General features: G+C 46.1%; 1 protein-coding gene and 1 long non-coding RNA gene across 3 annotated transcripts; one reads left to right on the top strand and one right to left on the bottom strand.

The window, feature by feature from the left end:
* Nucleotides 1–31,509: 31,509 nt before the first annotated feature.
* LOC138286269 (uncharacterized) lies at nt 31,510–140,998 on the bottom strand. The gene is made up of 3 exons (XR_011201935.1): nt 140,891–140,998; nt 118,934–118,976; nt 31,510–31,768 (listed from the first exon to the last, which is right to left on the bottom strand). It is a non-coding gene; the product is annotated as an uncharacterized lncRNA (long non-coding RNA).
* Nucleotides 140,999–141,005: 7 nt separating this feature from the next.
* FEM1C (fem-1 homolog C) lies at nt 141,006–208,120 on the top strand. 2 transcript variants are annotated; one of them, XM_069226496.1, is made up of 3 exons: nt 141,006–141,165; nt 142,042–142,646; nt 205,898–208,120. In XM_069226496.1, the coding sequence occupies exons 2-3, from the start codon at nt 142,103–142,105 to the stop codon at nt 207,205–207,207; spliced, it is 1,854 nt and encodes a 617-aa protein (XP_069082597.1). In that variant the 5' UTR covers nt 141,006–141,165; nt 142,042–142,102; the 3' UTR covers nt 207,208–208,120. The 2 variants fall into 2 exon arrangements, with proteins under 2 accessions (XP_069082597.1, XP_069082598.1); XM_069226497.1 differs by lacking the exon at nt 141,006–141,165 and adding an exon at nt 141,306–141,530.
* The last annotated feature ends 80,238 nt before the right edge of the window (nt 208,121–288,358 follow it).

The following is a 288,358-nucleotide window of genomic DNA, read 5'->3' on the forward strand; positions in this document are numbered from 1 at the left end:
AAATGTCACAATAATTCACATTTCATAATAATTTGTTTTAAACAGAACATTCAAAGAAACATCACCACACAAGATATGTATTTAGAAAGTTTCAAGTTGTGTCCAACAACGTAAAAACAGTCTTTTAACCCTATGATTTCACAATGGCTCACATTTCAGAATTAATTCAAAACAAATCATGCCAATAGAACATCACATGAATTGTGTCCCAGGTAAATCACCCCACAATCAAATGCCCTATTTGCAACACTATTACTTAATAGAATTTTAACAATTCGCTCTCCTTTAAAGTAATACAGTCAGTCACCCAGGAAGTATTCTAATTCCCTATCTGTGTTCAATCCATCTTCTACTTCCCTTAATCTCATTATCCACATTGCTTCCCTTCTACGTAATGTTAATTCCCTATTTCCACCTCTCACATCTTTAGAGACCTGTTCGCAACCAAAAAAAGTAAACCCAAAACTTACATTCTGCGATTCACAGGTGGTCATATGCGCTACCAAAGGATATCTAATGTCTTGCTGAGCCAGTGCTCTAGCATGCTCACCAATTCTTACTTTAAGGGGTCGGATTGTGCTCCCGACATAGTATTTCTTACATTTACATACTAAAATGTACACTACGAAAGAAGTATTACAGTTCATGCTGGATCTAATGGGAAATGTTTCAACCAATGCATTAGAGAATTCTTTCTGCCCATGACAGGCCCATTTTCATAATCCACATTCCCCACATTTGTAAAATCCTATCCTCCGTGCCCGCAACCAATTGACCTTAGAAACAGTTCTAGGGAAACTCGGGCTAAGGATCTCGCCTGGGGGTCACTCCTGCACTGAAGTTCGGTTCCTTCTGGTCCTGGGGGCTGCACGTGCAGTGCTTGGTCCAGACGTCGGGACCCTTGTTACAGGCAGTCACGGTCAAGGGGAGCCTTTGTTTCTCTCTGCAGGCATCGCTGTGGGGGCCCAGGGGGGTCGTCTCGGGCTACTCACGGGGTCGCAGTCACCAGAGAGACCTCCCTGTGGTGTTGGTTCTCTGGATCACGAGCCGGGGGCGTCGGGTGCAGAGTGTGATGTCTCACGCTTCCGACGGGAAGAGTGAGTTCTTTGAAAGTTGCTTCTTTGTTGCAAAGATGTTGCTGTTTTTGAGCAGAGCCACTGCTCATGGGAGTTTCTTGGTCCTGGTGGTCAGGGCAGTCCTCTGAGGCTTCAGAGGTCGCTGGTCCCTGTTGGATGCATTGCTGGTTGCAGGTTTTCAACTCTGGAGACAGGCAGGTAGGGCTGGGACCAAAGCAGTTGTCGTTGTCAGTCAGCTCTGCAGGCTTGTAGGTCAATGGCCCTTCTTTGTAGTTCAGGTTGCAGGAATCTGGTTTCCTGGGTTCTTGGGTGCCCCTAAATTCTAAATGTAGGGGTGTGTTTAGGTCTGGGAGGGCAGTAGCCAATGGTTACTGTCCTGGAAGGTGGATACACCCTCTTTGTGCCTTCTCCCTGTGTGGAGGGGGGCACATCCCTAATCCTATTGGGGGAATCCTCCAAAACTAAGATGGAGGATTTCTAAAGACAGGGGTCACCTCAGCTTAGGGCACCTTAGTGGCTGTCCTGACTGTTGGGTGACTCCTCCTTGTTTTTCTAACTATCTCCTCCAGCCTTGCTGCCAGAAGTGGGGGCAGTGGTCGGAGGGGCAGTCATCTCCACTAGCTGGGATGCCCTGGGGCACTGTAACAAAGGTGGTAAGCCTTTGAGGCTCACCGTCAGGTGTTACAGTTCCTGCAGGGGGAGGTGTGAAGCACCTCCACCCAGTGCAGGCTTTGTTCCTGGCCACAGAGTGACAAAGGCACTCTCCCCATGGGGCCAGCAACTCGTCTGGTTGTGGCAGGCTGGCAGAAACTGGTCAGCCCCACACTAGAAGTCAGATTGGTATTCAGGGGGCATCTCTAAGATGCCCTCTGGGTGCATGCTACAATAAATTGCACACTGGCATCAGTGTGCATTTATTGTGCTGTGAAGTTTGATACCATACTTCCCAGATTTCAGTGTAGCCATTATGGAACTGTGAAGTTCGTGTTTGACAAACTCCCAGGCCATATACTCTTATGGCTACCCTGCACTTACAATGTCTAATGTTTTGCTTAGGCACTGTAGGGGCATAGTGCTCATGCACCTATGCCCTCACCTGTGGTAGAGTGCACCCTGCCTTAGGGCTATAAGGCCTGCTAGAGGGGTGACATACCTATGCCACAGGCAGTGTGAAGTTGGCATGGTACTCTGAGGGGAGTGCCATGTCGACTTAGTCATTTTCTCCCCACCAGCACACACAAGCTGTGAGGCAGTGTGCATGTGCTGAGTGAGGGGTCCCCAGGGTGGCATAAGACATGCTGCCGTCCTTAGAGACCTTCCCTGGCATCAGGGCCCTTGGTACTAGGGGTACCAGTTACAAGGGACATATCTGAGTGCCAGGGCTGTGACAATTGTGGAAGCAAAGGTACAATTTAGGGAAAGAACACTGGTGCTGGGGCCTGGTTAGCAGGGTCCCAGCACACTTTCAATCAAAACTTAGCATCAGCAAAGGCAAAAACGTTAGAGGGTAACCATGCCAAGGAGGCATTTCCTTACAGGCTCTGACTGAGTCCCAGCACCAGGCCTCTTGTCCTTTCTGCCTGCTGGTGCAGGCCCCTTGCCCTTCCTGGCAGCATCTGGGAATTCCTCCTTCCCCTTCCTGGCAGCAGCTTGGGATTCCTCCTTCCCCTTCCTGGCAGCAGATGGGGGTGGCACCTTGCCCTTCCTAGCAGCAGCTGGGGCTGGCACCTTGACCTTCCTGGCAGCACTTGGAGCAGGTACCCTTTCCGTGTGGCTGGCTGGTGGCTTGGATCCTTTACCACCACGAGTTGTGGACACTACTGGGCTCATGGACTGGGTGGCTGAGGTGCTTGCCTGGGCTTTACACACCCTGGCCAGACGTGAAGGACGGGGGGAAGGGGTAGGGAAGAGGTCAATGCTGGAGAGGAAAAACTTCTTAGGGACATCGGGGCGGGAGGAGAGAGAAGGTTTGGGAGTGGAGGAAGAGGGGGTGGTTGTATGAGGTGTCTGCTGTGTTTGGGTGCAGGTGCATGGGCTGGATGGTGTTGTGAGGTAGATGTCTGTTGGGTATCTGAGTGCTTGCGTTTGTGTACCTTGGGGGGGGCACAGACACAGTTGGGGAGGACACAGGGGACGTGTGCACGAATGCTGGGGTGGTGACTGCCAGTGAGGTGTGTGTTCTGATAGGTGTGCTGGTTATAGAGGTAGTGGATGAGGATGTTGTGCATGCAGGTGTGAGTGTAGACACAACTGGGAGGGAGGTGGAGGATGAGGAGTGGATGTTGGTATGTCTGCATCTGGATGGTGTTTGTGTGAGTGCCTGTGGGAGGATGTGTGGTGCTTGTGTTTGCCATGTCCACTCTTGTGTGTTGTCCTGTGTGCATGCTCGTCTGTCTGTGTGCTTGGGATAGGTTGGGGTACAGGGGAATGGGATTGGGCAGAGGAAGATGGAGGGGGGAGGGTGGAAACAGGGACAATGGCTGCCATCAGAGAGGAGGCTAGAGCCTGGATTGATCTCTGTTAGGCTGCCAAGCCCATGTGAATGCCCTCCAGAAATGCATTGGTCTGTTGCATTTGGGCTGCCAACCCCTGGATGGCATTCACAGATGGATCTCATGAAGTCAATAGCCTCCTCACTCAGGGCAGCAGGGCTCACTGGGGCAGGGCCTGAGGTACCTGGGGCGAAGGAGATGCTGGGTGAACAGGCATGGACAACTCGCTGAGGGGCTACTGGGAGGGCGGTGCTGGTACGGGGGTGGCGGCTGTACCTGTAGCTGAGGTGGGCACAGAGGTGTCCGCCACCACCAGGGAGCTTCCGTCAGAGGAGGTATCCATGTCCGAACTGTCCCCGCCGTTGTGCTCCCCTCACCGTTGGTGGACTCTGCCTCCTGGGTCCTGTAGGATGCAGCTCCCTCCGTTGCCGGTGCCTCTGTCCTCCGCCGGATAATGCTAATGCACATAAGGACAGGATGACAAAACAAAAAGGGGGGGAGAGACAAAGGATACACTTGGTCAATGGCTGCACCAACACCACCGTTGGCATACATACCACCCTCACACACAGGGAACAGTCCTACACCCTATGCAATGCACTACCAGTAACAATGCTAGTCACTAGGGCATGGGGAGGGACACATACTGCCAACTGCAGCATACCTGGGACCCACACAGGTCTGCCCAGTAGTGGATGCCTACTAGCTAGGTTGGAGGATTTTACCATCAGAACCCTGGCCAACATTGGACCTACTCTGCTATGTTAGGCCTGGTCTGGGGGCACTCATAGACACACATCCCCCACCCAGATACGACTCCACCATGCGTAAGTTGTAATGATGGGCACTGTACTCACCCCCTTGAGGCTGCTGTGATGCCCTCAAGTGCCCATCCAGCTCTGGATAGGCCACTGCCAGAATGTGGGCCATCAGAGGGGTCAGCATTCGACAGGCACCTTCCTCGTTGAGAGGCCATCCCCAGATGGGCCTCTGCAGTCTTCCATGCCCAGCGTCTCAGGTCCTCCCACGTTTTCTGACAGTGGGTGCTCCGCCTGCCATAGACCCCCAGGGTCCGCACGTCCTTGGCAATGGCACGTCATATACCCTTCTTTTGATGGGGCTGACCTGCAGAGAAAACATACACAGAGAAAAGTATTAGTTAGACCGTCCTGCCTGTTACACTCATGGCCCAACATAGCCCTTCCCATCCCCTTTTGCACAGACATGGCCCAGCATACATGTTGCACGCTGCCCAGGGCCCATCCATCAACCCCCTCCTACACTAGGCCTTCAGACACAGCACTTCATGCATTCATGCCCCATGCATCGTGCTCACAGTGTACTCACCTGTTGGTCTGCAGGCCCATACAGCAGTCTGTACTGGGGTAGGACCCCATACACTTGTCTCCCCAACTCAGGCGAGGTGAAGGCAGGGGCCCTTTCCCCAGTCACACAGGCCATGGTAGGTTCCAGACACAGGTCCAAGCAGCACATGCAGTGTAGATCCTCTCCTGTTGAAGGTCAGTTAGCAAGTGAGTGAACAGATAGAAAATCGCAGTGACGTTCTCAGCGGTGCATACCGTCACTGCCGGCGTACATCATCATTGGCCACTGTAACCCATAGAGCCCAATGTTGACCAATGAGGAGTTGCACTGCGGTTCCCGAACGTCAGCGGAATTACCTAACTTCCACCTGTCCCTCCATACAGGACAGGCAGACACCATTTCGGGGGGGGGGGAGGGGGGCAGTGCAGGGAACATAACTGCGTCACAGATCACAATTGTACATATAGGACATATGCAAGTAATACATTTAAAATACACAACATGCATTGAACTGTAGTTTCTACAATCTACATTTTATGACTGGCTCCTCACTCTTTTGCCCCATAGATTGCAACCGTTGCGGATGAGTGGGAGATGGAGACATCCCCCGTGTACAGACCCCTGGCGGACTTGCCAACAATGGAGGACAGGCACATTAGCCTCACCTACAGACTTGACAGGGCTACTATCACGGAGCTGTGTGCCCAATTGGAGCCTGACCTGCTATCCGTCACTCCACTGGGATCCCCCCACTTGTGCAAGTGTTATCTGTGCTCCATTTCTTAGCAACTGGTTCTTTCCAAGTGACAGTGGGCTTGGCATCGGGAATGTCACAGCCAATGTTCTCAATAGTGCTGACAAGAGTGTTGGGTGCCCTGATTAAACACATGTGCAGCTACATGGTTTTCCCCTAGGTGGAGGATTTACCCATGGTGAAAGCTGACTTCTATGCAATGGGACATATCCCAAAATAATTGGTGCGATTGATGGAACACATATTGCATTTGTCCCCCCCCAGGCAAAATGAACAGGTCTTCAGAACTCGAAAAGGTTTTCACTCGATGAATGTGCAGATGGTGTGTTTGGTGGACCAGTACATCTCACACGTCAATGCTAGGTATCCTGGGTCGGTGCATGATGCCTTTATCCTGAGGAATAGCAGCATCACAAATGTGATGGCCCAACTACAGAGGCACCGTGTGTGGCTAATAGGTGAGCCCTGGTTCTCCCCCAGTGGATGCTGGTATATAAGTATGGTGTGGGCCATAAGGGATAGTCTGTGGCTAACATTTGTCCCTCAATATTTGCAGGTGACTCAAGTTACCCCAACCTATCATGGCTACTGACCCCTGTGAGGAATCCCAGGACAAGGGCTGAGGAACATTACAATGAGGCACATGTGCGAACAAGAAGGATTATTGAACGTACCTTTGGCTTCCAGAAGGCCAGGTTCCGGTGCCTCCATCTGACTGGTGGATCCCTGTGCTACTCACCCAAGAAGGTCTGCCAGATAATCTGGGCATGCTGCATGTTGCATAACCTTGCCATGAGACGCCATGTGCCTTTTCTGCAGGAGGAGACGGCTGGAGATGGCCATGTGGCAGCAGTGGACACTGTGGACAGTGAAGATGAGGATAGAGAGGATGTGGATGAGGACAACAGATCTGCAGTGATACGACAATACTTCCAATGACACACAGGTAAGACAGTGTTACTTCACATTTCATTGTTAGTTTTTTGTTTCACATTGTCACTGGCAGGCTGTGATTTCCCACTTCTATGTCCACTCACTGTACCCTTTCGCAACTCTTTTTGCAGATGTTGGTGCCCCACTATCGCTTCTGGTGTTGTCACTGCAGCCAACTAAAGGTCTATTGTATGTTAACAATACTGTACAGTTTAATTGCAATGTTCAAACCTTGTTAAATGAATACATATTTAAATAATTTTACGCAGTCCATAGTTGTATTTGTTCAAAGTGTGTTTATTGCAGTGCTATGAAGAAAAGAGAGAAGTGCAATGGGCTGGGGTGATGATGGAGGAAAGTCCAGGGTATAGTTCCAGGCTATTAGTAACACAGGTGCATTGTCCAAGAGGGCATAGGAAGGGTAGCAATGGCAGTTCAAGGTGGATAGGGTGGCAAAGTGGGACACAAGGGTGACAATTATTTCCTGGCGGGGTCTTGGCAATAGTCTCTGGCTTCTGACTGGATGGCAGGGAATGTTTGTGAGGTGGTTCTCCTTCTGCAGGGGTGCTGGTAGCCTGTTGGTCCTGTGGTGGGGCTTTCTGTCCACTAGCGGCAGCGGAGGTGGAGGGCTGTTCAGTAGTCTGGCTAGTGGCAGGGGCCGCTAGTGTGACACTGCCTCTCTCATAATACTGGCCATATCTGACAGCACCCCTGCAATGGTGACCAGGGTGGTTTTATTGGCCTTCATGTCCTCCCTGATCCCCTGGTACTGTCCCCCCTGTAGCAGCCTGTTCTCCTGCACGTAGTCCAGGGTCTGGCCCAGCGTATCCTGGGAATGTTGGTATGCTCCCAGGATCTTGGTGAGTGCCTCCTGGAGAGTCGGTTCCCTGTGCCTGTCCTCCTCCGGAGCACAGCAGTCCTACCAGCTTCTCTGTTGTCCTGTGCCTCTGTCCCATGAACGGTGTGGCCACTGACCCCACATCCCTGATTGTCTTGGGTTTGTGGTGTGCCCTGGGGTCCCTGTAGTGGTGGACACACTGCTGACCTGGGGGCAGAGGTATGGACACGCTGGGGGGGTGCTTTGGTGGTGTTTCCTGAGGGGGAGGCTCTGTGGTGGTGTGTGACTGTGGCTGGGTAACCGACTGTCCGGAGGTCACTGATGGGCCAGGTTGGACATCCAGATCCAGGCAACCAGAGACACTGTCATCACTGTAGGCCTCTTCTGTGGGGGTACTGGATGCTGCTGGTACCTCTTCTCTGGTGACATTAGCTGCGATACCTGTGAGGATGTAAATGCAGTGTTATTGTTTCTGTGTGTGACATATTGTGCATGGATGGGTTGCCCTCTATGGTTGTTTTTACCCTGGCATCTTTCACTTGTGTACGCTAGTGTATGGTGGGACAGCTGATTCTTTCTGTGTGCATGCTTTAGTGATAGGTGTCCATGCAGGTCGGTGAGTGGTGTCCATGCATTGTTGGTGCATGCAGGGCTTGGCATAGGGATGGGTGAGATGTGATGGTGGGAAGTGATGGGAATGAGGGTGGGGTATGTGATGACATGCAGGTAGGGGGTGATAGTAGTTGAGAGTTGACTTACCAGAGTCCAGTCCTCCTGCTACTCCTGCCAGGCCCTCAGGATGCATGATTGCCATGACTTGCTCCTCCCATGTTGTTAGTTGTGGGGGAGGAGGTGGGGGTCCACCACCAGTCCTCTGTACAGCGAGTTGGTGTCTTGCTGCAATGGAACGTACCTTCCCCCATAGGTAATACCACCTCTTCCTGATGTCATCCCTTGTTCTGGGGTACTGTCCCACAGTGTTGACCCTGTCCACGATCCTCCGCCATAGCTCCATCTTCCGAGCAATGGATATTTGCTGCACCTGTGCTCCAAATAGCTGTGGCTATACCCAGATGATTTTCTCCACCATGACCCTCAGCTCTTCCTCAGAGAATCTGGGGTGTCGTTGTGGTGCCATGGGTGTTGTGTGAGTATTGAGGGTGAGGGTGTGTAGGGTGATGTTTTGGGGTGTGTGTTGTGAGGTGCGTGGGTGGTGTATAGGTGATGGTGGTATGTGGCTCTGATTGTGTGAGTGGTCTTGCTGTCTCTCTCCGGTGCCAATGATTTGTATTTGTAAAGGGTTGTGGGTAGTGAGGGTGGGTGTTTTATAGTGCTGTGGGTGTGTGGATATGGTGTGTGTATGGGTGTCAGGTGTGTGTTGTTCTTTTGTTTGTGTGTGTGTATTTTGAGCACGGCGGTATGTACCGCCAATGGTTTACCCACGCCGTGGTGATTCGTGGGTCATAATGTGGTGGGCATTGTTCTGTTGGCGTAACGGTGTGGGTTTTGATACCGTCAATTTAACACTGACCTTTGGTGTGGCAGAGTTGTGTCTGTGGCTGTATAGTGACGGTTTGGTGTGTGTGTATCATAATATGGTGAACGGATACCTGCCGCGGCAGCAATATGTTGGTGGCAGTCAGCATGGCGGTAAGTGGGATTTACCGCCAATGTCATAATGAGGGCCTTAATTCTTGGCTTTCTTTCTTTTTACTTACAGGCAGTCACAGGTTAAATGATTTAGTGGGTGAGAGGGCAGGGATAGCCTTTCAAATGCAGACACAAGCATCTCTCTGCCTATGGGCTGATATAAACACTCTTTTTAAAAAACAAACTTGACGTTATTTAGCAGAACAATGTGGGCCGCAGCAGCCCAACATATCTAGAGAAACACTGGGAAAGGAAAAACAATGTTCTTGCATCCCTCTTCTCGAGCCCATCCTCGGCCTGGATGTCAGTGTGATTTTGGTGGTGTGGTTGCATCACAACTGCTTTGAGTTGACACTGCAAGTGCTCCCCCCCCCCTCACAAGGGCCTACAGGGACCATAACTCTGACATCATCACAATAATTGACATTGCTAAAGTTCCATTGTAACTACATGAATAATATAAAAAAGCAAAACAGATAAATTTCCATTTTAGATACCATCTCTATTAGATTGCTGACATGGTATGCCAAGGTAGCATTACTCATTTCTCTTTCTATTACATGAAAATTTATGAGTTCTTCTGAAGAGGATATAGTGCCACACAACACAGAACAGCACTGGGAACATAAGTTATTTATATCACAGATTTAATAGTTCCCTTACTAGGAATAAAAAAAAGTATTGATACATTATAGGGGAAAAAGAGATTTTAATACAACAATGTAGTTATGTCTACATGTATTAATTAATATAGACCATGTATTGGAATCAGCTTATATATATTTGGCTCTGAATTAGTCCTTATTGTTAATACATTTTGATTTAGGGACATTGCACCGTGCAAAGCTCAGAGCTAAACGTTTTATTCAAACACACCATTTTCATATGCTCGCAATAATTATAAATGGCAATAATATTGTTTTAAAATGTCTTTGTTTTCGGTTAATTTTTTATTTAACCAGAAGACTGCACACTAAACTGCTGAATGTATTTACTTTACAAAACCTGAAGCAGAATGTTCAGGTCCCTGTGAAAGTTGCAGAAAGTAAACAGTGCTCATTAAAACGCTTTTTACCTTCAATTCTTCAGGGGTGGTTTGTGATGTTTCAAATAGTGTCCCGTAGCACTTTCCCTGAACTATAGTAGGTCAGCAAAGCAAGTTAGCCTAACACCTTCTAGAGAGCGTTCAGGGGGTTCTCCTGAAGAAAAGATTAAGAACTATTGGTTCAAATACTGTATTTTAAAGCACAAATTCCACATAAATTTGCTCAAAATTCATAGGCTATGAAATGTCACTGATTATGTGTGCCAAGCCAGAGAAATATCCGCTGTAGTTGACGTCATGTATGTCAGAATGTGCTACAGGTACCCCCATATGTCAAAAATGACCTTCAGTGTGCCAAGGACAGAATTTTGTCCAGGCTGCCCCCCACGTGCCTTAGTCCAAAAAATATAAACAATATACCAATGGCAGAGTTTTAGTATGTGTGCTGTAATATTCTGTGGATGGCCTTTATTTCAAAAATTACCTCGATAATTCGAGGCGAGAAAAAGAAGAGTGTGCCGTGGCGTCGACATAATGGAGGTCAAACTGCGAGATAAAAAACAGTCAATCCACCTGGTTGCCGTCTCCACCGTAAAGTACACTCCTTACCCAAACACGTGCATGGGCGTCAATTCACCAAAATGCCAGCGTTTGCGGAAGTGACATCACATGCCACTTGATCTTTACTCTTTACTGTGACTCACACACACATGCTTACACATACGCACACATTCACGCATTCTCGCTCACATAGCCACCCTCTCGCCTGCAAGCCTGCATACCATATACATTTGAAAGCATTTTAACTTAGCTTACCTGCCAGATAGAGTAATGTTCCAGAGAATTGTAAGCCATTTTTATTACACAAATAGTAAATAATGTTATTCACTACTTGTGTAATAGAACAACTGACGGAAAACCAGGAAAGTAGAGCCACAAACGACGTCCTTTAGGACGAGCTACCCCTGTGTTCCAGGCACGGACTTTGCAACCTCTGAGCTCAGGGGTCGCAAAGGCAGTGCCAGGACCCATGGCGACCCCTAAATGATGTCCATGAACAGCAGCCTGGGCTTCAAAGCGGGGCCGGTTACAGGGAGCAAACAGTGCCCCATCAAGATCGTGGGGCCTGTTACACATATTATTGTAAAAGCATACACCAGAGGATGCCGGCCCCAATGCGAATTACATCGAGAATTGCGTGAAAGCAACAGATCAAGACAGAAAAAGAAACAATGTAAACGTGATCATTCTGCTGAGTGCAAATTACATTATGAATTGCGTGAAGGCTACAGATGACTGCACGTAGTTTTACAGAACGCCCGGATATTTATACAGTGTCAAAATGATATAAGCATAATCAAACAGATTCAGATCAAGAAACAATGAACTCCACTAGTAACAGTGGGGAACCGACCGGGTTACCAAATGTTTGTCTGTAACTTACTGTGTAACATGCCCTTGATCTGCACCAGGCACTGTTTACTCCCTGGAAGAGGCCCATCTCTGAAGCCCTGAGCTCCTGTTTCAGTAGGAAATCTAGTTTACGGTGGGGACGTACTACAATGGTTTTAATAATTCTTAATATTTATTTCGCTTATAGAGGCTTTCTGACTGATCCTCAAATACCAGAGACTCAATAATTCGCTGCTTGGCAAGAGGTAAATTAGTTGGCCTATTCTGACACCATTACACTGTATCTTTTATGTGTCCCTTGCATTATAGTGTGTAATTATCCTGTAGAATTTCGTGTTGGTGTAAACTCACTCCCTTTGGGGTAGGTGTCCAGTTCCTGTTGTAAGTACATTACACTTGTCTGGGGTGCAGGTGAAGGAAATGTAAGTCACTCCTCCCCCACTAACGTCATGCTTCATTGTTTCTTTAGGGTATGAACATGAATCCTACTCATGTAAGTAATTGTCCCCATGCATCTTAAAATCTTTTGTGGTAACAGTAATACCCACAGCTAATAGCAAAGTCTTTTTACCTCTAGCGTTCATGCTCTTTGCTCCTCCCACTCCTGACGACGGCCAGTAACTTCTTCGGGGCTGGAACGCTATAGATAAGCAGGAACTGTGGAACCAAATTTGGTTAAGTATGTTTGGCAATTGTTGTAACATTATGAGCACGTTAGTTTGAAAAATCTATGTTCCTAGTCCTGATAGTGGCTTTTTAAACCTCTTGCACCTGTTTACACTCACTTTCTTTGCACACACTTTGCAGCACTTTTCTGAGCTCCGAGCACTGATACTGTTCGAAATATTTTCGATTTTTTGACTGTGTCAACTAAATAATCTGTATGACTCGTCATTGGTGTTGCTGATCCAATATATGCCATTGAATATTATTGGTATGTGCATACTGTCGCATAAACCCACATATTGAGCACATGGTCAATACTGGTCTAACGGTGTGTGTTTTGTCTGTTGATTGAAATATTCCCCAAGGAACCATTGTTGTCACTGAATGTATTAGGCCACAGTTCCAGAGGGGTTATTGGGCAGCCTCTGTTGTTTGTAAGTGTCCTGGTATTGTTGGCATTCTGCAAATAAGTGGGATCGCTCAGCGCTTCCACAAGTTCAGCAATGGCGGTGCAAGAAATGGCATCTGGGCACACCTGCATTACCATCTTTCATGCTGCATGTCTTCCTCCTAATACCAACCAAGATGGAAACTAATACTCCTGAGACTGAACTTGAACTTGAGGAAACACATAAGGCAATAAAACCATCCATATAACTGGAGTGTGGAGTGTGGAAGGGAGGACACATTCAAATGGTTTCACTCTCTCTGACATGGCTGACTTACTAAGAAGCAGTATTTAAGATCTCAATTAACATTTTGCGTCAGTAGTGAAATGAAAATTCTAATTTATTTTGCCTGCAGTTAATCCTTTCTTCGCCCACCTCATCAAAGTAATGAGCATGTGTACAGTTGTGCAGCTGTAAGAAGATTTGGGGATATAAATCCTAGTAGGGTGTCGCTCATCCAGGCTGTGTTAGCAGATTCTGAAAGAGCCAGGCATCAAACTACTTACCATTCTTTCTCTTGGTCAAGGGACACAATTATCAAAGCGCTCCGTTGCTGTGATTAAGGTGACGCTCACATCAGTTGCAATTAATGTAGAGCTTTAAGAAAGAGTCTTCAGAATGACATACAGAGAGAGACGTGCCCGGGCAGCAAAATAAGCACAAATTGAGATTTCTGCGTCCACACAGTGAAAGCGTGTTTCAGCTTGTGGCCCGCTGTGTTTCATTCTACATCACACAGAAGGTGGAAGGGGGCTGAAAACGCTTAAGGAGGTAGAAGTCATTGAAACTCCTTTGGTGTCCCCCTTAATCAACACTTACAAGGCCAGAAAACCTGGACAGTTGCGAATATGTGTGGATATGAGGCTCTTTAATACAGACAACAAGATGAAGTCACACTCCAGCACAAAGAAATCACAATATTCTGGACCCACATTGGACTCAGGTGATCTCAAGAACTGAGATGCAAAATGACCTTCGCAGTAGACATGGATGTAGCTATGAATAGTGAAACAGCGGTATGAGATAGACGGGGTATGAGGAGACCTCTGGACCATGATTATTGCTTCCTTCTACTACCAAACTGTGGGCAGGGGTCCCATTTTTCTTATTGCATAAGAGCCCATGGAATGCTTGCTACACCCGTGGCCAAATAGATATTCCAGAACATCATCATGGGAGAGCTGACATGTCTCCCTATAGTTCTAAATACAAGTGAGGGTGGGGTTCTGCTTCCGCTTTGTGTGACTCATGCATATGGAAGTGGTACTCCACTTGTGGTAGGTGCCTCTCAGTGGAGGAAATACTGGTGGTCATGATAGAGGAGTTTACACTGTCTGGATTGAACATATGAGAGTTGAGGACATGCTGCATGGTAGGGTAATGGCAATTAACTATGATTCACAACAGGCCACACACTCTCTGGCGTTTCTAGAGATGCAAGCCATCTTGGATTTTCAACATTGACTTCCCTTGTGGTTCACAATGTCCTTTGCTCGCTGGTAGTGCTACAATGGAAAATAGCCAGGATCTTGTTACATTGATTCCAGATTTCTCTTGCATAGACCCACTGCTTCTTAAATGTTAGTTAGTATGGAGCAATGGATTACAGAGAAGTATCCTGATGTTGAATTGTTAATGCAAGCAAGAGCTGAACCATTCTTTTTAACACTGAACTGTAGAGACTGAGGCTAGGACTGTGCTCGTGAGGTGCCTCGTTCCAGTCCTCTCTTTATTCCCCCTATTACCATCAACCATCTGAGTCCATGCCACAATCTGACCGCGTGAGCGGTCATGTACCTGCAAAAGCCATGACCCTCTGGCTTTTGCAGGTACATGGTGGGCCTCTGCATTCCTCTTGGGGGGCTGTTATCATTGCCTTCCTTGTGTGTGGCTCTGCACTCCTCTTGGGGCATTTGCTCTGTCTCAGGAGCCAACGGTCTGCTTCCCTGCCGCTCTGTCTTTCTCCTCGGGTCTCCTTCACTTCCCGATAGTTCTGTGTCTTGCTCCCATGTTTCTTCCTGCTCTCTCTGTCGCTCTCCCTCTTCAAGTATGTCGGTACGCTTCTTTACGCATACTGATGTACCAGGGGACCGACCAGGAGACTCCAGGTTCCCCAGGCCATAATCGCCAGAGGCCAGCACAGCCTCCCCCCTACAGTCAGTATCATCCGAAAAGGGGCTTATACAGCCACGGGTCTATAGGATATCTTGAAAGGAAATCTGCGTTTGTGTGAGTGGTACCCGGGTGAGTCACATCTGAAATACAAAAGGCTGAAGGGATAAGAACTATCTCAAGACTCTTTGGTTGGTATCCTTATGGCATGCTAACCAGGTCAACAGGGCATGATCCGTGAGTAATGTACAAAAGCGTCCCAGTAAATAATACTGCAGAGACATTCTTTTTCCAGAGTCAGATGGTGTTTTTCCCTTGGTAGTAGTTTTCTACTGATGTATACTATGAGGTGAGAATATCCATTTTTGTCGTGCTGTGAAAGGACAGCACCTATGCCTTGGTCACAGGCATCTGTCTGTAGTGTAAAAGGTTGCGAAAAATTGGGACACCGTAGAACAGGATGGGAAACTAGCTTCTCTTTGAGTTTCTGATAGCAATAGTATTGGGAGTCAGTCCGCTTATTTTGTTAGGTAGGCTCTTTGCTAGTAGGTCTGTTAGCGGGGCAGCGTGGGTGGAATAATGGGGAATAAAGCGTCTATAGTAACCTGCCATCCCTAAGAAGGAACGTACATTGTGTTTCATTTTGGGAGGGGTTACTTTCTGATTGCCTTGGTTTTATTCCATTGGGGTCTTATGTGACCTTTTTTTATAACATATCCTAAATAGTTAACGGAACTCTGGGCAAGTTTACATTTTTCTGGGTTGGCTCTCAGTCCAGCATCCTTTAAGGATTGCAGGACTGCAGACAGCTGCTCTAGGTGTTGCTCCCAGGTAGTGCTATAGATGACAATGTCATCGAGGTAGGCAGTGGCATAGCCCTGGCGAGGTCTCAGAATGACGTCCATGAGGCAATGAAAGGTTGCTGGTGCCCCATGCAACCCAAAAGGCAATACCAAGAAATGATATAGCCCAGATGGCATTGAAAAAGGCTTTTTTTCCTTGTCCTTGGGGGTCAGGGGGATCTGCCAGTAACCCTTAGTAAGGTCCAAAGTAGAGAGAGATTTTGCTTGGCCCAACTGTTCTTTCAATTCATCTACTCGGGGCATTGAATAGGTGTCAAAAGTTGATATGGCATTCAATTGGCGAAAGTCTATACAGAACCAGATGGACCCGTTTGGTTTTGGCACTAGTACTACTGGGGAACACCAGGGACTATGGAGGGTTCCATTATTCTGGCCTGTAACATCTCTTGTGCCTTGTTTTCTACCAACTGGCTCCTGGCATCCGGGATATGATACTGATTAAGTCGTACTGTTTTCCCTTCCTGGGTGCGGATGTTATGCTGTACTATGTAGGTTTTTCCTGGGGCTTCGAAAAAAAAAACCTTTGTGCCTTTCGAGCATTCTTATTACCTGGGTCCGCTGTTGCTCTGACAGATCGGGGTTCAATCGGGGTAGGATGTCATCTCCTTCGTTAAGAAGGGGAAACAAAGGTATATATAAGGGCTTTGTCTAATTCATGAGGAGGATCGGGTCAGCAGCCCTGGGTATGGACCCACCCTCTTCCCAGAGTTTTAGGAGATTGATTATATCTGGCTTTTCCTTGCAGTGTGGGGGTTTTTGATTCTATAAGTAACCGGGGTGACTTTTTCTACAACTCCGTATGCGCCCTGACACTTAGCTATCAGTTTGTTATTGGAGGTGGGAAACAATACAAAGACCTTTCTTCCTACGGGTATGTCTCTTAGCCTTTTTCTAAGGTCATACCTTTTTTTCTGTTTCTTTTGGGTCTCCTCTAGGTGTATCCTCACATCTTCCCATACCGTGTGGAGGCTTTCTTTTAGCTGTTGGGGATATTCTAGTGTATCCTGTCCCTCCTCTTCTTTTTCTTCCCACTGTTCTTCTGCCACATCTAGGAGAGTCCTTGGTTGTCGCCCAAAAGACCAACTTAAATGGATTATGGTCGGTCGAGGCTTGCACATGGGTTCTGATGGCGAATAGGACCAGGGGTAGCTTGTTATCCCAGTCCCTTCCTGACTCTGTACAAGTTTTTTTCAGAAGGTTTTTGATGGTTGGGTTGTATCTTTCTACCAGTCTGTCTGTTTGGGGGTGATGTACAGAGGGCCGTATCTGTTTTATCCCAACAGTTGGCATATCTTAGTTATGAGGCGTGACATGAAAGGAGTACCTTTGTCGGTCAGGATCTCTTGGGGAAACCCTACTCTTGAGTAAAACCCAAAGTACGTTTTTGGTGGTCATACTGGTGAGCGGTATCACTTCGGGATAACGAGTGGCATAATCTACTAATACCAGGATATATTGGAATCCTCTTGAGGATGATACTAGAGGGCCTACCAGATCCATCCCTACCCTTGATAAAGGGATCTTGATTATTGGCAAGGGAAGTATTGGGGCTTTAGGGTCATTAGACAGGTTTACTAGCTGACATTTTGAACAAGAGCTACAGAACTTTCGTATATTGGAAAGAACTCCTGGCCAATAGAAGCGGTGTAGTAGGTATTCTTCTGTTTTATCTCTGCCATAATGCCGCCCCTACCTGAACATGCGCTAAATGAAGGACCTGTACACGGAATGAAGTGGGAACAACCAGCTGGGTTTTTAAGTTCATATTCTGTTGTACAGTTCTATATAACAACCCGTTTTTGATGAGGAAATAGGGGCCCACCTGGCCAGTTGGTTCACTGACAGCGGATGCCCACACGTGTCTCAGGGAGGGATCCTCTGACATACTCAGAATCGTCCAGGAGTGGATAGAACTCTCTTTCCTACAGAAAGAAGAGTGCACTGATCGGCTGTTTGGTTTCTGTAGTAACATTTACTCGGATCTCTTTTTGTTGTTGTTTGGTTAAAGGCGGCCTATCCTTACCCGGTTCAATATGGTTGGTGGAAAAAGAGGCGTCGTACATCCATGAGTTTACTGGATTCTGCTTGAGAATGCCGTCTCACAGGCTTTGAAAGTTTGGATAGTCCGTCCCTATAATCATATCTTCAACCAGTTGTGGTAAACCCCCTACTTTGATCTTCTCTTTCTTTCCTCTCCAGTCAATAATCACCTCAGCTATGGGATACTCCTTGCTATCCCGTGAACACAATTGATGACGACGGTTTCCCCTGCAATCCATTGGTCGTCAGCGACCCGGCTTGTACTGATCTCTGATTGACTCCACCCTAAATCTCGAGGCCTGGTTTACTTCATCATTTTGATATACTGAGGAGTTCTCCCCCTAACCATAGAACTCTGCCCCTTGTTAGTTCTACCTCCATCGGTTCTGGAGTCGGTAGCTTATGAGGACAATTACATGCGATCTGGCCCCATTCGGCACAGTTAGAACATTGCGGAGCTTGGCTCGGTTCCTTGGGCGGGAAGCACACGTTTGAGTTGCCCTCCAGAGGCATTCGATAACTAGTCTTCTGAGAAGGGGTACTGCTTCTTTGAGTCGATAGTAGCCCTTTTGTTGGGTTTACCCAGCACTCAGGTGCTCTATGAAAAGCATTCACTAGCTCAATAGTCTGGGAGACTGAAACACCAGGATGTTGCTTTTTCCAACTGCGGGTAACCGTGGGTAGTGCTTCTAGGAACTGTTCTAACAATATGGTCTGGCGGTTTTCACTTGTTCTTCCCACAATAGTTGTCGATGGCGTTGCCCTTCCGCCAGCTGTGTTATCATGTCTTCCAAGGATGGTTTTCCTCCATGTTCCCTGCTGTTTTTCCAATCTCCTTTTAATTGTTTGTATCCCACTTTTGACACCACTGTAATAGGGAGATCACAGAGGATACTATGACATGGGTATATTTCTTTTATTACACCTATTTTATGTGAGCATAAAACTGACTGGGTTACCATTTTCCAACAGAGGAAAGAGAAGAAAAGAAAACCAAAGAAGACCGTTTTGGTACATATATATATGTATAAATTTAAATAGTTTGTAGTCCCTTTTGGTTTGGTTTCAGTCTCTTTTTCTAGTTCTCTTTTCTTCACAGGAAATTTTCCTTGTCCTCAAAATGCCCTTGTCACCAGGGTTCATGGGGAGGAAGAGAAAGGAAAAGAAAGGCCCGGTTCAGGTAAGTGTTCTTTACGAGATATCCTTTTTCAATGTTATCTTTTCTGTCTGCATGCAAAAAGAGATGGGTTTGTGGGGCTTTTGAAATGGGGCAAAAACAAAGATAGGGCCCAGAATACCTTGGTGTTGTGGTTTTTATCGTCACTAGTGTTCACCTCAGTGGCAGACTTTTTTTTTGCGACAAAACAATCAGGATCTTAATTCCCTGGTTTTATGTTTACCTTGCTTGCTTCAGCTAGGATTGTGCTTGTGTGATGCCTCGTTCCAGCCCCCCTCACCAACCCTCTGTGCCACGATCTGACTGAATAAGCGGTCACGTACCTGCAAAAGCCACGTCCCTTCAGGGACGTGGCGGGCCTCTGCATTCATCCTGGGGATGCTGTTATCGTTGCTGTCCTTGTGCGTAGCTCTGCACTCCTCTCAGGGCATTTGCTCGGTCCCAGGAGTGGATGGTCTGCTCCTCTGCCTCTCTGTCTGTCTCCTCGGGTCTCCTTCACATCTCGACGCTTCCGCGTCTTGCTACCATTTTTCTTCTGCTCTCTCCGTCGTTCTCCTTCTTCAAATATGTCAGTACGTTTCTTTATGCGTACCGACGTAATTCGTCCGTTCGTGCCCCTGGGGAACTGTCCAGGTGAATCGTGCACACCTCTCTGTTTACTGGGTGAAACTATGGACTTTCTCAATTATGTCACTGGACGCAATATTCTGCCTTTGCCAGTGACATGCTTACTGGTGTTATTCCCACATCCAGCAAGCTATAAGGTCACCTCTAGATTCACAGACTTGGCTTTGATTTTAGCTAAACACCCCATCACTCTAAATTGGAAACCCTCTGTCGGGGTGCGGATTGATCAATGGAAGCGTAATCTAATTAATTGGGAAGGATATGAAAGCAGAAACCTGTTTAGTGGGGCTATGAGAGTTAGGGGTTCCATGGAGGTGGCAAGAGCATGGGACATGTTACTGGATGAGGTTAGTGGGGGGACACAGCATCGGAGGCTGGCTCTTCCCCTGAGGGCCTGCATTGTCCCAGCTGGGAGACAGGCATGCAGGTTCCTTTTTTGTTTCGCTTTATAGCCATGGCACAGCTGGTTTAAATCGGTGCACATTGGCTGGTGTGTTGCGCTTCCACGTCCTGGCAATTCCCTCATTGTGCTCTGTGGCAGGCTCATCTGCAGCCCGCTGAATTACCTTCTGGACTTACTGATGCAGTAGATGTTAGGCAACGGATGGATTCAGTTGAGGAAGGGGTATTGTTGCAGGATAGTTGATTTTCTGTGCAGTTACTGGCTTACGTAGACATGGTATTACTGATGCTTTGGGTTGGGACTGAATGGTGGCAATGCACACCACTACTGGTTTTATTCCTACTATCAGATTTGCCTACTCATGATGTCTTACTTTTCTTTGTTTATCTTGTGGAAATGTCAATAAGTTTTGCTTACAAACAAAAAGAGATTTGTGCAGTGGGAGATAGAAGGAAACATGCTCTGTAGAAGTGAATGTCCAGGAATAACATTTGAACTTCAAGGTGGGAGACACTGTGAGAGTGAATTTATCAGGCTATGTACCAAAGGGTTGTGCTCAGTTTTCAGCATCTAAGAAAGTGTTGAAAGTAAAGGATTGAGTGGTCAAATTGGAGGACGAGACGTTGCGGAACAAGTGTAGATAGCTGTGCACAGTTTATCGAGTGAAGTCAGGAGCTGTTGGAAACTCAAATGGATGAAGGAGCTAAAGTGACTGTAACTCCAGCAACAGTGGCTGAGAATTCTGGAACAGTATCATCTTCCTGTGATGAATCTACTCTTTGGGTTCATAGATCGCATAGAAAAACACAGTTCTTGGAAAACTTAAAGATTTTTGTACGCCATCTGTAACATTTTAATTAACCCCCTATTTAGGCCTTATCTGCTTCTTCCCTACTCTCTGTTCTTTGCTCATCATTGGTCAGTGAGTGAAAGTGTCACATCCTCTTTGTGTGTTCATCCTGTTGATGGAGCATGGACCAAGTAATGATCACAGTATTCATTGGTGCCCTTCTGCTGCTCACGCTGTATATACTTTCTTTTTTCTTCTTCCTCCATCATAACTTGTTCAGCTGCAGCTTGTTCCTGAAGCACTTTATGAGAGTGCATGTTTTATCTAGCTGTCTCCACTGTATGCTCCTCACCCATGTTGCCTGCAAGCACAGTGTGCTTGTGTACAATTCTTAACTTCATGTTAATGTTTCACTGGTATTAATAAACCTGTATGCTTTTGGAGTGCTTTATCTTGAGCACCAGTTACATTGGACATGGTCACATTCATTTTTAGGCACACGTAGAATACATGATGTGCCTTGAATCACAGAATGTTGAGCCAATTGCTCTCCAGTCAGTATCTCACCAGTTCCTCAGTTGCCACATCCTCTGCAACCCCATCACTCTCTGTAATCCTCATCTTGTCTGTGTGTCCCTATTGACTTGCCCCACCCACACCTCAGTGTTGCTTGCCCAACCACATTCTCCTCCTCCAATGCAAATGGATTGCTATCTCCATTTGTTTCTGCTATTGTGCAGCAGCCCAACAGAGCTGTGAGCACAAGTAAACCTCAGAGGGAAGGGCTCTCTCTGCCTCCCTGCTTCTTCGTTTAGGCTGATCTTTCCAAGGTAGCCTGTCACACCAAGCTTCCTGCTGAGTGACCTCTATAAGAATGACAAGCCAGGAGAGAAACTGCCTACCGTCACCAGGGGAGTCATGTTTGGTATGTGCTGGTGACTGACTGCTGTTGGGAAGAATGACATGATATTTTCCATTTCAGTAAGGAACCGATCAAACCAGGGTCAACAGGAGTCCTTGGACCCCCACTTATATGGCTGAGCCTAGTGCATGCAACAGGAATGGATCAAAACAGTGTCAAAGGTGGTTCTCACAAGCAATAGGCTCAGCCACATAAGTGGGATTGTGTCTTTATTGGGACAAATGGGGGAACACTGGGTAGTAGGAATTTTGTTGATCCCTACTGATTATGAAAGATTACGTTAAAAAAAATGCAAGAAAAATTCACAATTTTAGGCTTGGGATAGGATTTGCAGGGCATCGTGGGTAAGAAACTATCATGGAATCCATGATAGGCGCACCACCCTGGACTCTCTGGGTATCTCAGTTTCTGAAATGTCTGGATTTGGTAGGTTTCCTTGGGTGGCCATACTGGATGGGCCCAAATACTGCCGCTACCACTATTGCCGGTTTCTCCATGTTGCGTTTTCAGAAATTTTGTGTTGAGGGTTTTAGGGTCAGCAAGACAAGTGGGGTGCCATTTGTATCAGAGCAACTGGAAGAATGCTGGGTAGTTGGAAATGTGGGCCTCCCCACTAATTCTGGAACCTTCCTTTACAGAAACATGAGGGAAATGCATGATTTTAGATAAAGCTTGAGGCTTGCAGGACACTGTGTGGAAGAAAACATTGTGGGATCCACGTAAGACACATCACCCTGGAGTCTTGTGGGTGTATAGTTTACAAAATATCTGGGTTCAGTTAGTTCCCCTGGGTGGTAGAGCACAAGCCAGAATAGGCAACCATTCACCATGGCAAGTAGAAGAAAATTTATATTTACTCCTACTCTGATGGTCCACATATCAAAACCACGGGCAAACAAATAAAAATGTTCTCTTGCTTGACTTGGGAATGGGGAAGCTCCATGCCCCAGGTGAACAGGAAAATTGTTCAGATTTTAGGGCTGGAGGATAAACCCAACAACAGGGTAGTCCACCCGTACATCATATTTTTTACCCCAAAAGATAAATATGTCCATAGTATCTTGTGGGCTTTATGATCTAGAGGGCAGATTGGTGGTAAACGCCACAAATCTTTCTCCGGGGGTGCTGAAAGACTGCTGTGCCTGGAATGGGGGGGGACTGCCATGCTCATTGGAGGGGGGCACTCCTCCCCCCAAAATACTGGCTTTCAACTATCCACGGTGTCTAGAGGGCTTTCTGCTCCCTGAAGGGCAAGGGGCATCAGAAAGCCTAACTGGGCCCAGAGCAGGGGGGAGCACTGGCACATGCCATAGGGGCAACTCCCTGTCCAAAACAAGTACTGTCCTTCACCTATCCTTGGTGTCCAGTGGGCTTTCTTCCAGCTCGGGCAGATTGGCAAAGAATACTCATTTCTATCCTCCTTCCCCAGGGAAGCAAAAAGACTACCTTGGCCTGGAGCAGATGGGAGCACAGGCCAATACCCAGGGAGCCACACCCCTGCATTCTTTATCTTTTGTGGTCTAGTGGAGCGGATATCTGCTTGTGGATCAAGTACCTACTAGGTTCCCAAGCAGGGATCCACTAGGAAAAGGCAACGTTGGATTGGGACATTGTCCCCTTTCTAATGCGGCCTCTCAGATGATGATTGGTGCTCGGGGACACAGACATGCCACCCGGCACCAATCAAAAGTAAAAGCAGAATGCGCCATTAGTGTGGTCTACATTCATTTTTGTTTTGCAGTGATGCCATTGCACTGTACGCACTGGCATTACAGCAAAACAATAAAAATCCACCTCAGGACATGAGGGAAGCTATTGCTATGCGTCCCAAATTAGATTTTGAAAAAGAAAATGCTCCCGATTTAAAAAACTGAAGCATTTTCTTTTTCAGTACTGAGGACGACCAGTTTACATCTTCAGCATTACTGAGATAGTGCTGAGGACGTCAACAGGTCATCCACCGAATTTAAGCATTTAAAAGCACTAAAAAGATAGCTATTTTAGAAAAGGCATTTCATTAATTAGGTTTGAGAGGTGCACTACTGACCCTTCACCTTTAGAAACATCTTACATTTTTATTGGCTAATGTACAGCACATCCACTAATCCAGGAGTCTGGTACCCTGACAATATGTCCGCCGTAGATGTTTCTGTTTACGCCTTGTTTTTTTCTAAAGTGATTGATTATCAGATTTTAGACTCTCCTTGCACAAATGTCTTCAATCTTTCCTCCCAGCCATGGCACGGAGAAGACAGGTTCTGTCTCAGTAGCATTGCACACTGTGAAAATGAAGCATTTCACTGATGTTGTCTGGGGCCTAAATCCACACTCCCCAGCAGATCCACCTCTGGGATCTAGCTATACCTCTTCTGTTTTGTCAAATTTATGGACCGTTTTTAAAGTTGCTTTAAGTCATTGTGCCCTTTTATCAAACTTTCACCCACACAAAACAATTGTATTGTTTTTATCTTGTTTTATATAGATGTAGCGAGATATACAAATACTGATTTTATGACTGGTTTTGGAAATTATATTATTCAGAAAGGTGTTTTCCATTTTTTATTTACACTGTAACAGTTTTTAATAACCATATCAATAATGTGCATCATTATAATTTGCTACACCTCTGCATATATGATCCCAAGATCTGTTCCACAAGGGATAATTTACAGGTGTTTTTTTTCTTAACAAAGTTGGGACAAGCTGTTACATTCTTTGCCATCAGTGAGATTTTACATTCTTTGTCATTAGAGTGTTCAAGAAGACTTGAAGGGTATTGCAGCCATTATGGAATTTTTATTTGTCTTTCAGTTTGAGATCACGAAAAACTATTTCACTTTGGTTCACTGCTATGGAAAGTCATTGCACAGAACATCAGAGATACTTTAGGCCGAAAACACACCTGCTTTACAGGAACACTCCAAACAAACTACCATTAACCCCTCATCTCTTTCTTCATTGTTCCAGTACATACATTTTGAGGCAATGAGGGGGACATAATTGGGGTAATGAAGATTAAAACATTACCAGTATCTCGCATTGCCAAGATTGCTGGAGAGAGCTCTATTATCATGACCAATCAGACAGCAACATTAAGAACCAGGAAGGAGAGTCAGAGGAGAAAAACTAATGAACTGGGAGAGATTGAGTATTGCAGGATTTTGTATGCTTTCTAGGGTACGAAATAGAAGCCTCCTGTCAGTCCATAAAAAGATTTGGACCTGATGGAAGCATTCCTACAGAGTCCTTCCATTTTACGTGGAGAATGTGATGTGGCCCATAGGGAAGAACCTTGGTAAAAGAAGCTCTCTCCAGGGAACAGTAACTAAATTTCAAGAAGGTGGGAATGAAAGTACACACTGGATCCATTGTTCAAGAGTGTAGAACAATCCATAAAATTTAGAGATCGAAGTGGGCAGGGGAACAACATGCTCAAGCTTTTTTTTTAATTCGATGAAATCAGTTCTCATACTGAATGGTTGAGTTTCTGCAGGTTAAAAGGGAAGAAGAACGGTCTCCTTTGTGAAATGAGAGACTACGGAGGCAGTCAAAGTAGAAGCAACCCTTCTCTAAAGAGTCCGTGCTCCTGAAAGAAATGTAGATTTGTACAATTGATTAATCAGCGTCTCTAAAGCCCACCCGGGAGCCACCACAGGCTATAACTGATAAAATATGAATTGTATCTTATTAATGTAAACCTACAGAAAGGCTAGCACTACATATAGGTCTGATTTAGAGGTTAGCTGATGGCTTACTCCATCACAAACGTGACGGATATCCCGTCCACCGTATTACAGTTTCCATAGGATATAATGGAATCGTAATACGGCAGACGGGATATCTGTTGTGTTTGTGACAGAGTAACCCCATCCGCCAAACTCTAAATCAGACCCACAGTCAGCGCATTACTTAAAACATAATTTTAAGCTATGTTTTTTTCATTTAAGATGTGTACTTTATATTTTGTATGCAATTACAAGGAGGTGAAAGGCCAACAAAATAGTTGCAGAATATGATGTTGTTTTTAGACACATCTCGGACCCCGCCTACACACTCGCTGACCCTGCCCTCATTGGACTCAGGATCAGGGTTCCTATACTTTTCTTAATGCATTTCGACTGTTGCATAAAATAGAGACTAGGAAAAGATGATGATCCTGAAGTTAAGGTATCCCTTACTGTTGTGCTATTATGCAGTAAAGAAGTACATATATGGGCCAGAATTGAGTGTGTTGCGGGCTTCATAGCTACCTGGAGTTATAGGCAGCAATAGATTTCCAACAAAAGAATGGCTGAGAGATCACCTAGAAAACTTATTCATCATCCAGAGAGAAGAAGCCATCCTTTGTTCAGAATGGGAGAAAAAGGCACAAACCATGTTCCATTTATTTAATTAGAAAGGCTGTAAGTCCCAAGCCATAACACTTAGGACAGGTTCTTGGATCTGACCAGTCACATAAAAACAGGGCAGAGCTACAGCAGACAGGGCAGTTGTAAACAGGTATCACAGACTACGTCCTTGTGGTAAAAGGGCATCAGCCCCACACCCCTAACTCCCAACTCAGCAGGAGAGATGGGTAAGCCAGGTCATGGCTATAGAACAATGACCTGATAATGCCTCCAATTAGAGCTTATGTAGAGTTGCCCATCCTATTTTGGACTTCATATTTGTAGATCACAAATTAGTCCTGAACACCTTGAGGAAGAATGGGTAGGCATTCACTTACACAGCCTGCATTTATGGATGAAAACAACACAACCAACATGCACATCTATTAAGTATATTATATCTATGTTAAAGTATCTCTGCTAAAGAAATGAGTTAACGACAAAACTATACATAAAACCCATTCAGCCTCCACACCCAAAACTACACTCTTTTGAAGTTTTCAGGCCAGTTGTGATCACATCGATAAGGAGCCCATGGATATAAATTCAGGCACTATGGCCTTAGGTATACGGTTGTTAAGGCAACCTGAACGCTGGTTGAGAGAGGTAATACAAGAGCTAGGAGAGCTAGGTTACCGGCAGTTTTATATAGCACAAATAAGACCTAGCAGGGTGTCAGGGTGCCTACAATAATTAAACAAAGTTCATAACAACTCACAAATTCATGTGGGGTTCCCCTCGATGATTAAACACACTCAGAACCATTCTTACGTTAAACTCCTGTGGTCCCTCCTACCATCTTCTGCCCCCACTAAATTAAAAGAATTCTCCGTGTGACTGTCACTAGTGGCAGTCAGCCTCACATTCACAGTTTTGAAAGGCTTGTTGGTATATCCTACAAAAACAAATGTGGAAGACACTGTATTACCAAGGTGCAGTTGCTGAGTAGATGATACATGGGAACCTTCTGCATCCCCAATTACTTACACCTTAGGTCATTTATTATGTATACACAGAATTCTGTCGGAAACATGCCATACTCCTTCAGGAACAGCTACAATAGCTGTTTACATTCCTGACTCACTGGCTGTCAGAAGGAAAGTGACACCCCATGGGGAAGGGTTCTTTATCCACTCCCTCCACTTCTTCCAATAAACAAATGAATGAGATATTGCAAAGGGTGGAAGTTCATGTCTTAGTCTGGAAACAGGTGCCTCAGCTGTACCTCACCTGATGATAATGTTTCCAAGTCAGTTCTGTGATTCCATGGCATCACAGTATCACAACACAACCTCTTGTGATTGTTCTCTTGCACGTAATCATTCTCTGTTCATGCATATGACATGGCCTATGCTTTGAAACTTCCTGGGTCCTCTTCCATTTTCTTTGGCATAGCCAAGAAGCAATCCTACATCAGTACGTGCTCAGATCCAGATTCCTGGATGAGGATTCCACTCCCACAGATCAGCTCTTGACATTGTCCTAAACTCCATCAACAATCAGATATTGCCTGCTGCCCAAAGTACAGGGATGTTCTGATGTGTCTGTTGTCAAGCTAAAGTTCTCCCACTATCAAATCTGACTGAGACCAAATTGCATGTCACCGCCTGCAGAGAAAATGATGTAATGCTGGCAGATTCACTTGTAACTTTATCATGGATATCTAAAAAATAACATGTATTTGTAAAGTTCATGTTCACCCCATTGGGCGTCTTAGCGCTGAATAATGTTTCTTATTATCCAATTCAATGGTACCTACTTTATCGACCTTGAAAGGATGAGTGAGCCCACATGGATTCAAATCTGTGACCAGGAGGTTAAAGACAGATCCCTCAATTAGATGTATTAGTCCATGGCACCAGTTTTTTATGAGAATTTCTACCTGCATGTCTGTAGCAATGCAGTGATCTGTACATTTTCCCAATCATATGTGACTCTACTCTATGATTCGGTGATTGAGACACACTATCTTCATGAAACACTTCATGCTGGGGATCTCTTTCAATAAAAATGTGTCAATCATGAGAAATGGAGAATGGAATATATTGGAGAATTCTGTGAACAAACTAAACTCCATCTTTTTAAAATAAAAAGTATGAGAACTGTTTTCATCGAATTACAAAAAGCTTGAACATGTCGTTCCCCTGCCCATTTCGATCTCTGATTTTATGGACTGTTCTACACTCTTGTACAATAGATCCAGTTTTTATTTTCATTCCCATCTTTTTGTGCTGCAGTTTCTTTTCCCTGGAGAGAGCTTTTTGTAACAAGGGTCTTCCCTATGGCTCACGGTGCATTCTCCAGGTAAAATAGAAGGTGTCTATAGGAATGCTTCCCTCAGGTTCAAGCTTTTCATGAACTGTCAGGAGGTTTCTGCTTCCCACACTAGAAAGCCTAGGAAATTGTGCACTGCTCCATTTTCCTCTGTGTATTGGTTTTTCTCCTCTGACTCTCTTTCCAGGCTCTTAATGCTGATGTCTGATTGGCATGATAATAGAATTCTCTCCACCAATTCTGGCAATGGGAGATACTGGCAATGATTCAATAGCTTACTGTTAATTTTCATTACCCTGATTCAGAGTCCCATTCATTGCCTCCATCTAAGTACTGGTATGAGGAGGACAGAGATGAGGGGAAAATAGTAGTTTGTTTGGAGCGTTCTGGTAATGCAGGGGTTATGTCTGCTGTTTTTCTGTGCAATGACCTGCTGTGATCCACACCCACTGAACACCTGGAATATGGTGTACTAAGAAGCGCTGTGACCTTGTGCACAGTCTGTTGGTGAGGCGTGGGTACACACTAGCTTGCATTGTAGATGAAGTTCGCCTCTGGCCAACCTCCTGAACCTCCCTTAAACACTGCTGACCTAGTCACACAAGTCTGTACAGATGTGGAGGGATACAGGATTACTCTAGTCACTTCCACACACTGCTTCCCCAGCTGCGGTGCATCCAAATTTGAACAGATTTGCAACTGAAGTGACTCTGCCAAATGTGAGTTCTCTTTTGCCCTTTGTATATTCTGTGGTATTTACGCAAGTTCTTGGTTTCTCTGTGTGTTTCCCTCCTCGTGGTCCTTTCTATGGTTTTGGATATCCTTTGGTCTTCTTTGGTCTTATCTCATTTGCATCCCTGCAGCAATCTAGTAACTAAGATCCTCCATCCAGGTTCTTTGCTGCCTCCTTCCAAAATCTAGTGGGAGTTGACGGTCAACTTTTTGGGGATTGAGTTCCAGCTCGTATGGAACTTTGCCTCTTTAGTTCTCGGATGTCGCAGCCCCTCAGCCTGCTTGGTAGTTCACTAGTTTGTTGTTACCTTTTCTACGGACACCTTCATGCTGTAGGTGATGGTTGTGTAATGCACACCCAGTTACTCTATGACTCATGACCTTACTTGAGAATATTTGCGTATGTGTTGGTCAATCCAAGTAGATGTGGAAATTCTTTGGCTCACCTCCTCACATGATAAAGGTGTACATATGGATAGTTTTGCAGCTTGCGCATGGCTTTGACTCTACCCTTATTCTGTACAGTTGTATTTATTGTCTGGCTTCACAGTACAGCTGTCTTCAGACAGTTATGCGAGAATCACCAGGAGAAGAGCATTGGCTCCGCCCACATGTAGGGGGCCAGGAGTACATATTTTGTTTTGACAGATGTTTTGTGCTTCCACCAAAAAGAGTGCTTGCCGTCCACACAGCTGTGGTCATTTTGATTATTTATCCAGCTGATTTAGCTTGAACTTTTAAAATGCATGCACATGCCATTGTAATATTATTCAAATGTCTTAGATAACTAGAGAATTTATTATGTTTTTTCTCTGGCAGCAGCACGGATAGGAGGAAGGCAGTAATTAATAGATTTGTATTTTTAGGTCTGGCGGAACAGTGCATTCACAAGTCAGACCTATTGGCATTGCCAATGCTTGTTAATACTTAGATCCTGCTATAGTTTGGTTTCTGCTCATATTCCCTCTTTTCCCCTCTCAGTATCTACATACACAGAGCTGGCCCTTGCTCAAATAGCACCCTGGGCTCAAATAAATTTGCCCTCTCCCTACTGCTGGAGATTAAAATGAGGGAGCAGCATCTTTTTCACAGGCCAGTCCCTGGCTGGCTACAACAAAGAAGCGACTTGCCTCTAAACACACATCTCTGCACCTCCCCCAGCTCACCTGAATCACCTTAGCTCTGTCAGGGTGGTTCCAATATGTTTGGAGGGGAGGGGGTGCTGATGTGTGTCGGCAAGGGGTTCAACATAGGAGGGCAAGGAAGGAGGCTGATAGTGTGCTAAAAACAGCAACAGCATGTTAAACTAAATCACTTGAGCCAAGTAATAGGGATGTCCCTGTTTGCATGATCATTACGCAGACAGTTATTTTTGTTCCTCTGAAGATTGGTGCCCTGGGCTTGGGCACAGCCTGCCCATACCTAAAGCCGTTTCCATATGTACGTTTTAGGACAAATGTAGATACATCAGTTTCAGGGAAATTATTTGAATATGTGTTGAGAATTTCGAAAATCTGACTGGATTTTACCATTCGAATGAAACATTTAGCATAATGCTCTACAAGGAAACCCTGATGCATGCCTTCCAACAACCAATGGTTCACTCTGTACCTTTCATTAATCTCCTGATATGGTTTTCATGTGCCATTTGATCCTCACAAATATTTATGTCATATTTTTGTGGGCCCTTAAATATATTTTGCATCATTGATCTTATTTTGTGTTTCATGGTTCCAGGACCATAAGCCAAGGTTACTGCGAGGCTCCAGGGGTTGATAATTTCTTGCAATAGCTCTAAAACATTCCAGAAGAAGGCCTGTGCTTACAACCAACGCTTTAAGTGAGATGAGAAAGTGAGGGTTCTCTAAAAGGTCTGTGGTTTATGTAATTAAGGATGTGACCTAAACTACATTTCTGTGATTTTCATAGTGCACCACCTAAAGAATGTTTTGGCTCCTCTCTAAGCTTTCTGTTATTGCATCCTGATATATAACACAACTGGTGTACACATAAAGCCAGCCAGGACTATTGGCTTTGTCAGTAATTATGTTGCACATAATGAATATTCAAATTGTTTTTAATTATGAGACCGTGAAGTAACCATTACTGAGGACTGTGTAAGAGGTAGTGGTCTTGAGAGTATTGCAATCACGCCCCTTTTGTTCACTCTATGTTAGACAAGACACCCTTTTTCTTTCCACATCGCCCCCAAACATATGTTACACCTCATCTTTCCTCTTCACCACTTTCTTTCACTCTCTCCTGAATGCACTTCCTCACATCTCCTTCACTTCACTCAATACACCCACTCACCCCTAAGCACTGAATTTTCTTTTACTTTCACCTTGTCAGTATTTTGACAACTCTGTAGCTCCTTCACACACATTTGCACAGAATAAAAACTTTTCTAGCATTCACGTTAAGAATTGTTCAATTCTATTAAGGACACGGAGGTGAAGATTATGCTTCTCTTTCTTCACTTTATTTTTTACAACAGCCAATCAAAAGTGAAAACAGAAAAAACTACAAATCCCAACAGTCCCATCAACACGTGATGACCATAGAGGAGAACCCTTATATAACGCTGCCACACATAACTCAACTCCCCTTTCTTTGCTCACACAAAATTGCAAAAAGTCTAATCAAGTCCAAAATCCACCAACAGAGGAACATCAGAACATTCTGAAGAGGAGAAACAAGACGATCAACTTGAAAGAACGGGAGAGAAAAATCCCATATCCATCCGGAATCTCAGACCAAATCACTTTAGGCCCGACCAAATTATTTGTCTTCATTTCCTGTAAGAGATGAAAAAAACAGGCCATAAAAACTGAACCACAATAGAATAATCCTATACATATTAATAGCGAGGGAAAAGCACTGAAACACAATTAACATGTAAATGAAAATGTTAAACAGATATAGCATGACAAATCAAACAAATGCCAACAGTGCAGGAGGGATAATCCTTGCCTCTGTGTCCTTAATAAAATTGAAAAATTATTAATGCGAATGCTAGAATTTTTTTTATATTGTGTCAGGACCGGAGGCTCTGATTATGCTTGTTTAAAGCTGATCCACCACAACGATGCAATATCCACAATAGGCTTACAATAAAAAGACTTAAACGTAGATGGGGAGGACCAATCTGCAGCCCTCAAAATGTCCTCCAGGCGGGAGCCCAAAGCAAAAGATTTTGAAGCCATAGCTCCTCTAGTGGAATGAGCTCCAAATCCAGAAATATCAATGCCTACTTCATTCAATAGCCAGTGAACCCATCTGGCCAGAGTGGCCGAAGAAACAGGATGATAAGGTTTAACTAAAGAAATTAGTAATTGACCCCCCATATCAGAACGAAACTCTTCTGTACTTACTTCATAAGCTCTGAGACATTGTACAACACACAATTTGGGATTGTCCACAAAACTAGGATAAGAAACTGATTTCAAATTACACTTGGTACGATGTGAAATAGAAAATGCCACTCCCTCAGGAGAAAAAACCCTTCCTGCTAAATTCAGGGCTCAAACGTCAGATACCCTTTTACAGGAAATTAAACATAATAACATGGTGAGCTTTGCAGAAAGCTGCTTCCTGGAAAGGAACCTATTAGCCGGCCAAGACACCAAAAAACGTAAAACAGCGTTTACATCCCACAGAGTAGAGTAACGTGGGCGAGGGGGATTGGCTAACCTGATGCCCCTCAAAAGTTTGCAAACAATGGGTAATTCACCTACTGGCTTACCCTCAATTGGTAAATGTCCCGCCGAGATGGCAGACCGATAGTTATTAATCGATCTATATGCCAAACCTGACGAAGCTAGAGAGGACAAAAAATTTAAGACCAAACTGCAATCCACTGAAGAAGGATCTGCATTCCGTGCACTGCACCAAGCACTCCATCATTTTCAAGTGGAAGCATATCTTTTGTGAGTATTGGAAGACCAGGATCCCGCAATGAAAGCGGAAGACTCCTGCGAAAGGCCTGGGACACACCATCTTTCCCTGAAAGATGCCACTCCACTAGGGCCAGCTGTCCCAAAAGAACAAGTGGATGAGGAAGGCTCAGCGGATCCAGAAGGAGGTTCCTCCTGAACGGGAGTAGTAGAGGATACTTGCAAGTCAACTCCAGGGCTACCGGAAACCAGGCTTGGGACCTTCAAAGAGGAGTCACCAGAACAAGATCCGCATGCTGACGCTGGATCTGCGCCAACCCCCTGGGAATCATCAAGAAGGGAGGAAAAGCATACCCCGATCCAGAGACCAATACTTTAGGAATGCGTCCATCGCTAGTGCTTCCGGATCCGGCCTCCAACTGACAAAACGCTTCAGAAGGGAGACGGGAAGCAAAAAGATCTATCGAAAATGGACCCCACTGAGCATAGAGTGCCCGAAAGACCTTGGGGTGAAGTCTCCAGTCGCTGAAATCTCAAAGGTGTAGAGAATGCCAATCCGCGACCGAATTGCTGCTCCCTGGCAGATACTCCTCAACCACCGAGATCCGGTGTTCAGGCAGAAATGGCAAAAATTCTTGGCAATCTCCGCTAGAATGCGAGATCTGCCCCCACCCCCAATTTGTGGACATATCTCTCCGCCGAGATATTGTCCATGCGAAGAAGTATACAACAATTCGCTTTGAGAGGGGAAAGACTCTTGATTGCAAAGGAACCCGCTAGAAGCTCTAGACAACTGATATGCAGTTTCAGCTCCGACTTGGACCAACGACCCCGTGTGGAGACTGACCTGCAACGGGCTCCCCATCCCTAAAGACTGGCATCGGATTCTATCACAATCTCCAGAGAGGAGCTGAAAATAGCTCTGCCATTCCAAGCCTCCATGTGGTCTAGCCACCAACTCATCTCTGATCGAGCTTCCTCCGAAAGAGGAACCTGATCCTCATACCTGCGGTCCTTCTGCAGATGTGAAATTTTGAACCTCTGCAGTGCTCTGTAATGGAGAGGACCTGAAATGGCACCTGGATAAAGTAAGAGAGCAGGCCCACCATGTGGGCAATCACCCTCAATGATACAGTCTGTCTGGACAACAATAACCTCAATTCCCTCTTGATTAAATGAATCTTCTGAGGGAGAAGAATTAACTGAGATCGGATGGAGTCGATCCGCAATCCCAGAAAATCCATTTGCTGAGCCAGAATCAGAACCGACTTTTGAAGATTGATTATGAATCCCAAACTCTGAAGAAAGGAAATGGCCCAATCCAGGTGGGAAAGGAGCGGACTTGGGTCTTGAGCCATGATAAGAATGTCGTCTAGATAGATTATTAAACAAACCCCTCGAGAGCGAAGGGACTCTACCACTGGCCGCATCACCTTCGTGAAGCACCAAGGGGCTGAACAGCGGCCAAAAGGAAGAACCTTGTACTCGTAACAGAGGCCTTGCCACAGAAACTGAAGAAACCTTCGGTGGGAGGGAAAATGGGAATGGTTAGATAGGCATCCTTTAAATCTAAACGAACCATCCCTTCTCCTTCCTGGAGGATATCCCTCAACAAGTGGATGCCCTCCATCTTGAAGTGGCGATAAATCAAGAATCCGTTGAACTCTTTTAGGTTCAAAACAAGGTTCAAACCACCCCCTTTCTTGTCTACAAGAAACATGGGACTGAGAAAACCAATAGGGTGCTTTGAAACCGTGACCTTGCCTTTTGCCAAAAGTGCAGAAATTTCTGCGGAAATGAAACTGCGCTCTTGAAGGGAAATATACGTTGGACGGAGAGGGAAAGGCTGGAACAGGGACTCGAAAAATTTGAGCTTGAAACCTTGAATGGTCTCCAGGACCCAAGAATCACAAGTAATCTGGCTCCACTCTTGCAGAAAACCCCGTGTCCTACCCCCCAGAATTACCTCTGAACTTACAATCAGGCTCACCTGTAGCTCCTGCGTCCTGGGAGTAGGATTATGTTCCCTTGGATCTCCCTCTGCGGAATCTGGAGCGACCTGCTCTCGGGCGCGAAGGGTAGAAAGTTGAGGAGGAGGAGTCATCTTCTTGGAAGCCACCTCTTCCTTGATGATAGTACCCACGCTGAGGGCCTTGTTGGTTGAAACGGCCAAAGGCACGCCCTTTGTAGCGTCCGGCCCCTCAAAAAAGTGGACGAAAGACCCGTTTACTAGAGCCTTGGGCCTTGTCCAGACTTGCGTATGTTGCGTATGTTGCTACAAATTTTGATAGTTCTTTAAGGAACGGAGGTCCAAAAAGCAAGCCCTGAACCAGGGGACCTGATTTCGAGGAAGCAAGGTCTACCAATTTGGGTCCAGCTTAATCAATATGGAACGGCAACGTTCCGAGGAGATAGCACAATTTGCATTCCCCAGGAAGCACACGGCCCTTTGAGCCCAACCCACCAAAACGTCTGGGTTAATGGCCTCTCCCGACTTCTTGGACTGAAAAGCCAGTTCCAAAATCTTTATCAAAGGGCCAGCTACATTGTTTGTCTAGACAGCCTCGCCAGGCGCAATCTATGCCCTTCTTCGGGTCCTTAGAGGACTTTTTGAAAAAGGTGACTATGGTAGGATCCAATTCTGACGTTTCCGTCACTTTAGAGGAGAAATCCAGTCTGGGGCACTCAGACCGCAATCTGGAGCAAACCTCCTTATCAAATCTGTGTCTAATGTGGGACTCCACATAATCTGCCACCTCCAGAGGGGACATCCATAAAGAAGACCGGGGATGCACAATGACAATGTCCTCTGGTTCAAACGTAAGGACTTTAGGGGTAGGAATAGGCTCCTCCTGGTGGTGAGATTTCTTTTTGCACTTATGGGGTGGATCATCCCCTTGATCAGATGAATGGTCTGAAGAGAAAGAAGCCAGATCCTCCCTGGACTTAACTTTCTGAGAAGAAGACGCATTATAGTCATGCTCCTTAGCCATAGCCCTGATAAGGCTTTCAAAGTCCGCAGCATGAGGATTGGTACTCTGCTTGAGGGTTTGGGAACCACCAGACAGGGAGGGTTCTATGATTTTCTGAACGCCCGAAGGGGCTACCCATCCCTGGTGCTCTGCAAAACCAAGAAGGTGATGCTTAATCAGTCTGATAACCTGTGCCGAGGTTTGATTAACTGTATGACGCACGCCAGCGTACAAAGCGTAGACCAGGTCTTGCTCGAAAGATCCAGCTGAATCATCCATGTAATATTCATCTCCAGCTTGGTCTTCATAACCAGCCATGCTGCAATACAGAAGATAGGGCTCCAAAGGAGCTGTAAGTCAGAGAAATAACAAAAAAGTGCAGGAAAAAGCAACCCTTAACAAAGGGGGAATATATATATATATAAAATCTATATAGTCATATATATGTATTTGTAAATAGTATGTGGAGGGAGCTCTGCCCAAAACAAGAAACAATCAGGCCCAGCCTGAATAGGAATCTTTTGCAACCCCAAAATATATAGTTGGGGTGTAAACTGGGAAGCCAAACACAGCAGGCAAAGAGAGATGATCACACGCGTCTCCTTGTGTAAATTAAAACGCTCGGCAGACACGCAAGCGTACTAAAAATAGAAAAGCCTGTGTAAATAGAAAGAGGACTGCGTGGTAAGGCCGCGCGGCCTCGCTACAAGTACGCAGGGGTGCGATCCGAGCAGCCGCACCCGGGAGTGATATACTGCTCCTCGAGCCAAAATTAGAACAAAACAACAAGCACTTGCTGCGCTAAGAGCACTGCATAATAAACAATGAGAGATAGACAAAATGCACTTAACTGGCTGCGAAGCAGCAAAGAAAGAGGGGTTGGGTTATGTGTGGCAGTTATATAGAGGTTTTCCTCTATGGTCATCACATGTTGATGGGACTGTTAGGATTTGGAGTTTTTTCTGTTTTCACTTTTGATTGGCTGCTGTAAAAAATAAGGTGAAGAAAGAGAAGCATAATCAGAGCCTCCGGTCCTGACATAGAATCATAATTGAAGTTGGAACATTGTGCTGTGAGCTTTGCAGAGGGGCCAAGGCCTAGGTGACCACGTACTGTGGACGCCTTTCTGATCCACTGTGTGAAACTCGCACTCCGCACAGCTTCAACTCTAGAGCTTTTAATCGTGGCCGATGTAAGCACCCAGAGGCGACTCAGTTCAAAGAATACGCTATACAAGAGTAATAGGCTACATGAAAAAAAAACACAAACACATCATTCTGGAAATAGCAAACACTTTTATAGGGTGCAATATTAGGAAAACGTGTGAAATATAAACAAGAAATAAAACGCTGCTATGAAGTACTTTAACGTTTTCACAGTCACTATTCAGAATGTACCGAGTCTCTATGCCTCTAAAGTTCAGGAAATTAACACAGGGACCGATAGGAACTCGTTTCAATGCCCGATTTTTTTTTATTGCTACCAAGTCTGAAACCCGCACGGACCCGACCCACTTAAAGCCCTGCTTACAACCAAAATCATGGCTAATGTGCTGCTTGACTTAAGCCTGGCTGATATTATGAGCTCGCACCTACGAATGTGACTGACATTAAAAAAATCTTTTGCTTGCATTAAACCCATTTTCCACAAGATGTCGCCAGAGCAAGCCTTATGCACAAGTGTGCCGCCCGGCTGAAAATGCATGCTGCAAGGGCGATCACTTAAAGTGAGCTTGTGAAGGGCTTATTTAAGATATCTCTGCACCAGCGTTGTGGGCTGGTTGGTGTCTTACAGGTTGAGCGCCAGTAGCTTTGCACCTTTGGCAGTGGTAAATGTTTGCTTTCACTGGAACGCTAATGAATGCTCTTCTGTTTCTCCAAACATTCCTTGTCATCCAATTCCTAATGCCCTTTACCAAAAATGTTTGTTCTAATTCCATCCTCCCATTGTAACATTCCTTTGTGAAAACTGCAGCATATGCTCCTTTCCACCATCTTCCCTATCCCTTTAAAAAAGTTACAAGATGGTTAGTAATACGCATAACGATATCCATGTTCACTTGTGAAGCTCCCTGCACCCCTGACTACTGTTACTGCAGTAATTACAGACACGTTATAGAGAATTATTTAACAATTATGCTTAGAAGGAAAAATAGAAATTACGTGGTGCATACTATCTCTGCCTCACCCACATTTTCAAATACAAACGTCCACAATATGCTGAGGCGCTTTTAGTATGGAATTCATTACGCTGCACAGCACAAAATATTTTGTGATCCATCCTTCAGCACCTTATACATCAACAAGTTGCTCAGTGAGTATAAACCATGGGTAGTGTTAGAAATAGGGTCTCTAGCTGGCAGTCGGATGGGACCCTGTCCAAGTAGGGGCCACAAAACTAATCAGGATAAGGGAGATACCCAGCTCAGATAACATCTGCTCACCCCTTTGGTAGATTGGCATGAGCAGTCAGGCGTATGTCAGAAGCAATGTGTAAAGCATTTGCACATATCACACAGTAATACAGTGAAAACACTACAAAAGGACACCTCACCAGTTTTAGAAAACTAGCCAATATTTATCTGTGTAAAACAAGACAAAAACGAAAAAAATCCAACATACAGTAATAAAGATGTGAATTTTGCCAGAATTAAATAAAAATACAGTTCCTTGAAGTCGATAGCTCCGTCTAGGGCTGTCACGACATCGTGAACAACAAAGCCAACAGTTCAGGTCGGCTGCGGCGTCTCGGACCAGCTACGGTGTCAGGAAGACTTGCAAACAGTACCTTGGAAATGTAGGGCATTGTGATGCTCGCAATGAGATCTTGTGTGTGGTGTCGCAGGCGTCGGTTCCGGAGGTTGGTGCTGGGTTCATCGGGCTCGTTAAGTCACACGTGTTGCAAATCGAACTCCAGGCTGATGACAAAGTCAGGAGCGCTGGCGTGGATGGCGTCAGGGCTGCGGTGCAAAGTGGGATGATGGGATGTGTGGTGCTCACAGGTCAGGCAGTGGCTCAGTAACAGCGGCTCGGTAAGGGCGTCCCGTGGCATCAGTGAGACTAGGGCTGTGGTGTGAAGTGGGGCGGTGCGACATGCGCTGTCTCCAGGTCACAGTGCAGGCAGCGGTGTCATTGCTGAAGTGCTGTCGTCGGTAGGCCCAAGGCGGCAGTGCAGTGTGAGGCGGGCTCCGTGCGGCGTCCATGGGTCGCGGTGCAGACAGGGGCATCTGTTTACGATGCTGGAGCCGATGGAGCTGGCGTTGGTGGACCGAGGCCGCGTTGCGGGATGGGACATCGCTGTCGTCAGTAGGCCGAAGGCGGCGGTGCAGCGTGAGGCGGGCTCCGTGTAGCACCCAAGGGTTGCAGTGCAGACAGGGGCATCTGTTGACAATGCTGGAGTTGATGGAGCTGGCGTTTGTGGACTGGAACTGAAGTGCGGGATGGAACAGTGTGCCATGTACCTCACAAGCGGTTTCTTCAGGCCACGGTGCAGGCAGCGGCATCGGTGTCAGCGTGGAACGTCGTCATCGGGGATGCCAAGGCTGCGGTCTGAGCAAGGCGATGTGGAGTGTGAAGCCCACAGGTCATGGTGCAAGCAGCAGCTTGGTGACGGCGTTAGGTGGCAGCGTTGGTGAGACCAGGGTTGTGTTGTCACACGGGGCACAGCTCCGTGTGGCATCGTCAGGTCACGGTGCAGTCAGCGGTGTCATTGACAGCGTCACAGTGGTTTTTCTTCTGTTGCAGCACAAAACACACGGTTCCCAGTGCTGTAGGCAGATGAAGCTGAAGTCTTTGATATCCCTGAGACTTCCAACAGGAGGCAAGCTTTACTCCAAGCCCTTGGAGAAACTTAACAAGCAGGATACACAGCAAAGTTCAGTGTTTGCCCTCTTTAAGGCAGAAGCAGCAACCGCAAGCCAACCCAGCAAAGCACACAGCAAAGGGGCAGTACTCCTCCTCCAGCTCTTCAGCTCTTCTCCTTGGTAGAGGTTCCTCTTGATCCAGAAGTGTTTTAAAAGTCTGGGTTTTTGGGTCCACTACTTATACTCATGTCTGCCTTTGAAGTAGGCAAACTTCAAAGGAAAGTCTGTGTTGTTCACAAGATCCTGCCTTGCCCAGGCCTGGCCTCAGACACACTCCAGGGGATCGGAGACAGCATTGTGTGAGGACAGGCACAGCCCTTTCAGGTGTGTCAGCTCCCTCTTCCCCACTCTAGCCCAGGTGACTCATCAGGCTATGCAGGCTACACCCCATCTACCTTTGTGTCACTGTCTAGAGGGAATTCACAACAGCCCAACTGTCAGTTTGACCCAGACGTGGAATATACAAGAAGGCAGAGGCACAGAATGGTTAAGCAAGCAAATGCCCACTTTCTAAAAGTGGCATTTTCAAACTGACAATCTAAAAAACAACTTTACCAAAAGGTGTATTTTTAAATTGTGAGTTCAGAGACCCCAAACTCCATGTCTATATCTGCTTGCAGTGGGAAACTGCACTTAAAAGATATTTAAAGGCATCGCCATGATAACCTATGAGGCCTCGCAACAGTGAAAAACGAATTTGGCAGTATTTCACTGTCAGGACATGTAATACACATCAGTACATGTCCTACCTTTAACATACACTGAACCCTGACCATGGGGCTACTTAGGGCCTACCTTATGGGTGCCTTACATGTACAAAAAGGGAAGGCTTGGGCCTGGCAAGTGGGTAATTTTGCCAGGTCGAATTGGCAGTTTAAAACTGCACACACAGACACAGACACTGCAGTGGCAGGTCCGAGTCATGTTCACAGGGCTACTCATGTGAGTGGCACAATCAGTGCTGCAGGCCTACTAGTAGCATTTGATTTACAGGCCCTGGGCACGCATAGTGCACTTTACTAGGGACTTATGAGTAAATCGGATATGACAACTATGGATAAACCAATCACTAATACAATTTACATAGGGAGCACTTGCACTTTAGCACTGATCAGCAGTGAAAAAGTGCACTGAGACAATAAAGCAACAAAAACAGAGTCCAGCATACCATAAAAACAGGAGGTCAGAAGGCAAAAAGACAGGGGAAACACGCCAAAAGATGCCTGGTCTAACAGGTAGCATTTAAAGGCAGACACCCACATGTGACAAAGTCCTACATTAATAAAATCACGATTTGCTTGCTACTTTAGTTCATGTTGTTATGTTGAGTGCAATTATTTGTTCTCTTTATCCAAACTAGTCCAGATCACTTACCACTAATTTCATTATTTCAACTGAGTTGACCTGTTTCAGGCAACACTTACTGTTCTAAGGTGTGTCTGTACCTGCTGCCTTTTTCATCTTCAACATTTTTGATCACAGCATGTGAATCCATCTTTAATAATGATGCATAAAAGACCTCCCTTGCCCTGCTACCTCTTTTGCCAATTATCAAAGTCATCTTCCAACAAAGCCATGCACCACCAAGGTCAGAGAGCGGCGCTCATGGCATACAATTAGATTAATGGCAAATAATTGAGTTTAAAACCACCTTCGGCAGGGCTTATATTGAGGACCAGGCCTTATAGCAGACCCTGGCTGTTGACTCCAAATAATATGGTACTGCAATCCACACATCTAATATGTGGAACAGCGCAATGATTTTCAGCCCCTCCTCCCAGGCAAAACTGAATTTTGCCTCTCGGAATTCCCCCAATAGGTTTAAAACGGAAATTATTTGATCCTTCTGAAGTAATTTGGCTTTGTAACCAAGAAGCATAATAAAGAACCAATATACCTCCTTCGGTACACTCCTCCCTCTTCGAACCCAAAAGATAAACAACAGAATTATCAGAAAATATGTGCTAATAATCTACACTTTACCGTTTGATCACATATTGTTTCTGCCTACGATCCCAGCCTTGGCATTTTCTGTTTCCCTCGTGGTTGATCAATAAGTACTTGACTACTTACCTACTACTTCAAACACACCATCTTGCATCCGCGCAGGCGGATATTGACAGACATCCACATTACCTGAGTAATATCCTTTTAATTCTTTCATTTGTAATGTTATATTGGCTCTACAATGCTAGGTCAGGCTCTCAGATCAATAAAGTGTAGAGTGTACTAAAAAGTTTGAGGCACACTACATGTAATAAATATTAGCTTTAAAAAACTTGTTCTAAGAAAGCTTTTTCTTTTCCAATATTTCTTATTTACGGTACAGCCAATCAGGCCATTTCCTTCACAAAAAGACTATAGTATATTTGACGTAGCACACAATTTGCTTTCCACAAGGATTGCAATACATATGAATAGTGATATATGTTGCAACTTTCAATTTTAATCAATGTTCCAAAAAGGCTGTTTATGATTTCAGCCAACACGTGTTTCACAATGTCTTGCCACATTTTGAAGGCTCAAATGAGACTAAAATATAGAAGTAAAAGACAAAAATAATTAACTAGAAATGCGCATTAAGTTTTTTAAAAGCTAATCTTCGAAATGATATAATTAACAAATAACAACACAGATCATAATTGCATTAAGTGCCCATTTTTTTTGCTTGGAAGATAAGTCTGTCAGCAACGTACCTACAAAGACTAATGGAAGAGAGGATGTTTGTGAGTGAATATCTAGACACTATACATCACAATGCATATTATTTTCACCAATTATGATTATTAATCTATTCCAAAAATAACATATTCAAAGTGGATAACAGAATTCTCATGTTAAATATCCAATGAGAGAAAAAACTTGTGCTTACCCAAAGGCAAAATGAGATTCAACTACTATGAAATATGCTTGGGATTCATCATATTGCTCAAGATTCAAACACAACAACTTCAATTTTTACAAAACTATACATATCAGTTACCCATTAGATACACCTATTGCTGCTGTCAAGAGAGAATGATATTTTCACTTTGGACGCCACCCTTTTCCATGAATTATACCACAGTGGGTATTCAAATGGACATTACGCTCCTCTTCAAAAAGACTTTAGAATTAACCACCGTGATTCCTTAACTGTAGGTAAAAAAATATCCAGGAACAGCATTGTAATCAATAGGGCCAAAGGAAGTACTTCATTGCTTAAAAAATGCATACCTTATCAACAAGACTATAGACTATAAGTGGAATAAAGGGATACCTTTTGCCATCATGCAAAATGTGACAGTTGTTTTGTCCCAGAAGTGATGTCACTTCCGTTACCTGGACTTTCGGGCCCTCAGGGGCCCTTCCCAGAAATGGCATCACTTCCATGGGGATCACATGAATGTGTTGGGTCACGTTTGCTGTGACATCACCCTAGTCACGTGCTCATGGCCCTAACCATGTGTGTAGGGTGTTGTCTCAGGTAAAATTGCAGCACACGTGTGTACAGCCTGGAAGTCTCTAACAAAACAAGCCGGTGCCTGTTCAGGCAGCCGCAAGTGTGAGGCGACGTGTGTGAGAACAGGCCCTGGGAATGAGTTTTGTTCGTTAGAGACTCCCCTTATATTATGCAGCCTTTACAGGGGCTGGGGCTTTGTCAAATAAGGACAAAATTGCTGTATTGTATTATGTAGCATAATTGGCGGTCCCAGGGATTGGGGAGAAACAGAGCAGGGAGTGGTATGTGAGAGAAGTGTATAGAGAGCACAAGAAAGATGGGGTGTTAGGAGAGGTGTGGGACAAGAAAATGAGAGTGAGAGAGTGAGAGAAAGATTAACATTAAAACAAAGTTTGTCTTACAAATAGCCTGGTATGAAGTGAAGCCAGAGCCCCTCTCTGAATTTCCTACCCAAGGATTCATGGTACATAACTTAGGAGTGCAAGAATCCTTGGTGAGGCCGTGGGAATCCCACCACTCCTCTGGCCCCTCACCATGAATTCAGGTTTTTTCTGACTTTAATATGTGCAAGAGATCTAGACATATTCATAAAAAGAATCCAAGCTGATACAAATTGGTACACAAATGCAGAGGTGGGGCCTAGATAGAAAGTAGGGCTGGCCTCATCAACGAATCACTAAAACTTTGATTTTATTAACTCAATTCTTGACAACATCTAGACATATTCATAGGCTTTGGAGCTGTGGAAAACAGTACATAATTTGCAATCTCTACTAGGTATAAAATGCTGTCCATGGGTGACTCCAGCCAGAATCAGACCCCACACCGCTTATTTTAAGTCTGCCTACAGCTTGAATTCGTGAGCAACATGGATAAAAGGGGAAACAGCACTAATAACGCAGTCAATGCAACAATATGCATTGACCACGCTGCCGTTGCCACGCATATGCGTTTACTACGCATGCGTTTACCACGCATATGCATGGTAACAGAAGAGAGAGCAGTCGGGCAGAAGGAAGGAAACAAGCAGGAAGGAGCTGCGACCAGAGGAGAGAGGTAAGTGGGGCCTGGGTTGGGGAGGAAGGGTTGTGGTAGTTTTTAGGACAGGGTGGGAGATCGGTGTAGGTTTTAGGACAGGGCAGGGTAGATTTTAGGGTTTAGGGCGGGGCGGTGGGATGGAGTAGTTCTTAGGGCAGGGTGGGGTAGGTTTTAGGGTTTAGAGCAGGGGTCGGGTAGTTTTTAGGACAGAAAAGGGTAGGTTTTAGGACAGGGGAAGGGTAGGTTTTAGGTTTTAGGGTGAAGGCGGGGTTGGGGTAGTTTTTAGGACAGGGTGGGGTAGGTTTTAGGATTCAGGGTGGGGTGGGTGGATGGGGTTGTTTTTAGGACAGGGTGGGGTAGGTTTTAGGACAGGGTAGGTTTAAGGGTTTAGAGCGGGGTCGGGTAGTTTTTAGGACAGAGCGGGGTAGGTTTTAGGACAAAGCAGGGTAGGTTTTAGGGTGGGGTGGGGGTAGTTTTTAGGACAGGACAGTGTAGGTTTTAGGGTTTAGGGCAGGGGTCGGGTAGTTTTTAGGACAGGACGGGGTAGGTTTTAGGACAGAGTAGGTTTTAGGGTTTAGGGGTCAGGATGTTTTTAGGACAGCACAGGGTACGTTTTAGGACAGAGTAGGTTTTAGGGTTTAGGGTAGGGGTCAGGGTGTTTTTAGGACAGCATGGGGAACGTTTTAGGACAGGAGTAGGGTATATTTTCGGGGTTGGGGTAGTTTTTTAAGGACAGGGTGGAGTAGGTTTTAGGATAGGGTAGGTTTTAGGGTTTAGAGCGGGGGTCGGGTAGTTTTTAGGACAGAGCAGGGTAGGTTTTAGAACAGGGGAAGGGTAGGTTTTGGGGTTTAGGGTGAAGGCGGGGGTTGGGGTAGTTTTTAGGACAGGGTTAGGTAGGTTTTAGGACAGGGTAGGTTTTAGGGTTTAGAGCGGGGTCGGGTAGTTTTTAGAACAGAGTGGGGTAGTTTTTAGGACAGGACAGTGTAGGCTTTATGGTTTAGGGCACGGAGTCGAGTAGTTTTTAGGACAGGGTGGGGTAGGTTTTAGGACAGGGTAAGTTTTTGGATTTAGGGCGGGGGTCAGGGTAGTTTTTAGGACAACGCGGGGTAGGTTTTAGGACAGGAGTAGGATCGGTTTTAGGGTGAAGGCGAGGGTTGGGTAGGTTGTAGGACACAGTGGGGTAGGTTTTAGGACAGGGTAGGTTTTAGGAGTTAGGGCGAGGGTCCGGTAGTTTTTAGGACACAGCGGGGTAGGTTTTAGGACAGGGAAAGGGTAGGTTTTAGGGTTTAGGGTGAAGGCGGGGGTTGGGGTCATTTTTAGGACAGGGTGGGGTAGGTTTTAGGACAGTGTAGGTTTTAGGATTTAGAGCGGGGTCGGGTAGTTTTTAGAACAGAGCTGGGTAGGTTTTAGGACAGGGCATGTTAGGGTTTAGGGTGGGGCAGGGAGCGGGGTAGTTTCTATGACAGGACAAAGAAGGATTTAGGGTTTAGGGCACGGGGTCGGGTAGTTTTTAGGACAAGACGGGTAGGTTTTAGGACAGGGTAGGTTTTAGAGTTTAGGGCAGGGGGATCAGGGTAGTTTTTATGACAGCGTAGGGTATGTTTTAGGACAGGAGGAGGGTAGGTTTTAGGGTGAAGATGGGGGTCGAGGAAGTTTTTAGGACAGCGTGCGGTAGGTTTTAGGACAGGGTAGGTTTTAGGGTTTAGAACGGGGGTCGGGTAGTTTTTAGGATAGAGCGGGGTAGGTTTTAGAACAGGGGAAGGGTAGGTTTTAGGGTTTAAGGTGAAGGCAGGGGTATTTTTAGGACAGGGAGGGATAGGTTTTAGGATTCAGGGTTTGCAATTTTCATGACAGGGTGGGGTAGATTTTAGGACAGGGTAGGTCTTAGGGTTTAGAGCGGGGTTGGGTAGTTTTTAGGACAGAGTGGAGTAGGTCTTAGGACAGGGCAGGGTAGGTTTTAGGGTGGGGTGGGGGTTGGGGTAGTTTTTATGACAGGACAGTGTAGGTTTTAGGGTTTAGGACAGGGGGTCAGTAGTTTTTAGGACAGGGCAGGGTAGGTTTTAGGACAGGGCACGTTGTAGGGTTTAGGACGGGGGTCAGGGTAGTTTTTAGGACAGCACGGGGTAGGTTTTAGGACAGGGGAAGGGTAGGTTTTAGGGTGAAGGTGGGAGTTGGGGTAGTTTTTAGGACAGGGTAGGTTTTAGGGCTTAGAGTGGAGGTGGAAGGGGCCGGGTAGTGTTTAGGACCGGGCAGGGTAGGTTTTAGGACATGGTAGCTTTTAGGGTTTGTGGCGGGAGAGGTGTGGTTTTTAGGACAGGGCAGGTTAGGTTTTATGGTTTAGGGCAGGGGTCTGGTAGTTTTTAGGAAAAGTTGGGACAGGTTTTAGGACAGGGCAGGGTAGGCCGGGGGTTAGGACTCTGGGTAGGGGTTGGAAGGGGCAGTTTTAAGGGCTTGGGCAGGTGGAGTATGATGTCAGGTTTAGAGGGAAGGGAGGAGGATAATTTACCATGCATGTTACTTTACCAAACATGCTTTTACAACTAAATTTGTGGTAAAGGCATGCGTGATAAAGGCATGCGTGGTATAGACACGGTCGTTGTAAAGACCGCTTTATAATGGGATGGGTTGTAAACGCATTTGTTGTTCCATCATACATCCAGATAAAAACGTTGAGATGTACATGGGTGAGCAAGCAGTAGCCATGGGACAAGACTTTCTACAGGTAAAACAATGTTGTCTTTTATCTTTTACGAATTTTTTACCAATATGTGTCATCATAAGCACTTAGGCCCTCATTACAACCCTGGCGGTCAGTGATAACGCAGTGGTAATACTGCCAACAGGCCGGCGGTAATAAATATGAAATTATGACGACGGTGGAAACTGCTCAGACAGCCACTTTAACAAACCGACCGCCAGGGCGAAACCAACAGGCACCACGGCGGTAACTGCCAACAGCCAGACGGAAGGCAATGTACCGCCCACCGTATAATGACAGTCCAATCCGCCACCTTTTCCAGGGCGGTACCAACAACATCAAAAGCCTGGCGGAAACCCTGCACAGAAGGGAAACGACTCACCTCTGGACACTCAAGGAAGAACTATGTCGCCATGGAGCCCGAGTTGCATGTCTTCCCCATGTTTTTCTACCTTCTGCTCAATTATGAACACCAATGCAGAGGAAGACGACCAGTACAGCCGCCTAGCACACAGGAAAGGGGGGAGGCAAAAGAGAGTGACACACACACGCAACACCCCCACCCCCAAAATACACACACAACCGGATGCAGTAACATAACATATACAACCCGTACCCCTCAGGAAGAATGCAAGGACAACAACTATAGTGTAAAAAGGCTGTAATAATATAAACATAGGTGAAATTTGTGCATCAAAATCAAAAAGTATATACATATTTACAATGCAAGGGACACTGCCCAGTCCTCAATGTCCGTGGGCCACATCACAAAGTCCAAGGCCCAACCTCACTCCTGCAACAACACGTAGAGAACACTGCAGGGGCATCAGGTCGAAAATAGATAGACACTTCAGGAGGACGGGGAATGGGGGGCACCTCAGCCGGAAGATGGAACACCAATGGTCCTGGAGTGGGCAACATGCCCATCACTCTGTCCTGGGGAGTGCAAGGCCACAGTCTGTCAAGTGGGTGATTTGCCCACTGACTTGTCTTGGGGAGTGCAAGGCCACAGTCTCTCAAGTGGGTGATTTGCGGACATGCTCTGGAGGGGGCAACATGCCCTGTGCTTGGTCCTGGGGAGTGCAAGGCCAAAGTCTCTCAAGTGGGTGATTTGCCCACATTCTCTGGAGGGGGCAACATGCCCTGTGTGCTAGGTCCTGGGGAGTGCAAGGCCACAGTCTCTCAAGTGGGTTACTACTTCCACTGGTTCTGGAGGGGGCATTCTGCCCAGTGAGCTTCATCCTGGGAAGGATGGGGTGAGTAGATGGCTTCTCCACTGGTTCTGGAGGGGCATTGTGCCCTGTAATGCAGATGTTGGGGAGTGTAAGGTCACAGTCTCTCACCTGGGTGGCAGACCCACAGGATTTGTAGGAGCCAGGCCGCACAACAGCCCATGGACGCAGGACTACACACTGCCCGCCAGCGGTGATGGCTGCTCAGTGGTGGCAGTGGCGGTGCTGGTAGCGGTGCTGGCAGTGGTGGGGGGAGGCTCCAGCCCTTCCCCTGCAGCCTCGTATGGCTGCCCACTGGGGCTGCTGCTGCTGGCAGTGGTGCTGGTGGCAGTGCTGGCAGGGGTGGGGGGAGGCTCCAGCCCTTCCCCTGCAGCCTTGGACGGCTACCACTGGGGCTGCTGCTGGTGGCAGTGGTGCTGATGGCGGTGCTAGCAGTGGTGGGGGGAGGCTCCAGCCCATCCCCTGCAGCCTGAACGGCGGCACCACCATGGTTGGTGGTGGGGGCTCTGACTGAGTCCCAGCACCAGGCCTCCTGTCCTTTATGCCAGCTAGTGCAGGCCCCTTGCCCTTCCTGCCAGCAGCTGGGGATGGCTCCTTGCTCCTTTTGGCAGTAGCTGGGGATTGCTCCTTGCCCTTCCTTTTACCTGCTGGGGGTGCCTCCTTGCCCTTCTTTGAAGCAGCTGAGGGTGCCTCCTTGCCCTTCTTTGCAGCAGCTGGGGGTGCCTCCTTGCCCTTCCTTACAGCACTTGGTGCAGGCACCCTATCAGTTTGGCTGCCTGGTGCCCGGGATCCTCTCCCACCTGGTGTAGCTGTGGACACTACTGTGCCCCTGGACTGGGTGGCTGAGGTGCTTGGCTGGGTTCTGACGAGACCTGGCCTGACATGAGGGAGGGGGGAGGGCTAGGGAAGAGGTCAAAGGTGGAGAGGAAAAGCTTCTTAAGGACATTGGGCCGGGAAGAGGAGGATGGTTTGGGAGTGGAGGTAGAGGGAGTGGTGGTAGGAGGTGTCTGCTGTGTTTGGGTGCAGGTGCATGGGCCGGATGCTGTTGTGAGGTGGATGGCTGTGGGTGTCTGAGTGCTTGCATTTGTGTTCTTTGGGAGGAGGGGGCACAGACACATTGGGAGAGGACACAGGGGACGTGTGCGTGGAGGTGGGGGTGGTGACTGCCAGTGAGGGGTGTGTAGTGATAGGCGTGATGGTGATGGAGGCAGTGGATGTGGATGTAGTGCATGCAGGTGTGAGTGGAGACGCTACTGGAAGGGAGGTGGATGAGGAGGAGGAGGGGGACACAGTGGAGGCAGTGGATGTTGGTATGTCTGCATCTGGATGGTGTTTGTGAGAGTGCCTGTGGGATGAAGTGTGTTTGTGTGCTTGTGTTTGCCATGTCCACTCTTGGGTGTTGTCCTGGGTGCCTGCTCGTCTGCCTGTGTGCTTGGGATAGGTTGGGGTTGAGGGGAATGGGATTGGGTAGAGGAAGTTGGAGGGGGGAGGCTAGAAACAGGGACAATGGCTGCCATCAGAGAGAAGGCCAGAGCCTGGATTGATCTCTGTTGGGCTGTGATGCCAGTGTGAATGCCCTCCAGGAATGCATTTGTCTGTTGTATTTGGGCTGCCAGTCCCTGGATGGCATTCACAATGGTTGACTGCCCAATGGCGATCGATGGCAGGAGGTCACTAGGCTCCTCACTCAGGGTAGCAGGGCTCACTGGGGCAGGGCCTGAGGTGCTTGGGGCAAAGGAGATGCCCACCCTCCAGGGTTAGCGGGCACGGGAAGCACGCTGAGGGGTTGTTGGGAGGGCAGTGCCAGTGCTGGTACAGGGGTGGCGGATGTATCTGTAGCTGGGCTGGGCACAGAGGTGTCTGCCACCACCAGGTAGCTTCCATGGGAGGAGGAATCCGTGTCCGAACTGTCCCCTCATGTCCCCGCCGTGGTGCGCCCCTCGCCCTCCGTCCCACTGGTGCCCTCACCGTCGGTGGATTCGGCCTCCTGGGCCCTGCGGGATGCAGCTCCCTCCGTTGCCGGTGCCTCAGCTTCTCTGCCAGATGATGCTAATGCACATAAGGACAGGGTGACAAAACAAAAAGGGGTGGGAAGAGACAAAGTATACACTTGATCAATGGCGGGAACAACACCACCGTTGGCGTACACGACACACACACAGGGAACAGCTCTGCGCACTAGGCAATGCACTACCAGTCACAATGCTAGTCACCAGCCCATGGATAGGGACACCTAATGTCAACTGCAGCATACCTGAGCCCCACAGACCCCTGCGTGGATGCCTACTAACTTTGTTGGAGGTATTTTACATCAGAACCCTGCCCAACATGGGACCTACTCTGCAGTGTCAGGCCTGGCCTAGGGGCACCCACAGGCCCACATCCCCCACCCGTATACCACCCCACCGGGTGCAAATTGTATATTGGGGCACTGTACTCACCCCCTTGTTGCTGCTGTGATGCCCCCAAGCACCCATCCAGCTCCGGATAGGCCACCGCCAGTATGCAGGCCATCAGGGTTGTCAGGGTTCGACGGGCACCCCTTCCTCGTTGGGAGGCCATCCCCAGCTGGGCCTCCGCTGTCTTCCGTACCCAGCATCTCAGGTCCTCCCACCGTTTGCGACAGTGGGTGCTCCGCCTGCCGTAGACCTCCAGGGTCTGCACATCCTTGGCGATGGCACGCCATATTCCCTTTTTCTGATGGGTGCTGACCTGCAGGGAAATAGACACAGGGAAAGGTATTAGTTCGACCGTCCTGCCTGTTACATTCATGGCCCACCATGCCCCCTCCCATCCCCATTAGCACAGCCATGGCCCACCATACATGCAGCACACTGCCCAGGGCCCATCCATCAACACCACCCCTACATGAGGTCTTCACAAACAGCACTCCATGCATTCCCGCCCCATGCATTCTACTCACGGTGTACCCACCTGTTGGTCTGGAGGCCCATACAGCATTCGGTACTGGGGTAGGACCCCATCCACCAGTCGCTCCAACTCCGCGTAGGTGAAGGCAGGGGCCCTTTCCACAGTGACAAGAGCCATGGTCAGTTCCAGACACAGGTCACAGCAGCACTTGCAGTGTAGGTCCTCTCCTGTTGAAGGTCAGGTAGTAAGTGAGTGAACAGATAGAAAATGGCGGCAACGTCTGCCGTGGTGCATACCGTCACCGCCCGCGTACATCAAGATTGGCCACTATACCCCATAGGACCCAATGTTAACCGATGAGTAGTTTACGGAGGTTTCCGACCACCTCCCGTAATGGCGCACAGCATCAGCGGAATTACCTTATTTCCACCTGTCCCTCCACACAGAACAGGCGGACGCCATTTCAGGGGGGGGTGCAGGCCATGGCTCCTAACTGCATCACAGTACACATATGCACCATTTGGACCTGTCCAAAACAATACTGTTACAATCACGACATGCATTGAAGTGTAGTGGTTGGAAATAAGAGATACTGACCAGCTGCTTTCCATTTTGCCCCATTGATTGCAACTGCTGCGGAGGAATAGGAGATGGAGACATCCTCTCGTGTACAGACCCCTGGTGGACTTCGCAACAATGGAGGACAGGCACATTATCCTCACCTATAGACTGGACAGGGCCACAATCGCAGAGCTGTGTGCCCAGTTGGAGCCTGACCTAATCTCTGCTATCCGTCACCCCATCGGGATCCCCCCTCTTGTGCAAGTGCTATCAGTGCTCTATTTCCTGGCAACTGGCTCCCTCCAAGTGACAGTGGGCTTGGCAGCAGGCATGTCTCAGCCAATGTTCTCAATAGTGCTGACCAGAGTGCTGTCTGCCCTGATTAAACACATGCGCAGCTACATCGTTTTTCCCCAGGTGGACGATTTGGCCACAGTGAAAGCTGATTTCTATGCAATGGGACATATCCCCAACATCATTGGGGCAATTGATGGTACACATATAGCAGTTGTCCCCTCCTCCCCCCGGTGAAATGAACAGGTGTTTAGAAATCGAAAGAGGTTTCACTTCATGAATGTGCAGATGGTGTGCCTGGCAGACCAGTACATCTCCCACGTCAATGCAAAATATCCTGGGTCTGTTCATGATACCATTATCCTGAGGAATAGCAGCATCCCATATGTGATGGCTCAACTCCAGAGGCACAGGGTGTGGCTAATAGGTGAGCCCTGGTTCCCACCCAGTGGATGTTGGTGTATGGGTATGGTGTGGGACCTAAGGGTTGGTGTGTGGCTAACAGTTGTCCCTCGATATTTGCAGGTGACTCTGTTTACCCCAACCTCTCATGGCTACTGACCCCTGTGAGGAATCCGAGGACAAGGGCAGAGGAACATTACAATGAGTCACATGGGCGAACAAGAAGAAGTATAGAGAGGACCTTTGGCCTCCTGAAGGCCAGGTTTCATTGCCTCCGTCTAACAGGTGGATCCCTGTACTACTCACCCAAGAAGGTCTGCCAGATCATCGTGGCATGCTGTATGTTGCACAACCTTGCCTTACGTCGCCAGGTGCCTTTTCTGCAGGAGGATGAGGCTAGAGATGGCCATCTGGCAGCAGTGGACCCTGTGGACAGTGAAGATGAGGAGGCAGAGGATGAGGACAACAGAAGTGCAATAATTTGTCAATACTTCCAATGATACAGAGGTAAGACAGTGTAACTTCACTTTTAATTGACAGTTTTGTGTTTGACATTGTCACTGGCAGGCTGGTTTTCCTACTTCTATGGCCACTCACTGTAGCTTTTGGCATCTCTATTTGCAGATATTTGTGCCCCACTATTGCTCCTGGTGAGTTGACTGCAGCCAACTACAGGTCATTCCTATGTATACATTTCTGTACAGTTGATTTTCAATGTTTAAACTTTGTTAAGCAAATACACACTTAAATCATTTGACATACTCCATACTTGTAATTTTTCAAAGGGTGTTTATTTCAGTTCTAAGAGGTAGAGGGGGATGTGCAATGGGCTGGCGGGATGATGGAGGAAAGTCCAGGTTGGAGTCGAGTCTATTTGTATCACAGGTGCATTGACCAAGGGGGCATAGGAAGGTGAGCAATGGCAGTTCAAGGTGGACAGGGTGACAGAGTGGGACACAATGGTGACAATCAGGAGAGTCTTATTTCCTGACGGGGGTCTTGGCAATGTTCTCTGGCGTCTGCCTGGATCACAGGGACCGTTTGCTGGGTGGTTCTCCTTCAGCAGGGGCAGGAGTGCTGGTGGCCTGTTGTTCCTGTGGCGGGCCTCCTGTCCACTACCGTCAGCGGAGGTGGAGGGCTGTTCATCCGTGTGGCTAGTGTCAGGGGCCCGTTGGTGTGCCACTGCCTCCCTCATGGTGTTGGCCATGTCTGCCAGCACCCCTGCAATGGTGACCAGGGTGTTGTGGCTGTCCCTTAGATCCTCCCTGATCCCCAGGTACTGTCCCTCCTGCAGCCGCTGGGTCTCCTGCAACTTGACCAGTATCTGGCCCATTGTCTCCTGGGAATGGTGGTATTCTACCAGGATCGCAGTTGGTGCCTCCTGGAGAGTCAGTTCCCTGGGCCTGTCCTCCCCCTGTTGCACAGAAGTCCTCCCAGCTTCCCTGTTGTCCGGTGCCTCTGTCCCCTGAACCGTGTACCCACTGCCACTGACCCCAGGTCCCTGATCGTCCTGTGTTTGTGGGGTGGCCTGGGGTCACTGCTGATTGACGTGTCCTGGGGACAGAGGTATGGGCCCGCTGGGTGGGTGCTGTGGTGATGTTTCCTGAGGGGGGAGTCTCTGTGGTGGTGTTAGAGTGTGCCTGGATGACCGACTGTCCGGAGATCCCTGATGGGCCAGGTTGGTCATCCAGATCCAGGCGAGCAGAACTGCTGTCATCACTGTGGGCCTCTTCTGGGGGGGACTGCATGTTGCTGGCACCTCTTCTCCGGTGACATTTGCTGGGGGACCTGTGGGGGTGTAAATGCAGAGTTATTGTTTCTGCGTGTGACATCATGTGCATGGGTGTGTTGCCCTCTATGGTTGTTGTTGCCATGGCAGATTTGCCTTTGAGTGAGTAGCTATTTGTTGGGCTAGGTGATTCTCTCTAGTGTGCATGCAGTGGTGATAGGTGTCCATGCAGGTCTGTGAGGGTTGTCCATGCATTGGTGTTACATGCAGCGCTTGGTATTGGGATGAGCGGGTTCTGATGGTGGAGTATGTGGGAGGTGGTGAAGTGATGGGAGTGAGGGTACGGGTGGGGGTTTGTGATGGCATGCGGGTAAGGGGGTGATAGTAATAGAGATTTGACTTACCAGAGTCCAGTCCTCCTCCTACTCCTGCCAGGCCCTCAGGATGCATGATTGCCAAGACTTGCTCCTCCCATGTTGTAAGTTGTGGGGGGAGGAGGTGGGGGTTCATCGCAAGTCCTCTGTACAGCTAGTTGGTGTCTTGCTGCTGAGGAACGTACCTTCCCCTGTAGGTCGTTCCACCTCTTCCTGATGTCGTCCCCTGTTCTGGGGTGCTGTCTCACGGAGTTGACCCTGTACACAATTCTCCTTCCTAGCAATGGATGTCTGCTGCACCTGTGATCCAAATAGCTGTGGCTCTACCCGGATGATTTCCTCAGCTCCTCCTCAGAGAATCTGGGGTGTCGTTGTGGTGCCATGGGTGTCGTGTGAGTGGTGTAGGTGAGGGTGTGTGGGGTGATGTGTTGGGGTGTGTGATGTAAGGTGCGTGGATGGTGTATAGGTGATGATGTTATGTGGCTCTGGTTGTGTGTGTGCTCTTGCTGTCTCTCTCTGGTGGCAATTCTTTCTAGTCGTAAAGGGTTGTGGGTAGTGTGGGTGGGTGTTTTATAGTGGTGTGGGTGTGTTGTGTGTATGTGTCAGGTGTGTGTAGTTTGAATTGACCAATGTAGTGTTGATTTGTTTGTGTGTGTGTATTTTGAGCGCAGTGGTATGTACCGCCAATGGTTTACCGCCATTGAATGTCCGCCCGTGGCGATGTGGGTCATAATGCTGTGGGCGTAGTTCTGTTGGCGTAACGGTGTGGGTTTTGCTACCACCAGTTTATCACTGACCTTTGGGCTGGCGGACGTGTGTTTGCGGCTGTATAGTGACGAATCGGTATGTGTGTGCCATAATATGCTTGGCGGTTATCCGCCGTGGCGGCGTTATGTTGGTGGCAGTCGGCATGGCGGTAAGCGGGATTTATCGCCAATGTCATAATGAGGGCCTTAATGTTGAAATTATCCAAAAGTGTTACACATGGCCCGAAAGCCATATGCTGTACTGTGTAGAATAAAAAAGTCTGTGTGTAGAATTATGAGTTGTTTAAAAAGAGTTAAGGGATTCTGTGTGGCAGGAAACAAGTGGGGTTAAAAAAAAATTGTGATTTCTAAAATGCTGAGCTGTTCTTACATAATGTGCAAAGTGAAAATGTTGGGAATATAGGCATCTGTAATACCCTGTAACAAATACATGCATATGTAAAAACTGTTGTAATTTTTACCAGATAGCCGTCTGAAATGTCAGGGTGTTCTTAACAAAGTTCCCAGTGGCTAATGTCCTTAGAATGCATGCAATGGAGTGCGGCAATGGTTTCATTGTGGCCATGTCGCAGGTTCTGTGCCCTTTTGAAACGGTCTGTGGGGAAGGTTTCACTATAGAGAAGCCGCGTATTTAGGGTCTAAGGGCCAGATGTAGGTAGCTAAAAAAATAGCGAGTTGGAAATTGCGAGTCGTTGCGACTCGCAATTTCCGACTCGCAAACAGGTATCCAACAAGAAAAAGCTACTTCATTTTGCGACTCGCAAATGAAGTCGCACCGCAGATTGGGAGTCCGCTGTTTGCGAGGTCACTTTTTGCGACCTCGCTAAAAACCGAACACTCAAATTGCGAGTGGGTGTCGCAAATTGCGACTGTCCCGCAATAGCATGCAGGTGCAGCAGAACAGTCTGGAAAACACTTCCTGGCTCTTGCTGATGACATCACAGCCAGGAAGTTTACAAATACACCTGGGAGGAGGGAGGACCACACCCATTTCCAACTGCTTAGCAACCACCAGGAGGAACAGCAGCAAGAATGGAGGACTCTGGCAGGAAGAGAAAACTTAAGTTTTCAGAGAAGGAACTGGAGGTGCTGACAGATGAATGCTGCCACCACCATGACCAGCTATTTGGAAGGGCTGCCCTGAGTGTGCCAGAGACCGACAAAAGGAGGATTTGGAGTGACATCCAGGAGAAGGTCAACACCATAGGGGTGAGCCACAGGAGCATTGAAGAGCTCAAAAAGAGATGGTACGACCTGCGCTCCAGGACCAAGGAGAGGGTGGCAGAGCGCCTCCGGGAGATGAGGGGCACAGGAGGAGGCCCATCCACCGTCCCACCACCCACACCCATGGAGGAACGTGTGGAACAGACCCTTGAGCCAGAGGCAGTGGCTGGAATGGGAGAGCTGGACACGTCAGCACCAGGAACATCAACAAGTGAGTACCATGAAACATGCATGTATACCAATATCTGCCATACCCCCACCCACCCAGTACACAGCAGCATGCACAACCAAAATAGATCTATTCCAGACTAGCAACCAACAGAATGGTGCATTATGGGCAATGTAGTTCAGTAGTCAGCTGATAGGCAACAATGTATTAGGAAGCATGCAACAGATGTTAGATACTGACAGTGTGTTCCCTATGTCCCACAGGTCTCCCACAAGACATCCCCACCAGCCAGTCCGTCCAGGGTGCAGAGGGCAGCCAACAGGCAGCACCGGAGTCAGGAGCAGCCACAACAGGGCCCAGCACCACCCACCCACAGTCCCCTCCAGCTGCACCGATGGACATTGGGGAGATCGACCCAGCACCCAGTCCCAGCCACAGTGCCATCCAACAGGACCCTGATGCTCCACCGCGTCGCAGACGCCGAGTCCATGTCCCTCCAGTGTCCCAGGAGGATGTAGGGGACTCTTCCATGTCCACCGCCGAGGCAGTTCTCATCAGTGGTCAGCGCCTGCAAACAAGGCAGTTGAGTGTTATTTCAGGGGCCATGCAGCGTATGGAATGGAATTTCACCACAGGGCTGGCACAGGTGCACACAGACTTCCAAAGCCTGAACAATCATGTCGGTGACCTTGCACTCTCCATCCTTCAACTAGTGACTGAACTTGTGTCAGAGAGAGAGAGTGCAAGGCGCCGTGAGCGGCAACTCATTCACCGTTTGGACCGCATGGCTGCCTCAATCGTCCGCCTGGCAGTCAATACAACAGGGCTGTCACGCCGTACAGTCAGTTTACGTGTGGACTTGGGCCACTTTGCAGGGGATGTGGCTCGAGGACTGGGTAGGATTAGCCATGCTGTGGACATGATGGAGGCAAGACAGGTGGCCAGGGGCACGGCAGACACACCTCAAGATAGTGAGGAGGGCTCCACCGTCAGTAGTGCATCTGCCACAGACACAAGGGTATTGAGGAGTGGCAGTGAACGTCAGGGATCTGCTGACACTCCAAGCACTAGCCATGCTGGGCGTCCCAGGCGGAGGAGTTGAGCTATGCACTTGCGGACAATTGAGGCACATGAGGTGAATGTGTTCTCATTGCATGTGGACATTTACAGCCCCTTCCCAAAAGTTCAGTTCATAATTATTTAGGTTCACTTAATAAAAGTTCTTGTTTGTTCCACTTCACAACTGGGCTCTTTGTGTGTGACATTAGTGTGTGTGGTGACAGGTAGCACATACCTTCCAAAGTATTGGTTTGCAATGTGGTCCCGTCTCTGTCTGCCTTGATTTGCAATGCTTCTATCCCCATGATGGCGATGTGGTAGCTCTTGCTCGTCATCCTCCGAATCTGGGTCTTCTGGGGTGAGATGTAGCCCACGTCTGGTGGCAATGTTGTGCAGTATAGCGCATGCTCCAACGATCTTGAATGCTGTTATTGGGGCATACTGGAGCGCACCTCCACTTCTGTGGAGGCATCGGAATCTTGCCTTCAACAGTCCAAAGGTCCTCTCTGTAACATTTCGGGTCCTCCTATGTGCACTGTTGTATCGCCTCTGTCTCATTGCTGGGTGTTAGGTACGGGGTAAGTATCCATGGTCATAGAGCATATGCACTGTCACCTGTTTGACAAAAATAAGCAATGTTAGCAGGGCATGAATAGTTTCCACAGTGACCTGTCTGTAAGTCTTCGGGTGTCTGCAGCAATACCTAATAGATATTCGTCTCCAAACTCCCTACGTTCTAGGCGTTGGTGTATCCCACTGTGCCTGAAAATGTAGGAGTCATGTGTACTCCCAGGAAATTTGGCTACCATGTCAGTGATGACATAATGGGCGTCACATACCACCTGGATGTTCAGTGAGTGGGTACACTTACGGTTGCGGAACAGATATTCCAGATTTGCAGGAGGGCATTTTGTATATGTGTCCCGTCTACACACCCTATTACATGAGGGAAGTTGGCAATCCTGTAGAATTCCAACTTGGTGCTGTTGATTTCTGCCTCATTCCTGGGTAGGTATATGTATCTGGACATGTGTGTGAGTATGGCATCTAAGAAACATCTGAAGAACCGTGAGAGTGCACTTTGGGATACCCCACCTGCCACAGCAATGACCCCCTGATAGCTACCCGAGGCCAAGAGGTGCAGTGAGCATAGCACTTGCACATGTGTGGGGATGGCGCTGCCGCGCACAGTCTGGCGTTGAAGCTGCGGATTGAGTAGATCTATTAATTCTAATATTGCTGCACTGCTGAGTCTGTATTTATCATATATCTCCTCCTCTGTTTGTTGAAAAAGTGTCTGCCTGGTTCTGTATATCCTCTCCAGTCTCTGGCTCCTCCTCCTCCTCTGCTGTGCGGCGTGGACTCTCCTCCTCCTTGTTATCACATATATCTCCGCCATCTTGAGTAACCCAGGTGCCTTCTGGGTCTCCTTTTATACTTTGGTTCTGGTTACCAACTGCTCTGAGTTAGTGGTAAATTGGGTGTGCAAAATGGGCTTTTTGCGACTAGTCGCAATTTGCGAGTGGCTTTTTCATATGGTTTGCGACTCGCAAATTGCGACTTCCTATTTGCGGGTCGCACCATGGGGTCGCAAATTCTGCGAGTCAGTAATGGCTTGCGTCGCTATTTACGATTCGGAAATGGGGTTTTTGCATCCCATTTCCGATTTTGCAGGGTCGCAAATAGCGATTCGGGCCATTTGCGACTCGCAAAATTTTGCTACATCTGGCCCTTAGGGCCTCATTACGAGCCTGGCAGCCGGCGGTAAGGTCGCGGTAACACCCCGCCAACAGGCTGGCGGTGTTCCGCCAGCTATTATGACCGTGGTGCAAAAGCCTCGGGCCTACCGCCGGCCCCTCCACTATAACACCAGGCTATCGCCTGGCGGTCATAATCCCCAGGGCAGCGGTGCAAGCACCACTGCCCTGGGGATTATGAGTCCCCGACCGCCAACCTGGCCACGGCGGTAAACACCGCCATGGAAAGGCTGCCGATAAGGGGGACTTGGTGTGCCCCTGGGGGCCCCTGCACTGCCCATGCACTTGGCATGGACAGTGCAGGGGCCCCCAGGCATAGCCCCATCTCTCATTTCACTGCCAGAATTTCGGGCAGTGAAAAGCGCAATGGGTGCTACTCCACCCGCTGCACATCAGCATTGCCGCTGGCTCTATTACGAGCCAGCAGCAATATTGATGTGACTTTTCTGCTAGGCCAGCGGACGGTAACACTGTTACCGTCCGCTGAGGCAGTGGGCGCCTGCTGCCTCGGCGGTCTTCTGAGAAGACTGCCGAGGTTGTAATGAGGGCCTTAATATGTGTTTGCAAAAACACTTAAATATGTTGCTTAAAGCATTGGAATGTGATATAATATTCTTTGTAGTGCTTTTTTTGTAGGGGCTCGTGCTCATCAGTTTGTAGAAACAGGCACACTGTCACTGTCGATTTGCTGGAAGCCACGTAGGCGGGGCTCTAAAGGAGGGGTGCAGGCTCTGTAGTCAGAGCTAAGATAGCTTAGAGGGTTGAAGCAACGCAGTTGAGAATCTGATTCATGCATGTACTGTGCTCAACAGGGCCAACAACCCTGATATCAAAAATGAAAGTGGTGTGCACCTTTATTTCTGAGCTAAAGACTGAAGCATTTTTTCTTGTAATTGTTTAATTTTCTGTGTGATAATACAAATTTATTTGTCTCTTGCTTAAGCCGGCTGTTTGGATTCTAATATTCTTTGCATGGTTCAGCAAGGGTTAAGGATCTAATGCATTCCTATGCTTAGCCATCTGAATTGTCTAAGAAAGGTTGAAAACCTCTGCGTTAATTAGCCCTTTGTGCTACAAAGTTCGGTAAGAATGCCAGTTCCAGCAACTTTACAAGATTTATTATATTGTGAAACAACATATGTCTAGAAATATTTTTCAAAATGACTCAATCAACTATGACTTGCTGGTTGGTAGAGTTGTTTTTAAAACAAATCTGTCTGCTCTGCACACAGGATCTCCCATAATTAACATGGAGCCATGAGGAAATGGTTGAGTTTCAGCAAGGTACAGATATTTAGAGCACTATAGTTCTGAGACCGTTGCTAACCTTATTGTCTCAACATCGTAGATGTTTTTGTTTAAATTGCAGATAGCTATTGAATCGCTAAAACAAATCTTAAAGTCTAAATACGCATCCGACAGCATACAGCTTAGCCCATCTATTACAGGTGAATATGGGGTGGGCTTGTATAAATCACGTGTCAAGATTGCTCTGTGAGCCTTAGGAGTGGGACAGTTTTGTACATTCCAAACCACCCCAAGATTCCATTGTGCCCTCAGAGAATGAGCTAAAGCAGTGTATTATATTGGAAATGTGACAGTGATTCATTCATTCATTCATTACTTTACTTTATTCGGTGCAAAAAGACCATAAAAGACATCAAATAAATAAAACATACAAATTTCTCAATCATAAAAAATTTCTAAGAAACGTTATTAATACATTTTCCGAACACCATAAGCAGCATATATAAAATTTAACACAGCCTGAATTATGTCCATATTTCCCAGAGCATGTACGTGGGAATAAGCAAGCTGGCTAGTTCTAATACTGTTATACAGAAATAACAGACGTAAAAACCTTTTTCTTGGAACAGCATATAAAGAGCAAAAAAGCATAAAATGTAATGTACTCTGAGATGTCTTTCCATCGCAACAACAGGGAGGAAGGTTCTTGAACCAGGTTCCACAAACTGGAAATGCTACCAGGTAGTGTAAAGTATTTAGACGTAGCCTTGTGAATAAAAACCTTTGTCGCTCGTGATTAATAATGGTCAGATACAACTTTGGTTGAAGTTGTTGTGTCTCATGCCTCGTCCATAGTCTCATTACACCAGAGGCTGGCTCCATGGCCTGATTTTTCTGCCAGTATATGTCTTTAACCTTCTTAATGTCCTGTCTTGTTAGAGTATCTGGTTTGAGGAAAAATTCTCCTAATCCTAATGATAGGAGAGAGAGAGAAACATATCTAAGCCAGGGTATATCTAGAAATCGTGACAAGAGGAGACAATCCTGTATCATCTTTCTACATAAAAACGCTTCAGACTTAGTCCAGATTTTTACCCACAGTATGAGAGGTTGAAGTTTTATATAGCTAGATATGTATCTCAAACCTACTTCTTTATGACAGAACATTACTGATGTAGATTGAGGGACTGCTAATAACCGTCTTAAAAATTAATTTTCTATAACCTGAAGTCCTGTACATTCTGCAAGCCCCCAAACCTCGGCTCCAAATGTCGCAATAGAGAGACACTTAGAGGAGAAGACAGTCATCATTTCCTTAACAGGTTTATGTCGGAGTCTTCTTGCGAACCTAAAAACAGCTTCAATGGCTTTTTGGAATTGTATTGAGCGTATATTAACTAAAAATTTCCAGTTAAAATCTACATCAATGGAGACCCCCAGATACGTAAAATGTGGGACTTTAAGTATCTCGTGCCCATCTAAAAGGAATTTTTTCGTTTTTGCTAATATGGGTCCGGACTTCATCACAAATGACTTAGTTCTGTTAATTTTAAGACCGAGGTTCCCCATAAAATTATTAAAAGCATTTAATAAAATCTGGAGGCCATTTGCTGTCCTTGAAATGAGTACTGCATCGTCTGCATACAAGAGTACAGGGATTGGAGAATTATTGATGACTGGGGAATCTTTCCCTGATTCACAAAGAAATTTCTCTAACCCATTTATATACAAGAGAAAGAGAAAGGGGGCAAGAACACATTCCTGTCTAACCCCCTTTAATGAGGGAAATTTCTCTGTCAAACATCCCTCCCGGTAATAACGGACCCGAGCCTCTGTGCAGGCATGAAGTTTACTAAGCAATATAACTATATCTTTATCCACGCCCATACCCAGCATTACCCTCCACAATTTCTGCCTGTTAACTGTGTCAAAGGCACAGGACAGATCCATGAATGCTAGATGTATACAGCCCCTTTTGGTATATTTCTGGCTATAAGAGTCAGATTAAGAGTTTGTTCTACTGTGCCCACCCCTGGGCGAAAGCCAAATTGTATTTCTGAAAGGGAGTGAGATTCAGTCGCCCATTCTTCTAACTTATTTAAGATCACTCGGCCTAAAATTTTAACTGAACTATCCAATAAAGAAACTGGGCGATAGCACAAGGGATCTGCCCTATCTCCCTTCTTAAAAATCGGGACGATGATCGCTTCTTTCCAAGAATCTACTAAAGGGCCTACCACAGCCGATTTCAGGACATTGGTAAGCAGGGGTCCCCAGAAATCTGGAAGTGTCTTATATAAGTCAGCAGGAATTCTGTCTGGGCCGGGGGCTTTCTCAGAAGGGCTGTCTTGAATGGCTTGTTTAACATCATCCACACTTATAATATTACTAAAAGCCAGACTTAGCTGATCATTTCCTGCAAGCTTCAGACAATTTAACATTTCTGATTGAACATTTGTCTCTATGGCGAAAGTTTTTTAAAAATAGTCCACCCAAGTCTTGGCTGGAATGACAGTGTCCATGAGCGTCTCATGTTTATCATTCAGAAATGAAGAGTTAACCACACACCAAAATGCAGTTATGTCTTTGATTTTGCTTGCATCCATCAATTCCTCCCACGCAGATTCACTTAGTTCGACTTTCCTTTTGGCAAGAGCTTCTTTACAGTGATTCATTTTTCTTCACAGTTCCCCTGGGAGCTCACAATTATGCCAAACCTCAGCAAAAGGTGGACCCTTGAGCAAAAGTGTTGGCCAGAGCCTCAACAAGTCCTGGAAAGGTCACAACATCATTAAAAAAAGGGAATTCTTTGGGGCCTATAGACGGACAGGATATAAAGAAAGGGGTTCCACAAAGGGACAAATCAAGTATGTTTTACGTAATGTAGTTCCTTAAGAACCTTAATGTTCATATGTCTCAAGCATCTTGTTCCTCCAGCTTCTAGGAAGGTCTATAAAAAAATAAAAATAAATGTAAAGCAATCATAAAACGGCGTTTCTTTTAATTTATTTTTTATTATCATTATTTTTTTAATAATGGCCATTTTGTTCTTTTCCATCATAGTTCCAACACAAAAAACCTGTGGTAGAGTACAACGAAAGGCAAAGCCGCTGTTGACGCCTCTAAAGAACATAATACACCTCCTACAAAATGAACCAAAGGCACCAACCGGTGAGAGAGCCGCCCCATGTGTCATAGTAATCCACGCGCAGTCTCTGCAGTGAGGGACCTTAAAGACACAAGCTACCCTAACCCCCCCACTGTTTTACCAACAAAAGAGGCAACCAGTACAGCGAGCCACAACAGGAAGGGTGCTACTGACGAGAGATGTAGACCTCATAGGGTGGCCTGATCCAAGCTCAGACACACAACCACCATACTCATTTAAAATGCAGGAGGTCAATCTCACGCTGAAAAAAAATAACTTGAGGTGTCTTTCTTTAAAGAAGAAGAAAACCTCAGCCCCTGACCTACAAACCGTCCCTCTGGGTCTATCCTTAAAAAATACTGTTATAACTCAGCCAGGCACACATAGGCCCTCATTACAACCCTGGCGGTCGGTGAAAAAGTGGCAGTAATATCGCAAACAAGCCGGCAGTAAAAAATATTGAATAATGACCAGGGCAGAAACCACCCACACCGACCGCCACAGCGGTAGCAACAAGCACCGTGGCGATACCCGCCAATAGCCAGGCGGAAGACAATGTACCACCCACAGTATTACAGCAGGCCTATCTGCCACCTTTTCCAGGGTGGTACCAACGACATCAAAAGCACGGCGGAAACAGAACACAGAATAAAAGGACTCACCTCTGGACACTCAGGGAAGAACCATGCCGCCATGGAGCCCGAACTGCAGGTGTTCCCCATGCTGGTCTACCTCTCCTCCTACACCAGGAATACCAACGCGGGGGAAGACAACCATGGTGAGTACTGTCGCCTAGCACACAAGGGAGAGGGGAGGAAAAAGAGAGTGACACACAGACACAACACGCAACACCCCCACGCCCAACACCACACACACAAACAGATGCAACAACATTACACATCCACCCCATACTCCTCAGGAATAATGCAAGGACGAAAGGAATGGATTGAAGTGAGTGTAATAAGATAAAATACTAGAAATGCATCCTCAAAAATCAAAACAGTATTTACATATATACAAGTGGAGGGACACTGCCCAATCCATAATGTCTGTGGGCCACAGGGCCACATCACATAGGCCAAGGCCCCACTTGACTCCTGCATCAACACGGAGAGAACACTGCAGGGGCATCAGGTCGAAAATACACAGACACCTCAGGGGGACAGGGAATGGGGGGGCACCTCAGCTGGAAGATGGTACAACACCACTTGTCCTGGAGGGGACAACATGCCCTGTGCGATGTCCTGGGGAGTGCAAAGCCACAGTCTCTCTAGTGGATGGCTTCTCCACTGCTTGGTCTTGTGTAGTGCAAAGCCACAGTCTCTCAAGTGGGTGGCTTGCCCACTGCTTGGTCCTGGGGAGTGCAAGGCCACAGTCTCTCTAGTGGGTGGTTTGCCCACTGCTTGGTCCTGGGGAGTGCAAAGACACAGTCTCTCAAGTGGGTGGCTTCTTCCACTGGTTCTGGAGGGGGCTTTGTGCCCAGTGTGCTTCATCCTGGCAAGGAGGGGGTGAGTGGATGCCTTATTCCACTGGTTCTGTAGGAGGCTTTGTGCCCAGTGTGCTTCATCCTGGCAAGGAGGAGGTGAGTGGATGTCTTCTTCCACTGGTTCTGGAGGGGGCTTTGTGCCCAGTGTGCTTCATCCTGGCAAGGAGGAGGTGAGTGGATGCCTTCTTCCACTGGTTCTGGAGGGGGCTTTGTGCCCAGTGTGCTTCATCCTGGCAAGGAGGGGGTGAGTGGATGTCTTCTCCCACTGGTTCTGGAGGGGGCCTTGTGCCCTGTGATGCAGATCTTGGGGACTGCAAGGTCACAGTCACCCACCTGGGTGTCAGACCCACATGATTTGCGGTGGTCAGGATGCATCACAGTCCATGGAGGCAGGACTAACCTCTGCCCGCTGGCAGTGACGGCTGCTCAGTGGTGGCAGTGCATTGCTGGGGTCGGTGCTACCAGTGGTGTGGGGAGGCTCCAGCCCTTCCCCTGCAGCCTCGGATGGATGCCCACTGGGGCCGCTGCTGCTGGCGGTGATGCTGGCGGCTGAGCTGCTGGCAGTGCAGGTGGCAGTGCAGGTGGCGGTGCAGGTGGTGGTGCTGGTGTCGGGGCTGCCAGTGGTGGGGGGAAGCTCCAGCCCTTCCACTACAGCCTCGGATGGCTGAAGCGCCATGGTTGGTGTTGGGGGCTCAGAATCAGCCCCAGCACCAGGCCTCCTGTCCTTCCTACCTGCAGAGGCAGGCCCTTTGCCCTTCCCCTTGTAAGCTGGTAGTGCCTCCTTGCCCTTGACAGCTGGTGGTGCCTCCTTGCCCTTCCCCTTGCCAGCTGGTGGTGCATCCTTGCCCGTCCCCTTGGCAGCTGGTACAGGCACACTGCCAATGCTGATGGGTGTTTCCTTGGAGCGTCTCACACCTGCAGTAGCTGCCAAAACTACTGTGGCCATGGACTGGGTGGCTCAGATGCTAGCCTGGGTTCTGACCACCCTGGCCTGACGTGAGGGACGGGGGGTAGAGAAGAGGTCAACGGCGGAGAGGAAAAGAGTCTTAGGGAAGTGGGTGAAGGTTTGGGAGTAGAGGAAGAGGCAGTGGTTGTTGTAGGTGTCTGTCTGCTGTGTTTGGGTGCAGGTGCATGGGCTGGATGCTGTTGGGTGTCTGAGTGCTTGCGTTTGTGTACTTTGGGGGGAGAGGGCACAGACACAGTGGGAGAGGACACAGGGGACGTGTGCATGGAGGTGGGGGTGGTGACTGCCAGTGAGGGGTGTGTAGTGATAGGCGTGATGGTGATGGAGGCAGTGGATGTAGTGAATGCAGGTGTGAGTGGAGACGCTACTGGGTGGGAGGTGGAGGAGGAGGGGGCACAGTGGGGGCAGTGCATGTTGGTGTGTCTGCATCTGGATGGTGTTTGTGTGAGTGCCTGTGTGATGATGTGTGGTGCTTGTGTTTGCCTGAACCACTCCTGTGTGTTGTCTTGGGTGCATGATGGTCTGAATGTGTGCTTGAGATAGGTTGGGGTTGAGGGGAATGGGACTGGGCAGAGGAAGGTGAAGGGTAGACGCTAGAGACAGGAACAATGGCTGCTATTAGGGAGGAGGCCAGAGCCTGGATTGATCTCTGTTGGGCCGCCATGCCACAGTGAATGCCCTCCAGGAATGCATTTGTTTGTTGCAAAGGCCCTGCCAGCCCCTGGATGGCATTCACTTTGGTTGACTGCCCAACAGAGATGGATCTCAGGAGGTCAATAGCCTCCGCACTGAGGGCAGCAGGGCTAACTGGGGCAGGGCCTGAGGTGCCTGGGGCGAAGGAGATGCCCACCCTCCTGGGTGAGCAGGCACGGGAAACTCGCTGAGGGGCTGCTGGTAGGGAGGTGCTGGTAAGGGGGGGGTGGTGGCTGTACCTGTAGTTAGGGTGGGCACAGAGCTGTCCGTCAGCACTAGGGAGCTTCCATCAGAGGAGGTATCACTTTCCGAACTGTCCCCTCCTGTCCCCGCCGTGGTGCTCCCCTCGCCCTCCGTCCCACTGGTGCCCTCACCGTCAGTGGATTCGGCCTCATGGGCCCTGTGGGATGCAGCTCCCTCCATCGCCGGTACCTCTGCTCCTCTGCCAGATGATGCTAATGCACATAAGGACAGAATGACAAAACAAAAAGGGGGGGGAAGAAACAGAGGATACACTTGGTCAATAGCAGCAACAACACCACCGTTGGTGTACACCACACACACACACACAGGGAACCTCCCTACGCACTTGGCAATGCACTACCAGTCACAATGCTAATCACCAGGCCATGGACAGTAATACCTAACGCCAATTGCAGCATACCTGAGACATGCTTGGTTGGAGGTGGAGTTCATCAGCCCCTGCCCAACATGGAACCTATCCTGCAATGTCCAGCCTGGCCTGGGGGCACCCACAGGCCCACATCCCCCACCCGAAGGCCATTCCACCACACACAAGTGGTATAATGTGAAACTGTACTTACCCCCTTGTGGCTGCTGTGATGCCCTCAAGTGCCCATCCAGCTACGCCACTATGAGGAACATCAGAGGGGTCAGGGTTCGACGGGCACCCCTTCCTTGTTGGGAGGCCATCCCCAACTGGGCCTCCGCCATCTTCCTTGCCCAGCATCTCAGGTCCTCCCACCGTTTGCGACAGTGGGTGCTCCGCGTGTAGACCCCTAGGGTCCGCACATCCTTGGCAATGGCACGCCATATACCCTTTTTCTGATGGGCGCTGACCTGCAGAGCAATACACATAGAAAAAAGGTATCAGTCATACCGTCTGGTCTGTTACACTAATGGCCTACCATATCCCTCCCATCCCCTTACGCACATACATTGCCCACCATACATGCATCACGCTGCCCAGGATCCCTAAGCCACCCCTCCTTACATGAGGCCCTCACATGCAGCACTCCATGCATTAATACCCCATGCATCATGCTCACAGTGTACTCACCTGTTGGTCTGGAGGCCCATACAGCAATCGGTACTGGGTTAGAATCCCATCCACCAGTCTCTCCAACTCCGCAGCAATGAAGGCAGGGGCCGTTTCCCTAGTGACACGAGCCATGGTCGGTTCCAGACACAGGTCACAGCAGCACATGCAGTGTAGGTCCTCTCCTGTTAAAGGTCAGGTAGCAAGTGAGTGGACTGATAGAAAATGGAGGTCACGTCCGCGGTGGTGCGTACCGTCACCGCCGGCGTACATCACCATTGGCTACTGTAACCCATAGGGCCCAATGACAACCAATGAGGAGTTGCACGGCGGTACTTGACCGCCTCCGGCAACAGCGCACAACGTCAGCGGCATTACCTCATTTCCACATCTCCATCCACACAGAACAGGCGGACCCTATTTAAGGGAGGGGCAGGCCATAGCACCTAACTGCATCACAGCACACAAAGGCACCATTTGGGCCTATACAACAACATACTGTTTCTGTCACAACATGCAATGCACTGTACATTTTGTAAATGTTTAATACTGACCAGATGCTCATCGTTTTGCCCCCTAGATTACAACCGCTGAGGATGAATAGGAGATGGAGACATCCCCTTGTGTACAGGCCCCTGGTGGACTTGGCAACAATGGAGGACAGGCACATTATCCTCACCTACAGACTCGACAGGGCCACAATCACGGAGCTGTGTGCCCAATGGGAGCCAGACCTGATCTCTGCTATCCGTCACCCCACTGGGATCCCCCCTCTTGTGCAAGTCCTATCTGTGCTCCATTTCTTGGCAACTGGTTCTTTCCAAGTGACAGTGGGCTTGGCAGCAGGAATGTAACAGCCAATGTTCTCAATTGTGCTCACAAGAGTGTTGTGTGCCCTGATTAAACACATGCGCAGCTACATTATATTCCCCCAGGTGGAGGATTTGGCCACAGTGAAAGCTGAATCCTATGCAATGGGACATATCCCCAACATCATTGGGGCAATTGATGGTACACATATTGCATTTGTCACCCCCCCCCCCGGAGAAATGAACAGGTGATCAGAAATTGAAAGAGCTTTCACTCCATGAATGTGCAGATAGTGTGCCTGGCGGACCAATACATCTCCTATGTCAATGCAAAGTATCCTGGGTCTGTGCATGATGCCTTTATCCTGAGGAATAGCAGCATCCCATATGTGATGGCTCAACTCCAGAGGCACCGAGTGTGGCTAATAGTGAACCCATGGTCCCCACCCAGTATATGTTGGTGTATGGGTATGGGGTTGGCCCTAAGGGTTAGGGGTTGGCTAACAGGTATCTCTCAATATTTGCAGGTGACTCTGGTTACCCCGATCTCTCATGGCTACTGACCCCAGTGAGAAATCCCAGGACAAGGGCAGAGGAAAGTTACAATGAGGCACATGGGCAAACAAGAATAATTATAGAGCGAACCTTCGGCCTCCTGAAGGCCAGGTTTCGGTGCCTCCATCTAACAGATGGTTCCCTGTGCTACTCACCCAAGAAGGTCTGCCAGATCATCGTGGCATGTTGCATGTTGCACAACCTTGCCTTACGTCGCCAGGTGCCATTTCTGCAGGAGGATGAGGCTGGAGATGGGCGTGTGGCAGCAGTGGAGCCTGTGGACAGTGACGAAGAGGGGGCAGAGGATGAGGATGTGGACAATAGAACATCAATCATACAACAGTACTTCCAGTGACACAGAGGTAAGACACTATAACTTCACCTTCCATTGCAGTTTTGTATTGTAAATTGCAACTGGCAGGCTGATGTCCACTTACTGTACCCTTTGACAAGTCTATTAACAGATATATGTGCCCCACTCTGGCTCCTGGTGTATTGACTGCAGCAAACTACAGGTCATACGTATGTATACATTACTGTACACAGTTGACTTGCAATGTCTACAGATTGTTAAACGAATACATAGTTCAATCACTTGGCAGACTCAATACTTGTATTTTTTTACAAGGATGTTTATTTCTGTGCTTATAAGTGGATGGGGTATTGCTATAGGCTGGGGAGGAGGGGGTGGAGGAGTGTCCAGATAAGAGTTCCAGTCTAGTTGTATCACAGGTGCATTGTCCAAGGGGGCATAGGAAGGGGAGCAATGGCAGTTCAAGGTGGACAGGGTGACAGAGTGGGACACAAGGGTGACAATCAGGAGAGTCTTATTTCCTGGCAGGGGTTTTGGCAATATTCTCTGGTGTCTGCCTGGAACACAGGGACCGTTTGTGGGGTGGTTCTTCTTCTGCAGGGGGAGGGGTGCTGGTGGCCTGTTGTTCCTGTGGCGGGGCCTCCTGTCCACTACCGTCAGCGGAGGTGGAGGGCTGTTACCCGGTGTGGCTAGTGTCAGGGGCCCGTTGATATGCCACTGCATCCCTCATGGTGTTGACCATGTCTGCCAGCACCCCTGCAATGGTGACCAGGATGGTGTGGATGCACCTCAGGTCCACCCTGATCACCAAGGTACTGTCCCTCCTGCAGCAGCTGGATCTCCTGCAACTTGGCCAGTATCTGGCCCATCGTCTCCTGGGAATGGTGGTATGCTCCCAGGACGTTGGTGAGTGCCTCATGGAGAGTCGGTTCCCTGGGCCTGTCCTCCCCCTTCACACAGCAGTCCTCCCAGCTTCCCTGATGTCCTGTGCCTCTTTCCCCTGAACCATGTGCCCACTTCCACTGACCTCAGGTCCCTGATCGTCCTGTGTTTGTGGGGTTGCCTGGGGTCCCTGTAGTGGTGGACACACTGCTGATTGACATGTCCTGGGGACAGAGGTATGGGCCCGCTGAGTGGGTGCTGTGCTGGTGTTTCCTGAGGGGGGAGACTCTGTGGTGGTATGGGACTGTGCCTGGGTAACCGACTGTCCGGAGGTCCCTGTTGGGCCAGGTTGGTCATCCTGATCCAGGTGTGCAGAGGTGCTGTCATTACCGTGGGCCTCTTCTGTGGGGGAACTGAATGTTGCTGGCACCTCCTCTCCGGTGACGTTGTGTGGGGGACCTGTGGGGATGTAAATGCAGTTTTATTGTTTCTGCGTGTGACATCTTGTGCATGGGTGTGTTGCCCTGTATAGTTGTGATTGTCCTGGAAGCTTAGGCTTGTGTGAGTGGTGATTTGGTTGGTTAGGTGATTGTCTCAAGTGTGCATGCTTTGGTGATGGGTGTCCATGCACTGGTGCTGCATGCAGAACTTGCTAGTGGGAGGGGTGGGTTGTGTTGGTGGAGTGTATGTGAGGTGGTGGAGTGATGGGGGTGAGGATAGGGGTGGGGGCATGTGATGGCATGCAGGTAGGGGGGGGTGAAAGTAGTGAAGAGTTGACTTACCAGAGTCCAGTCCTCCTGCTACTCCTACCAGGCCCTCAGGATGCAGTATTGCCAAGACTTGCGCCTCCCATGTTGTTAATTGTGGGGGAGGCGGTGGGGGTCCACCGCCAGTCCTCTGTACAGCTATCTGGTGTCTAGCTATCACAGAATGACCCTTACCTCGTAGGTCATACCACCTCTTCCTGATGTCATCCATTGTTCCGGGGTGGTGTCCCACAGCGTTGACCCTGTCCATGATTCTCCGAGATAGCTCCATCTTCCTAGCAATGGATGTCTGCTTGCTGCACCTGTGCTCCAAATAGCTGTGGCTCTATCCGGATGATTTCCTCCACCATGACCCTTAGCTCCTCCTCTGAGAACCTGCGGTGTCTTTGTGGTGCCATGGGTGTAGTGTGAGTGGTGTGCGTGAGGGTGTGTGGGGTGATGTGTTGGGGTGTGTGCTGTGAGGTGTGTGGATGGTGTATGGGTGCTGGTGTTCTGTGGCTCTGGTTGTGTGGGCGCTCTTGCTGTATCTCTCTCTAGTGGCAATTCTTTCTAGTCATAAGGGGTAGTGGGTAGGGTGTGTGTGTGTTTTATGGTGGTGTGGGTGTGTCGGTGTGGTGTGTGTAAGGGTGTCAGGTGTGTGTAGTTTGAATTGTCCAATGTGGTGTTCATATGTTAGGTTGTGTGTATTTTGAGCGCTGCGTTATGTACTGCCAATGGTTTACCGCGGTTGAATGTCAGCTGCGGTGATTCGTGGGTCATAATGTGGTGGACGTAGTTCTGTTGGCGTAACGGTGTGGGTTTTGGTACCGCCAGCTTATCACTGACCTTTGGGCTGGCGGACTTGTGTGTGTGGCTGTATAGTGGCAGATTGCTATGTGTGTGTCATAATATGGGTAGTGGTAAACCGCAGCCGCCGCAGCAGTATGTTGGCGGCAGTCTGCATTGTGGTAAGCGGGACTTCCCGCCAATTTCATAATGAGGGCGATAATCTTTTTGCAGGTAACTGTTCCCCACTTGAGAGGTTGAATATCGATGTACTCCCCAGAGGATCATCACAGCTGTCTATAAATATCTCACATAACCTTTAGGACGAAGGGCTTGAAAATGATCATCCCGTCCTGGACCAGTATTCTGCATGTGTAGAGGTTCTCAAGGGGGTAGCCTCTGCGTCACAAATACCTATAAAAATCTCACAGAAGCTATTTGATGAAGGGCTTGAAACTGATCATCCAGTACCAGACACACCTTTTGTAGGTACATGGATTTACAAGGGTCTGAAAGGGGAGCTAGCGAGTTCTGAAACACCAGCCGGAGCCGCTGCCATTCAGTGTTCCTTCTAATGTAAACCTCATGGGGCAGCAGTCACCTATTCCCAGCCACAGCGTTTCCACCTCCTCCTCTAACACACAGAGCTATTATGACCAACATTTAAATTCACCATATCCTATTCCACCGGTTACACCACCAAGCGGGTACTATCCTAGTAGCCCCACATCAGGTGTAAAACCTCCATCACCCTCCTCAACATACCCAACAGCAGCACAGAATTGAGCGGTTGTCATAATAAGAGCTTTAAAACAGAATCTACCAGTAAGGCTTTCTCCAGAGCGGCCTGCCAATACCCTATGGAGTGTTCAGACTGGGACCTGCTTTTTTTCATCCTCTCCAATTCCAGACCTTCAGAACAACGTTCATGGGGGTAAACAGAGAGCAGTGTTCGAGGACATTGAGGGTAATATATGCCCCACACCTCCATTCACAGATAATGCCCCGGAATATGTGTTTTTAGCCCAAAAGGCTGTACTAGGGTCATATGTGAAAGACGTGCACCAGTTGTCAAAAAACTTAAATCCAACCTCAACTCTAAGGCCATAAAACTGTGGAAGAGAAAAACTGAGAACCAAACCCTGAGGGCTGTACAGAGGGAGATAATCCAGAGGGTACAAAGGTGTACAAATGAAGTGCTACAATCTTGCGAATCAGCCATTGCAGACATTGAGGCTATTTCATTTTGACAGTGTCTGTGCTGACCCCTAAACAGTGGGGGTTCCAGCTCTATTAATAAACCAGTCCAAAGCCCCAAATACAATTAAAAAAGTACAAGACAACCTTACTAAAGCGTGACGGTTCGTACAAGGCCTCAGGGCAAAAAAAGAAGTTAGAACCCAGAAGACCCGATCTAAAAGTTCCAAATACCATGAAAGTGCACCCTAAAAGGCACTGGTTATACACCCAAACACAAAGTTATAGTGGACCGCAGGCGATCAAGGCCTTTCAAGTACTGACGGGGCAAATCTGAGAGACACGGGCACATTGATCACATATTTGGTCTAGAAGTAAATGCTGTAGCCGGGGGATCAGGGAGGCCACTTCTAGCAAATACTCCAGAGATAGTTCAAACCGGTTCTGGGGGGCTGCCTAAAAATGGATGGGCCAGTAAGAAACGAAAGTGGGTTAATAGTGCCACACAGCAGAGGCTTTTAATTGGTAAATTAAAGAAAGCCAGAATGTTTGCTACAAGGAGGCTTAAAAATACACTGCCTCAGAATCAGAGTCAGGCCCCCCAAAAAATAATTCGCCAGAGAGCTCGACATCAAACGGAAACTCCCAATCTGAGGATTCAGAGATGGTGTTTTTAGACAGCTTCAAAGGGTACCAGATAAATGTAGAGATTTAAGGCTAAAGAGTATTATGAAGAATTCAGGTTTGTTAACTTGAAATACATAAACTCTGCTGAGCAGGGTCTTTTAGTTATTCACCAGGCCGTACAAACTCTCATAGAGAACTTGTTACAAGATGTGGACCCTTATGATTTCTTTCAGCTCTGTTTCCACGGTCAAAGAATTGATAAGCCATTGTTCACCAGACACTCGACGTGCAATGTATTTGATGCTTTTGTGTTTTTAGAAAAACGTTCTAAACTTTTGGATAGTAAAGCAGAAATCACCGCCTTTGGAATCTTCAAAATAGTCACCCTCGTTAGGGTCTGCGAGGGGGGTGTGTTCAGACCTTTAAAGAGTATCTTTTACAGTAAAGTCATTGATAAAAAACAACGGTGGTTGCTTAACTTTAACGATGGCAAGACCAACATGTGTCTGGCAGCAAGCATCGCGGGGTTAGGGCACTAGCAACCAGTTGTACTGTCTAGAATTACACAAGCCCATGCTGCACTTAAAATACCTCCCTGGTAGTTTTCAGAGAACTGGGTCTGTTTTGAGAACTATTTTGACATCACAGTAAAAGTTCTTCACTACAACAGATCGTGGAAGTACTTCACATCTGGAGAGCCTGTGAAAAGTAAGACGGTTTACATACTACATCATGAAAAACACTTTTACGGTATCTTAAACCTGAAGGGTTTTCTAGGAGCCAAAAAGGTGTCCACCCATTGCGATCACATCTACAGCACACAGACAGCTCATCAGTGTGAAATGCATTGTGAAATGCATTGTAAAATGTGTTAAAAGGATGGCTGGATTGTAGTAGATGGTGAGATGTCCTCGATGTAATCTATTCTGTCGTTCGCAAAACTGCGTGAGCATACACACTGGGGTTATTCGTGCATCCCTAAAGCAGACTGTGTGAGGTGCAGGCGCTACACAGCTGCCAATCATAAATGCAAAGGTATGAAATGCCCCAGTGTAAGGTGTCTTTTCCTCTGGGGAGAGAACACATGTGTAGCATGAAGAAAGGCCGGCTACAGAACAAAACAGAAGAATACATAGTGTTCGATATAGAGTGCCCACAAAACCATAGTGCACCAGCCTAACTATATTTCTGTGCCCCATCTAACCTCTGATGAACACTGGGAAAGGCCCTTCTTGCATAAACAAATTCCTTAATGCCTTCATGCATACAAAATTCAAAGGTTATACCCTGATGGCCCATAACTCAAAAGGATATGGCTCATTCTTTATTTTGCAAAATATATGATACGTGAAAAGATGCCTGTAGATCTCATCACCCAAGGCTCCAGACTGATGCTACTAATGGCTGTACCTTTATATAGAAGGTTAATAGATACTGAAAGTGAGCAAGTTGCCAAAAGCCTTTGGTTTTCCAGGCTGTAAAGGTTATTTCCCTCACTTTTTAAACACATTAGCTAATCAGAATTACAAGGGCCCCATGCCTCCGCCCGACAGCTACGGGGTTGAGTATATGATGCCCGAGGAGAAAGAGTTTTCTACAGTGGTACGGAGAAAGCAGTGAAAAGACCTTTAATTTTCAAACCGAGTTGAAAACTTACTGTCAGGAAAATTGATTTATCTTGAGAAAAGCCTGGAATCTCTTCAGAGATGTGGTTGTGGAGATGAGGAAACAAGAAAATGTTATGAACCCCAATATCCCCAAGATGATAAAATCCATAGAGTACATTGACCCTTTTCATTATTTAACGGTGGCTTCCATGTGTATGTCCATCTATAAGCACACGTTTTACAACCTGAAAGCATACCTCTAGTGCCGTCCAACCTTTATAGCGGTAAGCAGAAGCTTTATTCTACACTCTCTATTCAGTGGGTCATCTACGTCTCCGAAAAGGAAAACATCTTCATCCAACATTCTTGGAGCACGAGTGTCTCTATATGTCAACCTCAGATGCTCCTTCATTAAGAGCAAAGAGTTACCCAAATCTCTGGAGCACCTTGATGCCTTTTTGGGGATGGGGGGGTTTACAAACGCTATGCAACTGTACAGGGATGCAGGAAAAGGTAAAAAAAATCCATTACTACAATTTCACGAGGCTGTATCCACAAGATGAAGTTATACCCCTCTGGGCATTCCCGTATCATGTATAGGGACTTTAAATCCCTCAATAAATACTTTGAATTGGTTAAATGTCAAGTCTACGTACCCCGGAGTCTACGTCCCCGTACAACTGTACAGAGTTGATGGTAAGCTAATGCTCCCCTTATGTAGAACATGCGCTGAAAGTAAAGAGACTTGCGAGTGCAGACACTCTAAAGAGCAAAGGGCGATCACCGGGACATGGTGTACCATTGAGGTGCAGGCGGTCTTGGAGAAAAGTTAAAAACTTGTAAAAATACATAAAGTTTGGCACTTTGAACGGACTATGACACAGCTCTTTTCTGAGTATATAAAACTTCTTTCTCAGAGATAAGCAGGAGGTGTTGGTGATTCTAGAATGGTGTAAAAGCAGGACCTCGAAGCAGAAATATATAGATAATTACTATGCTCACGAGGGAATACGCTTGAGACCTGAGTACATAGAAATCAATCCCGCCAGACGTCGGTTAGCTAAACTCTGCATTAATTCCTTATAAGGAAAGTTTGCTCAGCGTACAAACTTGTCAAACACCACCATTATCCCAGATCCTGACAAACTGTTTAATTATCGTTTTGGGGCATTCTATGAGCTGCACGCTGCAAGTTTATCGACGATGAAACCGCTGCTCTGTGTTGGAAATACACAAAAGAGTACCCCACAAGTTGTAACAATATAAACATCTTCATCGCCTGTTTTGCAACCGCTCACGCCCATTTAGAGCTTTACAAGCTGATGGATAACGTTTTTGTCTGTATCACGATACAGACTTTGTTATTTTTCTGAGCAAACTAAGGGATAAAGATCCTCAGCTCGGTGATTATTTAGGCGATTTGATCAGCGAGATAGGAAATGACGAGCACCTCATTGAATTTACCTCAGCGGTCCCAAAACCTACAGTTAATGTACATAGAAAAATGCAGTATGTATGAAAGTCAAAAGCATCACCCAAAATGTTAACAACACAGTCAAAACTCTGCCTCAACCATGAAAATGATGAAATGATTGTTGTAAAACAACCTATCATTGTACAGTCCAAAAAACGATGGGAAATTACAACCGTGCCTTTGCATAAAACCTTGCGCGTAGTGTTTGATAAAAGGGTCCTGACTGACGACTACAAAACCCTGCTGTACAGTTACTGAAGGGTCATCAGAGTCTCAGCCCCCTACTATGGACATCAGGCTGCAGCACCCATTCTACTGCGTTTTAGCAGGCCCCTCAAATTGTGGTAAAAGCTAGTTTATAAAGAAACTATTAGAAAATGCTCCTAGTGTTTTATCCCAAACCCCTAACAATATTGTTTGGCTTTATTTGTGCTGGCAAGAGCTTTATGCAGAACTATCCCTAAGGTTCTAGCACATCAAATTTATAGAAGGCATACCGAATAGCCTCAACAATGATGCATTGTTTTTTGTTTTTTTTCGTCCTCATATTTCTTGTAGTACTTCTATTGCGTCCAGACCCGATATATACTCTGATCCCTTATGGATCAGGCAAAAGGCCAGCCCCATCCAGAAGACTCATAGCGGAGGGGTGGGAATGATTGTTTGCCACCCTCTCCTTGAAAATAATCATAGGACAATTTGCTCAAGAACTATTACTTGGAGAAAACCAATTCACCCAAGATTGCCCTAATTCTTTAACATCATTGGATCCAGTTCTACAAAGATCGAATTTACAGATTTTCATTACAGCATCCACCCATTCCCACCAGCTTGGGGGAGTATAAGAAACCCAATGCCTGCACACCTCCCGCCTTGCCAAATGTATTAAGTAAAATAACAAGTTCCTATGAACACTTGAGAGGTTTATTGGTTCTAAGGTACCACCAAATAAAACTAAGGCTGGGGAGGCAACCAGTGGAACCTGCATCACAGAAGATAAAGTCTCAAACACATCCACCCAGAACTTTGAAATCCGAGAACATAGCATCAACATATGAACGTCGTCTGCCCCCACTAACCCACACTTTTTACAAGCTGCCTGGGCATTTTTATTGAATTTATTTAACTTCTTTGGGGTATAATATGCTCTATGCAAAACAAATAAATGATTCTTTCTAAGAGCAGCAGCCTTGACCATTCTATAAAGACGCTGCCAAGAACCTGCCCATAGTGTATTAATCTCCTCTTTACTCACCACCTCCTCCCATAGAGAACCCGGGAAATGCTGTTCGTCGTCTAAGCTATCCAGACACTCCAAGAATATTCTATAATAGACAGCAGCTTCTTTCTTACATGGCTGATTCTTATGTAACAGCTCCACTAACTCATTGGTCTCCTTTTCCGCTATTCTTAAAGATCTTACCCATGCATTTAATTGATAATTTTTAAACCTAGACATCGAACAGTGGCTAGAGACAAATGTTCCCCAAGGTTTCAACGCCCCTCCTGTAGTACTTGTCCCCATTCCGTGATACCTGCCTCCTTCAAGGGGCGAGTTAAAGCGTCTTTCAAACATTCCGGAGTTCTGGGGGAGTCCCAAATGGGAGCATGGGTACAATAATACGATAGATCAGTGATTTTCGTTATTCTAGATGATGCATTGTTACCTACAGGCCATGTAAACATGGTAATTGTAGACAACCTTATGAGGGAAGACGAGGATCACCCTGAGATAGAGAAAGCTTTTACTCAATATTCACACCATTGCAATCTAAGCATATGTTACATCATGTAGAACCTGTTTTACAAGGTTAGGAGCAGCAGGTCTCAATGCCTCATACGTGTTTTTTTTTTTTTTAAACAGTTAGAAACACAAAGTTTTTTTTTGGAAGCCTTTAACAATGCTACAGGGGAACCCCACGGTTACTTACTAGTAGACTTAAAAACCAATACTCTGGAACACTACAGACTGCGTGCGGCTATTTTCCCTCCCAAACTCCCCGTCGCTTAAACACTTAAAACCAAATCCAAAGCCTATAAAAAGAATTGTTAAAGAGACTCCAGGAACATTTACTCTCTAGACCTTAAAATACATGTAAGCGTGTCTATACCGAAATCTACCCCTCCTAAAAATGCTAGTCACAGCCAGCCCCCAGCAAAGAAAAGCCATCCTGTGTGCGGCTTCGGACAATGTAGTGGATGCAATTTCAGAGATCGCCCTAAAAGGTAATGTCCCTATATCAGAGCACCAAGTCAATGTTTTGAAGAAGAAGCACCACCTTATCATGAATCTCAATAATAAACAGGCTTCTCTCATTTCGAAAAAAAAACTGGTAAAGCAGTCGGGAGGTTTTATAGATTCTTTGTTAGCCATAGCTGCACCCCTAATCACCAGCCTCCTGAACACCCAAAAGATGTACTTGGTGCCACAGCAGCAGCTGGAACAGTTGGGGCCGTCCACGGACGACGTCTGGAATATACCGAAAAATGAGATGCAGCACCTGGATGCTGAGATTGACATTTTGAACCGTACTGATTTAAAACCTTACGACAAAGCAGTCTTTACTTCAGCACTCTTCAAAACTTTTTTAAATATTACATGCAGGTGAATGTTGAAAAAAACAGATTGACTATCTGAGCAACCTCCACCCCCCCCTTTAACACCTACAGAACCACCACCATCCTCAGACAACTTTGTTGAAGAACGTTTAGAAAATATAAGTCAAAGGTACAGCGGACCCGTGCAAATATTGCTAAGTAAAATGGCAGCTTTTAAAGACCTGGCATCGTGGAATGAGAAAGGAGAATTCCTCTACAAAGTGCAGCTGGTTGCAGGCATCCACATGTATGACCTGGTCAAAGGTCTTACACACCCCAAAATACTATCGCTCCAGAAAGTGCTTAGAGGTTGGGAACAGTTTCTACGAGCCGCTGCAGAACTCAATTTTCCTTCTACGATCAGCAGTAATGCTGAACACATGCTACTGCCTGAAAGTTTTAAAGATCCGACTTGCAGCCCCCCCCAAACTCCACCACCTATTGTTTTTAACCCCCAGCCTAAGATGCCAGTAACCTTTTTTTCCCTGAATATCCCTCTTGGAGCACCGCGGCTTTCCCTTTGGAACCTAAAAAAAAAAGGCATTGTCCAAAATGAAAACATGGTTAAATGTCGGACGTTTCTTCTGACTTTTGAACCTATGTATATGTGTGCCTGTGTTTGTGTGTAGTTATGCAATAGTTAACATCTGAACTTTTTTCTTCTTTTATTTCTTTGGTAAATGTTATCCTTGTGTCGCTTGTACTACAAGAACTGCTGTGTAAATAAACCTTTTAATTTGTCAACATGTTTCTGTCATTTATTTAAAAACTGGTTAAATGGGCATGCATGCGTCAGACTAAAGATGCAGAGTCTGTATTCAAAGTCTTTTTAATGTATTTATTTGTGTTTTTATTATTTTATTTTAAACAGCCATCCTCACACATAAGAGGAGTTACAAGACCTCACACTTTTGACAAACTGAGTAACATGTTTTAACAGCGTTTGATGTAGACCTAGAGTTTTCTTTCACATATTTTATAATAACACAAAAATTGTTAACTAGATCAGTGGTTCCCAACCTGTGGTCCGGGGACCCCTGGGGGTCCGCGAAGCCTTCTCAGGCGGTCCGCGAGAGCCTAGAAAATTTTAAAATATTAACAAATACTGACAAATTAGGTCCCCAGCTTCCAGTAATGACTCAGGCGGGGGTCTCCGGATTCCCATGATGATTCCGTGGGGGTCCCTGGGTTCCATTAATGTTAAAGTGGGGGTCCACAGAAACCAAAAGGTTGGGAACCCCTGAACTAGATCATTCGAATGGTGGGAGCTCAGAAATCTTGAGTCGCTGAGATCCATCAAGGCATAACTGGCGTTGGAGTTTGCGTGCGGCTGATGCACGACGACAGCCTCCAGAGCTGGTTCCTCCAGAAAATCCATATCTTTACAGACAGGAGAGTTAGGAGCTGTTATAGATTCTTCGCCATCTTCCATTTTGATTAAATTGCTCTTAGCCCTTGTTTCAGTACTCAAGGTTTCGCTGCTGCTGCTGAACCCCTAATAGGGGATATCAGTTGTGGCAAATCCTTGAGGCTCAACTATTCAAACCGGCGGCAACGCTCCTCGTCAAAACAAGTGACATCGTGACCACCTTCTTTAGGACCACTTTACTGTGCAAGTTGCTCCACTGTTGTGGGTGTCAGGCTATGATAATATCTATCTACAGTGTTGAAAACACCATCAGAGGACGTCTTTTTGGTGAGATGGCTGCATCTCTTCATAATGACCCAAAAACTTTTCTGGAGGGGGGGTTCGATAGGTTGGCATAGGTTGCTTAGGAGACTCCTTATCTGCATTCTATGAATGAAAAAGGGGAGTTTTCTCTTTCACATCACCACATAGTCACCTGATCTCTAGGGGCTCTTGTTCGCTGGGGTTTGCGCATAGCCCAGGGTTAGGGCCATGAGCAGGTGACTAACACATGACTAGGGTGATGTCACAACACACGTGACCCAACAGTGTCAAGTGATCCCCATGGAAGTGATGCCATTCTCGGAGAGGTCCCCTGAGGGCCCATAAGTCCCGGTAACGGAAGTGAAGTCAATTCTGGGGCAGGACAACTGTCACTTTTTGCATGATGGCAAAAGGTATCACTTTATTCTACTACTACTACTACTACATATAGACAGACTACAGGGAAAGTAGACAAATAATAGCTAGTTTCATTTATCCTCGTTATTCTTGCATTGTACAGTCTATCACCAAAATATCAACAGGTCTCAAGTAGGGGTGGGTGAAAAATTCCACTCCTTCGGCAGAGTTTGCGGCGTTCTGGCCACTCTGCGTTCGGCTTGGAACACAGAGTTCCAGCAAAACTCCACCAACTGCCATGTGGTACATTTTTCTCGTTCATGGCTCGTCAAAGGTTAGTTGTTGAGCGAGAATTTGAACCCCCTTGCATGATTTTCTGGTGCTAGAACAAATCCCAGTGTATTTCTCAACACGGGTGTTCATGGTAGGTCATTACCATTCACATTAAGAAAGCTACTGCTCAAGTAGAAAATCACTCGAGCAGCAGAAAGAAGCAGTACCCTGTGGCGCACTGCGGGGTGGAGTTTGCAGTGATTTTACAGCATGGAACAAGCTCCCGGTGCTAAAAATCAGCATGTGCAGCGAGACGTGCCTGAATTCTGCCTGCTTGTGGAACTCTGCGGAATCTCAGAGTTTTAATGTAACTGCAGAATTCTGCAGAGTGAAACTTCGCGAGTTCCGCTCAGGCCTAGTCGCCAAACTAATCAACAATCATAAATGCATGAAGCATTGGCTCTGAAATAGGCTCCTGACCGCTATATTTTGGTGGATAACCTTCTCTGAATGAGATCATGAAAGCTATCCCTGCTTTGAATGCTTCTCTGACAGCACTATTTAATACATAGTTACCCAGCTGCAATTACCTATAGACTCAGTAGGGGAGTCCAAATTCTACTTGCAGCTCAAAAATAACGTTTATGCTACCAGAAAAGCAGTACTTTGAAAGGAATACTGATTTGACTGCGTCTGTCTTTAGAGGGTCAAGTGGGGGCAACCAAAAAGGTGCACCTGGGCAGGCCAATGTTACAATTCAAATAACCAGAGAACAGGGGCATGCTGAGCAGCGAAAAATTACAACAAATAGCGAGCCTCAAAACAAATGGAGCCCGCTGCCTACAGCTCTTTCTCAGGTGAAAATCTGCAAAGACTGATTAGCCCAGTCAACTATATCTGATCGGGATGGGCTAACTATCTGCCCCTGGAACATAGGTGGTCTACAGGCAAAAATTGAAGATCCTGAGTTGTTCAGTACTTGGGTGCATTTGACATAATAATTATTCAGGAGACCGGAGCCCAGGTTAGCACTCCACTCATTGGATATGAAGAATTCAGTAAGCCTGCCGAGAAAAGTAGCACCTTTGGAAGGGGAGAAGGTGCCTGGAGATTTATATTAATACCAACCTGTCAGCTAAGACTACAGAACAGGACATGAACAAATCATGTGTTTTGGCCCTACATTTGCTTGGTTGGGACAAGCATACACCGGAATCTCTGATTCTTACAATCAGTACATTAACCCTAAGAGGAAGGCCCCAAACAGCAGACAAGCTTGCCTCACTTTTTCTCCATCTATAATACACATGTCCTCCCCCATACTGCCCAGTCACAGGAGATTTTAATTTCAATTCATTTAATCAGCCAAATGAGGAGCACACCATCATAGTTGGGCACCTTCCAGTTCAAAATATGCCAAACTACAACTGGAAGGATAAGATAGGTAAGAAATTAATAAAGGTGTGCAAGCTACTCAGCCTGCTTGCCCTGAATGGTCGGAAGCTAAGAGACATTCCACCAGTTTGGACAAGAGAACTGGGCAAATCGGTCTCATTCTTGGATCATACATTGGTAAACTTCCCACTATATAAAGTTGCTTTCCGTGAGGAGAGTGATCACCTCCCGCAGATAATCATGGTATGAACAATTGTGCGCAAACAAGAGGCCATAAACGCACTACTAGGAGAGATTCACACCAAAAACCGGAAGCACCTGAAGTGGAGCTCAAGCTCAATCAAAGACCTGGCAAAAGAGGCGGTGTCTAGCCTGGAGAGTATGGCTGCAGGAAGCACGAATCTGACAACCGTTTGGGAAATATTCGCAAAGGAATTAATAAATAATCATCATGCCACTAGAGTGAATAAGGGAGCCCAACTCGGGCGCCACAATAGCATAGCAATGCCGTGATCTGTCCGCCTAAGAAGAGCCACTGTTGGCAGGCTTTTCCGGCAACTACTCCAAACCCCCGAGGAGGAGAAGTTACTAAAAAATCTGTGTACGTTGAGACAATTACTAAAAAAGGAGATAGGGTCTTGTAAAAAAACTGAACAGGAAGTGCTGTGGGGGCAATTGCTGCATGCCTCAAAGCAAACTGACTCAAAAAACCTCTGAAAGCTCATTAACAACATTGAAAAATGTCCAAGAGCTGCCCACAATGCAAATTTAAGTGAAGGTGACGGGGTTCACCTTAAGAGAAGTTCTTATGATGCAACAACTACGGATCAGTCTCAGTAAAGAAACGGGGCCACAGAGGATCAGGTAGACTTGGTATTTACTTCTGCAGAAATAACCAGGATTTTTAAAAACTCGCAGTCAGATTGCACCCAAGGCACAAATGGGATACCACAGGCACTTTTGAAACACATGATATCAAGATGGGCAACTTTCCTGGCAGACATGTTTAACTACATCCTGACAAAGGAAACAATCCCCGAAAGTTGGGGAGGCCTGATAATCCATCCTATCTTTGAGGGAAGAGCTGCATCATCACTGAGCAGCTACCGCTTAATTGCGCTCCTAAAGTTGTTCTCTACATGCCTACTCCATGATCTGGAAGAATGGGCGTTAGATATTGGCAGACTGCCATTTAATCAAACCTTATGGCACTTGGACTGACCCTTAGTAGAGCTAAAGCCACAGGCACCCTGTTGTACATGTGTTTCTTTGAATTTAATTCAGCTTTTGACTGTGTGCCGCAAGGTAGATTATGGACAAAGCTGCAACAATCGGAAATTCTTTCTAACATCCTGAGAGCCATCAGGCTGTGATAGTCTGATACATGGGTTACAATCAAGCTTGGGGAAGGTACCCACCTGTCAAGGGAAGTAAAAACAACCAGTCTGAAACAGGGCTGCATTTTAGCACCGCTTCTCTTCTACTTATATTTTCCCGACCTCTCTCTACAATTGGATGGTCAGAGAGCTCATGCACCTACTCTCAGGGGTCAACAATTGTTAAATATCTTATATGCGGACAACCTGCTGCTGCTCAGCAACACTAGAAGAGGCCTACAGAGATTAAAGAATTGACTAGGGTCATACACAAAGAGCTGGAAATAAACCATAAGAAAATAAAAGTTATCCAATTTAATCACCAGATTTCAATTCAGCGTAATTGGTACCTCAATGAAAACATGATTGATGAAACATCCATTTATGTGTATTTAGGGGTCAAGATAGATGCAAGAGGTTTGTACATACCCCAAAGAGAGATGATAAAAGGAAAAGTGAAGTCACTTAATCATACCTTTATAACATTAGCAAGATCTATCCGGGGACACAGCCTTAAACCACTGGTATCAGTAATAAAGGCAAAATTATTACCCACTTTCTCATATGGTTAAAAAATAATGACAGGTGCAGAAACAAGTCTCCATGATAAAATAATGATAAGACTATATAAACAAGTATTCAGTCTACCTAGATCGTCATCGCCCGCGCAAATTAGGCTGGAATTCTCATAAATAAAGCAAACATTTGCCAGACCTGTAGCTTTTATGAAATGCTGCTATAAACTCCAGCTAGCGACCAAAGGCACATTGGCAAACCTGGTTTGGACTGAAATTAACCTGGAAAGGGGAAGCAGTGATTACAAAAAGTATCTGGAAAACAGTATTGAGATGCTTAAGCTGGGTGACTTGTGGAACCTTAACCCATCTGCTCAAGCCTTCAGGAAAGCGATAAATAAGTTTATTAAATTGCAAAGTTGGATATATGATAAAGATGAGGTGTCAAAACAGTTGCATGGGTGGTTGGTACTAAAATCGTACGAAGATCAAATAGAGTTACCCCTGCTGGATGCCACCTATGGCCTAAAGATAAAACAGAGATTGTTATCCTTAAGACTTAGTGACATCCCAACCTTAGACTTTCTTCCAAAGTGGAGGGAAGATGGACAAAGAGGGGACGAAAAATGCTGCCTAAGCCATCAGGCAGAGGAGTCATTCCAGCATGTAATTTGCATTTGTCCAGCCCTGACCTTACAGCAAAGAGGCCTGCTGAATAAATAATTTACTGCATTAAGTCTGCGGTCCTATAGACTACCTCTAATCGAGTCAATAGACCAAGGAACACAATGTTGAACATTAGGCTGGTACAGTTCCTGGAAGCTTTTAAATCACTTATTAAGGTAGAACTAAATCCCCACATGAAGATCAAGAATAATAATGAAGAAGTCCTTTGATAGGAATAGACAGGAACATACTCCCATTCAGTGGGTAGCTAGCCACTAAGATCTTTTGTTGCACCTCTATCTTGCCAGCCAGGTGTAAACGTTTTTAGGACAAAAGATCACTGTTCCTGAAAATTGAAGACTATGTAGGCATTTTCCAGAGTAATATATCACAATTATAAAATTTCCGAAAATGCACAAATACCATGGCAGGTTGCTATGGTCTGTGAATTCCCGCAGTGTCCTATCTCACCAGGCCTTTTCTTTTTTGGATTTTCAGACCAGACATTTTCTTTGACTAAGCACTGGCAGCTTGGCATGTTTTGTGTCAACCTGCATATTGTATAGGTCATTGTCAGTTTTTAATTACCAAGCACTTTGCACTTTCTGCACTTTCTATCTAACCATACTTATGATGTATGTTTTATTTTTCATATTTGTATTTTTTAAATGGTATTCCACTCATGACATTTATGGTTTTTATTAACTAATAAACTAAGATTACTACAACTATTACTAAACCTTTATGCTACCATTGGTGATGAGCGCACCCAACGTCTCAATACTGCTGGTCATCCAAAAAAGCCCTCCCCAACATTAGCCCTGGTGGAAACACTGTGTTTTATCATGATAGGGTGAATTCATGCTACTTAAGATTTTAAAAACTTAGGCAATTAAACTAAAATATGTATTGCAGTTTAAATCAATGGGAATCATTTTAAAATGATGTAGGATGTCTGAACTTGAAGAGGAAAGACTTCATACAAAGGAGATTGGTTCTTTCCTGAATGACAGAATTATTCGTATCTGACAACCACAAAGGATTGATCTGTGAAACAAACTTAAAAACAAGGGCAATGTTACAGTTCTCAAAGTCAAACCAAGCACACCTGCCACAATGAACTGCAAGATGTATCTTCTTAGGGCTCACCAAACATACCTTCAGGCCTCAATGAGCTTAATTATGGAGGAATTTAGGATATTATCATCTTTATCAAAATTATTTTACCAGTATGAATGGTAAATAGTCAAAGTTTTTGAATTGTACTGTAAATTCTGAACATATAGGAGCTATCTGTGGTAACCCACCTGCACCAGTATCTCTCAGGGGCATTATTTAAGGAGGATCCACTCTCATCCAATAGAATCTCCTGGCGACCCTTGAATAAGAATAAGAATCTAATTCCCGAAACATGCAAGCCCAGGACACAGCATACATACTAGTTATTGATCTGGTGACTGGGGAGGAAAACTCATCTACGAGTAGCCGGCAAGAACTTACAGTTCAGAAGCTTTTCAGCATATAAAATGGCAATCATCTACTTAGTCCCCTAATGCTTTAAATAAGAGACAGCCTCTACCAAAACATTTGTTTGTGCGAACTGCATCCAGCCTTGAATGAAATTGGTTTGATCACTTAGCACCATGGTTACAACTGGACCAGCCATAGATTTAGCTAAAATGTTCATAATAAATTTTATTTTCAGACTTTGAGAGTGCAATTGGAATAATGTGATGCATATTTTCTAGGATACTTTGTTGACTCTAAAGATTCTCTGGTTGCCCTCGGTAAAGGTGTGAGGGCACATCTCTTCATCAACTTATAATTAAAAAAACCTGACAAAGTGCAAGGCAAGATCCAAATCATTTATATTTCTCACTCACAAAACCGGGGCCAGGGGTTCCTAACTATAAATTGTTCAATAGAGTTTTCTAACTTAGCAGTCTTCATTGGGCATGCTAGCATGCACATTTAGCTCCATACGTGTAACAGGAATATTATAAAAACATCTACATACCTTCTGTTTCTTAGGTAATAATGTTTCCTGGCATCTTCCCTGATAGAACATAAAAAATGCTGTGCCCTCCTGCCCAGGAACCCCCAGTCAGGTTACTAGATCCGTCACCACCTTATGGCCTTACCGTGTGGGTTAGATGTAGGTCTATGTGTACTGTGTTGGACAAGTTGGGCAGGGGTTTGTTGGAGAGGAGTGACTTGTTTACTGAGCACCAGGCAAGTCATGCACTTACAGGCCTGAGAGAATAATAACACTGCATCTCTACCAGGAATGGGGGTTGATGCTACAGATCATGAGCAAGTGGGTACTTGAATGGTTGGGGCAGCAATGTGTTCTTGTCGGCAGACTCCATGAGTGGGTAGAAGTAGCCAGGTTGATAAAGTCCTTTTAAGGACTTTATCAACCTGGCTACCATCTTCAAATTTTGACGATATTGTTGGATATATTAAAAATGTAACACCAATATAATCAGAACTGAATTCACTCAAAGTCGCAATCCTCTTTGGCCAGCTTCAGACTTTTAGATTTGTAGACCTTTAAGTCACCGAAAATAATTGTGGTCATCCTTCTATAGGCAGCAGGGGTACAAGAAAGAATAGCATGTTGAACCAAATTATGTCATCTACCCAATTTTACCCTATATTTCTCCCTTCTTTAGGACAATACTAGGGGTTTTGAATGTGTCATGTAAGGACATCAAGAGTCAATTTTTCTCTTATTAGCCATCTTAATATGTTGGGCCTTTAGCAAACAATCTTCCATTGGACAACCAAAGAACACATCTTAGCAAGTGACTCAATTGTTGACAGTGACAACAGCCCTCCACAGGCTCCTTCTCAACTCTTCCCTGTCTCTCAAAATGAAATACAAATATACATAGAATATTTAAAGGGGCCATACCGTGAATGTGCTCATAAGAGGACTCAAAACTCTAGCAGTCTTCATCAAACAAAGGAAAATTCAAGATTTTCTACTTTTGGTGATTGATACAGATGCAGTGCCAGGGAAAGACTGGTATTTTTCTTTTCACTTGGTGGCCCTTTTAAATATTTTTCCTTAAATAAAGCAGCAAAGACTACCTAGAACCAAATTACAATAAAATATTATTTAATGTTCACTAATCACCAGTTTGAACCCTGGATAATTTTCTTGGATTTTTGCACAACTTCTGTGATCATTTTTGTAATCAAGGATTACTTCTTAGTAAATAGGAGTCTGGTAGCCAGTTCATGTAGGATAGAGGTTGCACACTTAGTTAAAAAGTCACAGGATAAGTTACAAGTTACTTAATGAGGAAACTCCACCAGGAGCAGCATCCTCTCTGCTCAGCACACTCTCTCTTAACACTACATGACATCACGCACTGGCTAAGCAGTGCAGAGAACAAAGGAGGTGTGCACAGAATGCATCACAAGCATAACAGATTATAACACATCTCCTTCATTTTGAAAATAATAAAAATGCAACCAGGAAACATAGGATGGAAAATAATAAAATATAAACAGAAAACGTAAGAGACTCTAGGTTCGATAAGTCCTATAAATTATTCAAACCCTAAAAATTATTCACACAGTGGTCAAATACGACCCCATCCATACAGAACCAAAAGCACATCCATATACAGGTCTCACTAAACCCTTAACACAACACCTATTACTCAACCAGGCAGAAACAATCAAATGAACCACAAAATGGGTATTTTAAACCCTTACTCAACCCAGAACAATTGGTATCTTTAAACCCTCACTCAACTCAGAACAGAGCATATTGTGCATAAAACAATGGATGTTTTTCAACCCTCACTATAGCAGTAGCCATAGGTGTCTTTTAACACTCATTCTAGAAATGTGCAATCGGTATCTTTCAACCCTCATCCAATCTGTGGCAACAGAGAATCTCATGAATTTAGCAACAGGTCTCTTTCAACCCACACACATCCCAAAACAACAGGATATGTTATGACTTTAACAACGGGTCTCTTTCAACCTGCACTCATCCTAAAACAACAGGACATCTTGTGAATTTAGCAATGGTCTTTCAACTCACACTCATCCCAAACGACTAGGCATATTGCGAACTTAGCAATGGGTCTCTTTCAACCTACACTCAACCCAGAACAGTGGGTATCTCGTTAATTTAGCAACGGGTCTCTTCTAACCCAGACTCATCCCAAAACAATAGGACAGCTTGTGAATTTAACAACAGGTCTCTTTCAACTCACACTCATCCCAAACAACAGGGCATCTTGTGAACTTAGCAACTAGCACTACACATTCACGCTATACTGCCTTTTCTTGCAGGCTTATGAACACTCACCCTCTACTGCATACTGTGACAGGACCAGAGACCTAAATGACACAATACATGCTATCATACGCATGCAACACATGGACACCTTCTATTGCGCACTCTCGCAGGACCAAGGTCACATTTCATAGACTCACCCTCTACTGCGTAACCATACACAAAACCAGGTACACAAATCACAGACTCAACCATAGTCACTTCCATTCACCAAAACTCCTGCACACTCTTACAGAAGCTAAAACGCAAAACTAAAAAATAGTTTTGGCAACTGCCATCATCAGTAAAACTTCAGCACATCATTGTACAAAATTGTCACAATACGACTAGACATAATATGCAACTATTCAGCATTACATTGCATGCATCACATATTTAAAATGTTCTCCTGACAACTTCATTCAAAGTGGCACAAATGAAAACATACACTGTGGCAGGAAAATCAGCATGACATTTGTTTTAGAAAAAAATGGCAAACCCTAAGTCCTCCACAATGGTGAGTGATATCTCACCTGAATATGCCACAAAGAACCCATGACAGTACATGGAAGCAAAATCAGCATGATATAATAAAATAACCATGGCAGGTAACACCAAGGTCTCCACTCCAGTGAGCGACATCCCACCTGAACTACACACAATACTCTGGGTGTAGATCCAATACTTAAGGACACATTATAGTTTCTTGGGTGCTCAGCTTAATGTCACAAATGTAAACACATGGCAGGTAATACAAAGTTCTCCACATCCTATGAGTGACATCTCACCCTAACTACACACAATACCCTGGGCGTAAGTTCAATACTTAAAGATGCATTACAGTTTCTTAGGGGTTCAGTTGAATGTCACAAATGTATGCATCACCTATCCCACCAGAAATGCTGACTGCAAACCACACCACTCCATAGATTAGATCAACTCTGTATTTTCTCCCAGTGCTAACATATTCATATCTAATTTGCCATAATCCAGTCACATCACAATTGTCATATCTAACCCTGTCTCTTTCCTTTGCTGCAAGCTTACAATATCAGCAGTGTTCTTGTATGGGACAATAGCCATCTGCAAGCTCTTAAACCTTATCAATATGGCTTTCAAGTTGGAGCTCTTTTCTGCAACATTTTAGCACTTAGACAGAAGACATTTTGGTGTGGGAATGCTATATGATAAAAAAAATCCTGGGAGAAAGTACTCAGTACAATCGAAGAGCTTATTGATAGGGAAATAGAATAACACTCAATTACATGCTGCTGGAACAAATAACCGGATTCAAACAACTGAAAGCCACAAATAAGTTTACAGATCTGACCCTTGTATTGGCCAAAAGGAAGACTGCTATAACATGGAAGACTACAATGGTTCCACCTTTTAAAGCATGGCTCACAGATGTAAAGGAATGGGCCAACGCTGATAAGGACACACTTACCAAAATACAAAAATCAACTTTAAAAGAAAAAAGTATAAAGATTGGGGTACACTCCTATCAGCTGTAAAGGCAGAGACCGACAAACGCCTCCTTGAAATGCTGCATGCTTTGCATGGAGCACAACGTATGCAATACTGTAACCTGAAATGACAACAACTTAGATTCATTTGTAACAGCAGGAAAACGGTGTAGGCCTATTACACAGTTTCCAGTATATGCTTCAAATAAGCAACACTCCAGAGTTCTCCCTATCTTAAAGTATAGGGAACATTTTCAAACTTTATTTAAACTCAAAAGCAAATGTTAAATATATTTTATATTAAATACTGAGGTAAGTTAATTTTATATATTTCTTTTAAACATAAAACAAAATAGAAAATGCTATATCACTATTAGCTTCATTTTGAACTAAATCTTTAATTAATGGAAATATATTACATTAAAATTCTTTTTCTGCATTTTAAATGTAAAAAAATAAATTCCCACCTAAATATTTATTATTTTTACTAAGCATTTATAATTATTAAAAGTGATATATCATATATACTTATATTTTTGACTAATTTAAGTTATAATTTCACATTACTTCCTATGGGGTTCGGAGGGTGCTGTAGTACCAGTGGGTGGCCGTGTGTGGTCCTGGATCTAGTACTGCTTTTTTTAGTAGTGACTTACACTAGCATTTTGTGAATAAGAAATTAGCAACTCAAATGTGTAAACTGCTCAAAAAGTAAGCTACCTTTGTGAATTAGGCCCTTTATGTTTGAAGTTACATAAATAATTACATATCATAATGTGAATCAATGGTGCAATGTATCATCAAATGTATGTTTGAAAATGTCAAAACTATCATAAAAAGCTATTAAACACAGTTTTTAACTTTTGGATAGCAGTGTCGAGTTGCATTATCATGTTCTAACATTTATGACATCTATTTACAGGTCTGTTGTAATACGGCGGCTGTGCAAGCTAATTGTAAGGCTATCTGAATTCTGTTAGAGGAGTTGGGTGGGTGTTTAGTGGAGAGGAGTGAAGTGTTTGCTGACCACCAGGCAAGTCATGTACTTAGACACCTGCGAGAAAACTAACATTGCATCTCTATCTGGAATGAAGGTTGATGCTGCAGCTCCTTAGTGGGTACTTGATTGGTTGGAGCAGCAATGGTTGGCTAATGAGAAGTGCTACTCCAAAACTGGTCCCAGGATGTTTTTTTCTGGTCCAGGAAGGACCTGGCCTAACAGTTCAGGCTGGACTGTTTCCATGGAGAACAGGGACAAGACTGATTTGCATATGGCTGGGTCTCAACTGGGGTGGCATAGTGAGCAAAAGAACAATGGATTAAGCCCAAATCTGTGACGGGGTGAGTGTTTGACAAGTTCCAGCACTCCGTCCATCATCCTTTTGCGTTGCTAAAGTCACCCTAAGTGGCCAGTGTATGCCCAGACGGGGGTCCCTTGCTCATTGTGCCACTGGATACAAGCTAGCCTGGCTGATGAGGGGTGATAACCTGAAACTGGTCCCAGGATGCTTGTTTCCGGTCCAGGAAGGACCTGGCCTGGCAGTTCCGGCTGGACTGATCCCATGAGGAACAGGGTCAAGACTGATTTGCATATGGCTGGGTCCAAACTGGGGTGGCATGGTTAGCAAAAGAAGGATGGATTAAGCTCAGATCTGTGACTGGGGGTGAGTATTTGCAAAGTTTCAGCACTCCATCCATCATCCTTTTGTGTTGCTAAAGTTGCCCTAATTGGCCAGGGTATGCCCAGACATGGGCCCATTTCTTACTGTGCCACTGGATTCAAGCTAGTCTGGCTGATGAGGGGTGATACCCCGAAACCGATCACAGGATGCCAGTTTCCAGTCCAGGAAGGACCTGGTCTGGCAGTTCGGGCTGGACTGTTCCCATAAGGAACAGGGTCAAGACTGATTTGCATATGGCTGGGTCCAAACTGGGGTGGCATGGTTAGCAAAAGAAGGATGGATTAAACTCAGATCTGTGACTGGGGGTGAGTATTTGAAAAGTTTCAGCACTCCATCCATCATCCTTTTGTGTTGCTAAAGTTGCCCTAATTGGCCAGGTTATGCCCAGATGTGGGTCCGTTGGTCACTGTGTGCCACTGCATTAAAGCTAGCCTGGCTGAAGAAGGGTGGCACCCTGAAACCGGTCCCAGGATTCTTGTTTCCGGTCCAGGATGGACCTGGCCTGGCCGTTCGGGCTGGACTGTTCCCATGGGGAACAAGGTCAAGACTGATTTGCATATGGCTGGGTCCAAACTGGGGTGGCATGGTGAGCAAAAGAATGATGGATTAAACGCAGATCTGTGACTGGGGGTCAGTGTTTGAAAAGTTTTAGCACTCCATCCATCATCCTTTTGTGTTGTTACATAAGTAATTACATATCATAATGTGAGTCAATGATGCAATGTATAATAAAAAGTATGCTTGAAAATGTCAAAACTATCATAAAAAGCTATTAATTAAACACAGATTGTAATTTTTGGAAAGCAGTGTTTGGTTGCATTTCACGTTCTAACATTCATGACATCTATTTACAGATCTGTTTTCATATGGCAGATGTGCAAGCTAATTGTAAGGCTATCTGTACTGTGTTAGAAGATTTGGGTTGGGGTTTAGTGGAAAGAAGTAAAGTGTTTGCTGATCACCAGGCAAGTTATGTACTTAGACACCTGAGAGAAAACAAATAATGCATCTCTATCAGGAATGAAGGTTGATGCTACAGCTCCTGAGCTAGTGGATACTTGATCGGTTGGAACAGCAACATTGTCTGGTTGGCTGACTCATTGAGTGGGTATGAGTAAAACATGTGAGCAGTTAGTTTAGTTTTAGTTTACAGCTGGTCTCTGGAGAGACTGAAGCAGGAGAATAAAGCAGGTTTGTAGTTGTTGCCCAAGGGTTTGTGGCTTGTCATGCATCACATGAAAAAAGGGACCTGATGCTCAAAACAAAAGCATATGTTATTACCATTGAAGTCAGTTTGTTGAGTGATGACCCCAAGAAACTGATGGAAGGTGTCTCACAGTCAGTGAAGACACTACTGGGGCTGCAATCCCAGATTTCAGATTTGCAACAACAAATGCAAAACCTGACAGAGTGAGTGCACCTCTGCTAGGGCAGAGCAGAGGATGCAGAGGGGTTCTTGTGACAAAGTAATATCAGGATAGTTGATATGGGTGAGGGTTCTGAAGGACAAGACATGGTGGAATTCTTGGAAACATGGGTCAAAAGCTTTGTGGCACCCCACAGCATCTCACCCTTCTTTTTCCACTGAGCGGGCACATCAGGTCTCAGACTGCCAGCCCCCTCCTGGCATCGTCCGAGGCTATTAGTTAACAAACTTCTATATTTTAAGGATCAAGATGAGGTTCTGAGGGCAGCACGACAGGCAAGGTGGCTAGAGAGAGACAACCATCAGTTCCTTGTCTTCCCCAACTACATGCTAGTCTCGAACACTAATGAGCATCTTTCTTAAGCAACAAAAAGAAACTCAAAGAGATGGGCATCAACTACTTTTTACTGTTCCCAGCAAACTTAGGTTCACTCAGGAGTGAAAACGTACTTCTTTGTTGAACCTGAAGTGGCCTGGAAGTGGGCTGAGAGCCAGATCTTCATCACAGGAAGACGTCGCACACACAAGTATACTGTTAGAAACGGGGTCTTTGGTTGGCCGTCAGGTTACCCCCTGTCCCAGTAAGGACCCTCACTCTAGTCAGGGTAAAGGAGAATCACCCTCAGTAAATCCCCGCTCACGCCCTTTGTAGCTTGGCATGAGCAGGCAGGCTTAACTTCAGAAGCAATGTGTGAAGTATTTGTACCAACACACACAGTAACACAGTGAAAACACTACAAAATGATACAACACAGGTTTAGAAAAATAGGTAATATTTATCTAAACAAAACAAGACCAAAATGACAAAATCCCAACATATACAAGTCAAGATATGAATTTTAAAAAGAATAAGAGTCTTAATCCATAGAAAACAGTGAGAACGCTGTTAGCGCACAAAAGTACCTGGTGTAATGATATTTGTGTTTTGACCACTGACTCCATGTTGCACTCAGCCTAGCAGCACACTGTCACATTAGTGACCACCAGCTTCATTTTGTCTATTGACTTTATTTTTGCGTTAGCCACTGCCACGTTAGAGGTACAGATGTTAGAAGTGTAGAAGCTGCATGTATTTTTCAGTGCCCATGTTATGCAATGTGCTTTTTGCTCATGTTTTTATTCTGCGTCTTCTTTTTTACCAAGGGCTTAGAGAGATATGTATGTGCTAGGATGATGTTTATGGTACAGCAGGGAACCGTTTTGTTTTGAGAGAGCACCTTAGAATCTTGGCTAATTCCAACATGTTCCTTTCAAAACTGACCTGAAATAGCTAGCATTTTTAAACAACAAATTGCGGAGCGAGGGGGAGTTTTATAGAAACCTCCTCTCTGGCTTGTTTAAGGTATATAAGAGACACCTGGGATTGACGGTGGGGGGATTCAGAGACCTCGGGCGGGGTCAGGACACTGACGCCTGTCATCCCGTAAGGGTAAATCTCTCTTTCTCTTCACAGTCGATCTGGGGCCTACGACTTGAAGTGCTGGGAGAAAGATGAAGGAGCAACTGTGTCCCATGGTGATGAATTTTTACTAATTATTTGCTTTGCATTGTGTATACATATATATATACCTATGTAGGTGTCTGTATCTTTGCATATATATTTGCTGTTTATATACTGAAGGTTCTTCGTACATAATTTCATTTCATTATTGCCCACATTTTAAACATGCACTTTCAGTCGTGCATGTTTAAAATGTGCACACTTGCATTCCAGAGATTCTTTTCAGTGTGTATGTAGTTCAGCTCGGTCAGCACTGAAGCAAAACACCCGGTAGCTTCAAAATAAAGCTGCACGGGTGAGTGTGTCGAAAAAGGCAAGCGATGCGTGGATTTCTCACTCGCAAGCGAGACTGTGCGTCGTTCCTCCTCCGGTTGGGTCGGCGTGCGTCAGTTTTTCTGTCCCGCAAGAGAGCAATGTGTCGATCCCAGATGGGCACGCTGGGTCCGGGCAGGCTTTGCGTTGATTGTCTGCGTGCAGCGATGTAGAAATTCAGTCACACGGTGTCAAGAAAGTGCGCTGTGTGGGGACTTACATCATTAACAGCAGCCAGTGTTGTGCGTCATTGCTCAAGCTGCGTTGCGTAGATCTCCCAGCCGCGATGCAGGCAGAGTGTCGATTTTAGCCGCGAGGCGGTGGCACATCATTTATCAGCCGTGGGGCGGGTGGTGCATCGAAAATTTCCCCGCACTGCGGTCTTTGCGTGGATTTCTGTCCTTTTCCATCAGCTGCACCTTTCAAGGGCCCAAAGATAGGTTAGGGCACCACTTGGCAGGCGGGACTCTCAGCAGATAGCCCAGTTGCTGGCATAAAGAAGTCTTTGTTGTCCCTGAGACTTCAACAACAGGAGGCAAGCTCAGTTCAAGCCCTTGGAGATTCTTCACAAGTGTGAGGTCACACAAATGTCAGTCTTTGTCCTCTCTCAGGCAGAAGCAGCTACTGCAGGCCAACCCGGCAAAGCACAGTCACAGGCAAAGGGGCAGTACTCCTCCTCCAGCTTCTCCAGCTCTTCTCCCGGGCAGAGGTTCCACTTGGTTGCAGAAGTAATCTGATCTTCAGGGGTTTTGAGTCCTCTTCTTATACCCCTTTCTGCCTTTGAAGTAGGTCTACTTCAAAGAGAAGTCTGTTGTTTTCCAGATCCTGCCTTGCCCACGCCAGGCCCCAGACACAAACCAGGGGGTTGGAGACTGCATTGTGTGAGGGCACGCACAGCCCTTACAGGTGTAAGTGACCACTCCTCCCTTCCCCTCAACCCAGGTGGCCCATCAAGATATGAAGGCTACACCCCACCTCCCTTTGTGTCACTGTCTACAGGAGAGGTGCAAACAGCCCAACTGTCAAACTGACCCAGACAGGGAATCCACAAACTGGCAGAGTCACAGAATGATGGTTTAAGCAAGAAAATGCCTACTTTCTAAAATTGCATTTTCAAACACACAATCTAAAAACCAGCTTCACTAAAAGATGTATTTTTTAATTGCGAGTTCAGAGACCCAAAACTCCACATTTCTATCTGTTCCCAAAGGGAATCTGCGCTTTAATGATATTTAAAGGCAGCCCCCATGTTAACCTATGAGAGAAATAGGCCTTGCAACAGTGAAAAACGAATTTGGCAGTATTTCACTGTTAGGACATGTAAAACACATCAGTACATGTCCCACCATAGGGGTACCTTATATGTATAAATAGGGAAGGTTTAGGCTTGGCAAGTGGGTACAAAAGTTTAAACTGCACACACAGACACTGCAGTGGCAGGTCTGAGACATGGTTACAGGGCTACTCATGTGGGTGGCACAACCAGTGCTGCAGGCTCACTGGTAGCATTTGATTTACAGGCCCTAGGTACTCCTAGTGCACTTTACTAGGGACTTACTACTAAATCAAATATGCCAATCGTGGATAAGCCAATTTACACATATAATTTATACAGGGAGCATTCGCACTTCAGCACTGGTCAGCAGTGGCAAAGTGTCCAGAGCAAACAAAACAGCAAAAACAGAGTCCAGCACACAGAAACAACCTGGGAAGCAGAGGCAAAAAGTTGGGAGAGACCACGCCAAGGATGCCAAGTCTAATAGATACATCAAGTGATCAGACAACGCAATGCCCCAGGTGGAAAACTGGCAACCAATGGCCTCAATGGTGGCTCCCTCCCTGGAACAGGTTCAACAATGGTGGCTTCTGCCTCCTTTTACAACCCAGCTTTGGTGGCTACTACCAACTTCACAGACTATGACACCTCCTCGCTTCTAATACCTGTGAGAGGGCTGGGTTCCCCCCAGATGGCAGATGATCTCCTGTGCAGACTGGGGACTCCTGAAAACTCTGAAGGGACTCGGGCGAGTGTGTAGTTTCTCACCTTCATACTTTTTTTTTTTTTTTTTTTTTTTAAATATTTTATTGGTTTTCCATTACAGATACATATGGCATGCTTTTATCATTTCTTCAACAGGATTAAGTTTATCTCATTAGGTTACATTCAAACAACTAAACACCCCTAATTACACACAAATTAGATCCGCTTGTAACATTCAATATTGTTTCCTGCTGTAGTGGCTGGGTTCCTGAGCGTGTATTGTGGCGCTGAGGAGCCCCTCACGTACTTACAGGGATGGTCTATATTCTGCTGAGCCCAGCCTTTGTAGTGACTAGGAGATCCCTTTTGTGGGTTCAATAGTGGGGTGTGGTGGAGATGCTTGAGTATTTGCACTGAATTTTGTCTGACTCTCATGAGCTCTCACCTTCATACTTATAACCCTGCAGCCCAAGACCTTCTTCCCCCTTTAATCGGGGTTCTCTGACAGTGAGCATGACTTACCTAGTTCTACCAGTTGAGTCCACATTCTTACACACACACACTGTTGACATTAGTATCTACCTTGATACCTATCAGAACCCCTTCCAGAGGGCCACAGGACAAGCAGGGGTTACTGGGACCAACTGTGGTGGTTGAGGCCTTTTACTCCTGAGTTCATGGGGCAGGACTGACTATGGATTCTGAGAAACTGGACCAAGTAGCCCTTCTGCACTTGACTCTCAGGGTATGTGTGGTCCAAGCAGTCCAAGGCGCCCTCCGTGAGAAGATGTGGATACAGGACAATGAACACAGGCTCACAACTCAAAAGGCATGCAACAATAGCAATAAATCATTTGTCTAGCCAAATACTCTACTTAATGAAAAAAAAGATTATTTTTTTTTACCACTACCAACACAAAAGAGAAATACGACATTCAGAAACAATCACAAAGTCCCCCTTGAGGTGAGGGCTCTAGTGTTTCTGTGGCGATTCCCTGTCCCACTCTCTCCTTGCCTTAGCAATAGTGGTTATTTCCCATTCACTATTAGTAACATCCAGGGTATGCCCCACTAGTAGTCCGAGTCACAGATTCCCCTCTGGCTCTAATTTAAAGTCCAAAGTGTTCCAGTGTTACAGCTCTAACATAGCAACTAGTCCCCGAGCGACGATAGGCCCGAAACGAGTCTTATTTGCACTGGCAAGTATGAAGCTGCAGGATTTCCTCAGTGTGCCCCGTCCACGGATAATCATACTGGCCACAGCCGAAGTCAGGTGAATCGGCCCCATGCAGCCCAAGAGGCTACACTCAGCGAGTGCAGAGTGTCTCACTCACAGTTGTGCTACAGAAGCAACCTGAGGCTCTCTGCGCCTCCTCCTGCAGCTCAAGTGTCTGGTTCCTCTCCCGTTGACAGGGTGGCTATGTCAATCCTGTCTTAGGTCCCTCACCTGGGTGATGGTGTGTACGTGCCACCACAGCGTCCTCACATCTGGTCGGCGGTGGCATATCAGGCCAATGTTCTTGATGCTCCTGGTAACTCCTTCTGGTATACAAGGTCATCGTATCTCACAGCACACAGGCTCCTGCCCAGTTGGCACATTGAAATCCTTCAGGGGAGACCCCTCCTGGCATACAGAATCGCTGCCTGCTACCACACAAGGCTACAGCCATTACTGCACACTAGTCGTTTCATGGCAGATTCCCCTGGCATACAGTGTTGCAAACTCAGCACTACACAGGGCTCTGGCCCGACTGATGCAGCGCAGCACATGGCTCAATTCACAATGTTATGTTATGTTACGCAATTTGTAAAGCGCATGGCTGCCCAGAGGCTTCCCAGCGCTAAAAGGACCGGATCAGGAGATCAAGATTGACATGACGAACAATCGCTTCTAAAACAGCCATGTTTTAATTTCCTTACGGAAATTAAGTTCCTGGCTTATAAGCCGGAGCCTGAGGGGGAGGGAGTTCCACAATTTGGCCCCCAAGTAGGACATCGTTGCCCCACCCCATCTAACTTTTTTAAATCTGGGTAGGGAGGGCAAGGCTAAAGAAGTTGATCTGAGCGTCCTATTCGGCCTATAAAAAGATGCGAGAGATCTTAGAATCGGTGGCAGACAGTTGTGAAGGGACCTGTGAATACAGCATAAAGCTTTAAATTTGATCCTCTGTTCCTCTGGCAACCAATGCAGGGAGGCTAATGCTGGTTTTGCCGATACATGTCTAGGGATATCTAGCAAAAGGCGTGCTGCTGCATTTTGTACACGCTGCAGCTTCTTTATCACATAAAGAGGTGAGCCAAGAAGTATGCCATTACAATAGTCGAGTCTCAAAAGAATGGTGGCTTGGATGATCAATCATTTTGCCAGAAAGGGAAGGATAGTAAACACCTTCCTCAAAAGTCTCAGTATGCCAAAACAAGAAGCCGATATACGCCTGGCATGCTGATCCAACGTAAGCCAGGGATCCAGCCATATCCCCAAGCTCTTAATGCATTTCTTTGGGGGTGGGAAGCCGCCTAAAGCCCTAGGGCACATGAGTGACTTATTCGGGCCTGGGTCGTATCCCAGGATCATCAGTTCTGTTTTGTCCCCATTAAGTTGGAGTCTACTGTCCATCATCCAACCTGTAACTGCCTGTAGACAGGAAGTCAGAGAAGAACCCTCCCTATTGGTGTCATCAGCGAAAGACACCACCAATTGGGTGTCATCCGCATAGGACACCATAGATATGCCAAAAGATTCAATTAAGTCTGCCAGGGGAGCCATATATATATTAAAGAGCGTAGGGCTAAGTGACGAACCCTGGGGGACCCCGCACCTGGAAAAAAGCTTGTGTGAATAATAAGATCGATCAAGGACCTGGAAAGTTCTCCCCTCCAGAAAGGAGGTCAGCCATGCATGAGCTTGCCCTTCTATTCCCATATTCATCATCCTCATACTCAACACTTGGTGGTCTACGGTGTCGAAGGCTGCACTCAAATCCAAAAGTATGACTGCAGTTGTCTGGCCAAGGTACATGGTTTCCTTGCCTCTTCCAAAATTGCAATCAGTGCAGTTTCTGTACTATGCTGGGATCTGAAGCCCGATTGTGTGGGATGGAGACAGTTGTATGTTTCCAGAAAGGTGGAGAGTTGGGTGTTAATATGCTTATCTAATATTTTAGCCAATGTCGGTAATAGAGATATCGGTCTATAGTTCTTTAAGTCTGCCGTATCTAGAGATGGCTTCTTTAGTATCGGTTTAACCACAGCGTGATTCCATTGATCCGGGACCAAGCCTCTGGATATTGAGGCGTTCAACATATCCGTCAGAGTAGGACCTATCACTGACCAACCCCACACAATTATCTGCGGGGGGCTGGATCCAAGGGGGATCCTGACTTAAGTGAATTGAGCAAAGTATCCGCTTGCTCCGGGAGAAGGGGGGTGAACTGGGCTACCGTAGCTGAGCCCTTCCTAGTACTAGAAATTCGCTCTTCTGGTGAAGTTGTCTTCTCTGGAAAATTAGAGTAGATATCCATAATTTTTCGTTGGAAAAAATTAGCTAACTGATTGCTATATACTGTAGAACCTTTAATAGGGTTCTCTTCTACAGGGACTTGAAGGATTTCTTTTAGCGCCTTGGACACCTCTTTAGGAGAGCTAGTGGCATCTCCAATTCTGTCAGCATAGTAAGAGCTCTGAGCTACTTTTATCTCCTTCTGATACGCTCTAATGGCTTTCCTATAACTATCCCTATCTTCTAAGGCATAAGATTTCCTCCACCTCCTTTCCAACCTTTTGCAGTTTTTCTTAAGAAGATGCAAACTCGAAGTGTACCACTGTGTGCTATCTTTCCTGCGCGGGCCATTTTTTGTCCTTAAAGGTAAGACTATGTCCAAACACTTGGTGATCCAATCATGGAAAGACTACACCTTCACGCTCATGTTATCAGCGGCCAAAGGTTTATGGTTTTCCAATTCCCTCATCCAATCTCTAATACTGAGCTTATGCCAATGTCTGCCCACCTGAGGTAGAGGCTTGGGGCTATTCCCCTTGGAGCTAATGGCTAGGTCAATTGTAACTAAAAAGTGATCTGACCAAGCCAAAGTTATGGGGGGTTTGGAGGTAAGGGAAGTCAAGTTACTAAACACTAGGTCGATCGTGTGGCCAAGTTCATGCGTGGGGCCTTTCACCAGTTGCTTTTAACCTAGCGCCTCCATATCTCCCAAGACGTCTTGCTGCTAACTGTGTAGGGTTTTCGGCATGTATGAACAAGTTACTTACCTTCGGTAACGCTTTTTCTGGTGGATACACTAACTACCTGTGGATTCCTCACCTTATGAATTCGATCCTTGCGCCAGCATCCGACGGAAAGTCTTCTTCCTAGCTGTCTACAACGTGCCAATAAGAGGTCCTCGTCGGCGTACTGACGTAAGTTTCACCTCATTTTTTCGTGCCTTTGAGGCGAACAGGTGAAAACCGACCATGATAATAGATATACATAAATATATACAAACACAAAAATCTTGTCCATTGAAACCATATATTTACATTATTACCTTAAATACATGAATATACAAAAATATATAGAAATATATATAGAAATATATCAATATAAGAAGAAACATTAATCTAAATACTGCAAGATAAGAGTGTAACCAGGCAGGCAACGGAGAGGCGGGAGGGACCGTGAGGAATCCACAGGTAGTTAGTGTATCCACCAGAAAAAGCGTTACCGAAGGTAAGTAACTTGTTCTTCTGATGGATACAACTACCTGTGGATTCCTCACCTTATGAATAGAGTCCCAAGCAGTACCACACTCGGTGGTGGGTGCCCTCCTGATTACACCAAGAAATCTTGCAATACCGAACGAGCAAAATGACCTTCCCTCCTCACCTCAGAGTCTAAACAATAATGTTTTACGAAGGTATGGAGGGACGCCCAAGTTGCCGCTTTACATATATCTATTAACGGAACTCCTCTCGCCAGGGCCGAGGATGCAGACTTAGCCCTAGTAGGATGGGCCCTGATACCTTCAGGAGGGACTTTTTCCACCAGAGAGTAACAAATCTTAATACACAAGATGACCCACCTGGAGAGTGTTCGTTTCTGGACCGCTCTGCCCTTACGCTGTCCAGCATACCCAACAAACAGTTGATCATCTAGGCGAAAGTCCTTAGTCCTCTCCAGGAAGAAACTCAGGGCCCTCTTAGGGCCCAACCTATGGAGCCTCTCTTCATCTTTAGAAGGGTGAGGAGGAGGGTAAGACGCAGGTAGGGTGATAGACTGCCCTATATGAAAAGGAGTGACAACTTTCAGCAGAAAAGCAGCCCTGGTTTTTAGTACCACTTTATCAGGGAAAAACATGGTAAAAGGAGGCTTAACGGAAAGTGCTTGAAGCTCTCCAATCCTCCTGGAAGAAGTGATTGCGATTAAGAAAACGGTCTTCAAGACTAAATATCTCAACGGACATGAATGCATGGGCTCGAAAGGCGAACCCATTAAGAACGTCAAAACAAGATTTAAGTCCCACTGAGGCATGTGAAAGGGAGTAGGAGGAAACCTATTCACCAAACCCATAAGGAACCTATTTACAATTGGAGACTTAAATAAAGATGGCTGGCCCGGAAGGCAAAGAAACGCCGACAGAGCCGCCAAATAACCCTTAACTGTAGCTATCGCACAGCCTTTCTTTGCCAAACTAAGAGCAAACAAAAGTACATCTGAAAGGTGGGCTTTTAAGGGATCTTTTTGGTTCTCTCCACACCACAGCACAAATTTTGCCCACCTAGTGGCATAAATAGATTTAGTGGAGTGTCGCCTGGACGAGAGAATAACATCCACTACATCCGGAGGGAGAGAAAACAAACTCAGGTTGCCCCGTTCAATCTCCAGGCATGAAGGTGCTGGCTCTGGAGGTGGGGGTGTAAAACCTGTCCCTGCGATTGTGAGAGGAGGTCTGCCCTGAGAGGGAGACGGAGCGGAGGGCACTGAGAGAGTTGAAGCAGATCTGTATACCATACCTTTCTTGGCCAATCCGGAGCCACCAAGATGACTTGGGCCCGGTCTTGACGAACCTTCCTCAGAACCCGAGGAATCAAGGGTATGGGAGGAAACGCGTAAAGCAACTGGCCGCTCCAGGACATCTGAAACGCGTCCCCCAACGCCCCTTGCATCGGATACTGGAGGCTGCAGAATAACGGGCAATGCGCGTTCTCCCGAGTGGCGAATAAATCCAACTGAGGAGCACCCCACACCCAAGATGTGGAGGACTAGATCCGGATGGAGACGTCACTCGTGATCTATTGAGAAGTGACGACTGAGACCGTCCGCTTGTACATTCAGCACTCCGGCCAAATGATTTGCTATTAAGCAAATCTGATGGTCCTGAGCCTAGGACCAGAGTCGCAGGGCTTCTCTGCAGAGAAGGTACGACCCCACTCCTCCCTGCTTGTTTATATACCACATCGCGGTAGTGTTGTCCGTCAGGACCTGAACTGACTGACCGCGAAGGGAAGGGAGGAAGGCCTTGAGCGCCAAACGTACTGCCCGCAATTCCAACAGATTGATATGCAACATCTGTTCCGCTGGAGACCAATGACCCTTGATCTCCAGGTCCCCCAGATGAGCTCCCCACCCTAGAGTGGAAGCATCCGAAATCACTGTGGCCACTGGAGGAGGCAGTGAAAACGGTTTTCCTTGGGAAAGGTTGCCGTCCTCTGCCCACCAAATAAGATCCGCTACAGCGTCCCTTGAGATCTTTATTGAATCCCTGAGATCTCCCTTGTGTTGGAACCACTGTCTGCGGAGGCACCACTGGAGAGCCCTCATATGCCAGCGAGCATGAGTGACTAACAGAATGCAAGAAGCAAACAGACGTAGCAGGTGTAAGACCTTGACGACTGGAACTGCCGCCCCAATTTGAAACAACAGAATCAGCGCCTGAATGTCCCGAACCCGCTGAGGCGGGGGTAGGCCCGAAACATTGTTGTGTCCAGTACTGACCCTATGAACAGGAGGCGTTGAGAGGGCTCTAGGTGAGATTTGGGCACATTTACAGAAAAACCCAGATCGAACAACAACTGGGTTGTCATTCGCAGATGAGACAACACAAGCTCTGGAGACTTGGCTTTGATCAACCAATCGTCCAGGTAGGGAAAAACTGCTACTTCCCTCCTTCTGAGATGTGCTGCAACAACTGACATCACCTTCGTGAAAACCCGAGGTGCTGAAGTAAGTCCAAAAGGAAGGACAGCAAACTGGTAGTGTTGCGATCCGACCACAAAACGGAGATACTTCCTGTGCGATTTGACTATGGGAACATGAAAGTACGCGTCCTGCAAGTCGACAGACACCATCCAGTCTCCTTCGTTCAACGCCAATAGCACCTGCGCTAGGGTCAGCATTTTGAATTTTTCCTGCTTGAGGAACAAATTCAAAATCCTCAAGTCTAGGATCGGCCGTAATCGATCGTCCACTTTGGGAATCAGGAAATATCTTGAATAACACCCCTGACCCCTTTCCTGCAACGGCACCAACTCTATAGCACCCTTTGCCAACATGGTGACACTCTCCTGTTGCAACAACAGAAGATGGTCTTCTGAACAAAAGGAGGGACGGGGGGGGAAAGGGAGGAGGGACCTCCTGAAAGGGGAGAGCATAGCCCTTTTCCACAATTTTTAGCACCCACGAGTCTGTTGTAATTGACCTCCATTTTTTCAGAAAAAGACTCAATCTTCCCCCTACAGGAGAAGTATGGTTGATAAAGTGGGGAAAACTAGGGCTGCTTCTGCTGTTGTCCACCAGAGGAGGATGAAGAAGAAGAGAGCTGCTGGGCTGGACCTCTAGCCCTACCCCTACCCCGCCCTCTAAAGGCACGATAGGGCGGATTGGCAGGTTGCTGGGCGAAAGACTGTGACCTTCGAAAGGCAGAACCTCTAATGAACCCTCGAAACCTACGAAAAGGTCTATACAGCGTTGTAGTAGAGGTCTGTAGTCCCAGGGACTTAGCTGTAGCCCGACAGTCCTTAAACCGTTCAAGGGCAGAGTCTGCCTTGTCCCCAAACAGCTTTTCCCCATCAAATGGAAGGTCCATTAAGGTGGATTGTACGTCTGAAGAAAATCCAGAGGACCTTAGCCAGGCATGCCTCCTTGTAGCCATCGATGTTCCCATGGCCCTGGCAATGGAATCCGAGGTATCCAGGCCAGATTGTATAATCTGCTGTGCTGCCGCTTGCGCATCCAAGAAAAGGGACCCAAACGATTTCTGCATCTCCTGTGGCAGATCCTTCGCCATTTCCTTAGCAGAGTCCATAAGGGCATGGACGTATCTGCCTAGCACACAGGTGGAATTAGTAGCTTTAAGGGCCAAGCTGCAAGATGAAAACATCTTCTTTGAAGACTGTTCCAGCCTCTTGGATTCCCTATCAGTCGGAACTCCAGGGAATGTTCCAGTGGCAGTCTTCGCAGAACATGACGCCTGAACTACCAAACTTTCCGGAGTCGGGTGCCGAGACAGAAAAAACGGATCTTCTGGGGCACTTCTATGTCTCCTCGCCACTGCCCTGTTCACAGCAGGAGTTGTCACTGGCTTTTTCCACAAGTCCAAAATAGGCTCAGTTAAAGCCTCATTGAAAGGTAGCAAAGGGTCAGCACTGGATGAAGAGGGATGAAGTACCTCTGTGAGCAGGTTAGTTTTTACTTCTGCCACGGACAAAGGCAAATCCAGGTACTCAGCTGCCTTTCTCACCACTGCATGGAAGGAAGCGGCCTCTTCAGTAAACTCCCCCGGAGACGCAATGTCCCACTCCGGGGAAGTATCCAAACCACTTGCAGTGGCAAGACCCTGGAAGTCATCAGAAGGCTCGATCTCGCCCTCCTCAAGCTGTCTATACTCCTCCTCCTCCAGAAGTCTCAATGCCTTCCTCCGAGATCTAAGATGTGTTTCCAGGGCCGGAGTCGACAAAGAATCCATCGACGCCGATGATCTCGAATCCCGAACAGGGCCAGGAAGGCTCCTAGGCTCATCCGGCGCCAGTGCCGGCGCCGACACGAAGTCGGCTGATGACCTTCTCAAAGTCAATTGGCCGGAAGGTGATGGAGCTGGTCTGGATGGAGACAACAACGATGCCGGATGGCGCGGAGAAGGAGTCGGTTGACGTGCAGGCGGATCCACAGACACAGGTGGAGGACTCCTGCCAGGGGAGACCCTAGGCGCCGAACCGCCAGTCTCTGTAGGGCAGAAGGGCATGAATGGAGCAGCCCTGTATGACGCCGGTGAGCCCAAACTGAACGCCAATGGCCCCGTGGGATCCGCCGGTGCACCAGCAGGGGCCATGGAATGAAAGACGGCATACATTGCATTAAAAAATGCGGCCGGATCCGTCCCTGGAGTCGGGAAAGCCGGGTACTGTTGTGCAGATGTCTGCTGAACATCAGGATCCCTCGGCGCCGGCGAAAAGTGAGGGCTACATTGGGCGACCTCAAAAACTGAAGGCGCCGGTGACAACTCCGGACTCTCCTGCTGAGGCGTGACAGTAGGACTCTTCTCCCATGTCTTCTGGCGTCGTGAAGATCGAGACCTCGACCTCGATCGGCTCCTCGATCGGCTCCGCTCCGAACGGCGCCGAGAGTCATGACGGCGCCGAGAATCATGATGACGCCGCTTCTTATGCTTTCCGAGTGGGGGTCGGTCACTGACATCCGAGCCCGCATTCTCTACACGGCTTGAAACCGGACTTCTTCGGAGGCGACATTGTAACCACCAAAAATCCTAACAGTTAACAACGAGCCAGGAAGAAAAACCGTTGGCGTCGAAGGCACGGAAAAAAGGAAAACTGATGTCAGTACACCGACGAGGACCTCTTATTGGCACGTTGACGTCAGACGGAGTCACGTGGAGCCGTGCCATTATGACGTCCTCGTCGACGTAGACAGCTAGGAAGAAGACTTTCCGTCGGATGCTGGTGCAAGGATCAAATTCATAAGGTGAGGAATCCACAGGTAGTTGTATCCATCAGAAATTAAAATCACCTAGGACCGTAAGATTCGGTCTCCTACATACTAAGTCCGTCAAATTACTAAAAAGGGAAGTTAAAAAATCCTCTGAAGGCCCTAGGGGGCGATAGAGAAGAAGTCCCGAGAATGTGAATTAGGGGTTAAACTCTAGGGAGATGGCCCTCTCCTGGCATACAGGGGTTACCTATTTTGTACTGCACACTGTAAATGACCCAATCGGTGAACCAGCTGTTTCCTCACACTTCTCACAGAGTCCACTTAACAGGGCTACCCACTGGACATTGCTCTCTCCAACTCTCTCTTCTTCGTCCCAGAGAACACTGGTCTTGGCAAGCAGGCAAACACTGGTACTCCAGGGCAGGTGATCTTGGGTTCCCTGGCTGATGTCCTCTCATCCAGCAAGGAGACTAGCAAGACTTGGCCCCCAGTCCTGGTCAAAGGTAAATGTCTTTCAGAGCTTCCCCTCCTCACACAGCCCATCTGGCTGCTTGGTAGATGAAAATTTTTGGGTTCTCAAGCGTCCCGTCTTATAGTCCATTTGCAGACACCATGGGTCGTTTTATATATTCGGCGCATGCCCCATATGGTGCCATGGTGTGCCTTTCATAAGGTGTGCCCTGTGCAAACATGGGAGGTGTGCCCTAATATACAGAATGTGCTGCCCCTGGGGCAAGGGAAACATGGAGCGACTGCTTCAAAGCCGCTCTGTGTTTCACAGTGCAGGTGACAGGTGCCTGCACTTTAAAGAGGGGAGAGAAATCCCATTGCAGGTGGGAGCAGTGAGTGATTGCACACACCTACATAGGAATGTCTGGGGGTCAATGGGACCCTGTTAGGAGGTGCCTTTGGGGAGACGCATGTTTGCCTCTGCACCTACGTTGGTAATACACCGAGGGTGCAGAAGCAAAGAAATTCCCTCATTTGCTTAGGGCCATGCTCCCATGAAATTGAGAGAACATATTCCTGTGATATCGCTGGCTCTACATGTGCGTCAGTGCTATCAGTATCATAGAAAAGGATGCACAAGCATCTGCAGCCCCTTCTGTAAAACCATTGTGCCCTAGGGGTCCACAAGGCGGGGGCACACACCCATTGCACCCCTGAGGCACAATGTATAACGCAACCCCAAATGTGATTTAGGTTCTGAGTCTTTGAGTTTTATGTTGGGGTCTGCTTATTTTGAATTATCTACTCTTGTGCTCTCTCTTCCTCTTGAAAAATAGTCCTAGCAGGAGTGACTCCATTGCTGATAGTTCCAAAGCACAGGCCATGGGAGTGACTATAGTGAATGTCAGCCACAGTGATATGTGCATCCAAAGGGTAAGCCAGGGCTTTTATGGTTCTCTTATCAGCTCCATTTCCTTCCTGAGATGTGCAAAGGCACCTCCCTTGTAACCTCTAACTGAGCATCATTTGACGTGTACAAGGGACATCCGACTCTCCCCTCCTCTAAGTGTGTGTCTCGTCCAGCTTATAGGAATGCAGCAATACACCAATCTGTGTAGAGGAGTTCTCTACCTCCTCTCCATGTTTCACCATGCAGGCCTTGGTCTCCCAAAATGGAACCCAAAGTCTTCCATGCAATGTACCATTTGCAAGCACACTTACACTCAGTACACCCAGCATGCACACACTTCACAGTACTCTATCCTCCATGTGATGTACAACTCATAGGCACGCACACATCCAGAAGATACATTTAATATGCTGCAAGTCACAGCACAGTAGCCTTTACGTTTTTTACCACTCATAGGCACACATACATCTATTATATAAATTTAATAGGCACACACTGCAGCATTCATGTACTGTACCACTCATAGGAATACATACATCCAGCACATGCATTTAATATGCATGCACTGTGCGGTACCGCAGTATCCCTGTACTGTACACTTCCCAGGAACACATACACCACTCCTGTGCAGCACTTAACATTAAACCAATGCAGGCCAGGGGTTCACTTCAAACTGATCACTACACACTATGCTGCCACCAGTGACTCATGCTGCTTAACTCCTAGTGAAGGCAGTAGCCTTCCACCTCTATGAGGGTAGCGCTTTGGGTGTCCCTCCCGGTCTACCAAGACAGCAATCTGTGAAGCAGGCCTGTGACGTGGCACACACACATGAACGAAGTTTGCTTACAACACCAGAAATCAATATTAGGGATCCAGATATTAGTACAGTTGGTCACTCAGTGAATGGGTGCATATCCATTACCATGCAGAAGACTTTTCGGCTGAACGATGGGCACACTTCTAGGAGAACTCATCTACTGCAACAGCCATTGTAGGGTTGGGCTGGCTAAGTTATGTCTCCTGGTTAAACAGGGAGAGCTGGGACCAATAAACTTTGTGCACTAGTACTTGGCAGCACAACTCCAAAGGCTATCTCGCTGGCTATAAGGCCTGTTCAGTGGGTTGACCTATGGCTCTTGAAGAATTGGTACTCCTGAGCATCAATCCCGGGTGCGACTGCCCTCACCTTATACAATGCAGTGTTGCGTTCCATGAAGTTTACTAGTCATTGAACATGTGAAAAGCCTCCACAACACCCTTACTTGACCTTTCCAAACATCAAGGGTGCTTCACCGCGTGGGACATGCAACATGGGTATTACAACATTGGGGGACCTATTTCAAGACAGCCAACTGTTATTCTTGCACATGCTCTGAGACCACAGTCAATACAGAACCCAACATCCACTCTCAAACCAAACCTTTTATGTGATGGATAATGGCAGGAAATGCATTAGTTGGCTATATAAAGCCATGAGACACCTAGGAATCAGAGCTTGGAAGGTCAGTCTTAGACAAGGAACTTGTCAGAGCACTAGAATATCTACACGTAGTCTCATGTAAAGGTAAAACTAAATGAACAAAGTTCAGAATTTTGCACAGTGCATCCACCCCGTGAAAATTAAACTCTTTTCAAACCACAACGCCTCCTGTGCATGCTGTGCTGCCTTGTCAGGGGATATTTATCATATTTTAAGGAACTGTTCGTCCCTGGCAACATGCTGGCAGAAGTAACAAAACAGTTGGCAGACACTGCTGGATTATGTACCCATGGCTGTTTGGAGGCCTGCGTTTTGGGACTATATAAGAGACCCAAGAAGAATAAAGTAGTGGCCCAATTCCTAGACCTTCCATTGTTAATAGTTAAGTGGGCGAACCCCATAAGATGGAAGATTGCACTCCCCCCTCGGTTATGGCTTGGCACCAGGCCATCGTGAAGTGGGCACAAGCGAAAAGCAGGGCCTTACAAAGAAAAAAGGTCAGAGGATTCTGGAAACACATGATCATTAATAATATAGATGGAGATTTGGTGCTCTGAGTCTGCCTTCGTACACCAGAGCTGTGCACTTAGTGAACGCTACTCTAGGAGTCTCCACTGTCCAATAGAACCTAATCGCCACAGATCAGATCGCCACAAAGAAGGTCAGAGGAAGTATGTGCAGATGGTTTTGTAGCACATATAAATAGCGAGGAAGAACCTTCATCTTATAGAGCACTACCCAAACAGCATGTTAAGCGGGGGCATGCCCAGAAGTCCAAATCACTGCGCACCTACTTCTATCAGTGACAATATTGTAGTCCCAAGCGACCTGCGGTGTTGGGCAATATTTATGCCCAAATAACAGAGTGGCTCCTGAGCAACATGGGGTCCCTGACTTGATACTACAAACGGGCGATAATCTGTTTAGTGCAGCAATGGTCAGGGCTCACTAAACGGCAGTCTTGCTCTGGCATACAGATGTCACCAACTTTCTCCTGCACAAGGGCAACAACCTGATCAGTGAGCTCCCATCTTTTTTCACCTCGCTGCGGGGATCACCTCACCAGTGTTCCTCCATTAGCCCTCGTTTCACCCAATGCTCTCCTCTCCTTCTCAGGAAACAATGGTCTTGGCAAGCAGACAGGCGTTGGTGCTCCAGGCTTCAAGAGCAGGTAGTCTTGGATTCCCTGGGTGATGTCCCCTCACCCACCTGGCAGACTGGCAGGCCTAGGCTCCCCAGTACTGGACACAGGCAGATGTCTTGCAGAGCTTCTCCTCCTCACACAGCCTCAAGCTCCCCTTCTTATTATCCATTTCCAGGCATGAAATGTGATTTAGAGTCTGAATCTGTGAAAGTTACATAAGGGGTGTGCTTCCTTTTGAAGTTTTTACTTCTCTGTTCTCTCTTCCTACAAAAAGCAGTCTGTCACAGCAGGAGCTACTCCATATTTGGTAGCCTCAAATCACAGGCCATGGGCATGACTAGAGGTTCACACCTGGATGCCAGCCACAGTGATATGTGTATCAAAAGGTTACCCCAGAGCCTCAGCTCTGCTCTTTTTGATTTTCTTATTCACTCCATCTCCTTCATGAGATGTACTCAGGCCCCTGCCCAATGACCTCTCTCTGAATCAAAGAACACCCTGTGAGGTGTCCTGAAAAGCCTAGCTCTCCCTTCCTCCAGTGTGTCCCAACCAGCTTACAGGAATGATGCAATAAACAAATCTGTCTTGGGGGGATTCCTCTACCTCCTCTCCTCATATTCCTCCAAAAGGCCCTTGGTCTCCTAAAATAGAACCCAGACTGTTCCATGTATTTGTCGTTCACAGGCACACATACATCCAGTAAAGCCTAGTCTAGCGTATTCTCATAATGATTTTGGAATAATGTGACTGTGTGTTATAGAAAACAAGAGCCAAAAAAGATTTGGACAGAATGGCTTCAGCCACTCACTCTTTGTGGTATGCTTCATCATCGGCCAGTCCACCTCACCATGTTAAGATGTTACCAACATGGTGGTCTCAACCTCATTAAGAAGGGAGATCAGATTAAATGTTTTCTGGTTAAGTATGGGATCCAGATATTTATGTAAAACAACATCAGTGTAAACCCATGTATTTCCTTTACTCTTGGGTACATAGGGCTGGATTCAAAATAAACGGGAGGATTCTACAGCGAACCTATGTCTCGAGAATCCTCTCTACTTGTCATTTGCCAACATGTTTCAGCCCCCGTAAGATCCCTCATATGAGAGTCCGGGGCCTTCATCAGGGCAGTCAAAGATAACACTACCACCTATCCTTTCTGTACTAATTTGGACATGCAAGTAAAAATAAGTCCTACCTGCCAATTCACCGCTTCTCACTCTAATATTGTTGAGTTTGTAACCTAACAGTCACACTGGGAGGGAAACCTCTCCTGCAATCACATATTTGTCAAGGCTCAGGTTCCTTCTGCTGACCTAAAGGTGCTGCTGGTGCACTTCATCTCCTACACATACACCCAACACATGTATACCATACATGCACTGTGCAGCACTACACAACACAAATGAGGCCATGGGGGAGTTAAGCACATAGCAACAGAGCTTTAAATGAGTAAGTCTGTAGCCCTCACTCTGGTGACACAGGTTAAAAGGACCTGTTGACTTCTACTGATCACTACTTTATGCTGGTATTACTGCGCATGTGCTGCTTATCTTCGTGTAAAGGCAAGAGCCTTTCACCACTATGAAGTAGTGCTTTGGCACTCCCCCCCTGGACCAAAAGACTGCAGTTTGTGAGCCAAGCCTATGTTCAATGTTCACCCTTGACTACAAAAATTGTAATTGTATTTATATAGCGCTTACTACCCCTGACGAGGCGTTGAAGCGCTTTTTGGCGAGTAGCATGCTCCTCCGAAACCCAAGAGGAATTAGTGGTGGATTAGTATAGCCGAATCTGAGTACAGTATTACTATTATTATGAGTTAATTTGAGCAGAGGATATGTGAGTTTGTTAGTTGGATTGACCAGAGTAATGTAGGAATAGAGGAGGGAAGAATCCAGAAGTGTTCTTTGGGGGTTTATAGTAATAGGATGAGGCTTGGGATGAGTAAAGGAGAGATGGAGGAGGGAAGAGTCTGTGAAAAGGGTTAGGGAGATCATTGTAGCATGAGGGGTTTTGGATGAGTCAAAGGTGAGATAAATGAGGGAGATAGTAGGGATGCTTGGGAGATCATGGTAGTAAACTGAGGTTTGGGGTGAGCTAGATGCGGTAGAGGAGGGAAGAGCTTAGGAAGGGTTATGTTGGAGATGAAAGTAGTAGAATGGGTTTGGGATGAATCAGAGTGGGGATGGAGGCTAGATTGATAGAGGCATAGGGTGATGGGGATACAGAGTAAAGCTTACAAGAGAATAAAATGTATATTATTTTTTATTTATTTTATTTATATACATTTTTATTTAATTTAATTATTTAGAATTGGAATTTTAAGTTATAGATGTAATTTTATTTATTTTTCTCTAGTACAGTAGGACTAAAATAGTAAATAGATATGTAAATACATATTAAGGGAATATATGTGCAAGGAATTTAATAATAGGTATAATAATATGAGAAGAAAAGTAGTATTGTATAAACACAGGCTTTCAAGATCTGTAATATTTGAAGTTAATTAATAAGTGTACTTTTCTCAAATTCAGTTATCTCTCTTCAGTTTTGAATAGAGAAATGCTTGCTGTTAATAGTTACAATAACATTTGATCATTGTGATATAAAAACAAAAGCAAAATCGTAAGTACCTAATATAACAACTTATCAAGGAGCTATGCAATGACCTATGAACATGTTAAGCATAGAACAATATTGACATATATATGTATGTACACACACACACATAAATATATATATATATATATATAACCCCTTCGCTGCCAGGCCTATTCCCCCTCAGGTGCCAAGCCTTTTTTTGGCTGTTTGGGGAAGTTTGCGCTTAGGCTCTCATAACTTGTTGTCCACATAAGCTGCCCATGCCAAATTTGTGTCCTTTTTTTCCAACATCATAGGGATTCTAGAGGTACCCAGACTTTGTGGGTTCCCCTGAAGGAGACCAAGAAATTAGCCAAAATACAGCAATAATTTTGTTTTTTTCAAAAGAATGGGGTTTGCGGTGCTAAAATCACCAGCTTCCCAGCTTTTAGGAACAGGCACACTTGAATCAGAAAACCCAAGTTTTTAACACAATTTTGGCATTTTACTGGGTCATAACCCATTTTTACTATTTTTTGTGCTTTCAGCCTCCTTCCAGTTAGTGACAGAAATGGGTGTGAAACCAATGCCAGAAAGCTAAACATTTCTGAAAAGTAGACAAAATTCTGAATTCAGCAAGGGGTAAGTTGTGCAGATCCTACAAGGGTTTCCTACAGAAAATAACAGCTGAAATAAAAAAATCTTGAAATTGAGGTGAAACAAACTGCAATTTTTCTTCAAGTTTTACTCTGTAATTTTTTCCTACAATGTCAGATTTTTTAAAGCAATATATCGTTATGTCTGCTGGACTCTTCTAGTTGCGGGGATATATAGGGCTTCTAGGTTAATCAAGAACCCTAGGTACCCAGAGCCAATAAATGAGCTGCACCTTGCAATGGGTTTTCATTCTATTCCCTGGTATACAGCAATTCATTTGCTGAAATATAATGAGTGAAAAATAGTTATCAAAAAACCCTTTGTATTTCCAAAATGGGCACAAGATAAGGTTTGAGAAGCAGTGGTTATTTGCACATCTCTGAATTCCGGGGTGCCCATACTAGCATGTGAATTACAAGGCATTTCTCAAATAGACGTCTTTTTTACACACTGTCTTACATTTGGAAGGAAAAATGTACAGAAAGACCAGAGGCAATAACACTTGTTTTGCTATTCTGTGTTCCCCCAAGTCTCCCGATAAAAATGGTACCTCACTTGCGTGGGTAGGCCTAATGCTCACGACAGGAAACGCAACATGGACACATCACATTTCCCAAAAGAAAACAGAGATGTTTTTTGCAAAGTGCCTAGCTGTGGATTTTGGCCTCTAGCTCAGCCAGCACCTAGGGAAATCAACCAAACCTACGTATTTTTGAAAACTAGACACCTAGGGGAATCCAAGATGGGGTGACTTGTGTAGCTCTTACCAGGTTCTGTTACCCAGAATCCATTGCAAACCTTGCAATTTGGCCACAAAAACACTTTTTTCTCTCATTTCGGTGACAGAAAGTTCTGGAATCTAAGAGGAGCCAAAAATGTCCTTCCACCCAGCGTTCCCCCAAGTCTCCTGATACAAATAGTACCTCACCTTTGTGGGTAGGCCTAGTGCCCGTGACAGGAAATGCCCCAAAACACAACGTGGGCACATCGCAATTTCCCAAAGAAAACAGAGCTGTTTTTTGCAAAGTGCCTAGCTGTGGATTTTAGCCTCTATCTCAGCCAGCACCTAGGGAAACCTACCAAACCTGCGCATTTTTTAAAACTAGACACCTAGGGGAATCCAAGATGGGGTGACTTGTGGGGCTCTCACCAGGTTCTGTTACCCAGAATCCTTTGCAAACCTCAAAATGTGGCCCAACAACACTTTTTCCTCTCATTTCAGTGACAGAAAGTTCTGGAATCTGAGAGGAGCCACAAATTTCCTTCCACCCAGCGTTCCCCCAAGCCTCCTGATAAAAATGGTACCTCACTTGTGTGGGTAGGCCTAGTGCCCGCGACAGGAAATGCCCCAAAACACAACGTGGACACATCACATTTTACGAAAGAAAACAGAACTGTTATTTGCAAAGTGCCTAGCTATGGATTTTGGCCTCTAGATCAGCTGGCACCTAGGTAAACCTGCCAAACCTGTGCATTTTTACAAAGTAGACACCTGGGGTAATCCATGATGGGGTGACTTGTGGGGCTCACACCAGGTTCTGTTATCCAGAATCCTTTGCAAACCTCAAAATGTGGCCAAAAAAATACTTTTCCCTCTCATTTTGGTGACAGAAAGTTCTGGATTCTGAGAGGAGCCACAAATTTCCTTCCACCCAAAGTTCCCCCAAGTCTCCCGATAAAAACTGTATCTTACTTGTGTGGGTAGGCCTAGCGCCTGCAACAGGAAGTGCCCCAAACACAACGTGGACACATAACATTTTCCCAAAGAAAACAGAGCTGTTTTTTGTAAAGTGCCTAGCTGTGGATTTTGGCCTCTAGCTCAGCCGGCACCTAGGGAAACCTACCAAGCCTGCGCATTTTTTAAAGCTAGACACCTAGGGGAATTCATGATGGGGTGACTTGTGGGGCTCTCACCAGGTTCTGTTACCCAGAATCCTTTGCAAACCTCAAAATGTGGCCAAACAACACTTTTTCCTCTCATTTCAGTGACATGAAGTTCTGGAATCTGAGAGGAGCCACAAATTTCCTTCCACCCAGCGTTCCCCCATGCCTCCTCATAAAAATGGTACCTCACTTGTGTGGGTAGGCCTAGTACCCGCGACAGGAAATGCCCCACAACACAACGTGGACACATCACATTTTCCGAAAGAAAACAGAGCTGTTATTTGCAAAGTGCCTAGCTATGGATTTTGGCCTTGTGACGAGATGAGTGTGCCCCGCCCGCAGAGGAACCGGACTTGTGCTGTCGCTGCCATTCCTACTCCCGGCCTTCCTGGGTTTCCTCCCCGTGATTCGCTGGTTCCATTCCAACCGCGGAAAGCCGGGAAGTCAAAAGAAGCAGCATCAATACCCGAGGACGCCGTGCTAGGAGGAGAAGACGACGACCAGAAGGAAACGGTGCACGAGCGAGGACGAGAAGACGACGACCGGGAGGACATGGAATACAAGACAGGAGGCTGTGCAGCAGATGATCGTGAGGTTGAGGGAAGCCCGTGGTCCGAAGTGAGGATTCTAACCCGGCGACAGGAACCAAACACCACGGACGGAATCCATAGCATCGTGAGAACCCAGGGAAACGAAGCGCTATCGCCCGTCACGCTTCTGGAGAAGCGTGGCAATACCAGGTGCGTGAGAACAGAGCCCTAAGGAGCAGGAGGGTGACGAGGAGGAAAAGGGGGTGAAAGGGGAGGGGGAGGGAGGGGCGTTTGCTGGGGCGCTTATACGAGAAGCATAATTATAGGGGGGCACTAACGCACTAAACAGGAAAGCACTAAGGCACGAAGCAGCACTGAAAGCAGAACATGGGGAGTCACAAACGTATAGGAAAAGATAGCAGGCTTGTTGGCTAAAGTAGTAGAAGGACAAGGGAAAAGACTAAAGTAAGAAGAGACACTTCCCAGAAAGACAGAACCAAGAATAGAGGAGACTAGAGGAAGGTACAATAGAGCAAAGCCGTCTACGACAGACAATAGAGAAAAAGAAATACGAGGAAACAGTTCAGGAGGAACGAAGGAGAGAAAACAGAGGTCTGAAAAGCAAGAGGGAAACAGGACAGGAAAGACAGGGGAAGAGATAGACGAAAGGAAGATTACAAGGAACATATAATCAAAACACTTACTGGTATATCTTTCTGTCTCTCCGCATGCGTTTCCCGGGGGAACCTGTGAGACGAAGGGAAACAAAGAGAAGGCTGAGAAGAGCAGTCCAAGATAACAACATCCTAAAAACCTAGAAGAAAGAAAACAGGAGAATAACCAGAGCGAAAGGAGGAGAATTAACAGAGAGACTCTATCCTATTATCAATCAATAAAAATCATATATAACTCACCGGCAACCGACTCACGAGTATTCCCTATACGCCGAGTACGTCACAGGCCTCTAGATCAGCTGGCACCTAGGTAAACCTGCCAAACCTGCGCATTTTTACAAACTAGACACCTGGGGTAATCCATGATGGGGAGACTTGTGGGGCTCTCACCAGGTTCTGTTATCCAGAATCCTTTGCAAACCTCAAAATGTGGCCAAAAAAATACTTTTCCCTCTCATTTTGGTGACAGAAAGTTCTGAATTCTGAGAGGAGCCACAAATTTCCTTCCAACCAGCATTCCCCCAAGTCTCTCGATACAAACTGTACCTTACTTGTGTGGGTAGGCCTAGCGCCTGCAACAGGAAGTGCCCCAAAACACAACGTGGACACATAACATTTTCCCAAAGAAAACAGAGCTGTTTTTTTGCAAAGTGCCTAGCTGTGGATTTTGGCCTTTAGCTCAGCCGGCACCTAGGAAAACTGACCAAACCTGCGCATTTTTTAAAGCTAGACACCTAAGGAATCCAAAATGGGGTGACTTGTGGGGCTCTCACCAGGTTCTCTTACCCAGAATCCTTTGCAAACCTCAAAATGTGGCCCAAAAAATATTTTTTCCTCTCATTTCGGTGACAGAAAGTTATGGAATCTGAGAGGAGACACAAATTTCCTTCCACCCAGCGTTCCCCCAAGTCTCCCGATAAAAATGGTTCCTCACTTGTGTGGGTAGGCCTCGCGCCCGCAGCAGGATATGCACCAAAACACAATGTGGACACATCACATTTTCCCAAAGAAAACAGAGATGTTTTTTGCAAAGTGCCTAGCTGTGGATTTTGGCCTCTATCTCAGCCAGCACCCATGGAAACCTACCAAACCTGCGAATTTTTAAAAACTAGACACCTAGGGGAATCCAAGATGGGGTGACTTGTGGGGCTTTCACCAGGTTCTGTTACCCAGAATCCTTTGCAAACCTCAATATCTGGCCAAACAACACTTTTTCCTCTCATTTCGGTGACAGAAAGTTCTGGAATCTGAGAGGAGCCACAAATTTCCTTCCACCCAGCGTTCCCCCAAGCCTCCTGATAAAAATGGCACCTCACTTGTGTGGGTAGACCTAGTGCCTGCGACAGGAAATGCCCCAAAACACAACGTGGACACATCACATTTTCCGAAAGAAAACAGAGCTGTTATTTGCAAAGTGCCTAGCTGTGGATTTTGGCCTCTAGCTCAGCCGGCACCTAGGGAAACCTACCAAACCTGCGCATTTTTTAAAGCTAAACACCTAGGGGAATCCATGATGGGGTGACTTGTGGGGCTCTCACCAGTTTCTCTTACCCAGAATCCCTTGCAAATCTCAAAACTTGGCCAAAAAAACACTTTTTCCTCACATTTCAGTGACAGAAAGTTCAGGAATCTAAGAGGAGCCACAAATTTCGTGCTCGTGACAGGAAGTACCCCCAAAACACTATGTGGACACATCAAAATGATCAAATATAAAACTACCTGTTTTTGAGGGGTGACACCTGTGTTTTTGGTCCTGGGCTCAGCAGCCATCTAGTGAAATCTACCAAACCCAGACATTTACGAAAACTACACACCTGAGGTAGTCCAGGGAGGTGTGACTTGCGTGGATCCCCCAATGTTTTTTTACTGAAATCCTCCGCAAACCTCAAATTTAGCTAAAAAATCACATTTGTCCCACATTTCTGTGAGGGATCACCGCACCGGGACAAATTTCATACCACCCAACGTTCCCCTCAGTCTACCGGTAAAATGATACCTCACTTGTGTAGGTGGGCCAAATGCCTGTGACCAGCAGAAATGCTGAGAGAGGCATGAAAGGAGATGAAAGGCCTTTCCTCTCCTTTCATGCCTTTCTTGGCCCCTCCAGACATCAGAGGAGAAATGCAAAATCATTTATCTTACGATGAGCTTCCAGCACGGAGGGGCAGGCCTCTGATGAGGTCAGCACGTGATCGCACGCTGACGTCATCGGACGCCACGGGGGGGCCATGGGAAGTGTGGGGGCAGAAAGGGAAGCGATTCCCCTTCCATCCCTGCAGTGGGGGCGCTGAGGCTCGGCTCCCATGAGTCGGTACCAGAACGTAACGGTTACGTCCTTGGCGCCTCAGCGCCGCAGCCAAGGACGTAACCATTATGTTAAACAGGCTTAAAGATTATGGCCCTCATTACAACCCTGGTGGTTGGTGTAAAAGTGGCGGTAATACCGCCAACAGGCTGGCAGTAATTACCGCCAAATTATGACCATGGTGGATAGATCTCAGATAGACAGCCACTTTACCACACCGACCGCCAGGGCGGAAATAATAGGCACCACGGCGGTAGCCGCCTAAAGCCAGGCAGAAGTCAATGTTCAGCCTGCCACCTTTCCGGTGTGGTACCAACTACATCAAAAGCCTGGAGGAAACAGACCTCAAAAGTGAAAGGACTCACCATTGGAGACACAGGGAACAACCACGCCGACATGGAGCCCGAGCTGCATGTCTTCCCCATGGTCTTCTATGTGCTGCTCCATCACGAACACCAACGACGGTGAAGACCACGACTGTGAGAACAGCCGCCTAGCACACAAGGGGGGGGGAGAAAGTGACACTCGCACAACACACACCCGACATACACAAGCCATACACACAACCAGATGCACAACAAAACAAGTTATTCCCCCTAAATTGGCTGAAAAATACAACGACAAAACAAACTTACTAAAGTGAGTGTAATAAGATCAACGCAGTATAAATAAGAATTTAGCTAATGTAACATATTTACAATTGTACAGTTCAAGGGACACTGCCCAGTCCTCAGTTTGCCTGGGCCACATGGCCACAAGCCAAGGTCCAAGGCCCCACTTGTCACCTGCATCAAAACAGAGAGAACACTGCAGGGGCATCAGTTGGTAAATAGGCAGGACCTTCATCAGGGGGGCGTGGGGGCACCACAGCCGGGAGATGAAACAAGACCACTTGTTCTGGAGGGGGCAACATGCCCTGTGCTTGGTCCTGGGGAGTGCAAGGCCACAGTCTCTCGAGAGGTTGAGGGAAGCCCGTGGTCCGAAGTGAGGATTCTAACCCGGCGACGGGAACCAAACACCACGGACGGAATCCATAGCATCGTGAGAACCCAGGGAAACGAAGCGCTATCGCCCGTCACGCCTGTGACAGGGAAGAGCCAAAAACATGTCAAAATTGAGGGGGAACCAAATCGGGTCCAAAAGGGCAGTTTGAAAAAAAACATTTTTAGGCTGACAAGTGCAGCAGAATTGTTATCGGTATAGATGAGACAATGCTGGGTGGTAGGAACTTTGTGGATTCCTGCAGATTCCTGAAGGTTCCATCACAAAAATGCGGGAAAAAAGTGTGATTTCCAGCAAAGTTGGAGGTTTTCAGGCATTGTGGGTAAGAAAATGGTACGGGGTGCATGTGAAACACACCACCTAGGACTCACCCTGATGTTTAGTTTGCATGTGTCTAGGTCTTGTGGATTTTTCTACATGGCAGCGTCCCAAAGTCCAAAAAGTGCAGCCCTCACCATTCCAAGTGGGACGATTTTGAGAGTTAAGCAAGCTTTTATGGCCCAAATGTAAAACCAAAACCCAAAATAATCAAATGTCCTCTTGCTTGCTGTGGGATAAGATGTTTTAGTGTGCGGGGGAAGAGCTGAAAGACTGTTACCCCTTTAGTTGGAGTGGGGGCATAACCAGGCCCATACTAATTGGTAGCCACCACCCCACTATGTTGTGTTTTTTTTTTTTATTCCCTGGCATCTAGTAGACTTTCTGTCCCCCCCAGGGTGTGGATCGGGGGTAATTGCCCCATCTGCCCACTGGTGGGCAGAACAGCTCTGGCCCCATTTATATGGGGTGGGGGTATGGCCATACCCCCAAACTCTTAGTTTGAAAATAAAATCTTACCTGAGCATTCCAAAAATAGGCCGATCTGCCCCAGTAATGTTCCCCCCCATGGGGGCGACCCTTAACCAAGGGGCTGCCCCCAAACAAAACACACACATATACACACACCAATCCGTGGTGTCTAAGTGGTTTCTGCCCCCCTCCCCTGGGGGCAGATTGGCCTAATAGAAATAGGCTGATCTGCACCGAAGGGGAGCAGAAGTGGCCTAAAATAAATCTGCCTCCCCCAGGGGAGCGACCCTTTCCTAAGGGGTCGCTCCCCTTGCGTGAAATTGGCACAAAAAAAAATCCTGGTGCATATTGTGCCGATTGGCCCCTAAGGGGGGCAGAAATGGCCTAAATACAATTTGCTCCCCAGGGGAGCGACCCTTGCCTAAGGGGTTGCTCCCCATATATAAAAAACAAAAACAAACATAAACAAAAATATATCCCCGGTGTCCAGGGGTTTCTGCCTCCCCCGGGGGCAGATCAGCCTAATTATAATAGGCCGATCTGCCCTTGGGGGGACAGAAAAGGCCTAAAAGTATTCCCCCCCTGGGGAGCGGCCCTTGCCCAAGAGGCCGTTCCCCTTATTGAATAATATAAAATTAAAATTCCTTGGTGTACAGTGGTTTCTGCCCCCCTTGGGGGGCGATCTGCCCCCAAGGTGGGCAGAAATGGCCTGAAAGTAATTTTGAACCCTAGGGAGCGACCTTTGCCTATGGGGTTGCGCCTCACATATAAAAAAAAAAAAAAATTATGTGACGCCGCGAGGACCTGCGGCGCCTCACTTGCGGACCGCGGTGAGATTAGCGGTCCGTGTCCTGGACGGCCGTTTCTGACGCGGACCGCATTTTGAGCAGCGTTTCGGGCTGCTGCCTTTTTTGGGGTCCACCGCGCGAATGGTACATCTTTCTTTGGGCGCTGCACCCGCTTTATTCCCTTATAATCTCTCTTACCTATTTTTTCTGTTTTTCTCTTTCTTTGTGGTTTCCCTCTTAGCCATCTTTTCTTCTTCCCAGGAGTCTGTGTTCCTTCCCTGCATGCGTTGCTTCCTCTTTTGCACCATGGCTATTTTTCCATTCACTCTAATGTGGCTTTTCCCAATTCAAGATTGCGTCTTCGGAGCTTCCTCCGTGTCACTTCCTGTTTGCCAGTAGATAAGCACAGTTGGTCTTCTGTTCCTTGCGCTGCAAAGACTGCTGCTCAGGTGGTGCTCCTCGCTCCTGTATCCGGTGTTTCTTGGACTTCTCCTGCTTTTTCTTGTCTGCAGTTTTTGCTGTTTCCAGTTCATATTACGCTTCTCTTTTTTCTTGCCTCTTTTTAAGGAGTTCCTTGTTTCTGAGGTTTTTCCCAGGATTGTTTTTTTTCCTCTGGGACTCCTTCTGGAGGTCACGGTCTGCCTGGTGTTACTCTATCAGAAGAACCGTGGCTACTGGAAAGGGTCGCCCTTACCTTGTTCAGTCCAGAACCAGCAAGAGACCAGGTGGTACCTCGAGATTGACAGATAACCGTGGTAAGAAGCATTCAGATGGTGACAAATTATCCCTGGTGTCTAGGGGGTTTCTGCCCTCGGGGGGGGGGCAGGAATGGCCTAAAAATAATTTGGCCCACTGGGAAGGGGCTGCTCCCCTTATGTCAACTGCAAACCCCAAAAAAATCCCTGGTGTCTAGTGGTGGCCTAATAAAAATAGGCCGAGCTGCACCCAAGGGGGTAGAAATGGGCTCAAATTAATTTTGCCCCCCTGCTGAGCAACCCTTGCCTAAGGGGTCGCTCCCCACATATAGAAAATAAAAATAAAGAAAACATTTTTTTATCCCTGGTGTCTACGGTGTTCTGGCCTGAAAATAATTTGTCCCCTTAGGGCCGCTCCCCCCATGACAATTACAACAAAAAAAAAAGAAATTCCTTGGTGTCTAGTTGGCATTTCTGCTGCCCGATCACATCGCGATCGGGCAGCAGAAATGCTGAGAGAGGCATGAAAGGAGATGAAAGGCCTTTCCTCTCCTTTCATGCCTTTCTTGGCCCCTCCAGACATCAGAGGAGAAATGCAAAATCATTTATCTTACGATGAGCTTCCAGCACGGAGGGGCAGGCCTCTGATGAGGTCAGCACGTGATCGCACGCTGACGTCATCGGACGCCACGGGGGGGCAATGGGAAGTGTGGGGGCAGAAAGGGAAGCGATTCCCCTTCCATCCCTGCAGTGGGGGCGCTGAGGCTCGGCTCCCATGAGTCGGTACCAGAACGTAACGGTTACGTCCTTGGCGCCTCAGCGCCGCAGCCAAGGACGTAACCATTATGTTAAACAGGCTTAAAGATTATGGCCCTCATTACAACCCTGGTGGTTGGTGTAAAAGTGGCGGTAATACCGCCAACAGGCTGGCAGTAATTACCGCCAAATTATGACCATGGTGGATAGATCTCAGATAAACAGCCACTTTACCACACCGACCGCCAGGGCGGAAATAATAGGCACCACGGCGGTAGCCGCCTAAAGCCAGGCAGAAGTCAATGTTCAGCCTGCCACCTTTCCGGTGTGGTACCAACTACATCAAAAGCCTGGAGGAAACAGACCTCAAAAGTGAAAGGACTCACCATTGGAGACACAGGGAACAACCACGCCGACATGGAGCCCGAGCTGCATGTCTTCCCCATGGTCTTCTATGTGCTGCTCCATCACGAACACCAACGACGGTGAAGACCACGACTGTGAGAACAGCCGCCTAGCACACAAGGGGGGGGGGGGAGAAAGTGACACTCGCACAACACACACCCGACATACACAAGCCATACACACAACCAGATGCACAACAAAACAAGTTATTCCCCCTAAATTGGCTGAAAAATACAACGACAAAACAAACTTACTAAAGTGAGTGTAATAAGATCAACGCAGTATAAATAAGAATTTAGCTAATGTAACATATTTACAATTGTACAGTTCAAGGGACACTGCCCAGTCCTCAGTTTGCCTGGGCCACATGGCCACAAGCCAAGGTCCAAGGCCCCACTTGTCACCTGCATCAAAACAGAGAGAACACTGCAGGGGCATCAGTTGGTAAATAGGCAGGACCTTCATCAGGGGGGCGTGGGGGCACCACAGCCGGGAGATGAAACAAGACCACTTGTTCTGGAGGGGGCAACATGCCCTGTGCTTGGTCCTGGGGAGTGCAAGGCCACAGTCTCTCGAGTGGGTGACTTGCCCACATGCTCTGGAGGGTGCAACATGCCCTGTGCTTGGTCCTGGGGAGTGCAAGGCCACAGTCTCTCGAGTAGGTGACTTGCCCACATGCTTTGGAGGGGGCAACATGCTCTGTGCTTGGTCCTGGGGAGTGCAAGGCCACAGTCTCTCAAGTGGGTGACTTGCCCACATGCTCCGGAGGGGGCAACATGCCCTGTGCTTGATTCCTGGGGAGTGCAAGGCCACAGTCTCTCGAGTGGGTGCCTTCCCCACTGGTTCTAGGAGGGGCATTGTGCCCTGTGCTCTTGATCCTGGGGAGGCTGGGGTTGGTGGGTGACTTCCCAACTGGTTCTGGAAGGGGCATTGTGCCATGTGCTCTTGTTCCTGGGGAGGCTGGGGTTGGTGTGTGTCTTACCCCCTGGTTCTGGAGGGGACATTGTGCCCTGTGCTCTTGTTCCTGGGGAGGCTGGGGTAGGTGGGTGATCCTGAGGAGGCTGGGGTTGGTGGGTATCTTACCCACTGGTTCTGGAGGGGGCATCGTGCCCTGTGCTCTTGTTCCTGGGGAGGCTGGGTAGGTGGGTGTCTTACCCACTGGTTCTGGAGGGGGCATCGTGCTCTGTGCTCTTGATCCTGGGGAGGCTGGGGTATGTGGGTGTCTTACCCACTGGCTCTGGAGGGGGTATCGTGCCCTGTGTTCTTCATCCTGGGGAGGCTGGGGTTAGTGGGTGTCTTACCCACTGGTTTTGGAGGGGGCATCGTGCCCTGTGCTCTTGTTCCTTGGAAGACTGGGGTAGGTGGGTGTCTTACCCACTGGTTCTGCAGGGGGCATTGTGTCCTGTGCTCTTGTTCCTGGGAGGCTGGGGTAGGTGGGTGTCTTACCCACTGGTTCTGGATGGGGCATCGTGCCCTGTGCTCTTGATCCTGGTGGGTGCAAGGTCACAGTCTCTCAGGTGGGTGTCATACCCACTGGATTTACAGGTGGCAGGCCGCACAGCAGCCCATGGAGGCAGGACTGCATACCGTCCGCCGGCGGTGATGGCTGCTCATTGGTGGCAGTGGTGCTGCTGCAGCCGCTGGTGGGGGGAAGCTCCTGCCCATCCCCTGCAGCCTCGGACGGCTGCTCAGTGGTGGTGGTGCTGCTGCTGGTGGGGGGAGACCCCAGCCCATCCCCTGCAGCCTCAGATGGCTGCCCACTGCTGGTGGTGGTGCTACTGCTGCTGGTGGGGGAGGCTCCAGCCCATCCCCTGCAGCCTCAGGTGGCTGCCCACTGCTGGTGGTGGTGCTGCTACTGCTGGTGGGGGGAGGCTCCAGCCCATCCCCTGCAACCTCAGACAGCTGATCAGTGGTGGTGGTGGTGCTGCTGCTGGTGGGGGGAGGGCCCAGCCCATCCCCTGCAGCCTCAGATGGCTGCCCACTGCTGGAGGTGGTGCTGCTGCTGCTGGTGGGGGGATGCTCCAGCCCATCCACTGCAGCCTCGGATGGCTGCTCAGTGGTGGTGGTGCTGCTGGTGGGGGGAGGCCCCAGGCCATCCCCTGCAGCCTCTGATAGTTGCCCACTGGTGGTGGTGGTGCTGCTGCTGGTGGTGGGGGGAGGCTCCAGCCCATCTCCTGCAGCCTTGGATGGCTGCACAACCATGGCTGGTGGTGGGGGCTTTGTCAGAGTTCCTGCCCCATGCCCCTTGCCCTTCCTGGCAGCAGCTGGGGCAGGCTCCTTGGTCTTCCTGGCAGCAGCTGGGGCAGGCTCCTTGGTCTTCCTGGTAGCAGCTGGTTCAGGCGCCTTACCATTGAGGCTGCCTGGTGCAGGCTCCTACACCCTCAGGACATGTGCCCTGGATCCTTTCCCACCATGAGTGGGTGTGGTGACTACTGGGCCTGTGGACTGGGTGGCTGAAGTGCTTGGCTGGGTTTTTGCCACCCTGGCCAGACGTGCAGGACGGGGGGTGAGGGGTAGGGAAGAGGTCAATGGTGGCTAGGAAAAGCTTTTTAGAGACATTGGGGCGGGAAGAGGGCGAAGGTTCTGGAGGGGAGGAAGAGGGAGTAGTTGTAGGAGGTGTCTGCTGATTTTGTGTGCAGGTGCATGGGCTGGATGCTGTTGTGAGGTGGATGGCTGTTGGGTGTCTGAGTGCTTGCGTTTGTGAGGGGAGGACAGACACAGTGGGAGGGGACACAGGGGACATTTGCATGGCTGTTGTGGAGGTGTCTGCCAGTGAGGTGTGTGTTCTGCTAGGTGTGGTGGTGATGCTGGAAGTGGATGAGGATATAGTGCATGCAGGTGTGAGTGTAGAAGGAACTGGGAGGAAGGTGGAGGCAGAGGAGGAGGGGGAGACATTGGAAATAGTGGATGTTGGTATCTGCATCTGGATGGTGTTTGTGTGAGTGCCTGTGGGATGAAGTGTGGTGCTTGTGTTCGCCTGTGCCATTCATGTGTGTTGTCTTGTGTGCATGCTCGTCTGCCTGTGTGCTTGGTATAGGTTGGGGTTGTGGAGAATGGGATTGGGAAGAGGAAGTTGGGGAGTGGAAACAGGGACAATAGCTGCCATAAGAGAGGGTGCCAGAGCCTGGATCAATCTACCCTCCAGAAATGCATTAGTCTGTTGCATCTGGGCTGCCAGCCCCTGGATGGCACTCACAATGGTTGACTCTCCTACAGAGATGGATCTCAGGAGGTCAGTAGCCTCCTCACTCAGGGCAGCAGGGCTCACTGGGGCAGGGCCTGAAGTGCCTGGGGCGAAGGAGATGCCCACCCTCCTGGGTGAGCTGGCACGGGCAACTCGATGAGGGGCTGCTGGGAGGGCGGTGCTGGTATGGGGGTGGTGGCTGTACCTGTAGCTGGGATGGTCACAGAGGTGTCCGCCACCACCAGGGAGCTTTCATTGGAGGAGGTATCTATTTGAACTGTCCTCTCCACCGTGGTGCTCCCCTCGCCCTCTGTCCCACTGGTGCCCTCAGCGTCTGTGGACTCCGCCTCCTGGGTCGTATGGGATGCAGCTCCCTTCGTCGCCGGTGCCTCTGCTCCTCCGCCAGATGATGCTAATGCACATAAGGACAGGGTGACAAAAGAAAAAGGGGGGGAGAGACAAAGGATACACTTGGTCAATGGCTGCACCAACACCACCGTTGGCATACACGACACACTCACACACAGGGTATAGGCCTATGCCCTATGCATTGCAATACCAGTGATATTGCTAGCTACCAAGGCATGGGGAGGGGCACACACCGGCAAATCCAGCACACCTGGGACCCACGCAGCCTTGACCAGTAGTGGATGAATATGAGCTAGGTAGCAGGACTATCCCTTCAAGATCCTTGCCACCAGGGCACCTAAGCTGCAATGTCAGGCCTGGCCTAGGGGAGCCCACTGACATACATCTCCCATTCGGATACCACCCTACCATGCGTAAGTTGTAATGATGGGCACTGAACTCACCCCTTGTGGCTTCTGTGATGCCCTCAAGTGCCCATCCAGCTCTGGATAGGCCACCGCCAGTATCCAGGCAATCAGGTGGGTCAGGATTCGACGGGCACCCATTCCTCGTTGGGAGGCCATCCCCAGCTGGGCCTCCACCATCTTCCATGCCCAGCATCTCAGGTCATCCCACCGTTTCCAACAGTGGGTGCTCTGCCTACCATAGACCCCCAGGGTCACACGTCCTTGGCGATGGCACGCCATAAACCCTTCTTTTGATGGGCGCTGACCTGCAGAGGGAATACACACAGGAAAATAGTATTAGTCAGACAGTCCTGCCTGTTACACATATGGCCCACCATACCCCTTCACATCACCATTTACACACACATGGCCCAGCACACAACCTGTACGTCACCCAGGGGACATTCACCCACCTCCTTACACAAGGCATTCACAAACCACTCTATGCATTCATGCCACATGCATCGTGCAACAGTGTACTCACCTGTTGGTCTGGCGGCCCATACAGCAGTCCGTACTGGGGTAGGACCCCATCCACCAGTCTCTCCAACTCCACCGAAATGAAGGCAGGTGCCTTTCCCCAGTCACACGGGCCATGGTAGGCTCCAGACACAGGTCACAGCAGCACATGTAGTGTAGGTCCTCTCCTGTTGAAGGCCAGGTAGCAAGTGAGGAATCAGATAGAAAATGGCAGTCACATCTGCGCCGGTACATACCGTCACTGCCGGCGTACATTACCATTAGCCACTGTAACCCATAGGGCCCAATGTTAAACAATGAGGTGTTGCACGGCGGTTCCCGGCCGCCTCCCGCAACGGCATACAACGTCAACGGAATTACCTCACTTCCACCTGTTCCTCGACATAGGACAGGCATACGCCATTTCAGAGGGGGGTGCAGGCCCGGGATAATTACTGCTTCACGGTTTAAATTTGGACATACAGGACAATTCTCACTGACCCATTACAATTTGACAGCATGCATTGTACTGTTGTTGCCCCATTGTTCAGTTTGTGACAGGGTCCTCACTCTTTTGTCCCTTAGATTGCCACCGCTGCGGACGAATAGGAGATGGAGACATACCCCCATGTACAGACCCCTGGTGGACTTGGCAACACTGGAGGACAGGCACATCATCCTCACCTATAGGCGTGACATAGCCACAGTCACAGAGCTGTGTGCCCAATTGTAGCATGACCTGATATCTGCTATCCGTCAGCCCACTAGGATCCCCCCTCTTGTGCAAGTTCTATCTGTGATCCATTTCCTGGCAACTGGTTCTTTCTAAGTGACAGTGGGCTTGGCAGCAGTAATATCACAGCCAATGTTCTCAATTGTGCTGACCAGAGTGTTGTCTGCCCTGATTAAACACATGTGCAGCTACATTGTATTTCCCCAGGTGGAAGATTTGGCCACAGTGAAGGCTGACTTCTATGCAATGGGACATATCCCCAACATAATTGGTGCGATTGATGGAACACATATTGCATTTGTGTCCCCGTCAAAATGAACAGGTGTTCAGAGATCATAAAGTTTCCACTCAATGAATGTACAGACGGTGTGCTTGGCCGACCAGTACATCTCCCATGTCAATGCTAAGTATCCGGGGTCGGTGCATGATGCCTTTGTCCTGAGGAATAGCAGTATCCCAAATGTGACGGGCCAACTACAGAGGCACAGGGTGTGGCTAATAGGTGAGCCCTGGTCCACACCCAGTATATTTTGGTGTATGGGTATGGTGTGGGCATATGGAAAAATGTGTGGCTAAATGTTGTCCCTCAATATTTGCAGGTGACTGTGGTTACCCCAACCTATTATGGCTACTGACCCCTGTGAGGAATGCCAGGACAAGGGTAGAAGAGCGTTACAATGAGGCACATGGGCGAACCAGAAGGATCATTGAGAGGACCTTTGGCCTCCTGAAGGCCAGGTTTCGGTGCCTCCATCTAACGGGTGGATCCCTGTGCTACTCACCCAAGAAGGTCTGACAGATAATAGTGGCATTCTACACGTTGCACAACCTTGCCCTGAGATGCCATGTACCTTTTCTGCAGGAGGAGGAGGCTGGAGATGCCTGTGTGGCAGCGGTGGACCCTCTGGACAGTGAGGATGAGGAGGCAGAGGAAGAGGACAACAGAACAGCAGTCATCAGACAATATTTCCAATGACACACAGGTAAGACAGTGTTACTTCACATTTCATTGTCTATATTTTGAAATTCTTTGCCAGTGGCATGCTGCTATTTCTCAGTTCTGTGCCCACTTACTGTACCCTTTGGCAATTCATTTTACAGATGTTGGTGCCTCACAATAGCTCCTGGTGTGATCAATGCAGTCAACTACAGGTCTTTCATATGTGCTCATTTACTATACAGTTGAATTGCAAGGTTTGTACCTGGTTAAACATATACATACTTTAAAAAGGTGACAAACTCCATACTTCTATTTTTTCCAAGGTTGTTTATTGAAGTTCTAAGATATTGAGGGGCAAGCGCAATGGGGTGTGGTGACGATGGAGGAAAGTCCATGGTATAGGTCCAGCCTGTAGCACAGGTGCATTGTCCAAGGGGACATAAGAAAGGGAGCAATGGCAATTCAAGGTGGACAGGGTGACAGAGTGGGACACAAGGGTGACAATCAGGAGAGTCTCATTTCCTGGTGGGAGTCTTGGCAATAGTCTCTGGCTTCTGCCTGGATTGCAGGGAACGTTTGCGGGGTGGTTCCCCTTCTGCAGGGTAGGGGTGCTGGTAGCCTGTGAGTCCTGTGGTGGGCCTCCTGTCCACTAGCAGCAGCGGAGGTTGAAGGCAGTTCAGATGTCTGACTAGTGCAGGGGCCCGCTGTTGTGTGACCGCCTCCCTCATAATATTGGCCATGTCTGTCCCACCCCTGCTATGGAGACCATGGTGGTGTTGATGGCCTGCAAGTCCTCACTGATCCCCTGGTACTGTCCCTCCTGCAGCCACCTGTTCTTCTGCACACTGTCCAGGATCTGGCCTGTCGTGTCCTGGGAATGTTGGTATGCTCCCAGGATCTCTGCAAGTACCTCCTAGAGGTTCTGTCCGCTGAACCGTGTGCCCACTGACCCCAGGTCCCTGATTGTCTTGGGTATGAGGTGTGTCCTGAGGTCCCTGTAGAGGTGGACACACTGCTGATTGACGTGTCCTGGGGACAGAGGTGTGGGTACGCTGGGTGGGTGCGTGCTGTGGTGGTGTTTCCTGATAGGGAGGCTCTGTGGTGGAGTGTGACTAGGCCTGGGTAACCGGCTGTCCAGAGGTCCCTGATGGGACAGGTTGGTTATCCAGATCCAGGCGACCAGAGTTGCTGTCATCACTGTGGGCCTCTTCAGTTGGGGGACTGGATATTGCTGGCACCTCCTCTCTGGTGACATTGGGTGGGATACCTGTGGGGATGTAAATAATGTGATATTGTTTCTGTGTGTGACATATTGTGCTTCAGTGGCTTGTCCTCTTTGGTTCTTCTTGCCCTGGCAGCTTTCACTTGTGCAAGTTGGTATGTGGTGGGCTAGCTGATTCACTCTAGTATGCATGCTTTAGCGATGTGTCCTTGCAGGGCTGTGGGTGATGTCCATGCTTTGGTACAGCATGCAGGGCTTGGCATTGGGATAAGTGAGATGTGATGGGGTGTGTGGGAGGTGGTGGAGTGATGGGAGTGAGGGTATGTGATAGCATGCAGGTAGGGGGGTAATAGTAGTAAAGAGCTGACTTACCAGAGTCCAGTTCTCCTCCTACTCCGGCCAGGCCCTCGGGATGCATGACTGCCAAGGCTTGCTCCTCCCATGCTGTTAGTTGTGGAGGAGGAGGTGGAGGTCCACCGCCAGTCATCTGTACAGCGAGTTGGTGTCTTGCTGCAATGGAACGTACCTTCCCCTGTAGGTCATTCCACCTCTTCCTGATGTCATCCCTAGTTCTTGGGTGCTGTCCCACGGCGTTGACCCTGTCCACGATCCTCCCCCATAGCTCCATCTTCCTAGCTATTGATATCTGCTGCACCTGTGCTCCAAATAGCTGTGGCTCTACCCTGATGATTTCCTCCACCATGACCCTTAGCTCCTCCTCTGAGAATCAGGGATGTCTTTGTGGTGCCATGGGTGTTGTGTGAGGTGTGTAGGTGAGGGTGAATTGGGTAATGTGTTGGGGTGTGTGATGTGGGGTATGTGAGTGGTGTATAGGTGTGAGTAGTGTTGGCTCTCGTGTCAGTGGTCTTGCTGTCTATCTTTGGTGGCAATTGTTTGTAGTTGTAAAGGGTTGTGGGTAATGTGGGGGGTGTTTTATAGTGGTGTGAGTGGGTGTGTGTGGTGTGTGTATGGGTGTCAATTGTGTGGTTTGAATTGTGCAAAATAAGTTTTGTTTGTGTGTGTATTTTGAGCACGGCGGTATGTACCGCCAATGGTTTACCGCTATTGAATGGCATAATGTGATTGGCGTTGTTCTGTTAGTCTAACGGTGTGGGTTTGGATACCGCCAGTTTATCACTGACCTTTGGTGTGGCGGAATTGTGTATGTGGCTGAATAGTGACGGATTGGTGTGTGTCATATTATGGTGAACGGATATCGTATGTTGGCGGCAGTCAGCGTGGTGGTAAGTCGGATTTACCACCAATGTCATAATGAGGGCCTATGTGTATAAGTTATTATTATGAAATAATAACAAGACATATTTCTTAAAGAAATATACATATCTAGATACTAATACACAATCAAATTATAAATATTTATCAACACAGGCATATGCAGTCCATTACTGCTTGAATATGGTGGTTATGAAGGAAAGAGCCAACTCTTGAGAAGTCTTCTGAAGACAAGATAGTTATCCATGGATCTTATATTTGGGGATAATGAAGTATTTAGTTTGGCTGCTTGAACGGAGAAGGATGTACCACCTATTGTCTTTTTCTTGTATGGTGGTGTTTTAAGGTGGGGTGCCAATCTTGAGTGGAGGTTTCTTTGTTGAATGTATTTAGTTATTTTGTTTCTGATGAAAAGCAGTCCTTTTCCATGTAGAGCTTTGTGGGTGATACAAAGCAGCTTGAAGGTGGATCTTCTGGGACTGGGTATCCAGCGTAGTGCTCTCAAGGCAGAGAAGATGTGGGCTTGTGGCTTGACATGTAATAGTAGCCTGGCAGCTGAGTTCTGAATACGTTGTCATTTTTTGATAATAGATAGAGATGATCCATGGTAGAGGCCATTGGCATAATCCAGTTTGGATAGAACAGAGAGACAGTAGCCTGCACCTTGTGTGGGAATCCCAGGTGGGGGAAGATGCGTCGCAAAGTTTTCAAGGTGATGAAGCTTGATCGTGCTAATTTGTCCACTTATGCATTCATTGTTAACTTGGAGTCCATGGTAATTCCAATGTTTTTAACTTCCTTAGATACTTGATGAGATGGTCTGAGATCGTCAGGCACACAGTGGGTCATAATTTTTCCAGTCACATGTGAGTATTTCGGTTTTGGAAGCATTCAGTTTGAGATGGTGCCAAGTCATCCACTAATCAACGGTTCTGAGGCAACTGAAGATTTGTGAGTCTTCATGTCTTTGGGGCATTCCAATTTAAGTAGCATATAGTCTTCATGTCTTTGGGGCATTCCAATTTAAGTAGCATATGTGTGTCATCTGCATAGTTGTAGCATGTGGGCTAACAATCATTGATCAATTCTGGTAATTACATCATGTAGATGTTGAAAAGCATAGGTGAGATGATTGAGTAGCATTAGGGATCCAGACATCAGTACATTTGGGGCATTTAGGGCAGGGGTGCATGTCCATCACCATGTGAAGGACTATTCCGTTCCAACACCAGCTATTCTTTTCTGGTATCTGCAGAACCAACACCAGTTCACAGACCTATTATGAGCTGCCAGATGGCACGGTGGTGCTCGTATTTGCAATGCCTTGGTGCAGTTCACATGAGAACCACTAAGAGAAAGAAGGACCCCATCACAGCACAGGCCACTGCTGGCTTCTTTATGGCATACAGCTTTTGGTTGTTAATCACACCAGGAACATTCTGGGCTTCTTTTTCTGGACTGGCTCTGCTCCTGCAGGACAAGACACTCTCCTTACATGTCTGAGCAGGAAGGCTTCTAGGCACTATACAGACACTCAGCTCCTCCATCAAAGTGTGCAGACTTCAGGTGGTGTCCACTCACCTCTGGGAGAATGCCTGCCATTCAGACATCACCCCTGGTCACACAGTACTTCTTTTTTTAGCACAAACCTTTTTGCATTTTTCATAAACACGCTTAACAAGATGCGATGATACAAAATAATTGAGACATCGTAACATGGTACAGGAGAAGTGAACAGAGTTCACTTCACATGATACATTACTATTTTCATGAATCAGTAATCAATAAATCATTGAGTGGATTAGAAGAACTACTTGTCAAAAAGAAAGCAATTAATGATGCAAAAATCCCTTGAAACCCCAACCCATCTCTCCCTGAACTATACTACGTCATTATGAACAGTAATTAAAGCAAAGCAATAGCTGTATCTTAGTTGTATGGCCAAGGCCTACCTCATGTTACTTGAGCGTAGGGCTAATGCTGACTTGTCGATGTTATCATACCTTAAATGTAGGGATAGTGTCATATTTGTTATGTTAAGCTATTTAATTATCTGAGGGGTTCACAGTTTTAAAGGACTTGAGCAAAGCATCCCATTCCAGCTCTATGGGTCTCCTCCTCAGCCCTCTGTATTTCCCTCTGTGTAGCGCTCCACTTTCTGCAAGTCATCAGTTCTTCACCTCTGCCCACCATTGGGAGACCTAAGGTGCAGTTGAGGATTTCCAGTGCCTTGTCAAAAGGCGTTTCACCAGCATCAGTGCCAAATCCACAAATCGGCTCACTACCCTTTGGCTCTTGGGTATAGGAAGCAGGCCTAATATACAGTGTTTTAGGGTGTTCCAGTATTTCTATTCAATTAGCTCTACCAGGTTTGCTCCAATGTGGGTCCAGTAAGAGGAAATTAATGGCCAGTCACATAACATGTGTCTGCGGTAAGGCATCGCAGGCACGTAGACGTAATTGTGGGAAACATGATATGGAGCTTGTATGGTGTGAGATGAGCTCGATGTAGGATAAAAAATGAATTAACTTAAAACTGGAATTACGTAAAAAAATGTGGGGATATTCTTTATCTCTAAGATCACAATCTAGATCCTCCTCCCATTTAGTCTGCAGAGGCGTTAGGGAGACCCCAGAAGAGAGCAAATGCAGCGATATAGCCAATAAACCAAATGTCTCCCATGCCCCATTATATGTAGTACCCTAACTAGTTCATGTGTGGGGGTGGTTCTGCACCATCTGGGGCCCAATGGAGATGTTCGTATCTGATGACACTAGCATGGGTTAGGAAGAGTGTCTCTGGAGATCCATGAACATTTGTAAAATCTGTATGATTCAGCAGAATGCCATTAGTTAACAGGTCCCCTGTGATGGTGACTCCATCCTGTATCCAGGGACGTAGCCTGCTGGCTGAGAGGGTACCAGAAGCTGTGCACAGGCCTAATAATGGCATATTTGGAGCATATGGTTTCTGAGGGGTAGTGTAGCGCAGTGCTATTTTCCAGCATGAGTAGGCGATCCGCAAGACCAATGGGCTATTTGCTGGTAAAGGAAGGCCTGGACATAATATCTTATGAAGTTCACCCCCATTTAACATTGCTTTAGTATAACAAATTTCGGTCAGATTACGACCAGCCAGCCAGTAGGCAAGCCACTGCAGCTGTCCAGCCAAACAATATGATTTTAAATCAGGGGCGCCTAGATCAGATTATCCAGCCCTTTAGTTTGCCATTGGACAAGTCTGATCATCTGATAGGCAAAACCATTGGGAAAGTACATCTGCATTCCCATGATCTATTGCAACCTTCTGCTCTACCATGAATTCTAGGCCTTGCAATGAGACAGACAATCACAAAAACTTGGGATTCTCACCCTTCATTGTCATCAAGCACTTGAGTGGTTTGTGATCGGTTAGGGCCACATTCTTGGCACCAACCAAGTAATGCTGGACCCCCCTCATGGCTCACACTGTTGCAAAGCATTCTTTTTCAATGACCATCCAGTAATGTTCCCTATAAGGCAGTCTGCAGCTGATAAAGGCCAATGGACGCTGTCTACCCTTGTCACCAAATTGAACAAATACCGTGCCAACTTCTTTCTCTGTCTGTACAATGAAGGGCTGACAATAATCGGAAGCCTTTGAAATAGGTGCATTACACAGCACTGCCTTCTGGTTGTCTGCAATTCAAATCACTTTTTAGGCTGCTTTCTGGATGTCAGACTGTCAAGAAGGCAAACATACCTGCCATAATGTTTCCGTAATGACCAGTGAATCCCAAGAAGGTTCCCAGATGAGTCTGGTGGTGGGATCCTCCCACCTTGAACACAGACTTGATCTTGGTATCCAACTGGCAGATCTTCATGTTGCCCACTTGATGCCCAAGATCTACTCTTGAGGACTGCTCTACATGGCACTCAGTTGCCTTGACTGTCACACTCTCTGTATCCTAACCAACACCTGTTGTAGGTGCCTCCGGTAGTTCTCCCAAGAATTGCTGAAGATGGCAATGTTATCAAAGTAGGCCATTCAGAACTTTTCCAGTCCTGGGACAGCATAGTTCTCTAGATGTTGAAAAGTGCACAAGCATTCTTGAGTCTAAAAGGTATGACCTTAAACTGGTACCATCTCTCTGATGTAGAGGATGCACTCTCCTTCTTGGTACTAGACTGCTCATAACCAATGGTCTGATCAAAAGGTTCTCAAGATATGAACACCAGTCCAATAGCTCCTCCACTCTTGGAAACAACTGTCCATTTGCCTAGGTCGCCTCATTGAGGGCCCATAGTCCACATAAAAATTCAAATCAGTGGATCCTTGCATGGGCACTAATACCACAGGACTGGTCCAAGGGCCATGGGAATGCTCAAACACCAAAAGGCCAAACATCTTAGCAACCTCTACCTTGAAGCATTTCTAAACTCAGGTCTGATTTAGAGTTGGCGGAGGGGTTACTCAGTCACAAACGTGATGGCTAACCTGCCAACCATATTACAAGTTTCATAAGCTATAATGGAATTGTATGTCACACCTATGGTGGAGTAACCCCTCTCTGCCAAACTCTAAATCAGACCCTCAGTCTGATATCCTGTAAATCCTACTTTTCACTGCAATGTTTATTCTGAATCTATGTTGAGCACACAACAGAAAAAGATGGGAAAATCATCCCTGTACCAATCCACACTTTCTTTACTGCCCAGGCATCAATTGAGTGGCAAATTGTACCCTGTCCAGAGGGGCTTCATCCTCATCATTGTGCATCAGGCAGGGCCACTGAAATTATGTGATTGTGCAGCTGTGGAGTTGTTTCCATATTTATGGTTCTGCCACATTTGGCACATACACCATCACTTGCTGCATAAACTGCAGATTTTAATTTAAAACCAAATTTAAAAATTGTTTCTAGCTCAAATGGTTCAAAAGTTACTAAAAGTTAAGTGTTGCAGCTCATTAAAAGGCCCATTGCAAAGGTTGACTGGTCGCCTTTCTGTTGCTTACGTCTAGGCTTGTTAAACTGCTCCTAAAGAGGAGCAACCTGTGCCCAGTGTTAACAAGTGTAAAAATGACAAAATAATAAAGTGATACTATCAGAAAATGTGCTGCATTAGTCTGCATCATTTACCTTTTCTCCCCACATAATTTCATCAACCCTACTGCATAATTTGTCCCTCTCCTGCTGCATAATTCCAATGGCCCTGGCAATCGGTGAGGAAGTGGTTCATTGTTTTCCTCATCCTCCTCTGTCATTGCCAGGATGTTGATTGCAAAATCTCTCTACAGGTATAGCTTAAGCCAGTTCACATGTAACACCCTATTTGGCTCCTGTGTGGTCTCACTCCAGATGCCTTCAGCACTGTATTGTATGTCCCACGCCACTTATCCGCCAAAGCTTTTGGTCAAATGACCTTCAACACTAACACCTCCTGAAACTCTTGGTAACCAGTCAACTTTCTGATCGTACCATTCCTTTATCAGTGTGCGGCTTGCCTGAATGTTTGCCTTCAACTAACTTATGTATTGAGCCATCAGCTTCCTGAAGCAATCACATAGTCCACTACATCCTTTTCAGGTGACTGAAGTTACCTGCACCTTTTCCTGACTAAGATGAGTGGGTCACGCACAGGGTGTCCAAACAGAAGTTTGAGGGGACTGAACGTACTTGCTTTTTGCATAATTTCTCTGTAGGTGGCCGAGAGACATTAAAGAGGTCCACTGCCCCGGAACCGACAAAAGGATATAAGTGAAAAAGAATTAGAATAAAACTGTCAGGATTATTTTGTAACATGGCAAGTATTCATGTTTGCTCTAATAATCATTTTGAAACTACTTAGACAGTTCTCGCATATTTGAACTGATTTCTTTATGTATTTTCTGTTTTAGAGTCATGATTTGGAAGGAAAATACTTATCTGCGGATTTCACTGATTTTTCCAAAGAGTTTTACTAACATGGACTTCAAAATAAGGACCATGGTGGTGAAAGAAGGGGACAGGTGGTAAACCCAGTCCGTATTTAGCTAACGCTTCCTCTGTGGGAGGTAATAAATGCCAGGAGGTGCGGTGAGCGTGCACGTTACCAGGAAACGCCTAAAAACAAAACATGCCATTGATTATTTTAAAATTACAGTCATGCGTCTGAGTTCCGAGGCCGATCCAAAGTTGAAACGGTGGTAGTATGGGAGAACTGTATTCCAATGAAGAAACGTCTACGTTGGTGTAAACAAAGACCAACTTAAAAACACACAAGTATCAATGTCAGGCAGTGGCCACAGCAGGGTCAGGAGATAAACCATCATATTTGACCTCCGTTCTTCCACAGGAAGTAATGGATTGCTCGGTGAAAATATATTTGTATTGAAAATTTTAAAAAAATGTTTCAATGACCGCCGGATGCGTTCTAACCTTGCATTTAAGCAGGGTGACCGAAGCCTTCGTCCTTCTTCACTTTCTATCTAATGGTTCAGACTTCCGTGAACATAACGCGAGATCGGTGAGTCGTCGCCCCTGTTTTTTAAAATGATTTTTTCACTAACTGACGCCCTCTTTACATCCGTCAAGAAGGTGGAACACAGAACTTGACCGTACCCTTTTCATGTAAGCTCTCAGCCTATTCTCTGGTTACGTCACAAGCGGAGTACCGCCTTTTTGCTCTCTAATCCACCGACCTTTGCGTAGGAATGCAGGTTCTTTCTCTGTTCATTGGTCGGCTGAAGCTGACAGTTGCGGTGAGTCATGGAAGCAAGTTAGGTTGGCTGCTCTTCCTCTTCTAGCCGTCAGTCGTGCTGGTTAAGTCCCGTTTACTTCCTGTTCCGGGGGCGCTCGAAGAAGGCGTCGGGCGACGTGCCGGCTAGTTCGCCTTGCTTTGCGAGTGGAGGGTATTGGCCATGGAGGAGCAGGACGTCCGGTACCATTGGAACGGTGGCTGCAGAGCCCTGTAAAGGTAGCCCTAGACTTGGACGTAAACTGTCAGGAAGGTCGGAGGGCGTGGCTTTAAAAGAAGGGCGGGGCCACTCGATTCCTATTTTGGGGTTCACGAAGATTGTTCCTGTAGTTCTTGTCCTGGATCCTGATTTTGGTGTATATAAGGGAATTCTATATGGGGTGAATTTCGTTATGCATGAGGGGTAGCAGGGGTAGATGTGGGGTTCGCAGTACTTGTTGGAGCCAACAAGCAGGCTTGTTTGTGGGAATTAGTGTTCTTGTTACTCTGGGTACGTTGACAGATGTGACGTTTTTAGCTCGAGAATGAAGTATTTGTTGGAGACATGCATTCATGGTATCGAGTTGATCAGCAAGTGACAATTGGTATGTGGTATTTTTACTTCATGGACTCCGCTATTTGGGTGATATATATATATATATATATATATATATGGTGTGTTTGGCGGAGCCCTTATAAATGACCAGGCTTCCCCAAGGCAGATAATATTTTCTTCCCTCGAGATGGCACTGTTGGTCGCGTTACCTCACTGGGCTGTGGCTCCTTTCTGAATATGGTGGGTGGGCCTACGGGTAGTGGAAATAGTTACTGGAGCCTCGGAATCCCCGCTGCTGGGGGCGAACGACAAGTGAGTCACAGGCGGCTGCACAAGCCTGCCTGGTCTCAGCTCACGCAAGAAGACTGGTTCTTTGGAGTCCGGGTAGGAAGTCTGCGTAAAGTCGCTTAAGCCTTCTGTTATGATCCGACACGTTCACCTGTCCGAGTGCATTCGAAAGGGATGGTGAAATCCAGTTCATGGTGTCTGGCGGCCTTATGAACAAGTGTGTTAGACTGGGTGTGGTGGTTTATGACAGCCCTGCTCTTATTTCTCCGCAGGTGTGACCCAGGGATCTTGGGGACGGATGCCATCCTCCACCGCTGAGCCTGCGCAGCAGTCATGGATCTGAGGACGGCCGTATTCAACGCTGCTCGTGATGGTAAACTACGGCTCTTGACCAAGCTGCTGGGCAGCAAGACTCCGCCTGAGGTGGTGGCGCTGGTATCTGAGCGCACAGGCGGAGCCACCCCGCTGCTTATGGCGGCGCGCTATGGCCACCTGGACATGGTGCGCTACCTGCTGACACAATGCAGGGCTCCCGTGGAGGCGGGCGGTGCCGTCAGTTTCGACGGGGAGACCATCGAGGGTGCCCCGCCGCTCTGGGCTGCCTCGGCCGCTGGGCACCTGCCAGTGGTGCAGGCGCTGCTGGAGCACGGGGCCTCTGTCAACAACACCACCTTGACTAACTCTACCCCGCTGAGGGCCGCCTGCTTCGATGGACACCTAGAGATCGTCAAGTACCTTGTGGAGCACAAAGCCGACTTGGAGGTGGCCAATCGGCACGGCCACACGTGCCTCATGATCTCCTGCTACAAGGGTCACAAGGACATCGCGCAGTATCTTCTAGAAAAGGGGGCAGATGTGAACAGGAAGAGCGTTAAAGGTACGAGACAGAGCACACACAAAATCCAAGATCACCCCTCCCTTAGTGAGGGGTCGCATATCTTTGACAGAGAGAAGTTTGTAGGCCCGATATTGGGCAATTATAGTTTACCCCAAAGATGTAGGAATAGTGTCCTCCAACACCAGTGCCCTACTGCACTTTTACAGTAAGAGGACATGGCATCCCCAGTGCAATGCATGCTATATTTCGGATTGAGTTTCATGGGTTTATTGGCTTTATATGGATTCTACTGTATTGGCTTTATATATATATATAATTTTTTTTTTTTTTAACACGCTTTTATAAAACTACATCAACTCCTGATATTTCCTGATTTTACAAACAAAACAAGAAACACTTTTAAGGACTTAAAATAATTTACAGCATTCTAAAAGGCTAGCTAGATATTTCTCATCCTCTTTGAGTGTGACTTAAGAGGAATTAATGTGTCCCAGTAGGCGTTTTCGTTTATAACTGCCCCAGGCTGCTGAGGAAGCAAGCATTGGCAAAGTAAACAGGACTCCCTTTTATAATGCAAATGCTAAGGTATTAGCTTGGCTAATGATTTTTTTGTAACTCACTGTTAAAGAGTAAAAGGAAAAACACTTTGAAATATTGGAATAAAAGCAAACTCACACTTGATGCAGTGCAAAATTGTCTATTGAAAATTGCTTACTGCATGAATGACCTGGTCCAGTTTTGCAAACATTACAGTTTTGAGAACATGAACCTTTTTTAGGTCGAGCTTTCAGACCTGTTTTATATACTTAGTGGGCTTACAGCCTGCCCACTGCTTTTCATGTGTTCGATTCAGTGTCCTTAAAAAATCCTTGCTTGCTAATGGTCAGCCCCTCCTTTTTAGGTTGAGCGCGCAGTCGCTTTGACCTGTTGTAAGCATTGTGGGCTTTTAACCACACTCACCTCAAGCCCATGACTTTCACTCCTTCGTGGGCTTGCCTTTCAAAAGTCACTCAATGTCATTGGTAATTTGCTATACGTTTGTCCCACCTTGGGGCGGTTTTATTACTGCCTTGCTGACTGACCCCGTTACTTGGATAATTGCGCGATTACCAATATACTTCAGCGTGGGTGAACTATTTTTTTTTTCTTCTTTTGTTTATCCCCTTTGTGCTCTATGGTAGCCATGGCCTTAAAGCGCGAAAAGCACCAACATCGCAAACTCCATCAGAGGTATTGGAGCGCCGGTTACAATGTTACCTAATCAGTCGTTTCTTTTGGCTCGCCCTTTTATGCTTCATAGCTTTCCCAAAAACGCTTACAATTGATAAATGCTTTATGTAAAAAAAACACAGATATCCACAACGCAGCTCTCTCGACACAGCTGGAGAGCCGATACTACATTATTTGCTGCATTCAAGAACACTCAACCCATAATGCTTTGCAAGCATTAAAAAAAAATAAACAAACATTTTTGCCCATAACTTGGCCTGTGGTGGTCCTTGGACAATGGGACCACCACCAAAACGTTCACCATGACACACTCTTTCCGTTTAGGCCACCAATGGGTCCCCACACTAGGTTAGTTGGGACTTCAAAATAATATCACCCACCATGCAATCTCTTAAGCTCTCTTATGGCTGGAAACCTTTGTTATACAGCTTGGAGTAATTTGAAAATGTTAAGGCACTTGGCCTTCTAGAGGCTAAATATATGGTTGCACTACATTGAATGGAACAAAGTAATTTTCGTCTTGCTATGGGCTCTAGGGGTTAATTCTATGGTTACAGGACCATGTTTCTAACACATTATATTTTTTATTGTGGTGTCTTCTGGGGGTTCTGTTTTAGTTATGTGCAGGTCCACTGGAATAATGTGGCAGGAAAAGACCAAATTAGGAGGCAGGGTTGACCAGTATGTGTGGCAAGAAAAGTCCAGTTATGAATTTACACCAGTAGATCTAACTCAAGCAAATGCGAGACTTATTTCATTGCAAATGCTTGCTGTGTTTTGTTTCCTCCCATGGAGCACAGTATCCTGATGCTCTGGCTGTTTATTTGTTATTTTCTGGGACTCCCCCCCCCCCCCCCCCCCCCCCCCCCCTAAGTTCCTGCTGGTGCTACTGTTGGACTGCCTTCCCCCATGACCATCACCTCCCGCCTTGCTTGCCTGTTACAACTCAGCAAATGTAAACAGGGCTGCAGATCTTTTTCTTATGTTGTCACAGATGCTGCAGCTTCCAAAGATGAATATTTACTTTTTCTATGTCACACTAAATAATAGATGTCTGTGTATTTTTGTGTCACTTGTGTTGTCGAGGCTATGTTGTTGTCTCTTCCAAGCTTATTTATTTTTGTTACTGGTTCATCTAAAAAAAAAAATGCTTCAAAACGATAGACGTGTTTCAGTACCCCTTCCGCCCTCACCAAACTGTCACAGAAAATCATTTTCATAAATACAGGAGTTGCAAGTAAAATCTTTATTGTCAAATACAAACCTCTTTTGTGTAGTGACGTTTTTACATCTGGAAGCTGTGGCAAGCGATGTAACTTAAGATAGTGGAACAGTGTTGAACTACACGTAGTTACAAAAAGAGGACAAATATAAACTATGATTCCAAATGACTACATCAATCCTGCCATGCTTGCTCATCATCAGAAAAGACCCTTTCAGGTTAACTCTTAGAAAGTGTCAGAAAAAGTTTAATCAGTAGACCTCTTCATTACTTTTCATAATGATTACTAATCATAATAAACAGTGCACTGGAAAAATCATCTTAATACCATACACCTTAGGTATAGAATCTAATTAAAGAAATAATTCTGTATTAGTCAATGAAAAATAAAAATGTAAACAAATAGCAATCTACCTGTTTTGTTTAGCTATGAAAGAACTGTTGTAATTAGGAAGCTTGGCCCTTTCAAAATGGTGGCCCCCTCTTCCACAAACCATTATACGTTGCTCAGTTTCTGTCCCCAATTGATGACAAGACTGTGGTGCTCTTAATTTTACTTAAAACACGTACCTGAAAACGGGAGTGTGGAGAGTGGGCTGGAGATTGGGTGGAACCCTCAGCAGGGAGATGAAGGCTGGCAGGAGCTGGAGAGCGACCCTGACAAGCTGTTAGAGGGGATAGGTGCAAGCTTTCAACACTGGACGCATTTCTTACCACTTCTTGACAGACGCTGTTATCCATTAGGAGAGTACCGCGGTTTTAGCAGTTCTTCCACAGTTATGGCACGAAGCCTTGCTTCAATACTCTGCCTCCTTCTCAACACATTCACTTGAAATAGTGCCACAGCTTTTTCGCCTTTACACACTCCTGCATCCTACTCTCTTTTGTCCCTGTCCCATTACTGACCACCCCCTCTTATATCTTGTGGCTTAGAGTATCACCTTTTGTTATCTCTCGTGTCCTGTTTGACTGGAAGCTTTTGTTAAATGCCTGCTGTCCCAGAGGTCTTCTCTTCTGGCCCTGGTCTTAAAACTGCCCACCTAATTAAAACAAGACTTTAGTTTTTGTCTGAAGTTTATGAATGAGACCTGGAGCCCTGGCATTCAAGAGTAGTGTGTTTTAGGTCATAAATTACTAAACTGCAAAAGGGGGACCCCCCCTCAATTACAGATGGAATTTAGAACATTAAAGCAAGAGTTATATTTGTTGCTCAAGTCACTGGTCTGAGTATGCTAATTTACCTAAGAAAGTAAATGGTTAGGCGAAGTTTCGTGTACGCTCTTGAAAGTAATGCATATGTCCTTAAATGTAATATGGTTTGCCAGTGCAGATCTCTTCAAGGTGATGACACATTATTTCTTTAGCTAACTTAGGAGAAACTCATACTGCTACATTCAAAACGTTTAGGCTTGTTGTAGAAGTTTTTCTACAACAGTAATGTAGAGTGAATTGCAGTAATCCAGCCTCAAATTTATTGTCAAGCCTAGGAACGCTGCAGTTAAAAAAAACAAAAAAAAAAAAAAAAAAAAAAAACATTTGGTTTGGTTTTAACTAAGGTTAGGGCGCATGTTTGTTTCCTAAGCTGGAAAGCGCAGTTTGTTCCCACCTTTTTTTCTGGTAGGGTGTCCTTTGACTTCTTAACAACCTGAGTGTTAAGAGTAATTTGCATGTTCGCGTTTACTGGCATTTTTTGATTGATGTCCAAGTAAGAGCTCTAGGCCTCATTTTCATATGGCATCTGTAGTGGCAGTTGGTTCTAGTGCAGTTCCACATAATGAATGTTATCATTGGGCAAAGAGATTTGATTACCAGGTGTGTTAGTTTCATCCTTTCCCAGTATGTGAGTTAATGTATCCATCTCATTTTATTACGTACACCAGCGTGTCTCCCAGTGTAAGTCTCTTGTCCTGTTTTGTTCCCTGAGACAGTACCATTACCTTGTTGCTGATTTAATCTGTTACTTGTCAGAGTGTAAACGCTTTGCTGGTGCAGATTATACCATTTCAGTATAACTATATTTCCTGAGTCATGCTTTGTTGTGTTCCCAGAACTTTGCTTGCGAAGGCTACAGACGTGTGCCCTTTCTGCTACTTCACCCTAATTTGTAGAGCCTGGAGGTGGGGGGACCAGGATCTATAACGCTGATCATTTTATTAATAGCTTGATGCTTTGGCATTTCAGAGTCTGAGTGAAAGTTCTCGCTGGGGAACTAATGCCCCTTATCCTCACCCACTCCATAGGTTCTGCTAACCTCTTGTGAAGAAGTATGTAAGACCAGTTGGCACAAACAAGATTACCCTAATGTAGCTTGAGGGCACCCTGACAAGGTTAACAAGCATTGGCAAAGCCAACAGGTATTGCCTATGCAAGATCTATTGGCTTTGTAAATGTTTTTCTAGCCACATTGTACAGCTGGCTTGAATGCAGCATGGCTGAAAGTAAAAAAAAAAAAACACTGCGGATATCCGAGCACTTTACAAGACAAGTGACACAAAGGCATTTCTTTCTCTGGTAGAAGCACAGATAGGAGGAGGGGAGTCGTTAACCTATGTGGATTTTTAGGTCTGACTTGATAGTGCAGCTGTCACATGACCTTTTAACGTGCACCGATGTTGTTCTACAGATCTGTGCTCCCACGCAGATGCATAGTCATTCCCATACTATTTGCTTGTAATGCTCCACATTACCATAAAAGTTTCTTTTAGAGCTAGACCTATTGGCAGTGCTAGTGCTTCTTTATTCCTGTACAATGGAGTGCATTATGTAGTACTTCACTAGATATCAAGCATAACTGTAAAATGTAGTGTAAAAGCAGGTTATTCACTTGCCTCTCTTTTTCTAAAAGGTTTTTGGTTACAGTTTCTGTGTTTCGGTTTTGCAAGATTAAGGGGAACAAAAATAAACAAGCATGGGCAAAGACAGTAGGTCTGGTGGTGGTTACCGGTATCTTGGTTTTGTTGATGTGTGTCATGTTACAACATAGTTTTTATAATGTAGACCTTTTTTGTGGGAGCTGCTGGCTCTTCACCAATGTAACAAAAACACTGGCTAAAAGCAAAAATGTATTTTTGGTCTCAAAAAGCACACGTTGCCATAGGGGTCCCCAACACTGAAGGAAAACGCTTTGTGAAAGAGGCAGTCACTCTGTTAATTTAGCCATATATAAAGTTGTATTTATAGGTAATTTTAATAAAAACAAAACAACATTGGCTAACGCAGGACGTAATTACGGGCTTTAATAATTAAAGTCACAAAAGTATGTGTATTTGTGTTGGTGTAGATTTACGATTTTCATGAATTTACAGAAGTAGGCCTGGAAGCCTTCCTTTTGTCGGGAGTAATTTTTCAGCCTTTCCCAGCACGGAAAGAGATTACTGAACAGTGGGTGAAAACCCTTAAACATGAGTTTGTAGGTGTGCACAGACTCAAAAGGTTATTCCAACCCTGGAACTACCACTTCTTAGTAATTCCAGCCCCTCTTAAGTCAATCCTTCATTATTTTTAAATTTTCTCAATGGAAAAAAGAAAAACACAGCCATCATGTTTCGCTCTTACACCACAATCTTAGGAGCTTTAGGTGGGACTTGGCACAAGTTTTTAAACCTGGCACCTTTAGTGATCTATGTGTTTGAGCCACATCGTGGTAACTGGGCACATTCTCAGAGGAAGTTCTTTTCATTAAAGTGAATATAGAAACTCTGTGTACAGCATGTTGGCCATGTGTGGCCTTTTGAAACTGCCATCTGTTTGATTACAGATTGTAGGTTTGAAGACGTGCTAAGCCTTGAAGAAGCTTGTGATGTATGAGCGAAATGCGTTGGCTGCTTCGGCTGTATTTTTATGAAGAAATCTTTGATTGTTCTTCCAAATTTCTTTTAACAGTATCAGCTCAGGCAATCTGGAGCTTTATTGTTTTGGACTTAAGATATTATTTGTTTAACTGTAGGCCGTTGCCTCCCTAATTTGTTGTCCTATTCTAAGAATTGGGGTGCTGGGCAATGATTTGATGAAGACACAAAGGGAACTTACCAGTGGTGCGGTGAATCAGTCCTTAACTGTTAAGTTTTTTGGCCAGTATGTAGATTTCCAGAAGGGTGGTAAAATCAGGGCATTACTAGAATACAAACCCTGCTATCGGGGCATTATCAGAGAATCTATTTATATCTATCAGGTTTCTGATATGAGCCCACTCTGATAATTTGTCACCTCACTGCTTGGTACTAGAGGGACAAGTGCTTGTATACATATACAGGCCAAATAGATTTGTGAAGCGTCCTGTCCGATGGACAAGCAGATATTTTATAAAATTTTTCACCCCTGGTAAAATGGGTGATATACAAGCAATCTGAATTATTATTATTTTTTTTTTTTTTTTTGCGACATGCAAGATTACTATGTAAACATATTTTTGATACCATGAGTTTAATTTGAGGACATGCATATACACTTGTGTGGTGATTTGGTAAACACCTCATGATTACGCAGTTCCACCCAAATACAATTTGGCCTGGAGATGCTAATAAATATGGCCTTTAGAAGATTGCGTTAAAGTTATTGACTATTGAAAATTAAGCTCAACCTCCTTGTGGTTCGAAGTTCTATCATTGCTTTCTCATAAACAGACTACCGTTTTGCAAGTGTTTTAAGCTTTTAATAATTTAGGTTTTCAAGCTTGTGCTCCGGCATGGCATACCTCGTTTGAAGCTTATGCATGCATAAGTGTGAGCACATGTTTTTACCCCACAGGCATTCTCTAAATGGAGCAGCAGGAGAAGTCATTTAGTGATCTTTTGCATGTCAGCAGTAAACCAGTAGTGTGATGGAATTGCATTTTAACAGACTGCTGATTTGATTCTAGAAGCTTAATCTGACAAGTGCGCCTATCAGATGTCCTCTGCTTATGAGCCAGGATCACGTTCATGTTGGCGTCCTCAAGTTTAATGTGAGAAGAAAGCAAATTTCTTCTCTTTCAGGGACTTGAATGGCCTCAACTTTTGTTGTGTGAGACTGCTGAAAATAGTGATATTCATAGGATTTATGGAGGTTAATGCTTATTTTAGTCATTTTGCATGCTGTATACCTTCTTTTTGAGGATGGACCTTCCAGTTGGTTACATTAGGTTTAAGCATTACAGAAATCGGAGCTCTGAGGGTTTTTGTAGACTGTTATGGTATATTTTTTCATAGTTTTAATAGTCCTAACAGTGCCAGTGTACACCATATTGCGATAATAATAATATCATTTTTTTTTCAATGTGTTATCTACATTTCGTCCATGACCATTTAGATCTTAAAAATTACCCAGGCTCCCAGGTACGCAGTTCTGAAGAGGAGAAAATTGCTCTGTGTAAAGTCAGTTTTTCTTCCCTACATGTAGAAGCATTTGGTTTACCAGTAAATTTGTTGGTTAACAGCATGTTAGTTTCATATTGTGCTACTGTTCCTCTGTTTATGCAGTGGATGTCTGTTGCGATTGTGTTTGATTTGCTTGGTTCGGACATTGAGGTGTCTTTTCAGCTTGGTTATTCACAAGTGATGCTGAATGGCTGTTTTGTATTCATAACTGACTGAAGTAGGCATGTTTAGTGTAAAATTTGGTTTTTGAGACACTTCCCTCCATCCTAACCACATTTCCATTGAGTGATCCATTTCATTCATTGGAATTGCTGTTCCTTTCAAAGAAACTATCTGCCTTGAAACATGTAGAGGCACAATTTGAGAAAAACTAAGCTGGACAAAATGTATTCTGCCTTTTTTTGTACCTGGTCATGGACATTCCCATTGACCCGGCTCTGGCAACAAAGTAAGAAGTCGCCAGCTGTCAAATCAATTATCTTGCCCATGTATGATGTAATATGAGAATCAATTAATAATCCTGCTTATGATGGCTGAGCTATGCGCTGAACGTTAAGCAACGGTTGTTGTTATCAGAAGGGCACATATTAGGTACTGTGCCACATTGTTTGACAGAAATAGAACATCAATGGCCCTGCTTGTACAAACTATTTGACTGGAGAAGGGTGAATATGACTGTGAAGAATGAGTCGGGCTCTCGCTGCCCCTGGTATTCTGTGTTCTAGTGGTGCAAGGGTTTTTGAGTGTCATTAAATCCCTAAATAGGTGTTAAACCACACAACGTTTTCTAGTTAATGCTCCTATAACAATGATAGTAGGTGATAATCATAGATGCAATATACTTTATTTCCTTTCAGTTGATTCGATATCATTAGGGTGCATATCGTAGGCTACTTTTTAGGTTGAGAATAGCTGCTATTCTCGACATGTAATTTATTCTGTGGGATTTACCACGCCCATCACTTTCATTGGTTCCTGGGCCTACCTTTCAAAAATCCCTTTGTCGTTGGTAAATGCTTTACATTTGTCCCGCCTTGAGGCTGGTTTGTTAACTCTTTGGAGACTGACCCAGTTACATGGATTGTTGCATGATCGGCCATGTAACTTAGTGTGGTGCACTGTTTTTCTGTTACCTCTCTTTCTTGCAGCGTGGTCATATGTTTCTTCCTTTTTCTTGTTTTTGGAAGTCTTGCTGTTTCTTTGCGATGTGTCCTGGGTCTTTTTTTTTGTTTTTGTTTTTTTGTTTTGCAGTTTTATGTACCGAGAACTGGACATGAAGGTATTGGAGCACTTTATTATTATTTGTTTCCAGCTTTATGTAGCACGAACCTGACACAAAGATATTGGAGCGCTTTTATTTTTTTTGCAGTTTCATATATCCCGGGCTCAAAAAATCCACTTGCATTGGCGAGCCTTATTTGATCAGGTCTAGTTATTTTTAATACTTGTGTCCCTTCTGGTGAGTTGACATGGAACAGGCGTTCTGTTCAGTTGAAAAGTGCAGGGGCAATAAAAGATGCCTTTAAATCTTGTTCTTATGTCACATTTGCTCTGTGTTCACAGACAGAAGTCAAAAGTCAGTTTTCTTACAATTAATTTTCCTTCTGACTGCAGTTCCAGGACTTTGTAAGGTGAACTGTGTGACCTTCTGCTTAGAATGTAAAATAAAAGGATACAGGGTGTCCGGTTTCTCCTAATACATTTAAACAACTAAGTCAACTGTGCAAACATCCCAAAATATATTTCAGTAGCTGTGAAAGCCCTTTTTTAAATATTTGTGTGTGATGAAAAAATATTTTAATAGGATTAAAACAAATCAGAATAATTTATATGTTGAAGTGCAATGATGTATTTTCTGAAACCCAATTTTCACAGATTGTTAATACACTATATAGTTTTATCAGTAAAGCTGCAAGTTAGTGGAGAGGTTTTTTGGGCATTTCTTGGAAAGTTACTGTGTGTAGATGGCCATATGTTACCACATCATGGTTTACTAACATATTTATTAAAATGGAGTGTTTAAACAAACTGAGAAACACTCCTGCCCTGATGGAAATGTTGTTTGTAAACTAAAAGAAATCCTAGGTTATGTAGGCTACATTCTCGTGGTGCATGCAGCAAACTTTAGTCTACTTAATCAAACAAGGTTATTTTGTACTGCAGAAATGCTGAGTTCCCATATTTGAAGGTGTAATCATATGTGAGAATTAAGAAGAAGGCGACTCTGTAAACTATTTACCTAGTATCACACAATTTGAGACCTGTTTACGTGTCGGGTATATTACAGTTAGGTCGAGTAGATTAAGGGGGTTATTACAACTTTGGAGGAGGTGTTAATCCGTCCCAAAAGTGACGGTAAAGTGACGGATATACCACCAGCCATATTACGAGTCCATTATATCCTATGAAACTCGTAATACGGCTGGTGGTATATCCGTCACATTTGGGACGGATTAATACCTCCTCCAAAGTTGTAATAACCCCCTAAATTTCTCGACCTACAGGTCTAGTAACATTTTTATGATTTTTTTTTAGCCCCGATTATCGCAGACTCGATACAAAGGTATTACAGAGCTTTTACATGAGCACTGGTTACATTACACAAGAACACATTCATTTTTGGTAGCAAGGGTAGATTAAGTGATTTGCCAAGAATCACAGGATGTTGAGCCAGCGCCGAAACTCAAACTGTGTTCCCCCCCCCCCCAGCTCCAAAGTCAGCATCTCTGGCCCATATGTGACATCCTCACCCCTATAGTTCCTTGTCTGGTGCTACAAAGCAGGTGCCATTCTTAACAAAATCACTGTAATTCATTTGCATCAACCTTGCAGAGATGAGGTTGAAAGGCTATGTCAGGATTGTAATCTGTGATATTCTCATTCTTTCAAGACCTCTGCAATGGGTTCATTAACCAGCTGACTTGAGTAGAGCTTAACACTAGGCGATGGCATATGCTCTTGATAAACTCCAGAGGGACAACAACCAAGCACATATGTTAGTTCTAGGCAAGAAGATGGCAAAAGGTGTTGTCTTCAAAATGGTGGAAAAGGAGTTGTGACTCCATACCCAAGCACTTCACAGCCTCAAGCTTGATAGCAAAAAACATCTAGCCTTTGGATGTAAATTGGCCTCTTCAAATAGAGTTCAGTTAGTAGAGGCAGCCATTTTCCTAACCCTGTAGTGCAAAGAAGCTAACAAAAGGGTGCCACAGTGAGAGGAGCAATGTATCATAGGGCACAAAAGTGGAGCAAACACAATAACTTCCTCCTCTCAGAATTCACTGGTATCATGGCTTTGACAGTCCCCTCACAGCTTCTGCGACCTTGCAGATGCTACTTCCGAAAGCACTGTCTAAAACAGTGCTCAAATAACACTGTTTCCTGTTTTAAGCCCCTCCCCCCAACCCAATCGCTGTCGCAGATCACTTCCCCATCACTCTCTGGACTCATGTATAATATCACAGTCAGTCTGTAGGAATGAGGCAAAACACTACCAAGATGGTGGCGTTATGGCCTCTCTCCTGCAGTGACAGGCCTGGAAGGGATGATGTGGAACCTTGCATACATCCACTACACTCCAGACCAAAGCATATAGGTGAAATACATTGTCATTTACAACACCAATAGCTGTAACTTTCACAAATGCGTGACCTACCGCATTGCAAATACTTGTGATTAAGGTCTGTCCAATGCTTTATCCTCTGTCCTTTCATGTTCATTCTTTTATGGTCACTTTGCTCCCCACAAAGCTCCATTCATCACCCAAAACTGCCCCACTCCTGGTCTAATCGGGTACATGCATTGCCTGCCTTGTAATTTGTCTGCGCCCTTTCATGGTTAGTTTTCTGTATGTTTGTTTTTATATTTGTATTTTATATTTCCCGGTTCTAGCAGTCCTTTGTCTGCTCCACATCCTTCTTTTGGTCTACATTGCTGGCTAGGTTGACGCTTTAATAATGCACTCATGTATAGTGTTATGTAGGCAGGGTAAGATCGCCGAACAAGATGCTCCTGCTAGGCGTGTGTGTATATGTATGGATGTGTGTGTATATATATTTCATTGGCGTCTTATTACAAATTAGCCATAAACCAACAGCTTATGGCCTACCTGGAAGCAAACAAACGCCTTGACCTGTCACAATCCGGCTTCCGCTCAAACCACAAAACAAACTGCCCTCATTGCAGCCACAAATGAAATCGGACTCCTCCTGGACCAAGGAAACTCAGCTCCCTTCATCTTCCTCGACCTCTGTGCTTTCGACACTGTATCCCACCACAAATTGCTCACAAAGCTCCACCACTTCACCTTCCAGAAACCCACCACAACCCACAACAGATCCCCCGCCACAACTGGAACAAGATCATGGAAGACCAGCTGCTCACCACCGACCCCAACACAGCCACCCTCAACCTTCAACAATGGATAGACGACTGCGCCAACACCCTCGCCCCAATCAGGAAATCCTCCAACAACCGTACCAGCACTAAGGCCATCTGGTTCACCGCCGACCTTCTGGCCTCCAAGCGGGAGTGTCGAAAAAATCGAGGAGAAGTGGCGCCACGAACAAACAAAGAGCAACCACACCACCCTCAAGATAGCCATCCGCAAGCACCACCAGCTCATTCGGACCACCAAGAGACCCTTCTACAAGGACCGCATCGACAACCATGCACACAACAGCAAAGAGCTCTTCAACATCGTCAAGGAACTCGCCAACCCCAGGTCCTGCTCCATCGACCCCGCCCTCCTTTGCAAGACCTCTGCGACTCCCTCTCCACCTTCTTCCATCGCAAGATCACGGACATCCACGACAGACTAATACCTCAACCCACACGACCACCGCGGACACCACAAACCCCAACGCACCCAGCCACACCAACCTCCTGCTCTCCTGGATCCACATAGACACCATCAAAACCATGAGCACCATCCACTCTGGATCACCCTCCAACCCCTGACCCCACCATGTTGTCAACAAAGCTAGCCCCATCATCGCCCCCCAACTCCGTATGATCATCAACAGCTCCTTCGAGACCTCCACCTTCACGGAGATCTGGAAGCACACCGAAGTCAACGCCCTGCTAAGGAAACCCGAAGCGGACCCCGGAGATCTCAAGAACTACCAGCCGTTCTCCCTCCTCCCCTTCCCGGCGAAGGTCATCGAAGATTGTCAACGTCCAACTGACCCGCTTCATGGAAGACCACAACACGCTGGACACCTCTCAATCCGGATTCTGTAGGAACTACAGCATCGAGACCGCCCTCAGGGCCGCAACCGACGACATCAGGACCATGCTCGACAAAGGCAAAACTGCAGCCCTCATCCTCCTACACCTCTCGGCTGCCTTCGACACAGTCTGTCACCACACCCTTCGCACACGCCTCCACGACTTGGACTGGATCACATCCTTTCTCTGCGGCAGAACTCAGAGTCCGCTTCTCTCCCTCCCTTCCTTTCTGAAGCCACCAAGACCATCTGCGGCGTCCCCCAAGGATCCTCACTCAGCCCAACCCTTTCTAATGTCTACATGGCACCGCTCGCCAACAATGTCCAATCCCACAACCTCAACATCATCTCCTATGCCGACGACACCCAGCTGATCCTCTCACTCGCCAAGGGTACCGCCAAAACCAACCTCCATGACGGCATAAAGGCCTTCGCCAACTGGATGGAGAGGAGCCGCCTAAAACTTAACTCGGACATGACTGAGATCCTCATCCTCGGCTCCAACCGCTCCGCATGGCACGAATCCTGGTGGCCAGCCACCCTTGGAGCCGCACCAACGCCCACCAACCAAGCACGCAACTTAGTTTTCATCCTAGACTCAGTGCTCACCATGACCCAGCAAGTCAATGCAGTCTCATCTTCCTGCTTCAACACCCTCCACATGCTCCGCAAGATCTTCCGATAGATACCCATCGAAACCAGAAGGACGGTCACTCATACCCTCTTCAGCAGCAGACTGGACTACGGAAATGCTCTCTACGCGGGAACCACGGCCGAGCTCCAGAAAAAACTACAACGAATACAGAACGCCTCAGCACGCCTCATCCTCGACATCCCACGCCGCAACCACATCTCAGCCCACCTAAAAGACCTATAATGGCTCTCCGTCAACAAGAGGATCACCTTTAAACTCTCATCCACGTTCACAAAGCACTCCAACGCTGGCCCCGCCTACCTCAACGAGCGACCCACCTTCAACACTCCCAACCGTCAACTCCGCTCCGCCAACCTCTCCCTTGCCACTGTCCCTCACATCCACAGCCAGTGGCAGATCTTTCTCCGACCTCGCCGCCAAGACCTGGAACTCCCTCCCCGTCCACCTACGACAGACCCAGGACCTTCTGACCTTCCGGAAACACCTCAAGACTTGGCTGTTCGAGCAGTAGCCCCCCCCCCCCAATGGGTGAGTAGCGCGCTCTCCAAATGATTGATTGACCAAATTGGAATGTGAGGAAAAGTGCTAAAATGGATCACCTCTTATTTCAGACAGAATTCAGAGCCCATCCTTCACCTCAAAACCCAAGGATATAATTTACGGCATTCCCTTAGGGATCATCACTTAGCCCCACCCTCTTCAACACCTACATGACCCCTCTGGCCAACATCGTCAAAAGCCGTGAACTCAACATAATCTCCAATGCAGATTACGTGCAGCTTGTCCTTTTGCTCTCCAAGGACACCTCTACGACTAGATCGGAATGAAAAACATGTGTCAAGCTCAACATAGACAAGACAGAGATACTGCTGTTCAGTAACAACCAATTCACCTTGGCACGACTCCTGGTGGCCAGCTGGACTGGGACCCACCCCTGCTAGCCATGCCAGAAAGCTAGGAATCATCATAGACTACAAACTCGACATGAGGTGCCAGGTCAACATGATCTCCACCTGTTTTCACACCCTCCACATGCTCCTTAGCATCTTCAAATGGCTTCTGCATGAAACCAGAGGTACAGTCACACAAGCCCTCGTAACCAGCCAACTGTACTATGGCAATGAACTAAACACCTGACTCGCCGCTACACTAACAAAAAAAAAACTACAAATCGCCCAGAACTAAGCTACTAGACTCATCCTAGACCTCCCAAAAAGAATGCACAGCACCCCTGCAAACTAAGAAACCTCCACTGGCTGCCTTGCAAACGCTCCCAATTTAGGCTCCTGACATTCGCTTACAAATCCATCCAGAACCTAGGAATAGCTTGCCTCAACCATCGCATTAATTTTCTCTCCCCACACTCCTTTGTTCTGTATCGCTTGCAGCCACCACACAGATTTGCCGCAGCACTTACAGGGGTTGCTCATTCATATACCTAGCAGCAAAGGCCTGGAACAGATGCCACCACCCCCAAACACCAGTACCACCACCTAAGGGCATCTCCTTCCATCCAGGAGTTCAGAAGAGATCTCAAGACATTACTGTTCGACTGAAACTGAGACAGGCGCAGCTAAAAACAGCACTTGGATACCCTCAACGGTGATTACTGCGCTATACAGATATGACAAATGATTAATTGACAATATTGCAGTTGCATGCTCTCATTAAAGAGATTCTCCTGGCAGAATAATGCAGTATAAATTAATTCTGATTATTAGTGTTCTATTTTGAAGCACACGTAAGACTGGAGTGCAGCACTACCAATAGCTAACATGAGATGCAGGGTATGATGTTTGTCTATAGAAGTGGTCATGGAACTGGCTAAGTTGCTCTGTCCTATCTCTACCGAACCCAGCTGTGACCTTCGCAGCTTCATTACTAGTGAATATGCTGTATTGGTTGGTGCTGTGACATCTGGGATACGCTGCCTTTGCCACAGTGGTTCCAGGCCTGTGTTTGCCATGTAGTCTTATAGCAGGGCCCATATGTCTTTTGGTCTAGAAGTTGGCAGAATCATCTTTCAGTACATCTCAATTAGTCCATTCGTTCGTTGCAAGACACTGCATCTCAGACCCAGTCATATTTTTTTGGGGGTCTGGGACTTGTCCCAAGCTCATCGCTAATCTGCATTTAGCCAGTATCAACTTCATCACTACAAAACACCTTTTTGACAGTCATTTCTCATATGTATCCTAACAGTGCCACTAATGGGGTGAGTGTAAATGTGCTGGCTAATGTTGTCAAATATTTAAATACCTTTGCCAAGCCAGGTGTAAGAGCCATGCTTCTGGGTCGCAATACCTTACACAGTGATCATCTTTTTGATCCCTAATTGATGAAGAGAAATAGGGATATTTTCTATTCTATGTAGATATTTGAACTGTTAGTTCAGGGTGAGCGTGCCAGTCTGAGCATAGTAGTACTCTTGCATCTGTTTAGGTAGAAAGCAACTTCTCCCACTTTCACTAGCCTTGATAAGGTATTTTGGAGCTTCCTTTCTGCATTAACTAGATTAACTAGTAAATGAGGGACACTAGTTTCCTGGTGGATGGTGTTCCATACAATGGCCTATAGTGTGCGAACACCTGCAGTTGCAGTAAAGTTAACATTTATTTTACGGCATGTTTCACAAATTCTATGCTACAAGAAATATCTAGTTGTGTATGCTCCCTATGGCTGGTCACCACATGTGGATACATACATGACCATGCCTGGTATAGATCTGTGTCTGAGGGGCATATCCTTGACCTACACATATGCTCTTTGTTGGATGTTGGTGGGATGCTCAGGATGAAGGCTAGCAGCAGGCTTGGGGAGTACGGTGTTTCTAGTTTTGCACAGTTTTTGAGATTCCACTTGGTCCATACTGTGTATTGTGTGGTGTCAATTTCAGCATTGTGCGCTATAGTAACATGTCTGCCACATGTGGCTGATATGGTATCAGATAGTGCCAGATTTATATGCACTGAGGTAATACAGTTTGAAGTCTGGTGCTGCCATCCCACCCTGTTTATAAAGAAGAGTCAGTGTGTCCTTCTACCTTAGTTTGGGGTGCTTGCTTGTCTATGAAAGGTGCGTCAACCCTGTCGTAGCCTCATGAAGAATGCTTTAGTTCGTGGTATTGGGTGGCATGTTATTGAACCGATGGCAGTAACAAGGTAGTATCACCATTTTTGACAGTGCTAGATGTCTGGCCATTGATAGAGGTAGTTTAATCCATTTATCTATTCTGTTTTCATCATAGCTACTACATATTTCTTGCGTATTAAATTCCTGTTTCCTTAAGGGGGTCAGCATATTTTCTTTCCATTGTAAAGCATAGTCTAAGTTAAATCAACCTATTGCTTGGTCTGTGGTAAACTTGTTGACTTAGCCCAGTTTATGGTGATGCCTTTGAAGGAGCAGACCTTAGGAATTCTCTTACTAGTGGTGCTGCATTAACTCCAGGCTGCCTGACGTAAAGTAACATCTTCCACATATAAGGAGGTAAAACAAAGTCCTCTCTTGGCATGATGTTGCCGGTGTGTAGCCACCAGCTTCTCCATTGATATGGCAAAAAAATGTATAGGTGAGAGTGAGCAGTCCTGGCTTGTCCCTCTGGTTATGAACAGTGGTGCTGATGTTATTATGTTTAGCATAATCCTTGGTGTTGGTGGAGTATAGTGTTTTAACCCATTACAGAAACCCCACACTTAATCCCATATTTCCTGGCATCTAAAAAAAAAACCACACACCCGAGGGAATCAAATGCTTTTGTGGCATCCAAGGACATTGCTGTAGCTTCGAGTTTGGGGTCGAGCAGTGCAAATAAAGTCCAGAGGTTGTGTAGTATGGATATATGGATGGAGAAAATAGGAAACCTGCTTGATCGGGTCTCACCAGTCTGGGAAGCAGCAATAGAATCCCATTTGCTAAGAGTCTGGTAATGATCTTGTTCGCTGTGTGATTGAGAGGTGTCTGCGAGTCGCTTTTTTTCAGGGGACTTGTCAAGTTTTGACATTGCTTCTCTTAGGTTCATGCGCTGCTTGACGAATCTTCAGGAAATTTCCCCCAAAAAATCGACAGTCATGTCGGCTGCTGTCTGGAAAGTTTCGGCATGATCCCTCAAGCAGGGGCAGAGGGAAGGGGGGGAAACAAAAGGAGCGTTTCCAATGTTAATTCCCATAGGGATTTTGGACAGAGATAGCGCCCCCAACCACTGGATGGAAGTACACCAAATTTGGCAGAAAGGTGGCTCTTAGTCCAGAAAGCGCCCTTTTTGTTGTCTGGTGTAAATCCGTTCAGTAGTTTTAGAGAAACCAAAGAAAATCTGAATTTGTATGAATAGGGACGCAAAGGATCTGTGACCCCTTCTGATCTTGTGCTAAGATTTGATAGGCTGCCAACACTTCAAAAAGGTAGTGTTGGCAGCCTTGATGGGACTCTGCTTCATTTGAGTCCCAGAATAGTGTTTAACAAAAAAAAAAGGTGGGGGGCAGGGTAGAGTTGCCCTGATCTCTTAGCTCTAAGATTGAATTAGCACAACTAATTAGCCCTCAAATTACAGCACTCATGACATATTTGATAATATCATTGTAATATGTGCAGTAAAAATTTTGATTAAAAAAAAATCCATAGTGGGGGCACGAGTTATTGTTACCTTAAGGCACGAATTATAGTTACTTGAGGTAACTAACTGGTGAATTTCTATGGCTTGTACATTTAAAATGTGAGCTTAACTATAACGTTCCTGTAACCTTTTTTTTTTTTTCTTCAGGATATATAATACACACATGGATATGTATACAGATTTTGTAATTTTTTAACAGCAGGAGAGATGTGGTGTCTGCGAGTTTTATGACAGAACCCTTTTAGCTCTGAACAGACTCTGTAGATGTAGTTGTTAAAGCGAAATGCAATGAAAGCTTAGTTTGGAATGTTGGGTTCGTGTTACATGCAGAAGAATAAAGTGTAATATTCAGCACAGTGTGTAGCGTAGTCATTGGGGGGTACACTGGGTAGGTTCACCTTGGGGGTACATATTGTTTTACTGTCTGTAATGTTGCACAGATTTGTAATTTTATGACTGTCTCCTTTTTGAAAAGGTGGGAAATGTTTTCTGTTTTTCTTTTTCTCAATACAGTTGTCCTGAACTGGTCATTTTTCACAAACTAACGACAAAGGCTATTGGCCTTATTGGTTCACTGTGAAAAATGATGCCCATGCTGTCCGCCTGATCTGTGTTAAAACCAGTTGGCCCTTAAGGGTGGATTGATATTGCACATATCAAAATCCTATACTCGTATATTGTCATATGAAATCTTAGAGATTACTGTAATCTCTAAGAATTTTTTTTCCCCCTGTTTTTTTCGTCTGACAACTCTTGGGGTGGAGTATTTTCATCTTCTAGTATTTAAAGGCCCTTTATGGCGGGGAGGGTGTGTGTGTGTGTGTGTGTGTGTGTGTATGTGTGTATGTATATATATATATATTCTTTGTACATATTTTATAATTTCTTTACACTATGCTGATGGTGGTTTTGTGGGAAAGCTTTGGCTCCATATAGTAAGACTGAGTTTTTTTTTTTTTTTCCTTCATTGTTACAAGTCACTGTTAAAGGGCATCGCCCAGATGAGTTAACTGGGAACCGTTAAGTCTGATAAGCCTTTAGGGGTGCGTTATAATTCATGTTAAAGCCTTCTCGCTAGAAGATTTGCTCTGGGAAAATCCTTGGTAGGCCCACTTAAGATGGGTTGTATATTGTTTTGTTAACTGTAATTTTGTACATATTTGCAATATGCATGTATGCTGGGTGTTTCCTTTATGGCAAAGCTTTTGCTCAATACATAGGCCATTTGTTGAGTATGATGACACGTCATTAACTACAGAATTGATCTAAGTTATATCAGATGCATTTTGACTGTTCAATGCAAAACGCTTTGAAAAAGGCAGTAGGACTGATTTATTGTTAGTGTGAAACCTGTTTATGACAATAAGTCTTTTAAGAGTGAATTGTTACACCATGTAAGGCCTGTAAACAGGAATTTTGTAACTGGAATCTGACGGATGACTACAATAGGCAGCAGTTTTGTTATTTTCTACCTCCCTCTGCAAAGTCCGGGAGTAGAAGATTTGCATTTGCCAATCCTTATTAAGCCTCTGAGGAGGGGATGTATGTTGTTTTGCCAGTTGTAATTTTAAACATGTTTGTAACTTTATGCATAGTCCACAGTCTGTTATTGTTTTAGCTTGTAAGGGGAGCATCCTATTTAGAAGCGACATTCAAGCCATCTTGGATTTGGTACAGCAACTAATCCCTTTTCACAATACATTCCAAAACCGCCACTCACCGTTATGTTTAAAAAAAAAAAAAAAAAAAAATGTATTTATTCTTAATTGCAAACGCATGCCTGCCAGGTTTATGGAGTTGTGTGTGTGTGTATGTATATATGTATATATATATATATATATATATATATATATATATATATATATATATATATATATATATATACATACACATACATATGCTGTTGAACTTGTGTGCTTTTTGTTTTGGATGGGTTGATGAATTAATGAATGCAGTGACTAGTGAGAATAAGCGTGTGTTAGGCACTGAGAGCCTAAACTCACTAGTCACTTAAGAAGCACTTTCATTTATAAGTTAGGTGTATAGCATTGCTAAAGCTTGCTCATAACTTAATTTTGACGGCAAGTGAAGCTGAGCACATTGAAGAGATGAAGGTGAATGGCATTGAATTGGCTCAGCGCTTAAGTGGGATGAAAAGGTTGGGGGGAGAGGGGTCTTCAAACGGGGTGTGGCACAAAAGCACGACTGGGAATCCTTTGCAAGCGGTGTGCCCTATGTAATCAAACATTTGAACAGGATTTATCTGCTTTACACAGCATGCTATATGCCCAGCGTTTGGACGCCTCTAAGTTTTCTGGTAGTTCATCCAAATATGTGTTAATAATGAAAACGCGGTTAAGCATGTCAGACCAATTGACTTTGCCAGTGCTTGTCAGCAGTAAGAGATCAATGAGTAATGACAAATATTTTGGTATGTGAATAATTAGAAGCGACACTGTTTAAATTCCAAAATAAGACTGTGAAGTAAACCTTTTAATATGTTCTGTGGAATGGGCTCAGTCGCTCTAGTTTTCCCCTAACATCACTTTACTCTGCAGTCTCTCGGGAGGTTTACATTTGTTTTCCTTCAGCTTTATGAAATCCGTTAACTGTATATCTTGCATGTCATCTCCTTCCTTTCATAACTGTCTTTTTTCACTCTACTCTTTTGCATGTACTTCTTTGTGCGCTCTCTCAATTACACAGCATTTTCTTTTCCTTCGGTTCAGTCAGTATTTTAATAGCTGTGTATGCTACGTTCACAAACTCACATAAGCTAATAATTACAATTATGTGACTATTGCTTTGTGCACTCTGGGGAGAGGCCGAGCATGCAGTCTGAACACTTTTATGACCCACTGATGGGTGTATTGAAAAACTGACTACATTCAACCTCCACTCCAGAGCTTATAGTCATTCCCTGTTATGAACAGCTATCCACTTGGAGGAATTTTAATTAGCAGTATTCATTAAACAAGAGTCACTCCTATGTTCCATGAGCAAAACTACAGGAATATGAAATGTGGAAAACGCAAATCTTCTTAGGGAATGGAAGATAAAGTAAAACATTTGTAATATAAACTTGGACTACATTTCTGAAATGGATTATAGGCTTTTAATGACTCTTATGAGAAATTAATCACTTTTTGCTGGTAAAGTAAAGAACATGAACCTAGGGACTTGTTTTAAAGTCTGTTTTATTTACTGCTGGGACTCGGCCCTGGTGTGGTAAAAGGCCTCTTTGACATGGTCAACCCCCACTTTTGCCCAGTATGTTATGTAGCCTAGATGTTGTTAGTGGCCAGGACCCCTGCTAACCAGGTTCTGGGCCAGAGCTCTTTCCCAAAACTGCTGTAATGCCTTGGCACAATTGGAGGCACCTTTAGCTGCTACCATAAATCTCTAGTAAATAGTACCCTGGGTAGGAGGTGCTAAGGGTAGTAGGCCCCTGAGGGCAGCAGCACTACTGATTTTGCCACCCTCTAGGGCCATGTATTCAGATGCACCCAGCACTGCCATTGCAGGCTGTGTGTCCTGATGCAAACCTAAAATGCCAACCTGACATGGCACACTGTGTGTGTGTGCCCTGTCCACTATACACTACATGCACTATGGGTAAGGCACCTCCTGGCAGGTCTTCCAGCCCTAAGGCAGGGTGCGCTATACTGCATGTGAGGGCATAGCTGCATGAGCAATATGCCCCCACTGTCCTTGCCAGACCTGAGGACATAGTGAGTGAACAGAGAAGCCACTTTAATACATGTGCTCGACACTGGTCGATACAAGTTTCTCAGCTACATGATGTTGACTCTGAACCCTGAGTTGTTTGGTATCAAACAACTCAGAATGATAAATCCAAACTAGTACCAGTGTTGGATTAATTATAAAATGTACCCTGGGGGGCCCCATGCAAAAGCTAACTACCCTGGCATGGTTCCTGGCCAGTCACATCCAGCCTGCCACTCCACACACAAATCTGCACCACTAAATACAGTATTTAGTGAGCAACCCTAGACCAACAACTCAGATTCGACAGACCGAAGACCAACACCAACAAGATCCAAGGCACGAGAACTGTGGACCTGCTGCATCAAAGAGAAAGTGCCAAACCCTGCCTGCTGCACACAGGACCCAACAATCGCTGCTAAGGAGCTGCTGGACAACTGGAAAAACTCTAAAGAACCCCAGAGGACCTCTGGGTTTTGCAAATTGCCAGAGAACTCCCTCCAGAGTGGAGGCACCACTCTAAATTCACAAGGAACCAACAAGCCAGTGAGGTCTACTCCACTGACTGGATCCAAACTCCAGAACTGGACACCGCAGCTGGCCCAAACTCAACGCTGACAGCGAGGACAAACCCTACCAGTGTGCCAAGTTTGGCAGTGTGCCCTCTGGTGGCTAAATCATGCCAATACCCTGGGTATTGGTCACCTGACTTCAGACACCAAAAAAAAAACTGTCCACCCGGGACTGAAAAAGGACCAGGAGGAAACACCAGTCGAGGGACTTCAGAAACAACCCGGACCTCCCATCAGAGTGCCCCCGTTGTCCTGCAAACTACACTTGAACCGCCTTACCTCCTGCTCCGGAGGTTATCCTTGTGCACAGCTCCTGGATCATCGATTTGCTTTGCACCTGGCCGCCCTGTTCCCTGCACTGAAGAACCTGCTGTGCCCTAAGGGTCTATCAGCCCTTGCTACCTCAACACTCAAAGGAGACCCCCACGACTCCCCTTTAAACTTACCTGTGCAGTGCTTTTTCAAGTGGTCCCTTGCAGTGGCCCTGAAACAGTTCCAGAGCCATTTTCCCACTGCTCCTGCCAGAACCTTGAGCCGCCCAAACTTCTCCAGCTGGCACAGGGTGCCCACAGACTACCACGACCAACCTGCAAAAGAAGAACTTGGTAAACCTACTGTGTGAAATAAATATATATATATATATATATATATATATATATATCATTTTTTTTTTTTTTAATGTCTTTTTAAAGGTTATCTTCCATTGAGTCCTATGCTGTGTAATTATGCACAGAAAGTCAGAAAGTTTTTTTAATGGAACTTCAAAAATTAATATCTTAAAGTACTTAACCAATTCTGATGATCTTGGTCTTAAAATGTATATAAAAATCAGAAGTGTTTTTTTTTTTTTTTAATTGGAGTTATTCCCTTGAGTGTGTTAGTTTCGATATTGATGCTGTGAGTACAACAAATGCATTGCACTTCTCTGAGATTGGCCTAACTGCTAAGCCAAGCTACCATAAAAATTAGAGCATTAGGTGGTCTAGTGTTTACCCCTGTAAACCATGTGGTCGCCTGGACCCCCTGCACAGTGTGCCTAACTTTGCACACTACATAGAGGTCGTGCCTCCTGACTTATCCTGTATAAAGCCCTGCTTTGGCTCTCACTGTTCAGTCAGCTTCACATAGCTCCTCCTTCCAGTGCTGTTTTCAGGCCAGAGGTATGTCCATGCTTTCTTTGACTTGGAGAGTACCCCTAATCGGCTGAATTTTTTTTTGCTCTCTCGCCTCCCAAGCAGCTTTTAGCTGGTATCTTCCACAGAAGACACTACAACTTTAGAGCCTGTCCATTGCTTCCCAGTGGCTCACGCTTTTGTCCCTGTTTTGCCTGCTACTTTTAATCATGTTTATTCTTTTTCTGGCACATAGCCTCTTTACCATCCTTCTGAATGGCTGATTTTATATCCTATTTAGGGAATGGCTGTTTTTTTTTCTTTTGCATTAAGCGCTTCCAGAGAGCACACAGGTTTCTTGCTCTCTTGGTTATAGTCTACCCTTTTCTGCTCACTCTGCAACTCTAGACTCTGAGTAACTATAAGCATACATCTTGTTTAGCTGGGACCACACATTAGGTTTCAAAGGTGATGCATGCAGGAAGAGCGATCCACAGCAGTATCTTGGGGAAACCCTGATGCAACTGAAGTTCCTTATGATTTGTGATCTAGCAGATAGTGAACTTTAGTAAACACTAGAAGTCATTACTCCGTCTATGAGAACAGAGACTTTAATTACAGAGCAGAAGTTGCATGGTGGCAGTTCTTAAAGCAAGCAACATAGTATTTCCTTCTAATGTGGTCCTTGAATGTCAGTCTAGAAAACATGTATAACCACATTGGTTGCAGACAAAAGACATAGGGTGTGTTTATCCAGTGTCATACCATTGAGCCACACATAGACTTGAGGTAAGAGTGCCAGCATGATACAAACATCGGGTGTTGATTTTGTTGAGTTTGAGATAAGGTGCAGACATTCAGGTTTGGTTGGGTGGTGACTAGGCATAATTGGAAACTTGTTGCTGCCTGAAGGTGAATATTGTGTAATTCGGATGTTATAGCCCAAAGATGGAGGCGAATATTGATCCTAGAAGATGCTGTCACAGGTGTGCGAGAGTGGTAGGAATTGGGAAGAATCCAGTTGAACACTGGTTTTTGTGCGAGAGAGGTAAAAGGCTATTGATTTTAGAACCGTGAGTGTCATACCCTTATTGTTTCTGCAATGCTAGTGGGCAGAAAGATGGACTATAGTAGTGACACATCCACATGATTGACATCTAGAAGGCCGAGGAGCACCTTCAGGCATGGGTTGCTATTACCAGCAATGATACTTTAAAGGTGGATGTCATTGTACAGTGCTAACGTCCATAGGCAAGTAAATATATCAAATCTCACAGACTACTGGCGTCTGAAATGGGTTTGGTAGTGTTTACCCTCTCGGACATTCCTTATGTGTAGATATGCACTGTGGTAATCTTTGTTAATATTCTGTATTGTTTAGCCAGCTAGTAATTGTGTGGCTGCATCCTTGATGGTTGCTTTAGGGAAAAGCTTGTGCACCATACAGTAGGCTTCAGTTAGTTACAGTGACAAGTCAAGGATAAAGACTATACACCGGATTGACTCATTGGGAAATGTTAGGTCGATACAATGAATCCGATTAGTCACGAAATGTTCTGACAAAAAGCAGTAGGGTTGATGTGTTTATTAAAATCATATAGTAAACCTAAAAAGAATTTAAGGGATGATTGTTATTACACTGTTTATGAGTTATAAACAATTCTTTGTTGTAATGAATCTTACATATATTACCCTCAAGCAAACGATTTTGGGGTTGATTACCATCAAACTTGGAGGCAGGGGATTTGCACAGTAATAATTTTAATTACGCCCTCTTAGGGCAAGTTGCATATTTTGCCAACAGTAATATTGTATATATTTATACGTTTGTTATTCTATCATCGTAAATTTATGCCCAATACAGTAGTCATAAGTCTGTTAGTCTTTATCATTAGCTTGTCCCCTATAGGCCTTATTGTTTAATTTGGGAAGATGATATCCACTGTCATAGGCCCGATTGGAATATTATGTAAAGTTACAGCAACTTCAGGACTTGCACACTTACAGGCCACTTGTCTTTAACATATGCTATTCAGATTAAGAATGGCTTTAATTTATGCTATTCAGATTAAGAGTGGCTTGTTATTACAGTAAGTATATTCCTTGTACAATTCCAGTCCAAGATGGCCACCTGCTATGTTTAGTGTATTGGTTTTCTTATTGCATGCAAGTGCCCGCCAAGTATAGTACTGACATTTTTTTAAATGTTTTTTTAATATGCCTTGCATATGCTTGTTGCATCATTTTATCCTAAATAAATCACTTGGCAAAATAAAAAACATGTAAATCCACACATAATTGCAATCTGCAGAAAGCTTACTCTTTGTGCTCCAAGGCGATTATTACTTCATCTGCCCTTGACTTGGTCTCTCACTCTCAGCGCTACAGGAAGTATCTTTATTTTATTTCTGCTTTTCTACCACGCAGGAACTTATCCACTCTCCCTCGCCCCCAACCCCACACTTTACATTTATCTAATACATACTCTCATTGTCATGTACGAACTTCCCTCTAGTTTGGAGCTTGCTGGTTGCCTTTGTTAGTAGGGTCTTGTGTGGGTGTGTGGGGTGAGGGGGGGGTTCTGTACCAGAGTGTATGATAAAATGGCTGGCATAGAGTAGGGACTGGGTATGTGGTGTGTAATTTTGGTTGTGTGAAAACTGTCAAAAGTAATGTATAGTTCACTGTGGTCATTTGGAAAATGACACGATGATGTGTACTGGCATATTTGAACCGCAGGCTAGAAACCTGAGGAATAGATTGTAATTCTTTACAGGGCCCAGAATCTAAGTATAGCTATTGCTTAGTATTTAGTAGTAGCACCTTGGCAGGCAATTTCGGTCTCCATGGTAGTTAGCTTTCTGCTCCGTAAAATTATGTAATGTAACATGCAGCCTGACCACAAGCTCCTTAGATTCCAGTGCCTGCAGACGATGGCATTGAGGGCCATCTTTCTTACCGCAATTTATAAGCTTGCTTCAGTGCTGCAGGCTCTTGGCTGAGGTGGAGCACACCTTCGTCCTTGGTATATGGCACATTGGGAAAGCAGCCCATGATGACAAGTACCCTCGTGATAGGAAAGTTGAGATTTCTGTAGCTTTTCACGTGTATCCTTTCCCACTCTTAATATTAAAAGTGATCCTTTTTATTTTGATTCCGATAAGTGTTAAAATGTCTAATTTTTACAATAGGGGAAAGTGAGCGTAATGCTTGTCTTTTTACCGGCAGAATACAGTACTACATTATTACCTTTAATGTCAGTGAGGGCTGGCCTTTAGCATGGGCGAGCTGGGCCCACACCGCCAATATTTTGAGGGGCGCATGGGGCTGTGTGCTTCAAGATTATGCCAACATCAGCACCCTTCTCGTCTTGCTCCAGCCGTGTTCCTGCCTGCAATTCTGTCTGATTTGCCGGTTTAAAGTGGTTTTAGTCCTTCATTATCAACTCACGGGTGATGTTTTTAACACCCCTCTGTCCCCTTCCTTGCCCTCTGTTCACCTTCAGATCCCTCCTGACAAGCATCAACAAAAAACATCATCTGCGGGAGGCAGCTAAGCTATCGGTGATTTAGGTACGTTAGGGGAGCTCTGGGGATGTTTGTGCTCAGGGGCCATTCCCTGCTGTTCCAGGTACTGACCAGTGAAAACAAAAGGGACCCCTTGTTGCCTCATTTAATTCACTACCATCAGCAAGGGCGCCACATTTCTTGCCGCCCATCCCCATGGCGCGATCTTCAGCAAAGGCCGGCTCTGACGTCAGTGATTGAACTAAAGCTGCCTGCTCAACATTTAGAATAAGCATTGGCAAAGTCAATATCTCTCACCCATGACACCTGTTGCTTTGACACTGCTGATTTTGTCTACAGGAAAGAAAACATCCCAAATGTACTGCGCGTTTGTGCACGCAAGTGGAAGCCATTAATTAATTAATGTTTCTTTAAAGCAACAGAAAATCTGTTTCTGTTGGTCCTTTAGCTCGCGCTCACACAGCTAGCTGGGATGGTTTTTAATCCGTAATATGGGCTGCCCACTGACTCACCATTAGGTGGATGTGAGAGCCAGATGGCAAATGCACCGCGATGCAAAGTTCTGGTCAGATGTGGAAGGATAACTCATCAAATTGAAATACAGGAAGACTAAAGTGCTTCCTTGGTGTGATAGGCACAAGGATAGAGAGGAAAGCTATGGAATCATAAACGGAGAACTGAGATAGACTAACCCACCTAATCATGCAAAGTCTGCTCTAAGTCTGTATTGGATTCAGTGTGTGTTTTTGACAACATACAGCTAAAGCTTGGCGAGTCCTAAAAAATCTCTCTTGGTTAATACACAAACCGCTCCCAGCCTTTTCAGTCAGAAATTGTTCTTTGGTTGTGTTAGGTGTCCATTAATGAAATTCCTTTCACTACATGATGACAGTTCTAGAGTGGTAAAATCTGTGCGTGTTTATTAGGGATGTTGGAGGATATACCACCCATTTATACTCAGTAGTGCTGTGGGTTAGTAAGATTTGCTTTGTATATCGATGACTTTCTCATTGTCTTTGTTTGCTTAAAATCCTGTCTACTGCTGAGTTGTGCCTCCATCTCAGTCAGAGCATAGGATGTCCGCGCGCCTGTGATTCTGTCAGGGGACTTGAGATGGCTTTTCCTTCCTGTTTTGTATGCTGGGAACACTGGTGCCGTTGAGTTGAGGGCTGCACTTAAAAGTTGACTGACTGTTTTTGTATTCAATGAATGTTTTAGGAGTAGGCCTGAAATATAGACAAAGTGTGCTTCAGTATCTGGAATGGTATACTTGTGATGTAGTCTCAACAAAAGGAAGCATTTAACCCTTAAAACAGATGAAAGCACATTTCCATGTAATAATAGTATAAACCCAAATGTGCATTGCATATTTAAAAAATGGTATAAGAATTATTCTGCTAGGATATTACCTCTTAGTGTTTGCTGCAACATCACGCCAACTTCTGAGTGAAACGGTACACTGACCCTCCTGCTTGGCTATTTTGGTCATGTGTGATACCCCTGTAGTTGCAATTGAATTGACTGGGGGATTTCTTTAGAAGTGACTCCCCCGTTTATCCCTTCAGATGCTGTGTGAGGCCTGTTCCCCTCCATCTCAATTCAAGCTATGCTGGGCTGAAAAGTCACTGTAGACTTAGAAAATTGTCACTCATTCCAGCTTGTCTATAATGCTATTGTTTCAGGTGCTTCTTTTTCGGGCTTCATACTTTCTATTACCACATTAAAACCTTTTTAAGCAAGCATTTGCAATGCAGTGGGTCTCGCGTTTGCTCGAGTGAGAGCTATTAGCATTGTAAACTCCTAACTGGACTTTTCTTGCCACGTAAAATGAAAAGTAAAACAGTTTCACATAACTAACCTGACTTTTCTTGCCACATAAACTGTAAAGTAAATGTTTCACATAAGTGAGCCAAAGGCCGCCATCAGCGCATAGCAGAAACACAAAAGAAAACAGAAGTTTGCTCGCAGTGAAACCTATCGGCAAAAGTGCAATTATCCGTGTAACCGGGTTGATGTCATGCAAAGCGCTCGACTACTGCCCGGCGAGATCGTGCTGCGAAATAAAGAGAAAAAGTAGTCCAGAAACCGTACTGAAAACATCGAGCCTCGTAGGTTTTCAGTAGTTGGTCAGTGCACTCGAGGAGGGCTAAAGACTGGAAAAAGCATGACGTATGCATGCCTTTCAATAATGAAATCAAGTGAATTTTAGAATGCAAGCCCACAACCAACCAAACTGATGGGGAGTGACATGGGCATGGTTACAAGCCTATAGAAATTACATCCGGGACAGAGCGTTTTGTGCTCAACCCTAAAAAGTGGGAGTTGGAATCGTAGTGCATCTCTAGTTCTTCTCTTCTCTCCCTTTTTTTTTTTTTTTTTTTTTTTTTTTTTTAACTACATTTTTTTATTTTATTTTTTTAGTTTCTTGGGGTACACCTTAAGCGATATATGCAAATTACTCCTTGCTGAATTCAGAATTTTGTTTTAGTTTTTAGGGATGTACTGCTTTGTGTTTATCCATGGAATTTCATACCTTTTTTCTACTATAAACTGCAAGTATCTTGAAACCACAAAAAAACTGGAAAAATGGACTACCACTTAGAAAAATAACAAGCATTTACTATGCAACGGGTCTCACATTTGCTCAAGTTAGAGCTATTAGCATTGTAAACTCCTAACTAGACTTTTTTTGTCATACAAATTGAAAGATAAAAACTGAGCGCGTATGTAAAACCCAGTGTACTCTTGCTGTGTGGAAAATAAAAAGATAAAGTAGTCAGGAAACCATGCTGAAAACATGGAGCCTCGTATGTTTTCAGTAGTTGGTCAGTGCGCTCGAGGAGGGCTAAACACTGGTAAAGGCATGACCTATGCATGCCTTTTACTAATGAAATTAAGCAGATTTTAAAAGGCAAGCCCATGAACCAATGAAAGTGACAGGCGTAACATGGGCGTGGTTAAAAGCCCAAAGAGAGATTACAACAGGGAAGGAGCGCTTGTGCGCTCAAACCTAAAAGCTACGGTTAAAGTTTAAAAAAAAAATTACACAGCACTTTTTGCCATTTTAACAAAAAAATAAAATGTATTTTTCAATCCCTGGGTACCTTTTTAGAATCCTTCAGCATGAGGGTGGAGAGAGGGAGATGCAAATGTGGCCTGGGTACCTGTTGTGGAATAAAGGTTACGAAAGCTTAAGTGTGGAGTGCCACAAACATCAAAGGGCTCAACACTGGGAGGTGGAAAAGCTTCAGTAGCTGAGGAGATAAAGGTGATTAAAGAGCTATTGGGTTTGCCAATGCCTTTTTACATTTGCAAAAAAAGACTCAGATTAGCTTTCAATGTGTCCTAATGCGCATGCACTGGCATAAATGCCCATCTTACTCCAGAAAGGCCACGTTTTTATTTGCTGTGCCAAGATGGCCAGCATTCATTTTGGATTTTGTAATGGCAAATAAAGAAACTAGAAGTATGCATGCCTAAAAAAAGAGTGGACCACCAGTAGCAGTGTAGAGCTGCGTAGCTTGTGCCAGAGCAATGTAATTATTTATTTATTTTTTTTCTTCTTCTTCTTTTTTCAAGAGGGATAGGGGAGAAATGGTGGAGAAGCACAGCTAGATGAAAAATATTCACAGAAACCGAATATGTGGCAGGAGATGTGATTGGGGAGAGAGCAAGGAAAGCTGTGCACTCACGAAGCAGTTCTAAAAGAAAAATGAAGTTGCTTCATGCTAGCAGTGTACGAAAGCAACTCATCTACTCACAAGGTGGTAATGAAAATAATGCTACAGGGCCAGGGTTAAACAAAACTAAGGAGGAAAGCAATCGAATCAGGAACTGGATTAGTCAAAGCTATTCAGTCTTGATCTAGAGACTGACCCAGCGTCCAATCTATTGTATTTTCTAATAGGCCTCACCTAGATACTGCTTTAGCTGTCTGTTGTTGAGGACCTGCTGCCCACAATACATAAAGTGTACTTTTGATCCGTCCCTTGCTCATGACTGATTGTTTGCACCCACACCTATGTTGATTCTATGTCCTGATCACAATTTGAGTTTATAAAGGGCACGCTCCAAGTGCACTCTATCATAAATGCTCTTGATGTTCTGTTGCTTTCCTACGTTTCTACATCCAGTTCTCTCTCTGCTTTACTTCCCCCCCCCCCCCCCAAAACAGCCCCAGGAGTGTGGCACCTGTAGAATGCCATTGGGCTGTTCTCTTACCTTTTTAGGTCGAGCATAGCAGCACCCATGCGCTGCTTTTCCAGCGTGTTGGTATCTGTGTGGGCTTTTAACCACGCCCATCACTTTCACTCATTCGTGGGCTTACCTTTCAAAAATCATTTGACATTGGTGAATGCTTTACGTTTGTCCCTCCTTGAGTCAGTTTTGTTACCGCCTGGGCCATCAACCCTGTTACATGGATAAGTGCACTCTTGCCTATCTGTTTGACTGCGATCAAACTTTTTTCCTTTTGTGTGTCTCCTTCGTGCTCATGCTTATGGTGCTTTGAATTGACTTGCTTATGTCAACTGTTGTACTTTTCATTTTCAATTTATGTGGCAAGAAAAGTCCAGTTAGGAATTTACAACGCTAATTGCTCTAACTCGAGCAAACGTGAGACCCATTGCATCGCAAATGCTTGTTTGTTTTTTATTACCATCCACTTTTTTTTTTAAATTTACCTTTACAATATAGCATTTGGCCAGGTTGGAACAGTAACTTAAAATACCAAATTGCCACCTGGGTGTGTTGTGTTCAGCTATTCTTGGGTAGAAAACCCATTCCAAAATGGCAGACCATGCATGTTCATGAGTCATTGCTCACTGGCAGGCATCTTGAAATGTTCTTATGCCAGGGCAAACAGGCATTGGCACGGCTAATAGTTTGCCCTTTTAAAGGTGAGAACTGTTGGCTTTGCAAAGGAGTGTACTTCAAATATTCAGTTAATTTAATATTAACTGCAGTGGTAGATGTTTTAGCATAAACTGGTAGCTTACTCTATTCTAATAATGACCCTTAATTATTTTTAGATAAGTAATTACTCAAATGCTATAGCTCCGTTAAACAAGAAAACATCAATAGTTACACATCTGTGAATGCAGACAAAGGAAAACTCTGGCAGTGCAGTGAATGTTAGAATAAATAAAGGGAGTGAAGTAAATGTCACATTATGAAAACCAGTGCAGGCATTGTACATATTTGGAGCCATAGTATGTATTTGAGTGGAACCCAGAGAGCTGCAAGACTGAAGAATTGCCTCTGTTTATTTTTGCTTGTTAGACACCTTGAAGATTATTTATTTTGCAAGGAGGCCCATCAGTGGTTTGCGAGTCCAGAAGCATTCCAAGTGCAGTCGGGTTTTCAACCCTTGTCCTTAGCGTGTTCTCCTGCTACCTTTCTTAATAAAACAAATGAAACACGCAGCAGATCTTCTATGAATGGTAGTGAAGCTATACATTTTGAAGAAAGTATGTACTTTAAGAACAATAGTACTGAAAAGGCGTGTTAAGAGATCCTTGCTGCACCTGCACTGTGGAAATGAATACACTGCCCTTCCCCCTACTGTGCACCCTCAGACAGTGTGCACCTAGATCTCTGCAAGTTGCATTAATAATCTGTTGTGTAAAGAGTGAATCATGTTTACTTATGCTTTTTATTTTTTATTTTGGGGGTTGAAATAGGATTTTTGCCAAGTGTGTTTTGAGGTGTTAACTTTTTAATTCTATTTGGTTGTGTTTATACAAAAACCAACAGATATGCTTCCTTTGTTGTGAATTTCCAAAAGGGAACACTTTATGTAGGAAAACGTTGTCCAGCATGTGGAGTTATTCTAACGTTTATGAAAGTCCCATAAAGAAGAAATCTATTTTATGCTCTTTCAGGACTGTGGAAGCTTTAAAGGACACTTGAATGGGATTTCCTCATGGGGTAAACTTAACAGAGTATATTTCCACTCTCCCTGGGTATTCGTCCACTTGATAGTCTGTATGCTTCACATTTACGTTATTACTACGAATGAACGCACTCTTAAACTGAGTTCGAAAGACCTGGGCATTGAGAGAACTCCCTAAATAGTTTTTCATTTCGTCTCAGCTAGTCGACTTTGAGATCATGGATGCCCCAAAGTTTATGTGCATGAAGGTACCTTGCTAGTTTGCTGAGTTTTTCTGGTGGTGGCTGCACCATATTCTGGAATTTAAGATAGTTGCAAAGAAAAGTGCTCTATGCTGATGCTTCAAAGACTTGCAGGGTGGAAAATGTTGCCTAGTCTACTGGGCGGTGACCTTGTCCAGTGGTACAAGATAATATAGAGGTTTGCTTATCAGGACCCCTATTAATATTTTTTAAGTCGAGCCTACTAGATAGTTAACTAAGCATCAACACATGCACTAAGGGGGATGTCTAGACTTTTGAGTCTTCGTAAGACTTAATCCAAGGTTAATAAAGAAACGTCTGAGACAAGACAGCAGATTGAAACCCCATGGGTTTATTCAAAAGTGTTATTGTTGCAGTGTGCAAAAATGTATTAGTTAATTGGGGAGTTAGCGTATTAAAAATAAATAAAGTATAAATCTGCAAGAGGAATAGCCTACGGTCTGTTTCCGAAGAAAACCCAAGGAAAGTACAAATCATTAAACAGATTGACCTAATCTGCTCTTTAGTCAAGTCCTAGAAGCTCCAAGTATTAATAAACAGCCTAGTGCAGTCTGCTCACTAATAACTGCAAAAACAATGCCACAAGATTAAGTATAAATCAAGTAAACCGATTTACATAGTCTCCTCAGTTAGAAAGCCAAATAAAGTCTGGCTCTTCTCCAAAATTGCACAGCTTTTATAACGCTTGGGAGCACAGAACCCACACACATTTAAAGCATGATAGGACATAAGGTTTTATTACAATTTGTGTAAACAGATTCTTATTAGATAAGATTCTTGTTGAAACACTTCCTAACGCATTTCATTGGTTAGATTGTGCATAACTAGGGAAACAAACTGACATTTTGCGTAGCGCAGCAACACAATGTCTTGTCTAGCTAATGAAAGACATTCACATGACTACGGCAGGCACCACCTTGGAAAATTAGAAAAAAAAGGAACATTCTGAGCATTGGTTTTATGCTCCTACAGACACCCCAGTTGAGACGTCATTTTAGAAGATTTACGGAAAAGAGGCTCACTTTCAGTAAATAAATGTGCACTATTATTCTTCAAATATGAATAGCTTTCAGTGCAAGCCGACTGGCCTAGCCATGCTTACTGAAACATGTTTAAATTAAGCGCTGTTTTTGAACATGTAAGACTCGCCTACACACGTTGTCTGAACAAGGCATACCATGGCTTACCATTAACCAAGACGGATTTACAGGCTGCTCTTGCTTATATTTGGTTGTCTTTCCTTCTCATTACCTGCTTTTTATTAGTGCCCCAGCTTTTCAGCCTTGTTTTCCTCTCCACTGGTTCATTCTCTTAATCTTGCCCTAGTGTCTGTGCTCTGTTAGGGCGCTACTTTTTTTCTTTTTGTGTAAGCATCCACAGGGTTTGTCTAAAGTGTATAGTGGAATCCTCATATGGTTGTAAACACTTAACCACACACTGTGTGGTAATCTGGAAAGGCAGAATAAGTGACACAGTGAGAATGAGTCTTCATCCTGTTAGAAATCGGAAATAACACTCCCCTAGGAGAAAATACTGTACCTGCCACGTCTAACGCCCGCACATCAGAGACTCGACTGCAAGAATTGAGGCATAGAAGAACAGTAAGTTTTGCGAACAATTGTTTTCTGAGAAAGATCATCTTCATCAGTTCATGAACGAATGAAACAAAATATGTTGACATCCCATGATTCATAATACTTTGGTTTTGGAGGTTGAATCAATCGAATGATCCTCAATTTATACAGTAAAGTGTGTTCACCCAGAGTCTTTCCATCTATTGGATAATGACCCACTGAGATGGCTGATCTAAAATTGTTAATAGACCTGTACATCAGACCCTGGTCTGCTAAGGAAGGAAATTAACTATGAGAGTTAAATGTGCGTCCATGGGGGGATCCAAACGGCTCTCGCACCAACAAACCCATCGGTGCCAGGCTGAGGCATGGCGTTTGTGCGTTAAGTTAGAAGGAAGACTGTTATGAAAGGCCGGACATCTCACGAAACTCTCCAGGCCATCGGGGCCAATTGATGTGACAAAATCAGAGGATAAAGATGGCCTAAGGACCTGACAGAAGGTCACGGAAGATTGGGATCTGAGTCTGACAAGACATCTCCAGCAACAAAGGGAACCAAAGCTGAACTTTTCATAATTGAGTCTCTAGGAATAGCTCTGCCGACTGAGGCTGTACCTGAGCAATGTCTTGTGCAATCATGAGAAAAGGGGGACAGGCATAATGGAGATTTCCGTGCCAATTCTGTAAGAAAGCATCACAGTTCCTCTCTAAAGGATCCAGACTCCAACTGAAGAATGCTGGGAGTGGGGCATTCAGAATGGATGCAAAGAGATCCATTGTCAAAGGACCCCAAATGGCGTTCAGTTGATAGACTGTGGGATGTAGCTTCCAGTCACTGGAGTCTCTCAGAAATTGGGAATTCCGGTCTGCAATCAAATTCATTCTCCCCCGGCTATATTCTGCAGTCCCAGAGATCTTGTTTTGAAGACCTATTTCAAAAGTCCTTGGTAATTCCCGCTAATTGGAGTGACTTGGTGCCCCCCAGTTTGTTGATGTATCTCACTGCGGAAATATTGTCTAGCCACAGGAGTATACAGCACTGGGTTTTGAGAGGTGACATGGTCCAGGTCATGAAAGAGCCTGCCAGAAGCTACAGACAATTTGCATAACTGAAGATCTGTGTAAGACCAACGGCCCCTCACAGAAATCTGACCACATCTTGCTCCCCATCCCTAGTGGCTGGCATTCAGTTAGCTCACTATATCCGGGGCGCACCCAAAATTGGCCTTGCCATTCCAAGCCTCAATGTGTTCCAAACACCAAGAGATCCCCGGCCTGATAATGTAGTGGGCCAGGAAAAATTGCCTGGATGGAGGACGATCAGAATCCCACCAGTCAAGCCAGGGACCTCAAACTTGCAGTTGAAGATAACTGAGCCGGCGTCACCTCCCTCTTGATCAGCGCAATCTTCTGAGGTGGGGGACATAACTGAGCTTGAGCCAAGTCTAGTCTGAACTCCAGAAGCTCTGTTTGAGCACAAATCCAGCAAGACTTCGGGGCATTGGTTTTGGAGTCTAGATCCTAAAGTAACTGGATAGCCCAATGCAGATAAAGAACTTCGTCCTGACTCTGGTCCTTGATGATCATGTCGTCCAGGTAAATAAGGCTCACAGCTCCAGAGTCCACCACAGGCTTCATCATCTTGGTGAAGCACCAAGGGGCTGATGACAGCCCGAGCGGAAGGGCAGCAGATTTGAACCACTGGTTTCTCCAGCAGAATTAAAGCAAATGCCTGTGAGGGAGAAAGATAGGAACTGAAAGGTAGGAGTTTTTTAAATCCAGACATACTAGCCAATCGTTGACCTGAAGTAGGTCTCTGAGAAGGTGGATACCCTCCATTTTGAAATGTAGGTAAACAACCCAAGAATTGAAAAATGTGTGTGTTGTTTTTTTTCCGATTTGCAACCAGACGGTTACCTCCGCATCCCCCCCCCCCCCCCCCTCCTCCTTTTTTTTTTTTTTTCCTCTCTGCACCAGAACAATAGTGCTGACGAATCCCCAGAGAGAATATGACTGCACTATTGATTCCTTTAGCGGGAGTGGGAAGAAGAGGCATGGTAGCCAGCCACTGGATGGGATTCGCGGACATCGCTATCCTAAAACCCTGAACTGTTTGTAAGATCTAAGGATCGTTTGGAATCAGGCACCACTGGGACAGAAAAAGGCGAATCCTTCCTCCTCCTCCTCCTCCTCCCACCCCCCGCACCCCCCACCGAAAGCCACATGCAAAGGGGAAATCATAGTTACATGTGGAATGTGCTGATCCGGAGGAGCCCCCTTGATACATGGTAAACACCTCTATGTTGGTTATTTCAGGTGGGGTAGAAAGTCCCTTGAACCGGGGTGTTATAACCACCAGGTCCTCCTGGATTGGTAACCTCTGGGGAGACCAAGTTATATTCTCAGCCTGGCGCTCTGCCCCTGTAGCGTCCTACGCTGCCAAAAAGTGATCCATGAAATACTTTCTTTACAACAATTGAGCTGTATCTACTTTCGAAAAAGATACCCACATATTTGCTGAAGTCGGTCATGAAATTGTCGCTGGACAACTGGCTATTCGCCCAGGGACCAGCTTCGGCTGTTGCCCATTCCATGAGTTTAGGATCTATTTGCATGAGAATAGAGCACTGCCTCTTCAAAGGGAGGGCACAGTTTGCGTTTCCTAATAAGGGGGCTTAGTCCAGCAAGACATCTTGATCCACAGGAATTTGTGTTTCCTTGGTGAGTATTACTGTTAGAAACGGGGTCTCGAGTTGGCACTGGTTTGCACCCTGTCCATGTAGGGACCCTCACTCTAGTCGTGGTGAGGGAGTCCCACAGCTAATATATCCCCCCTGCTCAGCCCCTTGGTAGCTTGGCATGAGCAGTTGGGCAATGTGTGAACTATTTGTACACAAAGTACCAAAGTACCAAAGGAATCTCCCCTCCCCAATCCCCTCTTTGCCCCATCCAGCCTATTGAATTTTATAGTATTAATCCCATAGACAGTTATGAAACAAAGTCATGCTCAGTGGTTCTCCTTTAAATATTCATTAAATCTCTTTATATTAATGTAGTATAGCCACATGTGTTGTTATTATAAATCACCACTTTTCTTTTATTTAAAAAAGGCTATTTTATAAATCAAAACTAACAATCACATTTCACTTTACACTGCGCTCTATCAGTCATAAACTTGTTTGTATCTATCAGTCATATCCACCCCCTTAATATATAACATCAAACCAACCAATCACAAACAAAAAGGGCTAACTTACAATAGTAAGCATCATACATGGAAAAATACCAGTTGACATCTAGATTGACATTCACTTTATTAGCAGGACCTCAAATTACGGGTGTATATTGCAAATTCCTTTCATACCACATTTGGCCCTAGTATTTCATTACAGTTCAATGTGAAAAGTGGCTTTTTAATCTGCAACATTTTTTTTGCTATCCACCTTATCTGGTTGGTTCAGTGTCCTTCATGATTCAATACCCTTCATTCATATTTAAACAATAGTGCATAACAGGTAATAAATTAATGTGGCTTTTTGAGTGAGTCTATGCGCGTTTCAACTAGACCGCCTTCTTCAGGATTGCCGGATCCAGTGACCATTTAGATCGAGCCATAACCTGCAAAAAAAGTGAAATAATCTACGGAGCCACACCCACTAAAACACATAACAGTAAGCATCATATAATACAGCTTTACAGGTGAGTTTTCCATTAAGATTCGATATGGTCACAAATATCCCTACCAAGTGAAAATTACGAAGCAATTAATGATCACCAAAGGTCTCCAGACATTTTATTGCCACCCAGTCATCAAGCCCCTCTGAAGATAGAAAGAATAATCTCCCCATTTTAAGGGTATATCAATATTTCCCCTATCCTTAGAACTAAGAAGGGCTCCTTCTAAATTTAAAAATCATTCAGTTATATGGCTGTTTTACTAATGATGCATTTAAATATCAAGCCCTTCCTTTGTAAACTGCATTTTACTATTTGTGAAAGACGAGAGTAAACCACCACACAACCAAGCCCCTGAAATGCAGGCTGCTACCATGGTCCTTAAACACTTTTCATACTCATTGTGCATGGGTGTGCCAGCGTAATATGCAAGTGTTTTCTGTTTTAATTCAGCAATCTAAGATGCATTATGGCACTTGGATCAGTTTAAAAAAAAAAGAAGAAAATGCGTTAGTGCAAAAGTGCTTTTGTGGTGCAGCCCAGCAGGAAATGGCAGCTGGCTCCCATATATATGTTCAGTCTTCATTTAGTGGCCTAACTGGGTGTGGAATATCAATAGCTCGACGCCCCGGACATATTGCTTGGAGTCAAGAATGTTAATGATGTTCAAACTTGTATTTATGGTTCATTAATGAAAAGTCTTTATTGGGGTGAGTGTTCTAAATAAATGTTATAAATTCAGGCTGCACTACTTGACAGTGGTTCTAGTAAAACAAATGTGCATACAAGTTTGCAAAATGTAACCGTATGAGGCTACATATAATGCTCCCAGAATGCACTCTGATTAGATGCAAATATTTACAGAAGCTTGAAAGCAAGATTGATAATTTTTTTTTCAGAATAAAATGTTGATCAAAAAATGCAAATTGGGGGAAAACCATTTTGCTAAACGACTGTGAAAGTTTAGGTACCTTTTCTTAGAAGCATCATTTAGTAAAATGTTTTGATACATGCTAGTATTTCACAAAAATATTCGTAATGGAAAATCAGTGTAACCATTTTCAACAACATTATGGGAAACATGAAAATAAAGAAGCATTGACAAAGCCAGTAGTCTGAAATTGGTGGTCAGTCTTTTGGGTTTTGCCAATGCATGTCTTTTTTGGACACGGGTTTTGTAAACCTTTATTTTTGTGGGAGCTGCCAGGCCCTCGCAACAAACTTTGGCAAAAAGCAAAATTATTTTTAGACTCAAAAAGCCCACATTGCCACAGTAGTTCCAGGCACTGCACAGAACTACTTTGTGTTTTCGATTATTCTCCATGTGAAAGAGCATTTGAACAGTATTTTAGCATGAGTAAATATGCATGTGTAGATTTGCTCATGTGAAAATCTGAGCGTTTACAAGTTCACTTTCCCTCCAACCACTTTTTTCCAAACCCTGGAAGAAGCTTTACTTCTGCCCTTGTCGGGAGCACATTTCCAATCTTTCGCAGTATGGAAAAAGACTCAAAAGGGAATCCCAGCCCCAGTACTTTTACTTACTGCTTTCTCTAGCCTCGCTATGTAGATCTGTGGAACAGTAGGAAAATAAGGAAATGCTAGTATTCAAGTCCTACTTAGTATTAAACCTGACTCCAAAGGGACACCCTACACCAGTTAATCAAAAGGGCAATAAATGCTTGAACTTTAATAAACAATGCTAAGATCACATAAATCAAACGCAAGACCAAATGATAAAAGTACAAGAATAATAGAGGCTGACCAAATCTCTAAAGAATCTTAATCTAGACAGAATGTTTATCATTACGCATTCAAGAACCACCACGCAGAATATTGAGACAGAATAGATTTAGTTATCGCATATGAATTTGTTTATAATCAATTTATATGAAACAGTCAAATTTAGATTGTGGCTTCCTTAACTATTACTCTAATTCGATAAGCATATGTGGACTCGTGCAAAATTGATTTGGAAAAACATCTGCTTATGACGCTAACCAAAAATAGTGGTTGGGTTTTCTAGAGAAGGAAAACATAAAAATCTGCAAGAAAGACAAATGGATCCTAAATCGATCAGCAAGCAGTGATGTCTTTATCAGTGGAGCATCTTCTGGTCCTCTTCATTTGACAGTGACCTAATAGGAAACAGTTTAATAATGTTTGGCCTTATTGTATCTGAACCGTCAATGGCAGAACGCTAAAGACGGAGCACATCACGACACTAGCAGAGTATATGAAAATCTGAACTTAAATCACCTAATTTTGTTATTAAAACCCTCAAGAGCAACTAACTAAGCTTCTATTGGTCAGTCTATGGGGTGGTTTAGGTTAGAGCCAATTAGCTTTTCGCCACGTTCCAGAAGTATCTTTTCTTCATTTTCTGAATTCACAATTGGCTCATCTTCTCTCACTGCATTCACCAGTTTCCACAGTAGAATACAATTGTTGCAGTTTATAAATGAGCACTGAAGACTATTGTTCCTGGGTATACATTATCTCATCCCAGGAAGACAGACAAATGTTACAACATAAGAACAAAACTTTTCCACATTGAGCAAGTCACACAGGATGCTTAGAGAAACATATTTTGCAGCGTTAACATTTTAAACATTACCTCAGGAAAATTACTAAAAGGTGAGGCCTTTTTAAAACCAGTGCTAAAACATAAAGAAATTAAACATTTCATAATATTTAAACGATTAATCCTTTAGTACATATTATATTCATTTTTGAGTACATTTAATTATGAATTTTTTATTCACATTGCTTATGGTGTCCACCATGTCAACTGCACGTTTTAATTTATTAATACATGATTTTCAAACAACCTTTTATTATTTCAAACTTTATTTTAATGTCACAATTTTTATTAATGTTTGCATTCCAACAATCCCTCCTCTGACTACTCTGTCGTCACAAAATACAGTTATTAATACTTGTCAGTTCAAAATTTAGTTTTTCTAAAATATCTATTGTTTCTCGGTTTTGTCCAGTTTTCAGTTTTTCTCAGATCATGAAAGTATCTACTCATTTGTTCTAGCATAATTTCTTCCCTCTGTTCATTTTTCACCCTTTGTCTTTTTATCAGTATGTACAGTTTGTAAAATCCGATTATACTAATGACACATACAACCACAATTAAAAATGTTTTTTATATTTTTCCAACAACACCCTGACCAAGGTTACTCAGCCAATTTTTCACTTTAGTAATACCTTTGCCAATATTTTCCCATACCTCTGGTTCTTTCAGATCTTTTTAAGTCTGAATTTGAATCGGTCAGGTACTTAATAACATTTCGTATTCCTTTACTATTGTTAGGTATGTATGTGCAACAATGTTTTGCTTTCACCATCCGGCAGACTCTGCCTTTCTTTGCTAAGAGAATATCTAACGCAAGTCTGTTCTGGAGAACCATTAGATGGACCGCAGCCGTTTCAGTATCCATTAAAATTACAGCTCCAGAAAAATCAGCATGTTCTCCACAATAGTAGCCAACTTTCTAATTTTCAGAGCATTCAGAACAACTCCTACTGAAGGATAAATTGCTCCAAATATATCCCAATTTTTTTCAGAATAAGTTGTTCTTTTTGATCTTGGTCCTTGTAATTCATTTGTGTTATGTGTCTCATCTATATTGTCAATCTGGTAAATCTTTGGGAAGACAACACCCAAATAACAAATCCCATACCACCCCCTTGGGAGACTATAATAAGCATTCTTTCCACAGATGTAATATACCCTAGGAATCGCAGGATCTTGTTAATTTCACAAAGTCCCATGTATTCTTAAGAAATACATTTCGGCATTCACTCATTCCCACAAACGCAGTATCAGTTCTCGATTGAGGTCCCCTTGTGTTTTAGTCTCGCTAAATGCATAATCATTTCTAAATGTCCTTCACTAACCATTTTTCTATATTCGCCTTTAATACTTTTCTCCTGTCATCAGTTTGATTTAGAAAAGATTTTTCTACTGGTGAAAGCAAGCATTTCAAATTGTTTCTGTGAGCTTAAGCTGTGCCAAATGTTAGTGTAGGCTCAAAGAAACACCCCCACACAATATTGATATTTCTTTCATTAGCTATGTTACTCGAGTATTGATTAATCGGAACAAAAGAAAACATTAAGGTCCTGATTTAGAACTTGGCGGACAGGCGACTCCATCACAACAATGATGGATATCCCGCCGCCAAAATATAAATCCTATTATAGCCTATGTGATTTATATTTTGGGGGAACGGATATCCATCACGGTTGTGATGGAGTAACCCATCTGCCAAGCCCGAAATCAAGGTTAGAATAGAAATATTGTATATACTCTTGGTGATAAAGCCTTGTTAGTAAAAAGACTACAACTAATTCCATATGTTACTGGTAAGCTGTGGTACGTAATTCCTTCTGGCACTGATGAAGGAATCTACATGCAAACATAACAACATTCTCTCACATTTATCGTCTCAACATATTCGTACAGCAAGCGATAGACAATTTACAAGATCTTTCTTCTAATGTTCTCTTAGTGTAAATATTTCCTATCTCTAAAACTTACTTAATTTTGAAAGTGTAGTAGTCTCTGAAGGAGATGTATAATTAGTTTCAGCTTTGCTAAAAATACTCATACTCACAATCAATAACAAACTTACTAGCATGCCTACAATTCCCAAACCAATGCACATACATTTGTAAAATCTATTGTTTTTTAACACGATTGTGATTCTTATCCATGTCCTGTAAAGAATCAAAGTAGAAAAAATAGAAAAAAAAATTAACTATGCAGCCAAAAATCTAAAATAATCTTCAGTCTTCTTTGCATTTATTTACAGCAGCTTTCAGACCTTTCCAGAATTTTGTCAAAAATGTATTTAGCAGCTTGTCAAAATTAGTTTTCAGAGTATTTTAGTAAATCCTATTCTATTAAGTAATTATAATTTGTTCTAAAATATTGAGCTGGAAATTCGCAATCCAAACAAAAGTACAAAAATTCACATTGCCTCTCATCGGTTGTAAAATACACCCATTCAGGAGCTGAGTATCTCGACTTGCAACTCTTTTTCTCTTTGATCTCCGATTTGCACTTATTTCTCCTTCACTCAGATCCTCATCTATATCTGCTCTTGTTGTTGTGTCTGGCTCTTCATTTATGGTTGTTAGCTCAACTGAAACCTTTAGATTTGTCTGCAATTTGGGCCACGTGTCGTCTCACAGTGTTGTTTGCAAAACTGGACTTGCAACTCTTCTTGATTCGGCACGATTTTGACTTTGACTTGATGTACCTGCAAATTTAGCTAATTCAGAAGGAGTCAAATCTGCATGACTTTGATTCAACTCCTCAGCTGATTCAGGAAATGTGATTTGCTTCAACTGATTTTCCCAATCATCTGCATCTGGGAGTGTCCTCCTCTGACTTGACTCTCCTGCTGTATTTGCTGATGCTTGAGCAAGTCCAGGAACTAGAGGTTCCTCTATTTCATCTCTCAGAGGTGTTTGCCTGGTCTCTTACTTGGATCTTCACCAGTTTGCACTGTCTCGGTTTCCACTGTGTCTCTTCTTGCTCCTTAAGACTGCGTAATAGTTGTTGGTACTCTCAACAACTCTTCATTTTCCAAAGGATAGGGCACTTTTCACGTGTGACTGGCATGAATCCAGTTTGGAATCCCAGCACACTTCACAGCAGTCGTCGTAACGAGTATGACCTGGTAGGGCCCCTCCACCTAGGTTCCACGCAAGTCTTCCGCATGTGCTTCTGGACGACTACCCAATCACCAGCTTTCAGACTGGGACACTGGACTTGGGATGGCGACACAGCAGTAGCTTTCACCTGGTGAGAGAGAGAGCAAACCATGTTAGCCAGACTCTTGCAGTAATCCAGCACCATATCATCTGTTATATTCACAATAATGTTTACACTCCAACACTAGTGAGAGCTCGATACTGGCTGAGGTCCTGTTTTTGGCTGGTATGAAGTGCTGGTGTTAAACTAATTTTAGTGTCTTCTTCACTGGAGGACGATGCCACAGCAATTAGCGGACTTTGTTTACTTCTTAAAAATGTAGTCCCTTTTGGATGCAGAGGAGGTTATCATAAAATGGGTAAACAGAAGTGTAGTAAAAAGCAGTCTATATAACACTAGGTATTTTATCAGGGATTAACACGTGTGTTTGTGTGTGTGTGTGTGTGTGTGTGTGTGTGTGTGTGTGTGTGTGTGTAGGTGTTCTGTTATTCCTTTATAATTGCACAGCTCTGATTTCTTTATTATTTGACTACTAGTGATACCCTCATTATTAGTTATTACAGTTGCATTGTGATGGCACAACGCCTACTGCCAGAGTCAGCAGCTGAGGTGAAGGCAGGCCATGGAGCATAATTGAAGCAGATGTATACAGCAATGAAAACAGAGCGCTGTTTTTCTTTATTCTGCTTTATTTTATTGCTTACAATGGCAAGCAGAGAACATTTTATATTTTGCACTCTTTAGACTCTTTGTAAAGAGTGCAAAATATCAGTATTCTCTCTACCTGTCATTGTAAGCTATTAAAATAAAGCACAATAGATAAAAGCAACGATCAGTTTTCGTTACTGTATAGTAGAATCTTTCCGCATGTTTATACACATTTGAGCTACTGCAGCTTTTTTTTTTTCTTTTTAAAAAACTGACTTGTATTGAACTGTTTCAGATGTCTGTTTACAACAATTATCTAATAGGTTTTCATTATGATAACTTTTGCTCTAGAGGTTTTATTTTTCAGGTTGTAAACCTGTTCGCTCTTTCATATGAAACCGCCATGCACTAAAGATTTAAGTGGTTTGTGTAAAAGGTGACTGTGTGACCTTGTATTATATGGAATAAAGTACACCTTGGCTACATGATAAGGATATTGCAAGTCACCCCGGAGTTTCATAAACTTATGAAGGAAGTCTGCCTCCTGCATCTATTTGGTTATGGAACTCCTCAGTGACTTGCATTATCCTGAGACGGAGATAGATATATAGATAGATATATATACGTGTACACACACACACACACACACACACACACACACACACACACACACACACACACACACACACACACACACACACACACACACACACACACACACACACACACACACACACACACACACACACACACACACACACACACACACACACACACACACACACACACACACACACACACACACACACACACACACACACACACACACACACACACACACACACACACACACACACACACACACACACACACACTTGTGCCAGGCACTCCTTCATTATTTTAAGCGAATGGAGCTATGAGCATTCTAAAATGTTTTTCATTTTTGCGCTCTGTGACTTAAACTGTGTTCTTCATTTTTCACACAAGACCTTTTATATAGTAGCAATGCCAATTTGATTCAAAACTTCCATTAGTGTCTCAGAACGTCTAAGCAAGAAATCATCAACAGCTAAACATGTTTATTCTTCCCCCCCACAGCACCAAACATCTAGTTTTCCGCCTCCTCCAAATTTCTAGCTCTAGAAACAGCCCATGCACTAGTTTTGGAAGCACGACAGACAGATTACCTTCTACACCACATTTGTTGATGTTTCATAACTCACCGTATCTTTCTTTGACTGTATTAGATAGGTGTGTGCATAGTTCAGATTATTTGGCTGATATTTTAAGCAAAGAAACCTGAGCATACTGTTATTTGATTAGGTATTCAGCCCACTTGCTGTGGCAGCCCCTGGTTGATTTCAGCATGCGATCATGTTAATATATGTCCTTCTCAGTTTATATTTAATGTTCTGTGATGCCTTCGGGATTTGGGGCAGGGACATTTGCATCCATGGAAATTTACCCCCACCAGGAATAACGAGGTTAGGTACTTTTCAAGAATACCTGGGTTTTTAGCTTTCCCTTTAAACAGGTTGTGTTGACCATGTTCCTGTCATACATTGTGACCCTCCCACACAAGTTTTGCTATTTTTATATAAAAAGAAATGTTAAAACTGGAATAGTCCACGCTTTGTAGCATGGTTTTGCTTGTTATGATCAAGCTTCAGACAAACACGAGTACAATTATGCTGCTGCTCTTCTAGGAAGAGAATTCTCACAAGAATAATAAACCATTCCTTATGAGTTAACAGCCGTAAGTAACCCTTTCCCACTTATAGGTAAATGCTGTCGCCTTCATTATTGGCTTCGGTGACTTGTACAATGTTTAGCTTTTTACAGCTTAAGATGATGGTACTTACTCATACTTTGTATGGGACAGTTCCTTTGTTGTTCATTCTAATCGTATCATTAGGGCATAAAAGTTCTGAAATACCAAATGTTAAATGTTCTCCCTAGCTGTGTGTGTGTGTATGTGTATATATAAAATAATATATATTTTGGTGAGGCGCAGGTGTTACCTGAGCCCTCAATGTCAGTAAGGCCAGGTTTGTTCTAGTAGTTCATATTATTGCAAGTTCAAATTTTGGGAACCTAGCAGGCTTAAACCTTTTTGCAGAAGGCTAGCCACTGCTCAATGGAAAGTGGGAGATTTTTCCCGATTTCACTGGACCCCTGATTGTGCTGAACCTGTCCATTGCTTACATGCGTTGTTCCAGCTGGTCTTAATAGGTGTTTCGTTTTTTTTTTTTTCCTCTTTATTTTTAATGTTTTTCCACTTAGAGCAAAGTGGCTTGATTAATTTAATTTGGTTGCTGTAGAGAACGAGGAAGACTGTCATTCCTGCTACCAGCTCTGGTATAGTAGGGACTGTAATCTTGATTTAAATCAGGTGTTTGTTTGGGTGTAATGCATATAGGAAGAGCACTCACAGATACCCCCGTGATAGAATGTTCCTATTGCTGCAAGTCATTCTTACCATACTGCCAAAGGCTCCATTTTCAGTGTGAGGGAGGATATCCCCATCTTGTCTTTGCAGCATTCACTCCACAGAACAGCTGCTTCTCTTGTGGACTACATGTGACAAGATGACTGAAGGAGCACGGCTGGAGCGTCTGTGTGAGCTCCTGTGGGCAGGGATCATTATCGCTATAAATCCCTACCTAGTATTCCTCTTAATTCTCTGCCACCCAACCACCACTTGGCCTTCACCAGATCACAGAAGTCGACCTAAACCAAGTTGTGCATGTACCTGAGAACGAAGCCAATCTGGATCTGTAGGAGTCAAGACAAACATTGGTCTAGGGCATGGGTACTCACAAACTTTTTCTCAGGGGCCAAAATTGCAGTATGGTTTGCGGCCGAAGGCCGCACTGAAGTGACGGGGGGGGGGGGCTTATAGTGGGCACAACCACCCCACCTCCTTTTTCAAAATATTGCTAAACAATGCTGCATTTTGAATCCAGGTATTACTACAAACCTACAAAGAGGACATTTTGAAAAACATTTTTATTATCAGACAATAGTAATCTTAAGAGGCATGGCATTGTAATCCTTGTGAACAGGATATTCAGCACAGGCCCAATGCAGCACAGTTTTCTCTGAGTCTGGAAAATAGGTATGTCAAAGGAAGACCTACTAAGAACTTATTTTGCACTTCATGTCTCTTATTAGTGCTCTGGTATTATGTCTGAAACGGCAAGCCTTAAGAGCTGATCCAGATGTAAGTCTGTTAGCTTATTTCTGAATTTGCTCTTCAAAAGTCCCATTGTGGAAAACGAACTTTCGCAAACATATGTTGACCCAAACATACAAATTATTTTCTGGGCCACTGTAAAAAGAACAGGAAATTCGTCAGAAGGCACGGTGTTCCAGAATTCTTCTGGTGCCTGCCCCAAAAAAGATGCTTCGAGAGCTGAGTTGTGCTGCATGTCTATCAGCTCCATTTGTGCTTGCGGTCTTTTCACGCCAATAAGTTCAACAGCATCAAGATTTCGTGCACTCACCATCCAGGGATTTTCAACCAGCCTGAACAGGGGGGGGAGGGTTCTGAATTGAGAAAATCGCCTTTTGATCTCCCCAGAAATTTCCTCAAGACATGCACCAAGATTTAGCGTTGGCAGCATTTCTTGTGCATTTGGAAACCTCTGAGTCACAGCCAACAGTTTTGGAAAGTGGGTGAAGTCAGCAACATCCAGTTGTTATTTGAATAGCACAAGCTTACTTTCAAATGAGTAAATACCATTCATCATGGACCACACAAGCTGTTGTTTGCCTTACAGCATCAAATTAAGAGCATTGAATTGTGCAAATAGATCTGAAAGAAAGTGGAGCATTAAGCCATTTCACATCCTTTAGTTCTGGGACTGTTTGACCTCTGCTGTTTGTAAAGTGTTCAATTTCAGGAAGCAAAGCAATGAACCGCTCCAGAACTTTCCCTTTGCTTAGCCATCGCACTTCAGTGTGCATCAAGAGGTCTGTATATTCAGCTTCAGAATCCTGCAGCATAGCCTTAAAAAGTCTATGGTTAAGGGCTTTGGCACAAATAAAATTAACAATTTTCACTGAAGTTTTAGGACGTTATTCAGTTCTCCATGCTTTAATTTTGCACACAGAACTTCCTGATGAATAATGCAGTGGTAGTCTATTACAGGCTGTCCAGTGAGCTTCTTTTTAAGCAAAGATACAAAGCCTCTGTCATGGCCTACCATAGCAGGAGCGCCATCTGTTGTGATGCTAACAAGACTGTCCAGTGGTATGTGATGTGTTTCGAAGTAGTTGCAGATACTGTCCAGAATATCTTCTCCTCTTGTGTGCAGTGGTAGAAGGCACAGGAGCTCTTCTTTGGGATGAAGCGATTGGTCCAAATACCTCACCCAAACTAATAACTGGGCCACGTCGCCTATATCGGTGGACTCATCCATGGCAATGCTGAAGAACGGTGACTCTCTGACAGCTTTGATCACCTGCTCCTGGATATTTTCACCCATTGCCTCTATTCTGCGTGCACAAGTGGAATCCGATAGCTGTAATGCACCAATTTCTTTTAAAATGCTGGATTTGTTGCTATAGTTTTCAAACAAAATTTCAGCTGCTGAAAGGAAACATTTCTTCACCAGCTCTGCCTCCGTGAATGGCTTCTTGTGTTTGGCAAGCAGGTAGCATATTTTGAATGATGCTTCTGTAACAGCCTCAGATTCCTTCATTTGGCAAAGGAAGAGCTTCTGCTGGGAAAGAAGTGTTTGCTTTAACTATGCCACTTTTGCTGAACGCAGTTGTGAGTGCAATGGGAAGTTCTCACTATAACTTGCGTGTTGAGTTTTGTAGTGCCGTTCCAGGTTATATCTCTTAAGAACATTTTACTTTCTCTTTGCAAAGCAAACAGGTAGCTTTCTCCTTTGGCCATTCAACAAACAAGTACTCTTCTTCCCATGCTGCTTGGAATGATCTGTGTTCACTCTGTATGGATCTGAGTCGTTTGCAAGGCTTGGTAACTGGACTGTAGGCCATTGGTCTCAGTGAGTTTGTTGCAATGAGTATCAAGGGTCAGGAATCAGATTTTCCCCTCACAGCCAAAGGACCAACATCACTTCACGACTGACAACACTTCACGAGCGACCGATGGACCGACACCGCCTCACGACCAATGGACCAACACTGCGTCTCGCTACAGACCTCTGTGCAAAACACCATAGTAATATAAATTGATGTGTAAAAGGAAACAAAGTATACCGTGATCTAACAATTGTCAACACACATGCTGGCCTTTGCCGATTCCCAGAGAACCATGTTATAAAAAGTATTTTTTGCAATTATGCTTGCAACCTGCTAGGCATACTAGAGTGATAATGAGGCCAATGAATGGTATACGGGGCCCTTTTTAGAGACTGTTTTTTTTCAGCATGCTGGGTCACACAGCAATAGAAATCAACTGTGCACGAAATGCCAGGGGCCAGATAAAAAAAAGTGTATTCTTGGAAGACATTTTCAACAGCCCTGGCTCTAGTAGTATATTCCTACACTAATCACAAGAGCCAAATGGGAATGTTCCAGAGTATATCCCTATCCTAATCACAAGATACATTTAATTAGATGCAGCAGCCATTTATCAACCGCACCCCTGGGAGGAGGAGTAAGCTGAAGGTGTTTGCCCATCACACAAAAAGTATACCCCACTGGACACTTCACAAATGGTTTGATTTATATTGGGATTGTCATGTGATTTGTGGTAGTTTTCATGGGTGGGTGGTTTCTCTCTGGCTGTACTGGGTTGGTGGGTATGGGTTATAAAAGTAAGCGTTATTGTTTGGAGGTTGCACAAACAAAGGTCTAACTTGGTGCCTAAGCATTACAAGACAAAGATACAGCAGCACAGTTCTTACCCTTGCAGGGTCCGGTCTATCACACACAGCGCCATCTGCTCTCACCCCTACCGCCATCTGCACACAGCGCCATCTGCTCTCACCCCTACCCCAGTAACACACACACAGCGCGCACACACAGCGCCATCTGCTCTCACCCCTACCCCAGTAACACACACAGCGCCATCTGCTCTCACCCCTACCCCAGTAGCACACACACACACACCGCACACACAGCGCCATCTGCTCTCACCCCTACCCCAGTAACACACACACACACACACACACAGCGCCATCTGCTCTCACCCCTACCCCAGTAACGCACACAGTGCCATCTGCTCTCACCCCTACCCCAGTAACACACACACAGCGCGCACACACAGCGCCATCTGCTCTCACCCCTACCCCAGTAACACACACAGCGCCATCTGCTCTCACCCCTACCCCAGTAGCACACACACACACCGCACACACAGCGCCATCTGCTCTCACCCCTACCCCAGTAACACACACACACAGCGCCATCTGCTCTCACCCCTACCCCAGTAACGCACACAGTGCCATCTGCTCTCACCCCTACCCCAGTAACGCACACAGTGCCATCTGCTCTCACCCCTACCCTAGTAACGCACACAGTGCCATCTGCTCTCACCCCTACCCCAGTAACGCACACAGTGCCATCTGCTCTCACCCCTACCCCAGTAACACACACAGCGCCATCTGCTCTCACCCCTACCCCAGTAACACACACAGCGCCATCTGCTCTCACCCCGACCCCAGTAACACACACAGCGCCATCTGCTCTCACCCCTACCCCAGTAACACACACACACAGCGCGCGCACACAGCGCCATCTGCTCTCACCCCTACCCCAGTAACACACACACAGCGCGCACACAGCGCCATCTGCTCTCACCCCTACCCCAGTAACACACACAGCGCCATCTGCTCTCACCCCTACCCCAGTAACACACACAGCGCCATCTGCTCTCACCCCTACCCCAGTAACGCACACAGCGCCATCTGCTCTCACCCCTACCCCAGTAACGCACACAGCGCCATCTGCTCTCACCCCTACCCCAGTAACGCACACAGCGCCATCTGCTCTCACCCCTACCCCAGTAACGCACACAGCGCCATCTGCTCTCACCCCTACCCCAGTAACGCAGACAGCGCCATCTGCTCTCACCCCTACCCCAGTAACACACACAGCGCCATCTGCTCACCCCTACCCCAGTAACACACACAGCGCCATCTGCTCACCCCTACCCCAGTAACACACACAGCGCCATCTGCTCTCACCCCTACCCCAGTAACACACACAGCGCCATCTGCTCTCACCCCTACCCTAGTAACACACACAGCGCCATCTGCTCACCCCTACCCCAGTAACACACACACAGTGCGCACACACAGCGCCATCTGCTCTCACCCCTACCCCAGTAACACACACAGCGCCATCTGCTCTCACCCCTACCCCAGTAACACACACAGCGCCATCTGCTCACCCCTACCCCAGTAACACACACACAGTGCGCACACACAGCGCCATCTGCTCTCACCCCTGCCCCAGTAACACACACAGCGCCATCTGCTCTCACCCCTACCCCAGTAACACACACAGCGCCATCTGCTCTCACCCCTACCCCAGTAACACACACACAGCGCGCGCACACAGCGCCATCTGCTCTCACTCCTACCCCAGTAACACACACAGCGCCATCTGCTCTCACCCCTACCCCAGTAACACACACACAGCGCGCGCACACAGCGCGCGCACACAGCGCCATCTGCTCTCACTCCTACCCCAGTAACACACACAGCGCCATCTGCTCTCACCCCTACCCTAGTAACGCACACAGTGCCATCTGCTCTCACCCCTACCCCAGTAACACACACAGCGCCATCTGCTCTCACCCCTACCCCAGTAACACACACACAGCGCGCGCACACAGCGCCATCTGCTCTCACTCCTACCCCAGTAACACACACAGCGCCATACACACACAGTGCCATCTGCACACAGCGCCCTCTGCTCTCACCCCTACCCCAGTAACACACACAGCGCCCTCTGCTCTCACCCCTACCCCAGTAACACACACAGCGCCATCTGCTCTCACCCCTACCCCAGTAACACACACACAGCGCCATCTGCTCTCACCCCTACCCCAGTAACACACACACAGCGCCATCTGCTCTCACCCCTACCCCAGTAACACACACACACCCCTACCCCAGTAACACACACACAGCGGGCACACACAGCGCCATCTGCTCCCACTCCTACCCCAGTAACACACACACAGTGCGCACACACACAGCGCAATCTGCCCTTACCCCTACCCCAGTAACACACACACACACACACACACACACACACACACACACTACATTAAAAACAAACAAATATCCAAAGGGCCTTACCTGACTCAAAGCACTGTAAAGATGCCACAAATGTAGAACGGCAGGCGGGCAGCAGACGTGGAGCCGGTGACAGGAAGTAGACGACAAGCCCCGTAAAAGTTAGCTGCAAGCACTGACTTTTATGGGGCTTTGGCTTCCAGGATAGTCGCGGAAAGAGCAGAAATAATGGCCGCCATACGTAAACATAGAGGAGGGCCGCGGGAGCATGCGCAAAGAAGCCACTGTTGCGCATGCTTCCACGGCCCTCTTCTATGTTTATATACTGCGGCCATTATCATATGGCGTTTCTTGTACGTGTCCGCGGGCCGCGAAGGTAGGTCTGTGGGGCCGCTGGTGGCCCGCGGGCCGTACTTTGAGTAACGTCGGTCTAGGGGATCAGCAGTCCAGACCCCCCCCCCCCACGTCCCTGAGTCTCACTGTCTACGAGCTGCCCGCAATCCTTCAAGTTCTGCTGACCAGGAGCTGGATGCCCTACTGCCCCAATTGGGTGGGTCAAGTTGGACCGCTGTGCCACTGCTGGCCCTGGCCGGCTAGGGAGCAGAGAGGTGCCTCTAGAATATTCCTCCTGAACTCCAGCTGTGGAAGGACAGCTTTGGCACCAGGTGGACTGCTGCAGTGAGGAGACAGTGCAATTCCAGAGCAATAATGACATCCTTGAACAGAGGATTGCACAATAACCAGGGGGCTTTGTTCAAGCTCAGGTCTTAGTCCAGGCCTGGGTCGCTGCGCCCTGCTGGGCTGACTCTGTAGGATCTGTCCTCCTCTGACTGAGAGCGACAGCGATTTTGGCTGGGAGGTGTGGGAGCCATGAACCCAGCTGATCCAGGTGACGCTGGGAGTGACACAGCCTGCAGTTGTGCGATTTCCATCTCTCCTGTCATGAGTGGAGAGAGCAAGGCTGTGATGTAGCCCTTGGGAGAGGCTAGAGGGAATCTACGCAGAAGGTAAGTCTGCTGACTTTAACATGTCGAAGCATTCTTCCGGGGGTTCACTTTCTACCCCCCAACCGGCTGTGACCTGTGTCTCCAGTGCTCTGTCGTCGTCCTCCATAGACATCCTCAACTGGTGGATGCAGACTTATCCTATATCAATCCCAATACAACAGTAGAAACAAAAAGCGGTCCTACCTATTGGCGTGAGCAGCTGCCATCTTGGATTGGTAGGCCACTCATTACTACTGCCCCGTTGCACAGCCCTGCTGTTCCTCTGAATTCTACTCCGTATTGCATCCAGAAAACTACCATTTCTACTTTCCTCTCTCACAAGAGCTGCCTCATGGGTGGGGCAGAACCACTTTAACTTTGGGAAAATATTAGAAGTCTCCTGTAGCTCCCACAACGTAGGCCATCTTGGATTGGTCTGTCATCAGTCCCTGCCTCTGTATTGCAGTGTAATGACAGGAAATTCGGCCCTCACTTGCTTTAACTCATTAAGAAGTTCAATCCAGGGTCCAACTTAAGAAGGCAACTGCCCCTATCAACTGAAGCTATATAGTTTTACCAACACCCTTTCCCCTAACCGCAACCCAGCAGTCACTGAGACCTCATTCTACAGATCTCATCACTAGATTTTGTGGTCCTTGAGATACCCCTTATCTAACTAAGATTTCTAAGTACCCTTACCCAGGCCCGATGGTAACCCCTATCCTGGGACAGAACGAGGATGACCTTTATCCCACCAGTCCCACTCACCCATAGAAGATGCCACCATAGAACCGTTCATCCGTATAAAACTCAACGGCCAAAAACCCTACAGTCTGCACTCTTCATCACTTATCCCTCTTCCCCACACTGCTCAGCTAATGCCACCAAAAACATCAAATATAGACTGCTCAAGCAGCACTAATAGCTGACGTTTACCACAACACATCTAAAAGACTAGAACAACAATCTCATCTTCTACACTACCCGCCCAATGAATTGAAATACCTCCAACATCCCATGCAGCTGCAAACTGATTATTTCCAACTCACTCAATTTAAAAGGCAACACTACCATAATATACAGAAACTGAAATGTCATGATCTAAGCAAGTGACTTCAACCTGCGCTCCTTTGAATCCATGTTCACAACTCTATGCAACTCCTTCTTCCATTCTCACAACAATCCATCCATGACCCACCCACCACCTCCCCAGCCCAGTGCATAAAGAAATGTTCACAAAACACACCAGAAGCTCGTACCCCATTTCAACTCGTACCCTATACAAGTCCCCACCAGGGAAACAACATATGGCAACTTGACCGACACTCCGAATGTCCTACAACCCCCTAGTCCTTAACACCACACTCATGACAACGTACTCGTCAACACTTCTACACTCACTCAATTAAACCGTATTCCCACAATCGACATAACTGAACGTCTAATTTGCACAGAAAGACAACTCGCTATAGTAATGCAGCATATCAACAACTTCTTTAAAGCCTATGCTGGATACGCTCAACTCAAGCACATCCCTTCTACCAACATCACCAGACAACCCCTGCATTTGTCTCAGACCCAGCCGAATAGCTGGCACACATCTTCCCAATAACCAATCTCACAGGCTGAAAAGAATGAGTACCAAGATGTCCCTGAGTGAGGTGACAGATCTAGTGAAAACAAATATACAGCCTTAAAACAGAAGTGCACATCTCCCATCTCCAAGATCCTGGTGATCACTGGAATTGGTAGAGACCTAAACCCTCAAAGTACTGCCAGGCCACCAGCAAAGCACATCAAAGTACCTATGGCACTCTTTTCCCAGAAGCACAGTAGCAACAGTAATACGAATTGCATGCTCATAAATTGTAGGTCAGCAACGTAGCTGGCTGAAGCCTTTCTGAACCACAACATTGAAATTGCGTTCATCACAGAAACTTGGCTAAATGAGTCCTCTTCCTTGGCCTTCTAGTCTCTCCAGGTTTTTCCATCATTAAGAATGATGGAGAGGACCACCATGACATTGGCTTAGCCATTGTGCACAAGAACAAGATCACTATGGGAGAAACTGACACCTTCTCCTACCCCACATTTGAATATCTCACCACTACTATAACGCTGAAAAACAATAAAGTGACAAAATGTCACCTCTTCTACCATCCACTATGAAACACCATCTTTCAGTGAACACCTGTAGGATCTGATAACTTACTGTGCTCTCCAGCGCCAATAACCTAATCTTAGGCTACTTCAATTACCATTGGAATGATGAGGAAGAGACACTAATTCAATCCTTCAATTAACTCTTACTCAGCAAAGTTCTTACCCAGCAATACAAGGGGCAAATCCACAACAGAGGCTCAATCTTGTGTAGATAGCATCCTTCCCGTCAGCTGGTCTGATTACCACACCATTCTGTCCACATTAACCAAGTGGAAGCACCACCTCCACACCGACCTCAAACTCTTCAATGGTCGAGAAACATCAGCCAGGTTTCAGGAAGGTATACAGCATGGAAACAGCTATATTGAATATAGCAGGTGGTAAACCTAAATCTCTGGATGCAGACAAATGCTGCCAGCTCCTCCTCTTGGACTTATCAGTGGCCTTCAACACAATAAACCACAAGCTGCTTTTGGACTCCCCAATGGATGGTAGCAAGTGTCGTGATTCACTTCATTTCTGCATAACCGCTCACAACAAATTAAAATGAACAACTCCATTTCCAATACTTCTACCATCACCTGAGGTGTCCCCCTAGGCTCAGTTCTTCAACACTTACATTGAGCCTCTCACCACGATAATTAGACAAGCAAACATCGCCTACCAACTTCATGTGGACAACACCTAGCTTTATCTTAAAATAACCTCTTTGGACGACTTACACCAGCTTAACGCCACTCTAATAAAAGTCCAGAACTGGCTGTCACACAACTACCTAAAACTCAACCAAGAAAAGACAGAAGTTCTTCTCCTGTCCAACCACAACCAGTCTCCTAGGTCCAGGATTGACTAAACAACTTGGGTGCTCTGAACTGCAATCTGAATCTGACAGACTCAACCAAATCTTTGGGTGGTTAAGATATTTTAGGTTTCGGTAGGGATAAATGGTGGTTTGGGTATTTTTACGGTTTAGGGGTGGGCAAGGGTTTTGGGTAATAATCTATTTTTAGGGTCGGTAAAGGAATTGGGTAGTAAGGGTGTTTTTAAGGTTTAAGGGTGGGTGACCATATTGGGTGGTGTGGGTATTTATTTTTAGGTTTTAGGGGTGGGTAAGGGAATTGGGTGGTAGTTATAATTAGAACCTAGTTTCCATAGGAAAAGTATTTTGTGTTTTGCCAATAACTTTGGTGCCATTTGACAAATCTCCACAACTTTTTCGCAATTAGTAAACTCACTTCAGCTGCTGTCTTGAAAGTTTTTTTGGGGTGATTTGTCAAGCGGGACAAGAGGGGTTGTGGGGGAGCAAAACACGTTTTTCGGCTGTCAAGTGGGCAGGAAAAAAGTTGGAAAGATTGCTTCCGCACACAGGGAGTAGCATTTGTTTTGCTGCTCCCTGCGTGCAGGAGCAGTGGCAGTTCCCGTTGGAGCCAGAGAGTCGGCAGGGGCCACAGGGGCATTGAGGCTCCCCTGGCGGATCCCAGCAGAGAACTAAGCTTCCCCACACAAGGGCTAATGTTATCGCAGATTTTTGGATGAAGATGCTCGACAAACCATTACATTAGCTAGGAGTACCCTTGTTTGGTGGAGACTGAACTCTTGTTGTCTTCTCCACACAATAATTCATATTACCAGAATGAAGACGCTCGAGGAACAATCACATTGCCCTCGCCATGCACAGCTAATTACCCCACATATCACATCATTGACAACATCTTCTATGCCATCATTGATATTATCACTACAACATTTGCAATAAAACTATTGATGAGTAAACTGTGAAGGGTCGGGGTGTGAGTTATAGTTATTTGAAATAACTCTAACAGCTGAATTTCTGTAGTTTTGTACTTGTAAATTCAGAATCGTAACTATAACGTTACCTTTTTTGTTCTCCGTGAATGTCTACGTTTTTTTTAAAATGCCGATTCCTAACTATAACACCCCTTTGAAACCTGTTTTTTTTTTTTTTTTTTTTTTTTTTTTTTCTTTTCTCCAGTGAATGTCTGTTTTGTAACACTTACCTTAATTATACTTACCTGCGTGGAAAAAGGCATATGGGTTGAAAAAAAAAAACTGTGGTAATTGGCAGCATTGTATTGTCATTCAAGCCCCTCACAGGCACCCCGGTATCATACGTAGCCCCCTTGAGAGCCACACTTAATGCAGCGGCAAGGATGGCCATTGGAGCAAAAAAATACAATCATATCTCCCTGACCCTGAAAAATATCTACAGTGACTACCAATCGAAGCACGGTACTGCTTGTCTCACCCACAAAGTTCTACACACTGGTAAACCAGCCCATCTCGCATCCAAACTCTCGAAGGCAGGCCAAACAAGAAATCTAAGAACCTCCAACACACTTCTCATCGTCCCCAAAAACAAAGACCTCTCTCGCTCTTTCTCAGGCAGTGCCTTCCTAGTCTGAAGCTCTCTCCCATTACATATCGGAACTAACTCCTCCTTTGTGAGCTTCAAGAGACAATTAAAGAATTCCTCCTTAACCCTCTGGGAAATAACTCCAAGCTCACTCAGGAAACGTTACCTCATTCTATAAATGTTTCTCTCAGGGACTATAGAATGGTCCGGCACTCAACACTGCAATTATATTGAAATGTTACTGACTGATAGTCTTCACAATGTCGTAGGCGCTATGATAACCTTTTGTCTTGGTAGCGCTATATAAAACTCTTTAAATAAATAAAATAAATGTTTTGATGTGTAGGCTCTTGAGTCACTGTAACATTTGTGACTAAACATTTTTAGTTGGTGATTGCACAAACAAAAAAACTCCAGCTAAGCACTATTTTGGCTTCTAATCAGTTTGCCAGCATGGAATAATGCAAGTAATCTGTATAAATTGAACTATTCTTAGTTGGAATCCAACCACACAGACTGCGGATAGGGCACAAGATGTACCATTCCCTGCACCCTTCGGGCTAACAGTTTCAGTAATTCGGTGTCTGCATGAATCATTGTTGCAGGTTTATAAAATGCGTTCAGGATGTCATTCGTCCTGTTCCTAGGTAGGAGCCTGATAATGACCTTGCTCATTTTGACAGACTGCTGCTTTCCAGTGCTTTACTTTATACTTGTAAGAAAGCCATTGAATAATTCTTAGTAGACGGTATTAATAAAAGCACTACCAGTATGCAACCACTTCTATTATGTTTGCCATGTCTAGCAGTTCTTAATGTTTAACTTAATTAATGTTTAAATCCTAACTGGGCATAGGCATTGCTTATTGTGAAGGCCTTAATCATAAATTTGAGAAGAAAGTTCCTTTGCATGCTTTCCCTTTCCACTGATTCCATTGTTGTAGAGTTTCTGGTCTGTCGGTGCTTATAGGCTTATTGAACTTGGCCTCCTCTTTTGGTTTTCTACTCTCCTTAAAATGGCTAGTGGTTGATAAATAAATAAAAATCACAAATCCGTGTTTATTACTGAACTTGAAAGCTGTGTGAATAGAGAGCGAAGCTTGACTAAGTTAATTTTCTGTTTTTATATTATTTGTATTTATTTAAAGCGAGGAATTGAAACTAAACTTTAATAATTACTGTGACAGCGGAAGGTACTTCTCTCGTGCCTAGGTGTATGAAGAGGAAGCTAATTTAGGTTTATTCTTATTCACAGCGAAACGGCTCGCTCTTTGAGGGCCATGTAGTCTAGTACTGAAGTTTGCATTTTACCATTACGAAATGCAGCCACTTCTTACCATACTCTGGAAAGGAGAATTTTGAGGACAGGTCTCTGGAGTGCATCGGGAACAAAAGACAGCGGCCAAGAATTGGGACTGAGGAACTCCTTAAGAGGATACAATGTTGCACTGTAAGGTGTTTATTTTACTGGCTGAAATTAGTTGAGATTTGAAAAATGGGTATAACGAACAGGGTCACTAATTAAAAACTGTCATTTATTGTAATCTGTGCGGCTCCATCGCACAAATATAAAAATACAGAGTTGATGACTTACATAAGCCTTTTTAATGAGGTTTTTAAGCATTGAAATAATAGGCGTCAGCATAGCAGTGTTGAAAAGGAAAAATGTACAATCATGAAAAACAGTTTGAGCATTATTAGCAGTAGTCACAGAGACATGGGTTCCAGGTTGCACAATACTATAGCTTGAGCATTCAAATACACGAGTTGTAACATTATGGTATGTCCTTCGTCGGGGAACCTTTCACGGGGAATTTGCTTTAAGTTGTGAAGGTTGGGTTGGGCTGGTCCCGGTGACCCAGGTAGGTAGTAAGTACAGTGTGTGATCCTCTGACGATGGAGGAGAAAGGTTGGATGAGGGGAGTTGTGATGGTGATCTTTCTTTTTATACGGAACAGCTTGATGCTGTTTATTTGGTACTATGTTAAACCAAATTGATTTATTTTTTTATTTTATTACATGTCCCATTGCCACTTGCTGTTTTCGCAGTGGCTGCGTTGTTCATATTGAATGGCTGGTAATGGTGAAGCTAGGTTATTTAAGTTGCATGCCAAACGCGCACCTGTTGTTGCCTCAGGCATAGCCCGTCCCACCTTGTAGAGTTTTTATATTCTCCTTTTATCCATCAAACATCAACAAAGTTGAATGTGGTATGTTGACTGACTGTATGATGCAGACTACCCCACTTAATCCCTTTTGGATGTTAAGCTAATTACTTCTATCCTCTGGGGAGGTAAAATGGTCAATTTTCTCCGATATATAAGTTTATTATGTGATTATGTCTGACATCAAAGACTTTCTTTTTTGGGGGGAAAAATAATATAGTCTTGTGAACTGATAAAATACGCAAAGTGCTAGACGTTTTACGTGTTGGTGACCATAAATGTAAAATTGTGTTTTAAATTTGGATAATTAATAAAGAAAAATCCCTAAAACATGCAATAAATTGTATAATAATAAAAACAATTTACAAGACTGAATTCTGTCAGTTATTGAAGTCCTTTCCTGGCAGTTTCTCTGAAGCTAGTTAAAAATAATAAGAAAACACACAAAAAAAATAAACCAAACATTTAAGTATGGTGGAATGCAACGCTTGGGAATTCATCTTCTGTCTCGTTTTGACTGTCTAAGAGCTGTGTGACATTCTGTAAGCTGCCACCCTCTCTCCCCCCCCCCCCTCACACACACACACACACACACAACAAAATAATTTATTGGTGTCCACATGCACCTCTTGACTATCACCTCACTTCCTGAAATTCTGAATGGTCCTCAAAACACGGCTGTTTGAATAGCTTCTGGGACTTGCAAGCCCTGCATACCCTATTGGATGATTAGCCACGCTTTATAAATCCTGATTTATTGATTGAACCTCTGCGCCCACTGCTTCATCTGGGTATCCGCCCCCGTCCCAGTATTTATCTTGGAACAGACTTCATTCTGACCAAATTGGGACTGCTCATCACGATCCAAACCTCACAAAGGCTGTCTTGCAGGCCAAGCCTGGTTTTGATAGAGCAAATTCTAACTGTTTATGGAGTTTGCTTGTGCGGCTTGGCAAGTTACCGATTTTCCTGACAGGCACATTGAATTGTCAATACAGTTTATATATGGCTGTGGAAAGGCCTATTGAAAGATGAGTAATTTGATCCGGATTACTTTAAGCATTGTCACTGTTTAATATAACGTGAACTCCATTTACTTTGTGCATTAAAACACTAATGAATGAACAGGTCCATGCACGTGTACAACAGATGCAACATGCTTGCGTCGTACAAAGAGTTGAGTGTGGAAGAAATTTTCAGTCCAAAGTCACTGGAGTAATCCTAGACGCTGGTGATGGAGGGAGTGAACTTCTGATGTGTTAATGGGGGGCTTAACAGTAGAGACCATTTTTAATCAAACATATGTATTGTTTTGGTGGAAAAGCTGTGGGTGGTGACAATGCAGCAGATGTAGTTCGTTTGGGGTGGTGCACAGATGAAACAATTGCAGTGGATTGGAGAGGTGCAGGAGCAAACTGGGGTGAGGGAGAAAGTGAACATGGACGGGCAAAGAGTGCAAATAAAGTTTAGCATGGCAAGTTGAGAGAGACAAGTTTGGCAGGGCAGGTAGTACGGGGTATATAGACTGCCAGAAGTAGTGGGTAATCCAGACTGGGTAGTTGACAAGGGAAGTGTCAACCGTTACTGCCAGCTGTTCAGGGTGTGGAAGAAGTATATTCTGAGGATGGTGGTGGAGAAAGTCAAATTAGGGTAGTGTACATTTTGGTCTAGGATTGATAAGACTTAGAATTGTGGAAGGAGCAGCAAATGGATGTATAGGACCATGATGTGGGAATCCCAGGAGAAAGAAGTGGGAGGATCATGAATGGAGTACTACTATTCCTTCTCTGTTGAGGCACGAGGTCCATCGACTTCATAATTTTATACTGCATATGGGCAATATGTATTCATAGATTTGAGGATGTAAGTGTTGACGTCCATAAAAAGAATCACTTCTAGTGGACTGATTTTTCCATTTGTTTAAAGCTTCTGCAGGTTGCTTTACATTTTTCAAAATAGTATGAGGAGCTGAAGGGGAGCGGTAGCCTAGAGGTCTATCTTGTAGACTAGCAGTCAGTTTTTGTGAAAGGTCCTTTGTGGGTGTATTTTGAGTGCTAAGATTTTGTCCATGAACAGATCTACACGTTAGGTTTGTATTTCTGTATTTTTAGTCTCACTTTATTTCTAATATTTGGTCAGCAAAATATTTTGAAGCATTGTTCAATTCACTCTGAGATGAATGTTGACATTTGTTCTATATTCCCTAGTCTCAAAACAACGGAAACTAAATAAAATGTGTTGCATCATTTGTATGTTTTTTTTTTTTGTGGTGTTTTGTTTGTTTTACTTGATTTATCTTATTTATTTACACGAGCTGACCCTTTGTTTCCTAACTGTACTGTCTTATTTTGTTTAGGTAATACTGCCCTGCATGACTGTGCGGAATCTGGAAGTTTGGACATCATGAAGATGCTTCTCAAATATGGAGCGAAAATGGAAAAAGACGGTTACAGCATGACACCACTTCTTTCTGCTAGCGTCACTGGTCATACAAACATTGTGGACTTTCTGACCCAACACCCAAAGACAAGCACCATTGAGCGCATCAATGCCTTGGAGCTGTTAGGGGCCACCTTTGTGGATAAGAAACGTGACCTCCTGGGGGCTTTAAAGTATTGGAAAAGAGCAATGGAAATGAGGTACAGTGATAGGACTAACATCATCTGTAAGCCTACCCCGCAAACATTGGTGATGGCTTACGATTATGCCAAGGAAGTAAATACTGCGGAAGAGTTGGACAACCTTATTGCAGACCCTGATGAAATGCGGATGCAGGCCCTGTTGATCAGAGAGCGTATTCTTGGCCCTTCTCATCCGGATACATCATACTACATAAGATACAGAGGTGCTGTCTACGCAGACTCTGGGAATTTTAAGAGATGTATTAACCTTTGGAAATACGCTTTGGATATGCAACAAAATAACTTGGACCCCTTGAGCCCCATGACTGCCAGTAGTTTGCTGTCTTTTGCTGAACTTTTTTCTTTCATGTTACAGGACCGGGCAAAGGGCCTACTGGGTACTACTGTTACGTTTGACGACCTTATGGGAATACTGTGTAAAAGTGTCCTCGAAATAGAACGGGCTGTCAAGCAAACTAATTGCCCCCCAGACCAAATACAGTTAAACAAAGCTCTTTCTATAATTTTGCACTTAATTTGTTTGCTGGAAAAAGTTCCATGCAGCCCGGAACAGGACCATGTAAAAAAACAGAACATCTACAGGTTTCTTAAGCTGCATCCAAAAGGAAAGAATGACTTCAGTCCCCTTCATCTTGCAGTTGATAAGAACACCACATGCGTGGGGCGCTATCCTGTTTGTAAATTCCCCTCTCTACAAGTGGCCGCTATCTTAGTGGAATGTGGGGCAGATGTGAATGTTAGAGACGCCGATGATAACAGCCCTCTTCATATTGCTGCCCTTAACAACCATCCTGACATCATGAATCTCCTCATCAAGTCTGGTTCACATTTTGACTCCACAAACTCGCAAAATCAAACTGCAAGTGATTTGCTAGACGAAAAGGAGATAGCAAAGAATTTGATTCAGCCCATTAATCATACCACACTACAGTGTCTTGCTGCCCGTGTGATAGTCAAACACAATATATTTTATAAGGAAGAGATCCCCGAAAAACTGGAGGACTTTGTTTTGCTTCATAGATGATGTCTGCTTAGGGAATATGAGCTGGTGGCAGACTGTTTCCTACTCAAGCACTATTGATCATATATACCAACGTTTGTTCAGTTTGCCTCATGCACATTGGCCCTGGCATACTTTGCATCAGTTTGCATACTCTGCTGCCCAATATTTAATATTACCATGCCACATACAATATTTTGTTACGTGCATTGTTCGGAAATGCTATGCCATATTCCAACTCTTTAAATTGTCTTGCCAAAGGCTCGTTTATGCTACATTTGTGGGGATTTTTGTTTTTCTGTGGAATGAGTTTTTTTTTTTTTTTTTTTTTTTTTCCTTTTCTTTTTTTCTCCCTCTTATCTCTCGGTTCTAGCTACACACCTCATCGCTGGTTTGTAGTTTATTTTTTTTTTTTAAACCCAGTTGGGCCGTTTTCTTTCTTCTCCCGCTAGTATATTTTAACCCCAACTTTTGTTTGAATGGACCACTGCTAAAATGTACGTGCTTTATGAAGTATTGATGTTGCAGTTACCATAAGTGCTTTACCTTCTCTATGCACTGGCTCAGACATGACTGTTGTGTGGCAACATATTTCTATGCAGCAGCTTAGACTACAACTGAAACACTGTTTTTGTTGTTTTTTTTGTTGGAGCTTTTGTTTTCTGGGAAGACTTCAGTTTCACAATATTGAGTTTTACTAAATTTTTGACATGGTGCGCTAAAGCTGGGAAAACTGTCTGTTATTGGTTACAATACTACCTTCACCCTCCTGAAATTTAAGTCCTTAGAATGCATTCTGCAGCAAAACGAGAAGGGTACGTTTATTAAAAACCAGTCCTCCTTATGCTGTCAGTTCAGTGTGTGATTAGATGTTCTAGCGTTTGCTCAATTCGAAATGTAGTCGCACAATTTACAATAAAAACACAGAAATCCAAAATCCAGCACCCAATATTATTTTTACTAGGAACAGAGAGCATGTTAGTGTCCTGGTGCTTTGCCAGACTAGAAAGAATCTGATTGTGTATCGCAGTAACAGGTCTAACCATGACATCAGCCATTGTGACCATGCCATTCTTTCAGTTTGGAATTAATTTGGATAATCTGCATGCATTATTTCCCTTTTTTTTCTGTCCGCTAATCAGAAAAAATCTAGGCTCTGTCATGTACATCTTGCTTTATAGGTAACTTTTTTAGTGTATGCACAAAAGCTTTGCTGTTGCGACAGAAAGGGCTCTTTTGGCTTGATAAAACGTAAGTGAAAGACTAGAAATGAGAAATATTCAGGTAATGTGTAATGCAGCACTTTATTGTTGATTCCAAATAACATTTATTATGGTATATTAGCCAGGCACATGTCTTAATTAAAATGTTCTCAATTTAAGTTATGCCCGTGTTTCAGTTATTCATGCTTTATCTTGAGCAAAACTAAAGTGTTACGAGGTGGAATGTTAAATTGGTGGTGGTCTTCTCTTTGCTGTTTTTTTTCCCAGCACTTCATCCCTGCATAAGCTCTTCAGGCACAAAAGAAATGAACTCCGCACTGATTGTGGCCATTGTATTTTTCAGTACGTTTAAGTACCATTGCGTCAGGTCCTGCCAATCCCCTTCTTAATTTGAAGCCACAGACACGGTTTCCGTTTTCAGTGGCAGCCAAATTACCTCACTCATTTGTGTTTTAAACTTAGTAAGGTTGAGCCAGAGAACGTACTCCTTTTGAAAGTATTTTTTCCTGTTATCGGGCTGGTTCACGAAATACAGAAAGAGAAGGTCTGTTAAAGATGTAACCGGTTTCTTAGTCACTGAAAGAGGGTGGATCCTGGGCTGAAACTACTTTTGCGAGAAACAGCTTCTCTGCTGGGCAGCATAGCTTTCTCCTCTTCAAGTCAGTCGCAGGTCTCTTTTGTTGTGTAAAGATATTCCCAGGCCTTAGAAAGCAAACCGAGACAGGACCTGTTCGCTGGTAAGTGTCTCTGACTTACTGTACATACTTAGACGAGATGAATGGTGTGATTTATAAAGCGCACGGCTATTGCTAGTGTGTCCCTGCGCTACGCAAAAAGCTAAAGTGGAGGAGAAAGCAGCATTTTATCTTATTTCTGTTGCTGGGGGAGTACTGGTAAGTCAGGACAAACCAGAGCACACCTTTCTTCAAAAGTGCAGACCCTCTTACAGGCAGAAGGCAATACTTTTGGGATTCCACCCATTTTATAGCTTATTTAGGAATCCAAAGGTGTTTCTGTTTCAGCTGGTTACTGGATTTCACCTAGACATAATTAGTAACCAAACGAGCATAGGCAAAGCCAACATGTTCTCGCCTATGCAAGAGCTATTGGCTTTGCCAATGTGTTTTAGCCATATTGTACACCAGCGGGGCTGCTGTTCAGCATGGCTAAAAGTTAATGTTGTAGAGCGAAGGTCATAGAGTGAAGGATTGTAAAGCATCGCTGAGGAGTGTTGTAGCTTGGAGGGACACTGTGTCCTAGAGTAGAGTATGCATGATGTGGTCACTGACATTACAGGCAACACATTTTCAATTGAAATGACCACTACGTGTGCATAGACCTAAAGTTTTATTGATAAAACTGTACAGCGCACAAACAGTGATATCACCTAGTGTCTTGATCTGTGCTTTCTTAATTCTGATATATTTTGAAATAGTCACACAGTTGACTTGCATTTAAATGTTGTTGTGTGCTGGAAAAATCCTTTAGTAAGTAAATACATTTGAAGTCCACACAGTACCCAAAGGTGTCACAGCTCTAGCAAAACCCAGAAGCTTTGACTGAGGCATGGAGAACAGATGATAAAGGTGAGAAAACCCTACACAGAATAAAAGAGGGTGTGTGGAAGCCACCTCTTTTTACACCCCAAAGACTGTCAGTTAAAGCCTCTCACTTTGAAGTCTGAGGGAAAAAAACTTCCTCCCTTGTAAGCCAGAGCCTGACATTTGACCTCTGCCTTTGAATGCATAGCAAATGTGACAAGACAAGGAAAAATAAAAGTAAAGGCCTGCTTACAGAAAGTGAGCACTGAGTACGAATACAGTAAACATGGTATGCTTCACAGGGTGGATGAACTTAACCCCTTCGCTGCCAGGCCTTTTCCCCCTCCTGTGCCGGGCCTTTTTTTGCCTATTTGGGGCAGTTCGCGCTTAGGCCCTCATAACTTTTTGTCCACATAAGCTAACCAAGCCAAATTTGCGTCCTTTTTTTCCAACATCCTAGGGATTCTAGAGGTACCCAGACTTTGTGGGTTCCCTTGAAGGAGGCCAAGAAATTGGCCAAAATACAGTGAAAATTTCGTTTTTTTCAAAAAAATTGGAAAAAGTGGCTGCAGAAGAAGGCTTGTGGTTTTTCCCCTGAAAATGGCATCAACAAAGGGTTTGCGGTGCTAAACTCAGCAGCTTCCCAGCTTTCAGGAACAGGCAGACTTGAATCAGAAAACCCAATTTTTCAACACAATTTTGGCATTTTACTGGGGCATACCCCATTTGTGCAATTTTTTGTGCTTTCAGCCTCCTTCCAGTCAGTGACAGGAATGGTCATGAAACCAATGCTGGATCCCAGAAACCTAAACATTTCTGAAAAGTAGACATAATTCTGAATTCAGCAAGGGGTCATTTGTGTAGATCCTACAAGGGTTTCCTACAGAAAATAACAGCTGAAAAAGAAAAATATTGAAATTGAGGTGAAAAAAACATAAATTTTTCTCTACGTTTTACTCTGTAACTTTTCCCTGCAATGTCAGATTATCGAAAGCAATATACCGTTACGTCTGCTGGACTCCTCTGGTTGCGGGGATATATAGGGCTTGTAGGTTCATCAAGAACCCGAGGAACCCAGAGCCAATAAATGAGCTGCACCCTGCAGTGCGTTTTCATTCTATACCGGGTATACAGCAATTCATTTGCTGAAATATAAGGAGTAAAAAATTGCTATCAAGAAAACCTTTGCATTTCCAAAAAGGGCACAAGATAAGGTGTTGAGGAGCAGTGGTTATTTGCACATCTCTGAATTCCGGGGTGACCATAGTAGCACGTGAATTACAGGGAATTTCTCAAATAGATGTCTTTTTTACACACACTCCTATATTTGGAAGGAAAAAATGTAGAGAAAGACAAGGGGCAATAGTACTTGTTTTGCTAATCTATGTTCCCCCAAGTCTCCCGATAAAAATGGTACCTCACTTGTGTGGGTAGGCCTAGCACCCGCGACAGGATATGCCCCAAAACACAACATGGACACATCACAGAAAACAGAGCTGTTTTTAGCAAAGTGACTACCTGTAGATTTTGGCCTCTAGCTCAGCCGCCACCTAGGGAAACCTACCAAACCTGTGCATTTCTGAAAACTAGAGACCTAGGGGAATCCAAGGAGGGGTGACTTGTGTGGCTCGGACCAGGTTCTGTTACCCAGAATCCTTTGCAAACCTCAAAATTTGGCTAAAAAAACACATGTTCCTCACATTTCTGTGGCAGAAAGTTATGGAATCTGAGAGGAGCCACAAATTTCCTTCCACCCAGCGTTCCCCCACGTCTCCCGATAAAAATGATACCTCACTTGTGTGGGTAGGCCTAGCACCCGCGACAGGATATGCCCCAAAACACAACGTGGACACATCACAGAAAACAGAGCTGTTTTTAGCAAAGTGACTACCTGTAGATTTTGGCCTCTAGCTCAGCCGCCACCTAGGGAAACCTACCAAACCTGTGCATTTCTGAAAACTAGAGACCTAGGGGAATCCAAGGAGGGGTGACTTGTGTGGCTCGGACCAGGTTCTGTTACCCAGAATCCTTTGCAAACCTCAAAATTTGGCTAAAAAAACACATGTTCCTCACATTTCTGTGGCAGAAAGTTCTAGAATCTGAGAGGAGCCACAAATTTCCTTCCACCCAGCGTTCCCCCACGTCTCCCGATAAAAATGATACCTCACTTGTGTGGGTAGGCCTAGCGCCCGCGACAGGATATGCCCCAAAACACAACGTGGACATATCACAGAAAACAGAGCTGTTTTTAGCAAAGTGACTACCTGTAGATTTTGGCCTCTAGCTCAGCCGGCACCTAGGGAAACCTACCAAACCTGTACATTTCTGAAAACTAGAGACCTAGGGGAATCCAAGGAGGGGTGACTTGTGTGGCTCGGACCAGGTTCTGTTACCCAGAATCCTTTGCAAACCTCAAAATTTGGCTAAAAAAACACATGTTCCTCACATTTCTGTGGCAGAAAGTTATGGAATCTGAGAGGAGCCACAAATTTCCTTCCACCCAGCGTTCCCCCACGTCTCCCGATAAAAATGATACCTCACTTGTGTGGGTAGGCCTAGCACCCGCGACAGGATATGCCCCAAAACACAACGTGGACACATCACAGAAAACAGAGCTGTTTTTAGCAAAGTGACTACCTGTAGATTTTGGCCTCTAGCTCAGCCGCCACCTAGGGAAACCTACCAAACCTGTGCATTTCTGAAAACTAGAGACCTAGGGGAATCCAAGGAGGGGTGACTTGTGTGGCTCGGACCAGGTTCTGTTACCCAGAATCCTTTGCAAACCTCAAAATTTGGCTAAAAAAACACATGTTCCTCACATTTCTGTGGCAGAAAGTTCTGGAATCTGAGAGGAGCCACAAATTTCCTTCCACCCAGCGTTCCCCCACGTCTCCCGATAAAAATGATACCTCACTTGTGTGGGTAGGCCTAGCGCCCGCGACAGGATATGCCCCAAAACACAACGTGGACATATCACAGAAAACAGAGCTGTTTTTAGCAAAGTGACTACCTGTAGATTTTGGCCTCTAGCTCAGCCGCCACCTAGGGAAACCTACCAAACCTGTGCATTTCTGAAAACTAGAGACCTAGGGGAATCCAAGGAGGGGTGACTTGCGTGGCTCGGACCAGGTTCTGTTACCCAGAATCCTTTGCAAACCTCAAAATTTGGCTAAAAAAACACATGTTCCTCACATTTCTGTGGCAGAAAGTTCTGGAATCTGAGAGGAGCCACAAATTTCCTTCCACCCAGCGTTCCCCCATGTCTCCCGATAAAAATGATACCTCACTTGTGTGGGTAGGCCTAGCGCCCGCGACAGGATATGCCCCAAAACACAACGTGGACATATCACAGAAAACAGAGCTGTTTTTAGCAAAGTGACTACCTGTAGATTTTGGCCTCTAGCTCAGCCGCCACCTAGGGAAACCTACCAAACCTGTGCATTTCTGAAAACTAGAGACCTAGGGGAATCCAAGGAGGGGTGACTTGCGGGGCTCGGACCAGGTTCTGTTACCCAGAATCCTTTGCAAACCTCAAAATTTGGCTAAAAAAACACATGTTCCTCACATTTCTGTGGCAGAAAGTTCTGGAATCTGAGAGGAGCCACAAATTTCCTTCCACCCAGCGTTCCCCCACGTCTCCCGATAAAAATGATACCTCACTTGTGTGGGTAGGCCTAGCGCCCGCGACAGGATATGCCCCAAAACACAACGTGGACATATCACAGAAAACAGAGCTGTTTTTAGCAAAGTGACTACCTGTAGATTTTGGCCTCTAGCTCAGCCGGCACCTAGGGAAACCTACCAAACCTGTACATTTCTGAAAACTAGAGACCTAGGGGAATCCAAGGAGGGGTGACTTGTGTGGCTCGGACCAGGTTCTGTTACCCAGAATCCTTTGCAAACCTCAAAATTTGGCTAAAAAAAACACATGTCCCTCACATTTCTGTGGCAGAAAGTTCTGGAATCTGAGAGGAGCTACAAATTTCCTTCCACCCAGCGTTCCCCCAAGTCTCCCGATAAAAATGATACCTCACTTGCGTGGGTAGGCCTAGCGCCGGCGACAGGAAACACCCCAAAGCGCAACGTGGACACATCCTAAATTTTGGAAAAAAACAGAGGTGTTTTTTGCAAAGTGCCTACCTGTAGATTTTGGCCTCTAGCTCAGCCGGCACCTAGGGAAACCTACCAAACCTGTGCATTTCTGAAAACTAGAGACCTAGGGGAATCCAAGGAGGGGTGACTTGCGGGGCTCGGACCAGGTTCTGTTACCCAGAATCCTTTGCAAACCTCAAAATTTGGCTAAAAATACACATGTTACTCACATTTCTGTGGCAGAAAGTTCTGGAATCTGAGAGGAGCCACAAATTTCCTTCTACCCAGCGTTCCCCCAAGTCTCCCGATAAAAATGATACCTCACTTGTGTGGGTAGGCCTAGCGCCCGCGACAGGATATGCCCCAAAACACAACGTGGACATATCACAGAAAACAGAGCTGTTTTTAGCAAAGTGACTACCTGTAGATTTTGGCCTCTAGCTCAGCCGCCACCTAGGGAAACCTACCAAACCTGTGCATTTCTGAAAACTAGAGACCTAGGGGAATCCAAGGAGGGGTGACTTGCGGGGCTCGGACCAGGTTCTGTTACCCAGAATCCTTTGCAAATCTCAAAATTTGGCTAAAAAAACACATGTTCCTCACATTTCTGTGGCAGAAAGTTCTGGAATCTGAGAGGAGCCACAAATTTCCTTCCACCCAGCGTTCCCCCACGTCTCCCGATAAAAATGATACCTCACTTGTGTGGGTAGGCCTAGCGCCCGCGACAGGATATGCCCCAAAACACAACGTGGACACATCACAGAAAACAGAGCTGTTTTTAGCAAAGTGACTACCTGGAGATTTTGGCCTCTAGCTCAGCCGGCACCTAGGGAAACCTACCAAACCTGTGCATTTCTGAAAACTAGAGACCTAGGGGAATCCAAGGAGGGGTGACTTGCGGGGCTCGGACCAGGTTCTGTTACCCAGAATCCTTTGCAAACCTCAAAATTTGGCTAAAAAAACACATGTTCCTCACATTTCTGTGGCAGAAAGTTCTGGAATCTGAGAGGAGCCACAAATTTCCTTCTACCCAGCGTTCCCCCAAGTCTCCCGATAAAAATGATACCTCACTTGTGTGGGTAGGACTAGCGCCCACGAAAGGAAAGGGCCCAAAACACAACGTGGACACATCACATTTTTTTATAAAAAGCAGTGCCTACCTGTGGATTTTGGCCTGTAGCTCAGCCGACACCTGAGGAAACCTAGCAAACCAGTGCATTTTTGAAAACTAGAAACCCAGGGGAATACAAGATGGGGTGACTTGCGGGGCTCTGACCAGGTTATGTTACCCAGAATCCTTTGCAAACATCAAAATTTGGCCCAAAAAACACTTTTTCCTCTCATTTCGGTGACAGAAAGTTCTGGAATCTGAGAGGAGCCACAAATTTCCTTCCACCCAGCGTTCCCCTAAGTCTCTCGATAAAAATGGTACATCACTTCTGTGGGTAGGCCTAGCGCCCACAAAAGGAAATGGCCCAAAACACAACGTGGACACAACATATTTTTTCACAGAAAACAGAGGTGTTTTTTGCAAGGTGCCTACCTGTGGTGTTTGGCCTGTAGCTCAGCCGGCCCCGGGGGGGGGGGGGGGGGGGGGGGCAGAAATGCCCTAAAATAAATTTGCCCCCCCAACCCCCACCCTCCCCCGCCGGGAGCGACCCTTGCCTACGGGGTCGCTCCCCCTGCGTGACATTGGCACCAAAAAACAAATCCCCGGTGCCTAGTGGTTTCTGCCCCCTTGGGGGCAGGTTGACCTAAACTCAGCCAATCTGCCCCCAAGGGGGGCAGAAATGGCCTAAATACAATTTGTCCCCCAGGGGAGCGACTTTTGCCTGATGGGTCGCTCCCCATCTCTAAAAAAAAAAAAAAAAAAAAACAAAGAAAAAAAAAAGAAAAATTCCCCTGGCGCCTAGAGGTTTCTGCCCCCCCCCCCCCCCCCGGGGGCAGTTCGGCCTAATAATAGGCCGATCTGTCCCCCGGGGGGGCAGAAATGGCCTAAAATAAATTTGCCCCCCCAACCCCCATCCTCCCCCCCCGGGAGCGACCCTTGCCTACGGGGTCGCTCCCCCTGCGTGACATTGGCGCCAAAAAACAAATCCCCGGTGCCTAGTGGTTTCTGCCCCCTTGGGGGCAGATTGACCTAAAATTGGCCAATCTGCCCCCAGGGGGGCAGAAATGGTCTAAATACAATTTGCCCCCCCAGGGGAGCGACCCTTGCCTGATGGGTCGCTCCCCATCTCTAAAAAAGAAACAACAAAAAAAAACCACACAAAAAAAAAATTGCCCTGGTGCCTAGAGTGTTCTGCCACCCCCGGGGGGCAGTTCGGCCTAATAATAGGCCGATCTGTCCCCCGGGGGGGCAGAAATGGCCTAAAATAAATTTGCCCCCCCAACCCCCACCCCCCCCCCCCGGGAGCGACCCTTGCCTACGGGGTCGCTCCCCCTGCGTGACATTGGCGCTAAAAAACAAATCCCCGGTGCCTAGTGGTTTCTGCCCCCTAGGGGGAAGATTGACCTAAAATTGGCCAATCTGCCCCCAGGGGGGCAGAAATGGTCTAAATACAATTTGCCCCCCCCAGGGGAGCGACCCTTGCCTGATGGGTCGCTCCCCATCTCTAAAAAAAGAAACAACAAAAAAAAAACACAAAAAAAAATTTGCCCTGGCGCCTAGAGTGTTCTGCCCCCCCCCGGGGGCAGTTCGGCCTAAAAATAGGCCGATCTGTCCCCCGGGGGGGGGGCAGAAATGGCCTAAAATAAATTTGCCCCCCCAACCCCCACACCCCCCCCCCGGGAGCGACCCTTGCCTACGGGGTCGCTCCCCCTGCGTGACATTGGCGCCAAAAAACAAATCCCCGGTGCCTTGTGGTTTCTGCCCCCTTGGGGGCAGATTGACCTAAAATTGGCCAATCTGCCCCCAGGGGGGCAGAAATGGTCTAAATACAATTTGCCCCCCAGGGGAGCGACCCTTGCCTGATGGGTCGCTCCCCATCTCTAAAAAAAGAAACAACAAAAAAAAAAACACAAAAAAAAAATTGCCCTGGCGCCTAGTGTGTTCTGCCCCCCCCCCCGGGGGCAGTTCGGCCTAATAATAGGCCGATCTGTCCCCCGGGGGGGCAGAAATGGCCTAAAATAAATTTGCCCCCCCAACCTCCACCCCCCCCCCGGGAGCGACCCTTGCCTACGGGGTCGCTCCCCCTGCGTGACATTGGCGCCAAAAAACAAATCCCCAGTGCCTAGTGGTTTCTGCCCCCTAGGGGGCAGATTGACCTAAAATTGGCCAATCTGCCCCCAGGGGGGCAGAAATGGTCTAAATACAATTTGCCCCCCCAGGGGAGCGACCCTTGCCTGATGGGTCGCTCCCCATCTCTAAAAAAAGAAACAACAAAAAAAAAAAAAAAATTGCCCTGGCGCCTAGAGTGTTCTGCCCCCCCCCCCCGGGGGCAGTTCGGCCTAAAAATAAATTTGCCCCCCCACCCCCCCCCCCCCCGGAGCGACCCTTGCCTACGGGGTCGCTCCCCCTGCGTGACATTGGCGCCAAAAAACAAATCCCCGGTGCCTAGTGGTTTCTGCCCCCAGGGGGGCAGAAATGGTCTAAATACAATTTGCCCCCCAGGGGAGCGACCCTTGCCTGATGGGTCGCTCCCCATCTCTAAAAAAAAAAAAAAAAAAAAAGAAGACAAAAAAAAAAACACAAAAAAAAAAATTGCCCTGGCGCCTAGAGGTTTCTTCCCCCCCTGGGGGCAGATCGGCCTAATAATAGGCCGATCTGCCCCCAGGGGGGGCAGAAAAGGCCTTCCCAAAAAATTGCCCTCCCTGGGAGCGACCCTTGCCAAAGGGGTCGCTTTGTTGCGTGACATTCGCGCGCAAAAACAAACTCCCTGGTGTCTAATGGTTTCTGCCCCCAAGGGGGGCAGATTGGCCTTATCAAAATAGGCCAATATGCCCCCAAGGGGGGCAGAAATGGCCTAAATATATATTGCCCCGTAGGGGAGCGACCCTTGCCTAAGGGATCGCTCCCCACCTAAAAAAAAAGAATTCATCACAAAAAAAAAAAAAAAAAAAAAATGGTCCCTGGTGCCTAGAGGTTTCTGCCCCCCCTGGGGGCAGATCGGCCTAATAATAGGCCAATCTGCCCCCAGGGGGGGCAGAAAAGGCCTTCCTAAAAAAATGCCCCCCTGGGAGCGACCCTTGCCCAAGGGGTCGCTCCCTTTTGCCAATTTCAAGAAAAAAAAAAAAATCCCTGGTGTCTAGTGGGGTTTCAAAAGCCGGATTGCAAGCAATCCAGCTTTTGAAACCTGTGAGAGACTTCAAAGGGAAGGAAATACATTTCCTTCCCTTTGAAGCCTCTCGGGGCCTCCCCCATGGGATTGAAAAAGAAATGCAAAAGCATTTCTTTTTCAATCGCGCTGGAAGCTCTGCTTCCAGCGCGATGGGGGAGACCCTGTGACTAATCAGCGCGCGCTCGCGCGCTGACGTCACAGGGGGGGTTGGGGGGGGTCGGGGGTGGGAGGGGAAGGGCTTCCCCTTCCATCCCTGACTTGGGGGGGTGGGGGGGAACCCCACAGAGGGAGCGAGAGCGCTCCCTCTGGGCTGTGTGCCGAGGACGTAGTGGTTACGTCCTCGGCACAGCAGCACTGTGCCGCAGGACGTAACCACTACGTCCGCGGCACAGAAGGGGTTAACCCCTTCGCTGCCAGGCCTTTTCCCCCTCCTGTGCCGGGCCTTTTTTTGCCTATTTGGGGCAGTTCGCGCTTAGGCCCTCATAACTTTTTGTCCACATAAGCTAACCAAGCCAAATTTGCGTCCTTTTTTTCCAACATCCTAGGGATTCTAGAGGTACCCAGACTTTGTGGGTTCCCTTGAAGGAGGCCAAGAAATTGGCCAAAATACAGTGAAAATTTCGTTTTTTAAAAAAAAAATTGGAAAAAGTGGCTGCAGAAAAAGGCTTGTGGTTTTTCCCCTGAAAATGGCATCAACAAAGGGTTTGCGGTGCTAAACTCAGCAGCTTCCCAGCTTTCAGGAACAGGCAGACTTGAATCAGAAAACCCAATTTTTCAACACAATTTTGGCATTTTACTGGGGCATACCCCATTTGTGCAGTTTTTTGTGCTTTCAGCCTCCTTCCAGTCAGTGACAGAAATGGGCATGAAACCAATGCTGGATCCCAGAAACCTAAACATTTCTGAAAAGTAGACAAAATTCTGAATTCAGCAAGGGGTCATTTGTGTAGATCCTACAAGGGTTTCCTACAGAAAATAACAACTGAAAAAGAAAAATATTGAAATGGAGGTGAAAAAAACATAAATGTTTCTCTACGTTTTACTCTGTAACTTTTCCCTGCAATGTCAGATTATCGAAAGCAATATACCGTTACGTCTGCTGGACTCCTCTGGTTGCGGGGATATATAGGGCTTGTAGGTTCATCAAGAACCCAAGGAACCCAGAGCCAATAAATGAGCTGCACCCTGACGTGCGTTTTCAATCTATACCGGGTATAAAGCAATTCATTTGCTGAAATATAAAGAGTAAAAAATTGCTATCAAGAAAACCTTTGTATTTCCAAAAAGGGCACAAGATAAGGTGTTGAGGAGCAGTGGTTATTTGCACATATCTGAATTCCGGGGTGACCAAACTAGCATGTGAATTACAGGGCATTTCTCAAATAGATGTCTTTTTTACACACTCTCCTATATTTGGAAGGAAAAAATGTAGAGAAAGACAAGGGGCAATAACACTTGTTTTGCTAATCTATGTTCCCCCAAGTCTCCCGATAAAAAAGATACCTCACTTGTGTGGGTAGGCCTAGCGCCCGCGACAGGAAACGCCCCAAAGCGCAACGTGGACACATCCAAATTTTTGGAAGAAAACAGAGGTGTTTTTTGCGAAGTGCCTACCTGTAGATTTTGGCCTCTAGCTCAGCCGGCACCTAGGGAAACCTACCAAACCTGTGCATTTCTGAAAACTAGAGACCTAGGGGAATCCAAGATGGGGTGACTTGTGTGGCTCGGACCAGGTTCTGTTACCCAGAATCCTTTGCAAACCTCAAAATTTGGCTAAAAAAACACATGTTCCTCACATTTCTGTGGCAGAAAGTTCTACAATCTGAGAGGAGCCACAAATTTCCTTCCACCCAGCGTTCCCCCACGTCTCCCGATAAAAATGATACCTCACTTGTGTGGATTGGCCTAGCGCTCGCGACAGGAAATGGCCCAAAACACAACGTGGACACATCACATTTTTTCATAGAAAACAGTGCCTACCTGTGGATTTTGGCCTCTAGCTCAGCCGGCCCCGGGGGGGGGGGGGAAATGCCCTAAAATAAATTTGACCCCCCACCCCCCCAAACCCCCCCTGCCCAGGTGCGACCCTTGCCTACGGGGTCGCTACCCCTGCGTGACATTGGGGCCAAAAAACAAATTCTCGGTGCCTAGTGGTTTCTGCCCCCTTGGGGGCAGATTGACCTAAAATCGACCAATCTGCCCCCAAGGGGGGCAGAAATGGTCTAAACACAGTTTGCCCCCCAGGGGAGCGACCCTTGCCTGATGGGTCGCTCCCCATCTCTAAAAAAACAAACATACAAAAAAAAAAACACACAAAAAAAATTTGCCCTGGCGCCTAGAGGTTTCTGCCCCCCCCTGGTGGCAGATCGGCCTAATAATAGGCCGATCTGCCCCCAGGGGGGGCAGAAATGGCCTAAAATAAATTTGCCCCCCGAACATCCACCCCCCCGCCCCCGGAGCGACCCTTGCCTATGGGGTCGCTCCCCCTGCGTGACATTGGCGCCAAAAAACAAATCCCCGGTGCCTAGTGGTTTCTGCCCCCTTGGGGCAGATTGACCTAAAATCGACCAATCTGCCCCCAAGGGGGGCAGAAATGGTCTAAACACAATTTGCCCCCCAGGGGAGCGACCCTTGCCTGATGGGTCGCTCCCCATCTCTAAAAAACAAACAAACAAACAAACAAAAAAAAAAACACAAAAAAAAAATTTGCCCTGGCAACAAGAGGTTTCTGCCCCCCCTGGGGGCAGATCGGCCTAATAATAGGCCGATCTGCCCCCAGGGGGGGCAGAAATGGCCTAAAATAAATTTGCCCCCCGAACACCCATCTCCCCCCCCCCCCCCCCCCCCCCCCATTTCTGAAAAGTAGACAAAATTCTGAATTCAGCAAGGGGTCATTTGTGTAGATCCTACAAGGGTTTCCTACAGAAAATAACAACTGAAAAAGAAAAATATTGAAATGGAGGTGAAAAAAACATAAATGTTTCTCTACGTTTTACTCTGTAACTTTTCCCTGCAATGTCAGATTATCGAAAGCAATATACCGTTACGTCTGCTGGACTCCTCTGGTTGCGGGGATATATAGGGCTTGTAGGTTCATCAAGAACCCAAGGAACCCAGAGCCAATAAATGAGCTGCACCCTGACGTGCGTTTTCAATCTATACCGGGTATAAAGCAATTCATTTGCTGAAATATAAAGAGTAAAAAATTGCTATCAAGAAAACCTTTGTATTTCCAAAAAGGGCACAAGATAAGGTGTTGAGGAGCAGTGGTTATTTGCACATATCTGAATTCCGGGGTGACCAAACTAGCATGTGAATTACAGGGCATTTCTCAAATAGATGTCTTTTTTACACACTCTCCTATATTTGGAAGGAAAAAATGTAGAGAAAGACAAGGGGCAATAACACTTGTTTTGCTAATCTATGTTCCCCCAAGTCTCCCGATAAAAAAGATACCTCACTTGTGTGGGTAGGCCTAGCGCCCGCGACAGGAAACGCCCCAAAGCGCAACGTGGACACATCCAAATTTTTGGAAGAAAACAGAGGTTTCTGATGGATACAACTACCTGTGGATTCCTCCCCTGATGAATACTCCCATGGCGCCAGCATTTGACGGAAATCTTCTTACTAGTCTCTGCACGTCGACGAGGACGTCACTTTAGCCCACGCGACGCCGTCTGACGTCATACAGGCAATAAGAAGTCCTCGCCGACGTGCCGATGACAGTTCCCTTTTTTCCGTGCATTCGAAACGGTTATCTTCGAGGGAGTTACTGTTACCTTCGTGGTTACAGTGTATTGTCTGCTGCGTAGTCTTCTCTGCGGTAACAATGTCTCAGAGGAAGTCGGGTTTCAAGCCCTGTCGAGAGTGTGGGGGCAAGATGTCAGTTACAGATCCTCACTCCGACTGTCTATGGTGTTTGAGCTCCGACCACGACGTCTCGACTTGCGATTCATGTCAACACATGAATCCGAAGGCCCTCAAAGAGCGCGAGGCCAAGTTATTCATGGCAAAGTCAAAGAAGAAGGAGAAACATCATAAGAAGTCTTCTTCGCCAAGGTCTCACCGGCGTCATCGAGACTCCCGGCGCCGTAGAGACTCACGACGCCACTCCAGCAAGGAGTCTCGTTCGAGGTCACCTTCGGCTCGGCGTCGGAGGACTTGGGAGGTCAGCCCCACGGTCACGCCGCATCCATCGACGCCGTTGCCCTCTCCGGCGTCACCGACTTCACCTGGTCAGGCGTCAGTGATTGAGGTGGTGCAGCCTCTTGTGTTTTCTCCGGCGTCGCAGACGTCGAGGCCGGCGTCGGGGTCGCCCTCGATCCAGGCACCCCAGTATCCGGCTTTTCCCACTCCTGGAGCCGATAGTACCGCGTTTCTTAATGCGATGTATACCATCTTTCAGCAGATGGCTCCAGGAGCTGCTCCGGCTGGTCCTTCGGGGCCCTTGGCCTTTTCGTTGGGTGATCCTGCGCCTCTTCGGCCGGCACCCTTTATGCCCTTTCTCCCTTTTGGGAATGTGGGCTCGGCGCCGGTGCCGGCGTCGGTGGCCGCTCCGGTGGCTTCGGATGTTTCGGCCCCGGAGGTTGCCCCTCCGTCAAAGTCAGGATTTTGCCCTGTGACTCCGGTTGGTCCATCGGCTCCTGCCTCGGCGCCGAAGCTGCCTGTGGCGCCGGACGCGGCGTCAGATGCTTCTGGAGATCGGCGCCGTTCTTCGACGTCGGCGGAGGCCATGTCGACTCCGCGTATCGAGGAGAGACTTCATTCGAGGAGGCGTGCTCTCCGTCTTTTAGAAGAGCAAGAGTACCAGCGAGTCCTAGAGGAGGGAGAGATTGAGGACTCTGGAGACGGACTGCATGGTCTGGATACAGCCAGTGGGCTGGACACTTCCCCTGAGTGGGACCTTTCATCTCCAGGGGAATATACGGAGGAGGCTGCTTCCTTTCATGCTGTGGTGAGGAAGGCAGCGAGCTTTTTGGACCTGCCTTTGCCGGTGGCAGAGGCAAAGCAGAATTTGCTGACAGAGGTATTGCATCCGGCCTCTGCTGCAGCTGAGCCTCTCTTGCCATTTAATGAGGCTTTGCTGGATCCGGTGTTGGAGGTGTGGAAGAAGCCGGTGTCTTCCTCGGCCGTTCATAGGGCTGTGGCCAGGAGGTATCGAGCTGCACCATCTGACCCTGGCTTTCTCTCTAGACACCCTACGCCGGAGAGCTTGGTGGTGCAAGCCTCCTGTTCCTCAAAGTCAGCGCCTGGTTCCTTCCCGACGGTGCCTGGAGACAGAGACTCCAAGAAACTGGATGCGCAGTCCAAGAAAATATTTTCGTCATGCAGTTTGGCGTTGAAGGCCACCAACGCCACGTGCATTCTGGGGAGGTACATCCATGCGCTGATGGATGATATTTCGTCTTCATTCACGGAGCTTCCCCAGGGTCTTTTGGATGTGGTCTCGGACGCCCAGGCTGCCGCGACCCAGATTATCCAGTCTGGGCTGGACACGACCGACTCGGTGGCCAGGGCGATGGGCACGGCTGTGGTGGCAAGAAGACAGGCCTGGCTCCGAAACTCAGGGTTCTCTGCGGATGTGCAGTCGACCCTGCTGGACCTCCCGTTTGATGGGGACAGACTGTTTGGAGCCAAGGCAGATTCAGCCTTGGAACGATTTAAGGAGAGCAGAGCCACAGCCAAATCGTTAGGACTGCAAGCTCCTTCTTCCTCTGCCTCTTCTAGAGTTTTCAGGAGGTTTCGGGGATTTGGGCGTGGCTCTTATTCCTCTTCCTTTCGGGGGAGGTTCCAGCAACCCGCCTCTTCCCTCCCCTATAGGTCATTTAGAGGGAGGGGGAGGGGTGGGGTCCGTACCAGAGGAGCCTCTCAACAGCACTCTGCCTCTTCCTCGTCCTCTGGAGGGGTGCAGCAGGGGAAGCAGCCTTAGGCTTCCACCGTCTCCCACTCACTCCTCTCCTGTAGGGGGAAGATTACAGCGTTTTCTCCACAAGTGGAAGTCTATCACAACGGACACTTGGGTTCTCGGCATTGTGGGAAAAGGCTACGCCCTTCCCTTTCGGGAGTTCCCGCCCCTCATCCCGCCCCGCCCATCTTATTGTTCAGAAGAACACCTCCTGTTGCTAGAACAGGAGGTTCAAGTCCTCCTTTCAAAGGGCGCGGTAGAGTTGGTCCCAGAGCAGGAAAAGGGTCGAGGTTGTTACTCAAGATACTTCCTGATTCCCAAAAAGGATGGTCAGTTGAGACCAATCCTGGATCTGAGGATCTTGAATTGGTTCCTCAAACAGGAAAAGTTCAAGATGCTGACCCTAGCACAGGTGCTTTTGGCGTTGAACAAGGAAGATTGGATGGTGTCTGTCGACTTGCAGGATGCTTACTTTCATATCCCGATACTCAAGTCGCACAGGAAGTATCTCCGGTTTGTGGTAGGGTCGCAGCATTATCAGTTTGCGGTCCTCCCGTTTGGTCTTACTTCAGCACCTCGAGTCTTCACAAAGGTGATGTCAGTGGTTGCGGCGGAGCTCAGAAGGAGGGGGATAGCAGTATTCCCTTACTTGGACGACTGGTTGATCAAAGCCAAGTCCCCGGAGCTTGTGTCGCATCATCTGCAGTCAACAACCCAGTTGTTGTTCGACCTGGGCTTTTCGGTGAACGTGCCCAAATCTCACCTGGAGCCCTCTCAGCGCCTCCTGTTCATAGGGGCAGTACTGGATACAACATTGAGTCGAGCCTTTCCTCCGCCTCAGCGGATTCAAGATATTCAGGAATTGGTTCCAATGTTTCGAAATGGAGCGGTAGTTCCAGTCCTCAAGGTCCTTCGTCTGCTCGGTCTGTTCGCCTCCTGCATTCTGTTGGTCACGCATGCTCGCTGGCACATGAGGGCTCTTCAGTGGTGCCTCCGAAGGCAGTGGTCTCAACACAAGGGAGATTTAGAAGGTACTGTCAAGATCTCCAGAGATGCTGCTGTGGAATTGAAGTGGTGGATTGCGGGCAACAATCTTTCACAGGGGAAGCCGTTCGCGCAGTCGCCACCAGTGGCCACGGTAATAACGGATGCCTCCACCCTAGGATGGGGAGCTCATCTGGGGGATCTGGAGATCAAAGGGCTTTGGTCTCCAGAGGAACAGGTGTTTCATATCAATCTGTTGGAGTTACGGGCTGTACGTTTGGCTCTCAAGGCCTTCCTCCCATCCCTTCGTGGTCAGTCGGTACAGGTCCTGACGGACAATACTACCACGATGTGGTACATAAACAAACAGGGAGGAGTAGGGTCGTACCTTCTCTGCAGAGAAGCTCTTCGGCTATGGTCCTGGGCAAAGGACCATCAGATTTGCTTGGTGGCAAATCATCTGGCCGGGGTCTTGAATGTACGTGCGGACAGTCTCAGTCGCCAATTCTCGGCAGACCACGAGTGGCGTCTCCATCCAGATCAAGTCTGTTTAATCTTCCAGATGTGGGGGTTTCCTCGGATAGATCTGTTTGCCACTCGGGAGAACGCGCATTGCCCGTTATTCTGCAGCCTCCAGTATCCGATGCAGGGAGCGTTGGGAGACGCGTTTCAGATAACCTGGTGCGACCAGTTGCTTTACGCGTTTCCCCCCATACCCTTGATTCCTCGAGTATTGAGGAAAATTCGCCAAGACCGGGCCCAAGTCATCTTAATAGCTCCGGATTGGCCAAGGAGGGTATGGTACTCCGACCTTCTCCAACTCTCACTGTGCCCTCCGCTCCGTCTCCCTCTCAGGGCAGACCTCCTCTCGCAGTCGCAGGGGCAGGTTTTACACCCCAACCTCCAGAGTCTGCACCTACATGCTTGGAGATTGAACGGGGCAACCTGAGTTCCTTCTCTCTCCCGCCTGATGTAGTGGATGTTATCTTAGCGGCCAGGCGACACTCCACTAAATCTATCTACGCTAATAGGTGGTCTAAATTTGTTATGTGGTGTGGAGAGAGACAGATGGATCCCTTACATGCTCATCTGTCACATGTTTTGTCTTTTGCACTGTCTCTAGCGCAGAAAGGTTGTGCAGTAGCTACCATTAAGGGTTATTTGTCGGCCTTGTCAGCCTTCATTTGTCTTCCAGACCAACCATCGTTATTTAAATCCCCTATTGTTCTCAGATTCTTGAAAGGTCTTCTGAATCAATATCCTCCAAAACCATTCGTTATGCCTCAATGGGATTTGTCCTTGGTCCTGACTTTCCTTATGGGGTCCCCTTTTGAGCCTATGCATTCTTGCCCCTTGAGGTATTTGGTTATTAAAACAGTATTCCTGGTAGCTATAACATCTGCAAGGAGAGTGAGTGAGTTGCAGGCCTTATCGGTTAAACCCCCTTATATAACGTTTTATGGGGATAAGGTGGTGTTGAGGACCAAGGCTGCTTTCCTTCCGAAGGTTGTTTCACCCTTCCATTTGGCTCAGACAATCACTTTGTCCACGTTTTATCCTCCGCCTCATCCTTCAAAGGAGGAAGAAAGACTACATCGCCTGGACCCAAAAAGGGCGTTGAGCTTCTATATCGACAGAATGAAGGATATCAGGCTGGAGGATCAGCTGTTTGTCGGATACGTGGGCAAGAGGAGAGGAAAGGCAGTCCACAAGAGAACACTCTCCAGGTGGGTTGTTCTTTGCATTAAAATCTGTTACTCTTTGGCAAAGAAGGATCCGCCTGAGGGCATTAGAGCTCACTCCACCAGAGCTAAGTCGGCCTCTTCGGCCTTGGCCAGGGGTGTTCCTGTGGTTGACATCTGCAAGGCCGCAACTTGGTCGTCCCTTCACACTTTTGTGAAACATTACTGTTTGGACTCTGAGGTCAGAAGGGACGGTCATTTTGCACGGTCAGTGCTGCAGGATTTCTTGGTTTGACCATTTAGGCACCCACCGCCGGGCGTGGTACTGCTTTGGGACTCTATTCATCAGGTGAGGAATCCACAGGTAGTTGTATCCATCAGAAGAACGAGTTACTTACCTTCGGTAACGACTTTTCTGGTGGATACATTAGCTACCTGTGGATTCCTCACGGTCCCACCCGCCTCCCCGTTGCCTTTTTGGTCTCTCCAAGCAATCCTTGAGTGTGCTCCTTTTGGTCTTCAAAGTTGCAATACATTTTGCATGTATGATATTTGTATATATGTGTATATTTATATATAAATCTATATATATATTGGGTATATACATGGTTCGTATGTATAAATATATTTATTTGTTTAAAAAAAAAAAAAAAAAAAAAAAAGTTATATTAAATCTATAGCTATTTTATTGCAATGTTGTGTGATTTACAATATTAAGAGATGTTGCTTTGCTCTTTCATTGCATTGGGTTATTATTATTATTCTCATGCACGTAAAAAATGTTGGTACTGTCATCGGCACGTCGGCGAGGACTTCTTATTGCCTGTATGACGTCAGACGGCGTCGCGTGGGCTAAAGTGACGTCCTCGTCGACGTGCAGAGACTAGTAAGAAGATTTCCGTCAAATGCTGGCGCCATGGGAGTATTCATCAGGTGAGGAATCCACAGGTAGCTAATGTATCCACCAGAAAAGTCGTTACCGAAGGTAAGTAACTCGTTCGTTTTTTGCGAAGTGCCTACCTGTAGATTTTGGCCTCTAGCTCAGCCGGCACCTAGGGAAACCTACCAAACCTGTGCATTTCTGAAAACTAGAGACCTAGGGGAATCCAAGATGGGGTGACTTGTGTGGCTCGGACCAGGTTCTGTTACCCAGAATCCTTTGCAAACCTCAAAATTTGGCTAAAAAAACACATGTTCCTCACATTTCTGTGGCAGAAAGTTCTACAATCTGAGAGGAGCCACAAATTTCCTTCCACCCAGCGTTCCCCCACGTCTCCCGATAAAAATGATACCTCACTTGTGTGGATTGGCCTAGCGCTCGCGACAGGAAATGGCCCAAAACACAACGTGGACACATCACATTTTTTCATAGAAAACAGTGCCTACGTGTGGATTTTGGCCTCTAGCTCAGCCGGCACCTGGGGAAACCTAGCAAACCAGCGCATTTTTGAAAACTAGAGACCTAGGGGAATCCAAGATGGGGTGATTTGCGGGGCTCTGACCAGGTTCTGTTACCCAGAATTCTTTGCAAACATCAAAATCTGGCTAAAAAACACTTTTTCCTCTCATTTCGGTGACAGAAAGTTCTGGAATCTGAGAGGAGCCACAAATTTCCTTCCACCCAGCGTTCCCCTAAGTCTCTCCATAAAAATGGTACCTCACTTGTGTGGGTAGGCCTAGCGCCCACAAAAGGAAATGACCCAAAACACAACATTTTTTCACAGAAAACAGAGGTGTTTTTTGCAAAGTGCCTACCTGTGGATTTTGGCCTCTAGCTCAGCCGGCCCCGGGGGGGGGGGGAAATGCCCTAAAATAAATTTGACCCCCACCCCCCCAAACCCCCCCTGCCCAGGTGCGACCCTTGCCTACGGGGTCGCTACCCCTGCGTGACATTGGCGCCAAAAAACAAATTCTCGGTGCCTAGTGGTTTCTGCCCCCTTGGGGGCAGATTGACCTAAAATCGACCAATCTGCCCCCAAGGGGGGCAGAAATGGTCTAAACACAGTTTGCCCCCCAGGGGAGCGACCCTTGCCTGATGGGTCGCTCCCCATCTCTAAAAAAACAAACATACAAAAAAAAAAAACACACAAAAAAAATTTGCCCTGGCGCCTAGAGGTTTCTGCCCCCCCCTGGTGGCAGATCGGCCTAATAATAGGCCGATCTGCCCCCAGGGGGGGCAGAAATGGCCTAAAATAAATTTGCCCCCCGAACATCCACCCCCCCGCCCCCGGAGCGACCCTTGCCTATGGGGTCGCTCCCCCTGCGTGACATTGGCGCCAAAAAACAAATCCCCGGTGCCTAGTGGTTTCTGCCCCCTTGGGGCAGATTGACCTAAAATCGACCAATCTGCCCCCAAGGGGGGCAGAAATGGTCTAAACACAATTTGCCCCCCAGGGGAGCGACCCTTGCCTGATGGGTCGCTCCCCATCTCTAAAAAACAAACAAACAAACAAACAAAAAAAAAAACACAAAAAAAAAATTTGCCCTGGCAACAAGAGGTTTCTGCCCCCCCTGGGGGCAGATCGGCCTAATAATAGGCCGATCTGCCCCCAGGGGGGGCAGAAATGGCCTAAAATAAATTTGCCCCCCGAACACCCATCTCCCCCCCCCCCCCCCCCCCCCGGAGCGACCCTTGCCTACGGGGTCGCTCCCCCTGCGTGACATTGGCGCCAAAAAACAAATCCCCGGTGCCTAGTGGTTTCTGCCCCCTTGGGGCAGATTGACCTAAAATCGACCAATCTGCCCCCAAGGGGGGCAGAAATGGTCTAAACACAATTTGCCCCCCAGGGGAGCGACCCTTGCCTGATGGGTCGCTCCCCATCTCTAAAAAAAAAAAAAAAAACAAACAAACAAAAAAAAAAACACAATTTTTTTTTTTGCCCTGGCAACAAGAGGTTTCTGCCTCCCCTGGGGGCAGATCGGCCTAATAGGCCGATCTGCACCCAGGGGGGGCAGAAATGGCCTAAAATAAATTTGCCCCCTGAACCCCCCCCCCCCCCCCCCCCGGAGCGACCATTGCCTACGGGGTCGCTCCCCCTGCGTGACATTGGCGCCAAAAAACAAATCCCCGGTGCCTAGTGGTTTCTGCCCCCTTGGGGCAGATTGACCTAAAATCGACCAATCTGCCCCCAAGGGGGGCAGAAATGGGCTAAACACAATTTGCCCCACAGGGGAGCGACCCTTGCCTGATGGGTCGCTCCCCTTCTCTAAAAAAAAACACCAAACCAATAAAAAAAACACAAAAAAAAAAATTGCCCTGGCGCCTAGAGGTTTCTGCCCCCCCTGGGGGTAGACCGGCCTAATACCAATAGGCCGATCTGCCCCCAGGGGGGCAGAGATGGCCTAAAATAATTTTGCCCCCCCCACCCCTACCCCCCCCCCGGGGAGCGACCCTTGACTACAAGGTCGCTCCCCTTGTGTGACGGCGCAAAAAAAAGATCCCTGGTGCCTAGTGGTTTCTGCCCCCCTTGGGGGCAGATTGACCTAAAATCGGCCGATCTGCCCCCAAAGCGGGCAGAAATGGCCTAAATACATTTTGCCCCTCCAGGGGAGCGACCCTTGTCCAAGGGGGTCGCTCCCCATCTGTAAAACAGAAAAACAAAAAAATCCCTGGTGCCTAGTGGTTTCTGCCCCCCTTGGGGGCAGATCAGCCGAATCAAAATAGGCTGATCTACCCCCCCAGGGGGGCAGAAATGGCCTAAAATAATCCCCCCCCCCCCCCAGGGAGAGACCCTTGCCTAAGGGGTCGCTCCCCACCTAAAAAAAAAAGAAAACATAACAAAAAGAAAAAAAAAAAAAAGATCCCTGGTGCCTAGAGGTTTCTGTCCCCCCTGGGGGCCGATCGGCCTAATAATAGGCCGATCTGTCCCCAGGGGGGGGCAGAAAAGGCCTTCCCAAAAAATTGCCCCCCCTGGGAGCGACCCTTGCCAAAGGGGTCGCTTTGTTGCGTGACATACGCGCGCAAAAACAAACTCCCTGGTGTCTAATGGTTTCTGCCCCCCTTGGGGGCAGATTGGCCTTATCAAAATAGGCCAATCTGCCCCCAAGGGGGGCAGAAATGGCCTAAATATATATTGCCCCGTAGGGGAGCGACCCTTGCCTAAGGGATCGCTCCCCACCTAAAAAAAAAAAGAAATCATCACAAAAAAAAAGAAAAAAAAAAAAAAAAAGGTCCCTGGTGCCTAGAGGTTTCTGCCCCCCCTGGGGGCAGATCGGCCTAATAATAGGCCAATCTGCCCCCAGGGGGGGCAGAAAAGGCCTTCCTAAAAAAATGCCCCCCTGGGAGCGACCCTTGCCCAAGGGGTCTCTCCCTTTTGCCAATTTCAAGGAAAAAAAAAAAAAATCCCTGGTGTCTAGTGGGGTTTCAAAAGCCGGATTGCAAGCAATCCGGCTTTTGAAACCTGTGAGAGACTTCAAAGGGAAGGAAATACATTTCCTTCCCTTTGAAGCCTCTCGGGGCCTCCCCCATGGGATTGAAAAAGAAATGCAAAAGCATTTCTTTTTCAATCGCGCTGGAAGCTCTGCTTCCAGCGCGATGGGGGAGACCCTGTGACTAATCAGCGCGCGCGCACTCGCGCGCTGACGTCACAGGGGGGGTTGGGGGGGTCGGGGGTGGGAGGGGAAGGGCTTCGCCTTCCATCCCTGACTTGGGGGGGGTGGGGGGTAACCCCACAGAGGGAGCGAGAGCGCTCCCTCTGGGCTCTGTGCACAGGACGTAATGGTTACGTCCTGGGCACAGCAGCACTGTGCCTCAGGACGTAACCATTACGTCCTGGGCACAGAAGGGGTTAAAACAGAGGGAGAGTCAAAAAATGGTATAAAGCCTAGGAAGGACCATCAACTTCACAATAGCTAGACGCCTGACCATTGGCAATGGAAGATAATTCCAGTTATCCATCTACCTGCGTCGCCAGCATCTTAAGTGTTGCATCATAGTTTATCCTAATGGTTATTGAAGCAGCATTCCAAAATATCATACAGACTAGTTTTGCCAGTGGAAAAGGAAATCTAGTGCACATTGCACAGTCTCTGTTAGTGTAAAAATCACTGCTTTTTTTTTTTAGTTCACTTTGGCACCAGAGAGATAACCAGAATATATAATCCTATGTGTAATCGGAGAGCTTAAAGCCTGGATCCCAGAAATTCTACAGATCATTTGCTTACAATGATAGGTGAATCCCCTGTCCTTTGCACAGCATTTTCCTCCTGGAATGGAACTCCTAATTGGCACACACCAGGGACTCAATCTTTGCAAAAAGAAGGGGCAGTTGGGGATATCAGAGGTTTAATACGTTCTCGCTATCTGGGTTCTTTAACCAGACTATGTTCACTTCGAGTACTCCAGTATTGAATTGCTAGATATAGAATCTCTTGAATGTAGCCTGTGTAGAAGTCTAAAAATGCCCCTACGCACTGAGCTTTCACACACCGGTCTGGACTTTGAATATCGACTTTGTCTTTGGAAGCTCCTGCTGGCTGCAACAGTCTGGCCAACATTCAGATCAAACGTTCACTCTTTCCATATACTTTCGCTAAGGCATACTTTCTGAAATATTTAACCTCCCAATCAGCATTGTCTCAGAACTGTTAAGTGTTATGCTGAGGTTATGTAACCGCGCTTGGCAATATCAGTTTTCCAACTTATGAAGGGATCCCTTCTAGTATAGTGAGATGTGACCAGGTTGCCTTCCGAGTTTGGTGATAGAAATGTTTCTTACGTGCACCTTATTACCTCACAGGGTTAGGAAAGGTGCCTTTATTACACCAAGAATATTCAACTTCTCCCCTTCACCTTAAAAACAGCATTTTGTAGGGCCTCAAATAGTTCTCACCAAGTACAATGTGTTTTAGATCGGGCTGGTGTAGGGTGGGTTATCATCGCTGGGTAGTAGTCCGGCAGAACTTTGAACAAGTGGGCTTACCTCGCTTTTCAATGTGCATATATCGAGTTATCAACCAGTAGTAAATTTGAGATGGCAGGTAATGCACTGATTTTTTTTTTTTTTTTAAAGTGGAGACTTTAGTATTGGTCATGTTGGCACCATAGATCCAGAAGTCATGTTGGCACCATAGATCCAGAAGCCTTTGTTTCGTTTATATGCACTACAGATTTTGAGACGGTCTATTATTTTAGACCTATCAAACCTTGGTGTTAGTCTTTTAACATTATATGCCTGTGTGCATTTAGTCAGGATTGTGCTATAAATACTACTTTGAGGAGCGGAGGGTTGAGTAGATGTTGAAAAAGTCAATTAAAAGCCTTCCTTCAGTGCCTTGTACTATAGTACCATGCCGCTCCCCATCTCTGACCATCTGTAGGGGAAATGTTATCCCCCCTGCAGGTTTGGATGGCTTATTTCTCCCCACCTCCCTCGTTAATACTTTGTATTTGGAGCAAAGTAGATATGTGCATTCTGTTTTCATGAAAATTGAAATTCAGCATCTGGGTCAAGATTATTATTTTGTGTGTGTGTGTGCAAAAGTAGTTTTCTTTGTGACGGTTCAAGTATGCCAACAACCCTCTGGTCTTGTGCCCATCATTCAAGTAATTAATGCAGTGGGTGAGCCTGATTCGTTTAGGGTCATAGCATAGTCGTACATGGTTATTTGTGTGATTTAGATTGTACAAATACACAAAAGGTAAACCACTGGCCTGCAATATTCTACAGGCATTTCACAAAACCCAGTTCCTTATCCTGACCTTATCACGTGCCCACATTGACATTCCCAATCCACAAAACAGGCTTATATATGAATGGTAATAACAATATCCCAAGTCGTCTTGTAAAAAAGAACCATGAGAAAATGAGTAATGAACAGGTCAGCGAGCACTGCTGTAGCAGCATGGTGGCAACCAAACGTGTGCACATAAGTTTGTCTTTGTTTCCCTCAAGCTCCCCTCCTCACCCTACCTCCATCCCCACGATAAGCGAAAGCATTGATGTGTCTCCTGAAGTCATCTGAGCCCTCGGCCCTCTGGTCAGATGGAGGCAGTCCATTAATTCAATTGTTAGACACTCAGTAGCATGGAGAGGTTCTAGTCAATGACCGCAAACTTACTCCTTCTGGTGGATACTTCTAACCACATACTTGTCTCATTTTGAATACTCCCCAGGTGTCGGAATGTTTCTGGAAACTTTCAAGCAGCACCCCTGCTCACCGAAGGTGGCTTCATGTGGCTCTGCGCATGCATTGCTGTGCTCTATAAGTGACGTTCAGAGCTGCATATGAGCGCCACATATGCAGCCTGATGTCAGTTCTTTCTATCTGCACTACCAGACACAAATTCGGAGCTACCCCTCGTTTTTGCCAAGAATCTTTTTTTCACAAAAATTAGTTTAAATTCACTGTGCAAGGAAAAGTGTTCTCTCTCAAAACTAGAGTTTAAACCTTGTAGGGATTGTCACAAACAGATGTCTGTGAGAGATCCACATCAGTTATCTCTTTGGTGCTTGGTGTGTGGACATAACTCCAGCACCTGCAACAAGTGCACCCAGAAAAACCCTAAGGCTATACAGGACCATGGAGTGAAGTTGTACATCACCAAACACTGGAAAACTCCATGTCTGTCAAGGTCAAAAAAGATTCTACTCCCGCTCCCTTTCCTGAAACACTTTCTGCAGCACATCACTGCTGATGTCTTCAGGTAAGTCAAGAAGAAAACCCAATCCAAGTGGGCTTCATCCCCCTACCTGCCACGCTTGAACTCCAAAAATCGTGTAAGGGAGTTAACTTTTTTTCCCGGTCTTGGTCCCAAACTCCATCTCCTTGAGTAGATACTAGAACTAGTCTTGACACACCTTGACTTTCCAGGGCTGTCACAGTCTTTGCAGCAAATAGAACAGTCCTGTGAAGCTATGCTGCATATATTTTGCTCTCTACTAACTCCCCGTGGTGTGTCTCCAATCACCAGGAACCAATAAGACCTACAACTGGAACTCCATCAGCTGGCCCTCCACTGGTGCCAGTTGGACCCTCTGTCCCACTTCGGGTTCTGCACCGTCTGGTTCTGAGACCCTCCGTGCTGGACCCTCACATCAACACGGATGTCAGAAGATGACATCCTATAGTGTTGTCTGATTCTGAGATTAACTCTTTTCTTCCTTTGCCGAGGCTGGGACGTGCCCCATCTGGGGAGCAGCCTTATAGCGACACATCAGATTCCAACAGATTGGCTCTCCCTCATGGTTGGGCACAGGTTTTTCATAAAAACTTGTTGGCAGGGATTTGGATAATGACCAATATGATGACTTCCGTGTTTTAGGGCCCCCATTCACTGAAGACAGCTGGCATGAGAATTTGTGGGATGCCAGCAGACTGGACACTTTCCCAGACATTGGATTAGTCTCTCCTCCTGGTCCTACCATTGAAGAAAATACCTCCTTCACCCTGTTAATGCGAAGGATGGTGGAGATGTTGGAACTACAGTTACCAACCATGGAGGGCAAAAAATTAATATCTTGACTGAGCCGGGCCAGACTGACAGAGCCTCTTCTCCCTTTTTAATGGAGCCTTAACGGATACCCTACTGGGGCACTGGTGCAGCCTTGCTCTGTATCCCTTGTCAGTTGGCAAATTGCCAGGGGAATATTGCTTTTTTAATTGGTCATCTCGTGCTAGAAAGCTTAGTTGTGCAGGTATCCTTCAGAGGCGTTTACCTACATGCATTCTCCCCTGGGACAGAAATCTAAGCTCATTGAGGGCTATGGTAAGCACGTTTGTTTACTTCCTCTAGCTTTGCCCTTCACTCAGTCAATGCAAATTTACTGGGCCACTCTTACTGTGCTCTCTGGGATCCTGTCGCCCAGGTCCTTCCTACAGTCCCTAACATCAGACCTTCCCTCTCACAAGCTATTAAGGATTGCCCTGATGCAGTAAAGTTCACAATCAATGTAATGTGTTCCTGGTTCCATAGACGGCCTTGGTAGGGCAATGGGGACAAGTATGGCACTCCTCAGACATGCCTGGACGTGGTCTATGGGCTGCTCTGGGGGACGGCCAGTTTTAATTAAAGGATATGCCCTAAGATTGTTCTTGCCCATTCATTAAGAACGCAAACGCTGCCCTTGAGCAATTTAAGGACTGTAGGGCCACAACATGCTCTATGGGCCTTTTTCCTGGTGAGGGAGTTTCACCAGCAGTTTCTCCCTAACAGTCAGAGGCTTACCAGCGCTTTCGTGGACAGGCCGTGTATTCCACAAACCATCTTGACAGCAGGAGCAGTGTGCAGCCCAAACCCCTATCCCTCTAGCTGCTGCTACCAGAAAGCCACTTCACTGTACCCTTCCAGAAACATAGCCACCCTGTCAGTGGCAAGGTTTGACTTTTTTTTTTTTTTTTTGTCTGAAGTTTTGAAGCTTTGCCACAAGTGGGACCTGTAAATTGTCCATTGGAGTTATGCCCTTCTATTTATTTCCCCCACATCTTACATTGCCCTCGGAACTGCTGACGGAGGACCATCTTTCCGTCTTGTAGCAGGACATGCAGGCCCTTCTGGCCCAAGGAGCTGTAGAGAGAGGTTGGCATTAGAAGTGAGCACTGGCTGTTACCCTACTTTCTAGTGCCAAAGGAGGACGGCGGCCTTAGTCTCATTAAACACTTGAGCTTCTCAATGCTTTTCAATGGAAGGACTAGTTCAAGATACTCACCCTGGTCCAAGTCTTGTCTGCCCTCGATCCCTTGAGACTGCAGGGTAGCATTAGACCTGCAGGACACTTACTTCAACATCAGTGTCCTACAGGTGCTACCTGGTGTTCACAGTGGGGCAGGAATCTTTTCCTTTCACAGTGCTCACCTTTGGCTCACCACTGCCCTTTGAGTATTCACAAAATTAATAGAGGTGGTTACAGTGCATCTTCAGAAGCCAGGCGAAGCAGTCCTCTCCCTACCTGGACAATTGGCTGCTGAAGGTAGTCTCACCCCAGGCAGTAGTTGCCCACCTTCAAACCACGGCAAACCTCCTAACATTAATGGGGTTCTCTAACCATGTGCCTAAGTCACAAATTATTCCCTCACAAATGCACCCATTCATGGGAGCTATTCTGGACATAGTACAGTTTTCATGCCTTCCCACCCATAGCGAGCCCAGGATCTCATAGAGACTTCTAGCTTCAGATTGCTTACCTTTTGAATTTCCCAGGTGTCAGTCTGAATCCAGATGATTTTCATGAGCAGTACCCCTGCGCACTTTCAGGTGGCGTTGATTGGCTCCACATGTGTTGGTGTTGTTTGTGCTGGAATGACATTGCAGCGCCTATATAGGCGCCACCTAGGTGTGCTGACGTCTGTTCTTTTATTTCCATGCCAGCCTGTGCTGATCCAGAGAAAAGCTACTCCCAGTCACTTTATGACTGGCTTTTTTTTGTTGTTGTTGTTGTGTTGAGAATGTTTTGAGGATTTTCTCCTGGTGTGTAGGATGTCATCTAGAAAGGCAGAATACCAGCCCTGTTGAGCCGGTCATCGGCCGATGTCTGTGACAGACCAGTATCTTGTCTGCCTGTGGTGTCTAGGCACAACTTGAAGTCGTGCTCAGATTGTTGTGCCATGCACCAGAAGGCTTTGAGGGAGTGGACCCTTGTGGCTCCAGACTTGGCAGGAGAGTCTGGTATCACAAGCTACTGAGCATGCCCATCGGTCCTCTGATCAGGCTGACCCTTCATGAGGATCTTCTGTTGCAGCATCAGGGGAGGATTCTTCACCCGACCCGGTCCACTCTGTCTTCTTGCATGGAGCTTGAACGGCAGCAATTGACAGGTTTTAACTGTTGTGTCACTTTTGGCATCCAGACAGCCTGGTGGCATCCCTCCACTAAAAGTATATGCCTACCGTTAGAAGAAATTTTGGCGTTGTGTACAGAGAAACCTGTTGATTCTCTCTCTGACCCCGCCCCCCTTTCTGAAGTCCTACTCCATATTATTTCCCCTGCCCAGCAGGGCTATGCTCTGGGCAGTCTTAAGGGCTGTCTATCAGCTCTTTTTGCCTTCTATGGCTGCTTGACCAACCATCCTTGTTCAAGCCCCCTATTGTACATAAGTTTCTAACAGATCTTGTTCATTTTTTCCCCTCCTTCACCATTTATAATACCTCAGTGGTGTCTCAAGTGTCTCAATCTGGTCTTAACATTCTTAATGTATGCTCCATTCGAGCCTCTCCACAATTGTCCCCTAAGGCTTCTAACTTTGAAAACAGCCTTCCCTCTAGCAATTACATCTGCCCGCAGAGTAAGTGAGCTGCCGGCCTTATCTAAGCTGCCTTACCTCTGTCTACCCTGATAAATTGGTGCTTCGCACAAGGGCCTCCTTTCTACTGAAAGTTATTCTATTTCATGTAGGCGAATCAATCACATTGCTTACTTTTATTTTTCCTCCCCCACATCCCTCTAAAGAAGAAGCGACTCCCCCCCCCCCCATATAGACCTAAGAAGAATGTTGTCATTCTATCTTGATCACACGAGATGTGGGTGGGTGACCAACTCTTCATGGGGTATGTTGGCACGAAGAAAGGTTGAGTGGCGCTGAAGTGGACCATCTCTAGGTGGGTTGTGCTGTATATTGAAATTTGCTATGCATTAGCCAAGAAGCAATTTCCTGAAGGCTTGCGCGCTCACTCCACTAGAGCTAAAGCAGCGACCACTGTGTTAGCACTTGGAGTTCTGGTCCTAGGCATCTACCAGGCAGTAGCATCGGCATCGCTGCACACATTTATCAAACACTCCTGTCTGGACAGTCAGGTCGTAGGAATTAGCCCTACAGGACTTCCTTGTTTAAAATTGGTCCCCAGACCCACCTCTGGGGAGTTGTATTCAAAAGTAAGGAATCTGTAACTAGAAGTCTCTACCAGATGAACAAGTTACTTACCTTCAATAATGCCTTATTTGGTAGAGACTAGATCTGGCTGCAGATTCTGTACCGACCAACCAGTCCTCCCTGCTCTGCCAGTAGGGGTAGGGCTGACCCCTTTCAGGGCCCTAGTTGTTCATACCAGTGGTCAGTGCACTTCATGGCTCTGTTCTTCTGGTGATGCTTGTATAGATACAGCAACATGATCCCGATGCGGACAACGCAGACAACACACATGGAGCTGATTGACACCACTTGACAGCACGCAGGACATTGAGCCTTTAATGGTGGAATGTTTTCGAACCTTGGGGTTGGCCACTTCTTCTTGCTCGCCTTTAGATTCCTTGCGTGACAAGGTCTGGAAAGAACAGACGGGGGAGCTATTCCCACTGCTCTGGCACATTTGTTGCCAGTCCTTGCAACTGGGCACGGTTCCTTCTGCCTGGAAAAAGGCTATTGTCACGCCCCTTCTAAAAAAAAAGCCATCACTGGATCCTGCAACTCCAAGTATTTATAGGTCAATATCTTTTCTGCCGTACCCTGTAAAAGTCAGGAACGTTTTGTAAGTAAGACATTGTCTTAGTACCTGGAAGAAGAAAAGCTTCTTGAAGAGGAGCAATTTGGCTTCCGACCGGGTTACAGGACCGAATCACCTCTACTCACTGCCATGGATGAACTCAGAATGTTGTTGGATAACGGTCACTCTGTGGTACTAGATCTGTCTGCCGCATTTGATAACGGTTAGTCACAACACGTTCCTGTCCAGTCTGGCCTAAATTGGATTCACCGGTATAGTAATGAACTGGATTTGCTTTTATCTGTCGGACAAATGACAGGCTGTGGCCCTCCCTCCTTTTCGCTTCGAGTTTAGGACTATCAAACGGTGTTCTGCAAGGCTCTTCAATCAGTTCGATACTCTTCAATATTTAAGTCCTCTAATCTCACTCATCAAATCCATAATGTCTGCCTTATTAATTATGGCGATGACCCTTGACTTATTCTGTTGTTAGAAGGAAACCAGAAGATGACAGTCAATGCTTTTCATGACTGCATGAACGATATTATTGGGTGGGTTAATTCCAACTGTTTAATGGGAACAAGACAGTTTCTCTGCTGTCCAGCAAACAGTTCCCTGGCGTTGCTTCACCCTAACTTTTGGCCAGGACCTACTGGCAGGGGTCATTGTACCATCAGATGCAGTCAGAAATTTGGGGGTTACTTTTACAAGAAATTGAGTTTGGAAAGTTATGTCAATAAAGTTGCAGGATCCTGTTTCTCCTTAATCAGAGCATTACGGAAAATTCTTCCTCTACTGCCTCCCTCACCAAGATCACTGGTAGTATGCAGTGTCACTTTAAGCAGATTGGATTATTTTAATGCTCTTCTGGCTCTGAGCCACTGAATACTTGCTTAATCTGTTATACAGAGTCCAAACGGTGACTGATAAATTGGCCTTGAATAGATCTAGAAAGGCATCTGTCTCACTGGCACTGTAGGACCTGCACTGGTTGCCACTAAAACAAATAATTATTTTTAAATCTCTGAATTGTTTTGAAATCTTGTCATGGGTTTGGTCCGGCTCCCCTACAAAAGAGGATAAAAGGATACTCTCCAGGAAGGAGTCTTCGCTCCTTTTCAGTCAGTCTTGCTTACGTGGCTAAATTAAATAAAAACAGACGAGGTGGATGGGCTTTCATGATTGGAGCAACTTTGGAATCAACTCCTGGACTCGGATCTTTCAATGATCTAGTGCATTTCAGAAAGACCTTAAATACCCAGCTTTTTTCTACATCGGCCAATTTTTAGACTACACTGACTCAACTTTCTAACCATACGATCTCGTTTCCCCCAGTAGTGCTATAGCGCCATGATATCTATTTGGTGGCAGTGGGCTTTATACATCTTTTAAATAAACTGTGTATTGCAAAAACTATTCATAATGTTATCTACTTCACAACAAATTATGTAATGGAACAACCGTCTTCTGAGGGACAGTTCTATCTGCAGATTCTTCAACTCTAGTATATCCACAGGTGCCAGCTTGAAGGAGGACTCTTCAGCAAAGCTTCCATGACAGATGGCAGTCTGTGGCTTTGTGGTGACACTGTACTGGAAGAGGCAGAGCAGGAATGCGTACTAGTTCCACACCTTCACTATGACTTCAGTTCCTTTCTTCCCGCTCCATTAATATGGATTTGGTGCTTGCTCCATATTTTGTTGATTTTCAAATGACTCCAAAACCTGTTCACAATGGCCCTGCCACAAATGATGGATTCAAGCCCTGCCAAGATTGCAGGAATCGGATTACTCATGGACCTGTATGCATTGTCTGTGATGCTTAGGCTCCAGCCAGAATTCTGAAGTTGCGTGACTCATGCACTTGAAGGCGGTTCAGTAACGGGAGGCAAAACTCTGCACTGTGGAACATTAATGGAGATTGCTGTCGACCATAGGTCCCCTACTTGCTCTAGATTGTGGGCATGATTGTAGTATCTGGGACTGTACTGCTTCAAGTCTGCTTCTAACTCAGTTTTCTGGTAAGTCCAAATCAAAATCTAGGCCAACACCAAGCAATACTTGCTCCCTTCCTCTTAGCTCTTCCCCACCCCAACTCATCTTGCTACTTGAAGTCTAGTGAGAAGGGAGTCAAGATAAGATGTTACTCTGTTTCTGGAATCTGAACTGATCCCGCATTTGGTCACGTTCCTGGTACTCCTAGTTATCCAGGCGTTATCAACCCTCTGCAAATAACAGCCTTCAAAGAGGCCATACTGCTGTTGTTTGGTGTGCTTCTGTTAGATGGCCTTTGGGCCCCACAGAGCTGTGGGGGCTACCATTGGTATACCACTGCAGGTCTGGCCTGGTGGAGTCTGCCCCCCCCACCCTGGAACCCGCTACTGGTTCCTGCTCTGAATTCCACTCTGGAACAAAGGTCTACAACAATTCCCACTGTGTGGGCACTGACTCCACCAGTGCTGGTTGATGATCTGGTCCCAACAAAGATGTTTGACCTCTGATCACAAAAGCACAACTTGTGATTCAGCCTGACTCTAATCCAATGTCTCTAAATGCATGTAGGTGTGAGGAGAGGATTCACACTATCTTTGGTTCTGATTCAAATCCAGTGCCAGAAGCACTCCATGGTATTCAGGGTAATGGTATTTATATAGTGCTTACTACCCCTGATGAGATGTCAAAGCACTTTCTGGTGAGTAGCACGCTACTCCGGAACCCAAAAGGATTAGTGGTGGATTAGTATAGGGAAATATGAGTACATTATTAGTAAAGGGAGATATGAGTTAATTTGAGCAGTGGACATGTGAGTCTGTTAATTGGATTGAATAGAATAATGGAGATATGGAGGAGGGAAGAATCCAGAAGTGTTAATTGGGAGATCATAGTAGTAAGATGAGGTTCAGGATGAGTAAAGGAGAGGTGGAAGATGGAAGAGTCTGTTGACAGGGATTGGGGAGATCATAGTAGTAAATGAGATTTGGGATGAGTCAAAGCAGAGATAAATGAGAGTGAATTTAGTAGAGTTGTTTGGAAGATCATAGTAGTAAACTGAAGTTTGGGGTGAGCCGGGAGGTGGGTAGATGAGGGAAGAGTCAAGGAAGGTTATTGAATGTATTTTGTGCTTTTATTCATGATGTAAAGCATCCCTGTTCCATGTATTGCTTTATTCCAAAGCAGCTTGATGGTGGATCTTCTGGTGACCAATGTAGGGCCCTCAAGGTAGGGAGGGGAGATGTGGGCTTTTGGCTTCACATGTAAGAGTAGTCTGGCAGCTGTGTTCTGAATGTGTTGTAGTTTTTTCACAGTAGATGGAGATGATCCATGGTAGAGGCCATTGGCATAATCCAGTTTAGATAGTACAAGGGAGATAGTAGCCTGCAGCTTGTGTGGTAATCCGAGGTGGTGAAAGATGCGTCTCGGAGTTTTCATCTTAATGAAGCTTGAGCTTGCTAATTTTTTTTCCACTTGAGAGTTCATTGTTAACTTGGAATCCATGGTAATTTCAAGGTTTCTTACTTCCTTAGATACTTTGGGAGGTGGTCCTAGATCGTCGGGCACAGTGGGTCATAGTTTTTCTAATCGCCATGTGCAAGTATTTCTGTTTTGGAAGCATTCAGTTTGAGATGGCTCCATGTCATCCACTGATCAACGGCTCTGAGGCAACTGAGGATATGTGAGTTTCCAATGTCTTTGAGGCATTCCAGTTTAAGGAGTATTTGTGTGTCATCTGCATAGCTTTTTATTTTATTTTATTTTTTTATAATCTGTTATTTAATCATTACAAGATATCCAACCGATGCAGAATACTGGGTGCGCATTATTCATGTAAGTACATAATAGCAAAGATTTATTGAAGGAGAGAACTCCAGATTTCCATGGGGTCTGATGACGACAAGTGATATTTCTCTCTAAACACTATAGACAACTTGAACAAGTGCATAGTCTCCCATTATCATAGTGCTAACTATAGGTAGTGTCAATGGTCTGAGTGGTGTATGTGTGTGATATCGACCATCACAGTTGGCAGTTCTGAGTGTAGGTGCAATGGTGCATTGCCGTCCGGTTTCGGCCCAGGTGCCTGGGTGTGGATGCCATAGTCGGACTTACTGTGCTACCCAGGCACTGGTCGCTTTTGTGTGACATGGTAGGTCATGCCTCTGTGTAATATAGTCATCCGTGGTGGGGCAGTGGTAGTATGCATGACAAGTGTGTGCCTCTTGTGGTAGGGTGTGCTCCTGTAGTGTATTGCTGGAGTGCTGGGTATTCCCTTTGAAAGGGAGTATCATGATTCGGGGGGGGTGTAAATCATTTTTGGCTTCCGTCCAGTCTATGTAGGTGTCCCAGTTCCCACGCCACAGTCCCACCCTTGTCGCTAAGTGAGCGAAGCACCTGTGCCTCGGTCCCAGCCCACTGCAATACTCCTCTCAGCCATTTATTGATGTCTGGAGTAGTTGGTGCCTTCCATTGCATTGCTGTGGGGGGTTTGAATAGGATAAAGGCGAGATCTATGAACCTAAGTAATTGTGTCCCCCTTAGTTTTGGTGTGTATGCCTAGTAGTCAGGATTCCGGGGTGGGGAGTAGTGGGTGGTTCAGCAACACAAAAGGATGATGGACAGAGTGCTGAACAATTCACTCACCCACCCCAGTCACAGATCTGGGTTTAATCCATCGTTCTTTTGCTCACCATGCCATCCTAGTTTGGACCCAGCCATATGCAAATAAGTCTTGACCCTGTCCCACATGGGAACAGTCCAGCCAGAGCTGCCAAGCCAGGTCCTCACTGGACCGGAAAGAAGCATCCTGGGACCGGTTTCAGGGTTTCACCCTTCATCAGCCAGGCTAGCTTGAATCCAGTGGTACAGTGAGCAAGGGACCCACGTCTGGGCATACCCTTCCCACTTAGGGCAACTTTAGCAACACAAAAGGATGATGAACGGAGTGCTGAACAATGCAAACACTCACCCCCTCTCACAGATCTGGGTGAGTGGTTTGTCAGTTCCCCCCCATTACTGTAACAATTTGTGCCAGGCCCTTTGTATAGGCAAACAAGTCCACACTATGTGGTAGAAGGTGGCTTCTTGATCTCCACAACGTAGGCATTCATGGGATGAATGGGGGAGCATGAGGCAGAGCTGGTGAGGGAACAGTTATGCTTGATGCAAGTAATTAAATTGAGTGAAGCGGAATCTAGGGTTGCAGGTCACACACGTCACTTGTTGGAGCGCTCTGATCCAATCGGGTTGCGACAGTGGATGGGATTGAGCCTCCTTCCGCCTGGCCCATGCTGCTACTCCCCATGAAGGATCCTGAAAGAGTGTAGGTGTGATAGATGTCAGGAATTCGTTGTGCTTCAAGTTGGGAGCATATATGCCGGCCAGTGCCCGGGCACACCAGCCAGTGAGCCCTCTGCCCACACCTATCTGCTTTCTTTATCTATGGTGAGATGCTCAGCAGTGTAAGGAACCTCTGGGGCCACCAAGATCAGAACCCCCCCCCGGTGAACGCTGACACTATTGTGCTGTAGATTTGACACCTCCATTTAGTTTTTAAGTTTTTCAATTCTCCAGTTGTGAGCTGCGTCTCCTGGAGTATCTCTATTTATGCAGTGTGATGCTTCAAGAATGTGAGTACCCATTGACACTTGATGGATGTTGTCTTGCCCCTCACATTCCACATTAATATATTGTACTGTGTGGCCCCATGTGCATGTGAATGTATGTGTATGTGTTGCATTGTGTACCTGGGGTCCATGTCCAGCGCAGCATTACAATCTAGTGCCCCAGGTAGGTCTTGGTCTCTGTCCCCGTGTCCCATTCTCTCCATGCCCCCCTGTATCTGCAACGAGAACCTTGTTTAAACATGAAAAACCCCAACAGCATCAACCCACCTAGACTGATGGCCAACGGGCCTACAGACGTCCCTCCATACTCCCCCCCAACCCCCTGCGAACACAACAAAAGCCCGAAGAATTGGAGAGTAGACCAACATCCATTTGGAAAGTCATGCTGGGGGCGCAAGTTCTCAGACAAGGTGTTCGGCATTGCTCCAGCCCATTTCTAGTGCTGGCCACACTCCGCGCCCCTAGCCATCATCATGCTCCACGTGCGTCCAGCGACTGCCAGGACCCATTATGAGTTATGCTATTGTGACTTTAAGTCCCTATCAGGATCCAGTGTCTACAGGTGAGGCCGTTTGGATTCTTTAAGGTTGATCATCCTTCTTTTGTAAAGTTGTCCCCTAGTTCCTGTAATATACATAAATCGACCCTCACATTCATGAAGAGGATTCCTTGCTCAATTTCCCATCTGTGCAAGCCATAACGGTGGGGTTACAGATCATCTGCTGTGTGTGGGGTAACATCTAGCTCCTGTAAAGAGCTGATCGTTGTGCCGCTGGAGTGTCACTCTGACGCATTAGTGTCCGAAGTGCGACCCACGTGTAAGGTAGCATATTGTTTGGACGTGAGTTGCGTGGCTTCAATTAGTGCTTGAGCTGGGCCTTCCGCTGCTTGAGCCTTCGTTGGTCGTTCCCCGCTCTCCTCTTGCGCCGGGGCAGGGAGTCAGCCATCCTTCGGACAGAGGTTCCTCTTGGGTCGGTTGTGCCAAGCCCTTGGCATCCAGCCATGTCCAGACATCCTCTGGGGTTGGGAAGATGTATTTTTTCTCTCCATCTGTCACTCTTAGCCTCGCTGGGAATAACAATGCATATTTAGTGCTGTGCTCATGTAGGAGTTGTTTGACCTTTATGTATCAGTTTCTCCTCTGCTGTACCTCTAGTGTGCAGTGAGGATAGGCTGTAATGGTGGTATTTTCAAACCTCCACAGGCCCTTCTTCTGGAAGCTCTGGAGGATGAGATCCTGATCTCGGTAATTAAGGAGATGGGCTATTAGTGGCCAGGGTGGGGCACCAGGTGGCGGCGGTCTGCCTGGGATCCTGTGTGCTTGCTCGATGGAGAAGAGAGCTGGCAGTTGGTTCCCCAATATTGTGGTCGTTAGCCACTGCTTTCGGAAGAGTTTGGCATTAGGTTTCTCTTTGTGCGATCTGGGAACCCCAGAAATTGAACGATATTCCTCTGCGATTTCCCTTCTGCACCTTCACTCCTGCGTTGTAGGGAAGCCATTTCCATCTTTTAGTGTGTTACCTGAGTCCGAAGTTCCTGCACCGTTTGCTGCATAGTCACTAGGGTTGACGCTGTATCATCCACTCTGTCAGCCGGTTTATGGAGGTCCACGCGAAGTAAGTTAACTTCTTGCGACACAGAGTCAATCTTTGTCTCTAAGGCAGTCCTAGTATCCAGTACAGCTTGCAGGAGCTTCTGGAACTGAGGAGAGTGGGTTTGGAGCATAGTGTTCATCTGTTGTATGACTTTGTCTTCCCCCATGACTGCAAGTGACACCGGTGCGGTCCCACCCGAGGGCAGGGAGAGCTTTGCTGTTTTGGGTTTCACCATGTTGCATTCTATTGATTCGGTTAGCGTCCGATTACCCTGTGTCTCCACTTCGTAGGCCTTGACTGCACTGCCCCAATTGTATGCTCAGTGGCACGGAGCCGGCAGGCAGGGGGCCCAAGGCGTGCCGATCTGCGGCTACCTTGGGCCCGGCTCTACAGCCCAACCACCAGCTCACCCAATGCCACCACCAGCAGGGTCTCTGGACCCCGGGACTGCCGCAGTCAGAGTCCCAATTCTTAATGTATTTACACAGTGCCGCTAATCCCTGCAGGTTGAGTTATGTCTGGCGACTTGGGGTTCTCGCCTCCTTCGGTATTGCTTTTGGATGCCCGCCTGTAGGTATTCAGGACAGCGGGTAGATGTCTCTGGTGTACTTAATTTAATTTCCGGTGGGGGCGCTATGGGCCGTGGCTCCGGATATGTCTATGCCCTCCATTGGGGCCTCCGGGCCGGTGTTTGCCGTGTCGGTGTTGGTTTTAGGCAGGGCTTGTTGGTGCATATGCTCTTGGATGTTGTCCCGGTAATGCAGTGCGCCGAAGCAGGGCAACCTTGTTATACGTGCCAGTTCCCACTGTCTGGTCGATGGCCACAATGGGTCCCCTCCCTCTCCCGCCCACCCACACATGGGCGTCCTCGGTTTGTTGATCAGGCCCGTGGTGACCTCCGCTCTGGTGTCTGCATCTATGGCTTTCCGCTTCCAGAGGCCGCCTCTAAGCCTCTCTGCTCTGCTGCTTGCGGCAAGTGACGAATGATGGCTGCACATTTTGATCTGGCTGCGACTGTACTCACTCGCCACCCGCGCTGCTCAGGCACTGGCTCATGCCGTCAAGCAATCAGTCCAGCGACCGCAGACCCCAGGCAGCTTTGGTTCTGATCGGCTGGGGGCCCGGGCGGGGTTTTTGCAGTAGGATGTTGATTGGGCCTGGAGTGGAGCCGAGCCGGAAGCAAAGCTTCCGCTCCGGTCGCCATCTTGACCACCCATCTGCATAGTTATAGCATGAGAGTTGAAATTCATTGATCATTGCCTGTTATGACATCAAGCTGCTCTTTTCTGTCAGTTTACCCAGGATAGGTCCATTTGTAATCGGTCTGTAGTTGTTTGAGTCATGTGAATCCAGGTTTGTTTTCTTTAATAATGGGTGTACGTATGCACTTTTAAGGTTTTCAAGAAAGATTCCCATAGTTAAAGAATTATTGATGCTTCTCCTTACGATGTAGCAGCAGAGGTAGATATAAGAATGTTCTTGAAGATGTGTGCTAGACAAGAGTCAGAAGGACAGCCAGAAGGCCTGCTTTCTTTGACCAGATCTATAAATTCACTTTGTGATTGTTTGAAGGTGTGCAGAGCAAGGGTTGGCTTATTCTTGGAGGGGATTTTTGGAAACTTGTTGGTGCTGGTGGTTTTCCTTTGTTTTAAATAGGAGTCCAATGTGTCTGCCTCTGGTTGTGTAATGATTTGTGAGTTTGTCTGTGAAATTTTGAGTAATGGGATGAGTTCCTTCCATGCATTTAGGTTTCTGTAATTTGTTGAATTTTATAAAATTCTTTATTTGCAGATACCGCATTTTGAATTATGTCAGAGTAGTGCCTTTTTAGCTTTTTTTGGTTGATTTTTATATTCTGTTTAGTTTGCATAGCTGAAGTTTGTTTTGAATGGTGTTTGTTTTGAGCCGGGTTGGTTGCAGCCTTCTGATTTGTTGTTATCTTTTTTCAGTTCTGTATTTCTCCAAGGTGCTTGTTTTCTTTTGCCTGTTTTGTTTTTGAGTGGTATTAGTATACTGAAAGCTTCCTGTAGTCACTTAAAGTTTTTGAACAGAATTTATTGTGTCTAGATCTGTGTTGTCTGTTCGTTGTGTTTCTAAGTTTTCAAAATTGAGTTTGTTCCCTGGTCGATAGGTGGATGTATGTAAGGTGGTCTTGAGTGTGTTGATTTGTGGTGTTTTATATTGGAAAGTTACCAAATGTTGGTCTGACCATGCGACCAGTGTGATGCTTTGCACGGTAACTAGTTCTGGGTTTGCAAAAATGACATCTAGGATATCCAACGGGGGTGTGTGTGTGTGTGTGTGTGTAGAGGATTGTGGACAATCTGATGTAGGTTCAGTCTGACTAGGTCAGTGATAAGTTTTTCGATGGGGCATATTGGGTTTGTCAAACTAAATGTTTAGGTCCCCAAGATTGCATAGGCTGGAGTATAGTGTTAAAAGGTTTGAAGCTGTGCCTAGATAAATGTCTGGGAATGTTCAATTGCTAGGTGGTGGTCTGTAAAGGAGGAGGAAGGTACAGGAGGAAGTTGGTGTAGGGTTGCATCTGGTGAGGAGGGCCTCACAACCTTGTATGGAGATGTCTGTTTTGCTGATATTTGTTTGTTTGAATATAACAGCTAGTCCTCTCCCTCTTTTGCCTATATGGTTTTGTGTGATGGTTTGATAGCCTGGAGGAATGACTTCATGCAACACTGGGGACAAGCCATCTCCCAACCACGATTCCGTTATAATGAGTAAGTCAGTTTGTATGTCAGTGATTAGGTCGTAGAAGTGGTGCTAGTTTTTAGAGAGTGATTGAGCATTTATGAGTAGGCAGTTTAGAGATTGTGTATTGGTGGTGATGTAGTTTTGTTTTGTAGAAGAGTGATCAGTGTATTTTGAACTTGTAGCAGGTGTCATTAGTGCTGCTATTAATTGTATGAGGCTCATCATAGTGTTTTTTTTCCTATATTGTGCTCCTCATCCAGCAGGCTTAGAAGGCATTTTGGTGGGTCTCTGTGTGTCGGAGGTGGAGATGGTGGTTGTGACTGACATGGTGAGTTGTGTTTTTGTAGAGTAGCCTTGTTGTGTAATAGTCATGGGGATGCACAATTGTGAATAGTGGCATGTTGTTAATTTTGTTTACATCTATTTAGGGTGGAAGGAGTATAGGTTAGGGATGGTGGAGGAACATGTGGGTCATATTTTAAGACTCTAAATTACACAATGGGTGGGAGGCAGGTCAATGCATGTTGTGTTGGGGTGTTTGTGGTAGATGTTGATGAGTGAAAGGTTTGGGGTAAAGTTGATTTAGGATTTGTACTTGTGTGATCATGAGGGTCGGAGTGGGTGTGACATAGTATGAAAGTGTGCGTCTGTGATTTTGATGTGCTGAGGTGTGATTTGTTTTTGTGGAGTAGTGAGAGGAGATATAGATGTAGTGATTTTCTCTGAAGGATTTGTATGCGGGTTACTGCTGGTGAGTGGTATTTGAATAATACAGGGGGTGGTGATGTGTTTGGAGAAGACTGTTTCTGATGGATACAACTACCTGTGGATTCCTCACCTAATGAATACTCCCATGGCGCCAGCATTCAACGGAAATCTTCTTCCTAGCTTCTGCACGTCGACGAGGACGTCACATTTGCCCACGCGACGCCGTCTGACGTCATACAGGCAATAAGAAGTCCTCGCCGACGTGCCGACGTCAGTTCCCTTTTTTCCGTGCCATTCGAAACGGTTATCTTCGAGGGAGCTACTGTTGCTTTTCGAGTTACAGTGTGTTTTTCTGCTGCGTGTTTTTTCTCTGAGGTTACTATGTCTCAGAGGAAGTCTGGTTTCAAGCCCTGTCGAGAGTGTGGGGGCAAAATGTTGGTTACTGACCCACATTCGGACTGCTTGTGGTGTTTGAGTTCCGACCACGATGTGGCCACGTGTGATTCATGTCAACACATGAATCCGAAAGCCCTGAAGGAGCGAGAGGCCAAACTCTTTATGGCGAAGTCGAAGAGAAAGGAGAAGAGACACCATAGAAAATCCTCCTCGCCGAAGTCTCATCGACGTCATCCCGACTCCAGACGCCGTCGGGACTCACGGCGCCATTCGAGCAAGGAGAGGTCTCGATCGAGGTCGCCATCGGCTCGGCGTCGGAAGACTTGGGAGGTCAGTCCCACAGTCACTCCTCATCCATTGACGCCGTTGCCTTCTCCGGCTTCACCGACTTCGCCGGGGCAGACGTCTTCAGTGTTTGAGGTGCCACAGCCTCAGGTTCTCACCGACGTCGAGGCCGGCGTCAGGGTCGCCTTCGATCCAGGCACCCCAGTATCCGGCTTTCCCGGCCCCTGGAGCCGATAATACCGCATTTTTAAATGCGATGTTTACCATCTTCCAGCAGATGGCTCCAGGCGGTGCTCCGACTGGTCCTTCGGGTCCGTTGGCTTTCAGCTTGGGTGCTCCAGCGCCGCTACGGCCAGCACCCTTCATGCCCTTTCTCCCCTTGGGGAATGTGGGCTCGGCGCCGGTGTCGGCTCCGGTGGCTCCAGAGGTTTCAGCCCCGGAGGTTTCGGCTCCATCGGCTTCGGGGTTTCGGCCAGTGACCCCGGCAGGGCTTTCTGAGACTCCGAGACACACTTCTCTTCATCCGACTCCTGGCTCGGCGTCGAAGCTTCCTGTGGCGCCTGACCCGGCGTCGGACGGATTCGGTGATCGGCGTCATTCCTCGACTTCTGCAGACGCCATGTCGACGCCGAGAATTGAGGAGAGGTTACATTCGAGGAGACGTGCTCTCTGTCTCTTGGAGGAACAAGAATATCAACGGGTCCTGGAGGAAGGAGAAATTGAGGATTCTGGCGAAGGTCTTCATGGACTGGATACAGCTAGTGGCCTTGATACTTCCCCTGAGTGGGACTTGTCATCTCCAGGGGGTATACTGAAGAGGCAGCCACTTTTCATGCTGTGATAAGGAAGGCGGCTAACTTCCTCGAACTGCCTTTGCCGGTGGCTGAGGCGAAACAAAATTTACTGACTGAGGTCTTACATCCAGCCTCTACATCGGCAGAGCCTCTTTTGCCATTTAACGAGGTGCTGCTTGAACCGGTATTGGAGGTCTGGAAGAAGCCGGTATCTTCCTCGGCTGTCAATAGGTCTGTGGCCATGAGGTATCGGGCTGCACCATCTGACCCTGGCTTTCTTTTCAGACACCCTACGCCGGAAAGCTTGGTGGTCCAGGCTTCCTGTTCTGCAAGATCTGCGCCTGGATCTTTTCCAACAGTGCCGGCGGACAGAGACTCCAAAAAGATGGACTCACAGTCAAAGAAAGTGTTTTCGTCTTGTAGCATGGCGTTAAAGTCCACCAACGCTATGTGTATCTTGGGGAGGTACATCTATGCTCTGATGGACGAGATAACATCTTCGCATACAGAGCTTCCTCAAGGACTCTTGAATCTCATGTCGGATGCTCAGGCTGCTACAACCCAGGTTCTCCAATCTGGGTTGGATACAACTGACTCGGTGGCTAGAGCGATGGGCATGCGGTGGTTGCGAGAAGACAGGCTTAGCTTCGCAACTCAGGGTTCTCTTCGGATGTGCAGTCGACCCTGTTGGACCTCCCGTTTGATGGGGACAAACTTTTTGGTGCCAAGGCAGATTCGGCCTTGGAGAGGTTTAAGGAAAGCAGGGCCACGGCCTCGTTAGGACTGCAAGCCGCTTCTTCTGCCTCCTCCAGATTTTTTAGAAGGTTTCGAGGATTTGGTCGTGGCTCATCCTCCTCTTCCTTTCGGGGAAAATTCCAACAACCTACCTCCTCTCTCACCTTTAGATCATTTAGAGGGAGGGGTAGGGTCCGTACCAGAGGAGCCTCTCAGCAGCACTCTGCCTCTTCCTCGTCCTCTGGAGGGGTGCAGCAGGGGAAGCAGCCTTAGGCTTCCACCAATTCCCACTCACTCCTCTCCTGTAGGGGGAAGGTTACTGCATTTTCTACACAAGTGGGAGGTCATCACATCAGACACCTGGGTTACCAGCATTGTGGGAAAAGGCTACACCCTTCCCTTTCGGGAGTTTCCGCCCCCCATCCCGCCCATCTTATTGTTCAGAAGAACACCTCCTGTTGTTAGAAGAGGAGGTTCAAGTCCTCCTTTCAAAGGGCGCGGTGGAGTTGGTTCCAGAGCAGGAAAAGGGTCAAGGTTGTTACTCAAGGTACTTCCTGATTCCCAAGAAGGATGGTCGGTTGAGACCAATCCTGGACCTGAGGATTTTGAATTGGTTCCTCAAACAGGAAAAGTTCAAGATGCTGACCCTAGCTCAGGTGCTTTTGGCGTTGAACAAGGGAGATTGGATGGTGTCTGTCGACTTGCAGGATGCTTACTTTCATATCCCGATACTCAAGTCGCACAGGAAGTATCTCCGGTTTGTGGTGGGGTCGCAGCACTATCAGTTTGCGGTCCTCCCGTTTGGTCTTACTTCAGCACCTCGAGTCTTCACGAAGGTGATGTCGGTGGTTGCGGCAGAGCTCAGAAGGAAGGGGATAGCAGTATTCCCTTACCTGGACGACTGGTTGATCAAAGCCAAGTCCCGGAGCTTGTGTTGCATCATCTGCAGTCGACAACCCAGTTGTTGTTCGACCTGGGCTTTTCGGTGAACGTGCCCAAATCTCACCTAGAGCCCTCTCAATGCCTCCTGTTCATGGGGGCAGTACTGGATACAACATTGGATCGAGCCTTTCCTCCGCCTCAGCGGATTCAAGATATTCAGGAGTTGGTTCCAATGTTTCAAAGTGGAGCGGTCATTCCAGTCCTCAAGGTCCTTCGTCTGCTCGGTCTGTTTGCCTCCTGCATACTGTTGGTCACGCATGCTCGCTGGCACATGAGGGCTCTTCAGTGGTGCCTCCGAAGGCAGTGGTCTCAACACAGAGGAGATCTCGAAGGTTCTGTCAGGATCTCCAGAGATGCTGCCACGGATTTGAAGTGGTGGGTTGCGGACGACAATCTTTCCCAAGGAAGGCCGTTCACGCAGCCTCCACCAGTGACCAGGGTCATAACGGATGCTTCCACTCTAGGGTGGGGAGCTCATCTGGGGGACCTGGAGATCAAAGGGCTTTGGTCTCCAGAGGAACAGATTTTTCATATCAATCTGTTAGAGTTACGGGCTGTACGTCTGGCTCTCAAGGCCTTCCTCCCATCCCTTCGCGGTCAGTCGGTTCAGGTCCTGACGGACAATACTACCGCAATGTGGTATATAAACAAACAGGGAGGAGTGGGGTCGTACCTTCTCTGCAGAGAAGCTCTTCGGCTATGGTCCTGGGCGAAGGACCATCAGATTTGCTTGGTACCAAATCATCTGGCCGGAGTCTTGAATGTACGTGCGGACAGTCTCAGTCGCCATTTCTCGGCCGACCACGAGTGGCGTCTCCATCCAGATCAAGTCCGTCTAATCTTCCAGTTGTGGGGGTTTCCTCGGATAGATCTGTTTGCCACCCGGGAGAACTCGCACTGTCCGTTATTCTGCAGCCTCCAGTATCCGGTGCAGGGAGCTTTGGGGGATGCGTTTCAGAGAACCTGGTGCGACCAGTTGCTTTACGCGTTTCCCCCCATACCCTTGATTCCTCGAGTATTGAGGAAAATTCGCCAAGACCGGGCCCAGGTAATCTTAATAGCTCCGGATAGGCCAAGGAGGGTGTGGTATTCCGACCTTCTCCAACTCTCACTGTGCCCTCCGCTCCGTCTCCCTCTCAGGGCAGACCTCCTCTCGCAGTCGCAGGGGCAGGTTTTACACCCCAACCTCCAGAGTCTGCACCTTCATGCCTGGAGATTGAACGGGGCAACCTGAGTTCCTTCTCTCTCCCACCTGATGTAGTGGATGTTATCTTAGCGGCCAGGCGACACTCCACTAAACCTATCTACGCTAATAGGTGGTCTAAATTTGTGGTATGGTGTGGAGAGAGACAGATTGATCCCTTACGTGCTCATTTGTCAGATGTTTTATCTTTTGCTTTGTCTTTAGCACAGAGGGGTTGTGCAGTGGCTACTATTAAAGGTTACTTGTCTGCCTTGTCAGCCTTCATTTGTCTTCCAGACCAACCTTCGTTATTTAAATCTCCTATAGTACTTAGATTCTTGAAGGGCCTTATGACTAAATATCCTCCAAATCCTTTCGTTATGCCTCAATGGGATTTGTCCTTGGTCCTAACTTTCCTTATGGGGTCCCCTTTTGAACCTATGCATTCTTGCCCCTTAAGATTGTTAGTTCTTAAGACAGTCTTCCTGGTTGCTATAACATCTGCAAGGAGAATGAGTGAGTTTCAGGCTTTGTCAGTGAAACCCCCTTATACAACTTTTTACGGGGATAAGGTGGTGTTGAGGACCAAGGCTGCTTTCCTTCCGAAGGTTGTTTCACCCTTCCATTTGGCCCAGTCAATTACTCTGTCCACATTCTATCCTCCGCCTCATCCTTCAAAGGAAGAAGAGAGACTACATCGCTTGGACCCAAAGAGGGCGTTAAGCTTTTACATAGACAGAACGAAGGATTTCAGACTGGAGGATCAGCTTTTCATCGGATACGTGGGCAAGAGGAGAGGAAAGGCAGTCCACAAGAGAACACTCTCCAGGTGGGTTGTTCTTTGCATTAAAATGTGTTACTCTTTAGCAAAGAAGGATCCTCCTGATGGTATTAGAGCTCATTCCACCAGGGCTAAGTAGGCCACTTCGGCCTTGGCTAGAGGTGTTCCTGTGGTCGACATCTGCAAGGCCGCAACTTGGTCGTCCCTTCACACTTTTGCGAAGCATTACTGCTTGGACTCTGAGGTCAGAAGGGACGGCCATTTTGCACGGTCAGTGGTGCAGGATTTCTTGGTTTGACCATACAGGCACTCACCACCGAGCGCGGTACTGCTTTGGGACTCTATTCATTAGGTGAGGAATCCACAGGTATCCATCAGAAGAACGAGTTACTTACCTTCGGTAACGACTTTTCTGGTGGATACATTAGCTACCTGTGGATTCCTCACGGTCCGACCCGCCTCCCCGTTGCCTTTTTGGTCTCACCAAGTAATTCTTGAGTGTGCTCCTCTTGGTCTTGAGGACTGCAATAGATTGTGTATATATGGACATATGTATATGTTTATATGTGTATATATATATATATATATATTTGTATATATATATATATTTAGTGTATATATTTATTTATAAAAAAAAAATATGTATATATATATTAAATTTATAGCCATCTTCTTGCAATGATGTGTGGTTTGCAATGTTATTAGATGTTGCTTTTGTCTTTCATCATATTAGATTATTGTTCTCAGGCACGTAAAAAATGTTGGTACTGACGTCGGCACGTCGGCGAGGACTTCTTATTGCCTGTATGACGTCAGACGGCGTCGCGTGTGCAAATGTGACGTCCTCGTCGACGTGCAGAAGCTAGGAAGAAGATTTCCGTTGAATGCTGGCGCCATGGGAGTATTCATTAGGTGAGGAATCCACAGGTAGCTAATGTATCCACCAGAAAAGTCGTTACCGAAGGTAAGTAACTCGTTCATATGGCGTATAAGAGGGTATGGACAAGAGTTATGAGTGTATTAGATTGGATCACTGGAAGAGGTAATGTGTGGTGGAGTGGATTGTTTGGTTGTGTGTAATTGGTAAAAAGAGGAGGAGGGTGTTGGTGGGTGGTGCAATGGAAGGCTTGCGTATAGGTTTTGTCATGATAAAAATAGGTCTATTAGGAGCAAGTAGAGGATAGAGCTGGTGTTTCGTATGAACAGGAAGTGTGTCTCTGGATGCATTATAGTTATGTATAGTGTGGCTTTATGTTGTGTTGGTGATGTGTTAATGGTATAGGCCAGAGTTGTGTTTTGTGTGAGAATGAAGGTGCCATAGTGTTGTAGGTGTGGTAGAATTGTGTATAGGTGTAGTTTGTGGGGTTCTGTAGTGGTTAAGACATCAAAATCTGGATGAGGTTTGTTTGTGGTGCATTTGCAGAATGCCTTTGCTGATATTGTGTATGGATGTTGGAGGATGTGGAGGGCTTGAGGTGGTAATTGGCAAAGGAGAAGTTGGGTAGAATCTCTGGACCTAGGGCCGAACAGGCTCAAACAGCCAACTGCCCTTGTCCTCTCTGCCCTTGCCCAAACAGGCAACTACCCTTGTCCTCTCTGCCCTTAATCTCGACACCCGGGCTGAGACACCCTGAACTCCAGGCTTAAATCACCCTATTGGCCAATAGAAACCTAGCCCTAACCATCAATCACCCTAGCCCTAACAGCCAATAAAAACCAAAGCCATAAGTCCAATAGGAACCCTAGCCCCACTAACCAATGGCCCTGACAGCCAATCAGAATTGTAACCCTAAACCCTTTTTCCAGTGGAAACCCTAGCCTGACAGCCAATCAGAACTGTAACCCTAAAACTGTGGCCCAGTGGAAACCCTAGCTGCCAATCAGAACCCTAGCCCTGATTATTAGAATTGTAACCCTTAGTTCAGTGAAAGCCCTAGTAGCAAATCAGATACGGATTATGAGGAAGGGAGCAAGTTACCTCTCCCTAATTCAACTGAGGGTTCATTATATGTTGATTTGCAAAATGCTAGAGGGCTAGATGTGTCACCGGAGGCTGAGCCACCTGGGCCACAAATAGAAGAAAGCACTTTGTTCAGTGGGCAACTGAGGCACTAGGATTACAGCTTCCCACTGTAGAGACAAAAACAAATATATTAACTGAGATGTTTCAGCTAGAGCCACCTTCCTCAGAGCCCTTATTGCCACCTTTCTGTTATTTTTTAAGCACTTACTGATACTTGTTAGGCTGTGCTTGTGCCTGCTAGTGAGCTGACATTTGGATATGATGACATAGACCAGTTCCTGGTAACCTGAATTTCCTCACCACTGGAGATCTTGATAGTTCAAGCAAAGTTAATCTGAATTTCTTCCTGACTATCTTGACCAGTTCAAAGAGAATTGATGTTTTGGGGGAGAGACAGTTTGGCACTGTCTGCCTTCAGGTGCATTACACACCTGCATTATGGTACCTGGCTAATTGCCCTTTGCCAGCCATTTGGAGGGTCTCGGAATGTCCTTAGCCCAAACAATATAGGATGCAACCAAGTATGACCTCTGAGCCAGGTTGGACACTGGACATCATTGGCAGATCTTTTTGAACCAGTGTTGTGCTCAGAAGGCATGCTTAGATGCAGTCAACCAGGTTTTCTAGAGACATGCAAGTCTCTGTAATGGACATGCCATTCAGAGAGAAGTCTGACTAGGTGCTGGGGAGGATTAAGGATTGATGCACCACACTATGGTTCTAGGGGCTACTGACACACGCCAGTTCCCTTATACATACTGGAAGTTTAGAGACTATTCAAGGGAGCTAGTCTACAGACTGCATCAGCCCATGCAGCCCTATGGCAGTTACAGTAATCGCTCCACCCAGCAAGGGGAGTCTTTCAGTTCATCCTCCCCTGTTGGCAAGTCCACCAAGCTGCTTTAGTTTGCCCCCTGTGAATCATGCCCGGTGTGGGTAGTAGGCACAATCCATAATTTCCTGCCCTACTGTAGATTCATCACATCAGACAGACAGACCTTGTAGATTCTTCAAAAGGGATATGATTTATTTTTTATGTTCTCCCCCCATTCCTTCCTCCTGCAACAGCATGACTTTTGGAGGAGCACTTTGGAACCTTGATGCAGGAGGTCAGTCTTCTGCTCTCCAAGAGTGCTGTTGAGCGAGTACCGACCTCTGAGAAAAGAGAAGGATGCTATTGACATTATGTCCTTGTTCTGAAAAAGGATTGGGGCCTGAGGCCCATTCTGGATCTCTGTCCAATAAATGCCTTTATGCCAACGGATAGGATCAAAATACTGACATTGGCTTGGATTGTCTCTTCTCTGTACCTAAGATACTGGATGGTGTCTTTTGACTTTCAGGGTGCCTATTTATATATAATAATCCAGGTTTTGTGAAGCACAGCAAATCACCCATGATGGTCTCGAAGTGCTTTGTAGGCACAGGGAGATTAAGTGATTTGCCTAGAGTCACAGGTGTTGAGCTGACTGACGCCAAGACTCCAACCTGGTTCTCCCACCTCCGAGTGTGGCAGCTCAGGCTATTACGCCACACCTATCCTGCAGTCCCACAGGAGTTACCTGCAGTTTACAAAAGTGATGGCTGAGGCCCATCTTCAGAGGTTGGTAAAACGTACTCCTGTATGACTGGCTGCTAAAAATAGGCTAACCAGAGTCAGTCATAGACCACCTCAAGACGATGGCTTAACTTCTGACTTTGCTTTTCATCATCAATGAGTTGAAGTACCATCTGAGCCCCCATGCCAAAACTCCCCTTCATTAGAGAATTTCTGGACACAGTGGTCTCCAAAGCATTTCTTCTTTCGCAACGAGTCTTGGATAGTCAGAGTAGGAGTCCTACGTTTCAGGATCAATTCTGTGTTTCAGTGAGGATGGCTCTGAGAATTCTTGGTCCCCTTGCGTCATGCATTCTCATCTTGAATGTCAGGTGGTAAATGAGGGCTCTGCAGTGGGAACTTAGATCCCAGTGGGGGTCAACAACAAGAATGCCACCCTGATGCCATCAAGATTTTGAGAGAGTCGGCAGAGTATCTGCAAAGGTGACTTGCAGATGCCAAACTTACCTGTGGCTGGCCACTTACCACCAACCCAGAATTCTCAGTGGTAAGACTCATCATTGCTTGTTTGTGGGACTGGAGGGTGTCCATCAGGGAGAGTTTGATATCAGAGGCCTCTGGTCTCTGGCAGAGAGCTAGCTCCACATCAGTCTTCTGGAGCTTGGGCCATCTATTGGGCCCTAAACACTTTCCTGCTGTCTGGCAAAGGGAGGCTTGTCCAGATCTTCATAGACAATGTAGCAGGTGTGTGGTACTGCAGCAGGAAAGGTGGAGTGGAGGGGCTGGACCCTATTCCAAGAGGTACAATGACCCAGGATGTGACTGGATCAACAGTAAGTCTTCCTGGTTGCCCACCATTTGATGCTAGGATAGATGAATAAAGTAGGTGTCTAATGAACCACCACTGGTGTCTTCATCCTGAGGTGGCATTGGTGTTTTTGAACAGTGGGGCACTGCCTGGCTTTATCTCTCTGCCACCATCAGGAATGCGCAATGTCAGGAGTCTTGCATGCTGAAGTGTCCTTCAAAGCACTTATGTTCCATCTACAGTGGAAGGAAAGGCTCCTGTGTGCATTCTAACAGCTACCTCTTCTGCCTCAGGTTCTGTAGAAGACCAAGGCAATCCAGGCCAGGGCATTCTTGTTGCCCTAGACTGAGCCAGGAGAGTGTGGCATCCAGAGCTCCGGATCGTGAGCATCTGTCCTTCAATCATGGTCCACTTGAGGGTGAAATTTTTTTCTCTGAATCAGGACAGGGTCTGAGCCTCTACACCTACATCTCCGTGTGCTGAGATTGAGCTGAGGTAGTTGGTCAAATTTGTTACCTAGCATGGTGCCTAAAACACTGACCCTCTAAAGGGTAAATTATCTGATGTTCTTTTTTTCTTTCTTTGGCCCAGCAAAGTCTTGTGGTCGTCACAGTGAAAGGTTATTTGTTACCCCAGTCAACCTTTCTTTTTACTGGAAATCAACCATCCTTGTTTAAGTCACTGGTATGATGATTTTTATTAAAGATTTGACCCATTTGTTGGCCGTCAAAGTCATTTGTGATGCACCGCCTCCATTTGGTCTTTAAATGTTTCATGTGCATGCCCTCCAAGCCTATGCGTAGGTGTTCGTTAAGGCTCCTAACATTGAACTGCATGTGATTTCGATACAACCACTCTACACCACTACCTTTTCGAACAAGTTGCTGCTGAGGACCAGGTGGTCTTACCAAATGTTGACACTTCATTCCTCAGTGGCCAAACAATCACTTTGCCAGTATTCTTTGCCTTCACTCATCCATCGAAAGAGGAAGTCCATCTCCACAGTCTTGATCCTAAGAGAGCACTGAGCATTTGCAACAATTGCTCAAAGGACCATTTAGTGGACGATCAGCTCTTTGTGGGTTTTTGTGACACAAAGAAAGGCAAGACTGTATATGAGGACTGTCAAGATGGATAGTCATCTGCATAAAAATCTGTTATGCACTTGCCAAGAAGCAGCCCACTGTAGGCCTGCAGGCTCATTTGACCAGGGGCTAGACTGCTACAACGTTCTGGAAATCTGCCAGGCTGCGACGAGAGCATGATGCATATGTTTACGATACATTACTGCTCAAAAGACAGTTCTGGTGGGAAGGTCACTTTGCCTGCTCTCTGTCTGCATGATGTTTTCATCTGACTCCGCTCTCTAGACCCTTCACCTTCGTGAGATAATGCAATGGTCTAAAGGTGAGGAATCTGTAATTAGGAGTGTTCACTGGAACAACAAGTTACTTAACTTTGGTAATGTTCCTTCTGATGGATAATCTATCTAACCACAGATTCTCATTGCCCTCCGACATCTCCATTCTATGAATTTTTTCTTTACTGCTAAAAATTTCCCAAGGAAGAGAATTAACACACTGTATCAGTCAATTTGTTCAATGCTCTGTGTACGTGGTGCACAAGGAGAAAAGTTTAAGCAACTGACATCAGTGTGGGATGGTGTTAATATGCAGCCTCTTATATATCCTTCCCTGGGGTGGTACAGTCACTTTGACACCACCTAACAGTGTGTGGGAGAATTGTTGAAGAATTCTTCAGTTCCAGTCTATTGCGTGGGGATATTCTAAAGGTGAAGCTTGTTCTGTTTTATACAGTAGCTACTAGGAGCGTTACCAAGCATAAGTAACTTGTTTGTTTTTACCAATTGCTTGTTAAATATATCTTGCTTTGTGTTATTTACTGATCAAAATATGAGTACTTGTTACACTCAATTCATAAGGGCTAGTTTTTAATTAGCGCTGCAATGGGCAATCTCTTTACTTCTTGGATTATTGATAGAGCCCTCCATAGTCTTTTATTAGCCAGAGAGCAAGCAGAATCGAATTGTGTAGGAGGATCACAAATCTGGCTCCTAGAAGGTTGAAGGGATTCTTGAATGCAATGGCCCATACCTCTAAAGCAGTGGTTCCCAGCCTTATGACTTCTGTGGACCCCCACTTTATCATTAGTGGAACCCGGGGACTCCCACCGAACAATTATTGGAATCTGGGGACCCCTACTGAGTCGTTAATGAAAGCCGGGGACCTAATCTATGTTATTTCATTTTCAAAGAAGTCGCAGACCCCCTAAGGAGGCTTCACGGGCCTCTAGGGTCCCTGGACCACAGGTTGGGAACCACTGCTCTAAAGGATTTAACAATTTCTGGTTGTCTGACCACTAAAGATAAGCATGAATAAAAATGAACCATGTTACCTCTTTTAAAATTAGAATTACATTTTCAAGGATCTGGTTGCCCCAAGCAAGCCTTACGCAGTTATTCGTGGTTGACATGTGTGATTAAACACCAGGTGATCAACCCACACTATCCACTGGGATCTCAAGATTAATAGTAAGAAGGTTGTGATCTCTATATGAATTCACCTGAACCTCCCCTTTGAGTATGAAATTATTCAAGCTCCTGAAAACAAAGATATAACCAATACTAGAGGGGTGTTGACATACAGTAAATATGGAAATGAACTTGTCGCCCACTCCTCAACAGGTGTGTGAACAATAACTAGGTTCTGCTCAATAAGCTAGTAATAAAGAGCTAAACCACAAGGTTCAGTTTGCTGAGTATAGGAATTATCAGAATATTGTTAGTTAAAAGGGCTTCAGGACATAATATGAGAACCAGTTTTAGTATTAAAATCACCCCCTTTACTAGAATAAAACTTTGGTGAAAATTTTCTTCAGGAATTAACCAGTACATGAATAACCTCAAAGAACAACAAAAGTCATAAAAAATATTATTCAAAAATGAAAGTCACTTGATCATTTAACAGATAATGGTTGTATCCTCTTATGTTATAATTCAGTTGGCTTAATACCTTTTTTTTTTTTTAGGGATAGCCTAAACCAGGTGACAAGGACACCCTTTGCTCTCCCTTAACTGGAGAGTTCTGCATGGGAAGAATAACAAATGAGACTCATAGTAGCCTGCGTCTCCTGAAAAGGTAATATAATCAAAGGTTCTTACAAATGAAGCCAGTGCTATAGGTTTATCTTAGGAAAAATATCAGCGTCATTCCAACTGGCCAGGCTAACAATAACCAATTTTTTAAAATAAATGTTCCTGCGCTAATGTAAGTAAATCGTTATGAGAGCTGCAGATCTAATTTGGAGAAATATATGAACTTCAATAAATCTGGTCTAAACCTTCTAAAGGTTGGAAAGGGTTCCATAAGAACAGCCTGTTTCCTTCGTTGCAGACATCACAGGGTGAAAAATACATCGTTCCAGCTGGCCACACAAGGATGATGGCCTATTTAAAAAAGCACAGTGGTAAAACGCCAGTTGAGTCCCACCTAAAAATAAAAGATTATGAACGAACATTGGGTTTTTAAAATTGATGACTACAGTCACTTTTAGGATTTATTTCTTCAAAGGGACCAATCCGCTCAACAGTTCTCACAAACAAAATGTCATTGTACGTGAAAACTTTCAAATCCAAGAACTTTGCCCGCCAAATTTTTCAATTGCGTGGTGTTCTTACTTGCCCCAGAAGACAAAGGTGGAACGTTGGCAAGTATCAAAACATGTAAAGCTTCAGGGAGTAAATTCAAAATAGGTGACAGGCTAATTGGAGGGCTAGGTAAATGAGGGGGCTACTGATGGATAAAAAATATGTCACAAATGGCTCCAAACAAACAAGTGTGTCTTGCTGAGCCGGTGTTTAAAAATGGGTTATATAGCACTGTGCCCCTCAACCTCTACTAGTGCAGGGTTTTGTCGTCAATTTAGTCTTGGCTACAAAAGTCACCAGTGGCTCCGAACAAACAAGGAAGTTCTCTTGAGAGTTCCACACATCTTGGGAATTGTAATCCATCTGAGATATTTTGTGTGATTTTTGCATAACATAGGAATCTCAGCCTCATCCAAGCAGCACCTATGGTGTGCACACAAGTGGCCTTCTCTAAAACTATAAACTTGTGTGCTCATGATGTTCAGAGGAATAGGCCTCTTTGCTTGCCCCCCATCCCTAGGTGAGTGCAGACCACGGTTCCTGACAGTGTCACTTTCTCCCTGATGTCCCAGGAGCTTGCCACCAGGTTTATTTGGATGAATTCCTTGAATAAATATGAAGTATGCAGATTAGAGGACAGCTCCCTTGACCTTTTCTCTGCGTTGTACTCCTTCCAATCCATTAACAGTCTGCGTGCCTAAGGTCTTATATATGACATGTTAATTTCCAGCATTCCCCTGAATAGGAGGATGTGAAGCAAGATGCGTTTCTGCAGAACTAGGTTTTACTTAAGATATATGAAACACTGGATTATTCCGCATAGTTCTTGCCAATGTTAACCCTGCTCTTTTAGCATTATTATCTCAATCATAAATGGGCCAACGAATCTGGCTGTAACTCTGGAGCTTTTTTCAGGTGTAAATGTTTTGTGAGTGACCAGACATTTTCACCCAGCAGAGTTCTGGATTTATTTCGTATAAGCATAGAACGTATTTAGCTTTCACTAAGTGCGTGTGTGTATCCTTCCCTTTTGAATTCTTTAAACTTCAGTCACATCTTCTTTTACTAAGGAAACCGATGTAGACAAATGTAGATCTTATGACAATATCCTATGTTAACATCAATACATAAAGAGTTGACCTACCTACAGCAAAGTGCTTGGCATTATTAAAGATTAATTCTAACTTTACCATCTTACTCCATTCCTCTTTTTGTTAACGCTTGATATGTGAAATATTGGTCAGCACGATGATTCAATCAGTCTGTCCAGCTTTCTGAGAATGAGAACTAGTGAACAGATGAGTTTCCCCATCCAACTCTTTACACTATGTAGGCAAAAATTTGAAACCAATTGAATAATTCTATCTGTTGTCAACATCTAGCGTACACCATGTTGTTGAATGATTTGTACAAAATTCTGGGCAATGCAACATAATGTCCCATTTTAGTGAAATGATCGACAGTCGCAAGAATAGTAATACAATTTTGACACTTGGATGATTCCACAATAAAGCTTGTAGATACAGAGACTCTCATTATGTCATTGGCGGTAAATCCCACTTACCGCCATGCCGACTGCCGCCAACATAACGCCGTGGCAGCGAATAACCGTCAACCATATTATGACACACATATACCAATCCGTCACTATACAGCCACAAACACATGTATGCCAGCCCAAACGTCAGTGATAAACTGACAGTATCAAAACCGACACCGTTACGCCAACAGAACAACGCACATCACATTATGACCCAAGAGTCACTGCGGACATTGAATGGTGGTACACCTTTGGCGGTACATACCGCTACACTCAAAATACGGACACACATTCAAAACACCACCATATTGGTCAATTCAAACTATACACACCTGACACCCATACACACACCACCCCACTATAAAACACACACACCCCACATTACCCACAACCCTTTACGACTACAATTACCAACAGAGAGAGATACAGTAAGAGCACCCACACAACCAGAGCCACATACCACCATCACCTATACACCACCCAAGCACCTTACATCACACACCCCAACACATCACCCCACACACCCTCACCACTCGCACTACACCCATGGCACCACAACGACACCCCAGGTTCTCAGAGGAGGAGCTTAGGGTCATGGTGGAGGAAATCATCCGGGTAGAGCCACAGCTATTTGGATCACAGGTGCAACAGCTGTCCGTTGCTAGGAAGATGGAGCTATGGCAGAGAACCGTGGACAGGGTCAACGCCGTGGGACAGTACCCCAGAACAAGGGATGACATCAGGAAGAGGTGGAACGACCTACGGGGAAGGTACGTTCCATTGCAGCTAGACACCAGCTCACAGTACAGAGGACTGGCGGTGTACCCCCGCCTCCTCCCCCACAACCTACAACATGGGAGGAGCAAGTCGTGGCAATAATGCATCCTGAGGGCCTGGCAGGAGTAGGAGGAGGACTGGACTCGTAAGTCAAATCTCTATTACTATCAACCCCACTAACTGCATGCCATCACATACCCCCACCAGCACCCTCACTCCCATCACTCCACCAACTCCCACATACCCCACCATCCCAACCCAATCATCCCAATACCAAGCCCTGCATGCAACACCAATGCATGGATGCCCCTCACAGACCTGTATGGACACCTATCACCACTGCATGCACACTAGAGAGAATCACCTAGCCCACCAAAGAACTCACACTAGGCAAATCTGCCAGGGCAATAACAACCATAGAGGGCAACACACCCATGCACAATATGTCACACGCAGAAATAATAACACTGCAGTTACATCCCCACAGTTATCCCAGCCAATGTCACCAGAGAAGAGGTGCCAGCAACATCCAGTCCCCCCAGAGAAGAGGCCCACAGTGATGACAGCAGCTCTGGTCGCCTGGATCTGGATGACCAACCTGGCCCATCAGGAATCTCTGGCCAGTCAGTCATTTACCCAGGCACAGTCTCACACGGCCACAGAGCCTCCCCCCTCAGGCAACACCACCACATCACCCACTCATTGGGTCCATACCTCTGTCCCCAGGACACGTCAATCAGCAGTGTGTCCACCACTACAGGGACCCCAGGCCACCCCACAAACACAGGACGATCAGGGACCTGGGGTCAGTGGCAGTGGGCACACCGTTCAGGGGACAGAGACACAGGAAAACAGGGAAGCTGGGAGAACTGCTGTATGAGGGAACCGACTCTCCAGGAGGCACTCACTGTGATCCTGGGAGCATACCAACATTCCCAGGAAACGCTGGGCCAGATACTGGACAAGTTGCAGGGGAACATGCGGCTGCAGGATGGACAGTACCTGGGGATCAGGGAGCACTTGAAGGACATCAACACCACTCTGGTCTCCATTGCAGGGGTGCTGACAGACATGGCCAACACTATGAGGGAGGCAGTGGCACACCACTGGGCCCCTGACACTAGCCAAACCGCCGAACAGCCCTCCACCTCCACGGCCCTAGTGGACAGGAGGCCCCACCAGAGGAACAGGCCACCAGCACCCCTGCAAAAGGAGAACCACCCCGCAAACGTTCCCTCCGATCCAGGCAGAAGCCAGAGACTATTGCCAAGACCCCCGCCAGGAAATAAGACTCTCCCGATTGTCACCCTTGTGTCACACTCTGTCACCCTGTCCACCTTGAACTGCCATTGCTCCCCTTCGTATGCCCCCTTGGACAATGCACCTGTGATCCAAATAGATTGGACTCTATACCGGACTTTCCTCCATCATCACCCCAGCCCATTGCACTTCCCCCTCTACTTCTTAGCACTTAAACATCCTTTGAAAAAATACAAGAATGTCAAATGATTTAAGTATGTATTCGTTTAACAAGGTTTAAACATTGCAATTCAACTGTACAGTAATGTATACATAGGAAAGACCTGTAGTTGGCTGCAAGGAACACACCAGGAGCGATAGTGGCGCACCACCATCAGCAAAAAGAGTTGCCAAGGGGCACAGTGAGTGGCCATAGAAGTTGGAAATCACCGCCTGCCAGTGACAATGTCAAACACAAAACTGTCAATCAAATGTGAAGTCACACTATTACCTGTGTGTCATTGGAACTATTGACAAATAATTGCAGTTCTGTTGTCCTTATCCTCATCCTCTGCCTCCTCATCTTCACTGTCCACATGGTCCACTGATGCCACATGACCATCTCCAGCCGTCTCCTCCTGCAGAAAACACACCTGGTGACGCAAGGCAAGGTTGTGCAACATACAGCATGCCACTATGATCTGGCAGACCTTCTTGGGTGAGTAGCACAGGGAGCACCTCTTGAATGGAGGCAACAAAACCTTGCCTTCAGGAGGCCAAAGGTCCTCTATAATTCTTCATGTTCGCCCCTGTGCCTCATTGTAGCATCCCTCTGCCCTTGTCCTGGGATTCCTCACAGGGGTCAGTAGCCATGAGAGGTTGGGGTAACCAGAGTTACCTGCAAATATCGAGGGACAACTGTTAGCCACACACTAACCCTTAGGGCCCACACCATACCCATACACCAACATATACTGGGTGGGAACCAGGGCTCACCTATTAGCCACACCCTGTGCCTCTGGAGTTGAGCCATCACATTTGGAATCCTGCTATTCCTCAGGATAAAGGCATCATGCACAGACCCAGGATACTATGCATTGATGTGGGAGATGTAGTGGTCTGCCAGGCACACCATCTGCACATTCATGTAGTGAAAGCTCTTTCGATTTCTGAATACCTGTTCATTTCGCCAGGGTGGGGGAAGGTGGGACAAATGCAATATGTGTTCCATCAATAGCCCCAATAATGTGGGGGATGTGTCCCATTGCGTAGAAATCAGCTTTCACTGTGGCAAATCCTCCACCTGAGGGAAAATGATGTAGCTGCACATGTGTTTAATCAGGTCAGACAACACTCTGGTCAGCACTATTGAGAACATTGGCTGAGACATTCCTGCTGCCAAGCCCACTGTCACTTGGAAGGAGCCAGTTGCCAGGAAATAGAGCACTGATAGCACTTGCACAAGAGGGGGGATCCCGGTGGGGTAACGGATAGTAGAGATTAGGTCAGGCTCCAATTGGGCACACAGCTCTGTGATCGTGGCCCTGTCAAGTCTATAGGTGAGGATAATGTGCCTGTCCTCCATTGTTGCCAAGTCCACCAGGAGTCTGTACATGGGGGGATGTCTCCATCTCCTATTCATCCACAGCGGTTGCAAACTATGGGGTAAAATAGTGAGCAGCTGGTCATTATCTCAACATTCCAACCACTACACTTCAATGCATGTTCTGATTGTAACAGTATTTTGTTGGAGATGTCCAAATGATGCATTTGTGTACTATGATGCAGTTAGGATCCATGGCCTGCCCCCCCCCTGAAATGGCGTCCGCCTGTCCTGTATGGAGGGACAGGTGGAAATGAGGTAATTCTGCTGACGTGCGCCGTTGCGGGAAGTGGTCGAGAACCGCCGTGCAACTCCTCATTGGTTAACATTGGGCCCTATGGGGTACAGTGGCCAATGGTGATGTATGCCAGCAGTGACAGTAGGCACCGCCGCGGACTTCACCGCCCTTTTCTATCTGATTCCTCACTTGCTACCTGACCTTCACCAGGAGAGGACCTACACTGCATGTGCTGTTGTGACCTGTGTCTGGAACTGACCATGGCTTACGTGACTGGGGAAAGAGCCCCTGCCTTTACCTCGGTGAAGTTGGAGTGACTGGTGGATGGGGTCCTACCCCAGTGCAGACTGCTGTATGGGCCTCCAGACCAACAGGTGAGTACACCTTGAGTACGATGCTTGGGGTATGAATGCATGGAGTGCTGTGTATAAAGGCCTCATGTAGGGGTGGGTGGTGGATGGGCCCTGGGCAGCGTGTAGCATGCATGGTGGGCCATGTCTGTGCTAATGTGGATGGGAAGGGGCATGGTGGGCCATGAGTGTAACAGGCAGTACGGTCGGACTAATACCTGTGTCTATTTCCCTGCAGGCCAGTGCTCATCAAAAGAAGGGTATATGGCGTGCCATCGCCAAGGACGTGTGGACCCTGTGGGTCTACTGCAGGCGGAGCACCCACTGTCAGAAACGGTGGGAGGACCTGAGAATGCTGGGCATGGCCTCCCAATGAGGATGGGGTGCCCGTCGAACCCTGACCCCCCCCCCGATGCCCGCATACTGGCGGTGGCATATCTGGAGCTAGATGGGCGCTTGGGGGCATCACAGCAGCCACAAGGGGGTGAGTACAGTGCCCTAGTATAAAACTTTCACCTGTTGGGGTGGTATCCGGTTGGAGGTGTGTGGGCCCTGTGGGCGCCCCTAGTCCAGGCCTGGCATTGCAGGGTAGGTCCCATGTTGGACAATGTTCTGATGTGAAAGTACTCCAACCAAAATAGTAGGCATCCACTACTGGACAGGAGTCTGTGGGTCTCGGGTATGCTGCAATCGGCGTTAGGTGTCCCTATCCATGGGCTGGTGACTAGCATTGTGACTGGTAGTGCATTGCCTAGTGCGTAGGGCTGTTCCCTGTGTGTGAGTGTATTGTTTACACCAACAGTGGTATTGTTGGCGCCAATGACCAAGTGTATCCTTTTTCTCTCCCCCCCCTTTTTGTTTTGTCACCCTTTCCTTATGTGCATTAGCATCATCTGGTGGAGGAGCAGAGCCACCGGCGATGGAGGCAGCTGCATCCCACAGGACCCAGGAGGCCGAATCCACCGACGGTGAGGGCACCAGTATGATGGAGGGCGAGGGGAGCACCACGGCGGAGACAGGAGGGGACAGTTCAGACACAGATACCTCCTCCGATAAGAGCTCCCTGGTGGTGGTGGACATTTCTGTGACCACCCCAGCTACAGGTACAGCTGCCACCCCCCATACAAGTACCACCCTCCCAGCAGAACCTCAGCGAGTTTCCTGTGCCCGCTCACCCAGGAGAGTGGGCATCTCCTTCGCCCCAGCCACCTCAGGCCCTGCCCCAGTTAGCCCTGCAGCCTGAGTGAGGAGGCTATTGACCTCCTGCGATCCATCCCTGCTTGGCAGTCAACCATTGTGAATGCCATCCAGGGGCTGGCAGCCCAAATGCAACAGACAAATGCATTCCTGGAGGGCATTTGCACTGGCTTGGCGGCCCAACATAGATCAATCCAGGTTCTGGCCTCCTCTCTGATGGCAGCCATTGACCCTGTTTCCAGCCTCCCCCCTTCAACTTCCTCTTCCCAGTCCCATTCCCCTCAACCCCAACCTATCCCCAGCACACAGTCGGACGAGCAATCACCTAGGACAACACACAAGAGTGGACATGGCAAACACAAGCACCACACTTCAACCCACAGGCATTCACACAAACACTATCCAGAAGCAGACATACCAACATCTATTGCCTCCACTGTGGCCCCCTCCTCCTCCTCGTCCACCTCCCTCCCAGTTGCGTCTCCACTCACACCTGCATGCACTACATCCTCATCCTCATCCACTACCACCATCACCAGCACACCTATCAGTACACGCCCCTTACTGGAGTCAACACCCCCACATCCATGCATACGTCCCCTGTGTCCTCTCCCACTGTGTCTGTGCCCCCTCCTCCCAAAGTACACAAATGCAAGCACTCATACACCCAACAGTCATCCATCTCACAACAGCATCCAGCCCATGCACCTACACCCACCACAGCAGACACATCCTACCATCACTCCCTCTTCCTGCACTCCCAAACCATCTCCCTCTTCCCACCCCAATGTCCCTAAGAAGCTTATCCTCTCCACAATTGACCTCTTCACTACCTAACCCCTACCCCACTGCCCCTCACGTCAGGCCAGGGCGGTCTAAACCCAGACAAGCACCTCAGCCACCCAGTCCACGGGCACAGTAGTGTCCCCAACTACTCCAGGTGGGAAAGGATCCCGGGCACTAGCCAGCCAGACGGACAGGGTGCCAGCCACAAGTGCGTCAAGGAAGGGCAAGGAGTCAGCCCCAGCTGAAGGACGGAAGGGCAAGGAGGCAGCCCTAGCTGAAGGACGGAAGGGCAAGGAGGCAGCCCCAGCTGCAGGACAGAAGGACAAGGAGGCAGCCCCAGCTGCAGGACAGAAGGGCAAGGAGGCAGCCCCAGCTGCAGGAAGGAGGGGCAAAGGGCCTGCAACAGCAGGCAGTAGAGACAAGGGGCTGGTGCGGGGACTCAGTCGGAGCCCCCACCACCAACCATGGTGGTGCAGAGACTAAGGCCGCTGGGGATGGGCTGGAGTCTCCCCCCACCACTGCCAGCACCGCCACCAGCACCACTGCCAGGAGCAGCAGCCCCAGTGGGCAGTCATCAGAGGCTGCAGGGGATGGGCTGGAGCCTCCCCCCACCACTGCCAGCAGCCCCAGTGGTCAGCCATCCGAGGCTGTGGAGGTCGGGCTGGAGCCTCCACCCACCACTTCCAGCTCCAGCAGCACCACCACCACTGCCACCACTGAGCAGCCGACACCGCCGGTGAACAGTGTGTAGTCCTACATCCATGGGCTTTGTGCAGCCTGGCCCCTGCAAATCCTGTGGGTCTGACACCCAGGTGAGAAACTTTGACCTTAAACTCCCCAAGATCTGCATCACAGGGCACAATGCCCCCTCCAGAACCAGTGGAGAAGCCATTCACTCACCCCATCCCTCACAGGATGAAGCTCACTGGTCTCAATGCCCCCTCCAGAACCAGTGGAGAAGCCATCCACTCACCCCATCCTCCACAGGATGAAGCTCACTGGGCTCGATGCCCCCTCCAGAACCAGTGGAGAAGCCATCCACTCACCCCATTCTCTACAGGATGAACCTCACTGGGCACAATGCCTCCTCCTGAACCAGTGGAAGGAGCTATCCACTCGAGAGACTTTGGCCTTGCACTCCCCAGGACCAAGCACACGGCATGTTTCCCCCTCCGGGGCGAGTGAGTAAGTCACCCACTTGAGAGACTGTGGCCTTGCACTCCCCAGGACCAAGCACAGGGCATGTTGCCCCCTCCAGAGCCAGTGGGCAAGTCACCCACTTGTTAGACTGTGGCCTTGCACTCCCCAGGATGAAGCACAGGGTATGTTGCCCCCTCCAGGACCAGTGGCATTCTACCATCTTCCGGCTGAGGTGCCCCCCTTTCCCGTCAGCCTGAGGTGCCTGCCTATTTTTGACCTGATGCCCCTGCAGTGTTCTATTTGTGTTCTTGCAGAAGTGAGGTGGGGCCTTGGACTATGTGATGTGGCCCTGTGGCCCACGGACATTAAGGACTGGGCAGTGTCCCTACATTTTTAAATATGTATATACTTGTTGATTTGGATGCATGTATTTACTATTTTATCGTATTACACTCACTTTAACCCCTTCCCCGCCACGGACGTAATGGTTACGTCCATGGCAGCGCCCGTGTGGCGCCATGGACGTAACCATTACGTCCTGGGACTGGCAGTCAGGGGAAGCGCTAGCGCTAGCGCTTCCCCCGAGGGCCGCCCCCCAACACCCCCAGGCCAGGGCTGAAAGGGGAATCCCTTCCCCTTTCACGCCCCCCCCACACCCCCCCCCATGACGTCAGCGCGCAATCGCGCGCTGATTTCAGGGAAAGGGGGAAAGACGCGCTGGAAGCCATTTGCTTCCAGCGCGTCTAAGGGAGAAGGTGAGTTTTTCACCTTCGTGCGGGGTGGGGGTGCTCTCAGAGAGGCATCGAGGGAAAGGAAAGGGTTTTCCTTTCCCTCGATGTCTCTTTGAGCAATCCTGCTGCCCGATCGCGATGCGATCGGGCAGCAGGAATGCCCACTAGACACCAGGGATTTCAGTATGTGTGTGTGTGTGTGTGCGCTTATTAGTGTAGGGGAGCGACCCCTTGGGCAAGGGTCGCTCCCCTTTGGGGGCACATGTATTTTACGTCGTTTCTGCCCCCCCTGGGGGCAGATTGGCCCTATTTTTAGGCCGATCTGCCCCCAAGGGGGGCAGAAAGCCACTAGACACCAGGGATTTTATTGTTGCTTTGTATTTTTTGTGTTGGGGGGCGGCCCCTTGGGCAAGGGTCGCTCCCCTTTGGGGGCACATGTATTTTACGTCGTTTCTGCCCCCCCTGGGGGCAGATTGGCCCTATTTTTAGGCCGATCTGCCCCCAAGGGGGGCAGAAAGCCACTAGACACCAGGGATTTTATTGTTGATTTGTATTTTTTGTGTTGGGGGGCGGCCCCTTGGGCAAGGGTCGCTCCCCTTTGGGGGCAAATGTATTTTACGTCGTTTCTGCCCCCCCTGGGGGCAGATTGGCCCTATTTTTAGGCCGATCTGCCCCCAAGGGGGGCAGAAAGCCACTAGACACCAGGGATTTTATTGTTGATGTGTATTTTTTGTGTTGGGGGCGGCCCCTTGGGCAAGGGTCGCCCCCAGGGGCCCTCATGTATTTTTGGGCAGTTCTGCCCCCCTTGGGGGCAGAGAGGCCTATTTTTTTTAGGCCTTTCTGCCCCCAAGGGGGGCAGAATCCCAATAGCGCCAGAAATAGTATGTATGTATGTGTGCTTTGTGTTGGGGGGTGGCCCCTTGGGCAAGGGTCGCTCCCCCCAGGGGCGCAATGTATTTATTGTCGTTTCTGCCCCCCTTGGGGGCAGATTGGCCCTATTTTTAGGCCGATCTGCCCCCAAGGGGGGCAGAAAGCCACTAGACACCAGGGATTTTATTGTTGATTTTTATTTTTTGTGTTGGGGGGTGGCCCCTTGGGCAAGGGTCGCCCCCATGGGCCCACATGTATTTTTGGGCAGTTCTGCCCCCCTTGGGGGCAGAGAGGCCTATTTGTTTTAGGCCTTTCTGCCCCCAAGGGGGGCAGAATCCCAATAGCGCCAGAAAGATATGTTTGTATGTGTGCTTTGTGTTGGGGGGTGGCCCCTTGGGCAAGGGTCGCTCCCCCCGGGGGCGCAATGTATTTATCGTCGTTTCTGCCCCCCTTGGGGGCAGATTGGCCCTATTTTTACGCCGATCTGCCCCCACGGGGGGCAGAAAGCCACTAGACACCAGGGATTTTATTGTTGGTTTTTATTTTTTGTGTTGGGGGGCGGCCCCTTGGGCAAGGGTCGCCCCCAGGGGCCCACATGTATTTTTGGGCAGTTCTGCCCCCCTAGGGGGCAGATATGCCTATTTTTTAGGCCTTTCTGTCCCCAAGGGGGGCAGAATCCCCATAGCGCCAGGGATACTATGTGTGTGTGTGTGCTTTGTGTGGGGGTGTGGCCCCTTGGGCAAGGGTGGCCCCCTCCCAAAGGGTGCAATGTAATCTGGGCGATTTCTGCCCCCTCCCCTTGGGGGTAGATTGGCCTATTTTTTTTTAGGCCCATCTTCCCCCAAGCAGAGAAGACTAGACACAGGGGAAAATGAAAAAATGGTTAGTGGCGGAGTGTTTGTCAACTGGCGAAGTATTTGCTTTTATGATAATAACAGTTTTTCTCCTTTTTGTTTTAGTTCAAAGCTTTTGCTGACTTTGCTGTGGCTTGTTGCAGTTTTGGCAGTAGTTGTCCTGCGGTTTGCGTAGTTGCATGTTTTAGGTAAGTAAATAAATTTACTCCAAGTGAGTATTGTTGCAATGCATGAATGACATGTTTGTAGGTGGTGTACTGAATGCAGGATTGTGTGTGAAATTGTCCTTAGAGTTATGCACAATGATTATTGTGTTGTCTTATGTCTAATTTGCTTTTTTTTTTCTCTTTTTAGTGGGATATCGTTGGTGATTGCTGTGGCTGTGCAGAGTAGTTGCTGGTGAGTCAAGCTTTTTCAGGCAAGTGAGCAGTATAGTTTTTGAGTTTATAATTCTTAGTGATAAACCTATACTTTGTTACTTATCTTACACAGTGCTGGTTGTTGGTGGTGTATTTGTCCAGTTAATTTTAGTAGGAAGGATCATGGCCAGCCGTAGGATGACCGTTCAGCAGGTTGTTAGTGTGCTTTTTGAGTCATCTTCTGACCATGAATATGAGACTGACTCTGCATCTGAGGCAGAGGAGGAAGTGCAGGATTCTGGAAGTGAATTTTCTGTCAGAGATGAATCATCTGATGATGAAGCCACTCTCAGTGCTGATGAAGGGCCTGTTTTAGAGGAGGACAGTGATGTGCCAATGTTGCAGGAGCCAGCGGCTGAAAGGCTTTCCATTGGAAGACCTGACGCATGGGTTGCACCAAACATGGAGCAGCCACAGTTGCCTGCGTTTACTGGTTTTCCAGGGTGTCGAGTTAATACGGAAAACTTTTTGCCCGTCAACTTTTTTGAGTTGTTTATGGACGATATATTTTTGGAAGAGATTGTTGAGCAGACTAATTTGTATGCAGAGCAGTTTTTGAGGGACAATGCTGCCAGACTTAAGCCACACTCTAGAGCTAGCCGGTGGATTCCCACAAATCTGGAAGAGTTGAAAAAGTTCTTGGGTTTAACTTTTTTGATGGGGCTGATAAGGAAGCCGTCGCTGTCTTCATATTGGTCTACTAGTCCCTTGATGGCAACTGCTATATTTCCTGCCATCATGAGTCGTAACCGGTATGAGCTTCTTCTTCGGATGTTGCATTTTGTAGATAATGCTTTAGCCTTGCCACGAGATCATCCTGATTCTGACCGTCTTTTTAAGATTAGACCTGTCCTTGATCATTTGGTAGATCGGTTTTCAGAGATCTATGTTCCAGGGAAAGAAATATCTGTAGATGAGTCTTTGGTCCTGTTCAAGGGTCGTTTGGTTTTTAGGCAGTACATTCCTAGCAAGAGGGCACGGTATGGAATTAAATTGTATATGCTGTCAGAAAGTAGTACAGGATATGTTTATAATTTCCGGGTCTACACTGGTAGGGATTCCAATATTGACCCCCCTGGTTGTCCTCCCACTTTTGGAGTTGTCAAATGCACATATTTGCAGATACTTACAAATGCATTTACAAAGGAGTTTTTGACACGGAGAGCCGGAGTGAAAAATCAATGACCAAAGGTCTGTTTATTTTTGCTGCAGCAAAGAGGACAGGTTTACCACTGGCATCCCAGGCCCGAAGTAAAGTGTGCTAGCATAAAGCGTTTAACAGTGATATTTATACTCATACATCAAAGGATACATAAAATGTGTAAATAATGATATACGTCATACAGATATTTTAAGGAGTTAATCAGTTTCCACACACTGGTTCCATTCCCAGCTTTGTCCTTGCCTCCCTTCTGCAGCTGCCTGACTCCCCACATTCTTGAGACCCTTCAAAGGATTACGTGGTTCAAAGGTATAGATATCAGCCTTTCCCTCCCCAAAATACCACAGCCGAGGTCAATTAGTTATTTGAACACACAATTATAATGAGTACAGTGCCCCAGTTAGGGAAAGAAACCAGCTGCAAGCCTATGGCGTGGAACCAGGCTTATTTTACCTAAACAAATATACATAAGATAACATATGTGATAGACAGTGCGTTCAGAGACAACAAAAGCTCAAACTTACACGTGTAAAAGAAACGAAGCAATTCAAAATGGATTCTAACAATCGACCCTTTTTGAGTTTTTTTTCTTCTGAACATAATCAACGTTTGAATAGTTCTAAATTTCCTCATATATGTTGAATTTTACTCCTACTTCCTTGAAATTTGCATTCATGGGGACATAAACAACCGATGGGTATGAGCAACCAGTATCTGTAGTGAGGACAGTGGGGTCAATAGCCATTAGGGAATTTATCTCTTCTCTCTGCATCATAGCTCGATTGGTTTCTAGTATTTTCACTGGCGGAAGTTTACACAATTTTAAACAGGAACAGAGAGCAGGTAAGCACTGTACTAATAAACAACTTAATACAATAGCTATTATTATAAAAAGTATGTCTTTAAACAACCAGCCCCACCCCCCAAACCAAGACCATAACCATGATAAACTCCAATCGCCTCCTTCATATTGGCCCCCCTTTTCAAATACCTGTACTGCTTCTTTTATTTTCCCAATATCCAATTCTATCTCTGATGACTTGTTGACAAAATAACAGCACTTTTGCTGGTACTGATGTTGGATTAAAACACATACTCCTCCTTGTTGTACTGTAATCAAGTCTAGGGCAAGCCGATTTTGTATCGCCAATTGGGCTGCAGAGTTTATCTCTATCTGTATACTTCCTATGGCCTCCCTGGTGGCATTAAATGCAATGGCTAATTCAGCGGACATATTCATCATTGCCAGTTGTAAATCGAAAATTCCAAATCCTGGAATAAGAACATGTAATACTTGAAATACCCAGTTCTTTCGCTCCTCCAGTATGGGTGTCCCTCGTTTGTACCTATGTGCAAAACTCCCCATGTTAAGGGGCTGGGAAGATGATATATTTGATATCACAGTAATGTTGGGTGCCAAATATGCCAGTGAACATATCCCTTCCCAGTTTAGAGGTAGTACTTTATATGCAGTTCTTCCACATACGAAGTACATGCCTCCCTGGATTTGTGAATTTATAATGCTGTATTTTATTCGGGGCAATCCTACACCCTCTGGGGTGTCATGCTCAGAATTATTGCAATACTTGTAATCTTCCCAGATTGTATTTAGCAATGATACATTTGCCCAGGGTGCAACATATGAACATCTAGCCGTCCAGAGGGGGCCAAGGAAAACCCGGGACAATATTACAGGTGAATTTTTCCCATTTCTATCTTGTTCTCTGGAGGGATCATATAACAATCCTTCTGGATCTACTAGAATCTCATTTTCTCCCACAGTCAGGTTCCAATAATTTACAGTGTAATTTTGATGAGTCCCATTAATTAACGCTGTCCAATTTCTGTCTATTTTCTCCTCTCCTTCAAGATCCCAATTCCCTGTTTTTATATCAAATAACAAAGTGTAAACACACTGTTCAGGAGGGATCTTTCCCATGTATTTTGCCTCTGGGTTTTGCCCATAAAAATAGGTACCAAAACATATGGGAAACATTTTAAGTGTGGCATTCTCTCCAGGCATCGGGGAGAGCTTGTATTCTGCCTGGGTATTAGGAAGCACCGCACACCTAGGGTACCATTGATATTCTTGTTGGTCACATCTCCAAGTGGTATTTGGTACAAGACACACTTCCCCTCTTTCATATTCGCTTGGTGATACTGGTACTTCATAAAGGCCTATAGGATCCTCGGGGTGTCTAGACAAGTGCCGGCAAATCCAGCAGTCAGTGAGACTTAATGTCTCCGCTAATTTTCCATGAACCTTTATCAATGGATGTAAGGTAGGATTTTGCAACAATGATGCAACACCACTGGACATTATACATATTAACATAAGGGTCACTAGGTACTTCATTGTTGTTTTGTAGAAATAGTTATAAGGCCACTTTTCCCTATTCTCTAGAGGGATATTTGTCCTGCCAAATGGATATATTTTCATAATTTTATTGTGCTCTCCTCCTTGGTCCTACAACCTTTCTATGATACCGTTTTACTCGTCTCAACCGCCTACGCGTGTTCAAAAATATACCCACACAATTACCAAATATGTAAATGCAAAATATTGATATCACTATACTAATAATCATATACGTATAGATACAGATAAGTAAATTTTCCTTCAATGTTCACACCCACTAGGGTTCAGCACCGCCGTGCTTTCCACTCTAGCAGTTAGGATGCACTGGTTGGTCCATGAACAAGTTTTTTTTTTCAAATACAGGACAATAGATGTTGGCTTGATCCTAGGTCCCTTATCTTCTCCTTTTCGAGTTTTAACTCCTGGTGAGTCTCAACTCCCAGTGAGTAAGTCGCGATACTTCAAAGTTCGTCTTCAGTATAGTTTGTCAGTTTCGTTCAGTGTCTCAGCAAAAATGAGGGCGGAGGCCAGCAATTTTCAACCAGATCAGTGATGTGCTTGGGTATTAAACAGAAAAAAGGCACCTTTTTTTTTTTTTTTTTTTTTTTTTTTTTTTTTTTTTTACCGCTGGGACTACAAACCGCACCAACCCTAATGGCTGGCCGCTTCCGTAGAACTGGTACTTGTTTTTTTTTTCTCGCCAGTCACAGAACTGTTAACTCCATTTACCCACTGCTTGGATAGCGTTGCACAAGCTGCATCCCACTATGCTTGTGTTCTCGTTGAGACAATTGTTCTGACCAATGTTCTGGTGTCGTTGCACAGGCTAGTCACCCGTGTTCCTGTTCATGCTGGAAATTTAGTCATCACAGTCATTTACAACCTCGTCGCCCAAAGTGTGCGTAACAACAGTGAGGATAGCTCGTTTTAATGCTGGTACATCAATGGCATCGGAAATGCCGGTGGCGGTGAAAGCGGGGAACTGTATTTCATGAAGGCAGGCGTGCCGTATTCTGCTGAGCAAAGGATTCCTTGGCCATTCAGAAAAAACCTCAGTTTGCAATTCCAGGCTAGGAGCTATCAGGGTGATGTAAATGTAGCTTTTCGTAGGGGTCACCACCGTACGCACCTTAAAAATTCTGTTCATTTAGATGGGCGAGGACGCAGGTTGTATCGATGAGTTTGTTGATCTTCAAACAGTAACTCTTCGTCACTGGGCAGCTGTGTCACCTCAGGAGCAGAAGTAGCACTTGAAACCTGTGGAGGTGTTTCCTGTCTCCCTACTTTTCTGTAATCAGGAGACAATGGTAATTCTGCTGTTAGAGTACCTTGTAGTGGAATTGGTGCACGCTTACAGTGGCTAGCATGTATCCAGTTTTTCCTTCCTTCCACTTTCACCGCTGTCTGTGTTGCAAGCAGTACCTGGGCTGGCCCCCGCCACCTGGGCTGAAGACTGTTGGTTCTTTGAAAATTCTTTGTCATAAGCCAATCCCCGGGCTTAAAAGGGTGACCAGGGCCTTCAAGAGGAGTCGGTAGGCTGGCCTTGACCTGTTGGTGGATCAAACGCAAATCTTTAGTCAATTGTTTACAGTAATCTACAAACAAAGGATATTGCACTTCAGAAAGCTTCTTTGGTCGTGGTACCCCCCAGATATTGGCTGGCCTCCCCATGACAACTTCATAGGGGGATAATCGTGACTTGCTACTGGCAGTCATCCTGATGGACATTAATGCTAGGGGCAAAGCATCTGGCCATTTTAAGTTGGTCTCAGCACAAATCTTAGCTATTTTGCTCTTCAAGGTGTAATTATACCTTTCTACAAGGCCCGCTGATTGTGGGTGATTTGCAGCATGAAATCGATGTTTGATGTTAAGGGCGGTACAGACCTTCTCCATTACCTCATTAGAAAAATGACTGCCATTGTCACTCCAGACTAATCGTGGCAAGGCGTATCTAGGAAAATATTCTTTTAGTAATATTTTGGCGGTAGAGAGGGCACCATTGTCTTTTAATGGGTAGGCCTCTATCCATTTTGAAAACATGCATACTACCACTAACACGTATTTCAGTTTGTTACACAGTTCCATGTGGATAAAATCCATCTGTATAGCTTCAAAGGGGAGATCAGGAGGGGCAAAGTGGCCAGGGGGCGTAGGGGTCCCTTTTCCTGCATTGTGCACTGCACACACCATACAACTTTTAACCAGGTTATTAGCAGCTTTGGATATCAGAGGATTACTCCAAACATGGTCCAAAGTTGTCTTGATGCCTTGGGCACTGATGTGTGCAGGACTGTGGGCCATAGTAACCATAGCGTGTACATAACAATTAGGTAACATCCATCTTCTTCTGTCTGTGTCATCTGTGTAACAACCCTCACTGTCTAGTCTACCGTTCTTCTCCCACTGTTCCCTTTCCTCTGCTGTTGCTTCTGCTTGAATATCTCTCACACACTGCATGGTATTTTCTAATACTTCGTACTGGGGCTCTCCCTTGATGCTACTCTCAACATATGCATTGTCAAATGGTGCTCGTGCTGTTGCTTTCGCTGTAGCATCTGCAAAAGCATTTCCTCGTCCTATATCATCAGTAATTTTTTTGTGGGCACTACACTTAATGATTGCGACCTGACGGGGCAGGCTGAGAGCAGTCAAAAGTGTCACAATCAAGTTGCCATGCTGAATGGTAGTGCCATGTGACGTGATAAAGCCTCTATTCGCCCAGAGTCGCCCAAAATTATGAGCTACTCCAAACGCATATTGGCTATCAGTGTAGATGTTAACACTAAGATGTTCACTTATTTCACAAGCTCTGGTGAGGGCAATTAATTCTGCAGCCTGTGCCGAATTTTGCGGGATTCTATGAGATTCAACCACTGTTTTGACTGTGGTGACGGCATAGGCTGCAGTGGTCGTACCATCTGGTAACTTGAAGCAAGACCCATCTACAAACAGCTCTCCCTGTGGGTCAGATAGGGGAGTGTCTGTTAAGTCTACCCGTCCCTTGGTTTCTTCCTCAGTGGCAAAAATGCAATTATGATCAAATTCCACATTGTCCTGAGGGAGGGGTAGTAACGTAGCTGGGTTCAAGACATTGCACCGCTTCAAAGTAATATTTGGACTGAACAATGTTAATTCGTAACCCGTTAGACGAGCACTGGTGAGGTGCTGCGTCTGTGTCTTGTTTAACAAAATATCAACGGCATGAGGAACCATCACAGTGAGCGGATTGCCACCAACAAACCCTTCACTTTGTTTCACCGCAGCTGCTGCAGAAGCCACTCCTCTAAGACAAGTAGGCAAAGCTTGCGCCACAGTGTCCAAGGTGGAAGAGAAGTATGCACAAGGGCGTTGTCTCCCACCTTGATCCTGTGTCAAAACAGACAATGTACAGCCATGCTTTTCATGCACAAATAAAACAAATGGTTTGCTGTAATCCGGATTACCCAATACAGGAGCAGAGCACATCGCCTTTTTTAAATCTTGAAAAGCCTCCTCACATTTGTCAGTCCAAGGTACAGGAGAGGGCACATCTGAAAGTGTCAGAGCAGTCAATGGTTTTGCTATAAGTGAAAAATTTGGAATCCACTGTCTGCAAAAGGATGGAAATCCCAAAAATGCTCGGACTTCAGAAGGGGTGCGTGGTGCTGTCATTGTATGAACCAGTTTAATTCTGTCTGGATGTAATCTCCTTCCCTCCTTAGAGAGGAGGTGTCCTAGATAGGTGACCTCCTCTCTACAATACTGCAATTTTGGAAGGGACACCTTATGGCCCAGAGGTGCTAAATGATGTAATAATGCAACAGTATCAGTCTTACATTGTGTCATGGAATCTGAGGCAATTAAAATATCATCAATGTACTGCAACAATGCAGAGCCTGAAGGTGGATTGAATTGGTCTAATTGACGTTTAAGACATTGACTATATATGCTCGGGGACTCAACAAATCCCTGAGGAATTCTTGTCATCGCGAATGATCTACCAAAAATCGCGAAGCTAAACAAATATTGAGATTCTTCGGCAATTGGAATGCTGAAGAACGCATTCTTCAAATCGATTACGGTGAAAAAACACGCAGAGGGTGGAATCATGGTGAAAAGACTATTCATGTCTGGGACCACGGGAAACTGGGGAATTACTATTTTATTAATTTCTCGGAGATCAATAACTAATCGATATACTGTGTTATCAGTAAATGATTGCTCACCATCTAATCTATTAGCATCATTTCGTTTCTTTACAACAGGAAGGATTGGACTGTTACATGGGCTACTCACTATTTCCTTTATGACACCTGCATGCACAAGATCAGATATGACTGCCTTGAGCCCTTTTTCGCTTGATTTAGGTAATTTGTATTGAGGAACACGAGGTAACCGGGCACCTGGTTTGATTTTTATTACAATAGGGTCGATATCCATAATGCCTACATCATTCTTGCCTTTGGCCCATAAGCGAGGGTCTATTTCCTTTAGCTCTGGGGGTAAGTCGTATTCCTGTGAAAACATGCACCGAGTTGGGGAAACACTATCCATAGTTACATAGACACCATCCATTGAACAGTGAATAACTGCATTTAATTTCTTTAACAAATCTAATGCAAACAAGTTTTCATTGCAACCTGATGTTAAAGAGAGTGGCGTGTGTACTGTAAATGGGCCTACAGTTACTCTCATAGGTGTTGAGATGGGGCTCACCACGGGGATTCCAGAAATCCCAATTGATGTGGTATGAAGCCCAGACAGGGGAGCCCCGGGGACTGCAGAATGTGCAATAGATGTTCTGGTGGCACCAGTATCTAGAAGAAACTTATGGCCCTCTCCTTCGATTTTTACATCAATGTAGGGACCATTTTGATCTACAGGAATACTTACTCGCCCCTGGCCCTGTCTGTGGCTGTCCTAATAATTGTAGGATTCAGAAAAGAAATCATCAGCATAATATTGTCGTTCAAATGCATTGTCAAAAATATTAGTGTTACGCGGGACCTGATTCTCATTCTGCGAATTCTGATCAGTTCTACCTCTTCCTCGTCCTCGTGCATTACCTGCCGCGTTCCCTCTATGAAGTGACATACTTTGTCTTCCTTCCAGTAATGGGCAAGTATCACGCCAATGTCCATCCTGCTTACAGTAGGCACATTGGTTGATATTTAATCGGCGGTCTTGGGGTGGTGCAGATGCACCTCAGCCTCGACCCCTTCCCCGTCCCCTTGGTGGGCCACCCCTTTGCTGAGGGGTTGTATCCCGCTGAGGGTATGCCTGCTGTAATAATACCTTTTTCTTCAATTCTTTTACTGACTTCTCATTCTTTTCTAATTCTTCCTTGTACCTGCTCTCATAGTATTGCGCCATCTGCAAAATCTCTGCCTGTCCCTTCGTCATCCACAAACTCTCTGTTGCTTTTAATTTTTGTGATATTTCAGGTAGAAGGCCATTAACAAAGCGTTCTACAAATAGTGTGACACCTATTACGGTGGCGAGGTCTTGACCGCTAAAATCTATGAAAGCTTGTTCAATTCTAGTAAAATAATCTGGGACATCTTCACCTATTTTCTGTTTATAAGTGGCAAGTTTTCCCCAATCCACAGTCTGAAGAGGTATAACAGTTTCTAACTTAGTCAATATCCGGTTAGGTAAATCTAAAATATCCTGATGCGGCAGGGTTCCTGGTGCCCTTTGTGCTTCTCGTGCTTCTAAACCCCCCCATGTATTTCCCAAAGTAGGTGCATCATCTACTCTTCTAATTTTATGCCAAACTTCAGGACCCAATAAAACACCAAAAAAATAGTCAATGTCTTTGAGTGTCATGGTTGTGGTGGAAATGGCAATTCTAAGGTCCCGATAGAATCCAGCTGGATTCTTTCGAGGGTCTGGCAAGTCTTTCTTTATAGCCATTACCTCCTCCCTTTTCCATGGTATATGGACAAATTGGGCCACCGGCCCGGGAGCTGGTTGTCCGGCGGCAGCTGCTGCTGCAACTGCAGCTGCAGTGGGCATATCAGGGTGCACTTCCCTCATTGGGTACCCCTTGTCATATCTATTTAGAACATCTTCCCTGGCTATGACACAAATGCGTACTCCCTCATTTATGCTGTTACTATCAAGAATACAAGCCACACTGTCCCGCCATAATTGGTATAATTCTTGTTCATAAGGGAGAGGGGTAGAATCTGTAATACAAGACTTCCAATCCCTCTCCAATTTTTCAATCATATACAGCAGTGCTAATTGCTGTCCAAAATGTGACATCTGTTGTATTGTGTCCATAATATCGGTGTGGGTGTAAATAGGATGTGACATCCAGTTCTCTGACTGATTCTTGATAACCCGTTTTTCCCCATCCCCAATAGTGGAGCGGGTACTAGGGGGCGAAATCGACTTAATGGGTGTGCTCCATATGGGTGAAAGTGAGTGTATGGCTGTGCACTGTCGGCGTTGTCCATTTGGGGTATTAGGGGCAGGGAACATTATTTGTAACCTTGCAGTGCTGGCTGGTAGTGGTGGGGCAGGTGGTGGAGGGATTAGGACTTGGGCTATTGGGGTAGCTTGGGCTAGAGGCTGTGGTGGTTGTGGCACATGCTGCTGTAGTGGTGCACCTGGATTTCCCAAATTGTGTCCTTGCCCTTGCTGCTGTTGCTGTGCCCCCATGATAGGTTGGGCTACTGCAGGGGGTGTGTAAGGTGGAGGTGCAGTAGGGCTATTATCTAATAGCTGTAGCATTACCTCATCTTCCTCTAATGCATGTTTGGTTTCTGTTACATAACTTCCCTCCACCTGAGCCCTATGGACTCTATCTTCAGATTCAATCCCTTTCTGGGTTTGGGACTGGTGATAAAGGGCGGCCTTCTGCATGATGGTTCTCCTATTTTCCCTCTCTATCAGTTTATCTGATTTAATTTTTCTTTTATTGGCCTCCATTTCCCATTTTCTGTATACCTCAAACATATGTTGTCTAGCCTTTTTATGAAACAAACATTCCTGTAGGTAGGTTAGTTTCTTTAAATCAAAAGACCCATCCTCTGGCCACTGGAGGTCAGGACAATGTCTAGTATACCTGCGCCATATACTATTATACAAATTATTCTCTAAACCATAATCCTTTAACATGTCCCACCCTGGTGTTCCCTCTTTTGGGATCGGTTGCTTTTTATCTAAACGTGGCACATGATTTCGGCGAAAACAAAGACATAACCCTTGCCAACATTTCTTATTTCCCATATCTAACCTTTTAAATTTTCAAAAGACAACACACACCAAATTTCAAAATGTAACATGCACCAAAGAAACCCTTTTTCAAATGTGCACCAAAGAAAACCTTTTTCAAATGTGCACCAAAGAAGAAAGAAAAAAAAAAAAAAACCTTTTTCAAATATTTACCAACTTACAAATTGCTCCAGGCCTGGGCAAATTACTCAAACAAGAAAAACACGTGTAATACAAATTGTCAAATGGTACCTTGTACAAATGCAAATTTACCAAGAACTAATCATTCCCAAAAATGATAAGTTATCCAAAAACAATTATTCTCTCAAATGCAAGTTAAAGCAGACAAGTAGCCAGCCAGGAACAGTCTTACCTGACTATCTGCTTTTCCTGGATTTCTCTCCGGCCGCCCGTGTCAGACTAATCAGTCAAGATAAACACCGATGTTTTCAGGGACTTCGCTGGGACATCATGAGAAAAGCGGGGAGAGGCCTGCCCGGTGGATAAGATGCAGCTGCTTTTGAAACTAAGTCTTTGTGCAGGGGCCCCTGGAATCTACACCTCCGGAACGGCGTCCCCCCACTGGCAGCACGTCTTGTGACAGAGCTACTGAAGATATCCACTGGAAGGTCCCTGTTCGGGCGCCAAATTGTCAAATGCACATATTTGCAGATACTTACAAATGCATTTACAAAGGAGTTTTTGACACGGAGAGCCGGAGTGAAAAATCAATGACCAAAGGTCTGTTTATTTTTGCTGCAGCAAAGAGGACAGGTTTACCACTGGCATCCCAGGCCCGAAGTAAAGTGTGCTAGCATAAAGCGTTTAACAGTGATATTTATACTCATACATCAAAGGATACATAAAATGTGTAAATAATGATATACGTCATACAGATATTTTAAGGAGTTAATCAGTTTCCACACACTGGTTCCATTCCCAGCTTTGTCCTTGCCTCCCTTCTGCAGCTGCCTGACTCCCCACATTCTTGAGACCCTTCAAAGGATTACGTGGTTCAAAGGTATAGATATCAGCCTTTCCCTCCCCAAAATACCACAGCCGAGGTCAATTAGTTATTTGAACACACAATTATAATGAGTACAGTGCCCCAGTTAGGGAAAGAAACCAGCTGCAAGCCTATGGCGTGGAACCAGGCTTATTTTACCTAAACAAATATACATAAGATAACATATGTGATAGACAGTGCGTTCAGAGACAACAAAAGCTCAAACTTTCACGTGTAAAAGAAACGAAGCAATTCAAAATGGATTCTAACAGAGTTAGTGAGAAAATTGTGTGGGAACTTGGTAGACGACTGTTTAACAAAGGTCACCATTTATATGTAGATAACTTCTACACTGGAGTTCGGTTGTTCAAGGAGTTGTTCAGAGTGGACACTGTTGCTTGTGGCACAATCCGCTCTAATCGGAAAGGCTATCCAAAAGAGCTTGTCTGTAAAAAACTTGAGAAGGGACAGTGCAGTGCCTTGCGGAATGATGAGCTGCTAGCTCTGAAATTTGTAGACAAGAGGGATGTATACATGCTAAGCACCATCCATGATGAGAGTACTTCACCTGTGGCTGTTTGGGGTCAGGTTGCCGAAGTGCGCAAACCTGTGTGCATCTTAGACTATAATAAGCACATGGGTGGTGTTGATAGAGTAGATCAGAGGTTAGAACCTTACACTGCTGCTCGTAAGTCTTATGTGTGGTATAAGAAATTAGCGCTTCACTTGTTCCACTTGGCAACTTTTAATGCTTTTGTTGTGTTTAAGGATAGTTCTCCAGAGTCAAGGATGACATTTGTGAAATTTCAGGAGTCTATCATAGCTAGCCTTGTTGTGCTGGAACAGGCAAGAGTTCCTAGAGAAGCAGTGGTGGAGGATGTGGCTAGATTGAAAGATCGTCACTTTGCTGAGCACATTCCTCCCACGGCCAAACAAAAACTTTCCTGCTAAGAGATGTAGAGTCTGTGCTCGAAGAGGTATCAGGAAGGAGACTAGGATGTACTGCCCTGATTGTCCTTCAAAGCCTGGGCTGTGTGTGGGTGGCTGTTTCAGGAGCTACCACACACAGAAGAATTATTGGGAAATTCCGTGAGCGTAAACTGGTGTTTTATATTTTTATATGTTCGGTTTCACGGTTGGCATTAGTCATGTATTCAGTTAGAGCTTTTGTGTTTGTAGTTTTGTACTAATTTATGATTAGTGGTTTCTTTGTTGTTTAAAAAAAAAAAAAAGGGGATGGCATGTGTAGAGTGGCGCTTGGCTGGCGGCGTGGGTGTGGTGGCGCTTGGCTGGTGGTGTGTGTGGGGTGGCGCTTGGCTGGCGGTGTGTGTGGGGTGGCGCTTGGCTGGTGGTGTGTGTGGGGTGGAACTTGGCTGGCGGTGTGTGTGGGGTGGCGCTGGGCTGGCGGTGTGTGTGGGGTGGCGCTTGGCTGGTGGTGTGGGTGGGGTGGCGCTTGGCTGGTGGTGTGGCGCTTGGCTGGCAGTGCCGGCCAAACGCCAGTCCACACACTCATCAGCTGGTGTGATTGCTGTATCAGGCATGTGGGCGTATGAAAGTGATGGGCCCTTGACTGGCGCTGTCTGTGGATGCGAGTCTTGTAATGTGCTGGGCCCGTGGCTGGCGGCGTGAATGGTCTAGTGCATGTCATGTATGAAAGGTGTGTGAATGGACTGTAAAGCGGTTGGTGCCTTGTCGTGGCTTTACAGCTCACGAGCTGTGAGTCATTGGTTCAGTTTTTTGGCCTTTCAGTTATTACCAGTGCATTTCACTTTTGTGAAATCTCTTGTTAATAAAATTTGATCTACTGAACCATCACTCACCCTCGTGCCAAAT

The sequence above is a fragment of the Pleurodeles waltl genome, chromosome 1_1 (assembly GCF_031143425.1).
Source record: "Pleurodeles waltl isolate 20211129_DDA chromosome 1_1, aPleWal1.hap1.20221129, whole genome shotgun sequence".
NCBI lineage: Eukaryota > Metazoa > Chordata > Amphibia > Caudata > Salamandridae > Pleurodeles > Pleurodeles waltl.

Coding starts and splice junctions, on each gene's coding strand:
- FEM1C (XM_069226496.1), top strand. CDS start 142,103: ATGGATCTGAGGACGGCCGTATTCAACGCTGCTCGTGATGGTAAACTA. Junction 142,647..205,897: donor GAACAGGAAGAGCGTTAAAG/GTACGAGACAGA, acceptor TATTTTGTTTAG/GTAATACTGCCCTGCATGAC.